Source organism: Sturnira hondurensis, unplaced genomic scaffold, assembly GCF_014824575.4.
Source record: "Sturnira hondurensis isolate 20B ecotype Veracruz unplaced genomic scaffold, ASM1482457v3 Scaffold0016663, whole genome shotgun sequence".
Taxonomy (NCBI): domain Eukaryota; kingdom Metazoa; phylum Chordata; class Mammalia; order Chiroptera; family Phyllostomidae; genus Sturnira; species Sturnira hondurensis.
Genome location: NW_028089294.1, coordinates 13,515,087 through 13,743,697, shown reverse-complemented (window position 1 = coordinate 13,743,697; position 228,611 = coordinate 13,515,087). Strand labels below are relative to the sequence as shown.

The 228,611-nt window shown below is 46.9% G+C and overlaps 1 protein-coding gene and 1 pseudogene across 1 annotated transcript; both read right to left on the bottom strand.

The window, feature by feature from the left end:
* Positions 1–33,363: 33,363 nt before the first annotated feature.
* Positions 33,364–223,993, bottom strand: LOC119001468 (ALK tyrosine kinase receptor-like). Its single transcript, XM_037066901.1, has 4 exons — positions 223,981–223,993; positions 222,377–222,578; positions 83,601–83,728; positions 33,364–33,503 (listed from the first exon to the last, which is right to left on the bottom strand). The coding sequence occupies exons 1-4, from the start codon at positions 223,991–223,993 to the stop codon at positions 33,364–33,366; spliced, it is 483 nt and encodes a 160-aa protein (XP_036922796.1).
* On the bottom strand, positions 118,468–118,570 carry LOC119001491 (uncharacterized; annotated as a pseudogene).
* Positions 223,994–228,611: the final 4,618 nt, after the last annotated feature.

Sequence of the window (228,611 nt, the reverse complement as noted above, 5' to 3'; positions counted from 1 at the left end):
TGAGAGAGAAGTCAAGAAAGACTCTGAAGAACTGAACGCCTGGGAGAATAGTGGAGCAGGGGACAGGAGGGCCACTCAGGAGCGGGTGTGCTGGTGGGGGCTGTGTTCAAGGTGTGGGGCGGATGCCAGTCAGGTCGCCGGAAACTCAAGTTGGAGACTCAGGTGGAGTCTGTGAATAACGACTGTGAATTCTCTGCATGGAGGTGAGGAAGAAAGCCACAAGCACCAGTGAGGTTCTTGGAGAACAGCACCTAGAGAACCAGATTCTACTTTGCTTCCAGTATCAGCAGCCCAGTTATGCCTTCAATTCTAAACTTCACGCCTGGGGAGAGAAGGGGCTGAGAACACAGTGCTGCCTGTTCTTGAGGCACTGAGAGTTATGAGAAACCTGTATCTGTTGACTGGTAAACCGAGTGGTAGGCATTACCAAGAAAGTCGCAAGCAGATATGAACATCCCTTTATTCTAAAGGGGTTCACTTGTTGCCATTTTGAGTGGCTGCCTCTTAAACCAGGCTCATAGGCTGGATCTGTCTCGGTGCTTTGCACTCTTGATTGTAAAAACTTAGCAATCGAAAGCAACAGCTTGTCCCAAAAGTCGGAGTAAATCAGTGTTAGAAATAGGATTTAAAACTCAGAATTGCTAATCTACTCCTTGCTCCAATGATCTGGGGTATTTTCTGAGCAAGAAACAGAGCCCGATCCTTCCGAAGTTGGGAACATATGATTTGTACACATCCATGCTTTGTTGCACATTGCGCCGCCGGGCACCAGTCACAGTGCCTCGCCTCTTCCCAGAGGGCCGAGCCAAGGCTGTCCTGGTCTATGGTGCCACTCAAAGGCAGCGGCAGAAGGGACCTCTTCTCTTTCAGCTCCTCTTCCTCTTTCTGAGCTCCATTTTGAGGCTACATCATGTCACATTTGGTCCCTCCCCAGAGCCTCTAACAGTGTCCGTGCTTTGGTTTCTGAGCCTCCGGCCAGTCTGTGTGCGCATGGCCCTCTACTCCCCACAGCCCAGAGTCCAAACACTTGGCCCAGCACCGCATGCACCCTCTCTTGAGGAGACTGCTCAGGACTCCGACACAACCTAGTTGAACCCGAGTAAGACGTTCCTGTCGCTGAGCCGCTGCTCGCCCTGACAGCCTTCTTTGGAATGCCCCGTGCCATCTGCATTTCTCTTCCCTGTATTTCCTTGAGTTCCATCTTACAATGGTCTCATTTTCCTCATGACAGCTTCCCTGACACACGGAGGTCACTGTGCCATTTGCACACCGGCCATGCTCTGTGTGCCCGTCTCCCTCTCGGTGCATATGCTCTGCGGCCCCCTCGGCGAGCAGGCCCTGGGACCCATCGTCTGCACTTGTTGGGGCTTCATGTGAGTCTGCTGACCATGTGACAGCTAATACTTCTCCGGTTACTTAAGGCCCTGTCTTGTCTCCAAGACAGCTGAATTTGACACTATGCCAGTGACTTCCAAATGTGGTCAAACACCAAAACCACTGAGGGGACTTTGAAAATACGCACGTTCCTGGGCCCATGTGTAATGTGCTGAGTCAGAGTCTCTGGACGGGGGGCCCGGAACACAAGACCTGCCCACAGGTCCAGTGGCCGCAGAAGGAGACGGTGTTCTCAAAGGACTGGCTCCGCCTAATGACGATGACCCTGCCGAGGACTGAGGACCATGTAGCTGTGGCCACCACTGGTCAGGGGCCCCCTTTGTCCTTCTCTCTTATATGAGGAAGACCCCGGAAGGGCTGGGTGCTGCCTGCACACGTGGGCTGAGGGCAGTCAGACTCACCTCAGGAGGGACGGTACCACCCTGGGGAAGTGGAGCCTTGGGGTCTTCCCCTCCCCCTCCTCATAAGAGGTGTGGCCCAAAATAATCCCAAACCAGGATATTTTGTTAGCAACAATGGCTACCATTTGTCAGCTTTTCTACTACATGCCAAGCACTATGCATTCATGTCCTCAGGCTCATCCATAGAACACAGAGTAGCTGAAGGGGTAAGGAAATATTACTCCACCTCTTTAGACCTCAGATTCCTCTTACGGAAAAAGGGGGATTAATTATAGTAGCTATTCCGAGGGGGCGGTTTTAAGGATGAAGTGAGGTAATGCGCTCTGAGTAGGCGTTACAGTAACTGGTGTGTACTAAGTACTCAACAAATCTAATCACCGCTATTTAGGACTCTTCCTGTGGCCCTCTGGGAAAGCTGCAATTCAATTTACAAAAACGTGAATTAAACACAACTTTTCCAGAGGTGTGTCTAGACCTGCAAACTAAGGTTCATTGGAAATATCTGGATTCCCATTCACTGGAATTTTACTATTTCTCTACTCAGCTAAGAATATGTCGTGATGACAATGCCCCTCTCAGGCCTTTCTCATCACAGAAAGAGGCCCCACAAAGGGAGAGTAATGTTATCGATAGCACCCAGAGAAAACAGGGATTCTGCTGGTGAGAAGCAAGAATGGAGACGGAGCGAAGTCTGGGCTCTGCGGGGTTTCTGGTCTAAGGACAGGAAGACATAATTCTGCGTTTCACCGACCCCATTTGAAAGATGCATTTGTGAAACATACCACTTGTCATTTAGGGCAAAAGATGCAAATGGAACAGGAACTCTAAATATCTCCGGAGGGGACATTGTTTCTTGTTAGACGCGGTACGCAGTGCACAGCTAAAAGCCTCCGTAATGATAGTGCCGGAGAGCAGCCTGCACACACGTGACAGGTTAGGCGCTTTCTCTTTGGCTGTGCGACGGCAGTGATTTGTGGGACACGATTTGATCCATGGGGTCTCTAAATCCATCTCGTAATGAGCTCAACTTAGCATCTGCTTCTGCTCTTTAAGCATGTCAAAGTTTAGAATGGTGTGGGAACACTGCGTTTCACTTAGTAAGATATACGATTATAAAGAGGAAAACTTGGAGTCTGTCCCTGCAACAGACTGACATCCAGAATAAAAGGAGAGAACTTGCCTTTCTTCCATTTGGAGGAAAGGAAAGGATGAATTCCAACAGAAAGAGTGGCAACTGAGTGCTGGGGGGCGGAATGATGGAGTGGGGAGAAAACGAAGACAGCCAGTTAGAGGAGGAGGGTGTAAAGTGGTGAGATGGGGAGTGGGCACCCATCGAGCCAGTATTTAGATCGGCGCTGTCCTTCAGAAGGACCTTGAGGGTGCGTATCTGTATTCCAGGGGTGTTGCCACTGCTCAGGCATCTTGGGTGCTGCTCTTGGAGATTTTTCCTGTCACCCTGTGTAGTGTAGCTATACAGTTAATATCATTTCATAATGAGGACAGACTATGACATTATTTCTATCACTTCGGCTGTGTGTATGTGGACAGAAGAAATACCATGTCGTGGCCCCGTGTCTCTCTGTCCTCAGCCCCCACCCCGCAGCTGCGGCAGAGTCGTTGTCTGCGCAGGAGGGCCGCTGCGTGGTGACAACAGTGTGGGTACAGCTCTCTGCTCTCAGATGCTCAGCTCTAAGCTGCCTGCTCACGAGGACCAGGGCACACGATTCAGACCAAAGTCTCTCATATAAAGAGACTCTGACAGGACAGTGACCAGAGGCCAAGAAAGCTGAGGTACCAGGCAGGTCTCTAGGGGGCACTTGTTGTCCCAAGAGTAACAAATGGGATTTGCGGGGATAGGGGTTCAACCGAGGAGACACCGGTGTTGTGCTGATATACAGCACGCTTTGTGCTAGTACTTGTCCTAACTGTATGTTTTGTTAGACATGGGGTGAACGAGGGAGGAATGTTAGATGGGTTTCAACAAGGGAACTTCTGTTCGTTCATCTGGAATTTGGAAATACATGCAATTTTCCTCAATTCATTCTGTCAACACATATTTATTAGGCATACTCTGTGTTATTAATGTTCAGGAAACAGTGATACAGAAGACAGGTCTGATTTCTACCTTATTGGTATATACTCAGATACTGAAAAAAACAGATAATAAAATATGACAACTTACTATAAGGCCATGAGAATATAGTGTAGGTTTACTACATAGTCTAGGAAGACTTCTTTAAAAGGCGAATTAAGAATGGTAGCTAGGACGATGGAAGGTACAAGAGGAACATTTCAGGCAAAGAGAAAGGCAGGTCCAGGAGCCTGGAAGTAAGAACTTAGGACGGCACAGCTGAGCTGAAAGAAGCGCAGTGAGGTCACCAGGTAGAACAACAGGGGGGAGAAAGGTGGGCAGAGGGGCTGGCGAAGTCAGTGGTGGACAGAGAACACCTGGGCCTAAATAAGGAACTCTCTAAAGGAGTTTGAAAGGCACCCTAAAACCACGGGAAGCCACTGAAGGATTTGTAAAACAGGAAAATGTTTAGATTTACATTTTATAAAGTAATGGGTGGGAACAAAATGGGGGCAAGGAGACAAGCTGGAGGTCACCGCCACACGGAGGCAAAGGGATGATGGCCTCAGCTAGTTTCACGTTACGTCCAGTGTCTGGGGTCTGGGAGCTCTTTAGGACCAACGTGTAAGCCCCGATCAAGTTGCTTTAACTGGCTGAGGTGAGGCAGCTGGGGCGCCTGGGAGCGGAGGCGATTTGGGACAGCACAGGGACTGAAGGTCTTGGGCCTTCTAGGTCCGCGTCTGGGGAGCTGTCCCGGAGTTGGGTGCTGATGAACCAAGCCGGGACCTGCCTAAGGAAGCTTCACGGGATGTGGGCAGCTGGTACAAGGGGCTGACACCTGCCTCAGGATCAGGAGGAAGGGGGTTGCTGGTCTTCCTTGGTCTTGTATCTATTTTTTCTTTCTCCTTCCCTTTGTATGTCCTTCCTTTCCCTTCTCCCTCCTCCCATGGTCATTGTCTGGCAAACTGGGCAGCTGTGGCTCACCCTCCCTGGAAGAAAGCGGGAAGACTGTGCCTCTTGGTGTTCCTCCCCCAGAGACTTAACCATTATAAGGAATCGACAGAGGACTGATGACAGCAAACTCGGAAGAACCCTCATTCCATCTTAGGATTGGGTCACGGTTATTATCGCAAATTTGGTCATCCCAGCCTCTTTTGAGGAATTAGGGAAGATGATGATAATGATGAAGTATTGACTGAGCCTTCACTGGGGGCCAGGCCGCTCCCCGAGCACTTTCCTTCCCCAAACCCCTAAGAAGTGGATGCTATTATTGCTCTTTTACGGAACATGGCTTGACTTGGAAGACTAGTGGTTGTGACTTGTGCCATTTCCTCAGTAAACCATCTGAGGTTACATAAGTGAGGGGTGAGAACAGAGGTCATGGGAAATAAAATTCACTGAGATCTTCCCTATAGGGATGCCTCTGATAGTTGTTTATTTAGTCTTATAATAATCCTATGATGTTATCGTAATAATCCTACGTGATTATACTCATTTTATAGATGTAAACACTGAGACTGAGAGAGGTTCAGTAATTGGCCGAGGCCACACGATTACTAAATGCCTGAGCCAGTTTTTAAACCTGGGACTTCCTGATTCTGAAGCCTCTTCTATCCACAGTGCTTTTTTCATCTGATGGGCCACTCACATCTTCAGTCCAGTTGGACTGTAGAGAGCGAGGCCCCCTGGCCTCACCCCCCTGCTGTTCCATTTGCCTCTGGGTCTTAATGCTTCCTCTATCGTCTCCAGCTCTGGGCTGGGAGTGTGTGTGGGGGGGGCGTGGTGTGCAGCTTCCCACATCAGAGCATGTTCATGGTGTGCAGTCTCCCTGGGAAGGGGGGCACTCACATGTTCTGTAAGTTCACACTTGTCATGAGGCATCATCGAACCAAGCTGGCCTTTGTCTAAGTCCCCACTGGAGAGTTTGGTCTCATCAATATTGGAAATGTCAGTCTGGTAAACAGCCCTGAACAAAGAGGAAGGAGGCCAAGAACAAAGTTTCCTTCCTACAAAACTCTAGTGTATGGGAGTGAACAGAGTCAACATCTTACTTCTGAAATCCCCTGGAGTGGTTGTTGCTGGATCGAGGTGGAAACACCCCTTTGATTCATCTGAATTAATTTAGCATCTCCCAGTAGAGAAGAAGGCTCTGGCATCGCCCTCCCGATCTCCACCCCCTGCACACAGCCCCCGCAATCCCACAGGACGGGAGACTAGTCCATGGCGGGGAGTGCCCGCACTGCCCCTGCCTTTACTCTAATTAAATCCATTTGTCCTGAGCCCACTGAGCCTTGGGATGTCCAAAGGCTTTGATCTTCAACCCACAGACTTCGAAGGAGCGGGAGGCTGGTGCTCTGAGTGAGGGCAATGCTTTCTTCCTCTGACAGCAGAGCCTGACTTACGAGCTCTGGAAATAACAGACTGTAACGTTTGGGTGCAGTATTTGAGACTCCGTTTTCTATTTCCAAAGCTCTGAACCAAGTGAAACCATCCTCTGCCTTGCCTCGAGCCCTCTTCTCTCATTTTTGAAGGTGGATCCACCAGGATGGCAATTTAAATGTATTTCAGGAATCTAATGCGGAGGCTGCTCTGGATGGCAGGGTTTGATAATTCACCTACTAAAGGTGGCTTTTACCTTTCCAGATCCATTCATCTATCTCCTTTATAGAAATAATGCCCTGCCTCTTAGGTGTGGAACAGATCAGCCCCACCACTAGGTTCACCAGGACAGTCCAAGTGTCACATGAGCGGCTGTCTCAGATGTGCTCAAGTGCTGTCTGGAGCCATCTGTACTCAAGTGCTGCTTGCCCCAGGCCAGCTGCAGGTGGCAGCCTGGTGCCATCCCAGGAAGGCGAGTGGCCGCTGAGCTCCGGGGCTACCGCTCCATTTCAGAGCTGCATGGACTTAAGGACCTTCTGGTCTAACCCTCTCAGTTTAAAGATGAAGAAACGGAGACCGGGAGAAGTTCAAGGTCAAAAAGGTTAGTGATAGACTCTAATCAGGAAGCAAGGCCTCGGTGGAAGTACTCCTCTGTTTACTGAAGAGTGTGTCATTCACCTCACCCTCCTGCCTTGGGGACCAGACCCCACAGAGCACCAGACTCCGATCCACCTAAGCACCAGTCCTCACTCTGATGCCAACCTGCTGGTGTTTCACCTCTGTGGCTCTCAGTTTCTTGCCTCGTAAAAAAGGCAGGAGTGGGGAACACGACAGGGCCTGCCTGTCACACCTGCGTGGCAGGTTTTGTTAATCAAGGAATAAGTACTCAAATGGAAAAGTAAGGAAAACCCGTTAATAAGAGAAAATGCTGTATACATGCAAAGCCTGATTATTACTTGGGGGTGACATGAGTTGCTTCATTTTATTTCCTCCAGATATTGGAGGCTGGCAATCAGGCCAGGCCTGAGGTGGGGGAGGGGAATGCTCATCAGCACTGACATCCCATGGTACCCTCTGTGAACCTGTGGACGGTGTGTGGGTGTTTGTGTGTGCATGCCTGCACATGTTTGTGCATGTACATGCATGTGTGCACACCTGCATGCCTGTCCTGGGTAGGACGGGTGAGGGAGGGAAGATGTGGCTCCCTTCTGCAGTCTGGCTGATAGAGGGAAAGGGGGCAGTGGGGACGGGGGGCGGCCCACCTGTCGGCGACGTCGAGGAGAGGCAGCACCGTCCACTGCCACAGGCTCAAGCCTTCGGTAGCTGCAACGTGCCAGACCACCCTGCTTTGCTCACTCCCAGTTTTGTTCTCCACCAGCACCAAGGAGACGTTTCCCCGCAAGGCACCATGGATGAGCCAGGCCATTCGGAGCTGCAGGGGAGAGAAGAGCCAGAGGACACGGTGTTGAGATGAAACTTTAGGTCCCCTTTCTGAAGTTCAACCCTAGAGATTTTGTTGGAGACATGGCCGAGGTCTGCCCAGTGAGGAGGGCTGGGTGCCTGGTGCCTGATCCTGCTCCCTGTCTCCCGAAGGACTTACAGTCAGGTTCAGTGGGCTGGGTGGGGGCGACCTATGGGCGGTTTTGGAACTTGGTTGGGTTGATGTCATCATGCTAAATTTCACAAGATTCTGCCTCTGAGGTGACAGCACGATCAATGGGGGTAGGAAGTGAACTTCCTGGAGAGGACCCGCACATTCTTGTCTGTGGCCCTGATTCACTCTGTGACTTTGGGCAAGTAATTTTGTCATCCAATTTCTTTCAGTGATGTGAGTATCATAGATTTTAAAAACTTCTCCCCCGAAGAGGCTAACAATTTCATCCAAAGGGAACCACCTCATGTGTGAGCTCACTAAACACCCCATGACTTGATACCCACGGCCACTGGCAGGCAAAGGTGAGACAAAAGTGTCTATACTAAGATCTTTCAATATGGTTGTCTCTCAGAAGGAGAGTGCCTGCTTTGCCCAAAGACAGCCACAGTCGTGTAGTCAGTATGTATTCCTGAAAGGTTCTCATGGCATCGTTCCTTAGGCATGTGAACGGGAAATGTAGCTGATATTTCTAAGAAAGTCGAAGCGCAGGCATGCCCAGAGGCGGTGCACACTGTAAACTAGGTCTCTGATCTTGGTGTTTGGAGGAGTAGACATCGTATTTTTAAAAAGATTTCTATTTATTTATTTATTTCCAGAAAGAGTAGGGGGGCGGAGAAAGAGAGGGAGAGAAACATCAATGTGCGAAGCTCGCCCCCAACCGGGGACCTGGCCGGCAACCCTGACAGGGGATTGAACCGGCGACCTTTCTGTTCACAGGCCAGCACTCAGTCCACTAAGCCGCACCAGCCAGGGCTGAGAAGGTTTAAGCACAGTCATGCCCACAGGCAGTGCACACTGTAAACAAGGTCTCTGATCTTTGTGTTTAAAGGAGCAGAGGCTGTATGTTTGATAGAAACAAGCTATAAACAACATTTAGAAGTTAGGACAACTAGAGCTGAGCACTGCCCAAAACAGTCCTGTTCAGACACTGCAAGAAAAAAGTGGCTATTATAGAAAGCAAAGCCAAATACGTCCTATTCAAGCTGGAATTCTCATCAGCTATAGTGCCTCCTCTTTTTCTGATTCTTATTGTTTGAAGACATTTTTTTTCATAAAGCACCAATATCAATACTCTGTCTCCCAGTCCCTGAGCTCATGGTTGTCTCAGAGTTTGACCAGAAAGACTACTTACCACGAGGCACTTAAGCCAAAGACTTCCCATTATGTTGCATAGCACCCCTTCACCAACCAGGCCAACCCAGCATTGGGGTGCCTAAGCGCTGTTCTACTTCTGAGACCCCGAGTCAGGTAAGCCTGACCTTTACCTCTTCACCCACACCTTTTCCCATTTCCCCCAATGCAGGTGGCAAATTGTTGTCTCCACTGAGATCTCTCAGGATCATTTAGCAAAATTGTTCATTTTTTCTGGCCCCACTTGGCTTTCGGGCGCAATCTGGACTTAATGACTGGAAATTTTAATCCTAACCTTGCAAACTCAACCCTCTCAGCCCTCAGCCATGCTCTGCTGTGCCCAGCTGGGGATAATGCTTGCCACACGCTTTCTCTCCTTTTGCTTCTTGGCCCCAGAGTATTGCTAATTTGGGCTTCTGTGGAATCAGACTGTTACACCTCAATGCTCTGGATGGTGGGTGGTATTTATTCACCCACCATTGGTTTCCACAGTTGATTTCTAAGCACATAGAGCGCAGTGGGTGTTTTACACTCCTGTCAAACACAGGTGCTGTCCCCTCTTGGTCCTCAACACCCAATTCCTTATTCTGATTCCCACTTTACTGATAATATTCACTCTTTCAAGTGTCATCTCCTTTATACTCTTCTTTTTTTCCCCAGTGTGTCTCTTCCTTTCCTGTCTTAGAGGAAGGTATATTCTTCATTTTCTTCTGTATGAACCCATATCGGTCCACCTCCCCCTAGTCCTTGTTCCCTCGGTTCTTTCTCCTCCTTCTCCCACACCTTCAGAGTCTCCGCCTTCTTGCTTCTCTGTCTACAGATAAGATAAGCTGTCACCCGTCCTGCAAAACTGCCCTTTATTTGATCCCGCCAGTTCCTCTGGTCCACAACCTGTCCCTCCATTCAGATGTTACGCCTTGGATAGCTGGTGCTTGACTGCTGCTCCTGTTTCCTCGTCACCCATCCTCTCTTTAATTTTTATCCTCATCACTCCGACAAAGGAACACTCACCATGTCCTTTATAACGTGCCCTGTGAACTTTTTCACAGCCTCCTGAAGTGCCCTTCCCTCTCCACTCTTCCTCCCTTCTAACTTCGCTTGGGTGTCTGACACATTTTCCCGGTCACCATCACCGTCTGTGACGCTACAGTGGTTTCTCACTCCCTATCAATTACTATCCAGGCACTCACATTCAGCCATAATCTAAACAAGTCAACTTTTTGTTCATTTAATGAATATTTATTGAGGATTTATGCTGAGTCACATGTGTCCTCCATTCTGGAATGGTCGAAGCGCTCCAGAGTCAGAGAGCTCTAGATTCAAAACAAGTCTTCGCCACATCAGTCATTTTGAAGCTCAGTTCTGTATTCTCTAAGGTGGGAATAGGTTTATCTACCTTACAGTGTTCACATGATGCTTAGATAATAAATAACGTAACAAAAGGTTAAAAAGGAATTTTGGCTGAGGCACTAGACCCCACATTTCAAAGGAGATCTGAGAGCACAGTGATTCAGAAGTTTCCTGCCTCATCCACACTCCGGACCTACAAAGTTGGTGGCTGACTATCAGGAATGTGCTTTTGGTACCTACCCCTCACCTCACCCTTCCCCTGAGAAGGATCCCTCTGCACCCCAGAGTGGTTTGGTGACACCGCAGAGAGCAGCTGCGCGCAGCCCCTGCAGTTCGGGGAGCACAGTGCACGAGCGTCTGTGTCCTGCCTGGGAAAACTGAAGTATGAACGAGGGGCAGGGTAGCCGCTTCGCTGGCAGAGCAGAGGGGAAGCGGCGGCACTGGGGGCTGGCCCTCCCAGAGTTTGCAGAGGGAAACGAGTGCAGGAGGGCTGCACGCGGCCCGTAGTGAGCCACGGACAGAGGGCCCACATGAGTCATTTTACTCCTTCTAGCTCTTGTCTGAGGGCTGCGTGGAGAGGTCGATACTCAGCAGAAAGCAGCTGCAGGTATCTCACGGTGCCCAAGGGCAGAGGAAGGAGTAAGTGACCACCTGGAATGGAGGTACGTGTGTCCCAGTCAAGGCCAAACATTCCCAGCCATCGTGGAGGGGGTGAGGACAAAGGCAGGTCTCCAGCAAAAGCACAAAATGTCCCCTGCGAGAAACAGTAAGCCTTAAACATTTGTCACACCCAGAGAATATGGTGCCAGCCACACTGACCACAAGAGTCCCGGGCAAGTAAGAACTCTGCCGCTCCCCTAACCGCTTCTCCCGCCCTGTGCCTAAGGCCTTGAAAGGCCACAAGCTAGCAAGGCACAGGAGAGGAAAGAGGTGGGCGAAGAAGCGGAGAGACCAATGACCACTCTTCCCCTGATTTCAAGCTTCTCATCTGCAGTGAGTGTGGTGGGGGCAGGGAAGGGGGAGGAAAGAAGCCCTGACGTGAGAAAGGTGGAAATTTTGACTGGCTGGGCATTTGGATTTCTAAGTAAGCCTGTGCTTTGTGTTTTGAAGTGACCGAAGAACTGCGTGTACGACCTTTAAGCAACCAGATAGGCAGTGGGGTCTGCCCGCCTTCACTCAGTCACCCACAGAGGGGGATGCAATGAATGTTGCTTCCTAGACCCCGCTCCAACCCCCGGTCAGCTCTGTAACCATGTTGCATTTTTCTGCTTCTCTCTTTTAATTCGTCCATTTCTTCTACTCTTCTCTCCACTTCAAAAAGATTGAACCTACTTTCTTTCCAGGGGGTCTTTTATCATCACCCATTTCAGAAATTGCGTCCATCTCCTCTGAAATCTTATAACTGAGGCGACTGGGACCACTGCAAGGCCCAGTTGTGTCCTTGTCTTCCCTCTGTGCCCTCCATCCCCTGGACCACACGTTTTTCTTCAAGGCAGGGGCTGCCTTCCTCATCTTGAGTTCGCAGTGGCTGTCAAGTGAGGGCACTCGCAGGAGCTCTCAGTGTCGGACTGAGTGTGTACACATGTCCACACTCACGGGAAGACCCTCCTGTCTGTACCAGGCCCCCTTCCGGGCCAGGAGCCAACTTTCCATCCCGTGTAGCTCCCTAGAGCCATCCTGCATTCCAAGGGCCAGACTCCAGGAAAGGGGAGAGTTCCCACCCACTTCGCAGCCGACTGGCTACAGTCAACACTGCCCGGTTCTCAGCTGCTCTCAGGAGACCTCCAGGTCGAGGCAGAGTGTGCTGGTGCCATGAAGCTGCTGGCGAGGTGTGGCCTGTCTCGTCTGCACGGGGCCGATGTTGACCGGCCCCCTGAACTTTCTCCATCTTCCCACACTGTGTATTTTAGGCCAGTCCACTTGGGGAACAGTGGTGTGAAGAACAGCTTCCTCAGCTTTTGAGGGGGCTTGGCAGGATCCCTCTTGGTCTCAGTGCTTGTGGGAGATGATCGGCCTCCGTTCGACAAGTATTCACTGCAGAGCTATTCTGTGCGCCTGTTACGCGTATCTTCCCCACCCCAGGCTGCTTAGCTCCGAGCCAGGAGGTCTGCATTTAAATGAGTGCAGCAGAAGGAGAGGCACTAAAAGCCACTTGAAAGTGAAGACATAGACATAGAGAGTCACGACACTTGACACACAGTCAGGAGTTGGGTCCAGACAGCCACTTGACCCGACTGTTCAGTGCTATGGATAAATAGGAAAATTAAACACCCGAGTTTCATTTCTTCTTATAATACTCTCACCTACATTTATAGCAGAAAACATATCTACAGCCAAACTGAAGACAAGGAGTGCATTGTTGGAGATTCAGCAAAGTCTTGCTCTAGAAACAGATACAAAAGGTTTTGGGTAAGATCTCACAGTGGCAGCCAGCGAGTGGCCAGCAAAGTTTTTTCTTGGTCTTTTTTTCCCCACCCACTGAGTATGTGGTAAGGAGATGCATCCAGGCAGATGGGATTCTCCCTCAAGCTTACACACAGGCCTTCACATGGCCCACTTCTCCCCTGTAGTTATCCCTGGTGACTCTGGATTCTGCTGCCACAGGTCAGCCAGCACGTTGCTGCTCAGAGTCTGATGTCATCGGTGTCACCTGGACACTCGTAAGGGTCTCTGGCCCGGCCCCAGACCTGCTACATCAGAATCTGCAGAGAAGCTGGGAGATAGCAGCCTCTGGAGCCCTGCTTCCTTTCTAGAATGCACCAGAAGCAACTCCCCTCTGTATCAACATCCATTCTCTGGTGGTTTGCCTAGCTATCCTTGTTTTCTTATCTGTTGGCTATGGGATAACTGGGAGTTTAGGCTCCAGGGCCAAAGGGAATTAACTGCGTGACTTTAAGCCAACCATTCACCTTTTCTGAACCTCTCTTTTCTTACAGATGAATTTGTGAGACCTCCCCTGCCTGCTTAGAATGTGATTCTAAAGACTGAGCAAGGCAAACCACGTGGAGGCAGAGCTCATAGGTTGCATGAAGTGGTTAAACTGGTGATTATCAACCCAGGCTGCATGATGGGATCCCCTGGGAAACCCAGATCTGGGCTCCCTGAGATTTGGATTTAATAGGCCTGGGGGTCAGCAGTTTTTCAAACCTCTCCAGGTGATTCTAAAGTGCAGGCGGAGCTGTGACCACTGGGGAGATGGGCTACTTAGAGCAGGGAGGAGCCCGGCTTTCTCAGTGAGGGGTCCATCTCACCCTGGACTCGAGTAAGAGGCAATTCTTAATAACTGAAAGTGTGGCTTAAAACGTGCCCACCACAGCCAAGGTGTAGGGGGAGCGTTTTTCCGGCAGCAGGGAGGACAAAGTCCTCACCTGAAGGTTTTTATGTGGCTACCCCGCGGCCCCGGGGTGAAGAACGATAGCAACCGGGAGAGTAAGAGGTCCCTGGGCTGGGGGTGAGCGGGGATGACCGGAGAGTGCGAATGGAACCCGAAGGATCCTCCTGGACGCCCTGTGTGTGGCTCTCACCAATTTCTTCCTTAGAAGAACTGAAGGACTGACTGATATCGATTCTTACGGAACATCTCTTACTAATTACTTGTATCTGAATGGTTCCCAGATACACTTCTTGTATCTGTGGTTCCCAGAGCAGAGCCTGGCCCTGGCAAAGGCTTCCATTTTCCGAGGGTCAAGAGTCCCCGGACAGCACTGTGTGTAGGTGCCCTCGCCAGGTAGGCCTGGCTTGATCTGGAGGGTCGCCGTTCGGGCACCCAGAGTGGGCAAACACACTCTTGGAATTTGATCTCAGCAAGACCGGTTTCTATCTGGGCAGCCGATCGGATAAAGTAATCGACTATTTATTGACGGCTAGAGAGCTGTGCTTGGTACTTGCATACACACTGTCTCGCTTTAGGTTCACCACGAGCGTCGGTATCACCACACGCATTTTCCAGATGTGGAATCTGAAGCTTAGACAAGGTGCACTCAGCCACCCATGGGCACTAACTTCCCACCCTGCGGGCCTGGATTCCACACCACACCCTACGCTCCTTTTGCGTGTCCACTGTGCTGTAGACACGTGACACGTTGTAGCAATTTGCACTTCAATCTTTGGGGTGCATCGTGGAGGTTTTCCAGATTCGTGTTGCTCAAAATGCAGCCTTCGGACCAACAGTGCTGGTGTGACCTGGGAGCCTGTCAGAACTGCAGGGCCGAAGGCCCACCCTCGTGACACATTAACCAGGTCTTCTCCCTGAGACACCTTCACCTTGGGAGAGCCAGGGAGATGGTGGGTCTTAAACTGTTTACAACCACTGTCTGTGTGTGTTCACACAAATATGGGAAATCTGATGTAAATCCTAAATAATGTTTTTGAGAAATAACACCTGTTGGGGTCTGTACATATGAAATTTTTGATCCTGCTGGACATGGCCTACTGCATGTAGGTTACAAATGACAGCTTTGGGCTAATGAATCCCTTTCCACACTGGCAGCACGCGTGCCTGGTGAATAGAGGCACTGCCTCTTTTGGAGGGCGCCACGGGCAGCTCTCTCGCTGGCTTCGGCAGCCCTGGCACAGGGGCCCTTGCCCCTCCCTCTCACGAGGGCCCGACAGACGCTCCAATTATGTGCTACCAGTGTTTGTCACTTTATTAATTAAAGTTCTGTATGTAGAGCAGGAGCAGCACAGTGGCTGGGCCTGATGCTATTACTTCTCTCCTGGCCCCTCCTCCCCCAGAGGTAATCACTGCAATTGCATGTCAGACAAGCCCTGCGTTTGCTCTGCACACCTCATGGCAACTTCACAACCATCTCTCGGGCCTGCAAAAACATCAGCACGGAACTTAGGCTGCAGTTGGACAGAAGAGAATCAAAGGTGTCAAATTATGTCCATTCTGCATGCACCCCAAACGTGGGAAATGCCATGCGGGGGAGGCGCTGTCTCTCCTCGCGTTTTTAGCAGGCTGCGTGAGTTCCCGAAGTGGAGACAGAACCGAGGGTGGACACGCTACCGTGGATTTCATCTCAACAGAAGAATGTTTTTAGACAGAGGTGCTCAAAGACGTGCTTGCTGGAGACGGGTGGTGGGTAGTTCCTGATATTCCCCACATCCCGTCACTGCCGAACGACCAGGACTGGGGTCGTCACCAGGGACGTCCAAGCGCTGAATGAACGTTAAGAATCCTTCCCAACCTAAGGTGCCGCGGGTGTGGCCTTGCCATTTTTAAAAGTCCTTTGAGTTCAACACGGTCTCTTACTAACGTGGAGAGTATTGACTCACCGTAAAACCCACTTGTTTTTGTACATCATCTCCTAATTCACCGGGAAAAACCAAACACCAACGTTCTAGCTATAAAAAACCTAATGAAAAATCGACCTAACACAGCAAGAAGCAGGCCAGATGCAGATTTTTGATAATAAGTAAATCAAATGAGCTGGCAAATACTTGCAATTATGGAGGCTTAAGAAGTGCTGCATTCCTGGCCAGGTAGGAGGCAAAAGATTCAGATTCCTTCTGAAAACGCCAGCACCCCAGGCCTCCTTCTTCCTGAGGCATCACATCGAAGGCAACGAATACCCAGCCAGGGACATCCACATGCCCCCTTGGTAAAAACACAGCGAGAGAGCATGAAGGTTTTGTATAAAAATAATAACCGTGGGATTTCTGGCTGGTGAGGTTATACAGTCACAGGCATTTTTCCCCCTTTTTGGTCTTTTTGAAATTTTTTACAATGGACATCTATTACTTTTGACAACTAGAACAAAAACAATATAGTAAATTTAGGGCCTGCAGCTGTTAGAAGCATGCTTATAAAAACAATATTGATATAGAAAAATATAATAGTATGTGGTGTGATACGAAATGTATGTATACACTGTTTATCTATCACTCTGTTCAAATCCACATCTGTCTGTCTGGAAGGAAATGAAGTGACGTGGTAACAGGGGTTATCTTTGGGGACTAAGACTGTGGGCAATTTCAATTTTCTTCTCCCTTCTTTCCGGCATTTTCCTAATGCTCCGTAATAAACATAGAGCACTTCTGTAATGAGAAAAAACAATAAACACTGTATTAAAGAAGCAGCGAGGGAGGCGGGTCCCCACGCTGTTGGAAAGCGGGAAGGGAGAGTGTGGTCTTTCCTCCCGCCTCGCAGAGGGTCAGGTTCCCTCCCCTGAGTGACCTCTGGGGGATGAGGCGGGGTCATGCTGAGGGCAGAGCCTGCACGCGGGAATCAGAAAGAGCGCTTCTGTCTTTCTGTGGGATATAACACCTCAGGGCCTCAGCTTTCCTCTGTAAAATGGGGCCAGTTAACTCTCCTTCGAGTTACTGAGAGACTTTAACAGGAGCAGGGGAGGCCTGTGCCCAGCTTACCACATACTTGTGCTCAGTGTTAGTTCCTTTCTCTTGTACTGGCAAGAGCAGGCAGGGAAGAGCATGTTAGAGATGAACAGCTCACAGAAACGACGGGGCAGGGTGCAGAATACTGGGTTCAACATTCCAGCCCAGCGCTTTATCCTCCAGGTTCCCCAGAAAACTGTCTTTCCAGTCTCATAGGAAGAAAACAATTCTATTTTCCTTTGAGTTACTCTGTCATGGTCTGAGCTTGGGCTAACAGCCTCCTCCGTGCCTCAGTTTCTCTGTGTGTGATGGGGCGGATGCTGTGAGATGGCTTTGTAACCCTCTGGCTGGGAACCAGGATCGACTCTATGCAATGCAACTCCTACACATGTCACAGACAGACGCTGGAAAGAGAAGGGACTCCAGGCACATGAGTGTCTGCAGGGACACAGGCACCCAGGCACCCAGGGAGTGTTTATGCTTTGACAGCTGGGGATAGTCTCTGCTTTCAACAGAGTCCTCTCATGTCCAGGCCACCTGAATATGTTGTAACCATCACCAGTGGGAGCCCTGAGGGTCCACCTTCGCAGGTGCATTTTGAAGGGGATCCAAGTCTCTTCCAAGTGCCCAGGAGGATTTTACTCACGCCCATGCCTTGACAGTAATTCTTCATTTGTCTCATCATGTCACCGCAGAGGTATTAATTTTGAATGGCTCAAAGGTTTTGAATTAATTATGTCCAACTGCAATTAAAATTGCTGTTGATTACTTTAGCCCATTAGCATGTGTCCTGGCGGCATCAGCTGTATCACAGAGAGAGGTGACAAGATGCCAGGATCCAGTCGATTCGCCACTCTGGTACCGAGGTAAGAATTCTCTGGGCTCAGAAGTCTCGGGACGGCCGCACCTGTTGAATCCTTGACAATCAGTGGGAGTCTCCTTGTTAGTTCTTATCCTGGACCAGGGTCATGCTCATAACTAAGGGGCTGCCACCATGAATTCATTAACACTAATTTTTGATTAAATACATCCTTTGGGCACATCCTCCTGGTGCTAATGCTAGGCACTGTGCAAAATAATGCTCCCAACCCTCCCGCATGTTGCTGATGGACCCAGAGGAGAAGAAAGAACACACACGGCGTCTGACTTCATGTTTGCAGCCGTTGCTTCGTGCCTGTGCAAAGTGAGCAGAGGGAGGATGATAGCAGTCGTCCCTGGCACTCATGAAGCATTGTAGAGAAGAGTTTTCTCATTTTTGCTGGATCCCCACCAGCAAAACAGGTGCTTTTATCCCCCGGTGGAGGAAGTGACTTGCATGAGGTCCTATGGCTCACAGTGGCAGAGGAGGGGTGCAAACTCAGGTGACCTAACTCAAGTTCAGGGACCTTAGAGTGTGTGCAGATTTGGTTTTGGAGTTGGACAGACCTGGTCTGAATCGTGGCTCTGCCTCTTACTAGCAAGGTGACCTTGGGCAAGTCACTGAAGTTCTGTAAGCCACAGGTTCTGCATCGGGAAATGACACAGGGAACAATCTCTCACAGGTGTGTTTCGGTAATGAGATAAAGCGAGTGAAATGCTTATCCCAGTGAAAGGCTGGCCACATAATAAGGGATCAATAGTTTTCAAATGCTCCCTAAGTTGGCTTAACAGTTAGTAGGGGTTCTCTCCTTCAACTGAGGGAAGGTTCTTTCCTCCTAGGGGTACAAAGAGTTAGGGAGTTTGAGGGCCCTAGGTCAGACTTTGGGATTGCTTTTTAATGTAATACAGCCGAGCGATCTGTAAGTAACCTGGAGACCAGGACCTGTTATATTGAAAGTAAGTATTCTTAACTTCTCTGCTGAATCAAGACTTTAAAGAGACCCCAGATTCCTGTGGTCTTGCTGGCATGGCTGGCCACATGGTGGGTTTAAAATAAGAACTCGCTGCCTGACCGGGGAGCTTCTGTGCCCTTCCCTCTCTCGCGCTCCTGCCAGGCGACCGAGTGCCTGGCCCCGCCAGCCGTCTCCCACGCTGCCTCTCTGGCCCAAGCCCTGTGGTTGCCCCCCTTCTCATCCTGAGGGCGCTGCCCCGACTCCCCAGAGAAAGCCACTGAGCTCCCTCTGAAGTCAGGGGCCTGGGGTTTGAGTCCTAGTTTCTGCACGTCTGAGCTTGTGACCTTGGAGCATCTCCTGGGCCTCTGAGGCTTGTTCATTCTCAGTAGACTGGGGAAGGTTTCGGTCACCTCACAAGGGTGACTGTGGGGAGTTGGATGGTCTCCTTTGATGGATTGGATGTATACAGGGCATTCTTTTTCTTTTTTAAGATTTTATTTATTTTTAGAGAGAGGGGAAGGGAAGGAGAAAGAGTAGAAGAGAAACATCAATGTGTGGGTGCCTCTCATGCGCCCCCTACTGGGGACCTGGCCAACAACCTAGGCACGTGCCCTGATTGGGAATTGAACCAGTGACCCTTTGGTTCACAGGCCGGTGCCCAATCCACTGAGCCACACCAGCCAGGGCAGTATATAGGGCATTCTTATAGCAGGCGTGTGAGATGGTTACTGGGTTCTGAAAGTGGGGCTCCAAATCTCTTATTCAGTGGGGCTCTGGAAAAGCCATTTAGAAAATGCCTCAGGAACCATTTCTGGGCTCTGCCCCCTTCTGCTCTGATGCAAAGAGGCACATTCTCAGGCCCAGCCAAGGCTCTCTGAGATAATCGTTTCCATCACGGAAGGGGTGAGCTGAGGCACCCCCTGGAGTTTCACACCCAGCACCAGGTCAGGGTGACACAGGAGGTTGGGGGTTGGGGGCAGAGTGAGTCACACAGGTGGGGAGGCCTTTGGGCTTCAGAGAGAAGCAGCTGGTGCAGAGCACCACCTCTGGGCGTTAGAAACTGGGGACACCTGATGTTTGGCTCTGGGTCTTTTCCCAGACTCCCTCCCCGCCTTGGTGACTCTGGTCTAGTCTTCCTCTCTTTTGTCTGTTGTCCCTTCTTTGACTGCTGCTTCCCATTCACAGGAGGTCTCCTGGGGAAAGGGGAGACGCTATCGTGTCTCAGGGACACTGGGCTGTACTGCTGGCCAGCTGTGCACGACCGCAGGCAGGTCCCCTCTCAGGGGCTTACCAGATGGCAGAGGGCCAGGCCAGGTGCTGCCTGCTACCCCACCTCCCTCTGGGTCGCACTTGCTGGTTTTAATGGCACTGAGTGGAGGCCTCCCTCCCGGCAGGCCAGAGGAGCCTGCTGGTCCCCTTCTGCCCCAAGTGGCTGTCAAAGCTGATATCAGGGGCAGAAAGGCCCAGCCACGTTCCAGGGTCCCAGTGTGTATGTGTGTGTGTTCACACACATGTGTAGGGAGAGGACACGGGCGGCTGCCGCTCTGCTAAGGTCAGATAACCAGCCTCTGGGAACTGACCTGCCCTGTGGTCCTGCCACCAATCGAGTGGGTCTCATCCCACACTTCCTGGGTCCCTTTCATTCCTGCAGCTCGTGGAAGGAAAACTGTTTTAGAGGGGGAAGGAGGATGAGGGGAGCCCAGTTTCTTTCCCCTAGGCCTTGTTCTGTTCTGAGAACATGGTTTAAAATATTCCAGTCACAGGGTGGCTATTCAAATAAAATAGAATCTCAAACCACACGGGGCTTGTTGAGACGTTCAGGCTTCTAGGATGAGTGAAAGGCAGGGGGCGGGGCGGAGACAGGCCCTGCCGCTCTCCCATCCTCTTTATTCCCAGCAGCTGCGACGCTAGACACATCCGAGAGCATCTCCCAGCCAAGGCGATGCGAGCGAGTGGGTCTGACAGCAAGCGATGCATAAAAGCCACTGCAAGACTCCCCTCCCTGGTGGCAACTTTAATTATTTGAACCGGAGCTCAGCTAAATAAAAAATAAAAAATAAAATAAAATCCGAATATATTGTGAGTAACTCTCTGGTTCCCTATGGAGAATAGATGGTGAGGAATGGGGTGGGGGGCCCAAACCCCACAAAACACCCCTGTCTGTGGTTGGGCTAGGCAGAGGTCTTTAAATATTCATGCCCCATATGCAACTGTGGAGAGTGGTGGAGGTGGCTGGGCCTGCACCGTGGCCAGCCGGGCCAGAGGCAGCCAGCTGTGGGGGCTGCAGGCGTCGGCAGGGGGAGGTCAGAGCCGGCATGCTTCTGGAAGGCCCTGGAAGCTGGATGGCATAAAGGCACACCCAGACCATGTTTCCCCCATTGGTGAACACCTGATGTGGCTCCCTGTGGGTTCTGATGGGTGCTCTCCCTGCCCCTTCTGTCCCCACCGCCTCTGTCCCCTACTTTTTCATTTCTAATTCTTCCTCCGACTAATCCTTCTGAAAGGCAAACTACATGGCACCGTTTGGGGCCACAGGTACTGGAGGGAAACTCTCAGCATGGGCTCAGGATAAATTTCGGTCACAATTGGCAAGGACGCCTTGGTCAATTACTCTCCAGTTTCAGTGTCCATCCAAATCCCTGAGGGTGGCGTTTGGAAATGCAGATTCTGGGCTCCGATCAGGGACACCATTTAGGAAGTCCAGGATGGGGCCCAGGAGTCTGCATTTATTAGTTTTACATGTGACTGCAGCTGGAGACACACAGACCTACTAGTTAGCTTGTGTCTAGATTTTCATGCAAATGCATTGAAGGTGACACCAGTTCCCCGAGGAATCAACGGGTGACTGGGGTTTCCTGAGACAGCGTTCTGTGACATTCCACAATTGCTTCAACTCCCCAGGGGTCCCACGGACTAGGTCTGGTCTAGGTTTGGAGAAGGAGCTCAGTGGTGGGTTCAGCCTTGAGCTCAGCTTGGCTAGCTGCCAGTCCCTGTGGACCTGACCCTCACTGGAGACCACCCATGGCTCAGTTGAGCATCCAGCTGGGGCCCCTGCAGGGCCGGAGGGGTCTGAAGGCCCCGAGTTCACATCCGTCTCCCTGTCGCTGACATTCAGCCAACCCAGGAGAAGAAAATCAACTTTCTGCCTCTTGCATTTAGGATTGGGAGAAAATAAATGTCAAGGCGCACAACGCTGGAAATGCATATTTCTATTTTGGTTATTTGTTTTTCTGATGGAAACACTTCCCCCAGCGCTGTGAATTCAAAGGCCCATCAGCGCTGGATGAATGTCTGGAAGCCTGAGAGTGAAGCGACTGTGAGCTGAGAGTGGAACGGTCTCGCTGCTTTCCCTTCATTACTCGTGCTGGGTGAGGTTCTGGAAAAGGGCAGGAGCCAGCAGAGCCAGCCCAGAGCAAGTGTGGCTGGAGGGAGAATGAAACAGGCCAGTAAAACAAAACACCTGTTTAAGCTATCGATCAACCCAAATGTTATTCCAGAAATGACAAAGTGCTAGAAAAAAAAGTATTATTTTTACCTTGACATTTCCTTTTCTAAAACCAGGCTCTAGAATATCCAGGAAGGGTACACTTGAAGATCAAATGCTTTTAAGGATGCCCCTCACCTCCCAGGTGGGACCACTGTCTCTCCTCATTTAGATTTCCTCTTAAGAAGCCTTCCTTTCCAGGTGTCTGCTCGGAGGCGCCTGAGACGTATCAGCGATGAGTGATCCCATCGCATGCAGCAGAAAGCGTGGTTTCTCAAACACAACCTAATGTAACGAGCCTATGTCTCTGTGTCCTGCCTTCTTCCACAAAGGGGTAAGGGAGCTCACAGAGGTGCACACAGTCTGGTCAGAGAACTGGATAGAGGAGGGTGAGAAAGACAGGGCACATGCTGAGCCCCAGATTTAATTGGAACATTCCTCCAATTAAAACATTTCATTGATAACATCTTTTCTATTCACATTTGTTTCATGTGTGTGAATTTTCATTTCACAGAAAGCCTGGAAGGCTCTGGTGTGCCTGCGCCTTGGCAGGGAAGAGGCCTGTGTGAGCCGCTGGACCCGGACGCCTGCCAGCTGGTGGCAGAGGAGAAGCCGGCCTCGTCAGTTTCACAGCGTCGGCCTCTTAAAGGAAAACCAAGGGCTCCGAGGCCATATGGCTATTCCTGGAACAAGCCCCAAGGCATTTCTCCTCTGAGTTTCCAGAAACACAGGACTGGCCAAATCAACACTATTGGCTTTCCAGCATGAGCAAGGGCTTGATGTAGTGCTAGGGGCAGGGCGGGGCCGGCTCCTGGAGCGGAGAGTCTGGTTTGGGGCTCAAGTCCCCTTTCTCCTCCCCCATTCTGCTTTCATGCGTTTATACCAGGTGCCAGGCACTGCTGGCTAACTCTCATGGTGCTTAATTTGTGCCAGAAGCTGTGATAAGCCCTCTATATGCATTAACCTATTTAATTCTCATCTCCTTGGGGTTAGCACTCTCATTGTCTCCACTTTCCAGATGAGGAAACTGAGGCCCTGAGGGGTTATTAGCTGCTCAAACAAATTGTGCTGCCGATCAGGGGCAGAACCCGGCTTGGAACTCAGTTGGTTCCAGACTCCAAGAGCTGAACCACAGGGCCATGCTGGGTCCAAGCACATTTCTCCATCCCTACAGAACACGTACGACCTTATGATCAGGAACATGGCACCCCTCCCTCCATCCCCACCCTAAGGAGGTAACAGCCACAGGAACTGTGTGGGCACATGACTCTGGAGGTGCCTCACTGAAGGCCACTGATGTCTTAGTGAAATCTATGTAAATCAAATTTCTGATGCTCTATAAAATTTGAATGGTATGACAAGAGACTGTCATTTTTTTAAAAGATTCTGTAGGAAGTCTTTTGCAAATCACTGTTACCCTCCCCTGTGGTGCCTTGGAAGTATTATACTTTCTGAGTTTTCTGAAATCAAGGCCCAACTGCAAAAACTCAGTGTTGCTGAGTGTGGCTGTTCAAGGAGAGATCCTCTGTACATGGGCCTTCACCATGTCGGCAGGTGCTCTCTGCCCAGAAGAGGGTGAAATGGCCCTGCTGTCCTCCCTCCCTCCCTCCAGGAGATGAGCAGCCTGACCATCTCCGCTGCTCTGCTCCTCTGGAAGTGTGGAGGGTGGGGTGGAGGGAGGGTCAGGGAACTAGAGAGGGGCACTGAGACTCACCTCGCACGGAGAGTTCTTCATCGGTGCGGGAAATGTCCTGCTGGTTGCTGTAGCACTCGTGGCAGTGGGGACTTCTTCACTGGTGTTGAGCACCAGGGCGTGGTCTGGGGCAGAGAGGAAAAGAGTTGAGAATGCACTATCATCGTATAGCCAAGGGCCCTGAAGTTGCAGAGTTAGTAAGTGCAGGGTTAATGGGAACATCTTCCCCAGCCTCAGAACATTGTGGAGGTACTGGCTTCCTGCTCTCTCCAATGGGTAAGACAGACATTTGTCACTGTCAACAAAACTTGGCTATGAAAGGTCTTCATTCTAAGGGGCCTATGATGTCCTAGCATCATATGTCTGAGCTACTGCATCCCTGATGTCTCAAGGTCACCGGCTTTAGCCCGAAGCACCCTGGACTCCTCCACCCCCAGCCCCACTCCTCCCCATTTCCAGAGATGCCAGTGCTTTGCCCACCAACGGTCTCTATGACCTTCACTCTCCTCTCCCCTTCTGGAGCCCAGTTCCTCCTGTGTCGCAGGCACTGACCAGGAAGACTCATTCCTCCTGTCTCCCAAGCACTAGGCTGCCCAGAAACCTGGGAGAAGGTGAGCTCCAACCCCACGTGGTGGTGGAAGAAGCATCTGTCAGCCCCCAGGAACTGCAGGGCTTTCTGTAGACGGTCCAGGCTCTGGAGGCTGGGGCCAGAGTGAGCCTACAACTTCTCAGGCACCCCAGAGAGCCCCAGCAGGACTGTAGCCATCCATCTCCACTTTTCCCTGTCTCTTAGCAAAGTCTGTGACTGAGTTACTACCAAGTATCACATTTAGGTGGGTCTAGAACAGAGGAGCCAGGGTGGGCCAGAAATCTCAGAAAGCATGCTGCCCACTGTTCAGGAAGAATCAAGTTGATGGGGTTAAATGACTGGGGAGAGAAAGGACCCTACTGTATCTGGGTCACAATGGTTGTGAAGGGCGGCTTGTGTGTGAAAGGCTGTAGCTTGACTCCAGGAGGCAGAAATCATAAGTAGTGAGAAGAATTTATAGAAAGGTAGAGCTTATCTCGAGGTAAGGAAAACTGGTCTGTGATCAGAGCAGTCAATGGGATGGTTTACTACTGGGGGAGGCTTTTGAGGTATTCAGCAAGTGCTGAACATTTATTTGTTATGGGTGCCGTCAGGGGACTACCAAAGGGCCCAGAGCCATGGAGATCAGGTCTTGCCTGGGCTCCACCTCTCTTTATGATTCTGCAGGCCGGGTGCAGAGGGCAATGCAGCGTGCCCAGGAGGCTGGGAGGAGAGGCGGGCACCCTCGGGCCTCCGCATCAGGGGAGGGTCCCTGCAGAGCTCACTCGGGTGCAGCTGGCCCTGAGGGCCAAGGACAGGCCTGTACAGGCTCTGGAATTTTCAGTGGTTGCCCTATATGTTGTCCACTTTCACACTTTTATAATAATTATTATTAATTCTTGAAGGAACCCATAGGATGTGTGGTCTCTTGGAAAAAGAGGGATTCTTGTATGAGGGTCTCTAACTCCACACGGAACAAGCAAATGCAAGGGAGGAAAGAGGGAGGGAGGCCTGCCCTGCAGAGAGGAAGCCTGTCCTGCAGAGAGGAAGCCTGTCCTGCAGAGAGGAGGCCTGCCCTGCAGAGAGGAAGCCTGTCCTGCAGAGAGGAAGCCTGCCCTGCAGAGAGGAAGCCTGTCCTGCAGAGAGGAAGGCCCCAGGGCTTGCCTAGGCCTCACCACTGGGCACAGCACAAGGCAGGGCCCGAGCTGGGATGATCCAGACTCTGTAGCAGCCTGACTCTCAGAGCTGTGCTGGCCTCACAGGCCCTCTTGGATCCCATGATGCCCAGTGTCTCCAAGTGTGGAGCCAGCTCAGCCAGGCAGGGGTGGCCATCTTGTGGGTGTGTGAAGGCCCTTTGCTCTTCTGGCAGTCAAGCATGGGTCTTGGGAGGAGGGGCTGTGGCATGGGGGGCTGGGAGTTGCCAGTGTAAGCTGGATGTGAGTGTGGGGGTATGGCTGAGGAGGCCAGGCTTCAAGAAATGGACCAGATCGGGGGCATGGTTCCCAGGGCATCACCCTGGGGCCAAGGACACAGGCCTTCCTGTGCCTCAGCCTTGCCAGCCATAAGGAGGACTACCATTTCCCTTACCTCTCAGCAAGTAATGGGCCTGACACATAGTAGGTCTCAAGAAACACGAGAGAACCATGAGGGAGCACCCAGGGCAAGCTCTGGATGGCCGCTTGGGCTGGCCCTGCAGGGTGGGGCAAGGTCTAGCTACCCTGGGGCAGTGCGTTAAGTCTTCCCTCTGGTCCAGGGGGCACCTGGGGGAGGAAAGGAGTGGTGGTACCTTGCTGGTCCTGGAACAGGGCCTCCTTTAGGGTCTCGACCTGCCACCAGGGTGTGTGGGGCGAGAGTATGCCTTGGGACCAGCCACAGAAGCCATCCTCGAAATTGCAGTAAAAACCAGCAGGGAGTTTACCTGCAGGGAGAGCACAGGGACACAGTCATTTCCAGGCAGGCCAAATGCAAAATGCGCCAAAGTCAAGTATAATAGGACAGGTGTGACCAAATTGTTCTAATAACAGCTCCCCAGCCAGACCCTGGGTGTCTAATGATACTGGTCATAATGAAGAGAGGCCCCCATCCCTAACCAGTGCGTGTGCTGGTTTACAATGTTCTAATCTTCAGAAAAAATGGTAACATTAATAACTGCACAGCCATGGGTATCATTGACCCTGTTGTAGATAGGACACCACAGAAGCTCAGAGATGTTAAACCTGACCAAGGTCATACAGCCATTAGGGAATCCAGTTGGGACTTGAACCTAGCTCTTCTATTTCTAAATGCTGTGTTCTTTACATGACTCCACAATGAACCTGATCTCAGGAGAAGCCAACATGTAGCTCACTGAACCATGTCTCGGATGGTCAACCCAATGGCAAGAACACACCAGTAACAGTGGTAGTGTTGGCCAGGAGTTTGGTTAGGGTCGCTAAACCACCCCTCTCTGCAGAGACACACAGGTTTCAGAACTTTCTTTTTGCTTGACCTTGATTTTCCAACCTCCTTGCAGTTAAGTGAAGCCCCAGGAGCTGTTCTGGCCAATGAAACGTGAGTGGAAGTGATGTGTGTCTCTTCCGGGTTGAGGCTGAGAAAAGTCTGTGTGCAATTTCCTTAGTCCTCTCCCCCCTCCTCTTCCCCCACTGAAGGGGCCAAGGAGAGTTCTTGTTTCTGGGGACACTGCTGTCTGACGATGGAGCCCCTGGCAGCCCGCACCCCTGAGAGATCCTGTGGAGCAGGGGCCCCCAAACTCAGTGGACAGGGCCTGTAAATGCTCCGTTAAGCCCCTGAAGCGCTGCATGGTTTATTACTGCCGCATAACCTCGCCTATCCTGACCAAGCAATCCCAGTCACTGGGGCCTCTTTATATCATCTGTTGGCTCAGCGTAAAGGGCCCCATTACCCTTTTCTCTGCATCAGACTGACCTCAGGTCCCATTGAGGAGGCCACAGTCAGCTTTATAGACCATCTATTTCCCTGCTGCCCACAGCGGGAGGGGAAAAGGGGAGAGGGTTAGAGAGAGCTTATGTTCTGCAGCTTCCTTGGAGACCGGCTGCTGGGAAAGTGCTGGGCCCGGGCTGTGCCATTTCAGGCTATTGGGCCATCGTCCAGCAGCTCCTGGCCTGGCTGGGGAGAAGCAGCCGGGCTATGTCCTGCCCTGGAGGAAAGGCGCTCTTGCGCTGGACCCGCTGCTCTGTGTCCTTCCTCCGTCTCAGCCTTCTTGGCAGCGGCAGGCTAACAAAGAGGGCCCTAACGCTTCCTGGCTGTGACAGCACCTTAGTGAATTATTACTCATTTCCCCCCGATTCTCTGTGCATTTCACACAGAGGCAGATTATAAATTAAAACAGGCTGTCAGTGACTTTGAACATCTCTTCCCATTTATACCCCCCTGAAGAAATCATTTCCCCCCAAGCCCTGCATGTTCTTCTGATTAAAAATCCAAAAGCTAAGGAGATCTTTCTGTTTTATTTTTCATGCCCCCCTCAAGGGATCCCACATCCACTTCTTTTGCAAAAACTAACTGGTGACCTTCCATGAAGCATCTTTTAGAGGCGTGTTTTACCAGCAGCTACAATGGAAGATTCTAGCAGGTGAGGGGTTCCTGGCAGAAGGAGCAGGCAGGGCTGAGCTGGGGCCTGCAGGGCATATTGCTCTCCCCTCACCCGGTCAGGAGGGGAGGCAGAGATGGTCTGGAGGGAGGCAGAGATCTCGACTCATGGGCACTGGTGCCTCAGCTGCTGGAATCTGACACCAGACTCTGGTCCCAGCTCCACCCCGTCCTGCTGTGTGACCTTAGGCAAGTCACTTCCTCCCTCAGGGCCTCTGCTTCCTCATCTGTAAATTGGGGTCACTCTAGAATCAATCTCATAGGGCTGTTTTGAGGACAAAATAAAAGAGAGGGCGTGAGAACATTTTTGAGACCAGACAGAGTTGAGAAAATACAGAGTGGTGGTGGTCTTAGCAATTGTCCTTCAAACCGGGCAGGGCACACGCTGAAACAGACGCCACTGCCCTGGAGGCAGAGACGGCCCCTCCGCTGCCTTTTTGGAAATGCCTGTGGTAGCTCTGCCCACCTTCCACCTGGACAAGGCAGTGGAAAGCCATCGGCGTTCTCCGCCTTCTAGAAGCCCATCCCATTCTAGCTTGGCAAAGGATGAAGGGTAAGCTGGGAATGGAAGCAGCTTTCTTGTCAGGAGTTAGGCACAACTGGTCAATGGACGACCTGTGTGATAACTACAACAGGGAAGGGGAGGGGGTGATGAGAAGGTTTCCACCGCTGCAAGCACCAGGGCCGTGTGCTCAGCCAGAAGCTGCTCCCAGGGCAGCCGGTGGGCGTGGGCCTCAGGACGAAAGCCCTCCCTGGCTCAGGCCGGGTTTGGGGAACTGCCGACTGCTGAGCACAGCCCTGGCTCGCAGGGTCCGGCCAAACGCGACTCCTCCTCTACCACCCCTTTCTCCTCGAATTCGCCCCAAGCACTCGTGCTGTGCTCGGCACACTTCGGGTTCTCAACACTTAGCTGGTGAGTGGAATGGGAGTGAGTTCAGTCTTCTCACCCCGTGCCATGCAAAATGGGGTCCAGGGACCAGCCACACCTCCACTGCCTGTGGAGCTGTTAGAAGTGTGGGATCCCGAGTCCCCCGCCCGCCCCCGCCCCCAGGACAGGGGCCTGCATTTTAAACCATCTCCACGTAGTCCCTACCGCCTGAGAAACACTGCTCTACCTGACCCCCTTTTGGGGCTGCAGCCAGATACTTCACCGGCTTGATGGCCAAATCGGGCTGTGTGAGGGTCAATCAATCCCACGACATTCAGCAATTATGACACCTGATTCCACTCTAAGAGAGACAAATTTGTGGAGTCACAGAGATGTGACCTCAGCAACAGATGCAGGAACTGCCAAGCACAAACTCCAGGCCAAACGACACCACTTCTTTGCCTTCCTGTGTGACAACTCTGTTAACATTTTTGATAAATATGTGTTACACATTTCCCTGAAAATACAGTCATGGGAAAGATGTTAGAAGAAATACATCAAAATATTATGGTTATCTCTGAATGTCTGACAGGGAGGGTTATGGGCGATAGTTATTTTCTCCTGTGCACTTTTCTAGGTTTTTCAAATATTTTACAACCAACATGCTTTATTTTACAATAAAGAAACATAAAAAATCTCTTTTTGTCTGGCAGGAAGAGTACCCCCCCCCCCAGCCCCAAACAGATGAGATTACTGAGCACATGAAGGGGAAGTGAGCCTCTGGTGGATGCCCAGTGGGGGACAAGGCGGGAACCCTCACCCTTTCCTGGGCAGACATGGGCTGCGGGGGCCACTGCTGGACACATGGGGAACCGGGCAGACACCCCGTGATGGTTATAGCATCCCAGAGGTCTCGCCTAGATTGCAAAGTTTAACTGGAAAGAGGGAAGGAGGATGGCATACGGGGTTTGGAGGGTGGGGTGGGAATGGACATGTTAGTGATTGGAGGGAGAAGGGCAAGGGCAGTGCTCCCTCCTCCGTTTAGGTCTCCCACTTACGTCAGACAGAAATGTTGCTCAGGGTTGCACCTGATCATCTGAATGAAGCCCTGGAACATGTAGGGAATTCCTTGTGGTGAGAGTGTGAACTTGAGGCTGAGAGTTGATGGGATACAACCTGCTTGGTTGACTACCCTGGACCAAGATTGGTGACCCTCCTGGGGGTACCTTAGAAGACCCAGATGTCCCCAACAGATGGACACCTGCTCAGAGAAGGCATTCTAATAGGATCTAGTCTACCAGGTAAGGTCAAGAGCATTGTCTTTGGGTGTTTATAGACACTGACACATCAGTGGGCATCATGTTCCAACTCATATTACAGGTGAGGAATTGAGGCCCGGAGGTGGGGATGAATGATCCTACCCTCGCTCCTTTCCCAGGAAGGTAGTGGCAGAGGCCTGAACCTTCCTGGAGTTTTTTCTTGCTCCCTTCTTCTGGGCTGGATAGGTAGCTAGGGCTGTGCTTTTCACAGCCAACTGCTGGAGACTCAAAGAACAAAAACGTCTGGCTTGCAGTGGTTCAGAGTGTGGGTTTTGGGTTCCTCACCATGGACTTCAGGTTCCTCATCTCCAAGATGGGTTTAATAGCATCGCATAGGATTGTCGTGAGCAGGAAAAAAGTTAATACATGAAAAGTGTTTGCAGCAGCTGCAGTACATAGTAAATGCTCAATAAATGTTAGCCAGTATTACTATTGTTGTCCTTGATCTCTCCCTGGGAATGCTTTCCAGAATCAACATCAGTCAATATGAAAGGAAGAGCATCCCCGAGAGGATGCGGCACACAAATAAGAAAAAGGATATTTATTAAGTGTACTGCGCAGATCAGAGTGGCGAGAAGATCGAGAAACCCTCCTTTCAAATGGAAATTCTCTCCCTAGCAACCCATGCCTGTAGCCAAGAGCTTGCTGGGGGTGTTATCCAGTGTGGAGCTCTCATTCTGACAGTTGGCTGGAGCAGCTGTTCAAGTGTAGCTGCAAAGGCCAGGGGCCCCAGGCGCCTGCCCCCCAGACCAGAGCCAGGCTGCCCTCAGGCCTGGAGTTGGACCCAGAAAGGAGCCGGTGGCAAGTCCCAGAACGGAGAGGAATGGCCTGAGCGCACAGTAATGGGCTGGACCCTGCGGGCTCGATGCTCTCATCATGGCCCTGTTGCCAACATGCTGTGTGACCGGAACAAACCAATTGCCTTCTCTATGCTTTTCATTTTCTCACTTGCAAATCAGGGCATGCCCTGCCTGAACGGTGTCCCTGCTGGGAAGTGGATATCAAACAACTTAAAAAAGGCAAAAGCAAAATCACACAGCTCAGAGGCACTGCTGGAAATGCTGCAGAGGCCAGTAATGGGAGACACGCCTAGGTCCCTGCCTGGGGCAGCAGTGGCGGCGGGCAAGCTTCACTGGGTCCCCACGCAGAGCGAGAAGGTCTGTGAGAAAGGCCGGCAGCCAAACCGGAGGGGCCAGCAAAGTGCTTACCTGCCACTCTTTACTGAGTTTTATCAAAACAAGCACAATTCCATGATTACTGGAAAACCTCACTGGAAGGCTGGCATAAAAGGTAGTTTTTCAAGTTGCAAAAATGGATTTCTTTAGTGCTTCATTTAAAAGAGAATAAATAAGACCGTTTCCCCGCAAGGGACAATCTGACCCCCAGATGACCTGGGAAATACTGTTGGCTTTCTGAAGCTGTTTCGCCGGCCAGTGTTGTGGGGCTGCAACCTCAGGGGGGAGGCATTTGCCGCTGGGTCTGGGCACCTCAGCACCAGGCGCACATCTGCCGCATCCTTCCCACCCACGGCTCCGTTGTTTCCCTTCCTGCCCCTGCACTGGATTTTCAGCGCTTTGCGGGAAGGTGCTGTGATATTAAGCTATGCTTCAGGATTTAGCATATTTTTCTGTCTCAAACTTCATATGCTCTCTGTTTGTGGTTTCCCTGGAGGAAATGTAAAAACCTGTAGAGTTTTACTACCAGCTGAATAACTACTGAGGACACCATATTGAAGTGGAGTGAGCACTGGGCTGGGAGTCTAATTCTGCTGCTAACTAACAGAGAAGCCTCAGCAATTTGCTTTCCTTTATGGAGCCCAACTTTCTGTCAATAAGAGTTAGTTGCACCAAGAATCACTCGAGTTTTCAGTACAGGGAAGAGTACCAGCCCCAATCTGCCTTCAGAAAGGGGGGAAACATGGAAACCACCCTCATAAAAAGTAATGGATATACACCTGCTCAAATGGCTAAAATAGAAGGCAGATAATAATAAATGTTGGCAAGAATGTGGAAAAATTGGAACCATTGTATATTACTGGTGGGAATGTAAGATGGTGCAGCCACTGTGGAAAACAACTTGGTAGTTCCTCAGACTATTAAATATAGAGTATTTATGTGACCTGGCGATTCTACTCCTAAGTATGTACCGAAGAGGAATAAAAACATCTATCCACACAAAAACTTGTACACAAATGTTCACAGCAACATTATTCATAATAGGCCAAAAATGAAAATAACCCAAATGCCCACCAACTGAAAAAAGGATAAGCAAAATGTGGTATATGTCTACAGCGAGACATGATTTGGCAATAAAAATACATGTAGGACTAATCCAAGCTGAAATACGAGTGGCCCTTGAAAATATGCTATGTGAAGGGAGTTTATCACAAAAGACCACGTGTGGTAAGATTCCATTTCTGTGAATGCCCAGAATAGGCAAATCCGTGGAAAGAGATGGTAGATTAGTGGTTGCATTAGGGCTAGAGCAGGGGCGAAGTTGGAGGGAAGCAGGGAGAGATTCCTGGGGGCTTCCTTGGTGAACATGTGCTGAGACCAGATTCTGGTGATGGCTGTACAACCCTCTGTGCTTAACAACACTGCGCTTAACAACACTGCGCTTAACAACACTGTGCTTAACAACACTGGCTTGTGCTCTTTAAGGGGGTGAATTATATAGTGTAAGAACTACATCTCAAAAAAAGCCTTAAAAAGTGGTGGATAGAGTAAGAGGTACAGAGGAAGAAGAACCACCTGTACTTGTTGAGGACGGTCCGAGGGGGTTCCCCAGGAGGAGCAGGTGTGACTTGAGAAGGGACAGGGCAGGCTGGGCAAGGGATATGACACCAACAAAGCCCTGGAGGCATGAGGGAGCTGAGGAGGGGTCTGACACGGCTGGAGCTGGGGTACATGGGGCACTGGGAGGACGAGAGAGGCAGGAAGGTGATGACACTGGTGACGAGATAAGGATTGCAGAGTGAGGGAAGTCTGGGCGAGGAAGGCTGCTAACATCACGCTACGGAGCTGTGCTTCGGCCTGAACATTCGTTTCTGTACATAAGGAAGTTGAAAGCACAACTTATAAGGTCTTGTTTGGTTCCTAACCTCTACACTGTTTCTGGACCACAGATCAGAGCTCCGTCTCTTGAAGACTGTGTAGCTTTTGCAAGTTACAACTAGGAAGAGACACAAATGTCACTGGATGTCAGGAAGGTTGTCCAAGTTTAAGTGCAAGGGGTGATGGGGACAGAAGAGGGCTATGAGCCTGGGCTGGGGTGGGGTGGGCAGGGACTTCCCCGTTACTCACTGCACAGCTGGCCCTCATCTTCTCCCTGGGTGCAGTCCTGGTGGAAGTCGCAGGCCTGCCCGAGCTGGAGGACTGTCCCATTCCAGCAAGTGAAGGAGCTCTGCAAGGCCATCTTGGAGCCCGGGGGCGTTCCTGGAGAGCACATAGAGATACACAACCCTGGTCAGTGTGGGTGGCCCTGCCCTTCACGTCCCAGTGACCTGACTGAGACACTGGCCTCTCAATCTGGCCACACCCCGGGCCAACACCAGGAGGCTGAGAGGGAGTCAAAGCCCTAACACCCCCACAGTCCCCTGGGGAATTCGTTTTCTAGGGATGGGGAGCAGTAGAGCCACTGAGGTTTGGTCCATGCCCCCCCAACAGTACAGGGTCCTCAAAGCCATGGCTTCAGGGTACCAGGGAGACAGCTTGCAGGTAGTACCTCATCTGCACACAGACAGCCCTACCTTCAAGGTCAAACTTGGGATATTCAAGGAATATCTGGTCCACTGTATGTCCTCCATGTTCTTGAGCCTGGATCCCACCATTGGAGTGATTCTAACGACATGCCGCCCTCTGGGCTGTGGAACACGGAGGACAGCGTGGCAAGGGCCCAGGCCCCAGAACGGCCCCTTCCGGACTGACTGTGGTGCTGACCACACCCCTCCTGTCTGCCCCCAGCCTCTCCATGGACAGAAGGAGGGGCTTCCGCCACATTTCTAAGGCCTATTCCAGTTCTGAAGTTCTAGGTAAATCACCTTATCCAGTGGAGGAAGGAGGAAGGGGCAGTTTATAAGGAACATGTTAGCAGTTATTTGTTACTATATTAAGAATGATGCATTATGATAATTAATTAAACTGTGGCCCCAGAGAGCCAGGCATCAGGGAAGAGAAGGCTGGCCTAGCCCAGCATGCCCCACTGAATGGGCACTTTGCCTGGGACCACCTAGCAAGGGCCTGGATGCTGCTTCTGATGGCACCTCCTGTCACCCAGCTCTTGGTGGGTGTGGGGTGGGGAGCCTCTGGCCCCTGGGGAGATGAGCAGGAAGGGCCCACCCCACGTCCAGCTGCCTTGCACTCTGCCCTCTTTTCTAGGTCTGTCCCCATGGCAGCTGGTGCCTCAACAGTTTCCCCACCCCCACCCCATCCATCGCAATGCTCAGCTGGATGGTGGAGAGAATGCACCAGCACTCTCATCAAGTCCAGCCCGTTTCCTTCTAGGGTGCCTCTGTACCTCCATACGCCTGGCTCTGGAAAGAAGGGAGGTGAGTCTCAACAGTGCCCAGTTCCTAAGTGAGAAACTGAGTCAGTGGCTTAAGTGACTCGCCTAAGGTCCTACAGCTGGTAAACGGGGTTCCGGCCCATGTGTGCAACTGCAGAGCTGCTCTCTGCATCTCGTGGGAGGGGAGCGCTGGAGGTGGCCTGGGGCCTCTCTGCCAGGCTCACCCAGATAAGGCTCAGTTTGTCAGCTGTGGGCCTCGCCAGCCTGGCTGGGCATTTGGTTAACTCCTGGACACGGGAAAGGCAGGTGCTGCTTCCCTTAGGGAACCACATCGAAGTTTTTAAACCTGCTCTTCAAGGTCCTTTGTGATCTGGGCCTGAACCTCCTCCCATGTCTCACCCGGCTGCCTCTCCCCACGAGCTCTGTGCTCAGACTCATCTGGCGCTGGTCCCACGCAGCCAGGCTCTAGAACCAGCTCTAGTGCATGTTCCCATCTTCTCACCAAGTCGCTGGAGCCTCTGTGTGCCCCCTGCCCCCAAGCCCGGCCCCAGCCGCCAGCTGGCCCCCAGAAGTGCCTGCACATTAGGTGACCCGCCTGTGGCTGGCTGAACAACGGACCCACCTGAAGACCTGCATCCTAATGCCCCAAACCGGCAAATACATAACTTGAGGTGGTAAAAAGGGCTAAAGTCGAGGGCTCTCAGATGGGGAGATTATTGTGAATTATCCAGGTGTAACCACACGTTCTTATAAAGACAGTAGCAAGACAGTCAGAGTAAGAACTAGGAGGCGGGGTGATGGCAGCGAGTTTGGAGTCACGGGCCAAGAAATGCAGGCAGCCCCTAAAGCTGGAGAAGGCAAGGCAAGGGATTCTCCTGCAGGGTGTCCGGAAGCAGCCCACTCTGCTGTCATGACTGCCCCCCACTGAAACTGCTTTCAGACTCCTGCCCTTCAGATCTCTCAGAGGATAAACCTGTGTTGTTTTCAGCCACCAAGTTTGTGGAAGTTCGTTACAGCAGCCACGAGACACCAATACACCGTCTAATCCTGACCCCAGCTGCAATCAGAGACCTCGTCAGCGAAGACCCCGGTCGTCTGCAGCCCAGCATAGCTTTAGAGCAGCTCCTCAGCTCCTCCGCAGCGTGTTTTGTGACTGGATCTCTGGTTCCCTGGAATGGTCGTCTCTGCCCCTTTCTTTCTCATGCAGAAGGAAAAGTGCCGCCCCTATCTGTCCCTGTGCCTCAGGACAGCCTAAGCCAATGTTTTCTCCAAATCCCCCCAAATTCTGAGTCCAGGGAAATGTACCACTTGTCAGCCATGTTCCCTTGGGAGCCAGGAAATGAAATGCTTCTGAGACACACTGCTGCTGGTCGCTGGAAGGTGCAGCCTTCCCCCTGCAGGGGGCGTCCTCCCTGAAGGGAGGGCTGCGGGGGCTTTTCTGGGAGTGGCTTCAGGGGTTTTGTTGCAGAAGTCAAGCTCACCGCAAGGGTACCTGGCATCAAATACAGTGCACCTGCTACCTGTCCCGCACAGCACCAGCACTTACCTTGCCTGTTCACTCAAATAAAACCACCAGCATTGGTAATTGTTTTCCGCACTTGATAGGGGGAAGTTGCCAGTGAAGTGAGGGTCAGGGGCCGTGGCAGGCAGGTGGCCTCCAGCTGGGGCCGTTGTGAGGACCAGACTGGTGTGTCCACCCCAGGCTGGTGGGCCCTGCCTGCTCGGTGACACTGCCTGTCCTCTCTGCCTCTCTCTCCAGGCAAAGGTATTTAGAATAACAAGAAAAATTCTTCACATTTGTTTGGTGATTTTTTTGCTTTCAAAATATTTTTTCTTATGTCTTATGTTGGGTCATTACATACAGGTAGGAACTTATTACCCTTGCTCCCAGCCCTAATGAAGAATCTATAAGTCAATCAATCAATCAATCAATCAACCAATCACCTGCGAAGCCTTTCTCATCCACTGGAGCACAAGCAAGCAGCCCCGTGTTTTACTCCCACCTGACAGGCCTTGTTTCTCACTGTGTTTTCACACATCGGTGACTTGTCATTCCCTGCATATGTCTATGGCTCCTCTGACTTCCCTCCGCTCTGAAGACACGTGCCTGCTGTCTGTAGTGGACGCAGGGTACAAATAAATAGAGGAAAAGCCGACAGTCCCACTAGCCAGGGGCCGTCATTTTTAACATCTCCGAAGTTTTTTGGCCTATTCTTTCAAAGAATGTATAGTTGCATCCTACGTGTATATGCCTTAACAGAATTAAATAATACCACAAGCTTTTCCAAAGATTTAAAAATTTTCAGGAGAATGCCCGTTAATGGCTACGGTACTTGGTGACCAGTATCATTATTCATTTAAACGTTACTCAACGACTGCATTGCGAGATTGTTTACATAACTCCTTAAAGAGTATCTTTGAACATAAACCTTTGCTTGCCTTTCAGACTACTTTCATAGGTTAGATTCCCAGAAGTGGAATTACTGAATCAAAGGGTGTAAACATTTTAAAGGCCCTTAATAGATGCTGCCAAATTGTTTCTAGAAGCTAATCCAATCTGCGCTCTCACCAGCTGTGTTCAGACACGCGTGCCCCTCATGCTGAATCCCAGCAACCCGAATATTACCGCGATTCTCATTTTTAACTAAAGGTATTTACCTGCTGTTTTATTTTGTATGTCTTCGGTAGTTAGTGAGGCTGAATTTTTTTTTCACGTCACTAGCTTTATTTTACTTTTACATTACTTGCTTCCATCTGCCCACTTATCTGTTAGGTTCTTCGTGTTCTCATATAGAATTGTATGAGATTAGGAATAAGGCTGTGAAACTATTTATTATACATTTGACATTTCTCCCAGTATTTTATATGTATTTTCACTCTGTTTATAATGTAGAGCTTTAAGTTTGCGCATAATCCAAACATATCCATATTTTCCTTGGTGATTTCTTCTTTTTTCCTTTCATGCTTCGAGAGTTTGTTCACATGGGATTGGTGGCGTGGGGGTCGGCCTTCATTTGGGGACATCATCCGCTATCATCTCATCTCTCAGTGATGGGGACCTCGACTTCACCACGTCACTGACGACATTCCTGTGGACTCCCCCATTTTGTCCTCCACAAACCGTCCTTTCATCTCTCATTACTTCTCGCATTCAACACGGTGGACACTCTGCCTCCTGTCGTAACTAACTGTTTGTATGTCTGTCTCCCTCGCCAAACTGGAGGTGGCTGGAAGGGCGGTGCCCAGTCTTGTCCTCATGAGTCCATAGCGGTGTCACATGGAGATCTCCTCACCCCAGTGTTTGGGGATTGAATTGATTCTATGTGTGACTTGCGGAGAGTTTTATTATATCTGTGTTATAGTTGAGAATGCAAAGGCTTAGCGTGGCTATGTGGCTTGCTGAGGGATTGGCGAAAACCCACATATGTGACATCTTTTCCTCTACCCTTGGTACTGTGTCTGTCTGTGAGGTCCCCCGATCTCAGGCGATGGGTGTTCTCGGGAGTGGTGATTGTGAATACAGCAGGGCAGGAAATTGGTGTCCCTGCCCTTCACCCCAAACCTTGACAAGGGGGGTTCTGGTAGTGGGAAGGTAGAGCTGCTTTCACCCTCGGATGTCCCAGAGCTTATCGCCCAAACCTCTCTTCTCTCAGGTAAAGCACAGCCGCAGCCCGGAGAAGCCGTCTCCTTCAGCCTTTCCACCAACCCCTTCCATCTCCTCCCCCTGGCTGGAGGCAGCCAGGCTCCCTGGCATCGCTTCCTCCGCACGCAGGGAGCTGTGCTCCTGAGAGATTCAACTAGATGTGTGCCTGGTCCTCTGGTCTCTGCTGCTGGCCCCAACTCCAGACTAATGAGGCGCAGCAGAAACAACCGCTCTGTCTTCTCAAGTTCTCTTTTTATGGGGCCCATAAATTCCAAGGAAGGAAGCACTACTGGGGAATGGTTTTAATCAAGGGCCTGAATTTCTTAAATGGCATCCTCTCCGTGGCTGTGAAATGATTCTTGCGGCTTACAGAGTATGGTGCCTGAGGCCCTGGGTGGTCATGGCCAGCCTCGGGAGCAGCAGAGCCTCCTGCTGGCACTTCCGATGCTCTCCACCCACGGTGCCACTGATTCTTGGTAACCATTGTTGTACCAAATGCCCTGATCACAAAGGACAGCTTAGGGAGCTCTGAGACGGAGCTGCTCTGGGGAGAGGTGTGCCTGGGGATCTTTTGTTCTTAAGGGTCTTCTTTGTGGGCATTTATTTATTATCTTTGAAACAGCAGGTCTTCCCAGAATAATGATGTAAGTCCCGGGGAGCAGTAAATTACCATCTTTCCTTACCTTTGTCCAGCACTTCAAGTTTACAATGTGCTTTCCTAATCCTTCCTTGTTTGAACCTCATTAAAATACTTGCAGAAAAGTTATTGTTATTTCCATTTGATTAATCAGGAGATGGAAGATTCGAGAGACTAAACCGTGTTTGGACAAATGTTTTTTAAACAGTAAGGCCCCACAAAATGCAACCAGTTACTTGCCAGGTGCTTTGCTTGAGGTCTCACAGCAAATAACCACAGGGAAGGCCCAGAACGTGGTCGGATGAACCCAGGCGGAGCTCCTCGGATTAGACCGCCTTCTGGAGCAGCATCCTGGTGGCCCATGGGGGTCCCTCGGGGATTCAGAAAGACTGTTGACCTTCAGGCCCCACCTGGACCGATGAAATCAGTAGGCAGAGAAGGCCTATGGCCTTTGTGGTTTTAAAAGCTACCCTAGTGAGCCCCACGGGCACCAGGTGGAGAACCACTTCCTTGGAGGGCAGGAAGCTCTGCCCTTGAGCATCTCTGCATCTTAGGTGCCCTTTTACCTCCACGGGTCTCCACCCGCCTTGGTTCAGTGAGGGTGAGGTTTCAGATCCAAACTTTAAGACCACCGTCCATCGGCAACGTTGGGATTCTGGAGCTCTGGGCAGCGGTCGTTGGAGGCTATGTGTTTCTAAGGTTGATTTGGTATAGTTAGTGCCCTCTTTTTTAAAACATTTTTTAAAGATTTTATTTGTTTATCTTTAGAGGGGAATGGAAGGAGAGAAGGAGAGAAATATCAATGTATGGTTGCCTCTCGTGAGTCCCCTGCTGGGAACTGGCCTGCAACCCAGGCATGTGCCCTGACTGGGAACCGAACCACGATCGTGTGGTTCACAGGCCCGCGCTCAATCCACTGAGCTACACCAGCCAGGGCAAGTGCCCTCTTTTTTAATACTCACCATCTAATGACTTTCCCCCGAAGCCTTCTTTCCTCCCAGGCACCTTTACTAAGCCGCTCACCCAGCCAGCTCCCTTTGGTTGCCTCATGTTAGCTTTTCCTGTCTTAGTCATCTGTCATTGACATCCTGGAACATGTCTCCTGAAACAGCACGCCACATTTGTTTGCTCATTTATCTACTCTCCAGGGCACTAGAGATTAGTTCATATTTGCACCTGAGACACATGTAGCCCAGGTCAGGTTACATGAATCACTGTCCCCTGCCAGGAGTGGCTTAGTGGGTTCACTNTCGTTGGAGGCTATGTGTTTCTAAGGTTGATTTGGTATAGTTAGTGCCCTCTTTTTAAAAACATTTTTTAAAGATTTTATTTGTTTATCTTTAGAGGGGAATGGAAGGAGAGAAGGAGAGAAATATCAATGTATGGTTGCGTCTGGTGGGTCCCCTGCTGGGAACTGGCCTGCAACCCAGGCATGTGCCCTGACTGGGAACCGAACCACGATCGTGTGGTTCACAGGCCCGTGCTCAATCCACTGAGCTACACCAGCCAGGGCAAGTGCCCTCTTTTTTAATACTCACCATCTAATGACTTTCCCCCCGAAGCCTTCTTTCCTCCCAGGCACCTTTACTAAGCTGCTCACCCAGCCAGCTCCCTTTGGTTGCCTCATGTTAGCTTTTCCTGTCTTAGTCATCTGTCATTGACATCCTGGACCATGTCTCCTGAAACAGCACGCCACATTTGTTTGCTCATTTATCTACTCTCCAGGGCACTAGAGATTAGTTCATATTTGCACCTGAGACACATGTAGCCCAGGTCAGGTTACATGAATCACTGTCCCCTGCCAGGAGTGGCTTAGTGGGTTCACTCGCTGAGAATGCCTCCTTTTCCCGAATTGTGCCTTCAAGCAGAAAGCCCCGGACGCCCCTCCTTCAATCACAGCTTGGAGATTCGATGCTCCCAAGTCTGCACAACTCTCCTTACTCAAATTTCATTTTTAAATGAATGTCAAATTTTAGGTCACTTAATTAATTTTTAATTAAGGTGATTTATGTGGCATTTAAAAAGGCACATTTGTATCAGCTTTTGGGTGGTCTCCCACCTGCTGGCTGTTGCCTAACCAATGACACTCGTTAAAGGGGGGAGAATTGAGTGCTGCTTCACTGAGGAAGGGGCCTTAAATTAAAGGTGACAGGTTGGGACGTGTAGGAAGTGTCTGGCTTCTGGAGGGTGGTCCGGAGTGGGGCTGGGCTTAACTCCCACCGGTAAAAACTTATTGTTTCTCAGGATGAGGAGAATCAGGTACCTAAGGGGGGACAAGCCCAGAGACCGGAAGAAGGGTGCCGATGTGAGGAGGATGCAGCCCAACAGCATTCTCAGGCCAGGAGCCATTACTGCTGCGCTGATGTTAATGGAAGGCCCGGGAACTGTGCAAATTAGGCCTGGCAGAGACCAGGCCTGCTGAGGGCTTTGAGCTTCATAAATTGTAGTGTGGACGCAGCCTCATTAAAGAACTGGCATCTTGGACTCCTGCTCAAAATGTAAATTGGTGAGGAGAGGGCCTAGCTGCGGAGGGCTGACGGGAGGCTGGGGGAGAAAGCGCTTTGCTGGGAACTGAGAGAGCTGGTTGGAGGCCTAGCTCCGCTCCAAGGCCTCTGGGGCCACGAGCAAGTCACTTCTCTCCGGGCCTCAGTTTCCTTGCTTGTGGAACCTCTAGAGCCAGGCTTTGGTGGTGTGCCCACTCACCCTTCATCGTGAAGTCCCAGGGGAACTTGCTAATCCTGCTGCTTTCTGGGCCCCGTGTAGACCTACCAGTCAGGATATTTGGGGTGGGGGGCCCTGGAACCAGAATGTTCCGCAGGTTCTCTGGGAGGCAACTGGACCCACCAAGGTCTGAGCGCCTCTAGTATTAGAGAAATAAGTGGGTCTTACGTTTCTTCTTCCCTTGGATGGATCTCCAGCCTTCCAGCCCCACACACCCTCTCACCAGACAATTCCCTCCAGGGCCCAGGCTTGTCAGAGCCCCTCTGACACACAGACCCCATCCCTGCTACTCCTCCAGCAGCCGCGCCACCGCTTCGTTCAGTTCGTGTTGATGAGACCCCCCAAGGTGCAGGGAAAATAATACCTGGTTCCAGCTCCCTCCTCTAGTAGCAAGCGGCGTGGACTCTCACAGTGCACGGGCTCCTCTCCTCCACAACTCAGGGGTGCTACCTAACTCACAGGGTTCTGGTGGAGATCAAATGAAGTTGCACACACACACACCCTGTGGGGTGCTTACGAGCAAATTCCATAGACTATCCCAAGGGCTTTGGGAGAACTGGCCATGGGGGTCCATGAAAGGGATCAGTAAGGTGGCTGGACAGACCAGATCCTGGGGACACACAGCACCTTGGGAATCCCTCACACCCCATAGTAGAGGTGAGCATCCCCAGGGCCAGAACCGATCAGCAAAATGATGATAGAAACAGACCCAAATTAATCATTTGCAACACAATAATAGCTATGAAAAATAATGGCTGCAATGATGAATTTCCCAGGCTATTTATCTCTGGAGTTGCCCCACCACCAGAGTGAGCTTTCTGAGCCCAGCTGCTTTGAGGCTAATCCTGCCATAAGCCTTTGCTGGTTTGCACGGCATTCCACCCCAACTGAGGCTTTGTGGCCCCGGCACCGCCTGCTTTCCCAGCTGCGCTCGGCTCCTTTGCATGTTTAGCTAAGCACTGTGACTTGCAGTTTTTTGAACGTGGGGCCAGCACCACAGCCTTTGTGTAACCCGATTCCTTTGTCTAGAACCCTCTTCTCCACCTGAACAATTCCTCCAGACTCAGAGATCATTTTCCCCACTGGCTTTATTCTTCTTCCTCTAAGAGAGACACGTGACTGACTCCCTCTGGGGTGCTCTGGTAATCGCTATACACCTTGAACTGCGCACTTACCTCCCCTACTGTGTGATCTGTCTGCATTGCTAGCTTCTCCCATGAAATTCTAAATTCTTTGCGGCAGGTGGGTCCATCTCACTTATTTTATCTCCTGGAGAGTGTCTGGCACATAGTAAGCACTAATGAATGTATAGTGAAGGAGTGCAAAATAGATCACCAAGTTTACACAGAAAAATGGGGTGGGTGGAATTTCCTTGCATTCTGGAAACTGCTAATTCTCCTAGTTTATACCATAGAAATTTCATGCCCCTTCCCCTCCCCTCCATTCCATTCAACCTTTGGATTATTTTGGGACCATGTTCAGAGCTTCTGCGAAGAGCCTGGCACCGAGGTTAAGGGAGTGAACAGGGGCTAACATGGGTGACCCGGTCTGATCAGTGGGGCACATGAGTCCTCTCTGGGGAGCTGATACTTGAGCTGATATTGAAGGGTAAGAGACAGTCTGCCACGCGAAAAGTCTGGAGAAGCTGGACCTACTACACTGGGGGAGGGAAAATACATTATGATCTAGAAACGTAGCAAAGGTCAGTGTGGCTCAGGAGGGTCACAGAGGGTCATGAGGGCTGAGAAAGGGGGCTGGGGTGGGATGTGGGGGGTCAGAGGCTCCATCAGCAGGGCCTTGCAGGCTGCAGTAGGGGCAGTAGATTTTGCTTAAGGAGTTTAGACAAGGACAGAAAACAGTTTGATTAGTTTTTGAAAAGATCATTTGAGCAACTTAGGGAGAATGAATTGGAGAACACATAGAAGTGGAAAAACCAACTTCTCTGGGTGGTTGTAACCAACCAGCAAGTGGTGAAGGCAGCTCACATGTGGCAGGTGGTGGTGGAGACGGAGGGAAGCGAGTGATGTGAGTCACACGTTGGAGGCAACTCTGACAGGAGGGCCGATGGCCTGGGGGGGAGGGGGGGAGAGAGGAGACTTCGAGAATGGCCCTAGGCGGAGACCGTGGCTGCCAGCGGACAGGACAGACCAGTGAGCATGTTTCAAAACCCCAGTTCCTTGGACAGAGTCGGCCTCCATACACATTTACAAAGACCCACTGAGATTCCCTTCAGCTGCTAGAAGGAAAGCAGGATACGTTTTATTTTCGTGGCTCAGCTCTTCAAAGGAAGTAGAGAGTTTCTTACTCCTTTGTGCCCTCAACAGCCCCTTTACCTGCGTGGCCCTTTTCCCAAGGATTCCCTATTCGACATTCATCTTCAGTGCTTTGCTGAAAGACATGTTAATAATAATAATAATAATAATAATAGCTTTATTATTATTAATTTTATAATAATATAATAATAATTTTATTTTCAATATTATAAGTGACCTCTCTGTACAGCTTACCATTAGTCACTGAAAAGCAGTGACATTGAACCATTCTGCACCATAGCTCCCCACAAAATATGTTTTCTTCCTCTTGTTTTTTCCAGTAAAAAACGAACAATTCCAATCATACCTTATAGAATTAATACTAATCACAGACAAATTATAGCTACAGTGGACACCACTGGAGGGACTCTACCAATTTTGCAGTGGGAGCGGCTGCTTGGAACAGAGAGCAAAGGTGAGCCTGGGCCATTTGGACTGGAGGAGTAGACAGGGGTGCTAATGACGGGGAGCAGTCTTTTGAGGCATGCGCACTGTGGGTGCCAGGTGGATTCGGCCCCTTGAAATAGGTGGGAGGTCATCTTGCTGCCCCTGGCCCCATGGTAGCCATAGGGGAAGGTCTGGCTACCTGCTGAGGACACGAGAGAGCTGTGGAGCGCTGATGCAGGTGTCAGCCTGAGATAACCACGACCACCCCTCGCCACTTATTAAGTGCTTATAATCTCCTAGGTACGTTGATAAAAATTTCAGAGAGAGAGGAAGAGGGAGAGAAAGGAAAAAAACCATCAGTGTGGGAGAGAAACATTGATCGGTTGCTTCCTGTACGCACCCCAGCTGGGACTGAACCACAACCTAGGCATGTGTGCTGACCAGGGATCATGCCCGGTCCCGCGACCTTTTGGTGCCTGGGATGACATTCCAACCAACTAAGCCACCTGGCCAGGGCTAAGTACTGTTTTAAAGGCTTTCCATGCATTATTTCACTTTTACCTTATAGCAACTATATAAAATAGTTTTTACTATCTTCATTTTATTGAGAAGGAAACTGGGACCCAAGGATTTATAAAGACATTCCCAAAGTCCTAGAGGCCAAATTTTATGTCGACCTGACTTTGGAGCCCACACTGTTAGTCAATGTGCTAGACTTACCAGGAGGAAAGTCCACTTTAGGAGCCCCAGGGATAAACGAGAGGGAGGATGTGGGCTGCCAGCAGCGGAGCTCGGGAGAAACCGTGTGCAACAGGCTGGTGACGGAGGCCAGGGGAAGGAAGTGGGCAGCGTCAGGAGTCGTGGAGGGCTGGGAGGCAGGCTGCCTGGGATTCTGCACTGGGTTCTTGTCTCTCAAACACCCGATAAAAACGTTTCTGGGGGCCCCGGCTGGTGTGGCTCAGTGGATTGAGTGCTGGCCTGCAAACTAGGGGATTACTGGTTCAATTCCCAATCAGGGCACATGCCTGGGTTGTTGGCCAGGTACCCAGTAGGGGGGGCATGTGAGGCAGTCCTACATTGATGTTTCTCTCCCTTTCTTTCTCCCTCCCTTCCCCTATCTTGAAAGTTACATAAATAAAATCTTTAAAAATATTTTAGAGTAGTAATATACCAGGTAGGTGTTAAGACAGGGTCCAGGCACAGGGGAATGAGATGGAAACTGAGTATCTGAATTCTTAGTTTCCTGGGCCAGGCAAAAACCCCCTCTCTCCTGGAGGTTATTGGATCAATGGAGATTCTTATGGAAAAGTACTTTTTGTAAACCACTGAGTACCAGTGAATGATTAAGGTTTTATTTCTATAATGAATCCCCTGACATTCATATAGACTCTCACCAAAGCCACAGAAGGCTCACTGCCTCGGTTCCTCGTCTTTCCTAAAAGGTTACCTTCCCAGGGCAGCTTTCCCTGGTGACCTTACCTAAGTCCCTCCTGGCCTCCCCCCAACACAGGGACACTTCCTGTCTCCGTTTCCCTCTGTGCTGTTTCTCCAGGCTACTTATTCCTGGGCAGTGCACACATTCCTTGTTGGTTTCATTGCTAGTCTTTCTCCCCCACTAGCAGTGTGTTCTCTGCTGGAACTGCAGTGCCCAGTATGGTGCCTGGCACATAGTGGGATCTGTTGAGAGGACAGGTGAATGTATCCCTTTCATAAATTATTCCAGGCAATGGATTCAGAAGCAGGATTTATGCTGTACTCACAATTTGGAACTGGCATTTCAGAGCAAAGGCATCTCACTGAAGAGGACTTCCATGCAGGCTCAATCCCCACGGCTAGATGTGTACAAGGCTGGGGTCTGTTCCTACGAAAAGCCAATCATGTGAGAGGCTCATCACAGTGATCGTGGCCTTCTCTGTTTCTGAAGGCCTTGCTCGGTGCTGCCAACTCCGTTTGGGAGGACGGCGTACGGTCATGCGCACAGCTGAACACTAACGGGGATGTTAATGAAGCTGCAGCAGATGCAGGCTGCTGGGAGCCTGCCGTGCACAGCGGGGAGAAGTGATGGCCAACTTACAGCAGGTAGTGAAAGGCAGGGAGACTGTCAGAAAACGCTGCCCATTTCAGACTCAAAACCAAGAGGGAAGCTGGGACCAGGCCCCAAGCTGTCAGTGTCCACTGGATGGGGCACTTACAGCCAGAGTCAGGAGGAGACAGGATTTCCTTGGGGGAAATGTGAAGAGCATCCATGTTATTCAGTTTGATAGACAAAGAAATGTGCAAAGGAGGCAGAGGCTCCTGTGGAAAGATCAAGGTCGCTTGCTTTGGCTAGGAGTCAAGAATGTCTATATTTTTTAGACTCCAGTTCTTTTCTAAGGCTCTCATGTCAGGGTCTGACCTTCTCAGAACGACAAAGTTGGTAGAGAACTAGTGAAAAGGGAAGACCTCACTAGATGATGGTCAGGGAGGAAGGATGAAAAGAAGAAGAAATAATATTCAGTGAGTACCTACTATGTACCAGCTATTTTCTTTTTGTGTGTATTACCTTTTATTTGATTCTTTGAATGAACATAATTTAAATATACAAGGAGATAAGTTATTTAAAATGGCTACTATAAAAAAATGGAAAATAGGTCCTGGACAGATAGTTCAGCTGGTTAAAGCATCATCCCAATACACCAAGGTTATGGGTTCAATCCCTGGTCAGGGCACATATAACAATCAACCACTGAATGCCTAAGTAAGTGGAACAACAGATCAACATTTCCCTTTCTCTCTCTTTCCCTCCCCCCTTTCCCCCCTCTCTCTCTAATATCAATACATTTTTTAAGTATTTTATTTATTTATCTTTAGAGAGGAAGAGAAGGAGAGAAAGAGAGAAATATCAATGTATGGTTGCCTCTCGTGAGTCCCCTGCTGGGAACTGGCCTACAACCCAGGCATGTGCCCTGATTGGGAATCGAACTGTGATCGTGTGGTTCGCAGGCCTGTGCTCAATCCACTGAGCTACACCAGCCAGGGCTCAATACATTTTTTTAAAAAGGAAGTAAATACTGGCAGGACATAGCAAACAAACTGCAATAGCTGCGCGCTGTTGGCAGGAATGTAAAATGGTGCAACCACTATGAAAAACATTATGGTGGTCACTCAAAAAATTACAAATAGAATTATTGTATGATGCAGCAATTCACTTCTGGGGAGCTACATATATCCCAAATGTTGAAAGCAGGGTTTTGCGGAGGTATCTGTAGGCCCATGCTCACAGCAGTATTGCTCACCGTAGCCTAAAGATGGAGGGAACCTCGATGTCCATCAACAGGTGGATGAATACACGCAATGCGGTCTATATGGACAACAGAATGTCACTCAACCTTAAAAAGGAAGGACGTTCTGCCTCATGCCACGACATAAATGAACCCTGAGGACATTATGCTAGTGAACTAAACCAGCCACGCAAAGATAGATACTTCCCGATTTTATTTACATGAGGCGTCTGAAGTAGTCGAAGTCACAGAGCCAGATGGTGGGATGCTGATGAGGGGGAGGGGAGAATGGAGCATTGTTTAATGGATAAGGAGATTCAATCTTGCAAGATGAAAAAGTTTGGGAATTGGTTGCACACTGTACATATTTATAACACAACTGAATTGTACTCTTAAAAATGGTATAAGATGGTGACTTGCATGTTTTATGTTGTTTCACCACAATTGAACATGAAGATGACTGGCCTTGAAAATAAGCCCCAGTGAAGATGCAGGGCAAGAAGGCAACAGCACGGCCCACTGACATGTCTGTTGCTGTGGCCACATGAGGGCTTTAGGTTCTTCTCTTATTTTTTCTTTTAAACTCCCCTCCTGTTCTGCTTCCAGCGGAATGTGCTGCCATGTGAGACAGTGGACACAGCCAGAATGCACGGGCTGGAAGCCAGGAGCCTCAGATCTGCTCTGACACTGTTGTGCACGAGTGGAGTGAGATGGGGCATGTGCCTTCTCTCACCTGCAGTCTGTCCATCTGTGAAATGACAGGGTTGGCCTTTATTCCTCCTCCGCCGTGGGTCAAGGTCTCAGCTAACAACAGAGTGCAGGGTCGGGGAGGAGGGTCTGGTAATAGAGATAAATGTGGGAGATGCATTGGAAAGCCTATGGGAGCGTCCAGTTCGGCTAGAACCCTCTCAGCCCCGCTCTGCTATTGAATGTGGGGCACGTCAGGCAGAGGGCTGCTTCAGGCCCAGCAGGTCCCTCAGCACAAAGGGCTCCATTTCCATTTTTATGAGTATTTCCTGAACTCTCGGGGGGGTTTCTGCCAGGTGCTATGTGCTTGAGAGTGAAGTGCCACTGAATAAAGTTTACAATTTCTTTTAGAGAAAATAGGTGAGAAGACAGATGAGACTTGATGGGACAGGTCTGTGAGGACGCCCATGGGACTGTTCATGCCCACGGGTCTCAGGCAGGCCTGCCGGGTCATAGGGGCAGCGGCACACGCCTCCTCTCAGTTCAGGAGAGGCCCAGAGTGGGAAGGGCTTCCACCCTGGGACTCCCAGGAGGAGGAACGTGATACGTTTTCAATGGTCTGATGGAAAGGTTTCAGTTGTACGGCTGTCCTGGATTGCCACTGGTCTTTGTGATCTGGTAAGCACACTCAGAGCCTGAGAAAAGAGGATTGGTTTTGGAGATAAATGGACCGAAATTGAATTCTGACTCCAACAATCAGTCTTGTACCAAGTATTTGATTGCCTTGAACTTCAGAATTTATCTTGTAGGGTTGTTTCAAGGTGTAGAAATACTGCACGTAAGCATCCATGCCTGGTGCTTAGTGGGTGTTTGGTAAATGGCATACAATGAAGAAAACATAGTCTACGTTCTTGAGGTGATTCTGGATGTTGGGGCAGATTTGTGGGCAAATAATAATAATAATAATAATAATAATAGTGTGCTAAATAGATTGTGTTGTAATAGTTTTAAAACATCTAAAAAATTTAAACAATCCTCTGGAGAGAATCACTGAGAGGCAGGGATCTGCCTCCACCCCTTGAATCTGGCAGGCCTGCGATGGCTTGGACCAACAGCACAGGCTGGAAGCCATCACACTGTTGAGGCTAGACCATGAAAAGCTATGCAACTTTCACGCTCCTCAGAGACACATTTGGCTTTGGAGCCTGAAGCTTCAATGCAAGAAGTTCGACTAACCCAAAGCTACCAAGAGGTCAAGGACAGGGGCTGCAGGGTCAGTCCCAGTCAGGCCCCGCCTCCTGCCATCTTTGCTAATGTAGCAGTCATGTATGCAAAGCCAACCTGGACCCCGCACACCACTTGACCTGTCAGCTGAATGCCATTGCATGACCTCTGCCAATGTCACATGATACAAAAAGAATTACCTAGCCGAGTCCTGACTGAACTCCAGTCCCGTGAAATACAGTGGTTGTTTTAAACAGCCACACTCTGGAGTATTTGCTGCTTAGAAGTAGATGACCAAAAGGTACGAATGACAGGCACACAGAGGAGGGGCATCTGACTGTGGGACAAAGGAAGGCTCTTGCATGAGAGTGACGCTTGAATTGCTCCAATAATTGACAAGGAGAAAGGAGAAGGGAGTCCCAGGGAGAGAACGGAAGGCTCAGGGGATGGCGGGTTGTCTGGGGACCTGGGCTGGAGCGCAAGCTGGCAAAACAAGCAGGAAGCAAGTCACAAACGCCTTGCATGACACAGCGCAGAGTTCCGACCTCAGCCCTTATCCACATTATCTTATTTAGACCACGCGGCAATAGGTGAGGCAGGTGTTGTCCTCTCCATCATACTGAGAAGGAGACTGAGACCCAAGGATAGAAAGGTCATTCCCAAGGTCAGAGAAGATCCACAGAGCCAGGATTTGAACAGGTCTGCCTGACTCTGAAGCCCATGCTCTTAATCAATGTGCTGGACCCACTGGGGAGAAAAAGGCCATTTTAGGAGCCTCTGGAATAAACAACAGGGGGGACTGTGGACTGCAAGCCCACAGATGACAAAGAATATCTAAAATATTTTCAGAAGGCAGAGGACAAGAGTGGGAGACAGGACTAGGACCACATCCTAGAGGGGTGTGGAGAAAGGCATGGGGTGGGGAGGGGGCTAGAGATGTTGGTGGCCAGAGGGCCACTGCAGGAGTCCAGCAAGGCCTGGGTCAGCACAGGGGTGTAGGGTCGAGGGGAGGGGCTGATGAGAGCTGTTTCAAAGGTAGAATCAATAAGACAGGACTGCGGGATGATGGAAGAAGGAGTACAAGATGGCGCTGAAGCTTCAGCATCTGCAGAGGCAGACAAAAGGAGGAGGCTGCTGCCAAAGGGATTGTGCTGAGGGCTAGTAGCCTGGACCACTCCGATGGCTCCCTCCTGCAGGGCCTCCGGGTTTCTTGCAGGGCAGCTGCTGTGATGTTAGGGAGGCCTAGGAGGCAGGGCTGCAGAGTGGGCTTGGGCAATGCCAAGAGGATTCTGACTGTGGCTCGGGGTAGTACGTCCAGGATGGTCCTGAGGTGAAGGGGGAATTCTGGGAAGGCAGGGTTGTGGGAGGGGCTGGCAGACTAGCTGCAGAGGGTGGGGTGTGGAGAGAGAGCTGGCTCTGCTCCCTAGTAACTCGGCTCCCCCATCACAGGCTCCTCCCTACCGCCCTCCACCAGCTCCCCGTCACAAGGGTGGGCTCTCAGAGCAGATGGCTCCACAGGTGCAGTCGTCACAAGGGTTAATGTGTTGTGACTCGTTAGTGAAGCCAAGACTGGCCTGAGGATGGAGTGATGCCTTCTTCCCTCCCCTTTTCCACTCCACGCGTCTGCCCCTTCCTCCACGCCACCTGCAACCCATGCTGACAATGTGTGAAGCCAGTCGTCCCTGGCGTGGCTGTGTCACGGTGTCTGGAGGGAGGCAGGCAGGCATGTCACTGCACTGACCCTGCTCCCGTTGGGGTGAGTGCTGTGGTAGAGATGACACGGGGCGCTTTTCCGTGGCGCAGCCCTCCCAGCCACAGCCACCGGCTCCTGCCTCCCTCAGAGCACAGCGAGTGGAGGGAGAGGAGGCTCTGGAGTTAGCAGACGGAGTTTAAGCTCAGCTCGGTCACTTACTGTTTGTGTGACCTTGGGTGGTCCAACCTCTCTGAGGCTCAGTTTCTTCTCCTGAGGAAGAATGTCTTTTTCCTTTGCAGGGTGCTTATACGGATAAGCACAGTTTAGGAAAGCAGCCAGAGAGGGTTTGTAACAGTTCCCTCTCCAGTTTCTACTGAAACTCCATCTTGCCGAAGAGGAGAACGGGCAGGAGGCTCCGCCCTGAGCTCAGATCGGCAGCCGGCGGCCTGGTCAGCAGAGCTCTCTGGGCCAGCACGAGTGGCCCTCATCTGCTCAGCATGGACCTGCCTCTCGGTGGGTAACTGCAGACCCCGGCTACAAACGGGGCTGCTCTGTGGGCGCTCCTCCACCTGCCTCTCTGGTGAAGCACTTGGCACCACAAAGGGGAGAGGGCAGGTGCCAGGTGGGAGGATGGATGCTGGCTCAGGCCGGATGGGTTCAGGTAGCTCTGCAGTCCGATCTGCAACATGAAGCTGCAGCAGAGCCATGTCTGGACCTCCCTGGAGCCCTGCCACGGTGCTGGCGGAGCAGGCTCCTCGCCTGTTGCAGATTCTGGCCAAGGACCAGCTCCACCAGTGTGGATGATCTGTTGGCCTGGGATATCTTACGTCACAAGGACCAGCCAAGAAAATACCCTCAGGAAGAGCTGACACACAGAGAACACTTTAGTGCTAAGCAGCCTGTGCCCTGCAATGGTCATGCCACCCCCCACCCCACCCCCGCAGCCCCCAGGGCTCCTGCAGGCTAACAACGGTGGGGGAGGGAGGGGGTGGGAAGGAGTGGGAGACGAGTTAATCACCAAGACCCTGGTGCTGGGGACCTCTGTGTGCGTCTCTCTGAGTTTAAGTTTCAGAAAGGAGGTGAAGGTGAGCACCGCCTGAACTTACAAAATCCATTTTAGTGATGGCAAAGCTACTCTCTCCAATGAAAATAAGTTCCACCCTTTGAAGATAATAGATTAAAAAAGTTAACTATTTCTGCGTTGTTAAAAAAGGATTTGAGGTGACCTGCAATTACATACAATAAAAGTACATGACTAAATAAATCAAGGTCATGTGAGGGTGATATGTTAGTATAGCCGTGCCATTAAATATGCGGTAACTAAAACGTGGCGAAAGTGTCCTCCCGTGCTTCCAGGCTGCCGGAGCAGAAGGGAGATAAGAGCAGTTCCAGATGCAGCCTGTTCACAGAGGAACGGATGTTCTCCCCAACATCGCGCTCCAGGAGCAGTCGTTTCGTGGGTCCTCACAGGGCCACCGCTGACGAGACAGTCCCCTGCATCTGCCTGGTCGGACGGCAGCCCACCCCTTAGCCCCCTTTTATGGCGCCGTCTCTGAAGCGCAGAAGTCAGCCGAGGGTCGGATTTTCAAAACTGGGCTGCTTCTGATTAGCAAAGAGCTAAACATAATATTCAGTCCTGGAAAGGATTTAGTGAGTTAGAGACTTTTACGTATTGCTGGTGAGACTGTGAACTGACAGAACTTTTCTAGAAACATTGGGCCAAATGTTTTGAGAACCTTAAAATTTTTGTTCAGTCTACTTAACTTCTAAATTCTACTACTATGAAATGTCCTTGAGGAAACAGAGAGTTATACAGGTACTTGGCCTCAAAATATTCACAGTAGATTATAATAGCATAAAAGTAAAAACAAAGAAATGAGAAATCCAGTGAGGGGAATGATAATAAAAGCTGCCTCATCTAACTCACATAGAGCTGTTTTTGAAGCACTTTTACTAACATGAGAAAATTTTCATGATAAATGAACTACCTCCCCACCCCTGACCTGTATCTAGGACTATTGGAACAGCATGCCAAAGCCCCTTTATGTGCACAGAAGGAAAAACTAGAAGGAATACACCAAACTGTTAACAAAGTTACCTTTGAGCTGGAGGATTATGAATGCTTCGAGTTTTCTTTTTTCTACCTTTCTGAATTTAGGTGGTTTGTAATGGGCATACATAACTTTTATAACCAGAAAAAAACGAAGTAGCTACCGTAAAAGAAGGTCCCTCTCTCTTCCTGGACCTATGCCTCCATTCTGAGGACACCTATTCATCCCACATTTCTCTTCATGAAACTCTTCAAAGCACTTTCATGTCCATTATCTCATTACGGTCTCACAATCACTCCAGGAGGCAAGCAGGGCAGGGACTCCATCAATTTTTAGAGGGAAAAAATTGATGCAAAGGACAGTCCCATTGGAGTGGAACCTCCGCTTTATTTTTAGAAATCCATCCCTCATTCACATGCTGACCCACACCTGCTTGACAACCTCCTGCTGACACAGGTGAGGACACAGGTAGGGATGGGGAGGTGGACCTTATCAAGTGGAACTGCCAGCTGTTGACACTTTCAGGGAAACACATCCTCGAGACACCCACAGCGCCCTTGAGAGGCTTCTAAATCACGGTTTAGACCTCCCTTTTAACAGAGGCACAAACTGCCACTTTGCACCACAGTGAATCTCGACATCTGATTTCCACTGATGGCTAAATTAACAAGTCAACTAAACTCCTATTTCACGTCTCGTCTTCTGCCAGGTTTAATGTGTTCCAGACACAACACAGTGCGGAAGAGTTGGGATTCACTGGCTCAGGGGTAACTAAACTATTCACTGTGTCCATTTCACTCACTGAACTAGGAAGCAATTCCTGTGTCCATCTGTCGGAATGTCCGAGCTGGGAGGAGATGAATGAGTCGGAGGCAGCTGACCTGGCCAGGCAGCCCCCAAGAGCTGGTCATTCACTCTGCAACACATTTCCTGGGTCTCCGTTACAGTCAGTGGGATCAGCACTTATCCCACTGATGGTGGGATAAGTTTGGGAAGCGTGTCTCCACTTACCTATTATTAATGATAAAAGAACTGATTTATGGTCCTATTCACTCCTAAGCACTTATCGTTTCTTGCCCTGATGCTCAGACTTGGTCTATACCCGCTCCCCAGACCTCACGTGGAGCCTTTGCAGAGTGACTCAGAATAAAAGACCTTTACCTGCTCGGCACTGTCCGATTTTTGAAGCTCAAAAACATACATGATTTTATTGGATCCCGACAACAGCCCTATTGCATGTTACTGCCACCTGGTTTTATAGGCGAGGAAGCTGGCTGGCTCAAGGTCAGGTATGTGGCAAAGGGTAGAGAGGGACTAGAATCGTGATCTTCTGGGTGCCAGCCCAGTACACCTGCTAGGATATTCTAAGGGTGGGATCTTCTGACCCTGCTTGAGAAGGACCCTGAAACAGTTTCCCGCTGTTCGATCCTGGCTTCCAGGAGGATGTCTATGCAGGTGGAGAGCCTGCTGACTGGCAGCATGGTGGTGTCGTGTGCCCGTGGAATCATCGCCACAATCAAACCCTGTAGCCCATCTCCATCGGCCCCAACACACTCCTCGTGCGCTGTGTAGTCCATGCTCTCCTGGATCTCTGGGTCCACACAGCTACTGGTCGGCATCTTGTCACTCTGCATTCATGCGTATTTTAGGAAAATGGAACCACGTGATACCAAGTCCTTTCTGTCTCCTCCATTCTCGATCATGCCACCTGTTGAACTCAGAGCCCAGGCCCTGGAGGGTGGGGTGGGAGTTGTAATGGGGAGGCATCAGTTTGAGGTTAGTGTCTTCACATGGAGGGGCTCATGACAAATTTCTGAGAAGCCACCCCAAGTAGCCTGTGGCCACCAGCAGCTTCTGGGCACAAGCCTAACTCTCCAGATTGCTATGGCCAGACCATTCCGTTTTTGACTCCTGCAAACCCTTATGCAACCCATTCGGAAGCCGTTTTCCTCAAACTGTAGGACTCTAGCATTCCTGTATCCTTGCCTCCAAGTGTGGAGTCCCAAGGCAGCTGCAGAGAGGAGAAAGCGGCCCTGTGTGATGTGGCGCTTCGTGTGTGACAGCTCACTGGAGCCTTCCAGCAGCCCCGGACCTGGGTTCGCTCCTTCCGTGTTCCAGATGAGAAACAACTCTTGAGGATACAGCAACTCACCAAAGACACTCAATTGCTTAGTCCCAGAGCTACCTCTCAGGCCCTAAGTCCTGGGCTTTCTCTTGCCCCCTGCCTCCTGATGGGTACAGAGATGCCTCATGATGAAGACAGTGGGACCCCAGCCAAAGCTGACCATCCCTCATTAGCAACTCCTGCTCGCCGGGGCCTGTGTGAAGCTCTCCCTGGTCAGCATCCTGAGTCAGATCCACCTCCCTGCAGGCAATGTCAGCCACGAGGTTGCAGCCCAGCCCCTGAACTTGGTGTTCCTTCAACCCAGGCTCTGCTGATAACACTCTGGCGAACCCAGGGCAGGTTGCCCCCAGGCAACATTACTGTAGAGCATCCTCCACAGGCCATATGGGACTACAGAGACAAATGAGACCTGGCAGGGTCTTTTCCCCTGTGGTCCCCAAGTAGAGGTGTCAGTGTGCTGGGGGAGGCCGCACTAAACAGAAAGTGGGCCTGCTTGCTTCTGCTCACATCCCAGGTATTAGGTGAACGGGAGCTACCTGTCAAGAGCAGACTTCTCTGCTTAGCCATGAGAGGTGAGAGCACTTCCATTCGCACTTGGGAGGAATAAGGAACAGAACCAGTAAAAACAATCAGATAATCAGTCGGTTTGGATGGGACGAGGGTGTGTGGGCGTTCGGGCAGGGGAGGAGGTGACGAGTTGGTGCTCTGAGCGGGGTGTGCCTGCAGCTAAGGCCTTGGCACCTTTCTTAGGGGGCAGAGAGGAGACTGAGGTCCAGGTTCAATCAAAGCAAAGAGTTGGGAAGCGTGTCTCCACTTACCTATTATTAATGATAAAAGAACTGACTTATGGTCCTACTCACTCCTAAGATGCAGGGACAACATGGAGAGTAGGGGGAATGCAAGGGAAAAATCAGCGGGACGTCCAACTCCCTGTCTTTCGGGCTCCAGCCCTGAGATCAGTGACTGCTCGGGACACGGGCTGCTGTGAAGCTCCCCTCCTGCCTCTGCAGAGGGCCTGCGACGAGCCGCAGTGGAACTGGGACCTACTCCACAGGAGTGGTTCTCAGACTTTAGCGTGCATCAAAATTATGCTTCTCTAAAAATTTTTTATTGATTTTAGAGAGAGAGAGAGAAAAACAGTGATTTTTTGTTCCACTTATTTATGCATTCATTGGTTGATTCTTTGTACCTTGACTGGGGATTGAACCTGCAACCTTGTATATTGAGGTGATGCTCTAATCACCTGAGCTATCTGACCAAAGGCTGTACTTCTAATTATGCAAATTCTAGTGGTGCTGGTCCTAGGACGGCGCCTTGATTTGCCTGCAAGGCTGTCAGCATTTTCTGTGTTACCTTGAAGACTTTCTCACGAACTCGACGTGGGCTGATCAACTGGTCCCTCTGGACAAGGGGAAATTTGGGGGTGAAGGAGTCTCTCTCTTCTCTCAGAGGCAGCATGGTCTGTGCCAGGTTGGGTGGGTGTTGAAAGCATCAGTTACAGGACTCCCTCTCACCCCAGGGCGCCAGAGTCTCCCGGTCTCTCCAAGGCTGGCCCGGCTCCTCTGCCCAGGCAGATGGTCCCCTAGGGTGGTGCATCTGGATCTGCTTATGAGGATGAATAAACTGTGTCTGCAAACGCCGGCAGCTCTGGAGAGGGCATCTTAGCACAACCTCCTTCATAATCAATGCCTTCCATTCACATGGTATGCTGTGCGTCCTCAGGGCGCCCATGGGCCTCAGCTCATGCAGCTTTGCAGCAGCCTGGGCAGTCAGGTCAGAGGAAGCAGGTGAGAAGGTGGCCACGTGTCAGCAGTGCCACTCTGTGGTTGAAAAGCTGAAGCTCAGAGGTGCCAAGTCACAAAGCCAGGTGGGACATTTCAGTTAGCCGGTTAGTAGCAGGACCGGGGTCCTTCATACACTGTGTATTTATAGGTTACGACAGCAAGTACGGATGGCTCATATGGTCAACATCATGTTTTCTGAAGCACGTTGACATTATTATGAGACTCAGTGTTTGCCACCATTCTGCGAGGTAGTCACGAAGCCACTAAGAGATTCACTCTTGTCCAGATCACACAGAAGGAAGGAGGCAGATCTGAAGGCACCGCTGTCCTCTGTTTACAGCTCCCTCTGTCCGGACAGACCCCTAATGCAACGTTGTTCACTGAGATGCCCCATAAAAGGGGCCCAGATTCAACCAGGACTTCTCGGTGGCTCCTGAACCCCACTCTGAGGATGGGCTGCCTGCGTTTGACCCTGCTCCGCCACATACTCACTCCGTAAGCGTGGGCCATAGCTCATCCTCACCAAGACTCATTTTCTCATGTGTGTAACGGAGGCAGTGATGGTACCTCCATCAGGTCTTTGTGAAGAGCACATGAGCCAGTGTCCACGATGCTCCCGGGGGTGCCAACGCAGAGAACAGCCTGATGCATGTTGAATGCACTACCTTCACGGCCCCCAATGGAATGGGTTGCCGTGTCCACGGGCCTGGAGAGGACAGTGCACTTGGCTTTCTGCTACGGGGCTCACTGGCTCCTAATTACCAGGAAACAGTGGTTTCTCTGGCCTGCAGCACAGCCTGTCCATTTGTTCCTGACCCCATTCTGACTGATGTCTTGACAACTGGCCTCGGCCTGGGTTTGGCCTCTGCTTGTGGCCTCATCTCCAGAAAGTCATTTCAAACTGCTTGCTTGTGATTGCTGTCTCATAGGCTGAGATCTGAGGGGCAACACTGACTTAGTAGTCCATTAGGAATCACAGTGAGGAGATCACAGTGCATTAGGCGGAGGCAACCGGCACAGCATCGACTATGGTAGGGGGCGGCAGCTGAAGAGAGAGGTTCATTTAGACACAAAACAACTTCACACCCAGGAAGCAGGGGTCCACTGTACTGGGGCTATTTTTAACTCTCCAATGCAAAAATCGGTGACAGCCTGTGCCCTGGCCGGAGGTCTCTTTTTTCATTATCTGTAGCTTTTAAGTAGCACCTTGCAGGTGGCATGAAGGATGTGTATAGGTTGGTCAGATGATTAGGGAGAGGGATGAAGACCTTGCTCAAACATTCAACACCTGGGAATATACCAGGTCCAGTGGAGAATAGCCTGGGGTATCTGGTGAGGCCTGGAGGAAGGCTTCAAGCTGGACAAGAACAGTGCCTGCAAGGTCCCGGTCACCATGGCTACTAGACAGAGCTGTTAAGGGGGACCTGGCTGGGCAGTTTGGCTCAGGCAAGGGAAGAATCACTAAGACAGGAGCATCACACATTCAAGGTGGGACTTGAGGCAGGCCCCAGAGCCCTGGAGGCTGGTTGAGAAACAGTAAGATCATGTCCAGTAGGTGAGGCTGATTGACTGCTGATCTCAGGACAAAGGCTCAGACCCCCGCTTACTCTTTCCACGTCCTGCTTTTCATATCTGTAAGACAGGCATGAATAATTCCTGTCCTGTCTGCTCCGGGGTTGCCGGGATCAGAACTGTCCTGGCGCCCAGCTTCAGGGCATCGAACGGAAGGTCCATCAGACATGGTTGAGGTGATGAGACAGAAGCCATAGAGAAAAGTGAGTTATTATTTTATTCAGTGTGCTGCATGAGAGTGATTCATCATGGCCCAGCTCAAGTGGCCAAGTGGGGCCAGTGGGCATTTATTGTGGCCAGAAAGAAGTTAGCAGTCCATCAGTGATCTCTGGTTCTGCTAAGGAGGTGGGCAGACGTGGAGACCCTGTGGAGATCCCTGCACTGAGCTGAATGCCTGGCCTGGCTGGGTTTCTCTTGGCCATCAGAAGCCTTCCAGACCTCTCCCTGGTGCTATACTTCCGAACGGGCATCTCTGGGGAACCCGCTGCAGAGTAAACTCAGCGGTAGAGGCGTCCCAAGGAACTAACAGTGACCGTAGACTGAGAACCTGCTCAGTGCCAGCCACCGTGTGAGTCGCTCTGCATTCACTCTGTCACGTCATCCTTCACCAGCTGTATAAGTAGGTGTTATTGTCTTTGTTAAACAGGTGAAGAAACCCAGGCCCAGAGAAGGCCAAGGTCATAGAGCCAAATGTGAACTATGACTTGTTCACACCTGACTTGAGGAAACTTCTGCTACACTGGTGTCTCCTGGACTGTTTTTGGCAGAAAACACTGGTTCTGAGGCTATTTTTGGTGATTCATAAAAAAGTAATTTCATGGTAATAAGTATAGGAAGGCTACATATTCTATTTTCCTCTCGGAGATTTATATCGCACAGTAGCACCATAAGCACTAGATTTCCTGAACTGGAGAACTTTGGGCAACACTGTAAAACTCAACATTCATTACATGTATTTGAAGATGGGGTGCTTTTTCACCCCCACAGTATTGGGAAATACTGAGTTACATCAGAGCCTTTTTAAAAATTAATAAAGATAGGATTATTAAAGATAGGTCAAAACCACTTTCCTTCTTATGTTCCTATGGAGGTTAAGACACATGTGAAAACTGAGGAGAGATTTATGAAAGTTTAAAGGGAGGGCTGACTCATTCTCACTGAAGGCTTCATAAAGGAGGTTAACACCTGTGTTGGGCCATGAACTTCAACAGTGACCACTGGAAAAGGACAGAAGACCACTGGACAAAGGGAAGGCACCCCAGGCAAAGGCCAGGACACAAGTAACATGTTTGTGCTGGAAATACCATCCTGCTCCCCACTACCCACCTCTGCACCACACAACACGTGTGAACACACATGCTCATCCCTGTCAATCAACCACCCATTTTTCACTTTTTGTATAATTATATTCGCCACTGCCCCAATTTCAAGGGTAGAGAAAAAAAACAAACCTATACTTGAACAGAAGAATGATCTCTGGAATTTTCCAACCTGAGAACACAGAGTTTTTGCTGCATTGCCAAGTCTCAGTCTGGCACTGCTAACAGCAAGACGCATGGTTTGAGGGCAGAGGGCAGGGGATTTGTAAAGTGTTGAGTTAAACCCCGCTCCCGTCTGCACACAGGGAAGAGGAGTGTTGTCCACCACACACTTGTGTTGAGCTGTGAGTGACCCGAGGGCAGTGGCTTGAGGCTGTGATATTTTCTGATGGAGGAGGTCTTGGTGGGGCGACAGGCTGACAACTTCCTATTAGGTTGAAACTGCTGACACCTGACCATTTTGGACCCGTGGATGTGATTATTTCATGAGTCAACCTAATGCATACCAATACTGCTGAATTTTTCATAAAAACTCCACGAAGAAAACACTTTTTCTTCTTTTTGCCTGATTAGGTTAATGAGACTCAGAGGTCGGGAGAGAGCTGGGCGAATGCTGCAGCTTTCACCGGAGGACAGCCCTCGGGACCTATTTGGAGGACGACATTCGCTCAGAGAATGAGGCAGCTCTCACACCCCCAACTGCCCCCCACTGCCACCTGCCCCTTCCGTATGACCTTCGGGGTGGTCTCGTGTGCCACCACAAGTTTTCAGAGTTTATTTCTGAGTGAGCAGGGCCATGAGAAGACTGCAAAGCCGTCTCAGGAAGCAGGAGATTCAGAGGCCGAGTGTGGCCTGCTCCCTGTACTGGCATCCGAAGAAGTCTGCCCTCACCCCCCGCCCCGGTTGTATGGCCGGTCCTCTCCCAGCTGTGCGACCCCTCCCTGGCCACGGCGGAAGAACAGCCCTTTCTCAGGCTGGCCAAGCCCCTGGATTTACGTGGCCTTGCTCTAAAGCCCACTTGGGCCCATCAGGTGTCTTTCCTCAGACTCTGAAACCGAGGAAGCACTAGTTGGTGGGGAGGGCTCTGCTGAAGGCCCTGGAGCGGGTCTGGGGCCGAGGCGGCCCAGCCTCAGAGTGAGCAGCACAGAGCAGCGCCCCAGTGGAAGCAGGAGCCATGAGCACGGTGCTGTGCTAACTCTTCATCTTCCTCTTCATCCTTCCTCCTCATGATCCTGATTTCAGAGAAAAAGCGAAAGCCCAGGGGTGTTAATGATCCCTAACAGAGAGGACCAGAGGTGGGACGCTCTCACATCTCCTTGGAGGACATAAAGAGTTGCTTTCTTGGCACCGGTAGCTTGTTGACTCCAGTCCCTGGCCGCATTTCCACTTTTCTCGGAGTGGGGTCTGGCACCTGCCCTAGCCACTGACTTGTTGCAGAGGCCCCCGGCCAACTGGCCGGCCCCAGGCAGGGTGTTCTGCCACTTCTCTGAGTAGAGCTTTCACAGATAGTATTTCACCTGCTCCTCCAATATTCCTGTGAAAAAGGCCAGGCAGGCATCACGATTCTCCTATTTTCAGAAGGAGGAATGAAGTCACTCAGTGCTGGGCCTGAAACCCAGGCCCCTGGGCTCCCGGTCCAGTGCTTTTCTATGCGATCCTCCTGGTTCTTGGGCTGCCTTCTACTAGGGTAACTGCTGAGTTTGCCAGTCCAAGGGTCTCAGCCCTGCTGGCCTGTGCTCCTCCTACACACACACACACACACACACACACACACACACACACTGCACACACGCTGTCCTTGAGGGTCTATGCCATACACGCCATCACACGATGTTCCTCTGCCCTCAGCTGAGGCTCCTTGCCCAGTGGGCCCTGGCAGTAATTGAATGGCTGTACTCGAAGGGAAAGCCTTTGAGCCACAGGAAGCAGTTCTGCTGATTCAGTCTCATCTAATTAAGAGTCACTGAGCTATCAGACACATTACCTTTTGGATTGGGCATAAACCCAAGATCCTGAATTCTCCAAACTCTGTTCTTGCTCTGTACTTTGCCCATTCCTTGATGTTTGCCCACCATTGGGAACAGAAGGCTTAGCTGCAAAGTCTTGGTTCCCCTGACGTGGAACATGCAGAGCCAGAGCCGGGAGGGATCTTCTCCAGGTTCCACACTGGGCTCCCGAGTCCTGGGGCCAGAGGTGTGCTGGAGCCAGCTGCGGGCCTGCATCGCTGCCTAAGTCTGTGTGCAATGACCTCAGGGCGGTATCTTAACACCGGTCATTATTGGGAGTGTTTATGAGGCAGAGATTCGCAGATGCCAGAATCAGGGCTCCCTCTCTCCTCCCCTCTGGAGAGCCCAGCTATCGAACACCTGCTACATCACCACTACTCAAGCCCCCCCGAGGTACCACAGGAGTCAGTGTGGGGAGTGTAGGGGAGGCGGGCCAGGCAGAACTGCAGGCTCCTCGGTCATGATGCAACCGGGCAGCCACACTTTTGTGTGTCCCACAGAGTCACAGTAGCCGACCTTACGAGCACTGAACACATGTCCAGTTCTGTGCTGGGCGACACAAGGGTTGGTTCACTCTATTTCCATATGACTCTAAGAGTAGGTACTGTTATTAACCACCTTTTTGCAGATGAGGAATATGAGGCTCAGAGAGGTCAAGTAACTCACCTCAGATAACACAGCTAATAAGAGTGACACCAGGCTTTGGATTTAGGCAGTCTGACTCTTAACCCACACTGTTACCTTCCATGCTCTATTGCTTTTCCACACCAGATTTAACTTGGGAAAAAGAAATTCCCAGATTAAAAATAATGTTAGAAAATCAACTAACATTTTCACTCAAGTATTAATTGAGAGACCTGAGTATTCCCTTCTACCCTCCTGCACTCTGCTGCCGTTGTTCTGAAATTTAGTAGAAACTGCTTGCTCAGAGTTGGCTGAATCAATAAATGATGAGTATACTTCAGGTACCCCAGACTTTCTCCACCTCTCCTGTCTGATTTTAGGACGGGAGACTGAGCAGACCCACTTTGGTGTAGAATCACCCAGCCGTGCTGAAAAGGACATCTAAATAAACAAAGAAAATCAAGTGCACCATCTGGGCACCACACACGGCATGGGCTCCCAGGCACCTGCTGGGTGCTGTTTATTCCGGGCTACCTTGGGTGGAGAAGAGGTCAGCCAAGGGTAAAGAATACCTGGGTATGAGCTGAAACCGCAGTGCCTGAAGCCTTCCCTGCCATTTGTAACCCATCCTGGGCAGCTCCAAGTCCACCTTTCCTCCGAAAGTTCAGCCACCCATCACTCACAGTTTGCTAGGCAAGCCCCAGGCTTTCCCCCACCAAACTGAATGGAAAGATTCAGTGAGGCCGGGGCCCTCCCATTTGCTTTTACACCTTAGCTCTAACTAAAGCCGTTGTCTCTTATGTTCTCTCTAAAATTGGGATAATGAACTACAGGGTGGGTTATGCAGAGGAGAGCGAGATAACCCATCTGGAGTGCTTAGGTCAGAGTTTGGCTCCTGGCCAGGGCCAGATATGGGTCAGCATGGGCTGATGGTGGCGCTGTTGCTGATTGTCAGTGCTTTGTCCTCACCCCCTGCTCACCACCGTCCTCACCGTCTCCGCACCTGAACACCCCTTCCTCTCTGCCTGAGTTACACCCACAGCGCCCCACTCACACTGGGCTTCTCCGAAGACCTCTGGGACTCTTCCAGGGAGAGCGGTCTCTGCCCCTTCACACAGTATGTCACAACACTGCTTCTGGCTTCTCGGTTACACTACTCCTGGAGTCTCGGCAGTCTTGGCAAACTTTCATAGCAGATGCCCATGCTATTGGGAGTCATACCACGGCCAGATTCAATGCCTGCTCTGTCCTCCTGATCACAGGTGAGTGCTGTGTCAAGCCCCTGGCCTCCCCCAGTCCTTTGGAATATTCAAGGTCTCTCATGTCAAGAGCCAAGTTCCAGCTGGTATTCAACCTTTTATCTTCGTTCGTGCTAGCCTTCAGAACCCGCAGGCTAACTTAGCAAGGTCTTCCTGTTGGGGTGAGTGGGAAGAGTTTTCTTCTTGCATGTGGTGGTCAAGGGTGTATCTTAGAACCCATCCCCTCAATTTTTGAAATGCCTAATGATATTTCCAAGGCCTGGCCTTTCCTCTGCACTTAAAAAGAGTAATTGCTAGTTATCAAATCTCCCTACATGCTAATCACTGTGATAAACACAAAATATACAGTATCTTATTTGCTCTACTCGTCAACCCTATGAGCTAGATGCCATTATTATCATAATTTCATAGATGGGTAAACTGAGGCTGAGAGACGCAAAGGAAGTGGCCAAGTTCACACTGCTGGTAAAGAGCAGAATGGAGTCCCGAGCCCAGAAGGTCAGACTCCAGAGCCAGAGTTCTTAACTGACATGACACTGAGTTATCAGGGTACCTCTACGATTTCTCTTACGTCATGAATTACTTACGTGAGGAAACCTACACATGTTGTAAAATAAAAGAATAACTATCCTGAGGTAGGCGCTGTCCTTTGAAATAAGCAATAATGTCCTCAAAAGATATTTTATCTTACTTATTTGGAAATCTAAATCTCTGAATGACAACTGGTAAGACTGATCAAATTCTATAATTTTTAATAAATGTTCTGGTCCTAGGTGAAAAATAAAGATGAAGAGTCAGATAAATATTTGAGTCTCCCGCAGAATGTCAGGGATTCAGCCTGCTTCTGTGTAGGGCCCTAGGCCTCGTCTGCCTCCAAGTGAGAGGAAATGTCGCCCGGCACACGGCCCCGGGAAGCAATCGGCTGACAGCGAATCCTCCCGAGGACTCTGGGGAAGCTGTTTGGATCTGAAGTTTGCTCAGGCACCGGGGAAGCTAACTGTGCACCAGGTACACGCAAACGGGGATTCACCCTGCCCGCGGGTGCCGCCTTGCCTGCAGCTTCTCGTCTTCATCTCCATGAAATAAGCTGTGTGTGGTCTCAGGGAGAGGTGCCCGGACGCCATCTCTCCCACCAGGGATCGCCCGCTCATTTATGTCCCTGCTCTTCCCCCATGGTGGCAGTTCACTCCATTGTAATTAGTTGTCACACGTGCTTCTCTTTTTCTATCATACGAGCTCTGTGAGGACCAGCAATTCCTTACTGTACACATTCACAGATATTCACAAATGCTTAGGGGATTGATAAACAAATGGTTCTGGAGTAGGTCTTTTTCAACTAAGGGACGAACGATTAATAAAATTCTAGGTATGTGTAGAAGGATGACCCACTTGCACTGTAGTGTCTGCACACACACAGCTGGGACTGGCGCCTCCCTCGGGCAGCAAGTCAGGGGTCTACGGCGGCCAGTGCCCACCCAGGAAGAGGGGATTGTTTGGGCTGGCCCAGCGCTCCTCTGCACCCCGGGCCAGACTTCATCCCCTCTGAGTTTTACTGAAGCTGTGGCATTCACTTTCCAGATCATTCCCCACAAACAGCAGGGTTCCTGGCAGGTTAGTTCCTTCCCAGTGAGGAACTTAGTCAGTGAGCCCAGAAATCCTGTTCCCTTTTCACTGGACGCTTTCTTGTGGTTAGGTCAAGTCATGCCATTTCATTAGGATAATAAACGGGAGAAAGACAAACTCTTAGCATGTGTAAGTCTCTCACATAATAAAAGCTGACTTGTAATTTATTGCTGTTGCACCTGAGGGTGACTTTGGGATCAATACCCTCTCTAGTTGGACTTCCAGAGACTCAATTCATAAAGGCTCTCAGTGCCTCATTCGTGAGCTGCATCAGCCCCCTCCCCTCCCAGAAGGCCGCAGCACCATCTTGCTCATCCCCAGGCAGAAACCAGAGCAGGAGTTCTGGTGGGGCGATCTCGCTGCCTTCTTGCTTAGTTTCTCCACCTTGGAGAAAATTTTACCCAACAGTTTATACCACTTGGCCCTTGGGCAGTGCCTCGGTCAACGCAGACTTTGCCCAAATGCCTTCTCATCCATGTGAGGAAGAAGTGCATGCCAACTCCCTCCTGGTGTCCAGGAGAGTAAGTGTCCACTGCCTGACAGCCTGACCACATTTAAAGTTGCAAGTTGTGGCTTTTCCAGCTTAGCTCCAGTGTCCTTGGCCTTCTCCGGTCCACGGACTGTTCCCTATGGGAAAGTCTGTGGAGCCACGAGCGAGTCTACTGGGTACCAGGCTCTGTTTCAGCCTGAGTTTGCTCTGTTTCCTTTCTTTCTGAGTAAGGAGTGACTACAGTATTTGCACACGGTCTTGAACTTGGCCCTTTCCTGTCATAAGTCTGGTCTCTGGGCAGCCAAGCGGTCTTTGGAGAGCAGGACATAAAAAGGGTGCACGTTACCCAGAGCTTCTTCACAAGGCTCACCCCTGCACACCATGGGTACCTTTCTCTAAAGCATTAAACATGGTTTCATGAGTTACTTCATGTTAATGTTCTACTCCTTGGGCATCTTGACTGTATGTGGTTCTGTGGTAGGTGTCAGGTGCTGCGGAAATACAGAGATGATTCATTTACTCTTATCCTCAAAGACTAGGAATCTTAGGGCAGATGTGACAGGAACACAAATAACTAGAAATTGTGGTAAAACTTAAGTACCATAATGGTGGTAAAAATAAAAGCCTGCAGACATTTAGAGGAGAAGTTATTTCTTGGTTGATGAGATGAATCGATTATACTTAATTTATGTGCTTTATAGTTGAAGATGCTTGTATACGAGGTTTCTTTAAAGAGGGGTGGTGGGAAGCCCACTCATCTGGGTTCTTCTAAGAATAGAGGGTTTCTCTAAATCCCTATTCCCCGTGTACCCCGTCACTGGGGCCTGGAGCCAAGTAGGCTGCCGTGGGCTCGGAGGAAGACAAAGGGAAGTGGAGAAGAATGACCATATTGGAGGGAGGCTCTCGGAGACCATGCTGTCAGGAACTGAGCAGCGACGTCTCCCTGGATCCTGCTTGTTGGGGGGACTCTCTCTGGAGCCCTCAGGAAATTGATGGACCTGCAGGCTGATCTCCGAGGCAGTTTCAAATCGATACCCCTGATTGGCAAAACAGGTCCCAATGCTATTAGGACTGGTGACAGCTTTCAGACGGGGCATAAACTAATTGTTAAAGACCCCTCAGCATTATTCACCAGGGTGGGAGAATTAGTTTTAGTATCCGGGAAAAACAGCCATTTGGATAATTACATTCTGTTTCCCTGTGTCTCCTCTAACGCATTAGCGGGAGATAATATCCCACGTTCTAAGTCCAGAACCATCCCACAGAGCTGCTATTAAACAGCTGTCACCTTCCTCTCCATAACTGGATGCATTTCTCGGCAGGAAGAATGACTCCCTGTGCGTGTGTGCGTGTCAGCTGCATCAATCCAGGCACGTAGGAAATGTATCACCGGAGTGAGCGGCAATGCATTATTGGGAGGAAAACACTGGACTAGTTGTCAGGAGACCAGGGATCTGGGTTTGGCTCAGCTGTGACTTGCTGAGTGACCTTGGGTAAGTCATTTAATTTCTCGGGTGCCTAGGTTTCCTAAGCTGTAATGTGAGGAGGCTGGCACAGGCGATTCCTCTGGAATCTGCAGTTGGAGGCCACCATGTGGTATCTTTATGAGCCGACCATGGGGTCGCCATGACTCTTGCTTTGTTCTAGAAACTCTCAAAACAGATTGGTCACATGATCCTTGGATACTGAGGACCACCCACTGCCACCGCCCCGAGAAGAGTAAGGCTGTGGAGGCGCTGGGCCTGATTCTTCTTTGCCCCTCACTGACCTAAAGGTACGAAGACAGGCCGCCTTAGAAAAATGTTACACTTGGCTCCCCTTTTCTTCACTTGATTGTTGTCATGATCCATATCAGACCTCTGACACCATGAAAGTAATGGGAAATTAGAGAAGAGGATGGCAGAGAAAGAGATGAAAAGGGGTAGGGAGGGATAGATGGGGAGGGGGAGCATTAGAAGAGAATTGGGGAAAACAATCCTGGAGAAGGGGTTATTGGAAGGTGACCAAGTACAGGAGACTGATAGAGGTTATGGAAATAAGTTCTAGAAGTTTAAGAAATTCATTTCCCTGTACTCTTCCCTCCCTTCCTTCCTTTCTTCCTTCCTTCCTTTCTTCCTCCCTTCCATCCAACAAATACTTATTAGCAACAAATAGTCTGACCCACAATATTCTACACAAATGTTCCAGGTGCTAAGCATGAATAAAACATTGTCCTGGCATGAAAGGGGTTTATAGTATGTTAGGAGGAGGCTGAGTGTGTGTGTGACCAGGTGTGGAAAGACTATCAAAGGAGTGGTGTGTACGTGGCAAGGGGAGTGGGTCGATTCTACTGGGGGAGGGAAGGAGGGTCAGGGAGGATTCGTGGAACTGGATGGATCTCGTGAGGTGAGAAGGATTCCTGTGCTCCTCTGTTATGTGGAGTGATCGCCTTCATGCAGGCCCTGAGTGAGTCACCCTGTTCCCCATATTTCCATGGTGCTGTGAGACAACTTTAGCTGCATTCACCTCCCTGTGTTGTAATCACTTCCTTCCATATCTGTTTCACTCATCACACTGAGTTCTTTAAAGCCAGGAAACGTAGCTTAGTTGATTTTGTATTTACATTCTCCAGGACCTACCCAGCACAGTGCCAGCAAACAGCAGATTCAACGCCCCGACCCAGACACCCAAACCCAAAAACCCCCCAAAGCTCACACTGAGGGAAAGTGTTAGGCATATATAGTTTCTCTCCTACCAGACCCCATTCACATGGGCTATCACAAGAACTAACTCCCCACCCACTATTTCCGTCACATCGCCACCATTTGGGGGCACAATGCTGCACTGAATGCTTCGATCCACATCCACGTCTCCCTCCCTTCTTCTCCCTCTTCCTTCTCCTCTGTTTCCTTTGCACCTGCCTCTTCCCCTCTGTAGGAGTCCCTACATGTAGATGTTAAAGTCACCTTCTAGTCTTCCCAAGTCTAGAAGTGGGTTGCCTCAGTTTCTCTTTCAGACTGACTGTCTAGAATATTTTTCAAAGGAGTGTGACATTTCAGGGGTTCTTCTCAGGTAGAGCCCGGGGTGTGCACTACCAGTAAATCAGGGGCTCTTGGGAATGTCTCTTCCCTGGAAGTACAGACCCCGCTTTGGCTGTCTTCTTCCTAGGGGACCTCCATCTGTTGCTGCTGGGCTATTTCTTGGAAAACAACATATCCAGGTAACTGGATGCATGTCCCTCTCCACAGAGCAGTGTCTCTGAGCTCACACCATTCGGCCCCAAAGATGTTGGCCTCTTGACGTGAAAGTGTAGTGGAAGCCACTGGTCTTGTCTCTCACACCCTCTTGAAACTGTCACCCCCAGCAGGACACACACTCTCGGTCTCTGAGCTCACTGGGCCCCTCTGGTCTAAGGTGCAGGGCCCCATGGTCGTCTAGATTATAGATGGCTTGGCCTGCATACAGGTTACTCAGTCTATTTTCCTGAGGGAATCGTGTCCTTTAATCTTTGTACACAAGCCCAGGGACCTCAGTGATGGACATATGTAAAAAATCAAAATTATGAATTCTTCAATTGATTATTCCCACTTCTGAAAGCAGGATTCTTGGAAAGCTGGTACCATCCGAGCCAACAGTTCGATTCTGTCCTCTTCAGAAGAGTTATTAGGAAGTGTACGGAGGAAGCCAGATTGCACTCTGTTTGTGGAAAGCATTAGGAGACTATTATATGTGAGCTGGAAACTGGGGTAACTCCTGCAAGAACAGGCACTCTCTCCTGTACGGGGCCTTCTTTTCCCTCCCATTTTGGGAGTGAGATTACGAAACTCTAATGGTCTTGTTGAGATAAATCTAAGCCTTTAGAAATGTTACCCAATATCTTGGTCCCTCATTATTATGGGCTATAAACACAGAATTAAAATGGGAAAAATCTAAATATTACTGAGTTAATATTCTCCATTGAATGAAAGTCTTTTCAAGAATAGAGATTAATTACAGGAAGACTTTCTATCCAGATACATATGTTTAAGACAGCTACTAGACCTCCATGGCAGATACCTGGTGCATGCAGACCATGAAATAAATGCCCAGCTTGGGTAATGATCACACCCGGCATGGCTGCCAGGCACTGCTTTCAGGACTGTTTCCCCATTCCCTCCTGGGAAAGGAAGTAACGCAGTGTAGGGAGCATGAGGACTTCGCTGAGATGAGGGCAGGGGTGGAGCTGGGGAGAGGCCAGCTAAGGAGGTTGCCTTGCCATGGGCTTCTTGCCACAGCTCAGGAAAGCTGGAAGCCTGACATGTGTGCACTAAGAAGAACCTGAAGCCCCACTCATGGATTCTTGCTAAGCTCTTCCTCTGCGATATCGATGAGGGAGAGCTGGGGCTCAGGACAGTGGTGAGGAGACGATTAGAGACGAGCCAGTGAGGAGCCTAGGGCACAAGGTCTGGGTTTTTGTACCTGGGAGGGAAAGACCAGAAAGGCTGAGGAGATTTGCAAGCAAAAAGACACGTATGCCCTGGATTCGCTCTGGGCTCCTCAACAGATTGGGAGAACAGAGGGGGCAGCTGAGAGTTTGTGGGTAGAGACAGCCCGAGACCAGAGCAGCCTGGGGCAATGTCAAGAGTCTTGGTGTCTTCCCAACAGGGACCCAGAGGTGCCTGAGATGGTGCGTGGAGGACTTGTGGCAGGAGCTGGAGTGACTGTGTGGACCAAATGACTTGCCAAGGAGGACTCCTTTAGTCACGCCCACAGGGTTGGCCTCATGGCCAGAGACCAACAGGGATCTTTCTGTGGCGGCCAGAGTGGGCAGCTCTTCACTACCAAGTGGCAGAGAAGCCTTCCCGTTTCTCTTACTCTGCAGAGGCGCGGGGAGGAGGATAGAAAAGGATTCTGAGTAGTCAGAATATCTACCCAAAGGGGTAAAGAAAACTCCTATGTCAGAGTTGACTTTTAGAATTGACTTCAAATGGAACTGTCTGCCGTCAATGGAAATGTGGGGAATTCTTCTAAGAGGTACAGTAAATTTAATTTTTCATATTTGCACACAGACTGTAAAATTTATATCCTCTTCATGATGTTTAAAATCCTTTCCAATGGGCTGGTTTTTTTATATCATAACTGGCCTCCATTTTCTTCCCCAATTGTAGCTCTCTTCTGAAGCTTGCCCTTTCACTGGGCTGAATGTGGGCTGGTCCTCTCCTTGAAAAATATAAGCTGAGGTTCTGGTATGCTTATCACCCATGAGAAACTTGATCAGGATGCCATGTATTCCATTTATTTCAATGTAAGACCATGGACTGTGCATCTATCTGCCTGCCAGGCTCTGTGCCGGATGGGGAGGACCCAGAGTCAAGCTCCCCATGGAATGGGGTACAGAACATGTAGATGTTAAAGTCACCTTCTAGTCTTCCCAAGTCTGAGGAGTAGCAGGGAGGCATCGGAGGAAAAATTGAATAGGAGGCAAAAAGTCATGAGTGGACCACTGGGTAATTATGCAACCTCAACTTCTTTGGGCCTCAGTCTATTCATCTGCATAATTGGGGAGCAGGGAAGACACAAAAAAATCCCTGAGGCCCTTCCCAGGTGCTAAGTTATGTGAAACTTGTGATGTTCAAAAGTGAAGAATTGCATCGCTAACTGAAGCCCCAGTAGACAAGAGAGCTGGCGGGATATAGTAAGTACAAGTACATTTGCTGTTTGGTTCTCTGGTACCATCTTCAAAGAGACAGCAGAACTCCACCTTCAGGAATCCTGTGGGGGGGCAGTGTTTATCTCTGATCACCTCTCTGGGTGGGCCTGGAGGAGTCCAGGGACTTGGGGAAGAAGATTCTAGATGGTGTGGACAGTGGGGCTCATATTTGCTACTACTATTAAGTATTATTATCATTTTCTTGGCAGAGAAGAATCGGGAATTTAAGCTTATGCTACTGGGTGTGTTTGTCCCTGCCTATGCTGGCCAAGTAGAATGCCCTTAAATGATTATGTGGATGTCTGAAATTATCTGCAATGTTGATGTGTTTGCCTTGCTTACATTTTCTAGCTACTGATGTCAATTTTCCACTCTGCATTCAGAGACACTTTCCCACACCTTATTCAGCTTATTTGTTCATTCCCTCATTCAACACTCCGCAAAAATTCATGGAGTCCGTGTGGTGTGCCAGGCTTTGAGCCAAGTGTTAGGGATGCAGAGATGAGGGGAAGACTTGCAACTCAGCAGGAGCTAAAAATAGCACAAGCAGAAGTCAAAGAGGCTGTGGTACTTGAATGATCTACCTGCGTTCAATGACACCTTGCGGAGCTCTGCAGACAGAGTGCTGGGCTGCTCCTCATATCTCACTTAATGGGGTTGTTTGTGCCCTAGACCAAGGGTGGGGCTGGGTGTGCAGGGGCAGTTCTATACTTGACACAATATCCCATCAAATGGTGACTGTGTGGCTTCTTGGCTATTTTTTGTCTCTGATAAAGCAAAAACCAGCGATGAGAGATGACGGCATCTCATAAGTCAGTGAGGCTTCTGATGACATTGCATCAGATAACCTAATAACACAGAAATGCAAATATGAACTAAAAAAAAAGAATCTGGGTTCCTGCTGTGGAGTCCAGTTACCAGGTGGTGGTGAAATGGGAGCCCAGTAAGTGCATCTGGACAGTTACCGGGTGGGGGGATTCTACCTGCCCTCATCCGTGTAAGCTCAGAACCTTCAAGTTGGGCACACGGTGGCGGCGAGTGGCTAGAACGCACAGCCTTTTCCTCCCACCCTCATTCCTTCCCTCCCAGCCTCCCTCTTTCTCTGAGATTTGTCATTTCCTTGGAGAATCCTAAGGATAACTACTGCCATCATCAATCTGGCGTTAGCAATGCTTAAATCCTTTAAAACCCTGGCCAAGGCCCAGAAAAAACTCCTGGACTACAACCACGGTAAGTTGGAGTATTCAATGTGACTTCACTAACAACTGGGGAAGACCAGGCAGAAAACCTCCAGTGTGTGCTATGAGCTTGACCTCTGTGCCTTGCTGAACACAAGTATTCCCAAGACTCTTCTTCCCAGCTTCCAGGTTTTCCTATGTCCTGAGTGTGAACTCAGCTCCCATGACCTGGGAGCTCACTCCAGTTTAACTGCGTGACTCCCAGAGACAAACGCTGGGCCATCTTATCTATCTAGATCCTTGCCTTTGCCACATGGTAGACAGCGGAAAGAATCTCAGACTCGTGTAAGACCTCACTTTCGAACTGCAGGCTCTGTGTGGCCTTGCCCCCAAGGACTTCTTTAGGGTCACTATGTCCAAATGCCCCACAAAACCCCATTGTTCATGTGTCTGCATGTGAGTGTATGCATGTGCATGCATGTTTGTGCACATATGTGTGTGTTTGTGGGGTGATGTCTCTTAAGGAATGACAGGCACATGAAGGGAAAGGAAGAATAATAGGTGAAGGGGAACAGGAGAAGAGGAGGCAATCTACACTTAGAATAAGGAAGAAAAGAGAAGAGGCTGTATGTACACACCCCAGATCTGGCCCCCATGTAGCCAGTCTGACCATTTCAGCCCCTGTCCATGGGTGCAGAGCCTGGGGCGAGAGCACAGCAGCCTTCTCTGGTAACTGAAGTGTGGCCGCAGTGATTAGATGACCAATTCAATGACCCACTTTTCTCCTTCTTATATAATGAGAGGAAGAAAGCTGAGAAGTGAGAATGAATTAATAGACAAGCAAAAAGATAAAGATAGCCAGAGTCTGAGAGAAGCAGAGCAAAGAGAGGCTGAGGGTGTGGAGATGCAGGGAGAGGCTGTTCACGAGATGTCAAAACAAACATTGGAGAAGGGACATGGTCAGTGTATCTTTACTTACTCATCATCACACAGAGCAAACAAATGATATAACGCTGTGAACTGAGTAAGCGCTTTGGCATTGCAAACAGTCCCAGGTTCGGGGTGGAGAGAGAAATGGGCAAAAGGGCCCTGTCAGGGTGTGTGTGTGTAGGGTGTGCAGAAATGGCAGTGGATGGGCAGGACAGCCCTCTAGCATTAATACACAAATGCATTCAGGGGAGAGTGTGTGAACGCCAGCAGGTAAGAGTTTGAGTCTGGGCACTAACAAGAAAGACGGGGATGATAAGGTAAGGGAAACAGAGACCATCTCTCCTTAGCATTTTCTGCTTTCTGTTCTAACCCACATAATGTAATCCTAGGAATTTCTCACCCCAACTTTATATACTCATTAGCCCACATGCACAGGACAGAGGCTTCGGGTTACTCACAGGCTCTCCTTGACCTCTGGGGAGGGGATGTAGGGAGCCTTCCCATTCCCAGCCCTCCCCAGACCACAGTAACCCTCTCCGTAGGCCATTCTACTGTTGTTCCCAGCTGCGACAGCTCATTCACCAGCACTGCTATGTGCTTCTGAACCATAAACTTACAGACTGGCTGCCTCCTGACCCAGGCCACCTGTCCCTGCAGCACTGGGGAGCTAATCAAAGCCTATGTCTTCATTATATTTACATTTCACAGATGATCGAAAGCAGCAGCTTAGAAAAGCAAAAGAAAGTTGAGGCATTCAACCTCCCTGGGCCTGTTAAGACAACAGACTTATTATGTCCCTGTGAATTTCCAGGAAGAAGCCTGTAATTAAAGCTTATTGCCTTTCAGCTGCCATTGGCCAGCGATGTGGCTTGTCCTTCCTGTTCATTACAGCAAAAAGGCAGCCTAGTGAGGTTGCAGCCTCACAGAGCCCATGCCCACCTTCCGGCCCCACTCCCCGCAGTGCGCTTGGAGGGTCGCAGTGCCGCTGTGATGGCCCATCCCCCCCTGCGTGTGACTTGGGATCTGGACAGGATATTACACCCCTGTTCTGGAAGGAAATGATAAGACCCTGCTCTACTAGTTGCATGAATGATTAATGAAGGATAATTAGTCAATGTTTGTTAAGCATTTTATAGACACAAAATGCTGGCTAGGAGTTAAATGAAAGAGCAGAAGCAGCAAAATCCAAAAGGCTGTGCATCCACCCCAATGCTGCTCAGAGAATCCCAGAATGCTGGCTCGAGGGAAGGAGGGATCACAGAGACCACCGGCTCTGCGGTGTACAAGCTGCACATTGCGGGGCCTCCTGGGCGGCTGCCAGCCACCGCCCCCCAGTGTCTTCTCCTCCAAAAAACCACAGCAAGAAAGACAAGTGAAAGTGCCACAGAAACCACGTTTGCAGTGTAACTTGAAGATAGACAATGCCAGAAGCATCAAACTAACCACTAATAAAAAGAGAAGAAGCATCGTATCCCAATAGTGTGTGCTCTCATCCTCCCAGTCTCTGCCCATTAGCAAGCAGACGGCTCCCTCAGCCCTTGCTCACGGCCCTCCACTCTGGAGGACTTTGAAGTCTGGTTCTCACAGCTCCAGGTGGGAGGAGCTCTGTCCAGGGGTCTGGGCAGAGAGGAACTACAATGGCTCCCAGTTCTTCAGATGTTTAGTACCCCTCCCTGTGTCCCCCTTCAAACAAAACAAAACAAAACAAAACCAACTCTGAGACCAATTTTGTCCTTGGGAAAATTTAAGAAGCTTTAGGCCAATGCACAGGGGACTTTAAAATCTAATATTTGTGGTTAGTCTGGCCCTGACCTTGTACCTCAGTTTTAGGAACTGAGCCCTTCTCTTACTGATTTGGCCCTTCCCCACTGCTGTCTCTGGTACTGGCTTGGGACTTTGCCTACCACCTGCACACCTATGGCTTGTAACAAGAGGATACCTGCCCTCTGGCTCCAGCATTCTAGCAGGTGACCCTGGGCCTGGCTGTCCCTCCTCCTTTCTCCCATAGCTCTGTCTCCCTGGAGAGGTGCTTCACCAACATTCCCTTGATGTGGCCCAAATAGCAGAGAACAGTGAAGTCATCCTCCAGGATCTGGGGATCACTATGAGCAAGAAACATCTTTGAAGCCCATGCTCTATCTTAAAATTTGTGTGCATTGGAATGCAAGATAATAGTCATGCTAGTTCTCATATAAAAATGTGCCCCTCCTCCACCTTCCGCTAAAACTGAAGCTCTGTGGATTTGTGGGTTTGCACATTCCCAGAACACACTGCGCATCCTCAAGGTATGAATGTCCAAGCGTGAGAATTACTGGCCCCGCTTTATCCTGACCCACTTACTGGTCCGGGCCCCTCCCAGTTTGCCCACAGCCAAATGCCTTTAGCCAGTTCCTGAGTGGACAAGGGTTTGGAGGCAGCCCTATCTCAGGCAGAGCACTGAGAACGGACTCCTCCCGTCCCTCCTCCAGGGAACATCTTTAAACTTCACCAAGGCCCCAAGCAAGATAAGCAATTCAGGGTTAATCCAGTGTTCCTTGATGACTCACATCAATTGTTTGCACCACGTTCAATTATGAGTTGTCAAGGCTGCTGGGTGAGCGCGGCCATGATAAGCTGTTTGACCTAGGGAAGGGCAGAACTGACCCAGTCTGATTTCCCACTAGGTTGCAGGCACTGTGTCACACTGTCACATTTAATCCTCACATGGACCCCAGGGCAGGGACCACTGTCTTCATTTCATACACAAATGACCTAGTTCTGCTGGGTATAATGAACACATGGCACCCACACAACACGGTCAGGACTCAAATCCATGTTTTTCTTATCCAAACCTTGTTCCCTTCCACTGTCCACGATGCAGTGTCCCTTGCTTTTCTTTCTGTTGCATCTTTTTGCCCATGACACTCACTAAGGCCCCCAGCAAAGAGTGAGAACTGCAGGGACAGCAGGGGAAGTTGGGATGTATGGATCCTGCTGTTCCAGGGAGATGGAACAGCGTGTGGAAGACACAGTGGGTTGACACCAATGTCCAAACCGACATTTCTTGTCATCTCTGGAATTCATTTATCTCGGTCCACCTTGTTCTTTTCATTGCCACAGATTTTCAGCAGTGGTTGTAAGAGAGGCCCTGGAGCCCTAGAAAGGGAATGTAGCCTCACCAACCCCCTCGTCCATCACCAGCTGGAGCAACCATCTCGTTAATAACTGGGGTTTGACCCTCCATGTTCGAAGGGACTCCCATTACCCCAAACAATAATTTTTTAATCACCCAGGCAGAGTGTCAATCACAGATTGAATACTCAGAGTTACTTAAAACTAGTAAATGCTTTTGGAAATTCTTCAAACATTTAATGAATTAAGAGTTATGAAATATTTATAAGCAGTAACAACACCATTTAGTACCATTAATAAAATAAATACAATAAAGAATGAAATTCATTACTATTTTACCACTAGACATCGATGTCAGTGACTGAATATGGCTCTAAATTACTTGTAAAATAGACCAATTATTTGAGTGTGATTAATCTTTTCAATAGTTTCTTTCATGTAGTTGTAATTTAAACGTAATTTCCTTCTGGGAGACGACGACCAACCTCAGCACACTGGATCCTCATTTATATTTAAAACCTTCGTGGCTGCCGCTACTTCTGGGTGGTTTCCAACAGTCCAGTATTTAAAATAGGTGCCCAAGCATCATTATTGTTCCCCTGCACTCGGTGGGCATATTTAATTGGCTTTATTAGTGACATGAACGAGCCATTCCAAAGTCAGAAGACCTCCGCCATCGGCAGTTATAAATCGGTAGGGAAAGCAGGAACTCGTACAGCCCTTCCCTCCCTCTACCAACGCCGGCCCCTGAGCTCGGCCTGCTGGAGGATCGCCACCTGAGAGGCAGGTCAAAGGACTGCCAGGCCCTCCCCTGGCCTCCAACCACCCCCACGGGGTTAAACCCTCCCTCCCCTTTTCATGGCACAGTGAATTTTGTGCACCGCGTCACAAAAGGAAAAATGACTTTATTAGGGGTAAAAGCACAGATTGTAGGGAGTGCGGAAGACAGGCAGCTGCCTTCAGAATCCGAACGTAGCTCTGGGCTGTCAGTCCTTCTGGGACTGCGGTAACCCTCCCCTGGGCCCATTGGTGCACACAAGGCCCAGGCAGAACTCCAAATGTGGGTGTGAGCCTGCAAGCACACCCTGGGGTGGCTGTGGAGAGTCGTCCAGCCCTGGTTCCAGAATGAGGACATCCTGCTCAGTTGGGGGACCCAGGAGAGAGAAGACAACGGCACTCGCTGTGCTGAGCACAGTGATAGGGGCTGTACACACAATATCAGTTTTAATTTCCCAACAAACCTATAATTACATGTTATTAGCCCCATCTACTAATGAGAAAATCAAACTCATAGACTTAAAAAAAAATCTCTAAGCTCAAAAGGGTGGTAAGTGATGAAGCTGGGATTCCACCCTCATTCCGCCTCATGCCAAAGAACCCCAGCTACCAGTAATGTCTGTCTTACATTGTAGCAGGAATGTCCTTACTCAGTGCTTACCACAAGAAAAACGCCGTTACTTTTTAACGATTTGAATACAGAGATTAAGAAGAGGTGGTGTTTTGATTCTAGGAACTTGTCATCTATTGAGCGAGACACCTAAATAATTCCAGAAAGAAGTCAACTGTCCTAAAATAGAAATGTCTGGAGCAACCCTGAGCTGAGGCTTCTTGGCGAAGACCATAGTTGAGCTGAGCTGTGAAAAGAGGTGCACGATTTCCAAAGAACGAAAGGCCGAGAGCGAGAGCACTCTCCGTGTGCCCTGGCTGGAGCAAAGCCTTGAGGGGGAGGGGAGGGGGAGGCATGCTGCTGGGAAAGTGTGAGAAATCTCAGTGGCTGGATGAAGTCCTCATTTTAGTGTTTATCTTCTAAAGAGTGCAGTGCTGTCCACAGATAAATTATGAGCAGGAAGTTTTAGAAAGAGGGAGTTAAAAAGGAGAGTGTTTTGAACACCGGGTTCACCTTCCACCTGGAGGACAGAGTGAGGACTAACCAAGGACGCTACAGCTGCTGTCCCCCCCTGGTTTTCACTTCCAAGCACACATCCCACCAGGGCAGAGCCCAGTCAGTGGTTTGAAGTGACTGAGCCAGGTGGAGCCGCCTCGGTGCCAGTCTCAGCCTGGTGATGCTGTGGCTCTCCATGCCCCCTGGGCATTAACATCACAAAGGTTTGGGGAGGGAGTTGAGAGGCAATTTATTTTTGTGAGTAGTATTTTCTCCATGAGAAACTGAGCAGCACAGAAGGAGCAGCTCTGCTTTTAAGGCTTCAGCCAGGTGAGGCTCAGAGAGGTCAGGCAGCTCAGGGTATAATCGACAATGTACCTCCACAGCCATCTTCTCATTGCCCCCATGATTTTGGGAAACCACTGACATATTGTTAGTCTTATTTTAAATTAAAAGAACAGTCAGTGTGCCATTCTGGGGAAGGCTTCCAATGCCCCTTCTGATCCGGAGTTGGCTACCTATGGCCAATAAGAGGTGGAAAGGGGACTTAAAGCCCCTGACTGCTAGTTCAGTGCTCACTCTGTGTCTGTTTTAGAAAGGCACATTGGCACTGGTTTGGAGGAAGACATCTCTGCAAATGGAGAAACTATTCAAGATCTCTGGTGCAAATTACATGTCAGTCAGGGATGCCCTTTGGGGAACAGTTTCTGTGCAAAGTAGAGTGGAGATCTTACAGCCACCACACACACTTAAAGCAACATGTTTATATCAGTATCAGTATTAATATTTGCTCAGTAAATGTCTGTTGAGTGAATGAGTGAATGTATGCATGGATGGATGGATGGATGGATGGATATGTCTGCTACATATAGACTTTTCTGCTGGCAGCCTCGAAACAGACGACCACAGTAATAGACTTTTACATGTGTAGACTGAGAATTCTGTGGTGCCTTGCTTGCTGTTGGAACCGAAAATGCCCAGTTTGGGCCAGGCTGCCAGGAGCCAATGAGGTTATCCCTGGTATCACCCAGAGGATTTTGGAGCCTACTCCACAGGCTGATTGGGTCCACGTGGCTGGGCAACATCAGAATCTGTCTGTTGAGCTCCACTCATTTCCTCTCGTCCCCTCCTGGCACAAGGAAGACGTCCTCCACTGCCCATCACTGTCTTTGGTGGAACAGATGAGAGAGGGGATGGGACTGGGAAATGCTGCACATTTGTCACTGGAAACATTCGTATTAGCTCCATACCTAGCATCTCAAAGCCAGGACCCACGGGGACAAAATCCTGCCTTGTAAAAATGGCCTACATTCGATGTATAATACCCTCATGCTTAGTCTTAATCATTTAAAGGAGGTATGGCTAATATAACTGTTTTTGGCTGTCACATTTCAAGTGCAGAACTGTGAGATCAAAAGGCTGGAGTTAATAGGGGGGTTGAACACCAGACACTCCAGGGGTTCTCAAACTGTAGTTCGTAAAGTGCCTCATGTATAAGGGGGTGTGTCAAGGGCTGTGGAGTAGGTGAGTCTGAGCTCCCTGCCCTCCTTCCCCCGGGGCAGCTCTGCTTGTGTAACTTCATATAATGGACTTCTAAGTGAGACTTTGGATGAAGGTTCAGCCTCCAAAAATGTTTGAAGACCTTGATCTAGTTTAAATGCCGTCATTTTAGGCCCAGAAAGGTTACGATATCTGTACATCTCTAACTCTTCTGAGACATGTGTTTCAAAGTATTCATGGTGCTGGGCCTGTATTTCACACCTTGGGTCCTCCTCCCTTCTGAGCTACAAAAGTTAGTGGAATAACCCCTCATAGGTAATGTGGGGGTTACGACAGCCTTCCTGCTGAGTACAGAGCATTACTGTAAAACCTCATAGGCAGTAACACACCTATCTTTGCCTTTGCACATGATAAGTTCTCCCCTGATGTTAGCTGTTATTGCTTATTAACTGAGCACCTATTAACTGTTATACATTTTGATAGGTGTCTGGATTCAGAGAGGACAGAGGCACGGCCTCTGCTCTGATGACCCCCACAGACAGACACCAGCTCTTACGCAGGGAGAATGGCCTCAATATCCCCTGTAAGGGCTTCTCTGGATTAAGTAAAATGGCGCCTCTCTGCATGTGAGCCAACGAGTTCTATAGCTGTGTTTCCTTCCACGCACCATCTGTGCCTCATACGAGGGGACCAAGTGACTACCAGAAAATAGACCAGACATCCTGTAGACCGATGTGCAATCCTGGTTAGCACTTCACCAGCCCTGTTCGCCCCTCTCAGAGACACGACTTCCGTCTTCCCCTTCATGACCTAACCAAAGCAATGACCTCAGAACACATGGACATTTGCCTACATCAAACGGGCCTTGAGTACACCTCCCAAATAACTCCTCTTTAAATACATGAGCATAGTTCTAGGAGGCTGCTTCTTCTTCTTCTTCTTCTTTTTTTGTTGTGCACACCAACTAAAGTGCACCTGGATTTGTTCTGCTATGGGAGGAAAAGTTAGACAAGCTCAGGAAACACCGGGATCACTTTGTTCTTCTCCGCTCTCTGCCTCACTCATCCACACTGACCCCTTCACACCCCTGGTGGCCATGAGAGTCCGATCCGGAGAAGGAATTCAGAAAACACCTGCTTCCCCATGGACCCCAGGTGTTCTTGGACCTGGAGCCTCTGAAGGAAGATGGCTACACCACTCAAATCTTCCTAGGTCTCTTGGCCCATCCACCTCCCCCAGAGAATCAGAGGCAGACTTCTTTCCTCCCTCCACTAAGCAAGTGTCTCGCCAGAAGACAATACTTTCTGGATCATTAGAGAAAGGGAGGTCGACTCTCTTGGTTTCATAAGAGTGGAGAAGCAGACAATAAACAGGTCTTTTTAAACTCTACAACAGACTCACTGCAAATGCAACAAAAGCTACAAAATAAGAATTCTGTAGGTAAAGGGAGCTGTAGGGCTAAGGAAGAAGAAAGTCTGTGCAGCTGGTTGAGATCCTTGATCAGCGGTACAAAGAGTCCTTGCAGAGGTAATTGTGATGAACCCGGTATTTCCAGGTTTGTAAGCTCTCGGTCCCTTCTCCTGAAGTCGCTCAAATGAGATTAGGCTGGTTCTGGGACTGGTACCCTCTCCCTGCCACATCCCTGCTAACTGGCTCCATTTCAACACACGGCCTCTTTTGGACGGTACACAGGCCCTTGACATCTGCGAGGATTGATGGTGTCCAGAGGCACTCACAAATCCCTAGGTTTGTGAATGCGGAAACATTTGTACAAGCTCCTGGCTTCCTCCCAAACCACATGTTTCTTGTACATTGCCTTGCGTCACAGGTTAACCACCTCTTCAACTTGAACTGAAGTTCAATCTATCACATTATGGTGATTTTTCTTTCTTCCACACAGAAACCAGTTTTGATTAAAGGGAAACACACCCACACCCCCCCCGACACACACACACATGCACATACTTTGTAAAAGTTCTTGCAAAATGAGCCGTGAATGAAGAGACACAGTGATATCAGGAGCTGGGTGGTCAGTGTGGCTCCCTACCTCGGGGCATCCCTCTCATACCCAAGCTCCAGGAGGCACAAGACTGAAAACCAGGCCTGTACACGCCGCAGAGGGCTGTGCTATAGGCCTTCACGGGGATGCCTGAGTGGTCTGAATCGAGAAGTTAGCTCTGCAGGCGCCATGGGCTTCCTGCCTGCCCACACTTCACCCTGAGACTGCAGACTCCTTGGTATAGGTGAGAGCTCCCTGCCCCGTGAACCTCTGGGCAGAGAAGGTGCGGCAGGAGAAGAGCACTAATGAAATCAGCTTTTTCCTGAAGATTCTCCTAGTCCCATCTCCTGTACCCTCTACACGTGGGGAGCAGTGAAGGATGTCTGTGAGCATGATCCTAGGCCTCTGTAAGGTCAAGGGAAGGTCATACACACTCTGGGAAAAAGTAGGTTTACAGTCGTGAGTGTCTGAAGTGGTTTATTCTTGTATTACTATTTATTGGTTATCGTATTACTTTGCATTCCTACTTTTCCCCACCCTGTATCTACTCATGATCTATTTCATCCTGCTCTCCAATCAGAACTGAGGCAAAAGAATCACATAAAATATGATCTTGAAAAATAGGAATAGAGATAAAAAATTCTGTCGGAATTCTGAGGAAGAGGGAAATACACTTATTAAAAAACTACACAGATATGATTACTGTGATTGAGTGAGTTCTCTGGCAACAAAGGCAAAAAGAAAAAAAAAGATAAATTATGCTCAGGGAAGAGATGCCTTCTCGAAATGAATTCACAATGGGGGACTTATGCAAAGGGACTTCAATGACATGGGACCGAGCTTTAACGGTTTTTACTAAGTAAGTGAAAAACTCGACATTCAGCCATTTCTCATGTTGTCCCTTGATAGTAGTTTCACCAAATCATTTAAAATACTTAATTGTAAGTGGGTAGAGACGTGAGTGATGGCAGATTGTTGGTAATTACTAAAACTGGGTTGAGGGTATATTAGGATTCATTATTCTATTCTATTTTTTGTACACATTTGATATTTCCCAAATAAAATTTTAAGAAAAATGGTGAAATCACTTGGCAGTCAGAGAATTTAAGCTAATATATTCTCTACTAAAGACCAAGTTCTAAGTTTTACGTGCAGCAGACATAATGTGCCAGCGAGTCTTTACCAACCGATCACCTGGGCTATGAGGCACTGGATGGTATTCAGAACAAGCCCCGCAGCACTGCCGACTTTCCCAGGAAGTGCGCACATTCCCGGCCGAAGGCTCTTGACACACTCAAGGCCATGAGCTGCCGAGGAGGGAGAAGAAAACCAGACTCACATACCTTCGCTGCAGTTCTTCAGGGCGAAGAAGTCCACCGCAGACAGGCTCCGGTTTCCACTTGAGATGTACTCCAGGGCCACTCGGAATGGGTTCTCTGGGCGCCCAATTCTTCCTTGCAGCACTGTCCAGCTGGTTGCATTGAAAAGCAGAGGGGGAAACCACAGAAGACAGTGGTGAGAAGCAGGTCTAGCCTTCGGGGAGGTCCTGTTCCTGCTGGCACTTCAGGGCCCACACTCTTCACAGGCCCTTGCCAGCAAGAGAGGGAACCCTGAGTGGCTCAGAGGAGAGAGGCCTTGGGAGCAGCAGACAAACATTTGCTTCCTTCTTGTCCAGCTCACTCAGAGGCCCAGTTTCCACACCCGCAGAGGCCACCAGGGGGCTGTTTTCTTTGTCCTCCTCTCTTTAGGCAATCCAGACCAGTAGGCTATTTCAGTGGCCAGTCTTACAGGAAAAGAGTATACATACTCTAGGAAACCTGGAGGCAGAGTGAAGGAGTGGTTTTTAAAACAGTTACCTGTCTACTTATAATTATGTCTGGAAAGATTGCTTGGTTTCATATTTTTACCTGAGCCCATAGTCTCTGAGTCCTCGGGTTTGCTATAGAGTTACTCCAGGGAAGCTTGCAAGGGCTATTTATTTACTGCGGGAAAATTAAAGTGCACTGAAGCATGCATTTTGGGGTAAAAGGTACCTAAGATTGACGTGGACTCTGCGAAAAGGTGCAAACAGAAGACAAAAGCAGGTCAAATGGGGAGCTTTGTAGTCACCTATGAGCAAGGATGCTGACACCGTGGGAGGGTGGAGAACGAGCTGAACGAGGATTTTTACGTCTCGCTCAGTCTATTAACCTCTCGGAATAGCCTCCCCTTACTGACTGGAACACCACGTTTGCTTTCCAACATTGATTCAATTTTCATAAGAAATATATAGTTATTTTGAGAATTTTGTGTGGAGAATGGAAACTATATGGACTATTTCAAATTTTCTTCGATTTGAAGAACAGGATTTTATTCAGGTGTAATCTACGTACGATAGATTGCATGTACTAACTAGTGCACGATTTGATGCCTTAAGGTGTATAAATTGATGAGTCTTGATGTCTGTGTGCACTAGTCCCCCCTTACGCATGGTTTTGCTTTCCGTGGTTTCAGTTACCCATATGAAATAGAAAAATCCAGAAAGAAACTGTTCCTAAGTTTTGCATCATGCGCGGCTCTGAGTAGCTTGGTGAAGTCTCGCACTACCCCGCTCTGTCTGTCCGGGACCTGAATCGTCCTTCTGTGAAGCGCAACCTCGCGGTGCACTCTACTCTGCGGTGCCTCACTGCACAGCCTGCAGGTCACCAGACCGACAGCTGTGGTGTTGCAGCGCTGTGTGCCAGTGACCTCAATTTTACTTTCTAACGGCCCCAAAGCCATCCACACAACTTTTATTACAGTGCATTGCTATAAACTTTCTATGTTATTGTTGTTAATCTCTTACTGTGCCTGATTTATAAGTTAAACGTTAGCCTGTATGTACATGGAGAGAAAACGGAGCATATATATGAAGTCCGGCACTGCACGCAATTTTGGGCCTCCGCTGGGAACATCCGCCCTGAGATAACGCGGGAGACTCAGCGCAGCCCTTGGCATTGACCTGCAGCTGCGCCAGGCTCAGGTGTGGCCGTGCAAGTGCTGAGGAAGTTAGGGAAAGACTAGCTTTCTGGTTTTTAAAAAAACTTAAAGCCTCCTTCCCCCAAAGTGTAAAGTGATGCTCATTATAAAGAATGTGAAAAGTCCAACAATTCAGGAAAGTTGATAAAGAAAAGTAGAAGTCACCTAGAATTTCCTTGTCCAGAGATAACCAGTGTCAACACCTCAGCGCACAGCCTGCCAGCCGTGAGTTTACAGCAATGGGACCACACTACCCATGCGCTCTGCGACTGCACTCGGCCTCTCAATGGCGTGTCTCAAGACGTCTTACTGTTCTGAGACAGTGGATATAAATTACAGGATCAGTTCACCGACTGCATTCTCGATGACGTGTGCCCGGCTCCTCAGTTTTCCTCTTCATGCACAGGCTGAAGCTAACCCTGTGTACTTCTAAGCAGATACTGCCTCTGGACCAGTTCTTAAGAGGCTGAGTCAGAGCGCGTGGACATTCAAACCCTGAGGCACATTGTCAGCCCTCCAACAGTGAGTCAGAGGGCCCACTTCTCTGTTTGGCTGCAGCCTTGGAACCCACCAAGTCTCACCGTTTTTGCTAACCCCCGGTGGTCAAGGTGCTGCCTGGGGCAAGCTGCGGTTTCTCAAGGGGCTGCTCTGGGATGGCAGTTTTAAGCTGGCCCTGCCCTGGCAGTCTGTTGAGCGAAGAGGGTGGATTTGTTCCTATTCTATACTCTTCTGTAGTTAATTCAGACCACCGGAGCCAATGCCTTGGCCATTTGATAACAGTGTATGACGTTTCCCCACAATGGACGCTGTAGAGGGATTGCTGCTGCTGTCAAGTTTGTTCTCTGTTACTGTACCCAGCAGATTTCCTGTCCAAAATACAACCGGTGCAATTAAATTAGGACAAGGGGGCTTTCTGGCTTAAACGTGGGACTGTCAAAGAAAGAAGTATTTGAAAATGTAAACAAGGGTTTCTTATGAAAACAAAGAAATTAGCATCTTTTTTGTTCTTCTGAAAAAATAAAGGACCTTATTTTTGAGGAAAGATGACGGCGAAAGGCGTGACTATTCACATTCTGCCAAAGCCTTAGCCCTCTGCTCCAAGGAATGATGGGTTTTAATTCCAGGGACACGATGGCCCTTGACAATGATTCTCACTTCTGTGTTGGCACTAGCCCTCTGGATAAATGTGTCAAGAGTTTCAGGAATTAGTTTCTGAGTTACCGATGCAATAACTTTTGTCCAAAATCCTCTGGCCTCCCATAGTTTGCCATTGCAACTGTAGTAACTTTCGGAGCAGTTGCCAAACATGTACTTTATAACCAGGGACAGATGTTGGGACCAGAAAAGGGCAAGCTTATATATACCTAGGGTCAGATTTGTTTAAGAGAGAGCCAAAAGCCCCATGAGGAAAGAAATACAAGCTTTCTCTTCTGTCTGCCTCCATTTTCTTTACTCACATCCCAGTGGTCATGACACTGGCTCATTAGGGTCTCATCTTCCTCTTAGCTGGTGGCAACCCTGCTCGTGCTCATAACGGGGAAGGTTATGTTCTGACCGAGAGTCTCCCAGAAACAAACTCGCAGCCGCACCCATGTGCTGGGGATTTGCGAACATCTTATCGATGACGCTTCGATCGATCCATCTGACAGTGTGGGAGTCCCTCTGGACTTTGGGAAGCCAGAAAAACCCGCATGGACAGCCGTTATTTTCCCGTGTCTCCCTGAAGCTTTCTGCTTCCTGTTCTAGCTCTGTCCTTCCTTTGATGACTTTGAACAAGGCACTTTACTCTGACTGTCTGAAATGTGTGTTTTCTGATCAATTGTATTCTTAGCCAGAGAAAGTGTCTTCAACTTTGCGTGAATTTGCTGAGGAGAAAAACTAACTTCATACTTTTGCTGAGTGGCTTCATCATGATGAATAAATTAGAGCCCATTAAAAAAGGTAGGAGGGTTTGTTTGTGAATGTCAAGGTTTATTTCTGACCTGGGGGCTGTACAAAGGCCACTCAACTGAGAGTGTGTCACAGATTGTGGTCCTGGATGTGCAGGGGCTACAGTAAGTCCCTGCACCTCTCGGGGATTCTTTATTAACAAAAATGTGGGCATTGAAGTTCTTCAGGGTCCCTTGTTGATTCGATGCCTAGAACTCCTCTCACAGATTGCAGGAGTCCTAGTGACAAAATACTTTATGAAAGCCCTGAAAGCTGCAAGGGACAAATGAGATTCTACAGGAGGTGGAAGAGTTATTAGTCCAAAAAAAAATCACAGATTTATTTCTGCAGAAACTAACTTTCACCCCCTCAGAAAAATGGAAAGACTTGCCCAAGGTCACACATTTGGTTACATACAGAACTAAATTAAAATCACGTATGTTATCGTCCCCTGACTGCCAGTACAAGGGACAATGCAAACTGTGGATCAGTCTATGTATTCAGTGGCTTTTTACATCCCTAGAATCACAAAGACAGAACAGGATTATGTCCACTTAGCATTGCTAGAGGGATCACCAGTCTGGGCTTTGAGGACAGACAGATCAGCCAGACAGTGAAATACAGTATCAGCAAATGCATGCACAAAACAAAACATCGCAGGGAGCTCTGGCATGGAAACAAAAAGAACCTGTAAGGCTCCCTCCATTCCATTCCAGGTGAGTCTGTCTCCACTTGCTCAAAGGAAGTTGTCTGGCACGTCTGGTGATGAGACTGAAGGGTTGGCAGTTGTCTTGAGAGGACAAAGGCACTGACTTATTTTAAGCCTGGAACAAAGGGACACTTTTGACAGTGTGTGAGGGCCATGGATGGCAGTTGACCAGATAGAAGAATGTGTATTATTTTGTGTCTGTGCGACACTCCAATAGGCACAACGTTGACGTGTGGCCAGTGCACACACATGAGCCCTGAGACCCTACCTGCTCTTCAACAGATGCTGTTCTGAGATGGTTTTGGCCGTTGTCATACCCCAAGGCTTAGATCCAGTTCTCAGCTCCACCGTTTACTAGCTGAGTGACCTTGGGCAAGTAATAGAACTTCTCTGACTTTCGGTTTCCTTATTCTTAAAATGGAAGTCACAAGACCTAGCTCGCTGTATTGTAGTGAGGATTTGTGAGAAGGACGTGTGCAGAAGAACATCCTCACCGGAGGCTCAGCAAGGGGGGGGGTTATTCTAACAGAAGAGCAACAGCGTTCTTCCTGGAATGGCATGGGCCCCTGACACTGTTGGTGGCATCTCAACTCACTTATGAGATTCAAGGGGGAGAGGTCAAAGAAAGTGAGAGGACATTGGTAATTTATGACCAGCAGCCACCTTATTTGTTTAAATTAAAAAATTCTCAGTTAAGTGAACCTTTGTATATTAAACACAACCCTAAGAAAGTATGCTGAAATACCCTGAAACAAAACATACTAGGATTGGACTATAGTAGCAGATCGACCTTCTGACTAGAACCTCCAAAGTACCCCATCTCATGGCAAAAACCTCTTATTTACCTTTGCATCTTCCTGTAGCACGGGAAAGGATGCTTTGTGCACAGATCTCTGTTAAACTTCCTGAATTCTATTTCTCAGGTAGTTATCGGTGCACTGTTGCACACGAGATAAAGTATTAAATGCAATGAAGACTCTGGAGGTTTAGGACTTAGCTTTCGTTCCAGGAACTTACGGACTAGTGAGAAAGTAACTAAGTACCAAAGAGCTCAGTAAGTGGCTTAGGTACTCTACACAAGAGGGCACACTGGTGTCTCCAACCGGCTGATGAGGAGAGGTGTGCCTTGAAGAGTGGGCAGGAACCGGAAATGGGCAAAGCAGAAAGACAGAATGGCATGGACACACGAGCAGAAGCCACACAGACCGTGTGTTCCGAGAACAGGCAGTCCAGCTGGGCATGAGTCAGGGGTGTCCATTGGCCTCTATGGGAAGAAGGTCCCTGTGTCTTATCCACCCACTGCCAACCTCTTTACAGCCAGGATGGTGGACCATTTGTCATCGTGTCTCCAGTGCCTAAAACATCACAGATGCTCGACAAATATGTGTTGAACGAGAAAGCAAATGCATAAACAGATTTCTGTTAAACCAGATAAGATTTTGACATTATTGGCCAAAATTTATACTGTAGTGAAGCGGAGGTAATATGAAAGTTCATGTAAATTCATTATAATTAGCTCTCATCCATTCAAGTTGACTGCCCTGTTAGGAGGAACCTAAGGACTGGGGGACTCTGGAGGTTGAGGGGAGCTTGGAGTTGGTTCATCACAAGCCCCGCACCCTTTTTAAAGAAGCAGAACCATGGGAAGCAGCCATTGAATTAGCTCTTATTCAGGTACTTAGAACCCAACAAAGGAATCAGGGAATCACAGTGACTGAGACACAGAGGCGACCTGAGTACTCACATAGGGGAGGTCCCGCCTAATGCACGATTGTACTCCAAAGGCAGGTCAGCTTTGAAACAAGTCAGTGTCAACGTTAACAGCAGAAACAATACCAATAGTAACAGTACTAATAATGTGATCAGCCACAGCTAATGTGTCATGAAGGCCTACTGTGTGCTCTGTTTCTAGCTGAGTTTTAAACTCAAGTTAGTGCGGCTCCATAGTCTTTATGGATATGACCTTAAACTGCCTTTTGAAGCTTCTTGAGGTTCAAAACCTCATCTCCTTGAGATTTTGTCTCTCACCTTCTGGCCCTGGTGAACATGGTTGTGGGCCTACAACTAAAAGACGTGGCCATTGTCATGCTCTGTAGTAGTTAACACAGCTAAGTCGTTCAGGTGGTGACAAAGCCCCTTGCCGGGAGAGCCAAAATTCATCGGTTAAGTCAAGGATGATGGGAACGACATAAATTAGACAACCAGCCACACACATCCCTTTCGCAAAGAGCTCAGTCACGTGGTGATCATTATCACCAAGTGCAACGCTGTTAAGGCTCAGGCTACACAGCTGACAAGCATCTGGACGTGAATGCGAAGGTGTGAAGATTTGTTAGAAACAAGAAACTGAGCCTGTGGGAGCTCGCCCAGATCAATACAGGAAAAAAAAAAAGGCAATTGCACTTCTCTCCCTAATCTTACCTTAAAGGAAAAAAAAACACATATAACTTTCAAGTTTTTTTAAAAATATACCTTGTAGTAATTCTGCAGCAAATATAAACCATTCAGCACTATTTTTTATTGGTTCCATTAAATCAGCCTGCATTTAAAGCATTTTTATGGGAGATAGCAGGGGGAAAAATGCCAGATCAATGTAAATTTTAGTGTGGAGTTCTTTGTTGCTAGTTAATTTTCTGTAATAATAACACTTGGTATGTAGCACAAGGTCTTTTATCCAAGTAGCCTTGACTTTGTTATTCCCTTGCCCTTCACAACTTCCCGGAAGCTGGGTAAACCTGCCCTGGAGAGGATCAGATCTGGCTGGAAACAAGGTTGCAGGTTGGTTCGGGCTGCAGTTCCCAGAGGCTCGTGATAAAAAAGCCACCACGAGGCTGTGGATGGCTTTTGGCTCTGCTGGAGAAACCTGCAGAAGCAAAGGGGATTTGAGATAGGGGTGGGCTGGCTGGGACCACAGAGGGGCTCTGCTGAGACCTGAGCACCAGCAGAGGAGCTGTAGGGGTGACAGGGATCTGGAAAGTGGCCCAGCCTTGCCGGGGTTGGGGGTGCTAACAGGGTGTTCCCTAGGTGTGTTTTCCCTAATTTTTCTCTCATGCTTTTGAGCTAAGAAAAAATGAATGGTCTCAGGTTCGTTGCCCTGGCCCCTCTCTTTAACTTCTAATTTTGCCTCCTTCCTCCCTTCCTCCCTCCCTTCCTTACTTCCTTCTTTTCTCCCTCCTTCCTTCTCCCTCCTTCCCTTCCTTCCTTTCATAGAAATATATTCATTAAGAGCTCAAACTTTGGAGCCAGACTTCCTGCTTTAAAATCTTAACTCTGCCTCCTGTTGGCTGTGGCCTCTGGGCAGCTACTAGCCTATTCTCTCTGTGCCTGAGTTCTGTCATTAAGAAGCAGGGATGAACATAGAAGATTAGAGGGGTGTTATGAAGATTACCTGGGCTAAGACAAGTAGAGCACTTAGCTAACACTCAATAAGCATTAGCTAATGCTGTTATTGTATTAGTGTTGCTTTTTTTCTCCTAAACCTAGTAGGACAGATGACCTTATAAGAAATGACCTCATAAGAAGGTGAAATAGAAATATATGATGGTATTTCAGGGATTGGGAAGAACCTCCCACCATAGAGCACCAAGATTTTGGGGACTCCTTTCATTCCGCCATGTGGAGATAAAGAGACAAATGTACAAAGGCGGATTTCCCAGGGGACATTGCACCAGGCTTTTAAAACACATTTCATTTGAGTATGTGTTTATTTATGTTCCGCCTCAGTCCAGAAAGGATGTAAAGCAGCTATTTTACTTTATCTCACTTAATTTTTACAATGCATAAGACAGGTATTATCATTCCCATTTTATAAACAAAAAAAATTGAGGTTCACAGAGCTTATATAGCTTGCCCATGCAGCAAATGTTAAGAGGTAACATGAACCCAAGACTATTTATCTTCAAAATGCCTGCACTTTCTGCTATAGTGCACATAAGTTTAAATTTATTAAATTTAAGTGCTTTGATTTTTAGAAGAGCTTCTTAGTGGGTCGGTGGGCATTTGAGGAAGAGCAGTACTCTGAAGAGGATGCATCCGAGAAATATTTTGGCTTCTTCCTGATGCTGCCCCAGGTTATCCCATTCCTTTTCCTCTCTAGCTCCCCATCATCACAATCGAGGTTAGAACTCACAGGCTTGTGGGAGGCAGGCATCCACCCTGGTCCCGGGCTGGGATTTTTTCCTTCATTCTATGTATCAGGCCAGGAAGAAGAAACTGAGAATCCATCTCTACTGACCTGGCCCCTAAATAGTGGGGGTGGGGAGGAGCAGACTCATCACAGCCACTGTTGTAAGGAAAAATCATAGAAATATTCTTAACTGGGCTCCATGTGACCAATTTCCCTGATGTATTAGCACAATATGTACATTTTACATTCAAGGAAACACCCACTGCCCTCTGAACTTTCAAGGCTAACTGAATGTTCAAGGTTACTCTCCAGCGCTCCTACGACCTTTTACCCCCATTGCTTGAGTTGTGCACCTACTGGGTCAGTTATGCTTGTTTCCGAGCCTCTGCATGTGAGCTATACTCATTAAGTTGCTGCAACACAAGCAAGAAAGTTTTGAATTACTTTTGCAAAGACTCCAAGGGATACGTCACTAAAAATAATTATTGTTTAATTAGATACGAATAGGGGAACAGAAAAGATAGAAAAAATCTTAAAAACCCACAAGGTGTTCAGATTAGTTCATAAGTGTTCTAAAGTTATTTCCATTTTAGAGAAACTAAAACTGAAAATCACGGATGTTGTGCGGTGGTGTCACGAATGAATTTCCACAGAACTCCAGTCGACAGACCCATGCTGGAAGCCAAGGTGTTGGCCCTACATTAAGAGAATGATGAATATGCCCACATTTCAAAGTTGCAAGTTAAAACAAATTCTTTAAGGATGTAAGTTGATTCCCAAGCAACTATTGCTCGTAAGCTTATTGTCTAAGAGGGCTTCTTCTTCACTCTGGTTTGTAAAAAGAAATACATAGAGGAGTCAGTAGTGTTTTTTCATTTCTTTAAAGGAAGAAACACTCATTATCCAGGCCAAAACTCAACAGAGAATATTTCTTCAATGCAAGAATGTTGGTCCTGCAAATGCTGAAGTTTATCAGTTTCTCTGAGTCCTGGATTAGGTCCCATGCAGGCACCATCCCTCATGGGGTAGGGGGGATCTTGTGGGGAGGGACTCAGCTGGATGCTGGGTAAGGGGAGTAAGAGGGGAGAGAGTGTGGTTGGTTCTGGCATTCTAGAAGTCACCTCAAATTACAGAAGTGGGCAGAAGAGTTCCCCACTCCACAGATTTGTCAGACAATCTCTCTGGCCAGGGCGGTGGACAGTTTCCTCAAGAGTCCCCGGCGACTGTTTTGACCTCTTTCTGGGAAGATGCTTGGGCACATCACCCACACCAGCAGCCAGGATAATCCGGAACTTAGTTTCCCAAATCTTTTTCTTCCAATAACTATTTAGCACCATCTGTTCTTTTCAACTACCATCTTTTCTTTCAAGCCAACTCAATGCAGTCTTTTTTTTTTTTTAAGTATGCCTGTCCCAGGGAGAGAGAGAAAGACAACATGGAAACTGAACTGTGGCTGTGTCTGTTGGTTCCCTCTGCTTCAGCCAAGTCTGCCTCTGGCTGGAGCCCCAAGTCCTGAGTGGGGCTGAGTTTGTGGCATTTATTCTTCACCCCTGCCTCAGGGCTCAATGCCTAGGAATTGCCAGGCCTCGAAGGAGCCCCCCCCCGCCCTGTCGCTCGTGCGCAAATGATATCGAGTCGCCCATCCTGCTCCCTACAGAGCCAACCGAAATGCCACTTAATGCATGAATGTATTGATTGGTTCAATACGTGAGCCTCTGAACCAAGCAAAATGCTGACGCCCCAGCTCAGAGGTTCTGTTTCCATCATAAATCTCTGGCCAGGTCAAGCAACTGTGCTGAACTTTGTATGGAAGGGTAGACCTGGCCATTAACTGTGCCCTCCCTATAAGCAAATTCTGGGGCTGGGACAGTAATCAGCTGAGCTGGAAAAGGCTGACGGGGCCCGCTGAGAATGCTGAGGAAGGGCTGCAGACTTGGACCTGTCTGAGGTGAACCCCCGCCCCCATCCCACTCCACGAGCCTGTTTCTGCTCTGCCTCTGTGCTTGGGTGGCAGTCCAGGGATGTGGCAGAAATTGCCAGCGGCATTGATGGATCATGTCCTGAGCCTGTTGGTAATGACATTGTTGAGGGTTTGAGAGATGTATGAGAGGCATGAATCTTGGGAACCAGCACGTCTGATCCTCTCATGTGGCCGAGAGGAGCTGAGGGCTGGAGACGGACCCACCTGACATACCCACAGGAAATTGAATTGTGTCCTTCCAAAAGGATATGTTGAGGCCCTGACCTCCAGTGCATCAGATTGTGACCTTATTTGGAGACTGGGTCTTCACAAAGGTAATCAAATAAAAATGAGGTCATCGGAGGGAGCCCTGATACACTATCACTATGCCTGTAGAAGGGGAAATTGGGACACAGGGTCAGACACACACCCAGGCGGGCTGGCACACGAAGAGGCGGGTGGAGATTTGGGGTGATGTCTCTACGAGCCCAGGCACTCCAAAGGCTGCCACCACAGCCCCTGAAGCCAGGAGAGAGGCATGCGGCACACCCTCCTCGCAGCCCTCGGGAAGAGCCCACCGTGCCCACACCCTGAGCTTGGACCTCTGGCCTCCAGAACGGTGAGATAATCAAGTTCTGTCGTGTAAGCCACCCGATTTGTGGTACTCTGTTACGGCAGCCTCAGCAAACTAATAGAAATGGCTAGTTCAAGCCCATCCCCACTAAGTAGAGAAACAAACTTTAAAATATGTTTACTTACTATTGATGAATAACATCATCTTTCTGTGTGATGACCAGCTCATGACAGGCAGCCCACAGGCTGCTGGGAATGTAACCCATTTCTCACAAAGGAATCCCATTTTCTGTGGGGCTAGAGAGAGCATGGGACATTTTTCTACACATTCATCTCTGCCTCCCAGATGAATGATATCACCATTGCCTTTAGGGAGGCCCTATACTGCAGAAGGAAACTAGGAAGTGCTTGCTAAAGCTCAGGAATCATGGGACCCATTAGGTTTGCTCAGGTAATACCAGTCCCTTTAATCCGTGCTTGAGGAAACTAATAGAATTTGGGTTTTAGGAGCTTTCCTGCATGTAGCAGACAGAACTGCTTCAGAACCTTGAGATTGTGCCAATGACGTGTCCACGTGGGAGCCAGTTTCTGGGCTGAAGTGCCACTACCAATTCGTCTAAGACATTATAGAGGGTCAGCTCAAAATAGCGACCCGGCGTATGGAGGGAATGCTGGGCCTGCCCTAGAAGCAGAGGCACCTGGGGAGTCGGGAAGACTTAGGCTGGGGTGGTGGAGGGCCATGATCCCCATGCACGAGACCGGCCTTCATCCCCTCTTCTGACTCCTCTTGGACTTGGAATATTTATGGTAAGAGACCCCTGAACACTCAGAATTTTTTGACACTGTCCCTGACCCTGTGTCCTGGAAGCTGTGATTTTTCTAGAAGAGGCAGGCTTCTTGTGTTTGGCTGGTGCAGTCCTACACCAGCAAAGTAGATGGGGCAAAGTAGATGTACAGTTGTTTATATGGAAAATAGTACAGCGATGAATAGTCATATAAGGATAAACTGTTTCATGTACCACTGTAAGCCTTCCTTTGCCCCACCCTGTATTTAATCAATAGGGGCTGGAGAAGGAGCCCGTCACCTACAAGATAGGAACAGTCCATCTGCCTTTACCTGCTTCCTAAGAGATGGGTGCACAGTGTCTTAGGAGAGGCTGCCTGGATATCCACTGTATCATAAATGTCACCACGGCCACTGGTTACAGTGTACTGCGTTAGCCTGCAATACAGGTTTGGTAAAACTAAACCAAGGAGGAACCTCCGAAGAGTAAATGAAAACTCACTCCTACAGATGAGGTGGTAAAACCCCTCTCTTGACTCAGGCCTTTTACTGACAGATCACAGAAGCTGGAGCCGATCCAGTTGTGTGGCGTGTTTCTCAGGAAGCCAAAAGGGGCAGCAGAAGTCCCCTTCTCCTTCGCAGGACATGGCCTCTTCAAAGGACAGAGGACTTTAGGAACGCACAGTGACAAAGGCCAGGAAGAGCCCCCTGGCTCACATGAGCTCGGCGGGTGCTTCCAAAGTTCTGCCCGCAGCTCAGAGCAGGTTCAAAGACACCATTCAAAGCAGTCCAAGTTTTGTTTCCAGGGGCTGGTGGCCTCTGCACCACGTGGGAACTGGACACATGTCTCCCGGGCTTCATGCTCACAGGGCTGCTGTGGACAGATCCTGAGAAGTGTGGAAGGGATCTGTGAAAAATGTGGAAGAGATCTGTGGTCTGCAAGCATCTCTGGCTTTGGAGCCTGCCAGGGTTGTCTTCCAAGTGCTGATGGTAATAATCATATGCTGCTGTTGAATTACCATAATTATTTCAACGTCTACTACTCCTAGGACACTAATCCTGTGCCAGATGCTGAAGGAACTCCCAGGAGCTGTAAGGTAGGAGTTGTTGCCCCACTGTACAGATGAGGAAACTGAGGTCTCAGTAGGTGAGTTAACTTGTTCTTGATTTAATAAGTAACAGAGCTGAGACACGAACCCAGGCCTGTCATACTCCAAGTCCACTTCTCTCTCTCTGGCCCCACTTCCCAAGAAGCAGGAGGCAACCTGGGCTTCTGAAATACAGGGGACAATGGCTTCACTCACGGAGAGATCCCATGACTTCAGAGCTGAGATATATCCCTCATAGATGAGGTTTAGTCTCTTGAGAGCCCGCCATGGGCAGGGCACAGCACGTACCACATTGATCAGGAGATTCAAACCAGAGATGGGCTCAGGGCAAGGATGGACCCTCAGTCCAGTGTGCTCAGGTTCACAGGGCAGGTGCTCCTTGGAACAGCCATGGGACCTCGGCCTCAGCAACTGGCTCCCAGCTGAGGAGCTCCGTGTTCCCACGCACACCCTCTCTTCTGACCCTACAGCCACCCTGGGTGATGAGAACACAGGTGCTCCTATCCTTTATCACATGGCCAGGCAGTGAGGAATGAAGGGTTACGGGGCTTGTTCACACAGCAGCTGGGAAGTGCTGGAGCTTGGTCTTGTGACTCCAGGGCTGGTGCTTCCCTGCCCACCTCCTGGGGAGTCCCGAGAGCAGGAGGGCCTCAGAGGGTCTGGACTGGCTGCCATGTTGTCTGCTTGGGGCACGCTGAGCCTGACCAGTGATGTTCTCCTGTTTCTGGAATCACCTTTTGGCACCAGTTCTTACAGGACAAGGATGACACATGACTGTCCCCATTTCATAGATGAGAACACAGGCTTGGAAAGCAGAAGGAAGTGGATCCCAGTTTTGCAGACAGGAAAAGAGCACAATCATTTGACTCTGTGCGTGTTTGCAGGTACGTGCCATGGGGGCTGGAGCCCCATGCTGAATTAAATCATATGTCATCGAATCCTTTAGCATCAAGCCCATCACAGACTTCAACAGATTGTATCACTTATTTTCCTCTATTATAGAAATCTTTTAAGCAAGCATGTATGATCCTGTTAATCCGGTAGTAAATACTAGTAGAATGTAATGCCTTGCTTTTAAATGAGTAATGTATACAATAAGCTACATTAATGGTATCTACAGTTAATCATTTGCACGCTCGTGGGTGATGGCACTCTGTGTGGAGATGCCTGGTCTGTTGTCACGTCAGGGGGACATGTGAGTGGTGAAGCTTCCTCTCGCTCAGTGTGGCAAATCAGTCGCCTTCTCACAGCCTCGCCGCCAGGGCAGGCGATCCCTCCGGGAGCCTGGACAGGGCTGCTGACAGGGAGCCCGAGGGCTCCGCCCTGCCAAGGAGGGGGAGTCTCGCTCCCTCTTGGCTGCCTTTACTCCAGGGCAGGATTTTGAGCATCAATGTATGAGGCCCCTAGCCCTGTTTTTTCTTCTTTTTTTCCTCCCAAGCCTCTTTGGCGAACTTCTCCCCTCCCAGCCTCAGCTCAGTGCCCCACCCAGCAGAAGATGATTCCCGTCCATCATTAAATCTTCTTGCAGGCACAGGTCACCCTGAACACAGAGTCATGCATCTCTCGCACACATACTGCTGTTGCCAGGTAGAAAGCACTAAATGAGGTCTCTGAGGTGGCTCCCTGAGCTGCTCCCCACCCCCAGCCTCGGCCGCATCCCCCACCCCCAGCCTTGGCCGCACCTGTGCACCTGTGCGCGCCGACCCAGCGGGGGCTTTGGGAGCTTGCAGTCACTCCACCTCTTGTCTCCTCTCTGTCACAAAACTGCCCTTTGCAGGCTCTCGCTGCTCTGGTGTCCTCACTCCATCCTTGGTGGTGGGAGGGGGTCCCTTTCCAAAACTGCACAACACCTCAGACAGCTTTTACTGTCCCCAAAGCACCTCAGGGCCCTAGGGGCGCAGCCGAAGGAACTCCGCCCTCTGTGCCTCCCACCTGGCTCCCGGCATCATACTCCTGGAAGCTATTTCCCACGGAAGGGTTCCCAGCATGCATCTGCACATTCTCGGAATTGCAGAGCTTTCGCAACAAGCACGGGCCAATGTGTCCATCCCAGCGCATTCATCTCTTGCTTCCCACTGGGGAGTGGAAGGCCAGGTGGGTGGGGGCACAGTCCCTAAACTCAGGACTCCTTGTGAGGAAACATTCCTCTTAAGAACCCCCAGGCTCCCTGGTGGGACGGCCTGTCAGACCTGGCATCTTCCGACCAGACCCATGGCTAAAGTCTCCTGGGTAGGACTCCAAAGGAGGTGACACAAATTGATCATTCAGACTGGCCAAATCCTGGGGGGCCGCTGTGTAGAAATAATTGAAGTCTTTTAACTGAGGTGTCTACGAGAGCGATTAGAAGGGAATTGCAATTATGGAGCCCAGAGGTAAAATTTCAAAACTGGCCCATAAATCCTGGTCTGACATGAAATTTAAAACTCCCCAATGGTCTGCAATGCCATATTAAAGGGGTTTTAATACTAAGAAGTAGAAATAATAAATGGTAATCAGGGTATTGTTTCTGGGAGCAGGGACAGCCCTGAAGGACAGCAGGTGGGAACTGCAGGCTCCCGTTGGGTTGGGTTTTACCTCCCTCACTTTACGAGAGATGGGTGAGGAAGGGGAGGCAGGCTTGGTGGAGGAGGAGTGTTGAATGAAAACCTGGCAGAGCCATTTCTCTGAGCTCCAGCGCAAGTTCTGCTGAAAGTCAGCAGCGCAAACGGCCTTTGCCCACTATGCAGCTGCGCCGGGCCAGACTGTTCAGAGAGCAGTGGCCCAGTGCGGGGTGGCCGGAGAGCTGCCATGGAGAGGCAGCGGGGCGCCAAGGAAGAGCCCTGAGTTGTGAGTCCAGAGATCCCGGCTCAGGACCGGGCCTCTTCATTGGCTGGGAGCTTTAGGCCAGTCATTCCACCTGTCCGCGCACGGTTCCTATATTTCATTAAACCCTCCCAGGATTGCTGGAAGACTTAAATGCTAGAATAAACAGGAGAGTGCTTTAATAGGTTCCTATCGTTTTGGTTCCTGGTGCTCACTTTGATGCGGTCATTCTCCTCTGGATTTGTGCTGATTCCCTGGAAACTGGTTGACACAAACATAGCTGGATGGTTCCTGAGGTTCCTTCCAGCTCCTGGATGCTGGGCTGACGGTGGTGCCTTGTGCTGGTCTGGCGCAGGAAGGTCAACTCTCCCTGGGGTTTGGGCTCTGCGTGTCATCTTCTCAGGCCATGGCGACACCCACGGCTCTCTGAGGACTTGCAACCAGCTGGAGTCGCTCCCCTCTCCCTACCCTTCTCTGGGTTGCCTACAAGCCTTTCCTCACAAACTGTTTCCAAACCAAATTTCCCAGCCCCTACTGGCTGGGACTTTGAACCTGAATGGAGGATCACATTTCCCGCAGCAAAACTTTAACTGGCTCAGTCCCTGGAATTCAGAATCCATCATCTGTGGTGTCCGCTCTCCTACCGAGACCAGGCCTCCCGTGAAACACGATCGTGAGAATACGGCGTTTAGCGTGGTGGCCAGAACACAGATCTGCGTAAAGAGGGGGTTCTCTCTCTGCCACCCTCTCAAATGTGCATGGAGAACATGGAAAAGCCACAGGGCAAAAGCAACATGGAAAAGCCACAGTGGAGGACAGAGTCCTCCACTGGTTTTACTAGAGACACACTGCGGACAGACAAAGCTCCCTCACTGTTTGCAAGTGTTCGATGTGCTGCAGGCGCACCTTCCAAACACCAAGGGAAACCCTGCCAAACGTGTCCCTCACATTGAGATACTGTGTCGGTCACACCCCTTACGCAACTCTCACAACGCTGCTGACGGCCTTTTCTAGGACCTGTTTCAGGTGGTGCGCCTGCGTCGGGTCTTTGAGTCACCACATTCTTTTCTAAATATTCCCAAGCCACTTCTTCAGCAACTTGTTTAGACTCTGACTTGGGGTTAATATTTTTACACTCAAACATTGGCTCCCGAAGTAAAAAGAACCCTGAAAGTATAGCACTGAGGTCCTTGCATTTAAATCAAAGAGAAAATGGTTATAAAAGAAAATCTATTCAGACTAGCCTAGTTTCATCTTATATGTGACTATTTACTCCAGCAAGACACTTTATAGCGTATGCTGTGTTGGTATAAAAAACTGAGTTTAATCAACAATTAACACAGCCACCCAATATGTGGAAAACTTGCTATATAAAAAAATCTATAGCAAGTGTTCTAGCCATAGGGCAAAGGAAGAATAATACAAGATTCCTACCCTTCAGAAATGTTTAGTTATGAAGACTAAAGAGGCAGTAGGAAATAAGAAACCAACAAGCCCAAGGCACACATCAGCAATTTCCCAGAATTGAACAAACGCTTACTGAGTATAGTATGTGGTAGGCACTGGGTATGGATGATGAGATGTAGTTCCTGCCCTAAAGGAACTTATATTCTAGAATTCACATGTTGTGAGAAAATTCAAACTAAGGAATTTTGTCCAGCATGGAACAGGATTAAAGAACTCCTGTCGTGAGTCACTAAAAGACAGGGTTACCTTCTGAGAAATGCCTTGTTGGGCAAGTTCGTTACCGTGGAAGCATCGCAGGGCGCACTTACACAGACCTAGACAGTTCTAACCTACCACACACCTACTTTATGTAGCACAGTCAGTTTGCTTCTCCCAGGCTACAAACCTGGAGACTCTACAAATACTTTCAGACACGTCCTCCCACTGCTTCCTTCCGACAGGGTCAGAAACGGAACATCAAAGCTGTCAATTCTGCTGCACCACTGGAGACCTGGGGTGGACTGGCCGGAAATACGGAGGGGAAACTGGCTGGGTAGGAGGTAGGTCACCACGACAGTGGCTGTCAGGGCTGAGAGAGGTGGCCTGAGGATCGGGAGGAATAAGAAGTCAAGATGGAGAGAGAAAGGAGCAGAGGGGATTTGGCTACTGCAGGTTGGAGCAGCGGTCCAATTCAGGAATTTTGTGGTATTCACACACACAGAAGAGGGTGCTCAATATGGAGAGGGTGGAGAACTGAGGACTCAATACTGTGACTTCGGGAATTAGGTTTTGGTTCCAATGACCCTGTCTGGCACAAAGGGCTCTCTCTGGCATCGAACTGACGGAAGGAATAAAATTCGTCTATGCTTTAAATCATTACAAACTGAAAATATTCATAAAGTACAGGGACAGGCAAGCTCTGCACTATCCCAGAAATCTTTTACTGGAGCATTGGTGGCAATATTCATAAAGTACAGGGACAGGCAAGCTCTGCACTATCCCAGAAATCTTTTACTGGAGCATTGGTGGCACTGAATAGTTGTTAAAACAGCTCCTGTGGACCGGTGTCCTTGCACAGGGTCTTGGGTCTTCCACAAAGAATGTGCAGCGGTGTGCTCTGGAGACCAGCAGGCTAGAGCCGGGAGTGCTGGAGCGCCCTCTGGGTGTGAGCGCTCGGGGGACAGGCTCCTCTGTGCTGCGCCAGGTTGGAGGCTGACCGACTGAGATTTAAGCTGTGCACTCAGCATCGAGGTGCTGGGAATGAAATCTGTTGCTAAGCCCCACAGATATTACTCCCATCAGAGGGAAAAAATTGTCTGAACCCCATATCCTTCCCTTTTTAACAGAAAATCTAGTTCATGATAATCTTTTGGGACCACCGTCAGATACGTGATCCATCCTCGACAGCGACGTTACGTGATGCGTGGCCTTAGCTGGTAAAAGTGAGATTTGAAGGAGGTAGAGGCAGGGGAAAGACATTCCGGACAGACATCATGACATAAGAGAAAGCAGCATGCAAGTTTTCCTCCAGCTCCAGGGAGCGGGGGTGAGAACTCCTTGTGGGAGGACAAATTTGAGATTCCATCACCCGAGGGCTCCCAACTTTTAAAGTTCAAACCCCCCAGACAGAGACCTTGGTACTTCAAGTTTAACAAGAAACACATAATATCACAGGTCAGAGAGTCCCTTTCAAAAGAAGACTTTCTTTTTGACAGTATCCCTTCAAATGATGTGACTTTGGGAACTTTTTCTCATTCAGCATCTGCCATCCTACACAATAATTAGCCAGCGACACATTTTCTTTGTTGTTCATTAAAGATTAATGAGAGGCAGAGCTTAAGGCCTGGTGAGACGGAGACGCCCTGAAGGGTTCGTTTGAACCTTCCATATCTGTTCTTTTCGGAAACTCTGATGAATAGGCTTTCAAATACAGCGGCAGCCATCTGCCTTCCAACCTGCTACATGTCTTCAGTGAGAACTCAGACATTTCTGGCAGGCTGTCTCCCACCATCAGCTTAAGAGCACATGCACACATGCAAAAAAGGCAGAACAGATGTTCGGAGCTCTGCGGCGGGCTGCGAATGCTTCATGCAGCGGGGACAGGCATTCTCAGCAAAGCGTATCTCCTCGCTGTGTGCTCAGTTCCTAAGGTGCCATCAAGTGGAAACTCCAGGTAGCAAGGCACCACCCTGCACACACTGTGAGTTCTGGCCAACTGGGAGGCAAGTCCCCCTTCCCCTATGCATTTTGCTCTGTTCAATTTCTGCTAGTTCTCCCCCTGCTGACAGCCTCCCTGGGAGAGGCTGATAGGTGATAAAGGGAAAGTTTATTTAACAAAAGGGGTAATAGGAAAATTAATAGAAGTTTAAATACTTCTGCTTAAAAGTAGGCAGCTGGAAATAATGAAGACAGGCGTGATAAAGAAGAGCCCAGAATAATGAATGCCTTTTGGGAATTTAGGGGGCTCTGGCCCTTTAAGATTAGCTCACATGAATGGATTCAGGCTGATTTAGATTTCACTGCTCAGAATGATGCCCTGTTTGGTCCACTTGCTGCTCTTTTCTGTCTTTCATTTTCTGAATATGTATTTGGAATCATTTAGCATCTTGTACAATGTCCTGTATCCACAGGAGCTCAACATCCATTAATAGATGATGTTGATGATGCCAATAATCAGAACTAGGAGCTGTGATTGTGTTACAAGCAAAGCATTTGAATAATTACAGATCCAATAAGGCCCACAGTGATATTTCTCCATCCCTGTCAGTGATGAGCATGACCTTGGAACAAGTCAACCCATATTCTTCCCTGGGATGCAGTTCAGGGATGGCCTCGGCTTCTTCCATAGAAAAGGCCAAAAAAAAGCAACACATCACTCCACCAAATTCACCGCCCTGTGCCTTCCCAGTCTTCCCTAGGAAACGTTGACCCCTGAAAGCCCTCTCTCACATGTCTCCATTCTGTCTCTCCTGCTCAGAACTCCTTGGCACTGAGACTCCTTAGGAACAAGAATCTATGAGGCAATGAGCTGAGTTATTCCCAGCCCATTTTCACGTACCTTCAGTAAATGTGAAGTTCCTCTTAGGCCCAGGGGTCTCAGTCTGGGGGAGGACCAACACTTCTGAGGTCGAGCCCTCATTTGTAGAGACTGTGTACAGTCTCTGTGTACAGCTGAGAGGGCTGCCCAGTTTGTGGACCTCCTGCATTAGGAATTTAAAACAGAATTTTCAGGAAGTGGCAGGGAAACTGCCCTGAGTGATGACTGAGAGGCAGGACTGCCTGCCTGCACTGCCCCCTCCCCACACACTCTGCTGGTTCCCCATGTGTCTACTGTTCTCATTAGAGGTGCATCTTGTTCTGAGTATGGAGTCTACATGTGTCACCTGTGCTCTATGCTCAATCCCAGGCAGGCAGAACTGTCCCTCAACTCTCCAGCCAACTTCTAATTCCCCAGAATTCACAGTTTGCTGATCTGAGGTCATCCTTTATCTTCTTAGCAGAACATATTTTCCACTAGGCTCCACCAGAAAACAAACTGAATTTGTTTTCTTGGGTGAGATGTGCAACATCTCAGAAGAGGAATCCAGGAGACCTGGGTTTCTAATTCTGCCTCCTTTGGCCCTGATCACAGCTAACATTTACAGAGTTCTCACTAGGTGCTGGGCATCGTGGTAAGCACTTCACATCTATTATTTTGTTCAGCCTTCTCCACAACCATAGGAGGGAGGTCTGTCACGATGAGACAACAGAAATGGAGGGAAGGTAGGTGACTTGCTCGAAATCGCACAGCTAGGGACAGATCTGGAGTTCCAACTGAGGGCCCAGGTCTGCCCAACTGCAAAGCCACGGTCCTTAGCCACTGCCAGTCCCGCCTCCCAGTCTACATGGAGCCCGGCCAGCCCCTCTGGGTCTCTTGCACTTGGTTTCTTCTTTATTTGCAAAACAAGGGGGTAGGCCTGGGACTTCCTAGCTCCCTCCAGTTCCCACATGCTATGGATCAAGTCCTCACACTCCTCTTTGACCCAGCAGCCTTTCCTGCCCTGTTGTAGACCGCTCTGCCTGGTTTTAGGAATTGTATCTCTACCCTTGTGGCTAAGGGCAAGGCACGAGCTCTGGAATTTGAGCCGCAGGAGACAATGCTTGTCTCTGGTAGCAAATGCTGCCTCGGTTTCCTCTCCCTGCCCCCAAAGCTTGGTCGGAAGTCATTGATGGGTAAGCCCCCTCAGAGGAGGGGCAACCTAAGCCAGACCTGATCATTAGGGAGGGCTTCATGGAAGGACTCAGGGGGCTGCAACAAAGAGCAGTGGACTCTCACCCGCCCCCGGCTTTGACAAAGCCCGAGTCCCCATGACCTCTGGGAGAAGTGCTTCCTGGCTCTAATCCCCTTAAGCCTGAATACCTGTTGGGAGAGGTGCAGCTCCTTGCCTTGCTAGAGCATGTCCTGGGGGAAAATCTGGCATCACAAAGACTTCCTGATAAACCTGTGAAATATGCTCTGCTAGGAGTGCTTTCATTCCTATGTTAAGGGTTCAAGCAAGAAACCCTAAAACTCTGTTCCTGACGGACCGACTCATACTAAGCCCTCAGATTTCTTTGAAATGTTATCTACTGTTTGATCTTTGCTGCCCTGTATTCCTGTGTATTACAACCCAATAGAAGGCCCTGGAGGAGGGGGCTCGAGGCCTTTTTCTCCTCCGAGAAACTGGCCACTGCTAGCTTTTTTCCTCTGGGAAAATGGCCATTTCTCCTCCCTAAGAAGATCACATCATGTCTAGGTCATATTTACTCTCATTCATGGCACTTGGGGGGACTTGCGAGGAACGTCGCCCCCACACTGCCCCACATTCCATTCTGAGTTTCTCAGGGCTGTGCCCTCTTCCTGTGGGGCCTCTGATGTTTCTCTCCTCATGTGTCATGTCACTGTGGCTCAGCCGCCACATCACCTGGTGAACTCCTCCCCCCATCTGTGTCTTCCCTGCCTTCTGGCTGCGTGTGGATATGGGAAAGGTAGTGAACCAAATAAAGGGCGACTCCCAGTGGGGTGGCCTTGGAAACCAAAAAGCCATAGAGACCTCTGTGACTGGACACTATAGCAGCATGGTCAAAGGAGAAAGAGTGAGCAAGCTATGGGGTGGGGCCTGGGGAGCTTCCTGGAGGTAAAGGTACTCGGGGGAAAAAAATCTTTTTATAGAACCTAGATGAAACTTCAAATGAGAGTGGGCCACGGAGGACAACTGGAGCTCAGGAGGTGATTCCTGGGACAGGGCATGTGGCACAGCTCGGTCAGGCTCTTCAGGAGACAAGTCCCTGTCACCAGTCACCTTGAACTAGTCTTGGGACTCTTAACCTGGAGTCTGGGGTTCCTTGGAGAGATAAGTATATATTCTAAGGACTCATAAAATATCCATTTTTATTTTAAAGGGTATTCATACAATACTCTGGTTTAAAAAATGCTATTTAATCTGTTATATGCACTAATGACCTTGAACAAGCCATTTCATTTTTCATTAAAAAAAAAGAAGAAGAAGAAATGGGGGGATGGGTAGAGGAGACCATTTTTAGTCCCACGAATTCTAGGCTGAGAAGACAGGCAGCAGACCTTTCTGAGATTGCCTCCCTAGCCGGCTGCCTCAAGGTCGCCAGTTTTGAGCATGAGAAGGCTCAGTTAGAAACTGAATCAAGACAAGAGCAGGATCTGCTGATGTTTTCTTCGAGATGGAATTGCTCAGGTAGAAGGAAACAGATGTCTATACTGAGAGGCTGATCTAATTCTGCGGCTTCCAGGTCTCAACCCACACTCTCTGAAGGAAAGGAAAACTCGAGAGTTGTTTTGTTGTTGTTTGCATTCTGAAGACAGTGGTGGTGCCACCTCATCAGTGAACAATAATGTAAAGTGAAGGCAAAGCACAGACAGGTGACTGATAATATGCAACTCGAGGCAGAAAGCCCGTATTTATTCTCTCAAATGCCACCCTTCCTTTATCCCACATGTCCTCGAGATACACTTCACTAATCATCTCCAGTAAGGTAAAAGGATAGGTCACTTTTTAACTTACTTGCCCAGCTAGAATGGGAAGATCATCTAAGACTGACTTTGACCTTTCTCTTTCTCTCTCTGAGGAGAGCTTGTCTGTTCTCAGAGGTTCAGTGCTGCTTTCTGTGGGGATGACTTTCAGATCTTCAGCTCTAGCTTGGACCTGCTCACTCACCTGGGCCATCAGTGCTGCATTTCCTGCATCCTTGAGCCATTTCTACTTGGATGCCCTGTACGACATGGTGCTCCCTTCAATCAATCAGCCAGTCTTTCCATCCATTATTCTACTTTCTCCAGAAAGCAGGAAACAATTCACAAGTCCAGGGCTTCTTTGATTTCCTTTAATCAGAGAAGATGCTTTTGGACTTCCAGCCTTGTAATTACCACCATTAGCAGGGCCGAGCAAGTCTCGCCTCTTCTTTGATCCCCCCGGGATGTGGTCCAATATTTTTCTGAGTTTTGCTTTACTTTGCAAACATTCTTACCTCGGTCCGTGATTCCTAGGGCACATCCGGCCCGCCTGCTTGCTCTGTTGGTGACCCCAGGCCTATCTTGCTCCTTGAGCTCTGGATTCTCCTGCCCTGTTGCCCACTTCTCTACCCTGTTTCTGGCTTTTCAATTCTCCATGTGCCTCATTAGTTGTTCATCTGTTCCCTGCTTGAACCTTGATCTGGGTCAAGTTCTTCCAGTCCCACTCTCTTGCCTGAGCCTTTATCTGAGTCATATATATCTTCAAATATATGTTCTATCTTAATTTGTAGTTCAGGAACTCAGAGGATCATAGTATGGGAAGAACCCCTTAGTATCTTCACATGTAAATCACGGAGTTGAATCAAATGATCTCTAGAATCTCATATGGCTCTCAAATGCTACGATTTAAAAGCACTCAGCATTGTTTAGCATTTAGCTAAACAATTTCATTTGAGCAACGAGAAGCTGAGACTCAGAAAGATAAAGTAATCTGATGATCTGAGTACTAAACTGGGATTCGAATTCAGGACTTTTAAGTCCTGACTCTAGCCAGATCCCTCAGCTTTGCTGTCTTCTCCCTCTCTCCCTGCCCTAGGTCAATCCCCCTGACCATCTGTTAGAGTGTTGTTTACTTGGGCATAAGAAGGAAAATAAAGGACCCTTGCACCAGATCACTGCTTACATTAGCAGCTTCAAGATGACAATGAGAACACGCAACCCATTTACGAGAACAAACTGTTTTAAGGACCTAAGCGCATTGATCGTTCGTGTGCAAGTGGCACCGCTAATTACAAACACGTCCTGTCTGTTTATTAAAGTGGCCTCTCTCAGACATTTCCCGCACACAAACGATCCTTCCCTACAGTTAGGGTAAATTACTGAGGTTTTACTGAACTAATGAGACAATGTTGGTGACGCTTGTGTCTACGCTTCCCATGTGGTTTTGAGACAAGAGTCTATAACTGGGTTGCTCAAAGTGCCATATTCAAGACAGGCTGCGTGGGAAGAGAGGTCATCAAAACCCCCAATCACTTCAGGAAGTGTCATGTGGAGATACGGCCCCAGGCCCAGGGGCATGAGTACATGTGCACATACGCACAGGATATGTGTACATGCAGGATATGTGCATACACATGTATGCAGACATACCCCCTACCTGTAGACCCAAAATGTAAAACAAAATAATGTGTTTCCATTCACAGTTAAGCTTCTCCTTCCCTCACTCATAAGTGACTATCCAGAATGCCATGGTGCTGACATGCTAGGTCTGAAATCTTGCCTGAGTCATGAGGGATAATGCAAATAAAGCAAAAATAATAGGTACCTTTTATTGTAAACTAGACTTTTGCTCTATGTTAGCAAATTACCTATCACAGCCTTCCAAAGGAAGTGTTATTATTTCCATTCAATTGAGGAAAACATTAATGCCTAGCAACCCAAGGTACACAGTTAGTATGCTGAGCAACCCAAGGTACACGGTTTGTATTCAAACCCCTTATCTTTCCACTGTGAGCCCAAACTGCGTGCTTTATCCCTAATCTAGTTTCTTCTGCTGAAGCTCTATTTGGTCACCGAACCTGGCATGCTCTCCTTAAAAACCCTTTTTATCCTTCTAGCATAAGATGGAGTCTAAACTCAGGTCATTAGCTTTCCCTGAGTCCCTACCCTGGTGCCTGTGGTCCTTCAGATACCCGCTCTGCAGCCCGTCAGGAGCGAGGGCGCAGCAGCACAGTGCTGCTTCAGTCCAACAGGTGTGGAGGGAGCAGGCTCCCCAGACTGCGCCACTGCACCGAGGACATGGGCCCAAAGGCTGCAGGTCAGAAGAAGTGGGAGGATGGGATGGGTACCGAATCTGCTCCACTGCCCCACCTCATTCTCTGGCCAGGTGCCTGAATGCCTATATGCCCACCCAACAAAATGCCAGAGGCTATAGGAATGGAATTAGGGAATGAAACTCTAAAGTGCAGGAGAGTCATTTTTCAGCTAAATTTCCAAGTATCTGATTTGTGATTTGAAAGAGGACTAAGTCCTCTTTCGTCTTCTAGAAATATCAAACATGGCACCAAGAGCCAGGCTTGGGAGGTGTAGCTTTGAGTTTTCCAGAAGCGATTTTCTAAGGGGTTAGCTTGCTTTATAGAGGATACTTCAACAATTATTAAGGGAAGTGAGGGATTTTCAGAGACTATCATACTTTGGGTATAATGTCAGGAAGCAAAAAAAAAAAGCTCACTTCAGTAGGTCTATTAAGAATACCAGGATGTCAGATCCAGTCTCAGGCTCTGGATACTACTCCTTCAGTCCTTTTGTCTCAGTTTCTAGGATGCAACATCATGTCCTGTAGAGAACAGAGGTCTGAGGGTTCAAATTCTGATGTCACCTACAAATAGCCATGCAACCTGGTGCCAATTAGCCTCTTTTCCATCTGTAGTAAGAAATTAGCCTATAAGATCCATGCTGCTCTGCTAGTACCTGGTGGAATACCTGTCTTGTAGTATGTAGTCGATAAATATCTGCCCATGAGATAAGAATTACTCCTCTCTTATCGATGTTTGGTGCATGAGAATTGAATTTAAACATTCTAGCAGGCCAATCAATGGTCGGACTGTTTCTTTGCTCTGTCAATCAACTTGTGAAACACCTTCTCCTCCCTTGTCTCAAAACTCCTGAACCTGTTCTTGGTATATCTCAAGAAGCAAACTTGAACTGTGAAGTGATAGTCCTGTAGATGATACACAGGACAAAGATTTATAGACAAATAGAATTTCATCCAGAAGAGAGAGCCAGGGGGGGTGTCACAAGGAGACCTTGAGACCCTCTGTTCTAATCCTTTAGTTCACCAGATAAAGAGATTGATGAAGAAGGTGACTTGCCCAAGATAACATAGCTAGTGATAGAGTATGTTCCTTCCAGGGCAAGACTGTTTCTTGTGATTAAGTAGCCTCTAGCCTACATCCCATGATCACCAACTAGACATTTCCAACCAAATAAAAACCCCAGATATGATACCAGAAAGAGACTTCCCCCCAAGGCAGTCCATCCTTTGTGCTTTAAATGTGTAAGGACCAGCACTGCTGTGTTCTGTTTTTAGAGCTGCTAAGTATGATTGTCCCATGTGCTGAAACACAGCCTAACGCTGTGCTTGAGACCAAGAGTGCACCTACCCTAATGCTGGCCTTATAAAGTGTAGGCCTCAGGATGTTTTTTATGTTTAGGTTTTTTATAAGTAGAGTTGTAATTCTATTTGTGAAATCAGCAAAAGAGTCCTCTAAGGTTCACACATCTGGGGTGCAGCACCCCACTAAGTTCATGTTTCCTGCTGTCTTTCTCTTACCCTATACTCACAACCCACAAGAAGTGGTTCACCTTTACTGGCTGGATTCAATTAGTCCTTAATTTGAGTACTCTGTCCTTAAGATAGATTTCCATGTTCATGGCCTTTGAGGGCTGAATCAACTGTGCAATGAAAAAATGTTCTCCCAGACCAGAAAGCAGTCAACCTCTGTGTGCTTGGGCTGCTCTCATTGCTGATGCTTTTCTGTGTCTCCACCACTCCCAGGGGATTCCTGGGACCAGAAAACCCGGTTCTTAGTTCCAAGTTTTCATGCTCTACTCTCTGAAAGTATTTTCACAACAAAGGATTTCAGAGAAAAAGCATAATTAGTAACAGGTATTTTATAACCTTGCTTTTGAAATCACATTACTAAAGCTAAGTCCCTTTGCTTTTGGTGGCATAGGAAAATAGAGATTAGAGGTTAAAAGTATTAACTCATTCACCTGTTGCTCACTTACTCATTTTTATATCCACACAACATGTTAAAATTCTTTAAGTGTATGCGACCCGTAAAGGAGTGGGCTACCACAGTTAAGAGGGGAGGGTGGAAATACAAAAAAATATATGGTCCTCGCTCTCAATAACCCTATAGTCTTGGAGGAAGGCAAGATGTTTACTCGTATGTTATAATGCAAGAAGATCAGAAACAGGAGTTATTGATAAAGATTTCCTGACCCTAGAGGATGAGTTGGGATGTGATGGACAGAGAAGGGATGGGAGGGCCTTCCCGATGGAGGAACATTCATAATAAAAGTTAGAGTGGGAAGGTGCGCAGGTTGGCTGGAAAGGAGGAGGGAACTTGCTTGGCTGCCAAGGAGAGTGTACAAGATTGGTATGATACAGAGCAAAACCCTCACCTACTCTTATGAAGGGGTTTGATCTTTGCTGAGAGTCAACAGCTAGCTTTTGAGGGTTCACCATCAGGGAAGTTAAATACGTAAAGTGGCCCATAGAAAAAAATGTCTTAGCATCAGCAACAATAAAGATATTTAGGGATAAGGGGACTGAGAAAAAGGGTGGCGGGCCCATGATGGGAATCTAAGAGTCAAGCTTTGGGGGAATAAGGCTTGGAGTGGGATGCTGAGAATCCGACTAGGAAGGTGGGGTCTACACCAGAAAGGTCTCCAAGACATTATACTACTACACCTGACTCGGCATTTCTAAAAACAATGTTTAATTTCTGATCTTCAGCCTCTGGAATGTAGAGACCAAAGGCAGTCAGTAGACATAACTGATGGTATGTAAATGAAACACACTTTTACCAGTGTTTGAAGGTTTTAGAATTGGTCAGAAAAACGCCGAGTATGGAAAGGCATCAATTCCACTCTGATGCGGCAGCTCCCAGGCTTGTTACCTACTTATCCGGCGGTTATTTTCATTAGGGGAGCATTCCCACCAAGGGCTGATTTTTCCTGCCAGCTTCTGAAACCAGAGCTTCCTGACATAGCTGGTTCGAAGAAGGGACGAATCCTTGCCTTCTTAACATTCTGCAAAAGGCACAGATACATTTCCGAAGTCAATCATCATGAATGAAGCCATTTAAGAGCGAGGCCCGTGACTCCTCTTTGCAGATGAATAACCAGGCAGAGTGAATCGCCAGCAGAGGAGACTGCGGGTGTCTCAATCTCTGCTTTGTTACCCGTTCTGACCTGCCTTCCCGTCCCAGTGCCCTTCACGAAGATGTCTTGCTTTGTAAAAAGGGAGAGATAACCACAGAGAGCAGAAATGCTGCATCTGCAGCCTGTTATTTTAAAAGTCTGGGGAAATGGGAGGCTGGCCAGACCGTCCTTTTATACCCACAAACTTGCCCCCTCTGCTCTGCAATTATATGCCTAGAGCTGCAGCAGAAGTAGCAGAAGTGACACGGAGGCAACATGCCCTCCTCCATCATGGACTCATCAGGAAAGCAACGGCCAAGGGGGCTGCTGGTGGCATAGGACACCTTGTCTCACTGTTCATCCACCTCCAGCCCAGGGTGGTTCTGGCAGAACAGCCCTGTTCGTTCCCATCAGCTGGTGTCCCGAGGGGAAAGGGACTCCAATCCATCCCCTAAGTCAGTGGCTTTCCTCTGCTGGTGCTGGGGACCTCTGGATGCCCTCTGACCCAGAGGTCCCCAGAGCATTGAAAGGAAAAGCTGCCCAGATTGAGTGCAGGCAGGTGGCCACCTATGGTGTGTCTCTCTGGCTTCAGGTGATTCTGCTTGAGTGTGTTGATTGGGTAGTGCTACCTGTAGACTTGATGAGGGAGAGGGGTAGGAAAGGGTCCTGTGTGCTAATTCTGCTGAGTCACCTGCACAATGTGTACTCTCTCAGTCAACATTTGTTGAGCATCTATCACCAGGACGCATGTGTGTAGCTGAGAACATTAAGATGAATGGGACCCCTGAGGGATGCGCTGGAGGAGGAGGCATTTGGAAAAGCCATTTGGTCTCTCTGGGCCAGAGTCTCCTTGAAATCAAGGGCAGTGTGCATTATTTCTAAGGCACTTTCCCCTGAAGCAGCCTGTAAATGGTGGCTGGGTTTTCTGGTCCCAGCAGAGATGGGCACTGGGTTAGAGCTATGGCCCTGGCTCCTGGTTCACTGATTCATGCTCAGCCTGGCTGCCTCCTTTCTGCCTCCTGGCTGTCTCAGGAAGCCAGAGTGTGTGAGTCAGGCATGAGAATCCTAAGTGCCAGGCCTTTGTCAGGTATCCTGAGTAACCTCTGCCCAGATCATGGACATGGTTGGGGTAAAGAGGAGCCTTTATATTTGAACTTCTCTGTAAAGCTCCATTCTGCAAATAATAGGCTCTATAAAATATCCCACTATAAAGTCTTGAGGAAGAGCCTTTGGTTTCCAGAAATTCTAGAAAAACAATTTGTTTTACAGCCAACTTGTCTCTCTCTCTCAACTGCCAAGAGCGTTTAGGACTGGCTTTTAGGAGAACTCCATCCTGGAATTCTCCCAGACAACTTCATTCTGATAAGGAAGCTCTGTGGACTCTGTCCACGAAGAGGCCAAGGAGTGAGCGTCTGGGGATGACAGGCAGGGTAGCTTATTAGGAACCTGGAGGTGGGTGTGACTCTGTCCCTCTAGGCCAGGGGCACGGGAGTGAAAGGCTGACTTTAATGATAGTCAAGTCCTTTTCTGAAGACCCTGAAAGTACCCAGTAAAATCAGGTGAGATCCCAGAAGGTTAGTAGGGTCCCTGGACTTTCTCACTCATAGAACACACTGTCTCTCTTGGCACAGGGACAGTCTTCACAATGACTGGCTGCAGGCCCCCAATTGGTGGGAACCTACTCACTCAGAGAAAGCCTGCTTCTGGATCCTGTTGGAGGCCTCTCTAGCCCCAGGCTCCTTACTAAAAATGAGCCTCGCCTAAGGGTTAGCAGGTCTGGATGTTTCCTGAGGTGCTGGTTGGATGTGACACTCTCTCTTTCCCAGCTCCCCTAATACTCACTTTCTAAGAAAATGCTTGATGAGAGCACATGCCACTCAAGAAGATGTTACTTAGTTTTTTGCTTTTCTGGCTGTTGGATATTTTTTCCTGTCATATGGAAATGATGGCAGGGGCATCTCCTGCCGGCTATGGTTTCTTCATGAAAGTCCCCAGTCTAAAGGATGGGAGCATTTGACATGGCCTCGGGCCGGGGGGGGGGTTGTTCCTCAAGGAGTCCAAGCCTCACTCCTCCTACAGAGACCAGAAACCTTTTATCTTTAAAGCTTTTTTTCCCAGAACTGCTTCAGCAGGTATGCCTGGGTCTATAACAACTCCAAACCTCAATCAGAACAGCATTTGGTACTTCATTTTTTTTCCTGCATCAAATCTCTCCTTGGTATAAGAGATCTTACCCATTAAGTGTCAGTAACAATGCCACAGGAGGTGGGCATGGGCGAAGACTGATTCCATATTTGTAGAAGGAGAAATAGAGGGCACATTAACACCAGAAGGAGAAAGGATTTCTTTTTCTGTCTTAGCACAGGGAAAGGAAACTGGCAATTACTGAATATCTCTATGTGCCCCTGCATTAATGGAACTAGGTTCTTTCCAATGTTATTTCATTTAATTCTATAAGGAAGAGAAGGCGGAGAAAGAAAAGAAGGAGCATGAGGAGGGGGAGGAGGAGAGTGGGGAGGAGGGAGAAACTAAAACTGATGTGAAAGAGACTGACTTGCCTATGAGCCTTCGGGTAGAGATGTAGCTAGGAACTGTATTGCCAGTGAAACCCCGAAGTTCTTGCTCTCTCCACCACATTGCACTGAACTAACCAACATCTACATCCTTTTGTGGTTGACTATATGGGAGCAATTAATGTCACCTGTGGAGATGGCTGAGCTACACACCTGGATTGCGCCGTACCCCACCCCGTCTTCCCCAGGCTGCTGCTTCTTGAATGTCTAAGCAAGGAAGTAGTTTGCTATTGTTAACAGAATATGCCTTTAGAAGTACCTCTTCAACGCCTTCTGCTTCTTCAAGATCAAGCTTGTGTTTATTGGCAAATAATCTAAGTGATAAACTGCCATACACTGTGACAAACCAAGTTAATAGAAACTGTGCATTGTAGATGAAAAAGGCAAAGGCAAGAATTCTGATACTCCATTTCTCCTGCTCAAGAGCAGACAATTAAGGAGTGAGTGATTCCTCAGGACACTGGGGGCCACTAGGAGGTTTTAGCTGAATTTACCTCATACGCATGTGGGAAAATCTATACGCAGGCTCACATATTTGCACTAAGAATCACAATGAGGAAAGGGAAAGAAAAAGGAGGAGGATAATTTCTCCTGGTAAAATATTAAAACATTACAGATAAGCCTAGTGTCTCTTTGACCAGGAGGCTTCCTCTACCCCTTCCAATTTCCATCCCTAGAGGTAACTACTATATTAAATTTGAAATATCTTTTCAGGCCTTTTTTCACCTCTCTCTCTCTCTCTCTCTCTCATACACACACACACACACATACATACCCCCATTGAGATTTTCACAAGGAGAATAAATTCATGTGGTTACTTGTTTATGAATATTTAATTCTAAAAACCCAAAAAAAAAGAGAAAAGAAAAAAAGTGGAACTTAAAAATAAAGCTCACATTTGGAATGAAACTACTGATTCAACTTGTAGGTGTCCAATACATCAATGTAATTGTCAGAAAGGGATTCAGGTAGAATAAGCCTGTGAATGGTATATTTGACCTGAATTTTTTAACAATACAACTTTAAAGATGACCGACCTAAAAATAGCCAAACCGATGAATTATGCAAAAAATCAAATAGTACAAAAAATACTACTGTGATCGCTCACTGAAATAAACTTGAAGGAAAGACCTTTTGCAAATTCCAGAGAGCTTAGCATTATACTTCCTGAACACTGCGGCTATCTAATGCCCATTGATCTAATTTAATGAATTTAGGATTAAAATTGCTCTTTTACATTATGATTGCCATTAAGGCAAAGGAACTAATTAGCAAAGTCAGAGAGGTTGCTGCAAAGGTACATCCATCAGCCTGGAAGCAAAAGGAGAAAGGAGCTGACAGTAGCCGTGTGCCAACAGATATTCTTAGGCTTCTTGTACCTAAGAGTTTAATTATTTACTCATTGGTTATTCATTCACTTAATTATTTATTCATTATAATTATGTATTCATGTAATTATTTATCATTTGTTTCATTCACTTACCCAGCACTGGGACCCCCAGCACTATGCCGGGCGGCAGACACAGTGGTAGCAGGTGGAGACTGTGACGAGACTTGGTTTAGGCTTTTGGCTCCAATACTTAGTCATGGTGAGACTTCAGGCAAGTTACTTAATTTCTTAAGCCTCGGTTTCCTCGCCTGTGGACTAGTGAAAATAGCCAACTTGCTAGTAAGGGGATTAACAGTAACATTCACCGAATAGCATCGTTTCTAGGACGGAGCAAATGTAGACAACAATTATTATTTGGACTCCTCCCCTGTTCTGAAGGTGCTCACTGTCTGGCATGAGAGAGAGGAGAGTAAAAGAACGATTACTGAGGGGTTCCACTTTAGAGTGGTGACATGAGGAGCTCTGTAGACCTGCTCCACAGTGAAACAAGCATTGGTGGTAACCTTTTTTAAAAAAGCCAAGTCATTTAAAGTCTCTGAAAACTGTCCTAACGGTATACAGCAAATTTAAAAAAAACATTTATTCAAAAAAATCTACTAAAAGAACAGTGAGAATTTTTGCCATCTGAACTCCTCCTCCCCTGCTCAACATGATGGAAACCCCACTCTAGGGCCCCCTTCCCCCCTGGCTCCCAATCGAGGGTTCTGGTCCCTTCCCAGGAAGTGCAGGCCACCCGTTTCTCTTATCTTCCCCAGCTACATGTGGCAGAGACTAATTCCAGATGAGTGTGGCCAGCCTCCACTCACGGGATGGAGGCTCTGTATCAGGTAGGCACACCGGTGATGCTGGGGTCCTGGCTGGCCTCATCACAGCTCACTCGTGTAACAGGGGTTCCAAGCTGGGAGAAGCAAGTTGGGAAGAAGAGAAGCTACTAACTCTGCCCAGCACCCTGACCACAAAGCAGAGTGTCACTGGAAGAGAAACAGGCACCATTTTATGCCCCCAGCTCTAGGGAAAGGCAAGCCTAAGAACAAAGATGTAAAAAGTTTTCTGCAAAGGAACTGACTTAATTTGAAACAGTATGGAGAAATTCAAGCCCTGAGATGCTTTCCAAATTAATGTTGATTGAGAGGAGACTGGTAGATCTATGAGAACAAGAAACGAAACAGTAGGGCAGGCATTTTACCAGACAGAACGAGGGAAAGAGACAACTAAGACATTCCCATTTGAGTTCAAAAGAAACTTCAAAGACTGAAAAGAGACTCAAATTGAATTGGGTCAGATTTGGAGCAATCAATGCCTCAGAGCTTTGCCAGAAATAATAGAGTAATCAGCTCACAATTAGTGGGAGCCAAGAGCTGGATGTGATGCCAACAAAGCCAGACAACTTACCAGAGATCAGGGAAAGGGACAGTCAAGGAGAACCCTGTTAAACACACGGTCATTGTAGGATGTCATCTTAGAATGACGAACACTGCACCCTCTGAAAAGTGACTTCAGATGCTTCACACAGCAGGGGGCGCTCCACTAAAGCCAAGTAAGTTCAATCACAGGCATCGAAGGTTAGGACCTCAACCATCTTTGCGAGGTGGATGACACAATTCAACCCATAACATCCATATACAGCCACATTATAGTAAAAACGCTGAAAACAAAAGACAAAAAAATTCTTCAAAGTAGCAAGAGAAAAATGACACATTACTTAATAAAAGTACCCTAATAAGGTTAACAGCTGGACTCTCATCAGAAACAACGAAGTCCACAGGCAGTGGGAAGACATGTTCAAAGTACTGGAGCTGGGGGTGGGCAGAGAAGTCAACCACGAATCTTATATCCAGTAAAAATATCTTTCCAAAATGAAGGTTAAGTAAAAACAGTTCTAGGCAATGAGAAATGAAGAGAATTTACTGCTAGCAGACTTGCTTTACAAAAGACACTAAAAAAATTATTCAGGCTTAAAGCAAGACATCCCGCCCAACCACCCCCTGACCCCCCCGACCCCCCCACAATAGTGCGGATCTAGGTAAATATGTAATTATAAAAGGAAGTATAAATGCATATTTTCTCTTTCCTTCTTTTTAATAGTTTAAAAAGCACTTATATAAAACAATATGTATATAATTGTATTGTTGGGCCTATAATATATAGAGATGTAACATTTTTTAGAATAACAGTATAAAAGATATGAGAGATGGTGCAAAAAAGTTGTAATGAAGTAATGAAATAATACCAGATAGTAATTTTAACCCACAGGAACATTAGAGAAATGATAAATAAGATGGTTAATATAATTATGAATATATACTTGCTTTTTTCCTCCCAGCCTTTTAAAATTGTATAAAATTATACAATTTTAATATACAATTTTGTCTGATACAATAATATCAGACAAAATACATATTAAGACAAAAATGTTACTATATATTAAACTGATAAGAACAGATACTACACTTGATCTTAGCCCAAAGGCCAAGAAGTGATGTTACTATATATTAAGAAGACATTTTATAATGATAAAAGGTTAATCTATTAGAAGATACAAAAATTATATACATATACATACCCAACAACAGAGTCCCCAAATATAGAAACCAAAACCTGATACAACTGAAAGAGGAAATAGAAATTTCACAATAATAGATGGAGATTTCAATATTTCACTTTCAAAAATGGATAACAACTAGGCAGAAGATCAACAAGAAAATAGAAAAACAGAATACATTATAATCCAACAAAACTTAAATATACAACATTTCATCCAACACTAGCAGAGTACAAATTATTCTTAAGTGAACATGAAATGTTTTCTGGGCTAGACCATATACTAGGCCATAAAACAAGCCTTGATAAATTTAAATGAATTGAAATCACACAAATTACTTTCTTTGACCCAAACAGAATGAAAGTAGAAATCAGTGGCAGAAAGATATTTGATAAATTACAAATACACGGAAATTAACCAACGCATTTCTAAATAAGCAGTGTGTTAAAGAAGAAATCATGAGAAAAACTGAGATGAATTAAAATGAAGAGAGAACATACCAAAACTTTTGGGATGCAGCTAAAGCAGTCCTTAAAGGGAAATTTATAGCAGTAAAGGCCTATATTAAAATGAGAAAAAAGCTCTCGAATCAATAAACTAACCACCTACCTTAAGACACTGGAAAAAGAATGGCAAGCTAAGCTTGAATCAAGCAAAGGGGAAAAAATAATAAAGATAAGAGCAGAAATAATAAAATAGAGACTAGAAAAAATAGAGGAAGCTAAAGCTTGTTTTTTGCAAGAATCAACAAAATTGATAAGTCTTTAGGTAGGTCGACCGCAAATAAAAGAAAGAAGACTCAAATCACTAAAATCATAAATGAAAAAGAAACATTACGACCAGCCTAAGAAAAATAGAAAGGAACACGATAAATGGAATACAATAAAAATTATGAGACAATGGATTAGATAACAGATAAAATAGACAAATTTCTAGAGAGACAAATTTCTTCTCAAACTAACTCAAGAAGAAATACAAAATCTAAATGGATATATAACCAGTAAAGAGATTAAATCAGTAATTGAAAAAATAACCACAAAGAAAATCTCAGGCCCAGATGGCTTTAATGATAAATTCTACCAAATATTTAAAGAAATAATATCAATTTTTCACAAACTCTCCCAAAGAATAGAAAATAACACTTCTCAATTTATTCCATAAAGCCAGTGTTACCCTGATACCAAAAACAAAGACATCACAAGAAAACTACTCATATTTCTTATGAATATAGCCATGAACATCCTCAACTAAATACCAGTAAATTGAATCCAGCAACATAAAAAGGTTTACACACCATGATGAAGTGGGGTTTATGCAAGATTGACTTAATATCCAAAATCAATTAATGTTATACACCTTATCTGTAGAAGAAAAAACAAAACTACAGGACAATCTCGATAGACACAGAAAAAGCATTTGACAAAAATCCAACACCCTTTCATGATAAAATACTCAACAAACTAGGAATAGAAAGGAACTCCCTCAAGCTAATGAAGGGCACCCACAAAAATCCCCCATGGTTAACATCATACTTAATCATGAAAGACTGAATGGTTCCATCTAGGATCAGGACCAAGATAAGGATATCAGGTCATGCCACTTGCATTTAACATGGTACTAGAAGTTTTATCCAAGGCAATTAGACAAGAAAAAAATTTTTTTAAAGTACTCACACTGGAAAGGAAGAAGTAAGAGTATATTTGTAAATGACATGATCGTGTATAGAAAAAATCCTAAAGAATTCACTAAAAAATGTCAGAACTAATAAGTTAGTTCAGCAATATTGCAGGATACAATTTTATTACACTTGTGATGCACAATCCAAAAATGAAATTAAGCAAATAATCCTATTTACAATGGCATAAGAATAAAATATTTAGAAACGAATTTGACAAGAGAAATGCAAAACTTATACTCCAACTGCAAAGACTTTGTTGAAAGAGAGCAAAGAGGATCTCTGATAAATAAAGGAAAAAACAACCCTTTATCAACTAGGAGACTTAACATTGTTATGATGGCAATAAGCTCCAAATTGATCTGCAGATTAAATGCAGTATCCATCAGAATTCCAGTGACCTTTTGGTAGAAACTCACAAGCTGATCCTAAAATTCATATGGAATTGCAAGATACTCTGAATAGCCAAAACAATCTCTAATAAGATCAAAGTAGGAGAACTCATAGAGTATCAAAGGCAATGTGGTATTGGCACTAGGATAAACACATAGACTAATGGAACAGAATTGAGACCAACCCTAATGTGAATGGTTAATTGATATTTAAGAGAAGAGAATACTAAAACAACTGAATGGGGGAGAGAATAGTCTTTTCAAAAGACGTGGAGCACAACAGGGAATCCAATGTAAAGGAGAGAAGTTAGACCCTTACCTCATAGAAGTTATCTCAAAATGTTCAAAGACTTACATGTAAGGGTTAAAACTATGAAATTCCTGGGAACAGGGTATTCTTTATAACCTTGGATTTAGCAATGGATTAGTAGATATGAAGCAAAATGTACAAGCAACAAAAGAAAAAACCAGAAATTGGAATTTATCAAAATGTAAAACTTTTGTGCTAAAGAAGATACAATCAGGAAAAGACAATCAACAGAATGGGAGAAAATACTTGCAATTCATGTATTTGATTAGAGACTTGTATCAAGAATACAGAAAAAAACTATTACAACTCATTGCTTAAAAAATAAACCAATTAAAAATGTGCAAGAGATGCTGTAGGCCAATGATAGGGAGATTTTTCTGGCCATATACTAAATATTTTTAATTTAAGGGTCACAGTCTCCTATTACCACTCAACCTTGTCATATGCTGCAAGAAAACAGCTTCTAGAAAATATGAAACACAAACATGGCTGTGTTTCAATAAAATTTTATTTATAAAAACAGATGGTTGTACTGTGGGTCACAGTTTTGCCAACCCCGGCACTGGAGTAACTTCTGAAAAAAATAAAACAAAGAAGAAAAGCTAATATGTCAATTCTGAAGATAAAATGGAATCTGTGAGCACACCCAGACCGTACTAGGTACCCACTTTCTGACATGAAGAGAACAGCTAATGAGTTTTGTTTCAGTGATGAACAAACACAAAAAATGAACGGGGCAAGGCACAGACCACACGTTGTGTACGATTTCCTATGTACTCTGATGCAAGTTTCCACACAAATCTGACGCCCCCCCATGTTTTGGGGCCCCTCCGCTGAGAGTGTGAGAGAAAAAGAGCACAGCCAGGGCAGTGCATGCACCATCTCGGCACCCCACCCGACGGGGCTGGGTTGACCTGCAAGGTGAAGACAAGGAGGCTATACTGCAAAGGGAAGGCTCTTTTTCTTTTCTACAACCGGGAGATAAAATTAAGAGCTCCTGGAAACATAATCATTTCTACAAGAGACAGATTTGGAGATGCTAGACACAAGAGAATCATTATAAGCTACGAACCAGAAAGGACAACAGGAAACTAGGGAAAAGTGAAGGAAAATTGATTTAGGTGATTCAATCAAATGATTTCTGATATAAAACTCAAAGGGACCAAATGATAAATTTGGGAAGATAACATGCTCTCAGGCTCTATCCCCAAAGAGTCGTTAATGCATATTTAAGGCTGTGTCTGCAAGGCAGAACACAACAGTGCGAAAGCCGAACCTTCAGGCTAATGGATTAAGTAGGACATGGGAGTCGATCCTCTTGATGCCTGTAACCAACTGACTCCGAATTTTAGCCAAAGGTAAATCACATATAAAAACCACAGAAGTCATTTACTTATTTCTATTCATAATGATTTATTCTAGACACATGAAAACTGACAAATCAAGCCTTTGATCAAATCTTTCTTTTTGCTTAGGACTCTGAGCACACTGCTGGCTTTTCCCTTGACTCAGCTGATGGACAAGTGTGTGTACCACACCAACTATGAGTGAGAACAGCATCAGAGACTCTGGAGGTGTTCAGGTGGGTTTGTACCGCTGGTGATGGTTGCCAGAAGATGCGGGGCAGCCATAGTTCTTACCGCCGTTCTTATGATGGAAGCTGAGTCAAAAGGTAACCTATGAAACAGTCCTGCTCAATGTTCCACCAAGCAAATAGGGACCAAGGGCCTGCTAGATACTAGGTGCTTTGGGGACCCAAATATAAATTGGATGTGCATTCTGTCTCAAGGAGCTCCCAGGCCAGGAGAGGAGAGAATGTTCTGGCCAATCATTAAGTGGAGGAGGAAGCATTTTAGCTGGTCTTTGAAGAAAGGGACTTGGGGGAGGATATTGTAGCACAAGAGGAACTTCAAGGAGACCCTCTCAATCCCTGGGGCCTAGGTTACAGACAGGACTCTTCCTGACAAATATTTCCCAGAGGACAGATAACCTTAGCTTGTGTGATAACTAGGTCGGTTTTTTGTTTTGTTTTGTTTTTGATAATTAAATTTACCCAGTGTCCACACTGGCCCCATGCCAAGGCATTAACTATGATAGAAAATGGCCATGTTACTATGATTTCATTTTCTCCACTTGAGAATCTGTTTCTAAGCAGTGGATCACCCAATGGTAAATTAGATGTAGTCATTTTTTACTGACTGCTCCGACTCATGGTGCAGCAATTGATTTGTAAATGACTCATCCAGACCCGCCCTTCAGCTTCTGTCTTCACTTTTCAGTGAAGTAGAGGTGAATAAGCACTAGATAATCAGTTCAGGGAGTTCAGTTCTAGTCTCAATTCCCCTCCTTACTAGCTATGAGGGTTCCTCATCTCTGTCAGAAAGAAACAGGTAGTAAGATCCTTCCCAATTGCATTATGTATGATTTTACATAATCTACAAAAAATGCCCTCTTTACCAGACCCCTAGAGAGAATCCCCAATTATTTTCCAAGTGACCAGGCAATATTCAATCACTGTAAGAGGCTGTTATGACAATACTGTATGCATGGTAGGAATTTTAGGATGCCCCCTGTGGGTACTCTTTGATTGGCTAAGTGATTGTTTCTCAGACTCCTGTGGTCTTCGACAATGCTTCTTAAACTTTAATGTGCATGTAAGTGACAGAAGAATTTTATAAGTAAGGATTCTGATTCAGAAGGTCAGGGTGGGGCTGGAGATTCTGTATTTCTAACAAACTCCCAGTTACTACTGATGTTGACCACACTTTTGAGCAGCAAGGTTCTAGAGAATTTTTATTAAGAAATATGAGACTGGTATGAGGAGGCTTAATACTATGTCTGAGAGAATACCAAATTCCAACTAACTTGTGTTTTCCCTAAGTGCTTCCCCAAAGGCCTTGTTCAAAGCAGGCGACTAGTAAGCGCTTGCTCACTGATGGATGAATCTTATTCTTTTGTTAAAGGCTAGAGGAAAATGTATCTCTTTCCTCCTTCATTACTTAGGGCAGTACAGTTCAAATGGTCTCCCCTACCTGCGGTATCACACCCTATCCTGTTGGCAACTCCTATTAAGAATTTCTAGATTTCTTAGGCAAAGTTTAGTAGAATATTTACAAGATATTTTACAACTTGGAACTTCTTTGACCCCAAACTCCCAATAGTTGGAACCAGTCAATGTGCCTTCATAAACTATAGAGGGGTGGCAGGCACAGGGATGCCTGCTTTTGACTACAGTTTTATCAGGAATGTTTTCCATATCACTTAGTCACTTGCATCTGTACAAGAATCCCCAATGTGTTAGCCTTGGTTAGAAATGGAATACATAACATTTTCAAAACCTTCTAATCTTAATCTTAAACAGCATACTTCAAGTAGACATGTTGTCCTTTAAAAGAAGATGGAGAGGCATAATGGACTAAGGAAAATGGGATTGAGCTACAAAGGAATATTGGGACAGCTTATACCTCTTCTGAAAGTGGAGAAAGTAGAGTCTGTCCCAAGGCCCACTGCCCTGCCTGTTAGCCTCCTAAGAATATCAAATTCATACTGATTGCTCTCTGATGAATGATTTGCATGGCTAAAATAGAAACATGGTCATCAATTTCAGCCATGGATAGCCATAATGTGTTTCTCCCTGAATATAATGTGCATGACTTGGGAGCAATGCTAGTCGCATCACAAATATTTCAGCGGTCAACATTTGGGACTTGTTTCTTTGACCTGGCTCTAAACCAGTCAATAGGTAATAACAATAGTGTGGTCTTTAGAATTTGAGGGGTGCTGACAGACCACATGATTAAAATTCATAAGATAGGCATTTATCAAAATAACACTTCACCCACAAAGGAAAGGCATTGATCAGTCCCCAACATGTATAATATTCACTTACAGTGGAGGCTTGCCAATTCTAATGGACATGCCTGGGCTTATGGTTGAGCAGTGAGGCAATTGTATCTTTTCCTATTAGGTCATTGGGGAATCCATTCACAAGGGAACAGTCCATTTTGGATCATAGATTATTAGAACTGGAAGAAATAATAGAAATCTTTCAGCCCAAAGTTGTCATTTCATAGACAAGGAAACTAAGACCTAGAGAACTGAACTGATTTGCCCAATGCTGCATGGTTATTTAAAGCACCCAGATATCTCGGCTATTAGGCCAGTACAGTTCAAGACAGCACCTACCTTGTATCATGCAATCCCCTTGGAAGCTCCCAACTTAGTTGGCCATTACGATTTCTAACAATAGATTTTGTGGCTTTGACCCAAAACACAGTGGAAATGAACTAATCAATTAAAGGAAAATGAATAGTCTCTACTACTTGATATTTATTTATTATACAAGATACATGTTGAGCCTACTCTGTGCCAGATACTCAAATAATTAAATCCTGAGGAGTCACTGAACTCTTACCCAGAACTTCAAAGCTCACTTCTCAACAGAAGGACTCATAGGAGTGTTCAGCAGCACCAAAACCACTCTGCTGAACCTTCTTCAAGAGGAATGACTTTATGCACCTGTCAAAGGTGGCCCTGTCAAGCACTAGAGACAAAAAGATAGCATCAACAAGTTCTGAACCTCCAAGAACAGGGCCATGTGCTCTCACACCTGTGATCTCGCCTAGTTCTGTCAGTAACAGAGTGAAGTACTGTCTCCTCCTTATATTTTAAAACAAACAAACATAAGAATGTAGAAGTTGGGAAAGGTTTCATGAAGTCAAGCCAAGGTCACACAGGTAATAAAAGCTGGAGCTAAGATCTGAATATAGGTAAAGTTGACTCCAGAGGCAATTTAAGCTTTGCCTTTTATTTGCCAATTTTATTGAGGAACTTTGTCAAGAGCAGTCTGCCAAATGGGCCTTGGCAATGTCAACCCTTAGAGCAGTGCTATAAGCTTAATGTTTGTGTCCCCGCAAAATTCATGTGTTGAAGCCTAAATTCCCATTGTAAAGATATTTGGAGGCAGGGCCAGTGTGGGTGATTAGAGCATGAGAGTGGAGTTTTCATGATAGAACCAGGGGCCTTGCAAGGGAATGAAAAGGCCAGAGCTTCCTCTCTCCACCATTTGAGGACAGGCAAGAAAGGGACCATCTGCAAACCAGGAAGTGGGTCCTTATCAGACTCCAAAATGCCATGCCTTGATCTTGGACTTCCCAGTCTCCAGAACCAGGAGAAAATATTTATTGTTTCAGCCACCCAGCCTGTGGTATTCTTGGTATAGCAGCCTGAACGTACTAAAATGAGTACAAAGGTGGGATCCATTTGAACATTAAGATTCTTTCCTCCTACTCATTAACCATTTAATTTCCCATCTGTCTTAGGTATTTTTCAAAATTTTCTGTATACGATGTGGCCTCAATAATGCAAAGATTGGCTTAGAGTGTAATTTTGATCCCCCCAAATGATAGCAAGAGGCCCCAAAAAATAAATAAAAAGAATGAAGCCAGTACAGCCACAGAACTTTCTAATGTAAGAACAATGCAGAAGCTGTACATTATGAGATCATCCCCGACACTTGAACCCACGAGAAATCTGATAGTCACTGAAACTGTTTTACAGATAAACGTCTACCAATGTTGCCACATCTTTCTGTCGGAGAGAGACCTGGTGATCTGACGGGGAGAAGGCAGGGCCCTCTGCTTCCTTCTCACTTTGCAGCACCCACTGCCTGCTCCCCAGGAGACCTGTTTCAGAATGTCATCTTTCAAATGATGCCTCCAAACCAAATGACCACCTCCCAACTATTTCCCTACATCGTGCTCATTAGCCCCTTCAGATCATTCTGATTCGACTGAAGCCATTAACTGAGATATGGCGAGTATCAAGGGTTCATCTTCTACTGGTATCATGAGGCCTTGGAGAACAGCTCCGTTCATCGGAGGCCAGTTTTGTTGCTATCATACTGATGTTCGCTCGTCTGCTGATAACTCTCTATCAGCCCGTCGAGTTTAGCTTTTAATGGCCAAATTGTATCTGTGACTGCAATTCAATTTTCACTCTGCATTTGTGGTTTCTTGGTGCCTTGGAATTCTTTAAGCCTGCTTTATTAGCCACCTGAGGTAAATGGCTTAGTCATTTGAAGTCTTACGACACAGTTGTGCACATGGATCACAGAAGAGCCAGATGAGAACATGGCTCTGGGATCCTCCTCAAACCAGGTAGGAAGCACAGACCCCAAGGTCTGTGTGGCATGAAACCCAGGGAGAATGGAAGAGGTAGTTAGGGCCAAATCTATATAGCCAATCCCAGGATTTGATTAAACTGTTGCCTCTTTAACGGAATTGGGTGGCTTTGATGTTTTCTAGGTTGACCTTTTGGGCCACTTATGAAGAGGAATCAGCTCCATCCGCGTGAGTTCTTCCTCTAACCCTGGAGTCTTCATGGCTGTGCAAACACAGGACAGCCTTACAATGACTTCTTTTTCCCTTTAAGCTTTTCATTCCTTCCTCCTTGGTTTTCTCCCTCCCTTCTGCATTCTCTTACCTACACTGAGTTCATCCATTTTTGAAACCCCATGTGGGCCTATTGTTTGATAGAGAATCTGTTGGTTTGAAGATATGTGATATTAAAGAGAATTTAAAAGCAGCCCCTGAGATTCAGAAGCTGACCTGGCACTCACAGCTCAGCCCTGTTACTCTCCTGTCAGACATGCATACAGAATACTGAGCTCAGACGTTACTCTGAGATCACAATGCAATGAGATAAAGCAAGGCCACTTCTAAGCACAGGTCATTAAAAAAATCACTTTGCTGATACAAAATACTAAACACCCAAGATGAGTTGCTTCGTACCAATTACTTTTACAGCTTTATACTCATTCTCGTTTTCCCTCCCAGTAGAGATTTATTGAGCTATCCAGTCATACTGCCCCACTTTCTGACAGCATCCAATTTAGAGCAAATCCCTGCTTACCTAGACCCTCCCTCAAATCATCTGGTCGAAGCCTAATTCCCTCTTAATGAGACACCCCATGGTTCCCATAATGTTTTCTCTACTGCACTGCAACCAGTAATAAACCCAACTTTAACTACTGGTATGTTCCTGATGGTCTTTGCCTGAAGAATGTTGATAAGTGGCACAAATACCTCACACTTAAATAGCAATTTATATTTTAAAAACCATTTACACCCAATATCTTTTTCAATCTTCATGACAATGTGGAAGATGGACAGGTATTATTACAGCCATTTTCCAGATGAGAAAATTGAGACTTAGTGTGGTTAAATGGGTTATGTTTGTTCAAAAGTCTATTAAGGAGAAGAATTGGGGCTTTAGCCAAGTCTACCTGTTCCATATGTTACAGATCAAAAGTCCATGTGCCCAATGATTTGGAAGGCCCAAACCCCAAAACACGAGAGTTTAGATTAAGGAGAGGTTTATTGATTTAGAAGGTGTCAACCAAGAAGATGAGAGATCTAATCTTCAAATCCATCTAAGAAAGCACAGAGCTGAGGCTTCTTTTATGTCAAGGGATGGGGAAATCAGAGAGCTGTTCTTGTACAACTCAGACCTCAAGCAGAATTCCACTAATGATTAGCATGTCTATAGGCAAGACAAAGCAGGCGCTAATGGCCTGAAGGCCATGGGAAAAACACAAGTTTGAACAAGGTGGGAGCCAGAGAAACCAAGTATTTCACTGTTATAATGATTCAATGTTTTTATCCCTTTGGCTGGTCACAGAAGAAAGAAGTTCCTCAACTATTTAGTGTCTTTCCAACTAGAGAGCACAGGCGAGCAAAGAGTGCAGAAACAAAATGGAGTCACTATAGACAAGCTAACAACAATTCTTTAAATCACAATGGGTTGAAACATGAGGAATATGTTTTAATTTATTTTAACTAGCCTGAAAACTTAAACTTTTGAACTTTTCAGTTGTGCGAGCATGCCTGGAGACTCTCTATACATGTATCCTATAGATAACCCTTTGAAGAAGTTAGGAAAGAGAATTCATATGAAGAACTTGGGGAAAAAAATGTTCATTTGACAAGACTGCCTGACATCGACTACCCAAACCACCCAGACATCTGGAAGATTATTATTTCAGACCAACCCAGAGGCTAAGAATGCAGGACTGATTCTTCTCAAGAATGTACTTTTTACTCTCAACTTTTCTCTTCTTTGGAACACTCTGGTGTTAATTGGTAGTGTTTCTGCTTTGTGAATTTTAAGACCCTGGAATAAAGTTGTCATTTAATTCTAGAGAAGCCTCCTGATTCACTTACATTCTGTTGGCACAGGTGAGAAGAAAATGGGGTTCAAATATCTTTCAGCAGCATCAATTTTAATCAAAGGTTTTTGAGGAAATAAGTTACTTTGATATTTTTTAAAAGAACAAGGTTTAAACATTTTGGAATTAAAACTAAAAAAAAAAAGATAAAAAGGGAGCAAAGAATTCATGATTTGCTACAAGTGGCTTAAGGCTACTCTTTGAGATTGAACTCCCCTTCCTTCAACCTCAGGGTCTGTATTTAGGCATACTTGGAGCTGAGACGTCCATGTGATGTCCATCTGTTTCTAGATCAAAGAGCATGATGCAAACACCTTGAACTGACATTCAGGTTCTCTTGGAGTACTGAGGACCAACTTGTCCTCAGGACCATGAGGGTCAATCAAGTTGGATACAGTGTTTCCTGGGGCTCCTACAGATCCTGGAGGAGGGGAGCTATGGCCTTGTCCTAGACACCAGTTCTCCTCTAGGGTTCCAGGGACCACCCAGCTTTCTGGAGCTTGGCTATCTCCAGAACAGCTCTCCCTGCGGGACTCAAGCCAGAGTCCCCTGTCTGGCACAGCTATTACCATAGAAAGGCATGGGGGAGGGGAGGAGACCCTAAGAGAGCTGACCTTGGCTTCAGGCCGAATCAAAGCCCATCATTTATCTAGGGGGCACACACTGGTTATATGAGGTGCACAAGCCTTCAGGGAATTTGAAGTCTAATCATATGCCAAGACAAGTTCCTTTAAATATATCCACTAACAAATACAAAATTTTAGAAAAACACTGTCTCAAGACTTCCTGTTAAGAAGGCAGTGAAGGCAGATATGGCTTGCCTCTTTGCCCAACCACATCAAAATTACAACCAAAATATAGAACCATCACTGAGAACCATCAGAAATCAAGTTGAATGGAAGTATGACAACTATGGAATTAAAGAACCACGTCCACTTAGACTGGTAGGAGGGTAACAGATGCAGAACAGTCTGGTGTCTCATCCATGTGAGGTGGATAAAAATTTGGGAGGGATATGTCAGGAGCAAGAAGTCCTAGCCCTACACCAGGCCCCCCAGCCCAGGGTTCCAGTGCCAGGAAGATAAGTCCCCACAAACATCTAGCTACAAAAACCAGTGGAGATTGAGTTTTTCCAGTGGGAAAAACTTCTGGAGCCCCAAGCAGTTCCTCTTATAGAACCCACACATGGACTCGCCTACTTAGATTCTCTCCATCAGAGCACCAATGCCAGGAAGGCAGATGAAGGGCACCAGTGGTATACTGGAAGAGGCTGAAGCGTCTGGCATCAGGGCTAGCAGAGGCCATTATCCCTCTGCTGAGCCTTCCCACTGCAGAGCCAAGGAGCTGGCAGGTGGATGCCATATCTGAAACTCCATCAAAATGGCTAACACTGACCCTCTTGGAGATCCCTTGACTCCACCCTACCCAACTTATGGGCCCACCCAAGCTGCTTTTCTCTCTCTCTTTTTTTCCTACCAAGCTGCTTTTCTATATGAATGGCTAGACTTGGCTCATACTGTACAATTTCCTAAATCCTCTCAAATAAGCAACAGCTGGCCTCAGTGAGCCCCAGGTCTGGCACTAGCAGGAGGCAGCCTAGATTCATAGCTTCACTTTACCTGGAAACCTCCAGGCCTAGCACAAGTAGCAGCCATCTTAGATTGTTTTACATCTCAGTCAGAGTGGCCCTGGGCAAAACACAGGTGGGGGCTGACCTTGGCCTGCACCACATGGAAAACCCTAGAGCTAGTGCACCTGGTGGACAGATACAGACCATGTCAGAGCACCACCACCCTGTTTCTACACAGCTGATCCTCCATAGAGAGCAGAGGTTGGTGGTAAGTGGTCACAGCCAGTCCTTGCAGCTGACTGGCCTGGGTAAATCCCTCCCATTGATCTGCCAACAGCAACCAAGGCTCAAGTACAAAAGAGCTATACTCGGCCCACAGGGAGGGTGCACCTCAAGTACCCAGCTTGGGTGATAGGGGAGGATGTACCAGTGGACCCTACAGGACACCTACTACATTAGGCCACACTACCAAGACATGGGGTCATAGAAGCTCTACATAATACATAGAAAGAAACACAGGGAGGCTGCCAAAATGAGGAGACAAAAAAACAGGCCCCAAATGAAAGAACAAATAAAAACTCCAGAAAAAGTTAAACAGAATGGAGGTAAGCATCTATCAGATGCAGAGTTCAAAATATGGTTATAAGGATGCTCAAGGAACTTAGTGAGGACCTCAGCAGCATTAAAAAATTCAGTCAGAAAGAAACAATACACTAACCGAAATATTTACAGGGAAACAACAGTAGAGTGGATGAAGCTGAGAATTAAATCATTGTTTTGGAACATAAGGATGTGAAAAACAACCAATCAAAACAATAAGAAGAAAAAAGAATCCAAAAAAAACGAGGATAGTATGAACAGCATCTAAGATAACTTCATGAGTTCCAATATTCACATCATATGGTTGCCAGAATGAAAAGAGAAAGAGCATGAAATCAGAAATCTATTTGAAAAAATAATGAAAGAAAACTTTCCTAATTTGGTGAAGGAAATAGACATGCAAGTCCAGGAAGCACAGAGAGTCCCAAACAAGATAAATGCAAAGAGGACCCACCAAGACACATCTTAATTAAAATACCAAAGGTTAAAGATAAAGAGAGAATCTGAAAAGCAGCAAGAGAAAAGCAGTTACTTACCTACAGGGTACATTCCTATAAGACTCTCAGATGATTTCTCAAAAAACTTTGCAGGCTAGAAAGGACTGGCAAAAAATATTCCAAATCATGAAAAGCAGGGACCTACAGCCAAGATTGCTCTACCCAGCAAAGATATCATTTAGAACCAAAGGTCAGATAAAGAGGTTTCCAGATAAGAATAAACTAGAGTAGTTAGTTCATCATCACCAAAACATTATTTGAAATGTTAAAGGGACTTATTTAAGGAAAAGAAGATAAAAATAATGAACAATAAAATGGCAATAAATACATATCTATCAATAATTGAATGTAAAACACAAACTAAGCAAACAAGAATAACAGACATAGCATCATGGAAACAGAGAGCTTTGAAGTTTGCCAGATGGTAGGGGGATGTGGGAGAATGGGCAAATAGGTGAGGAGATTAAGAAGTACAAATAGATTGTTACAGAATGACCTCGGGGATGCAAAGTACTTTGTAGGAAATGGAGTAGCCAAAGGACTTATATGCATGACCCATGGACTTGAACAATTGTGGGGGGATTGTCTGTGGGAATTGGGGGTTGCTGGGTGGAGGGCAGCAAAGGGGGAAAATTGGGACAACTGTAGTAGCATCATCAATAAAACATAATTTTTTAAAAAAGAAAGGAAAACACTGGATCTCCTCTCACATCTAGAATTCACATAGACCCCAGGGACTCTACTAGTGAAATAACCTACAACTAGTCTAAAAAGAACAAAGGAAATTGTCAAGGACAACCTGAGCTGACAAACTATTGTTATGGTAATGTTATCTTAAAATGTACAACATAAAGGTGGGTATAAACTGCTTTTGCTTATAGCTCTTGCATGACTATTAAAACCAAACCAAGCAACCCAATATCTATTTACAAGCTAAATACAAACAAATGTCGAAACCATGCAATTCAAATGAACAGATCAATTCAATGTGATGGAAGGTGTTACGTGCTGAAAGAGTATCACTGTTTACAGGACAACTAGGGCACAGACGGTTCCTACTCAGGTTCTGTTATGAGTTGAATTGTGTCCTCCAAAAAGAAGTGTTGAAGCCCTAACTCCTGGTACTTGTGAATGTGACCTTATATGAGTATAAGGTCTTTGCACATGTATATGAGTTAAGATGAGGTCATTAGGTGAACCCTAACCTAATGTGACTGGTGTCCCTATAAGAAGGAAAAGGGAAAGACAACAGAGAGAAGACTAGGGGATGACAGAGATAGAGATTTGGAGTGATATGGCTGCAAGGCAAAGAATGCCAAGGACCAACTGCCCCCACAAAAAGCTCTTTGAGACAGCGTGGTCCATCTGACACCTTGATTTCAGGCTTCTGGATGCCAATATTGTGAGAGAATAAGCAATCCACTTTGTGGTACTTTGTTACAGCAGCCACCCTAGAAAATGAATATAGGTTTTTTAGGTTGACAGTCCTGTACTACACGGGTTTGTAATGAATCAATTCTCCCAAGAGTCTTTGCTAGGTCAACTGCTGTAAACCCTTCTCTTATCAGGGTCCCCTGTGGTCCTTCGGCTGTCAAGGGCAGGAATCCTCACCAAGTTTGCCTTGCTTATTTTTCCATGTGCTGTGACAATTAAAGTACTACTCCTTGATACCAATGTGACTGAAAATATAAGCCCTAAAGTGGAGGCAAAAATATCTTTCTCTTAGGTTATCAAAATAAAAACAAACCATTTAAATTATTATAGAGAGAACTTCTGGTCAAGATGGAGACATAGGTAGATATACTTGGCCTCTTCACACAACCAAAAGAAGGAAAATGACAAATTTAAAAACAAAAACAACCAGTATTGACAGAAAATAGAGCTGTATGGAAGTCTGGTAACCAAGGAGTTAGAAAATAAACATTCATTTACTCAGGTAGGAGGGGCAGAGACAGGTAGCGAGGGCAGAGAGGATGCAGGGCAAGGAGGAAGCTGGAAGACTGAGCAGTTCCACATTTGCATGCAGATAACCAGGAAGAAGAACTGGGGAGCAAGACAGACCACACAACCCAGGGTTCCAGTAAAGGAAAATAAAGCCTTAAAACCTCTGGCTGTAAAAATCTGTGGGGGCTGCAGCAATGGGAGAAACTCCCAGCCTCACAGGAGAGTTCATTGGAGAGACCCACGGGGTCCTAGAGCATACATACCCACCCACCCAGGAATCAGCACCAGAAGGGCCCAATTTGCTTGTGGGTTGTGGGAGAAGTGACTGAAAGTTGGAAGAGAGCCAAACAAGCAGCATTGTTCCCTCTCAGATCCCTCCCCCCACATAGAGCAGCACAATGCAGCGACAGTGCCCCATCCTGGTGAATACCTAAGGCTCTGCCCCTTACAATGTAACAGCTGCACTGAGACAAAAAAATATATATATGGCCCTAATGAAAGAACAAATCAAAGCTCCAAAAACAGAACTAAGGAATGAAGAGATAAACAATCTATCAGATGCAGAGTTTGAAACACTGGTAATCAGAAAGCTCACAGAAATGGTGGAGTACAGTTGCAAAATAGAGGAAAAAGTGAAGACTATGAAAAGTGAAATGAATGGAAATATATAGGGAACCAACAGTGAAGGGAAAGCAACCAGGACTCAAATCAATGGTTTGGACCAGAAGGAAGAATAAACATTCAATCAGAACAGAATGAAGAAACAAGAATTCAAAAAAAAAAAATGAAGAGAGGCTTAGGAAGAACCTGCAGGCAACTTTAAACATTCCAACATCTGAATCATAGGGGCACCAAAAGAAGAAGAGGAAGGGCAAGAAATTGAAAGCTTATTTGAAAAAATAATGGAGAACTTCCCCAAATATGGCAAGGGAAATGGGCTTCTAGAAAGTCCAGGAAGCTCACAAAGTCCCAAAGAAGTTGGACCCAAGGAAGTACACACCAAGGCACATCAAAACTGCATTGCCCAAGATTAAAGATAAGGAGAGAATCTTAAAAGCAGCAAGAGAGGCCCTGGCTGGTGTAGCTCGGTGGATTGAGCGCGGGCCTGCGAACCAGAGGATCGCGGTTCAATTCCCAGTCAGGGCACATGCCCGGGTTGCAGGTCGGTTCCCTGCAGGCCAATTCCCAGCAGGGGACGCACGAAAGGCAACCCTACTTTGATGTTTCTCTCCCTCTCTCCTTCCCCTCTAAAGATAAATAAATAAATAAAATCTAAAAAAAATAATAATAAAAAAAATAAAAGCAGCAAGAGAAAAGGAGACAGTTACTTACAAAGGAGTTCCCATCAGACTATCAGCTGATTTCTCAAAAGAAACCTTACATGCAAGAAGGGGCTGGAAAGAAGTATTCAAAGTCATGAAAGACAAAGACTTACAACCAAGATTGCTCTATCCAGCAAAGCCATCATTTAGAATGGAAGGGCAGATACAGTGCTTCTCAGATAAGGTCAAGTTAAAAGAGTTCATCATCACCAAGTCCTTATTATATGAAATGTTACAGGAACTAATCTTAGAAAAAGAAAATGATCAAAAATATGAACTGCAAAATGACAACAAACTCACAACTATCAATAACTGAGCCTAAAGAACCCCAGCAAAACCAAAACAAACCAAGCACACAACTAGCACAGGAACAAAATGACAGAAATGGAGATCACATGGAGGGTTGTCATCAGGGAGAGGGAAGGGGGACAAGAGGGGAAAAGGTACAGGGAATAAGAAGCATAAATAATGGGTACAAAACAGACAGGAGAGGTTAAGAATAGTATAGGAAATGGAGAAGCCAAAGAATTTACATATATGACCCATGGACATGAACTAAGGTGGGGCAGTGTGGGCGGGAGAGGTGTGCAGAGTAGAGGGGAAGAAAGGGCAGAAAATGGGACAATTGTTAATAGCACAATCAATAAAGCATATTTAAAAATAAATAAATAAATAATTATAGCCCTGGCTGGTGTGGCTCAGTGGATTGAGTGCGGGCCTGCGAACCAGACAATCACAGTTTGATTCCCAGTCAGGGCACACGCCTGGGTTGCAGGCCAGTTCCTGGCAGGGGCCAGTTCCCAGCAGGGGATGCACGAGAAGCAACCATACATTGATGTTTCTCTTCCTCTCTCCTTCCCTTCCCCTCTAAAGATAAATAAATAAATAATTAAAAAAATAATTATAGAGACTCACAGACCCTTGTGAACTCTGATTGAGGGGTAGAAACAACTAGATTTTGTCCATTTCTTGTTCCCTTTGGCCTCCCCTGTTTTCTGATTCCTGTATGGCTCTGGGCCCCAGCTGTTAACTCTTGGATCAAGAGTTTCTGGCTTCAACAGCCACTTTGGACTGCTACTCCCCATCACACTTGACCTGAGCTTGGTCTTGCAGTCAGGGTCTAGGCAGGCAGCCTTTAGGACTGCCTGCCCAACCACTGTAAGAGGCAGGGCGTGGCACACTGTGCTCCAGGGCTAGTTCAAGTCAACTGCACAGCCAAGAGGGCCCCATCTGGGCAGAGGCCCCTGTGAAAAGCACTGACTTCCTTGTGTACCTCACTAAGGACTTTGAACACCCAGTGTGACATTAAAGCCTTAGCAACCACTCACTTAGGGTCCTTCCAGGGGACCCACAGAATGAGCATTTGCCTGCTGGGGCTACTATAAATGTCAGGGATGCTGCCTCCCTCTGCAGAGGAGAGCCTGTTTGGCTGGGGACATGGGATAATGGTTCAGGTACACAGAAACCATGAGTGCCAGATTGGCAAATTGGAGGGTGCCAGGGCGGCTACTTACTGGTGCTCATCTGGGCTCCTTGAGTGTGGAGCAGATGGGGAAGTGTCAGGGGACCTGCAGGGGCTGGAGAAGTGGCTATTTTCTAACCAATTGGGAATGTATCAATGTTTCAATAACCAGCACAACTGTAGTGATGTGTACCACCTGAGCATCAGTGCTGGTTTAACAACCGCTGAAGAGCCAATTATGTGCTTCCACGAAGTGCTTTGGAAGGGGCTGGACATTTCTCAAGGCCTTGATTTTGGGTATTATGATTGCAGTGAGATTAAGGAGTAGCAACGTCTTTTTGAACATTGGCAGGAACAGGAATATCCTTCGTTCCTCTGTAGCCCAATGAGGCCCCTCTGATCCATCCATCTGGCCCATTGTGAGAAGAGGAAAAGGTTATGGTCATAGGAAAGAAAACAATTTTCAGTTATGCTGTCTTATAGAGGCACAAATCATTTCCAAACAAGCTAAATGAGCACTAATTGAGAAGCAGATGTCCTACTCCTTGTCTGGAACTTGCTGGTTTCATCGTTCAAATTTTTGCAGCAAGCAGGCTCATAGGTACATCAAAGCATGCCTAAGGTCGCTAATGACAAACCCAAATCATGCCTACCCTCCACTCTCTTCCGGCAGGAATCTCTCCCCCTCCCTGATAATCTGCGAGATGATGCCACTTGACCGGTAAACAGAGCATCTGCTGGGAGAATGCACTGCATCAAACAACCTTATAGTACGAGGAGCTCTGGGGCGTTAATTACACAGATTGCCCATCAGCTCCATTGTTACTCTCTTTCCTCTGATAAATTTTAAAAAATGGTGAGACGTCTAAGCATGAAAGCAGTTAAACCCGAAGTTTCCCTATAAATATGGATGGAAATCCCGGCTCCTCCACAGCAGCCATAGCCACGAGCTCTGGACAGTTGACTTGCAGGCAGTGTGGGGGCTGGAAAGTGTGCTGCCTGGTGTCAGGAGACTGGGTTTTACACCAACTTTGCTACAACAGTCTGGGTGATCTTGAACGTTTTCCCTTAATCTTTTGAGCTTCAGCTTCCTCTTTGGTAAAAATGGAGATAGACAGGGTCCGGCAGAAGTAACGCCTGCTTGAGTGTGGTTGGTAGGGTAATGATAGGGGTGTCATAATTGATAGTTTTAATTTGAACATTTCACCTAAAATGTCATACAGTGTGCTTGAGTGTGATATGTTATGATATAGAATTACATACTTATGATTTTATAATGAAAGATTTTGTAATAAAAAGTGGTGTTATTTGTGCCAACCCTGCAGTACTCATTCTCCAGGCCTGGCAGCCATATGGACGAAGCACAGCTAGACTCCCGAGCATCGGGAAATGTGTGTGTGTGTGAGCACGCGCACGTGCATGAGGTTTAGTCCTGACTTCTTTGCTGTGTGAACTTGAACATGTCTCTTAACCTTCCGGGCTTCATCTGTAAAAAGACAGAGTTGGACAAATGATTTCCACTGCCCTTCTCAGGCCAAAGACCTCTGATCCTAACTCAGAACATGAATGGAACAGAGCCACAACTCTACCACTGGCTGAGGTTAGGTGCCACAGGGTAGTTACAACTTAACAGAGACGCAGGGCTGGGAGAGCCCTTCTGGAGAGTCTTGCTAAAAGGATGACCATGCAATGAAGGATGAGACCACAGTGACACTCAGGCAGTTGAGGGTGTCCTTTCCCTCACCATGACATCTCTGTCTTCCATCTCTCCTCTTGCTCTTCCTTTCCTTCTCCTGCTTTCTCCTCCCTTAGACTTCAGGACTGCCAGGAGGTTGAGCAACAATTTCAGATATGGCTAGGAAGGGGCACTGCTAAGTCTCTCAGCTGAACCAATCACTGGCTCCCTCAGCCTTGCACAGATCACAGCCATAGACTGAGAGTAACTGAAAATCAGGGCCCTTTCAGTTGTGATGACATTAACTGATGGTGACGCAGGGAGGCAGTGGAGGAGGATGCTTCTTAGCCTGATAAACACAGAAAGTCCTTATGCCATGGGCATTCTGGGTAGCTTGAGCTCCCTGATAATCAATCTAATAACAACTCTTCTTGCAGCTAGAATGTTTCTTCTGAAGGCATTCCACACCTTCTCAGCTGTAATTCCATTCCTTTGCTCATTGCTCCTGCAAGGCTGCTCTTGTTAGCCGCAGTTTGCAGATGGAGAAACTGGGGCACAGAAAGGAGAAAGTCACACCATAAATTGTCTTTGGTCCTCCTATGTTCTCAACCATTTATGTCCAATAAGCTACAGTAAAGGGCAATGTGATTGCTAGTAGGCTATTTATTTGCCCCGCTGAAACAGTTCCTGAGGAGGAGGGCAGGGAGCAGCTGGAATAGCAGTCAGCAGCTCCGGGTTACCCAGGCAGCTTCCCCTCCTCTGTCCTCTCTCTTGTGTGGCGTGCGGCAATGAAGGGGTTGTGTCCAGGAACGTGACGACACTGGGGAATGTGGAATGACACCTACTGGAAGGAGATGCCGGGCAAATGGGTAGCTAAGTCTGAATAAACCAATGCTCATTTTGATATAAATTACTTCCTCGGAAACAGGGTTCTCATTGGGCATCTTGAGATGTTCGGGGCTGAGTCACCCAAGGCACACAATTTGTAGATGAACAGATGAAGAACGGGTTGGGGCATCAACGGCCCGCATTGTGACTTTTGAGGGACAGGCACTTTTGTCTTCATGGAATGTTTGCTCCACCAAAAAAAAAAAGTTAAAAATCCTGTCTTATGCCAATGGCATTGGTATAAAGACAAATATATTAATATTACATTAAAACTTTATTTGACCGAAAAGCTCATTTTTTCTCCTCCTTCTGGTTCTAAAACCAATTAAACTGTTTTCATGGGCCCCTAAACAATTGTGGGCCCTAGGCACTGTGCCTTGGGGTGCATTTTCTGGCTCCTGGGCCTGCAGGCTGTAGTCACTGCCTCCCAGGCTGGGCTCACCAAACCTACGGGATCAACCTCAAAGAATGGGTTTGAGCTTGTAGGGGGTATAAATACATCACTGCCCTACAGATAAAGAAACTGAAGCTCAAAGAGGCCAGGGTCAAACGATCAGACAGAGAAGCCAGGATTTGGACTTAGCTCCATTTGTCCAAAGCTGGTGATTTCACTCCTACTTCCCATTCTGTGTACCTGGGCTGCTGCCGAACACCACTTCCCCAGACCAGAGCTCTCCCTGTCTGCGCTCTGCAGCAGAAATACATATATATATACTTACAGCTGTTCCTATGCAAACAGACATGCAGGTTATGGTTATTACTACAGCTTTATGAACTCAAAAGAATGCCACAATGCAACTGCAAACCTCCTTTTGCCCGCCCTAGTATTTGTGTGTGTGTGTATGTATTTTCCATATTTGCTATATATGTAGATATAGATATATAGATATATCTTAGCAAATATGGAAATTAGTAATTAGGCAATGGTGAATCAGTGATAGTAGATCATAGGGAGAAAAGTCTAAAATTAAATGCTACATAATGCAACAGAAAAGGTCCCACAGAGCAAAGGAAAAGATGCTCAGAAAGAAAAGAAAATCATTCCCAGAGAATTAATGTTCTAGTAAACTGTAAGCTGCTTATATTTTCACCCCATTACCATAACTTTCAAATAACTGTCTCGAACAATAAAAAGGCAATTACTTAGGGCCAGCTGAGGCACAGGCTAAGCAACGCTGTCCCTGAGCCGTAGGGGGTTCCCTTATACAATTTCCCGATGGCATTGGAGTGACTGAAGAGGAGACGCTGGATTAGCAGAAAGTGGGGACACTTCACCTCTTCTCCTGGGAACTCTGGATCAATACTCAGAGCCTCAGGACTCTAAGGACCAAGACCATTTATTTGTTTGTCATGGGCAAGTCACTCCACTTCGCTAATCCCCTTACTCATTAAAAGTTCAGAACACTCCCAGCCCTACCAAACACACAGGGTTTTGTGAGGCTTAAACGCAATAAGGGATGTAAATAGGGTTTGTGAACTGCAGGTCGCTGTGCGGATGCCTGAGACCTCACCCTGCCCACTGGGTTCCCTGGGTTCGGGCTCATGTCTACCTACCTCTGCACACACTGAGCTGGAGGTGGTCACGGCTTCCCAAAAGCTGCTCTTTGTCCTTTGCTAGCCCCATCACCACCAAGATCCCCGAGCTGTGCTGCCGTACAATGGCAGTAGATTACACTAATTTATTTTATTTGACTTACTTGGAATTAGGGGTCTTTAAAAGCTCTGTGCAAATATATGTAAATGACTACATTTCATGGAAGGCAAGGTACCAATAGTGCCCCTGTGTTCACTTAGAAAAATCCGATGGTCGAAGGCATAAGAATATTGTAAACTTCAGCAACCCTTCCAGGTGTTTCAAAAAAAATACAGAGAACCTAGAGTTAGTGTGGTTATTATCCTTTCATCAGGGCGATAACCGCGGTTATTCAGTCTTCATCAGGATGGATGTCTGATATCAGTTCAGCAAAGTCTTTTGATCATTAATCATTCAACAGTTGTGGTGCCAGGCACTTAACAGTTGGAAAGGAGGAAGAGATGGGCCCTCCCGTGAGCAGCTCCTCGGTAATGTGGGTGCCAGCGTTGGCTGTTAAAACACAGCTGGGACATCAGTTTCTTGGCACCCGCCCATGGGTGGGGCCCGGTTCCATTCTGAATAAAGTCCAAATATCTGATTGAGGTACTCAGGACTGTCTACAGCCTAGCTCCACCTGACCTTTCCACAAGAATCTTCCCCTCTTCACACACCCTCTGCTTTCCCCCAGATGCTTAGTATATAATATTCAGTATTCTTCCAAACATGTCAACCCTGTCCCCCTTCTCGGTGCCTCAGACGTTGCTTATTTCCCAAATATCAAAGAGCATCCTATCACTGCTCCCGGCCTGGGTCACCTGTGAGTAGACAAACAGGAGTGTTTTGTTAAATTATGTTTCTAAAGCCAAAAACAGCACATGAGTCTTCAGTAAACAATTACAGAATCCTATACCCTTGTTCTATAAATGGGTAAACGGAGGCCAAGAGAGTAGGAGGAACTTGATCAAGGTACTAGACTAGAGCTAGAACAAGAACCCAAGTGTCCTGACCCAATTCCAGGACTCTTTATAACAGGTGGGTCAAGGTCATGGGGTCACCATAACAGATCATGCTATGTTGATTATTATCTACCTTAGGTGGAAACTAGTAAGGGGACACTGAAGTTCTAGGACTAGGCTGTCTCCTCCAGGGGATTACAATCTAGATGCTCCCAGGATGTGCAACCAGCCTTTAAGTTGACAAGAATACTAAGAATGAGTGCAGCTCAGGCGTACTGTCCATTAACTGGGTTGGGCACTGTGCGGCCTTCTTCCACTCCCCCAGAGGCCAGGCAAGGTACCAATAGTACCTTGAAGTCCTGAAGTTCTCAGCCAGGACTGCACACTAACGTCACCTGAGAGATTTGAAACTTATCAGAGCTCAGGCTCCACCCTGACGAATTAAACAGAATCTTGGGCGTTGAGGTCCAGGCAGCGGTATTTTTAATGTCCCCAGAAGAGCCAGGCTGCAGAGAAGCGAGGTGAAGTTGGCTTCCTCACTGTGCCCAGAGACCCACCCTGTGTCCACACTCGCCACCAACAGGCCCCTTATCTGATTCATTCGCCATGGTGACAGCGCAGCTGCAGCACTGATACGCCATCCAGCCACCTCTTGCTTCCCACTCTGGAGACAAGCAGAGCTCAGACCTCGCTGAACCCCAACCCTCCGGGGGCAAGTCCTATTCCTTGTCCAGAGGTTGTTCATTAGTGCGGCCCATTATGATTTCCTGCAGAAACCTCTCTGGTAGGTACACCCACACCTGGGCAGCAGAGCATTCTGGGTAGGATGGGGACAGAGAGCGCACACAGAACCAGTCTGCTGACATGCGGTGCTTTTGTCAGACGGGTAAATTATTCTGAGCAGCACAGCATGCAGTGGCTTCAGGAGGGGGAAAGATCCAATGTGTTTATTATAATGCAGTCCGAGATGATTGCCCCGAATGAATGAAATATAATAGAACTGGTCCCGGTTTGCTGAGCACACATAAAAGGAAAGAAAATGAAGTCTGGTCCTGTCCTTCTCTCCACAGTCTGTTTCTATTAAGAGATGACACAATTCAGTGGCACCTTTGGTAAAAAGAGGGCGGCTGAGGGAGAAACGGAGGAATTTCACCTTGAACACAGGTGGCTACTTGAAATTTCAGGTTCAATGGCATAAATTCTCCAGGTAAGCTCCTGGTTTTGCTTCCTAACTGGAAACCCACCCATACAGCTTGTTTTTGGCATGGAGAGACTTATCACTTTCAACTTGTTCCTACCTCTTTGCTGCTTAAATTTGTGTGAATTTTCAGCACAAGTGTATTGCCTAGTAGAGGGATGGGAGAAGTTGATGTGTCTTTTGATGCAATTTTGCAATTAATGAAGTAAAAGGGCGAACAAAGCATGATAGTCAAAACTATTTTTTAACGAAGATGAAGAGCAACATTTTCGTTTCCTTGCAGTATTGTTTTCTTTACAAACTGAAGGGCAGATGTAGCAAGTGATGCTTTATTATTCTTTCCCATGGTGCTTGTTAAAATTTTCAAAGTTGTATCATACTGACTTTTTCCCCTTTGTATCTCACTGCTAGCGAACGCAGTTTGAATCAAATCTGTAACAAAGAGAGAAGGCTCAGAGCCTGCTTGTTTGCTGAAGCGGCTGGAAACCTTTTTTGATTTTCTAGGAAGCCACAAAGAATGCAGGGGTTTCTGTAGTCCAGATTTAATATACCAAGTAATTTAGGAGGGAGGCTGGCTTGGCTTTGCTGGCAATGCAAGTTCATTTGCAATTCTCTTATCTTCTTATCCGGCTTGGAAATGACTGCTGAAATTCAGAAGAGGGTGTGGGTGCTTCACAGGTGTGTTAAGCCAGAGAGTATGTGCTCTGTGCCTATGCTCTGGGGAAGGGATGGCTGGCCATGCATCAGTTTTTACAGCTGTATTTGCACAGGTGGAACATAACAGTGTCATCCTGAAGCAGCAGACACAATGATATACACGTTTGGGGGCATCTATAGAGCACAGTGAATCACGAACATGCAAGTCAGCCCCACTATAAGTCAATGCACGGCGCCCACCAAAACCTCCTTAGGTAAGTGGGAAGACTGCCTTCAAATTACTTGGGAAGATTAGAAATATCCCCATTTTATTCAGGCCAATAAAGTAGCCATGCAGGTGAATAAAACAAATCCTGAAATCAGTCTCGAGGTTGGAAGAAAACTTAAAGGTGTCTAAAACTAACCACCCATCCGAACCCCATGCTTGCATCCTTAAGGGCGTCTTTGCATATTCTCTTCCAGTTTCTGGTTTGAACCCCTTCTACACTGGGGATCTCACTGCCAACTCCAAGAGAGTTAAACCATGTCAACTTCTCAATGCCCAGACTGTCGAAAGACAAAGCATAACAAAACAAACAAAACCCCGTACTTTACGCTGTTAAAATCATAGCATCTACTACTCAATCAGCTATTGCACAAAGGGTAAAAGCAATCCCTCTTTGCATGACGATCTTCCAGTAGTTGCAGACAGCTGTCATGTGGTTAATTTATTTCTACATCACTAGCTGAACCGGCATTTCGCACCCACTATGTGCCAGGAATGAGGGTCTAGAGATACGATGTGGACAGGATATGAAACCTGCTCTCACAACATAATAAGGACCCAGACACCCACTCAGCTAATAGGAATTTACTGTGGTAAGTGAAGGTCTAAACAAGGTCACCTGGGGTGGGGGGTGTGCTCTGGAGAACATATTTGTTTGTCCAGTGGGCAGGTGCATAACTGGAAGCAGAGAAGGCCTCCTATGGCACTGGCTTTGCTGTTGGGCCCAAGGGCTACCTGTTTCCTCCTTTCTTTTGAAGACATTTTGCAAATTCATTAAGAGATTTGCACGTTGCAGTCTGCCCAGCCATTATGTTGGGGTCTCCATTAATGTAGGCTCTGGCAGTCAAGATTTAGATGCTTCTCTGCTCTTAACCCTAACTTGCTTCACCTGGGTATACAAGCTGAGGGCACCTCATCTGGAATGGGGAAGCCCTTGGGAGAAGACAAAGACCCCAAGGGTCTGGGTGCAGGACCTGAGGGCTCACGGATGTTAGTTCCCTCCCCAGTCACTTCCCTCCAGGGACTATCTATGTAGATGAGGCACTTTTTTCAAAACCCACATCTGTTTTGTAGAGGAGTGGCTTACTAGATGAAATCTCGAGGTTCCTTTTGCAAGCATTCTGTCTGCAGCATGACATATTTGAAAGAAACAGGCCACGTTAAATTGTGAAAGCTCCCGACTTGTGCAGAATTAGAGGGAAGGTCCGTAATTATCACCCTCTGGACTCCCCACATACCTGTGAATTGGGAACTCTCCTCTTGAAGATGAGCTAATGGAACAGCTGCCTGTCATGCAGATTGCACCTGGGCACATGGAATTGGAGAAGTAGGAAGAAAAGGCCTTGGCAATAGGGCTCCTATGACCCTAGGGAAAGAACATGGGAGTCACCAAGCACCTACCTTCTCTGGGACCATGTAGGAAAGAGCCAAGTCTGTGGGACCCTGAGATCTGAGTCCTAGGTTCAAAACCACTCAGATATTTCCTGTGTGCCCTTGAGAATGCCACTTAGACCCCTGGAGATGAGGCGGTCTCACCTGGGCCATGGCTTTGGTAGTGACTCCAGTTTGGCGGGGTTATAAGAACACTCATGGTACCAGTCGGGCCAGAGGTCTGCAGGCCACACAAGCTCTAACAGTGGTGATCCACAGGCACTTGTCCAGCCCTGCAGGATCTGTGGAAGTGACTCCAATAAGGATGCACTTCTGTAGGGCAGACAGGGCAGAGCAAAGCAAATGTCAACATAAGGGGTATGTGGGTGAGGGGTGGACAGATCAAGCTCTGGAAATCAGTACTTGGGGAAAAAGAGGAAAATGAAAGGATACTTCTTTAAGCCTATTTTAAGTGGATAGGATAAAAAGAAAGTATACATGGCAAAATATGGTATAGTTCTCTTCAATCCATATTTCAAGGGAGAAAAAAGTATAATGGGAGAGGAACTTTTTTTTTTAATATCTGCAGGGCTAAAGCCTACAAATAATGAGAATGGGAATCTGTTAACTTCAGGACAGAAAGTGTACTGGGAATGGGACTGGGCATTATTTCCTGGGTGCTTTTCAGCTTATTGATCCTTTTGTTAAAATCCAGGTCCCTAAGCCCCATCCTCTACCTATTCAATCAGAATGTCTGGGTAAGGCCCAGGATTCGGCATTGCAACAAAATGTCCAGGTGATTTTTACGAACACTAATGTAAAAAAAAAATAATGATAGCTCTGATTTGGGTGAATAAACCTTCACAAAGGGCACCTGTTTATGAAATCTCAGAATCAAGTCCTATGGTTCTTGTATGTTAATGTTAACACCATAGTTTCAGTATGTACACTATGGTTTTACTAGTTATCAAGAGAAAATAATATATTTTTCAAATCTCAGAGTTTATTTCCGAATGTTATATTTCAAGCAGTTTTTCTTTCTGTGCTTGAGAATGCTTTTAGGTTTTAGAAAAATACATGCTGGGAGAGGAATGACCGCATGCTCACTCTGCTGCAAATGACTTTCCAGGCCTCTCTGCCCGGAGTCTCTCTCCCAAACGCAATCCGCCCCACGCACTGAGGACCAACCAGTCTTTCTGAAGGATAGCTCTTTCGTAAAAACCATAAAGAGCTCCTCATGTGACACAGATAAACCCCTCAGCCTGGCTCTGAGGCCTTTCCCACTGAATGGCCCACCTGCCTGCTAATCCCGCCCCTCACATTCTCCAACACACCCCCTGCCCGAACACCAGCCAACCTAGACTACTTTGCCAGCTCACACCAAACCATTCATGGGCAATGCCTTCCTCATCTCAGCCGTGAGAATCTTACCGTCCTTCCAGATATCCAAGCACAGCTTCTCCACGAAGCCATTCGACCTTCCTGTTGTGAGTGCTTTGTCCAGCTCTCACAGCAGTATTTCTGTGCCATGCTCCTGGTCTCAGCACATGCGAATGGTGTCGTGTTTATTTGCATGTTTGTCTGACCTTGAAGTTACTGGAGAACAGGGGCTGTAACTCACTCAATTCTGTCTCTCCCATAGAAGCTAATAAGGAATGACCCTCAGAAGGCCTACACAATAGCACCGCCCAATAGAACCTTCTGCCTTGCCACAATGGAAATGCTCTATATCTGTGACCCAGAAGGGCAGCTGCTAGCTATGACGGTGACTACTGAGAACTCAAAAGTGTGTCTAGCGTAAGTGAGGAGCTAATTTTTTTATTTGATTTTATTTTGATTAAACAAAATTTAAATTTAGGTAGCAAACGTGGCTGGTGAGTTCTCTGTGGACAGCACAGACAGAGAACACATTTACCACAAGAAGCTGCATGGCACTTAGAAAGCTCCCAGACCCTGTCTGCCTTCAGGGCCCACCAGATCTTCTTCTTCCTGCTCCCGAATCCGCGGCTCCCACACTTTTGTCCCTATTCACTTCACTCCAGCCACGCCTGGCTCATTTCCATCCTCAAACAGGCCTTGCTCCTTCCAGCTTCCAGGCCCTCGTTCTCACTGTGTGCTTTGCCCGGAGTGCTTTTCTCTCATCTCATTCAGCTGGGTTTTTGTCACCAGGACTCAGCGACAATGTTACCTCCTTACAGAGGACTTCCCTTTTGTGCCATCTAAAGCACACCTCCCTTTCTGTCCTTCCACCTTCTTAAATTTTCTTTATAACTTGCACCATATAAAACCATCTTCTTTGATTACTTTTTTGATTGTCTAATTCCTCCTAGTAAAAGCTAAGCTTCTTGAGTAAGAAAACATTAAAGTCGGTGTAAGAAAAATCAGTAGGTGAACGCATGAAAAGGAAGAGCACATTTGCATAGTCTCAAAATATCTCCTTACAAAATATCAATGAATTATCAAAGAGGAGGCGACCAGCGCAGAGAAGAAAACTATCAGTCACCACCCTCACCAAGTGTCCACCGCTCCAAGTATAACCCAGGATTACTGTCACCGGTGATAAGGCCTTTGGCCATCAACTACTTCCTCGACTTGATCACTGAGAAGGATGCAGCCCTGCTGTGGTGTCCTCCCAGGGATGCAGAACCCCAGTCTCACCCGGAGAAAACACTAGATGAGCCCAGACTGAGTGGCATTCTACAAAATGCCTGACCGGTTCTATTCAAAAGTGTCAATGTCGTGACAAAGACGGAAAGACTGTCAGACTGGAGGAGACTAAGAAGATGTGATAAGTAAACAGGATACAGAAGACCAGGTTAGGTCCTGGGCCAGAAAAAGGGAGGAGGAAAGCTGGAAAAACCCTAAACAATACCTGTAGGAGAGCTAATAGAAATGTATCGGCATTAATTTCTTTGTTTTAGTACTTCTACTGCGGTTATGTAAGATGTTGGCAGAAGGGGACACTGGGTGAGGCTGTATAGGAACTGTACTTTGTCTGTGACTTTTATGTGTCTAAAGTTATCTCACAATAAAAGGGTTTTCTTAAAAATACAAGCTTTTTGAGCAGGTGCTTCTCTCTCTTGTTCTAGAATCATGGCTACTACATCATTGGTATTAACTATCTGTGGAAGGGAGAAAGGATGAGAATGAAAAAAGAACGAGACAGAGAGGAGGAGGACCAGCGAAGGGAGAGGGCGGGGGAGTGGGGACGAAGAACGTGTGAAACAAAGGGAGCGTGCAGCGCTGGGGAGCCTGGGGTGTCCCTTGAAGAAGATGCGGCACACACAGACCTGCCGGCATTCTCCGGAAGGCTCCCTCACAGCACCCGTCCTCTGCCACGACATCCCTTGGGCAGGGGCTGTGGTTACTTATGTTACTGTCCTCAGAACCTAGTGCCCAAGCCATTTTCTAGGAGTTCAATACGCTTACTGATTTTGATTTAATTAAAGTAGCTAATGACTTGCATTAGAGGCAGTGGTTGGATTAACACATGCAGTGCCCTCCCGGGAGACGTCTCCCACCTTTGGTGGGCAGGTTAATGACTTCGGCTGAGCAGAGGAGCACAGTCTTAAGGCCCGGGTCCTGAGAGCTTTGGGTGAGTGAGTCCCTACCGACTGCTGGAAATTGGAACAAAAGTAATTCAGTGAAACACAGCTCATCCTGGAATGACCCACAGAACTGGATTTATTTTCAACTGCAGAATACATAAAATTACATACTGTGCTGTCCTCCAAATCTAAGCACATAAAAAGAGCTCAAAGTTTGCAGTGCTTTTCCAGTGGAAGAAACAAAATAATTCTACCTCAATTAATAATTGTGTACCTAGCATCTACGTACATACTCCCTTTGTTATTAAGTTAGTATTTATGCATCTTGGATGAGGAAACTGAGGCGCAGAGAGGTGGAACTGAGGCTCTCAATTCACATGACACTGAAGCCAGAAAATCAACCCCAGTTCCTTTTTGTCCAGAGCTCTTGGAAAGTGTCCCAGACCCCATCTGACCTAAACTCTGCACCGCTCTGACCCACCCTTCCTGCTGCAGGAGTGGGCATTAGCAGGTGAGACAGGCCGGACTTTAAGAGAAAGGAATCCTTAGCCATGGTCTCTTTCACAAGGTGCAATTGCAGTGTGAGGCCAGCAGGGACACTGTGCGGCATGACCAGAGGACTGCCATTTGACTGGCGTCCTGTCCTGCTGCTCCTATCATTTTAGCTGTGGGATCTCAGCCTGAGACATTTGCCCTGTCAGAGCCTTAGCTGTGCCCTGAGTCATATGATGGAGAGACGGAAGCCCTCCTCTACCCCAGGAGAGCAGCAGGGTGGGGCCTTAAGTCTGGAGTCGCTTGTCCTCTGTGGCAGGGATGGACATGAAAGTTGTTTAGCGGCTGACATGTGGGTGCCATGCTAATTACACCCATCACAATCCTCTCTCTTCTTTTCTCCCTCACGGCTTCTATTTAGCTGTTTTTTTTTTCTCCTTTTCTCTCACCCTGAGTTTTCAAATAAGAACTGTTTGTTAGCTCCACGATCACAAAGATGTCATTGGCTGCAGAAAGGAACACGCACAATATTGGAACCTTAGTTCAGATGCAGGAAAGAAAAGGTCAAAAACCACTTGACTGATCAAGAGAAATAACAGAAACAGGAATTCAAAAGCTTCTATTTACAACTGTGGAAGCTGAAGTTCTGAGCTGTGCTGTTGACTAGGCCATTATATCACGGAAACAGCCTGTCCACCCTTGGGTGGTCCTTGAAAATGAAAACGGATTCAACCAGGCTCTCCTCTTACACGGACCCCCTCCTTGACGGCTTTCCTGGTGCCCTGTGTTCCTAGCATCATGCTGATCCACAAATTACAGCAAAGAGTTGAAGTCTAAGAATTCTGGATTGGAACTGAGCCTCCATCACTAACAACAGTCTGATGTTGACTACATAACCCCTCATTTTTCAGCCTTGGCTTCCTCAGCTATAATATGGGACCACTGCTCCGCATTCATCAGGATGGCCATTATCAAACAACAACCACCAGAATATCACAAGTGTTGGCAGGAATGTGGAGAAATTGGCACCCTCATGCATTGTTGGTAAGAATGTCAAATGGTACAGTTGCTGTAGACAACAGTTTGGCAGTTACTTAACCTTACTAAGCAGCTACTGAACCTCAAAAAGGAAGGAAATTCTGACACATGTTACAACATGGATGAACCTTGAAGAAATTAAGCTAAGTGAAATGAGCCAGGCACAAAAGGACAAACACTGCATGGTTCCACCTCCGCAAGGTAGCTAGTGCAGTGAATTGGCAGAGGCAGGAAGTGCAGTGGCGGTTGCCAGGAGCTGGGAGGAGGGGAAACGGGCAGTGAGCGTGTGATGAGCACAGAGTTTCAGTTTGGGGAGAAGAAAAAAGTTCTGGAGATAAGTCATGGTTGCACAAAAACATGAATGCCACCGAACTTCATACTCAAATTGGTTAAAATGGTAAATTTTATGTTAGGTACTTTTTACCTCAATAAAGGGAATATTACCACCTAACTTGAGCCTCATTTTGAAGACTAAAGTAGATGTCATATGAAGACTATCTAGAACAAAGCCTGCCACATAGTAATTGTTCCATACATATCGGTTTCCTTCTCCATACAATTTACCTGGAGCCTCTTTCTGGCTTCTTAGGGGATTATGACTGCAGAGTGGCCACACAGATAGGGATGGTGCAGAATAAATACCTGCACAAAGATGACCACACTCAAAGAGGCCAGACATTAATTATAGCGCAGTCCTGAGGCCCTGCTTCCTTCCATCTTATGCTCTAAGAGTAATTGACTTCTCGAAGCAACCTAAATGCAGAAAGGCACACCTGAGGGGCCACTGCAAATTTTCTTGAGTTTAAAACGGGAAGGAAGAAATACCTCTCTAGGTCTCAAAAGTGAAGAAATGCATCTTTACCCATCTAGATCTGCGGGTCAACAAAGGTTGCAGCGCCAGCTTGACTCAGGTGTGGGGACCAGAACCTCACCCTCCTTGCTAAAGGGTGTTTCTGGGTCACTACACCTACCCGCCTCTGCTGGGATGACTTCCAGAGAGTGAGGAGGATAATTGAAGGGCAGCCTTCTGGACCCCTAAGACATGATAACAAAGAGCTCTTCTCTCTCTTCTACCAAAGCCAACTTTCAGTCCCTCTGCGGCCTCCGCATTGGATAACAAGCTGCAGCCCACAGGTCTCAGGGAGAACGTGCCCAGCAGGAGCCCAGGCCAAGTCCAAGTCCTCTAGCACATCTCGCCAGGCTGGACTGGAGTTCCGTCACTGATGTGGTGCCATCTTAACTCTGTTCCTCTTTCTCAGATGGCGCGTTTGCACACCATGAGTAAGGGAACTCGGGCTCAAATCACTTCTTTCTATCTAAGTATAGAGAGCAATAAAAGTAAAAATAACAGTGGTTTATAAAGAGCCTACTAAATGTTAGAGACCGTACTAGGTACTTTTTATACATTATTCTATGCTAGCCCCATAACAATCCTTGGATGCTGGTATCGTTATTCCCAGTTCATGAAAGAGGAAGCTAAAGTTGAGAGAGGTTAGGTACCTTGTCCAAGGTGAAAAAAAAATCCTCCTTATTTTCCTATATTTTCCTACCTGCCGAGTCTATCTTTTCAGCATCTTGAAGGTTCTATCACCACTGTAGGAAGTTTAGGAAAATCTCAGACACTACATCTACCAATAGCTTTTGTGCAAGCCTTAGGGTATGCTTAGCTTGTAAGAAGAAAAGGCCCAAAGAATAATAAGTAGAAACACGCAATTTACCCTTTAAACCAATAACCATGTTGAGCATGTGCCTCCCGCAGTATCTTTACAATGTGCATATATGTATATAGATGCATACAGATGCATATAAGTACATCTGTATGCATACACATACAAATTTAAATTTACATGTGTGTATGTACATTGTGCATATTTGCATTTGACAAATAATTTCAGGTCCATTTATGTAACCTGGGACACATAGGATACAATGATCACCTCTAAGTTGATAAATTTGTTCCAAAATCAACCAGAAAACCATCTGCTCAATCACACACAGACACTTTGCTTCAGATATGCTGTGTTATGTTACGTAGAACTTTCAGCATCCTGCCTGAGGTTTTGTAGTAATGTATCATCTGCCCTTCCCAGCAGTCTGGGGTAAGGAGGTGACTCTAATCATTACAGCTTGAATTTGTTTTCGGCTGTCTTTCTCTGGAGGGACTCTATACCCTTTATAGGTACTACATCAATCTTACCTCCCAAACAATCTTGAAGCTTGAAATTTCTTATTGACCTATAGAGTGCATTGGAATCTTCCTATTGTTCCCTGGGGACTGAAGTAGGAGACTTCAGTGGTGTCAACTGCTAGCAGATTTGAGTGATAGTGACTTTGTTCCACAGACGGCGACTGAACAACTGAAGCATAGTTGAGGGATCTATTAAGATCTAGGTCCTCAGATGCTGGAGAGCACTGTCCATGGTGCTACCCGTTGCCAATATTATGCAGTGCTTGCATTGTGTAAGGGGCTGCACTAAATTAAGGAAGGTGCAGTTGCTGCTCAGGAGTCTGCTCCTTAGTTGGTGTTCCTCCCTCTCATGTCTCAAAACACCCACTGCAGATGCACGGCTACCCAAGAATACCTGGTTCTACCTTGTCAGATGGTCCCCAGTCATGCAGAACCATGTTTCTCTATTTTAGTGGGTAAAAGAATCACTTGGAAAATGTTTTAAAATATAGTTTTCTGGGATCTACCCATAAGGTCACCTTCAGTAGGTGTGAATTTATATTTTTAATAATCAAGCCTTCTAATACCTTCTAACGTAGGTATCATGTGGGCTATACTTTGATAAGCACTGACTTAGGACTATCAATGCCATTCTTGTTCTCTATTGAAATTTTCCTATCATTCATTTCTTAAGCATTCATTAAGACATTGACATAATGAAAAACCTCATTTCTACGGTGCTTGTACAGATTAAAAGTCACTTTCACATATGCCCTCATATGAGGCTCACACCAGCCACCTAAACTCCAGTGGGCAGGTACGGGGGCAGACATGGCAGACCCCAGTGAGCACCCTCTTTTGCTCCTTCTCCCCTGCCCACTGGACCTTGACGTGTTAAGTAAGGTGTTGGGCTAGAGAGCCCATGAATCTGAGAATGTGACCCCTCACCCCATTCCCAGGGAAAAGTTCTGATTGGCCCAAATACCTTACTTTTGGCAAATAATTGGCTAAACGTGGGCATTTTCTAGCTAATAATATAGAAAAGGAAGTATGCTGGTGGAGTTTTTCTTCCTAAATTAAAAAAATATATCAGCTTCCACAGGTGGGTGCCTTTTCCCACTCTTTCTTTCTGAAACTTATAAATAAGGAGCCATCTGATGACCTTGAAGTGAAAGATGAAACCTTGGCAACTATACATCTGAATTTGTTTTTAATTAAGAAAAATATGTCTGTTTAGGTCACAATAAATGGACCTTCTCTGTCACTTTCAGCTAAAAGCATTCCTTACTGATAAACCTGTATTATAGTTATTAACATTTGGGCTTTATAGAAAACAGCCTCAGAGAGGTTAAGTAACTTACTCAAAATCTCTCATCAAGTAAATAGTGGATCCTGAACTTGAACTCAGGTTGACTTCTCCTGAGCCATGGACTCCGGAGCTTCACTTTACAATAAAGTAGAAGAAACTCAGTGAGTGTGTGTGTGTGTGTGTGTGTGGTGGGAGGTCTGGGCTCCTTATCCCACGTCCACCAGAAGAATTCTTGTTAATTGATTTTCTAAGTTGGACTTTAATATGAGGTATAATTTAAAGAAAAGGGTTCTGCTGATTAAAAGAAACTCTTTAAAATAAAATAGCATTCATTATACCATGCTTCTTTGCTCTTATATGCAAGGCATGGTAGATACAAAAAACTACAATACCTGGTTATTGTTCTCAGCTCATTTGCTATCTATTCAAGGAGGTAAGACACACACACACAACACGCTGAGAAACAATGCAAGAGTTAAACTAAAGCTGTTTAAAGCACTGGCTACTCTTCGCTGTAATATATTCCTGAAAACAGTGTTGTAAAGCAAATTATTACAAAATGATTTCTATTTTACACATAGGAATTATGTCATAAAAAGGAGCCAAATAATTGTAAATATAGCCAATAACAAGGTGCAGAGCGAGATGCAACATTATTTGAAATAATAAAATGCTGACCCATGTTCTATAAAATTAGGGAATGAATATATTGAACATCTTATAGCACATTTGGGCTAACTGTACAGTCAAAGTAGTCGTATAATATATAAACATAAAAATCTACACCATAAATCTGCCCTAAAAATAACGTGCTAACAATAATACGCCAAAATATGCAATGAATGATAATTTTATTTGCTTCTTTGAGATTTTAGATGGAGTTTTACATCTAAAATGTAAGTGGGAAATGTCCAAGAAAATTGGCACTCATGCCCTCTCTGGTTTTAGACCCAGTCCTGTAGCAAGCAGAAATATTCCAAATATTCCCTTCTGTTGAAATTCCATGGAAAATGATGACTGTTGTTCAGAGATCTGCAGTGGCAGGAGTGTTATTTTTAATATGGAAAAATAATATTTTAAATGTAAATGTCTACTGTTGCTTTGGTTTATTTATTAGCTTCTCATAGAGACTCCCACTCAGTCCATTAGGATTAACTACTATAGGGATTGGCCTCCTGCTATAACCAATTAGAAAACCAAAAATCTGTATAAAGTGTGGATATCAGACAATTCACAACATATAGCACAGGACTGTGATCCACAAGGGAATGGCAATCAGTGAGATGAGCCTTATAATTTCCCCATCAGCTTCCAGGTTGCAGTTCAGAGAGAGTAAACCCAAACAGAGCATGGTGCCTTTACTGAATTGAGGAGGCAGAGAGGGGAGTTTGGGGAGACCAAAGCATGTACATTTTTCAAGGAAGAGATCAGAGAGGAAGCTGGGGGGTGAGGTAGGGAGGAAGGAAAGAGAGCTCAAGCCCTGGAAATCTGCAGAGGATCCCTCTGGAATCTTTGGCTGAGTACTAATTCATTCATGTGTGACAAAAAAATCACACAGGACAAAGAGAGAAGCACCAGAAAACAATAGGCTGAACAATTCTCAGGGCTGAGGCTGTCCCAACCAGTCAGAGTGGAAAGATCTAGTAATACTATTCAGTAAAGTCCTCAGAAGAATTATACTTTAGTAGTTGTAGAGTTAAATTAGTTCCAGAATAAAAACTACTCTGAACCTGACACAGCAAACTTAAAAGCAATTCTTGAAAGGATCAAACTGATCTGAAAGTTACCTACCTGCACAACAAGACAAAATCCAACACTCTTTAGGGGAGTATAGCAAATATCCACCTTCCAACATTATAAAACCACAGTGTCCAGCACCCAACCAAAAATTACCAAGCATTCAAATGAGAGTAAAATATGACCCACAATCATGAGATATATCAGTCAATGGAAACAAACCCAGAAGAGATGGAGATAATAGAATTAGTAGACAATGATCTTACAACAGCTATTATAAATATGCTCAGTGATATAAAGCACTGTGAAACTAATGATAATGAAGCTCCGAGAGAATAAAAATAAAAGACGATTAACAGAGCATCAGTGGGCTATGGGGCACTTACCGAACAATCTAATCTAACGTCTGTAATTGAAGTCCCAGAAAGAAAGGTCTCTACTGAAGAAACACTAGTGCAAACATTTCCACATTTGTTGAAAACTATAGATCCACAGACCCAAGATGTTCAAGGAACCCCAAACTGAAGACACATAAAGGAAATCACATCAAAACCTATCATAATCAAATTGCTTAAAAACAGTGATAGCCCTGGGTGTGATAAAAAGAAAATCATTAAAGCATCCGAACGGAAGGGTACATTACATACAGGGGAACAAACATAAGAATGGCAGCCAGATTGTCTGAAGTCATTCAAGCCAAAGACAATAGAGCAACATCTTTAAAGTGCTGAAAGAACAACCTGTCAACTTAAAATTTTGTATTTACCAAAAACATTTTGTTAATAAACAAACATTGTTAATAAACTATATTTTGAAAACAAAAGCAAAACAAACAATTTCTGCAGACAAAAGCTGATAGAGTCATTTGATACAAGACATGTTAAAGGAAGTTCTTTGGGCAGAAGGAAAATTGACACAAGATGAAAATTTGGATCTACACAAAGGAATGAAGAATGCCAGAAATGGTAAATATTGATGCAAATATAAGAAATACTTTGTCTCATTTTTCAATCCATTTGAAAGATTTGCCTCTTTATGCCCTGGATGGTATGGCTCAGGGGATTGAGCACCAGCCTACAAACCAAAGGGTTGTTGGTTCAATTCCCTGTCAGGGCACATGCCTGGGTTGTGGGCCAGGTCCCCAGTAGGGGGTGTGTAAGAGGCAACCACACATTGATGTTTCTCTCCCTCTCTCCCTCCTTTCCCCTCTCTAAAAATAAATAAAAAATATTTTTAAAATGTAAAAGATTTGACTCTTTAAAGCAAAAACCAAGAACAAGATATTGTAAGGTTTTTAATATATGTAGAATTAAAACATACAACAACAGCACAAAGGCTGGAACGTAGGGATTGGACATACACTAATATAACAATGTTATAGTACGTGTGAATTAATGTTTTTAATGGTAGGTTTTGAAAACTTTAAGATGAATACTAAAGCCCCTAGAATATCTATTAAGATATAAAAACAAAGAAGTATAGCTAATAAACAATAGGTGGAGCTAAAATGGAATTAAAATTTTTTTGAGTAACCTGAAGCTACTGATGGTCCCAAGGCTTATAGGCACCATGTGGCTAGCTTTCTTCCTATTCTTTAGAAAGCCATGAAAAGAATCCCAGAAAAGAATCTCCAAACCACTGTAACCGTGCTGATATCTTAGTCCTCAGTATGTGTTGTCATTCTATACCCAGAGTGCTCTGAAACCCACACACACGCACACACATGCCAAAGTTCATTTGGAGACTGAGTGTAAAATATGGCTCACAAATATATGCAGAACAATTTCAAATGCATGTGGATGCTCTCATAATGCAAATTTATTTTAAAGTGTTATTAAATTGATAGGACTTGCTGTCATAATGTGTTTTTTAAATCAATTAGTGTTATAACAAACAATTACCTTCTACTACATGGGAGTCATGAAAAGGGCTCTTCAATTTTCAAAAGGCTGGGAACCATGGAACCGTTGTGATGAATGAAAGTCCTTGAGAGTCTGAGACTCTTTCTTATAGGTAACAAGCAATCACTGATGGTTTCTGAATGGTGTGACAAATAATAGCAATGCTCTGACATATTTTACATCTGGTGAAAGTGAGGTAGAAAAAGCCTATGGACTTCCAGTCAAGATGGTGGCATAGGTAAACGTGGCTCACGTCCTTGCAATGCCACATGAAAATTACAAATAAAATATAGAACAACCATCACTCAGAACCATCAGAAATCGAGTTGAATGCAAGTCCAACAACTACAGAATTAAAGAAACTGCATCCATCCAGACTGGCAGGAGGGCTGGAGACATGGAACAAGTAGGTAAAAATTCATGAGGGATATCTTGAAAAGAGGAGTACCAGCCCCACACCAGGACTCCCAGCCCAGGGTTCCAATGCCAGGAAGATTAAGTCCCCATAACTTCTGGATGTAAAAAACAGTGTGGATGGAGTAGGTGGAAAAAATGCTGGAGTCCAAGGTGTTCCTCTTGAAGAACCCACCCACACACAACTTCCTCAGACTCACTCCCTCTGAGCTCTGGCACTGGGGTAGCAGCTTGAAAGGCACCAGTGACACACTGGGAGGAACTGAAGTATCTGCCATCAAGGCAAGAGCCGGGGGACAGCTCTCTCCCAGACAGAAAGGAGGGTAGAAGCCACTGTCACTTTTCTGAACCCTCTCCCCCACACAGCCAAGAGCCGGCAGGCCAAGGCTATATCTGAGACCATCAACCTGACTAACACTGTGCTATCCTAGAGATCCCCTGAGGCTCTGTACCAACCAACTTAGGCACCCATCCAAGCTGTTAATAGGGGCTTTTCCATATGAATGGCTGTTCTTGGTTCATGCTTTACAACTTTCTAAATTCTCTTAAACAAGTAACAGCCAGCCTCCCAGTGAACCCCCAGCCCCTAGACCTCTTGCTAAGTGTTCCCAAGCCAGGCACTAGCAGCAGCCAGCCTAGATTCGCATCTTGTCTTTGCTTGGGAATCTGCAAGCCCAGCACAAGTAGCAGCCATCTCTGATTGCTTTATAACTCATACAGACCACCTGGCCCTGGGCAGAACTCAGGTCGGGGGTGACCTTGGCCTGCACCACCCCAAATCCCAGATCTTGTACCAACAGTGGACAGCTACAAACCATGTCAGAGCACCACTCACCCTGCTGCTGCACAGCTGATCTTCCACAGAGGTCAGATGTTGATAGTCAGTGGTCACAGCCAGTCCTCATAGCTGACTCATCTGGGTAAATCCCTACCATCGGCCTGCCAATAGTAAGCAAGGCCCAGCTACAAGAGGAGAGTGTACTCAGCCCACATGGAGGGTGCACCTCGAGTACCCAGTTTGGGTGATCGGGGCCTGTGGTAGTTGACCCTATAGGACACCTACTACATTAGATGACAATACCAAGACAGGGAGTCATAGCAACTCTACCTAATATATAGAGAAACAAACACAGGGAGACTACCAAAATCAGGAGACAAAGAAACATGGCCCAAATGAAAAAAACAGATAAAAACTCCAGAAAAAGAGCTAAACAAAATGGAGATAAGCAATTTATCAGGTGCAGAGTTCAAAACATGTTTATCAGGATGCTCAAGGAACTCATTGAGTACTTTAGCAGCACAAAAAAAAAAAAAAAGACCCAGGCAGAAATGAAGTATTCACTAATTGAAATAAAGAACAATTTACAGGGAAACAACAGTAGAGTGGATGAAGCTGAGAATCAAATCAATGATTTGGAACATAAGGAAGAAAAAACAGCTAATCAGAACAACAAGACAGAAAAAGAATACAAAAAAAAAAACCAAGGATAATGTAAGCAGCCTCTGGGACAACTTCAAGAGGTCCAACATTCATATCACAGGGGTGCCTGAAGGAGAGGAAAAAGAACAAGAAATTAAAAATCTATTGGAAAAAGTATTGAAAGAAAAATTCCTTAATTTGATGAAGGAAATAGACATACGAGCCCAGGAAGCACAGAGAGTCCCAAGCAAGATGGATGCAAAGAGGCCCACTCCAAGACACATCATAGTTAAAATGCCAAAGGGTAAAGATAAAGAGAGAATCTTAAAACTAGCAAGAGAAAAGAAATTAGTTACCTACAGGGAGCATTCCCATAAGACTCTCAGATGATTTCTGAAAACAAACTTTGCAGGCTAGAAGGGACTGGCAAAAAATATTCAGTCATGGAAAGCAGGGACCTACAGCCAAGACTGGTCTACCCAGAAAAGACCATTTAGAATAGAAGGGCAGATAAAGAGCTTACCAGACACGAAAAAACTAAAGGAGTTCATCATCACCAAAACATTGTTACATGAAATGTTAAAGGAACTTATCTAAGAAAAAGCAGAGGATCAAAACCAGGAACAATAAAACAGCAATTAATACACATCTGTCAACAACTGAATCTAAAAAACAAACTAAGCAAACAAGAAAAACAGAGACAGAATCATGGATGGAAAGCATTTTGATGGTTGCCAGATGGGAGGGCAGTGTAGGGGGATGGATGAAGACGTGAGCAGGTTAAGAAATACAAATAGATAGTTACAGAATAGACATGGGGATGTACCGTACAGTGTAGGAAATGGAGGAGCCTAAGAATTTATACACATGACCCACGGGCATGAACAATGGTGTGGGGATTGCCTGAGGGAGTCAGGGGTGCTGGGTAGAGGAAGACAAAGAGGGAAAAATTGGGATGACTGTAATAGCATAATCAATAAAATATTTTTTTTAAGCCTATGGTTTATTCTGAGGCTTAGTGACTAAAAGCAAATCAAATAATCACAAATCAATCACTGAATTGTTTACTTGGCCAACAGGCAGTTCTCTGTCTGGATTATGAAGTGACCAGACCACATATTATACATAATGAGATTATACTTGATTACATAAGCCGTTTGTTGATAGGTTATTATGATATCTTTAGTGAACATCTGTAATTTTGTGAGATGTGCGCTCAGTATTGCTTATTTTGGGGAACTGCCACTTTTTCACTTAATTTGATTTCGGAGGACTGTTAGTAATTTCACCCTTTCTCCCCTTGAAAAATGGCAATACCCATGCCACTAACATACACTAATTTATTCAGCTTGAGCACATGGCCCAAAAAGAGACAATTACTTTTCTTTCAGGGGCATAATATAGATGCAGTGTGATGGAAGGGATGGTTTTTCTGTCTGGGATTACAGGCACAAAGACCCAAGTTGGAGCAGGCTAGCCTGAGGCTATCCCACCTTGCAGGAGAGTCTCACTGCTAACAGACGACAACACACAAGGCAAGCAGAGGTGAAGGATAGAAACAGAGTCCTGATAAGAGCAATTAATCTATAGTTTAATAAACTAGCAAATGTATATTGAGTACTTGGGGTTTAGCACTACTCTTGGCCTTGGGAATATAACAGTGAACAAGCCCTTTAGATGCTTGCATTCCAGGGACTTCTTGAGCCCCTTGATAGGGCAGAACCTGAAGCCCAGTCAGATTCTAGTTTAGACTTTTCAGTTATATAAGGCAATTAATTCTCCTTCTTCACTTCATTTATCTGAGGTTGCTGTCACTTGAAAGAGTTCAAATCCATTATTAATTCTGATTTGAAAAAGCTAAGAGAATCTTTTCAAAAGAAGAGCTGGGTTTAAGACCAGGACTTGAATCTCATCACTCTTCCTGGTATAAAAGCCTATCAACTAGACTAGAGCTTCTCAAAGTGTGACTCAGGAACTGAGGATTCCTGAGTCTCACGGGGTTAACAAAAGCAAAAATTGTCATTTTTTCATAATTATGAAATGCATTTTTATAATTGTATTTAGATGTTATTTGACTTTTTTATTTTTATTCTCTCATGAGTACATAACAGAGTTTTATTGGAAATTGCCCTGCCTGGTTTCAGGAGCTGTAACCCCCCCTTCATGGCTAGGGCTGAGTGAGCGACCTTTGGACCATAAGCCACTAAGGAGACAAAGCTTATCTCCCTGGCAGGGGCACTGCTTCTGCTCCCTTTTCCATAACTGGCCCCCAATGCTTGATCAGTTAGCCAATGACAGGTAAGATTCCCCAAGAGGAGAACAACCTTCCCACGTGGAGGCCCCATGGAAGAACTTGGGGGGCTACAGAGAAAGGGGGTGATGGACCCTCGACCCTTGGCTTTGACAAGCCTGAGTCCTTATTTCCCCTAATTCCTTGGCTATCTGCCTCCTCTGCCTGACTTAAGCCTAAAACAATGACAGACGACGACGGTGCAGCCCAGTGCCGAAAAGGGTGGGCTTTCAGGGAGATCAGGCCTGAGAATTAATATGTAAAATCCTGTGAAACCTGCTTTGCTAAGAATGCTCTTAGTTAAATGACAAAGGACCAAGCAGGAAATGAGTTTGTTTTCCAAACTTTTGTAGCCTTTTAGCTGATAGACCCTGACTCAGAAGAAGCCCTAACAGTTCTTTGTATGCTATCTACTGGTCCATCCTTACTGCCTGACAATGATTAATGAGCTATACCTGTATTCCTGTGCAAACTAAACCCAATAAAATCCTATCTAGGCAAGGGTCTGCGTGCTCTCCCCTTGAGAGAGTGGCCAGGCTGCTCCGAGGCGCTCCCCCCTTGAGGGAGTGGCCGTGCTGTCCCTTCTCCTCCATAGCACTCAGTAGTCCGTGTGAATTTGTCTCATGTCTCATCCATGAAGCCGTGGACACTGTGGGCCAGGGTCCACGTCAGAGTTTTCCAGAGGCAACCTTACTTCTATGAGACCAGACACTAAAGAGATTTGCAAAAATGCATGATGCCACTCTTACAACTAGATTTTAGTTTTTGGTGAATATAATTGCCTTTCATTAAAATGTGTTACTTATGTTAACATATAATGGAATTACCATTATTTCCAAGTGAAATTGGAAAATAGTAGATAAATATTTTTTAAATTTAATATCAAATACGCCAACATCCATAGCTTTAACCTACATAAACAAACTTCTCTGGGATTCTCAATAATTTTTAAAAGAGTCAAGTGATCCAGAGACGCAAATGTTTGAGAATGGCCAATCTAGACGAGTGCTGAGAAGTTGGTGGGAAAATAGACACATTTTGTAGTCAAAGTCAGGAGTCATCAAGAGACATAACAGGAGAATGCCCGCTTACCCGAGGTATGAGCGCAATGTCAGTTCCTATATTTCTTCCTTCTGTTCTTCTAAATGAAAAGTTTCAGGTTCAAACTGAATGGATAAGAAACAAACTGTGGTGATTGCCCCCACATTCACAGCACAGTGTAAAGCATCTTGGAAGTAGCTGGCACTAATGAGGCCACAGAGGGCGAAGATGGTGTTAAGAAGCTTTCCTAAGGAAGCTACCCACACTGCCAGTCTGAGGGAAGGAGCAGGCATCTACCTTGTGAACAAGATTAATGTTCGATCTATTTGCCTCTGTGGATATGCTGGACTAACGTAAGGATCTGTCCAAATCAGCGGCCGCCGGTTGTTACCTTGTGCCGCATTGACTTCTCAATACCCTGAGACTTCGATTTGATAGGGACCCAAAAGAGCCAGGAATGCTAACAGGAACACCACACAAACACTAGCAGGTGGTCTTAGGCTATTATAGCTTTTATTAGCCTAAGTATTTTAATAATATCCCTCTCACTTTAATTTTTCATTTGTAGTCCAAGGTTTGCAAAAAGCTAAAGTCACTGGGTCTATCCAGCCCCAACATCCTTTCGCATGCACGCTCCAACTCCAAGACAATAAATCCCTTCCTATTCTTTTCTAACGGGGGCCTCCTGGAAGTTCTCTTAATGCCATCAACCTCTTGTCACTGCGGTTCCCAGCTTAGAGGGTTTGCCTGCTCCTCTTTTGCCAGTCTTAATCACTCCCTTTGCTCTGCCCCTGGTTTTCAACACGTTGCTGATTCCTGCCACTTCCATCCAGTATCTCCCGAGATTCCACAGCCCTGAATCATCTACTCCTTGACTGGACCAACACATTATTGCTAAAAGGAAACGAAACTTCTCTGAAGAACAACAGCACCATTTGGAGATTCTGGAATTCAATAAAATATTATCAGTAATGAAAGAAAACAGAACTAAATGACCCAAGCCCAAGATAAAAAACAACATAGAAAAACTAACCTTGAGGTCTGATGTTGAAGTGACCAAATACACACTTTACGATAATTATCTGAAGTTCGAGAAAATTGATGAAATATAAAGGATTTCATCAGAGAACAAGAATCTCTGACATAAGCATCAAATGGAAATCTAGAAGTGGAAAACATAATCTAACAAGTCAAGTAAATAATTCAATAGATGGGTTTGGTAGTAGATTGGACACAGCAGAACAGTTTGTAAACTAGAAGAGAGATCAGTAGAGAACATCCAGACTGAATCACAAGAAGAAAAAGCAAAAAGAAAAATACAGAAGAGTCCAAGAAACATATGAGATGCAATGAAAATGCTGAAAACAGATGAATCTGAAGTTCCAGAAAGACAGGTAAGAGGAAATTATAGAGGCAATAATATCTGAAGAAACACTGAGAATTTTTTAAATTAACAAAAACTTCAAGTTTCTTCATCAACCTTAAACAAAATAAATATAAAGAAAAACACACTTAGTCACATCATAACAAAGCTGCTGAAAAATCAAAAACAAAAGAAAAAAATTTAAAACAGCCAAAGATCAGAGTGAATATGTTAAATGCAGAAAGAAAATGACTATCAGCTAAGAATTATTTACCCAGTAAAAATGGCCTTCAAAAACGATGATGAAATAAAGACATTTTCAGACAACACAGTTGAGAAGCCTTTTTCCTGCAGATCTTCACGGAAGGAAATGAGAAGAACCCTTGAGGTGAAAGAAAATGGTCCCAGATAAAAGCACAGTAGTACAAAGGACTAACGAGCACTGAAAAGGGGAAGTATGGGGAAGCATTTCAATGAATTTTGACACTTTAGCACAGTAACATGCCTTGAGAGACTTAGAATATGTGTAACAATAAAATGCATGACAAAAAAAGGACAAAAGATAAGATAACATCCTTGATTTGCCTAACGGTCGCATCCAAAGTGACCTGAGTGAACTTCACAGGACACGTCACCCAAAACAGCAGAACACATTAGAATGTTACACAATATAGCCCATAGCGAGCTAAAAAACGAGTCTCAAACACAAAAGCAATTTAAAATCATCTAGGGCATGACATTTAAGGAATCTAGGTTCTTGCCTTGTTCAGGAATGATGAGCACACTAACTCAAGATGTATCCCAATGACCCCTAGGTATCAACAAATAGTGTAATAGAGATAAAAGAATATAAACTAACAGGTTAATAGGATACTTTTTCACAAAGATTACTCAAGGCGAAGATGGCTTCACTAGTGAATTCTTTCAAATATTTAAACGTTTAGCAGAAAAAAGAACTATTATACTTCTTTTAAATGTATCAAATTTAAAAGCTTCTGCACAGCTGAAGAAACCATCATTAAAATGAAAAGGAAACCCAATGTATGAGAGAACATATCTGCCAATGACACATCTGATAAAGGTTTAATTTCCAATAAAGAACTTAAACACCTCAACAGCAGGAAAACAAACAATCCAATTAAAAATAGGTAAAGGACCTGAATAGACACTTCTCCAAAGAGGACATACAGATGGCTCATAGACATATGAAAAAATGCTCAACATCACTAATCATCAAAGAGATGCAAATTAGAGCCACAATGAGATATCACCTCACACCTGTCAGAATGGCTACCATCAATAAATCAACAAACAACAGTGCTGGTGAGGATGTGGAGAAGAGGGAACCCTCAGGCAGTGTTGGTGGAGATGCAGACTGGTGCAGCCGCTGTGGAAAACAGTACAGAGTTACCTCAAAAAACTAAAAATGGAACTGCTTTGTGACCCAGCAATTCTATTTCTGGGAATACAGCCTAAGAATCCCAAAACATCAATTCAGAAGAATACATGCACTTTTATGTTCGTAGCAACATTATTTACAATAGCAAGATCTGGAAACAGCCTAAGAGCCCAGCAGTAAAAGAGTGATTTAAAAAAAATCTGTGGTACATTTACACGATGGAATACTATGTGGCCCTGTAAAAGAAAAGCACTCTTACTTCTGTGACAGCATGGATGGACCTGGAGACTATTACGCTAAGGGGAATAAGCCAGTCAGTGAAAGACCAATACCATATGATTTCACCTCTATGTGGAATATAATGAACAAAATAAACTAATGAACAAAATAGAAACAAAAGCACAGATACATGGAACAGACTGACAGCTGTCGGAGGGAAGAGGGGAGAGGGTGACTAAATGAAAGAGGGTGAAGGGAGTAGCCAAAGAACATATATGCATGATCCATGGACACGGACAATAGTATGGGGATTGCCTTGTGGGGGTGGAGGTGGGCAAAGAGGAAAAGAGTGGGGACAACTGTAATAGCATAAATAATAAAATACAATAAACAAAGAACAGAATCATGGCTTGGGGTGGTAAATACACAATATAAAATACAGATGATGTATTATTGAATTGTATACCTTAAATCTATATAATGTTATTTACCAATATAACCACAATAAAATTTTAAAAAACAACCATAAAAGAATACTTGCCATCTTGTTTTATAATGTTAGCATAACTTTGATAATAAAAGCTAAGGAGGCTTACAAGAAGAAAAAATTACAGGCCAATCTCTCTCATGAACATAGATGCAAGAGTTATAAACTAAATCTGAGCAAGTCAATACAAAATGGAGAATCCAGCACAAACCCAATAAAGTTGGGTTTAATCTAGGATGTCAGATTGCTTTAATTCTCCAAATTCAATCAGTGTAATTCACTACACTAGTAAAAAAAAGAATACATATTATATAGATGACTCGATAGATATGCAAAAAGTATTTGATACAGTTTAACAACCATTCATTACCAAAACCCTCAGCACACTAGCAAGAGAAGTTGGGGCAGACTGTATTTTCCAAAAATGGCTACAGCAGTATTTCTGCTCCCACAAGCTCTTCTAGAACCTGCAGGGTTCTGTGACTATCTCGTTGCATGCAATGTAATGGAAATGATACTATGCGACTCTTCAGGCTGGATCATAAAGGGCACCGCAGCATCCACCCAGCTCTCACAGGATATTTACCATGCTATGAGGAAGCTCAAGTAAGTCTGTATGGATAGACTACACAGAGAAGCCACATAGAGAGGCCCCCCAGCCAAGAGCTAGCACCAACCGCCAGATGGTGAGCAAGCTCTCAAATGATTGCATCCTCTCAAATTCAGGCCTTCCAGCGAGGCCCGGACAGACATTGTCAAACAGAGACAAGCCTTCCTTACTGTTACTTGTCTAAATTCCCAACCCTCAGAGTCTGTGAACATAATAAGTGGTTATTTTTTGCCACTAAGTTTTGAGACTAAAACGGAAGGAAACTCTCTCACTCTGGTAAATGACATCTTTGAAAATCCTACAGCTAACATCACACCTAATGATGAGATATTGAAAGCTTTCCTCTGAGTTAAGGAGTGAAACAATGATATCATCACCACTTCTAAAATATATTTTACAGGTTTTCTTAGCCAATACAACAGGCAAGAAAAGGAAGGAAGGGAGGGAGGGAGGGAGGGAGGGAGGGAGGGAGGGAGGGAGGGAGGGAGGGAAAGGGAAGACATACTTTTTAAAAAAGAAAACTATCAACTTTGTCAGATTTTAGGGTAGAAAATCCAAGCTAATCTATAAACTTTTAGAATCAAGAAGTAACTTTAGCATGGTCTCTGGGTGCAGAGTCTATATATAACAAAAACTGTATTTTAAAATTCAAGTCACAAAAGAAAATAAATTTTTAAAGACGTCTTTTCAAAAGCACTTGAAAATCACAAAGAAATAAATCTGAAAAAAATTGGCAAGAACACAAAGAAAACTACAAAATATTGCTGACAGATATTTAGGAAGACCTAAATAAATGGAAGTCTCCATTATGCTAATAGATTAGAAGCCTCAATATTGTTAAGAATGTCAGTTCTCCTTGAATTAATCTAGATTCAATGCAATTCCAATAAAAATCTCAGCAGGTTTTTTAAAAATGAGAGATGATTCCAAATGTACACGGAAATAGAAAGGGCTAAGCATGGCACAGACCGTCTCTCAGAAGAACAAAATGGGAGCACTTCAATGAGCAGATATCAAAACAGATTATAAAGCTGCATTACTAAAAAACAGTGGTATTAATGCAAAGACAGAAACATAGAGGCCAACTGAATAGAGTCCAGAAATGAACCCACACTTGTAATCACCCAATTAATGACAAAATTGCCATTGTAATACACTGGGGAAATACAATCTTTTGAACAAATGTTGTTGAATAAATGGTATATTTATATGGAAAGCAAAACAATGCAGCTGCTTGAAGCTAACATGGGAGAATATGTTACGATGCCAACACAGGTAAAGGTTGCTTAACCAGGACACAAAATGTGCTAATTATAATGTGGTAAGCGGGACTTCCTACCAATTAAAAAACTTCTCATTAGAAGATGCTATTAAGGAAATGGAAAGGCAAGCCACAGAAGGGGAGAAATGTTGGCAATATCTGCAATGTATAATGTAAGAAATGACTTTAGAATATATAAAAACTCCTAAAACCAATAAGAAAAATATTGATGATACAATAACAACAACGAAAGAGCAAAAGAACTGTACAGGTCCAACACGCATATGAAAAAATGGTCAGTCTGATTATTCATCAGAGAAATGCAAGTTAAAGCCACGGCGAAATACTGCTTCATATCTACCAAATGACTAAAGACAGACAGACACAACAGAGAAAAAAAAACACCCTCCCAAGTTGCTGGGAAGGCGGGGCAGCTGGAAGTCTCATGCATTGCTAGAGGGAGCATGAACTGGTACAACCGCTTTGGCAAACTGTACAGCATTATCAGTTAAAACTGCACACACACACATTTTTACTCTCCTATGGAAATAAACAAAAGAAATGCATACATATTTGCAGGAACAGACATGAACAAAAACAACCAAATCACTGGATGAAGGTGGTAAGTTTGTACAATGGAATGTTATACAACAGTGAAAACTGAATGACGGCTACATACAACCAAATGGAAATATCTCACAGATACAAAATAATTACTACTACTCGTATGCTTATTTTTTAAAATATTTTATTTATTTATTTTTAGAGAGAGGGGACGGGAAGGAGATAGAGAGGGAGAGAAACATCAATGTGTGGTTGCCTCTCCTGTGTCCCCCACTGGGGACCTGGCCTGCAACCCAGGCATGTGCCCTGACTGGGAATCGAATCAGCAACCCTTTGTTTCACAGGCCCGCGCTCAATCCACTGAGCTACACCAGCCAGTACTTCATATGCATATTCATACAAAGTGAATTACATTTTAAAAGCAGAAAAACCTGAGCTGCGGGGAGAGAAGCCTGAATGATAACCGTCCATAAGGGAGCTGTCATGGCTGCAGTGGGCGTAGGAAGGCTTCTCACATACAGGCTCCGTCTGCGTGGTGATTATATAAGCAATTTCATTTCATAAATACTCATCCACTGGAGTGTGGGTTTTGTGTATATATATCACATTTCAAAAAGAGTTTAACAATGAGAACAGAAAGACCAAGAGTGATGGCTTGGGGTCACCTGGGGTGACTTCCGCTCCCAGGCAGATGTGTGCTCTTGCCCAAAGGCCGGAGGGGTGGGCTTCCTGCAAGTGCCACACACAAAGTTCCGGTGACTTCCGGTGACTTCCGGTGTACTAACTCTGCGGCAACGCTACCTATTTTGCCTCTGGGAAAAAGTTGTGGATTCAGGTATATGCTTTTTCACAAGACAGCTCTGCAGAACAGAAAAATCACTCCTGAATTCGTTTCTTATTCCATTGGACTTGGGGAGGTTTAGTGCGGGTTTTTTTTTTTTCTAGAGGAACAAAAGGGAGGGGGGAGGTGGTGAAGGATGGGTATGAGGAGGGGTGATTCATCAGATCAAGTTGAAAAGCGAAGACAGAAGAGCACAAAGACCTCAACTAATTATCTTCAAAGCACTTCAATGCTCTTGCCACTTGTCAGGGCTCAGGCTTCAGTGTCACTTTGAAGGGAGACCTTAGGGAACCCTTGAAGTTTCTCAGAAGCTGCCTCCTCGGCGCCTCTGTTTAATCTGAAGTCCCCTCCTCCCTGCCCCAGTCCCCATGAACTCTAGCTTTGAGTACTCCAGAGCGCTCCCTGAAGCAACAGTACCCAGCCTCAACGCCAGAGGGGATGCAGTGGAGAAGAAACATCTATAAAAACAGTCTCGGAGATGAAGAACAGCATAGGAAGTCCAGTCAATAATATTGCAATCACTGCTACGGTGCTAGGTGGGCACTCGACTTACTGGGGCGATCACTTCCTAAGGGGTGTAACTGTCTAATTGTCATGCTGGACACCTGGAACTAATAAAATACCGTATGTCAACTAAAATAAATTTGAAACCGATACTATTGTATGTCAAAAAATAAATTGAAAAAAAAAGAGACCCAGGAAAGCGGTAGGTGAGAGCAGAGGCCCAGCAGCCATCCTGGAGGGGGCCCCTCCTTTGCTGAGCCAGAGGCGCATCTCTGGGACAACCTGGGTCTCGGGGAGCCCAGAGGTGGTGCTGAAATGGATTTCCCAGTATGGAACGTCCACTACGCACTCACTTACCTCAGAAAGCATTACCCCGTTTGGTTGGTGAGAAAACAGACTCAGAGAGGTGAGGTCTCCTGCCCAGGGTCACTTAGGGAGCAGCATCTGCCTCTCCAGTCTTATCCCACAGCCTCCCTCCCACCCCTCCCCCTCAGAGAGTTCTCCCTTCTCCGGGTCCCCACGCCAGTGCACCTCCTGGGCTGTGGCAGGCCTGCTGCAGGAGACTATGCCTCCAGGCCCTCCCAGCCAGCTCCAGAGGGAGGTGGGAGGCGCCATCCTCACTGTTCCGTCTTACTGAGTGGCTGAATCCCCACTGGCACTATGGAGATAAAGGTGAACCCCCTGGGGCCAGTCTCCATTTGGCCTTGGCCTCTCAGTCAAAGGTCTGGAAGATCTGGGTGGAAGTTTGAGAGCCCGAGAGCACAGCTGGCTCCCACCGAGTACAGAGCACTGAGCCCCCAATAAGGGCTCATTCATCTCTAGGAGCTTCATGCTTGAAAGGCTCCGAACGCCTGAAGACGCTGCAGCTGACATCACAATAAACAGAGAAAGCAGGTCTATAAAACTCCGCACAGGCGGCAAACGTGGCTGGCAACCCCACACTCCACAAGTGCAATGAAAAGAAAGTCTCAGTTGTGCCTCTTAGCGCTGCTGCAGTGTGGGGACAAGGGGGCAGACACCCCAGTCAGGGAGCCGCATGCCCACCAGCGCTTGCTTCATGAGAGAACGGTCACAAGACTCCAGGAACAATTCATTAACTGGGGACACGGGGGCCAAAAACGTGTTTACTGGCTTTCCTACCGATGAACAGAGGTTTGGATCCACGTTTTCAGTTGTTAAGTCAGCCGCTGCCCTGGTTTTCTCGCTCACTCATTTATTCATTCGTCCATCCACCTGACATACAGCAAGCACAGAATGAGTTCTGAGCCTTGAAGGCAAAACCAAGCAAGACCAGGTTTCTGGCCTTGATGATTTCATAACACAGTGGGAGTGACAGACATTAAATAACCGCAATCTTTTTTAAGCATCGGCATTTTTTCCATTTATAAAGGCAATTGTAGGAAAGATATATTGTAGAGAAAATAGAAGGGATGTAAAAGTAGTAGCCAGAAGGAAATAAAAACCACATATAATCCCACGTGGTTAGGTATATGGACATCCACGTATGCAGTTAGTTATACAGTCAACCATGTATGAAGTTAGGTGCGTGGCTATAGCTCACATACCCTGGTGACCAGTGCCATGGAAGAGGAAGACACGTGTTGGAGCACAGAAGAGAGAGGAAGTGAGTGGCCCAGGAAGTCAGGAGGTCTTTCCGGGTGGAAGCCTGGCAGGGCCTCCCTGGGAGGGAGTGCAGAAGGGGCAGGGAAGCACGGCGAGAGGGCTGGGGCCCCTGGTATGTGAGGGCAGCCAGGCAGAGCCGGTGGAAGGACGGTCTGAGGAGACTAGACAGGCAGCTTGCAAAGGCGCCCTGGGCCCTACACAGAGCTCAGATCCCACCAGCAGCCTTTCCCCCCTGTTGTCACACTGCAGAAATTAGTTGTGAGACGGGTTTCAAATAATTTGTTACTGACGACTCTTCAGGTATTGATGGCCTTGCCTTGTTATAGTTAATTTCCATGAGAGTACATTGCCATCGGTCACTCTCACGCATCCACACACTGTCTGCTTCGAGAGTGGATGGGCAGGGGAACAGCAGACCAGGGGCGCCGCCCCCCCCCTCCACCCGGCCCTGCTGCCAATTACCTGTTTTGTCTCCTCTTCCTACCTGGATGAAATGTAAGTTCTGTGAGGGCAAAATCCACACTTGTCTTAATGTTTGCCATATCGGCAGCTCCTAGCACATTTCATTTCTTTATTCATTTAATACATATTTATCGAATACCTACTATGTATCTGACAATGGACACATTTCACTACGGCGAACAAACTTCCCTGCCTCATAGAGTGTGTAGTCTAGTTGCAGTGAGAGGGGCAGGCTTCTAACCAATACATACACCATAAGTGTTTCATTATAAATGGTGACAGACATCGTGATGGAACGGTACAGGGGTCCTGCATGGGGAGGGCTCACTGGATGAGGAACGATGAAGACACTGCTGAGGAAATCACATTTCAGTTGGTTTTTAAAGAGGCTGGAACATTCTAGGTACGAAAAAAGTACGTATTGAGTGGAAGAAAGTCAAGGTCTGTACATGCTGATGGATGTGTGACATGCACGAGACCCACGGGTCTGCAGGATGGGAAAGGCACAGTCACATCGTGACTGTAAAGGGTGACAGCTGCCTCTTTTGAACCTTGGTCTCTTTCTCTGTAATTTCTAGGAACGGGTCTAGAGGATCCCTAAGAGTTCTCCTTCTCCCATTCTGGAACCCTTGAGCAACCAGTCAACAACTACCTACCAGCCTTTATGCAAACTTGGCAAGAGGGCGAGGCCAATCTTGACCTTTCTTACCCTCTCTCCCTCTATCTCCTTCTCCCAACTGCTATTCTTTCAGTAGTCCTCCAGCAACTCCAAGGAGATTCTTCCACTCCTTGTCAAAACTGCTTTTATAGAGTGAGATCAAAGAAGTATGCAAATGCCTGATAAGACCTATTACTTTCCCCATTAGCAATGATAAACTCTTGAGCCAAATAAATGAATGCAATAGTGGAATTCCAGCCAAAGGAGGATGTTGTCAGGCCCTTCAAGTTCCTGTAGGGAGGGTGTTTAGGGGGATAGAAACCATGAAATCACGTGACTGGCACACAGTGTGCATTCAATTAATGTATATTCTCTTTCCTTCCCAGCTAAGTGGATCAGTCAGCCCCCACTCTTAAAATCAGATCATTTCTTCAGGGGTGTTTCGTGGCTCCAAAGTGGCCCCTGGAATCTGAAGGTCACAAATGAAAAGGATGATCTTGAAGGTGCTAGCTCTTCTTGTTCTGGGGCACAGCAGCTCCGGGGGTGGCAGATCCTACCCGGCTGCCAGTTTCAGAGGGACGTGGTGACTGTGAAGAGATGTGAAGGGAACAGGGGCTCTGGGTGGTAAAGGGCAAGAAGAAGTGTGGGGACCTCAGGTGTGGCTGGATGACTGAAGGCCAATTGGTTACCGGGCCAGCACAAGGTTGGCAGTCGGAAAATCTGAGCTGGATCTGCGTGTGACTTGGAATCCAAAAGCTCCGGTTCTAGCTGGAGGAATTGTGCAGAAGCACAGAGACGAGGCAAGTGAAGGTCTTTCGCTGGCAGATAAAACACTGATTTTAAACAGAAGAGAAAAAAGACTATCTTCCTGAATACAAGTTCAATATTGATAAGCTGTGCAAAGCACTGTCCCGCTTGGTATGTTTCTCTACCCATAAGAAATTCAGAGCCCTCATTTTCCTCTTCTCAGAGCTCCCCAGGTTCCCTGAATTTGGCTCCAGACTGAGTAGATAGACATATGAATGTTAATATAATCAGAAACATGAATACAGACACACATATGAACGCAAATATGATCATAAACACAATACCTAAAAATACACGTGAATGTGGTACCTCTCTCCCTGTGACCTCTGGGGGCAGACAGCTCACTCCATGCTCCTTTCAGAGCTGAGCAACAAACCACCTTTCACTATACACATGACTAGGATGAATTTTATCTCGTAAAAAGTATTCGAGTCTCAGAACAGCGCTCACATCCACTGTCTGCCAAGAGCCACACAAGCCCCTTCCAAGAAAGGTGGGGCGGGCACTGCCCTCTGTGCACACACGTGGAAGAGCCATGGGCTGGTGGCGCATCTGCCTCCCTGGTGGCTGCTGCCCCCTTACTCTAAGCCAACCTGCAGAACAGTGGAGGAGAGAATTGATTCTGTGCCTTCAAGGCTCCTACAGAACTAAGAATGAGTCATTTGCGTGAGGGGTCTTTAGAGGGGAGGTTCCACCCTGACCTTCCTAGACCCCAGGCCTGCCTGAGACAATTGTAGGACCGAAGGGCTCAAATCCTACAGCTTTCTCCCTGCATAGCTTTGTTGAGGAGACTAGGAGGGGGCTAAGAAGCAGGTCTGGGGGATGATTGAACACGCAGGTCTGAAACTCACTCTTTACCCGCTTGATGATTTTGGAATTAATTAAATATACCACTTTACCGAAGCTTTAGGGTGTTTTTGTTCTAGAAAGCTTCTTTTCTCTTAACTAAATTGAGGCTCATAAATGAGAAATGCAGTGCATGAAATTTCCGGGTGTCACACCATAAATCTCAGGCATGTAGCTTTGCGAATCTCCTTTAGGATAAATTGTAGCAATAAAGTGTTTGCTTTTTCTCTACATGTTGTTGGATTCGGGGAGCTGAGCCTTCTCCAGTCACGACACTTTGATTGCAGACCATATAGTAAGAGAGGGCAACCTGACAAGGCAGCTGGTTGCCGCTCTTGTGCCTCTGTCGTCACCCACAGGTGCCTGTGCCTGGGCAATGACCTTGGGAGAGGTTAAGAACATTCTTAGTGATGGAAGGCAAAGATATATTAAGACCAGGAAAAGAGGCATGGAATTCTTGGAATCTGGTACAGGAAATCTTTGACTTAAAATACTCTATACATATAACTGAAATTTGTTTGTTTCTTTTCTAAATAGGCTTTCTCATTTTCTCCATCCTGACTATTCTTGAGTGTTTTATTCATTTGGTTCAATATTAAACAGCAGTTTAAAAAGAATGAATAAACTCGATCTACTTTAACACAGAAAAATCCAAGAAAATAATATGGGCTGAAGCAATACAAGTTCCAAAAGATATATACAGTATGATTAATACAGGCACATGCAGCCCTGGCTGGTAGCTCAATTGGTTGGAGTGTTCTCCCAATACACCAAGGTTGCAGGTTCGATCCCAGGTCAGGGCACATACAAAAAGCAACCAATGAATGAATAAATAAGTGGAACAACAAATCAGTGTGTCTCTTTCTCTCCCCCTCTATCCCTCTAATGTATGCTCTCTTTTTTCCTCTTTCTCTCTAAAAATCAATCAATAATTTTAAAAAAACACAAAACAAGCATATGACTTGACCATGGGCACATTCAAATATAGAGAAAGTATAAAGTCTCACATGGAATAATACCCAGCAACTCCAGGAGAGTGATGGGAGAAGATAAAGGGGGAATGGAGTGAGGCTCTGGTTTTGTCAAAGTGGTGGGGGCGGAGGTAGGGGACTAAAGCCAATGGGGCAAACTGGTCAAATCTATTATTCTAAGTGGTGGGTGCAAGGGTGTTTGTTACACTCAATATATTGTTTTTTTATGTCAGCAATATCTCATAATTAAAAGTAAAATATGTTATTTTTAAAAGAATAAAAATTGTATTGAGAGGGGTGAAATGATGTCTCATTGCTGTAACTTGAACTTCCTGTAGTTGAGCATGTTTTCGTGGATGTACTGACCATTCTAGGGTTTTGTGTGTGAATTTCCTGTTCATATACTTGTTCTTCTTTTGTCTTTTGTCCTGTTCACCCTTGAACTAGAAAAACTTGTATAGCAAATCTTTAAATAGACATAACCCTTTTCCTGTACTGTACTGTAAGTATTTACAGTTTGCTGAGTTGTATGGAACTGTTTATCACCTTGAAACTAAGTGGTCCTAGGTTGTCTGTTTATATTTTTGCTCTCTAGTGTCCCATTGTTCCAGGAGCACCTAATGTTTCTGGATGTTTTCAGTCAACCTATCTACTTCCTTTCCTCACCAGCCCAGAGGAAAGCCCAATCAGACCCAGGAAGGCAAGCAGGACTGGGGCCGGCTGGGCCAGCCAAGGCCACTCTCTCTCTACTCAGGTGGATACAGAAGAGGGCAGTGAGGAAGCTCAGAAGAAAGCCATCTATCTATCACAGGAAATTGAGGAGGTATCCTAAGCTGGTGCTTCTCAAACTTAAATATGAGGATGACTCTCTTAGAGGCCTTGTTAAATGAAGATTCTGCCTCAACAGGTCCGGGTGAGGTCTGAATTTCTAATGAGATCCCAGGTGATGCTGCGGCTGCTGGCGTAAGGACCACACACTGAGTAGCGAGATCCCAGGATGGAAAGAGAGGCCCGGCGTGGTCCCCGAGTCGCCCCACATAGCAGTTGGGTGTTCTCCTCTAACAGGGGCTTGCTCCCAGGGATGAAGATAAGCTCCAGATTCAATGCAGGGGAGGCCTTGGAGATTATTCTAGAATAGCTGGGGAGAAAACAGCTGCCCATGAAGGCTCAGTGAAGGCTGGTTAGTGGTGTATCTGGACTAGAACTTGAATTTCTGATCTCTAGTTCAGTGCTTTAAATATTTTAGCATTTCATCATTTTCATCTTAGTAAGAAAACAAACTCAACAGTAAAAATTCACTGAATGGCTCTAAGCAAGACCCTGCAGATTTAAAATAAAAGAGCAATGGGAGAGAGAAAAAACATTGTTTTTCAGTCTCTACCATGGGATTCCTGTAAACTGTAACCTCACATAATAGACTTCACAAATCATTTGGTTTTACCAAAAATCGATTTATACAAATAATTTTATCAGCACACAGTGCATAAACACAGGGCGACCTTAACCGATTATCCCATCCCTGCCAAACCCAGGTCCCAGTTTCTCTTTAGCTTTCCAGAATCTCTGACTTTGGTAAAGCTACTCCTTTTGGCTTTAATTTCTTCACCTAAAAATGGTTTTGGACTTGTTGCCTCCAAGGTCCTCCTGGTTTTATAGTTTCTGAGTCTAAAGCTCCCTTCTTGGTGCACCTCGAATATGGCTTTCGGGGCTTCCTCTCTCCACCTGCCATTTCTCTCTTCACATGGGCCACAGCTTTCCTGCCCAGGAAAGTGATGAGCAAAAGGGAGGACTATCGATATAGCGGTTAGTTTATATTCAGGAAAGAGGGTCAAGGTATTATTTCAAACCCAGCAATGGAATGACTTGTAGATTGATAGATTTTCAAAGGCTCAAAAGCCTCCGTTCTTCCCCCGCCCACACACAAAAGTAATTAATTACTCCATGTCCTACGTGTCTTGAAAGAAAGAACAAGAAAGAACAAGCTAAGTGCAGTGGGCCTGTTGGAAAACCCAGCCAAGCTGACTGTGACTTTCCCTCCCTGCCTGCAACCACAGATCTCAAACAGACAAAGCATAAACCTTCAGTGTAACCTCTGGGTAAATCCTGCCCAGCCGTTGCCTTTTTGCCCTGAGACAGTTCTGGCTGGAGACCAATAAAGGAAATGAAAACCCGAGTAGTGCTGGAGTCATAACGGCTCTCTGGTTTGTAAAGGTATCGTTGGTAGCAGGATCCTGGGGGTCACTATGAACACACCACTGGACAGCACGCCATGACTGGGTGGGGTGTGGGGGGTTACCCCCCTGCTCAGGGCCTTGGCTTTATAAAAGGAAGGTGCTGGCGTGCAAGATTTTCTAGTCTCTTTAATAGTACGTAGTTCCGGGATTCTGTATCTGAAGGTGGACTTGGAGTACAGGCATAAACCCTACTTGTTTCAAGGTCAAGGAGAAATAAGGGGAAAAAACAGTTTATATCTACATCTGAGGGAGGCAGTTTCCCGTCGAGGTGGATTAGTAAGGAAGAACAGAGGTCAAGACAAGAGGAGAAGACAGAGGACTGGGGGCACCTGGGAACAGTCCACCTCGTGTCTTAAACCCACGCTGAAGCCCGTGGCGCACGGCCTGAGGTCACCTGCTAAGGCTGTCTTCAGCCTGATATCCGCGGTGGGAAGGAGCAGGCCTGTGCTGTGGAGGAGAAAGCAAAAACCAAACAGCACCAAAACAAACAACTGAAAAACTCAGAGACCTGGTCTCTGGAGAAGAAAGTTCTTTATTCCTTCGAGATCTTACTTACTCAAATCCTGAGCAGGAAGCTCCCTAAGAGCATTTCCAGTTGCACTTGGAGGGGGACCAGGTGGGGAGGGAGTGGCTGAAGAGTGCCCGTGGCTGCCTGACCGGGTTTCCAATCACCCTTGGGTCTGCCCGGTTTTGTTCCACTTGGCTGCGGCTACACAGCACAGCGGCTGGGCTGCAACAGGAAACCCAAGGGGTAGGAACTAGAGAGAAACAAGTAACAGTTTGCGTCTAGAAAAAGAACTAGACTAGGAATTGCAAGAGTAGCCCCTGTCAGGAGGTCAGTGGGGAATCCTGTTTCCTTGGAGGGCTGAAGTCAGTATATAATATGTTATCTCCTTTCCTTTACAATACAAGCCCCCAGAAGGACCAGGCCTGTGGTTCCCTATCATTCCATGCATTTCCAGGACCCAGGAGGCTGTTTGGCATGAAATGAGTACTTCACAAATGTCATAGAAAAACCAAATAAGATTCTCTGGACATTTTTCTGAGCCTTTGTGATAATGTTCTTACACGTAAACTCAAACATCTACCCCCTGGACCGTAACTTCAGTGCCTCACGTAAAGTCAGCACATTTTTAAGATCAATGACATCTTGAAGTCAGCCATTAACTGCGGAAGTCAGAGCTGCTTGAGAGAGATACGGGCGTGCCCTGTTTTATCACAAAGGAGCAACGTGGAAAAATATCCCCTGACATACATCCTGCCAGTAAATTAAAACCAATCAGCAAGTACCTTCAAATGGCATTCACAGTGTGTTTTGCACGTCTCTCTCTTTGAATATTATTTATGAGAAATAATTTACTGATACTGTTGTTGCCCTAAATTATATACCAAATAAAATTAAAAGCATTACACAGGAGGAAATAATGAATAGTAGCATTTAATTAAAACCAAAGTGAATACAATCAATGCCTGTCTAATACAATAATGAACTTAATTTAATTTTTACTTAATGGGGAAATGAAAAGCTTAAATCAACCGCCTATGGAATTAAATGACAGAATTTTTTAAAAATGCAAGTTTCTCTAAAGCAAAGTGCTAAGAGAATAACAACGACCAAAACCAACACAAACTAACAGGTCCTTACGCATTTTCCAGTAGAGCCAGAGAGGGGGGTCCTTAGCAGGACAATGTACTTTGAGCTCCAGGAAAGTAGAATGAATTAAAAAGCAATGCTCTAACTTTCTGATCTCTGGAGTCATCAAAAAAGTAGACAAAAAAATTGGATCTCTAAGGGTTGTCAGTTTGGAATCAAGGCCCAAAAGAGACTGAGATACACAAATCAGCACCTACGGGAGATTCCTATCAGCTCTGGAATCTCACCTCAGCAGGGCAGCCACTGAGCAGGCGGTGGGAGGGCCAGGTGGGTGGGGACTGCTGACCCCTGACCCCTGACCCCTGACAGCTCCCGGTGGCTGTAACCGAATCTGCAGCTCAGGGTTGAAGATTCATGTTAAATAATAAGGTGGGATTGCTTCTCCAAGTCCCCGTTTGGACTCAGAGGAAAGGTGGTCGCATCCGATTAGGACTGCGCTATTATTTATGAACTCCAACGGCAGCTGAAGAAAGGGCTCTACCTGAGGTGGTTAATCCGTGAACATGTGAAGTGGGAGGCAAGACAGTTTAGTGCTCAGAGCACAGATTCAAGATCGGGAGTCCTGTCTCTGTAGTTTAACGGCTCAGTGACCTTGGGCAGATCACTTAATCTTTTTGAGGTTCAGTTTCCTAACCTGAAAAAACAAGGTTAACAGGAGATGACTCGGGAGACACGGAGACATTTGTCCAGTGCCTACCATGTACTAGTCCCCTTACTAGATGACCCTATTTCCTTTCGTTTTCTGCCCTTTTACTGATTTATTTGTCATTTTACTGAGGCAGCATTGGAGCCACAGACAGGGCCAGACCCACCCAGCGCTCAGAGTGTGCATCTGCTCCCTCCCCCTCAGGCCGCGTGCGATCCTGTGCGTGTTCCTGGACTCGGCCCATACTTGAAGGTAAGAGGAACCCAGTGTGGCTGGGGATATTTTGGTGACCTCTGGTTTCTTGTCACTTTCGTCTCTGCCAGACTCTTCCATAGTAGTTGCACACACATGTGTGCACACAGAGACACACGCCACACCAACAGCCTTCACATCCGCCCACCCCACTTCGACCTGACTTCACAGCAGCAACGATCGTCTCTCAGGCAGTTCTAGCTAAACCCCGGGACAGCTCTCCAGGCAAAACAGATGCTGTTTGTATGTGCCTGTGTAAGAGATTCAACCGCGTGCATTCGCTTAGTTTTGCAGCCTGCTTCCTGGGTAATTGACAAGTTCCTGTTATTCACTCCTTGATAACCTGTCACCATGCTCTACCAGGTGCTTGCGACATAAATTGTGTGTCATCGTGCCGTTGTATTCAGCACAATTCTGGGGTCACTCCCTAACCCCTGGACCTGAAACTCCAACCAGCGGTGACTCACCGGCCCTCCCGAACGTCTAATTAATCACAGAAGCAGCGGAGCAGAGCCGCACTAGCCCAGGGCACGCCAAGCAGTTCCGGGCACGACTGATCCCAACGGAGCTGCAGGGCTGGTGTGGGCCAGATGAGATTGGTAAGCGCCCAGTTAACTTTCATGGTCCTATTTTACAAATTAGGCTTAGATTAGCTGAAAAAGCAAAGAACAGAAAAAAGACATCTAACATTTTTTTCTTCGTAATTTACTTATGACTCCCACCTCTTTTTTTAAATAATAATGGTATATGGGGACGACACACGGGAATCCTGTTTTCTTGGAGGGTTGGAGCCAGTCCATATTACGTTATCTCCTGTCCTCTAGAAGACGAGCCCCAGAAGGACCAGGCCTGTGCTGTATGGGAGAATAGCTGTTCAGACCCAGTGGAAGCCCCTGACCACCGTGTGTCTTCAAAAGGAGGTGCGGCTGCTGGAAGTGGAATACCGGTGGACTCAGCAGGAAAGTGAAGTTAGCCGAGCACTTCTGCCTGCAGTCGGGCTCCCTCCATCTGGGAAGGGTGTTGTCCTCGTCCGAGCTCCTGACTTCGGTTTCATAAAGCAAAGGAGAAGAAGAGCATTGTAACAGCCCGCTCAGCACCAGTGATCGCTGGGGTCACTGGGCAGTGAATGGGGCTCTCAGCTCTGGGGAGAAAAAATTCACCAAAGAAAAACTCACAACTGGTCACCTTTGGGTTTTTTTTAAAGTCAACTTAAAGAAGAAGTAGAGACAAACTATTAACTAGAGCAGAACTATGCAAATGAATGCACAAAGCTGAGGAATACAGACTATAATTATTTATGTACATGTTTACATCCCATAATAGTTTGTGTATTTCTTTTCTTATGGCTGCTTTTTTTTTTAATTGAAGGCCCCTTACTGGTTATGCTTCCATGAGTGGCCACCAGGTAGAAAAAGGGAGGGGAACCAGGAGAAATGGACATCCTGGTGTGGGGAGGGGTTGTAACTGGCAGGGGTGGAGAAAGGGGAAAGGTCCGCAGGGTGAGGGGCGCTATCTGGCAACGGGGTGAGAAGACTGGCCTTCCTCTGCTAGGATCTCCCGTTCCTCTGCTCTGGCAGGAAGTGGGCAGCCCGGATCCTCCACAGGCAGGTCTGCTGCTGCCAGATGCTCCCGGTGGTATGTGTATGTGGGGGCTCACAAAGGCTTGTCCCCCAGCTTCTCTGACAGAGTGCAGTGATCCTTCATTTTTAAAGTATTTGTCATGGATTATACTATTATAATTTTTCCAATTGCCTCTCTTTATTCCCCCTCTGCCCTGCTCCCCAACCCTCCAACATCCCCCCATTAGTAGTTCATGTCTGTGGGTTGTACATATAAGTTCTTTGAGTTCTCTGCTTCCTATACCATTTTTATCTCTCCTTATTTTATGCCTAATAATTATGCTTCTTCTTCCCTGTGCATTTTCCCCCTGTTGCTCCCTCTCCCTCTCCCCACTGATAACCCTCCATGTGATCTCCATTTCTCTGATTCTGTTCCTGTTCTGATTGTTTGCTTAGTTTTTGTTGTTGTTGTTTCTCTTCTCTTTTAGGTTCATTTGTTGATAGTTGTAAGCCTGTTGTCATTTTACTGTTCTTATTTTTGTTCTTCTTTTACTTAGATAAGTCCCTTTAACATTTCATATAATATGGGCTTGATAATGAATTCCTTTAACTTGACCTTATTTGGGAAGCATTTTATCTGCCCTTCCATTCTAAATGATAGCTTTGCTGGATAGAGTGATCTTGGATGTAGGTCCTTGCCTTTCATGACTTGGAATACTTCTTTCTAGCCCCTTCTTGCCTGCAAGGTTGTTTTGAGAAATCAGCTGATAGCCTTATGGGAACTCCTTTGTAGGTAACTCTCTCCATTCCTCTAGATTCTTTTAGGGTTTTCTCTTTGTCTTTAATCTTGGGTAACATAATGATGATGTGTCTTGGTGTGTTCCTCTTTGGGTCCAACTTCTTTGGGACTCTCTGGGCTTCCTGGAAGTCTATCTCTTGCTGTTGTTCTTCTCCTTTTGGCACCCCTGTAATTCGGATATTGGAACATTTCAGGTTGTCCCAGAGGTTTGTAAGACAGGGTGCCATGGTTCTTGACCTCCTCGCTAGGCTGTGCACTTCTTAAAACAAGATCTGTAATCTTAGTTTTTTCCCTTTTTATCCCTAAGGCTTGGCATGGTGCCTAGTACTTACTAGATGCTCACTAAATGGTTAACCAAACTCAATATTCTACTATATAAGCACTTTCAAAGACCTCATGCTTGATTGCATTCAAATAAACAAAGTATGACGCACACATTACCTAGGTCACGAGGGGGTGTGTCGAGTGGGCTCCAGGAGAATGAGTTAACTGGACCTGTACCCCAGAGGCTCATCCAGCATGGGGAGCTGCCTCAGGCTCAGAGTCCAGGAAAGGCCCAAGATCAGGTACCTGAAGGAAACGGCCATGGACAACTGGCTCTGCAGGTGTTCTGAAGAGGATGTAGCCCCACAGGAGAGAGGAACACACCAGTAGGAGGACCAAAAGCAGGCAGTGGTCATAAACGCAGGAAGGTGGGAAGTGTTCAGGTAGCAGGGACTCAGTCGTCGCACCCCATCCAGGCTAGGATTCTGAGCCCTGAGCAGGGGGCAGGAGCTTGTCTAACATGGACTGGGGCCTGAGTCAGGACCTCAGGGCTCACGGAATGAAGCAGAAGCCTGGCATCATCCCGGGGACAAGGGGTTAGAGCTGGCCAGGCAGCAAGTCTGACCTGATTGATAATAAACCCCAGACTATTCAGTGTTTCCTCAGTTGTCTCTGCCTAAGTCAGAATTGGAGCTAGAGGCAGGGGAAGAACTGAGCTGGCAACCAGCAGGGTCTCATGACCCTGGCCACGGGCAGGGGAGAGGCTAAAGCCCAGCAGCGCCTGGCCAGCAGTCAGATGGTATATTGGAGTGTTGCTCTGGGTCATTAGCGATCACGCCACTGCCCTGCAAGGGTTCACATGCCCGTCAGTGTGGGGAGAAACAACACTTAAACCCTATTGTTTATACACCAGGCCAGGGTCCTCAGAGTGGGGTCTGTGAGTCGGTGGCCTCAGCCTCACCCGAGAATGTTAGGAATGAAATGACCAGGTCTTGCCCCAGACCTACTGCGTCAGACATGCAGAGGCGGAGGCAGCGATGGCGCTTTCACAAACCCTTCGGGTGATTCTGACACGCACTCAAGTTGGAGAACTGCGGTGGTGGGCGCCGTCCAGGTCGGGGGTTTTCCCCCTTTATGTCTGCCATGAGCCCCTCTGACAGTCTGGTGAAGCCTGTGGACCCCTTCTTAGAGGAATGTTTTCGAATACATAAAATTAAATACTGGCACTATAAAGGAAACCAACTGCACCAAATACAGTTATCAATACATGAAAAGTCATAACACATTTAATAGCAGTCTCTCATGGCAGACCTAATACCTGGAAATCTGAAGTAGTGATGAGCTTTAAGAGTGGGTCATGATGCTGCCACAACTAAGTGTATGAGATTTGTGCTTGTGACAAAGTCACACTGACTTCAACCGGCACGGTAGACTTGTTGCCTGCATGGCCAACGGAAGAAACGCTCAATTTCCATTGTAAGTAGTAAAAATAAAGATGTCATTTTTCTATCCAAGTTCATAGACCTTTCAATTCTACCCACAGTCCTCTAAGAATCCATGGGCCCAGGATTAAGACTTGTGGTATAAGCATTTAATAAACATTCTCTCATTCTATTCTTTTAACAACATCATTCTAAATTTATTCATCCTCTCAACCCTCATAATCATCAAGGCCTACCACAGAGGAGGCATCAACAACCACGTGGTCTTCAATGCAGGGCCGTTCATGAATCCATCATCCATTTTATAGTGTGGAGATGGGTCATATTCAGGCCCTACATGTATATTTCAACAACAAACTATTCTTAATATTCCCATTTTATGGATGAGGAAATTGATGCTCAGAGAATCAAAGAAACACGTCCACTGTCTTACACAGCTAGTAAGGTATTCAGTGCAGGTTCAAAGGCCACCGTGCAGTCAAGTTTTCCCGAGTTATCCACCGGTTTCTCCCCGGTGCCCGGAACAGGGCTGGGTCCGTGCGTGTGCTCAGTCAGCATGTGCTGAATGAAAGGACACAACGAACTGGGCAGACTGTAAGCCAAGCCTGCCCACCTCAAAAGCCCAGGCTCTTTCTACTGCCACCCTCCCCACGCTACTAACAAACTGGGACATTTCGTGTTTGTTCCAGGAGACAAGAAAGGGAAGCTCGGCTCTCCAATCTGCTAGGCCCAACAGCTGAGCTTTGATCCAAAACTTCATTTTGAACACGCAGCTCATGAGCAACATGCCATCAAAACCGGAAAACAACTCAACACATCAAAGAGAGGAGGGTCCCAGCAAGGAACGTGGACTCCTCTGCTTTCTCTTGGAAACAGTGGAATGTGTTTCTGAAACAGGGGGTTACTTCCACGGAACACGCAACCTTCTTTAACTGACAAACTGGGCAGTGCTGGCGCTAAAGGAGAGAGGCGGGAACTGACCGGGGAGGGGACACAGAGGACCTGGGCTCTGGGACAAATACAAAAGTAGGGGAAGAAACTTAGAAGGCTGCTTTCTTATCTGAGCAAACCAAATGTCTCTCAGGGGCTTTCCATAAATGCCTAATATTCTTAACTAGCCACACTTAATTTAATTACCTTAAAGGTGAATTGAATGCTGGAAATTCATTTATGTAACAGCAATTCTAATGCTTATAAATTGCAAGAGCAATTAAACCCTTAAGAACAAATGTATAGGCTATAACTGAAATATCTGTGTAGTCGAATTAATCAAAAGGTAATCATGAAAAATTTCACCCTTGTCCTGACTGGAAATATATGCTGCAATTATCATTCCAAATTACAGTATTGCAGGACCTGTTTTAGTACTCAATCATACTTATTGGCAACATCAGATGTAACGTGTTTCCATCACCCTTCCCTTCTGAATCAGAAATTCATTTATCTTTAGACTGTGCCCTCCTGCTCCACCCCATCATTGCCATCGTTATCACTGTTACTGGCGTATTGAATGTATTGGAGGACGTGAGGCTCGCCGCTGGGGACACATCAAGGAGTAAAATGCCGTGTCTGCCCTTGAAGAAAGAAGAGACAATGATGCAAATTTTTGGTGGTTCCGGTCAGAGTTGCTTTAGAAAAGTGGGGAAAAGGCACAAGGAATGGATGAAAGTTGGGGTCTCAGGGAGGAGCTCTGCCTTGGCCTACCTGGGTTCTGTTTAGTTCTGGATGTCTCCAGTGCCTGGCTCAGCACTCGGCCCAGAGTGAGCGCCTTTCAAAACTTTTGATAACTTCACTTGAGTCCAATGATTCTGCCTAGTAAGAATGAATGAGTGAAGCCCAGAGTACAAATGGGGGACTGACTTCTGTTTCTAAAGGTTCTTAAAGATGATTTTGGAGCTGGTCAAGCTGTGGAAGTAACCTGAGGCTACCTGGTTCTTCAGGTGCCCGTTACAGATTAGGTCCAGATACATGCTCTGATTTACAGAATCAACTTCATAGTGGCGGTGCGATCCTTGGACAGATTTTAAAACAGGTTTCTAACCAGACTGTTTGGGAGCGTTTAGGAAAGAACGCAGGGATGGCTGGGAAGCCACCATGGGTAAACTCAGAGTCAGGCTTGTGAAACAATTTGTTTTCTCTTCCGACAGTCTTGGCGCAGGGCAGGTAGGGGCGCGTAATGCAGCAGGGACCATGCATCTCATTTCAGCTTTGGATGGAATCTTTCCTGCAATCCTTTCCAGTAATAAAATGGATGTGGATTAGCTGATAACAGCATTAAGTGGATTTACAGTTACTTAGCGTCAACAGTGGAGGAGTGCGGATTAATGTCTCCCTGTCCTTTGCCCTGTCCTGCTGGAGGTTTTTATCCGGCACTGGGGTGAGGACTGGAAGGTTGCCAATTAGACTTTCAAATGGATCTACCTGAAGAACTTGCCCCGAAATTCTGGTGTTTCCAGTTGCTTCAAGAACTCCTCTGATTCAGACCCTGGTCTCCCCTCATTCCAAAATTCTGTCCCCCAACCCAGGCAAAGCCAAAGGCACATTACTACATCAGAGAGTGGGTGCTTTCTCTGTTGTCCCACAACAGAATGAGCTGCCTTGGAAGGACAGTATGGGTTCTAGAAAGGATATTGTCTAGGTCCCTGCATCAGGGAAGGGTTAACTAAGACGATTTCTAAAGCTTTCCTCTTTGCTTTTTTTCCTGTATGATCTGAGGAAGCAGTGTACCATGAAAAGGACACTATCGTTCAAAAGGGAACTGACTTCATTCTTTAGTCCTCTGGTAAGTTTCAGTTTTCTCATCTGTACAATGGGAATACTATCTCCTGTTTCACAAGGGTGAGTGGATTACATGCCTGTCCAAAACCCAGAGCACAGAGTCAGCTCTGGATAAATGTTAGTTGTCTCCCATCTCCCAGCACCCAGGTCTAGGATGTGCAGTTTGGAAAGAGGCTGGACGCGGCTCCCTGAGGCGCCATGCGAAGGTTAGTGACGCAGCCCACAGAGTCCTTCTTTGCAAGGCCACCACTGCCAGGATAATAAGGCCCACCCATGACGAGGTGGCAGATTCTTTCCACTTCTGAAGGTCTTTGATTCTGGCAGAGCAGAGCTGGGGCAGCTGGGGGAACGCAGAGAGATACACTGGTGTCTGGCTAACTCCTCATGGAATCTTCAGCAGGTTGCTCAGTGTCTGGGCACTGTGCCAGGGTCCTCGTATGAGCCGTAAGAAGCAGAACCCCACCCTGATGGGTTTGGGGAAGGCTAGTTTAGTTGAGATAAGAAGGTAGGTGTGACTGGCTGGATCAGAGCCTGGCATTCAGGAGGCACTGAATAAGTGGCAGTTTTAAAAATTATTTGTAGTAATACTAGTACCAAGAACAGCCTCAAGCCTTTAAGTCTTCAGACCTGGTATTAATCCACTTAAGGTTTCTGTTCATGGGGAGGGGGAAGGCAGTTAAAAAAAAACTTGAACAGAAGCTGTGGGAGAAATATATGGTGAGAGGTGAATGCTAATACAGCAGAGAGCTTGCTAGGCAGAGGTGTTGGAAAGGCCCACAAAGTTTGGGGGCTCTGAGATCTTAGAAGCTGGTAACCTTTCCCACACTCATGCTGAGACACTGGAGTGAAGCACTGAGTCCTAAGGGGGTCTAGAGGGGAGGCGAGGGCTGGGCACGGCTCCAACACAGGCTCTGTTCCATCCAGACGTGTGTCTGACCAGCCAGGCCCTTCCACCACCTGACCCAACCCTACCTGGAATGGAAAGCAGTGGGTTGGACAAGCTGCCCCGTCACGTCCTTCTCAGACTGAAAATTCTAGGAGCCCAGGGCTGCCTAGACTTTCGACATCGGGCCCTGATGCCTCAATAATGTTGTCTCAAGGCTGGAATCTCAGGACTGACTTAGTGCCTAGTAAATTCCATGCTATTGTGAGAAGCTTGTAGTGTGTGTGAGTGAGTGTGTGTGTAGTCTCATAGTTCTTGCTGTTAGACCAGTGGAGGTATTTTCTTTCCTTTATTTAATTATTCATTCTGTGACTATATTTTGCTCACCTGCCAAAGCTGACTATGCTTTCTGCCACGTTTCCCTTAAGTCACTGGCACATGCGTTACTCAAATTATTTTAACACATATGTTTCCATTTGGCATGCTTGAGAGAGCAGGTTGGTTAACATTTGCTAAATACACTCCTGCTGCTGATGGGCTGATGGCTTGGGCTGGGTGTCTCCCGCCCACCCGCGGATCTGCTCCGCCCTTCTTCTCCCTGCTTCCTGCTGCAGGAGTGCATCCCTGGCTCCCTTGCTTTTTGCCTTCTGGTTGCGTTTGGCCATCAGGCAGCATCAGGAGGGAGGAAGGGAGGTGTGGAGGGGAGTGACATCAGGGATATATTTTTCTACTCCCGAAGTATAGCAATGCCACAGTCTGACTGTCACTCAGCAAAGGTCACTGCCTGTCTGGTGGCTGCCTCCTTTCCACTGCACTTTCCCTCTGTATTCCAGGAACCACGGTGCCCTGTCCCTTCAGGGCTGGGGCAGGCATGGCCTGTGGTTGGTTACTGGCTCCAGGATACGGCCCTACCCTGCCTGCAGCTTTCTGTGTAATTTCCTTTCTTCAACTCCCCTAAAATTATCCGATTTGAATCTGTCATCTGTTTTCCTGCAACCTTGAATGATGAAGACTATTTATTTTAACCTCCCCATTTTAATAGAGGAAACTCAGGAAGTGACTTGTCCAAGGTCACTCAGCTATAGAAAGCCAGGATCCAGACATCCCTGTTTTCCTATGTTCAGTCTTTGTTTCTCAGTGCCTAGAAAATGCTGTCAGGAGGTTTCACAGTGTAATTGATTTTGCTGGCGTATACCCTGAATGGGGCTATGGTTTAGCACATCTACTCAAGATGCTGATAAATTTAATAACGAAATGCACATTTAAATTGCAGCTAAGAGAATCCAAACTTAGTTAAGGAAAAAGGCACAATCTACACACTTTTTTAAAAAGAGGGAAGCTTTATGTAACTCCTGCTCTGATATTCCCTCTCCAGCCACTCCCACCCCTCCAACTGATAACAGTTTTTTGCTGTGGAATCTCCTGAGCCTCCACATGTAGGGATCAAATGAAATAACTTATTTGAAGTATTTAAAAAAGTGTAACATGCTTCATGAAATGTGAAATGTTATTGGTCTTCAACTTATAAATATTTGATTTAAGGAGAACATATGCATATAAACAGCTTTTTTGATCATTATCTATTACATCAGATCCACGCGCTTTAGGCAAAATGTCAAGGCCCTCTGAAACCGCTCTGTCTCTCCTCTGAAACCCCCCCACTCTGTTGTGGAGGCAGTGCGGGGTGGTGGAACGAATGCAGACCATCTTGACTCAAATTCTGGTTCCCAGTCCCTGCGTACAGCTGTGTAGTCTGTCCCCGACACAAGGAGGCCACATCTAAGGCATGCGCATCACAGATGCCGCAAATCTCCATGTTTCTTAATGACAATTTCCCAGAAGGTGGTAGTAAGTGGCTTGTTCTGCTAGAGTTGGTCTATTGTGACAGTTTCATAACAGATGAGAATAAAAAGTCTTGAGCAAGGCAGTTTGGCCCTAGAGCTTCACCAAAAGCAACCCTATGAGTTTATGAAAGTTCTTTCATTTAACCCTGGTTTTGTCATCTGACCAATAGGCATCCCTTAGAATAGAGACAGCAAGTGTCAGCCGTGGGCATCACAGCACCCTCTGCCCACTGCAGGCCCCAGGAACCCACCACGACCCTTTTTCTCACGAAGTCCAGATGCAACCCATGCCATGTCCTAAGCAACTACTCCCAACCAGATGGGGCTGACATGTCAGCGGCTGCCCATTTGCTGTCACTTCCTGAGAGGTGTTGTAAGGATTTTGGGGTGATGAATCTACAGTGCCTGGGACATGATGGTGACTCTTGCTCCATGAGGCCACAACACTTCCCACTGGAGCTCTGGGAGTGTTCTTCCCATTTTGGGTTACCGTTCTCTCCCCTGCCAGTGCCTGGCTCCTGCCTCTCCATTGGTCAAAGGCGAATGAAGCCGTGGTCCATGTCAAACACTGTGCCTGTGTCCCAGAAGATCCAGACTCCCAGCTCTATGCGTGTCCCCACTGACCTCAGCTCACCCAGGTCCCTTCTCTCTTCTAGAAGCTCTGCACTGATCCACACCCTGTTGCTCGCTACTTATCAGCACTTGGTGGTGATTTGTAAGTCTCTGTAAAACTACTTATAAATTTTATGTGTCTAGCCCCTGTCTTCCCATCAAGAAGGCAAATCCCTTGAAGGGATTATCCTCTTCTGCTCTTTACATTCAGTGCTTGGCTCACGTGGGAACTCCACAAGCCACGTTGTTTTGGCCACGTAGGGGCCTTGACAAATAAGGCTTGTTCATCTGTTCTAACTAGTCCCTGGTCACCTTTTTCATGTGAGGCTAAGAAAATGAATATAGTCATAAAATGATTATTGCTCTCCTGGTCCAGAAAGTAAATTTACATTTTTTTCTCTCTCACGTCCAAAAAACCCAGAAACCTAATTAAGAACTCCTGATATCTTTATAATGCTCAGTAATAATAGCATAAGTCAAAATGCAATTTCTTGTGCCATTACTATTAACTTCTTCAGGATTCATTTTCCTTCCTCCACCCGCTTCTCATTTGGCCAAATGCATTTCAGTAAGTGCACCTAGGAGCTGAGGGGATGATAAAGAATTATGGGTTTCAGTATTTACTCTATGTTTCCCTGATATTGCAGCTGTATTCCTTCCAGAGTCCATGGCATTTTGACTGTGGGTGATGTGATGAATGGCCAAATGTGGTTTGGAATGTGGTTTGGAATGTGGGAAGAGAGGACGCGTGGTTACCAGGTTGGGGTGAGGGGGATATCCTCCATTCAGTGTTAAGCTACTTAGGTAAGGAAATACTCATTGACATAAAGTATACAAGAACCAAAACAGAATAGTTTTGCAATGCAACCCTTTTCAGAAATGTACAGCATGTAGGGTTGGGGGATTGTGTGGAAGGCCACTAAACGTGGGGGAAATTACTGAAGCTTTCTGCGTTCTGACTTCTTCATCTGTAAAATGGGAGCGCTGACTCAGTATAAATGACACATCTGATGTCACAGGGATTGAAACCAGGGTCGCAGGTGTGCTGACTGGGAACTTCAATGGAGCACCCTGCTGAGGGGAGGAGGACACCCCTAGTCCAGCCTGGCTCCACTTGCCACACCATGGCCTTTTGCTCGCCTGTTTAATTTGCAGGAAGGGGTCGTTAGTGGTGGCAGCCACCTGGATTGAGATAAGTGTGCAAGGACATTATTATCCAGCCAAGAGCTTCCACTTTTTCTGAGTGACAGTCTATCCCTCCCACCAGTGGAGAGAACGCAAAGGTGCATCATCATTATTATTGAACTCAGGAAGACACGGAGGCACGAAAAGGTCAAGGACACAGATCCACAAGACCACTGCATTCTGAAGCTGGAAGACCACCTACCTATTCCAAATACGCATTTTGCAGAAAAGGAGTCCAAGACTCAAAACAACTCCCTGAGCCCTTAAAAACCAAAACCAAAACCAAAAACAATGAACTTGCTATAAGGTGTTCATAGAGGTGGCTGGTGGCAGTTGGGACAAGAACCCTGGTACCCTAACTGGCAGGCCTGCGCATAAAAGGCAGGAGTCCTCCATTCTCAAAACATACGCTCGTCACCCCAGTTTTATGGCACTTGAGAATCCAACATCCTCTGGACCTCCTTCCCTGGCCTTCTCTCCACATTCAGGTTGAAGGGTGACTAGTTTCCCAAACACCTGGAACTTTGATACTTTCCTAAGGAAAGATTCCTTTCCTGGAATCTTCTCCCATTGTTCTAGCCTGCCTCTTCATCTGGCTTATTCGTAATTGCTGCTCAAGCAATAAACCCGAAGCCCAGCTTTCTCCCTGCAACTCTACTTCCTTCAGGGGTGGGCTCTGCTTTTCCCCAGTGAACCCCCACCTCAGTGGGGGCCAATCCATGCTTCCAGCCCAGTCCTTCCTTCCTGGCTGACTGACTGGGCCTTCCCATGCCCTTGTTGCCCCATAGCTACACCCCCATCAGCAAGCTCCTCCTCTTTCTGTTCTTGCCAACCAAGTAAACCTTCCCCTTCACACCCTCTTCTCTCCCCAGTGGGTGATTTTCGTATTCATCTCACACTTATCTCCACCTCATCAACCTGTCACCACAACTGGGGACATTTCAATGTTCCGCAATACTTAGACCTCCCAGTTCTTGGACTTAAATGTGGATGGTGTCCACTCGTCAGCACCACTCTCCTGGACCCTGCTGCACCTCAACCATCATGTCTGACTCCAAGGTTCCTGTTTGGCTACCTTTTCGTTTCCTTCATCCTGGTCCACCCTCGCTTTCTTCCAGAACCATCTCCACACACTTAGCATGAACTCCAGTCCCTGACTTCACATCCTCTTGCTCCCTTAGACCCTCATTTCCTTACTGCCAGCCTGGACTCCCCAGACACTGGTCTTATCCATGTTCTTGCCTGTCCTAAGGAGGCGCGTCCCTGCTGCTGAGCCTGTCTCACCCATTGCCACTGGGTGAATCTTCCCTCACAGGAGCTCAGCACTGTTTTGTCTCAGGGCCCGCTGGTCTTCCTCTTCACACAGGGACTCTGATATCAGCTCGATCCACTGCTTCCTTCTCCAATGTGTGTCCATCCACATTCCCTCCAGCACCAGCCCCAGACTTGTTCACTTCACTTCACTGCATTCTCGTCTTCTCACTGTCAGCACTTGGTCTTGCTTCCTGCCTCCCCGAGGACACTGGGTTGTCTACCAAGAGGCCTGCAGCTCCTTTGTCCTGACACCTCCTCCATCTCCTTATCCTGCCCTCTCATTTTAAAGGAAAAAACAATGCTGTCCAACTCAGCTTTTCCAGCCATTCTAGATACTTCCTGAACCTTTTCTTTTGATCCCTCTCTCTCTTGCTAAGCCTTTCTCTACCCCCAATGATTCCTTGAAGTTTCTACCATCACTCTCCTTCATAATCCCATCTCAATCTCTTCTCTTCCATTCACTTGCTATTGAACCCTGCGCAGCCTCATTGCCAGGCTCGCAATTCTCTGCAGACGTTTTACCCGGGGTCACCTGTTACCTCTTACTTCACAAATCAAAACGCTTTGATCAACGGCTGTTATCCTCTAAGAGACCCTTGTTGGCATCTCTGACCCTTCGTTTCTTGTCCCCAGTTTGCTCTCGCTGCTCCTGCAAGTTCTGACCACTCTTCCCTCGGCCTCCTTCCCCTGACACCTGCGCAGTGCATCTGCAACACAGTTCTAGGCCCTCTTTTTCCTCCCTCTCTGGAAAAAGGGCATGTCCTCCCCATGATCCCTTCTCTGTGGAACGCCCCATTGCCTCTCCTGCCTAGTTCTGTCTGGACTTCTTGCTAACCCTTTAAGATTTTTGCTGTTATTGTTATGGTAAAATATACATAACATAAAGTTGACCATCTTAAACATTTTGTAGCATATACTTCAGTGTTATTAACTACATTCACTTTTTTCCAAAATCATCACCACCATACATGTCCAGAACTTTTTTCATCTCGCAAAACTGAAACTATACCAATTAAACACTAACTTCCCATTCCTTCCTCCCCTCAGTCCCTAGAAACCATCCTATTTTCTGTCTCCATGAACCTGACCTCTCTCAATATTTCATATAAGTGGACTCATACAGTATTTGTCTTCTTGTGGGGACTTATTTCACTTAGCATAATGGTGTCCAATTCATACAGGTTATGACATATGTCAAGATTTCCTTCGTTTTTAAGGCTGAATAGTATTCCATTGCATGTATGTACCACATTTTTGCTCATCCATTCAACTCTTGATTCATACTGGTCATTTAACAAATGTTTAATGAGTTTCCCTGTGCCGGGCACTGGTATACACTGGAGAGCAAACAGACATCATCCCTGTCCTTGCGGAGCTTACAGTCCATGCAGTGCCCTCATTATGGGTGTGAGTTGCATCCACCTCAACTGGAGTCCCTGGGGGATTCAGACTACAGCAGCCCCAAACCCCTAACAGCAGTCCTCGCTCAGAGTTGGTGCCCAGTGAAAATTTGCTGAATGAGTGAATGAATGAATTCAATAAGCACTTGTGAATAGATCAATCTTATAAATACATACTTTGAAATCTTTCTCTTGAAGTTCCATCCCTAGGGAGTGTTTGCAGTAGAAGTTGCCTCCAAACACAGCATGGATCACTCAAGTTTCTATTACTGAGAAGTTCCTGTTGCTCCATAAATCTCGAGCTCCCCAATGTAAATTGTCATTGAACAAGCAGAACAATGACATGGGCATTCTTTTTATCAAGGGCCTAGTATTAAGACAGATTAACTTGAGGGAGCAGCACCAGCCTGGGTATCTGCCCCATCCCTCATTCTTATTGTGATTAATGAGATGGGGGACATACTTTTTTCTATTCTGCCTGAAAACATATTGAGTTTATGCCTCGTCCCACATTGTTAAATATTGTCTTAGAATTACATTATCTCTTACACAGATGGATGAGCCTGGTGCCGTGTGTACTGCTGACACTTTTCCTGAAATGGAACGAGGATTGGTAAGGAAATCATTCAGCTGTTATTACAGCTGGAAAGCACGCAGGGGCCCCCAACAAAACTCACTTATACAGCTATGCGGTGAATCTAAAAGCAAAAGATTAAGGCAAAGATGCAGAGATGCTGTAGGTCAAGAACCAAGATAGGAAGAGGTTGACATGTCTTCATGGTGGGTGGGAAACTAATATTAACAACAACTTGCAGATTTAGAACCTTTAAGGGATCATGGCTGCACAGTTGCAATTTGAGTGCTTAATCATTGCCTAAGGTCTCAGTATTTAGTTTTTTTCTTAAACTAATGTTATGAGATAGATCATGAATCATTATTCCCAACTTACAGGGGATGCAACTGAGACACAAAGCGGCATTATGAGTCACCTGAATTACCAGGGAACTGAGACCAGTCATCTGGACTATTGGATTTACATATAGGGGCTGTTCTTCTACTTAACTCACTCATCTCTTCAACAAATGTCTGTTGAGCAACTAATATGCTCTCTATGGGTTCTGTATCTGATTTGAGTGAAGGCTGGAGAGCTGGAGAAGACACAATCTCTTCCCTCGGGGATATTAGAGCTTATGGAGAATGTGGATATGGAAATTACTCCTTACCACAAAGTTGCCAAGAGGCAGAATAGAAGCCTGGGCACCATACTGTGGCACATGGAGGTCTGGGGGTCTGACTTTGCTTGGGGAGGCTGGAAAGGCTTTATGGAAGAGATGATCAGAAATTTCTAGAGGGAGACAGTGGCTTAAGAAACCCAGCCCAGGGGCCTGTGCAAAGGCACCAAGAGGTACAGCAGCTGGGGTCTTCAGGGAACTCCTGTCAGCGTGGCTGGGATGCGGGCATCAGAATGAGAAGAATGGCTGGGGAAGTAGCAGTGGGTAGTTTCACTTAGCACTAAATCGACACATTTATGGAGCACCTGCCAAATACTATGAACTGTGTTGGCTGCTGTCTATACAGTGGCTGTAACCAGAGAGAGAGAGAAAGTCCTTGTCCTCACGGAGCTTTCTTGCTAGTGAGGGAGTGAGGCAACGAACAAGCAACCAAATATATTAATAAATTAGCAGAGAGTATCAGTGCTTAAAGGAACTAAACAATGTGCTGTGACAGAGAAAGGCAGGTCAGGGCAAGCGTTCCTGTGGCGGCGATGTTTCAGCAGTGACCTAAAGGAGGAGCTGGAGATGATGGTGTAGAACCAGGGGAGGGTGTTCCATGCTTGGCTGCAGTAAGTGTAATTGGCCTGTGAGTGGGAGGTACAGATGGAAAGTGACTGTAGGGAGAATATTAGGATACAGGGTCAGACGTGTGGGTGAAGCCGGTCACACAGAGCTTTTGGCCAAGATTTTATTCTACACCAATGGGAAGCCATTCAAAGGTTTTATAGTGAAATGACATAATTTGATCTATATATTTTAGCTTACTCTGGCTACTACAGGGTAGACAAAAGTAGGTTAATAATAATAAATAACACAATAATAAATAAATACAAGAATAATAGGTAAACATGGCTTGTATCCTTGCACAACCCCATCAAAATTACAACTAAATTATACAAAACCATCACTCAGAACCAGCAGAAATCAAGTTGAAGGGAAGTCTGACAAGTACAGAATTAAAGAAACTATATCCATCCAGATTGGTAGGAGGGGCAGAGACTTGGAACAGGCTCATCCTATACACGCCTGTGTGGACAAAAATTTGGGAGGGATATCTTGGAAGTGAGGAGCTCCAGCTCCATCCCAGGCCCCCCAGCCCATGGTACCAGTGCCAGGAAGATAAGTTCCCATTAATTCTGGCTGCAAAACCCAGCAGGGATTGAGTCAGTAGAAGAAACTGAGTCCCAAGCAATTCCACTTAAAGAACCCACACACAATCTTACTCAGAATCACTCTTTCTGAGCTCCAGCACGGGGGTAGCAGCTTGAAACGTACCAGTGCCACACTGGGAGGAACTGAAGTTTCTGAGCTGGGGGATGGCTTTCTCCCAGACGGAAAGGTGACCAGAGCCACAGAGCCTGCAGGCTGGTGCCATACCTGAGACTCTAACAAACTGGTTAACACTGTTTGCCCTGCCCTAGAGGTCCCCTGAGGCTCCCTCCCACACAACTTATAGCTGTGAACAGTAGTTTTCCCATATAAATGGCTGGTCTTGGCTCAAGCTTCACAACTTCCTAAACCTTTCAAACATGGGACAGCTGGCCTCAATGAACCCACAGCCCTCATACCACTTACTAATTAATCCCAGGCTCAGCACTAGCAGCAGTCTGCCTAGATATACAACTTGACTTTGCCTAGGAATCTCCAAGCCCAACACAAGTAGAAGCTCTCTCAGATTGCTCTATAGCTCGGGCAGAGTGGCCCCAAGCAAAACACAGGTTGGGGCTGACCTTGGCCTGCACACCCAGTGGACAACTACAGACCATGTTGGAGGACCACCACCTTGCCCCTGCACAGCTGATCCTCCAAAGAGGGTGGAGGTTTGTGGTCAGTGGGCACAGCCAATCCTTGCAGCTGACTGGCCTGGGTAAATCCCTCCTATTGACCTACCAACAGCAACCAAGGCTCAACTTTGAGAGGAGAGCGTACTCAGCCCACAAGGAGGGTGCACCTCGAGTACCCAGCTGGGGTGATAGGGGAGGCTGTGCCACTGGACCCTGCAGAACACCTATTACACTAGCACACACCACCAAGACACGAAGCTAAAACAGCTCCACCTAATACATAGAAACAAACACAGGGAGGCTGCCATAATGAGGAGACAAAGGAACATGGCCCGAGTGGAAGAACAGATCAAAACTCCAGAAAAAGAGCTAAATGAAATGGAGATAAGCTATCTATCAGACGCAGAGTTCAAAACATGGTTATAAGGGTGCTCAAGGAGCTTCATAAGGGCCTCAGCAGCATAAAAAAGATCCAGTCAGAAATGAAGGATACACTAATTGAAATAAAGAAAAATGTATAAAGTCCCTACTAGACTGGGCAGTTTTTGAACCACCTGAGGCACTGAGACCTCACACTCTTCCGTGTAGCTTCCCACGGCTATCAGGAAGGGGGCGGTGTCCAGGGACCTGCTGTAGGACAGGAGCCGGGTGGGTGGCTTCTCCCTGGGTGTGTGCCGTCCTTCTCAGTAGACTCCTGGGGCATCAGTGACCCCGGAAGGCATGTGCTGCCTAGAGATGATTCAACTTTCTTAGGGCGGTGAGTTCCCTGCCATGGAAGTTCAAATAGACTGACAACCACTTGGCAAGGGCTTCCAGTGCCAGCTGGAAGTTGTGCTAAATGCCCTAAACATCTCCTTCCTGCTGGTTCCAATGAGCTTGGGAGGGGCTCTGTGTTGACCCAGAACTCCTGATGTGATTGGAATTCCATTCTGGATGGAAGAGTTTGAAAGGACATTGGAACTGGATGCTCTGCTGCCTAGCCCCTTTCTTCTGTTGGTTGGGGGCTTCAGGGAATTTCTTCGTATTGATAAGGGGGTACAGGGCAAGCCCGGGGCACCAATGGCCATGACACACATCAGAACAGTGAAATCATGTTTTCAAGAGGCCAACCCTAGCATGGTCAGCTCCTTCTGTAATATAGAAAGTAGCCAAGAAGTACTATAGTCTCTCTAAAGAGAACATGGTGAGAGGTTGGGATGAATTCAAGCTCATAAGGGGGCAGATTAATTGGGAAATAAAGTAACATTTGTTTGGTTGGGTAGCCAGCAGCAGCCCCATTGGGGCTGTTTATTGACATCCACCATGGAGTAAATGGATATGGAAGAAAATTCAGCCCTTGTGTAAGTCACTTCTGACGCTGTAATGAAACCCACCCGGGCTCCTGCAGCAATCCCCTGAAGTAATGCATTCTGGTTTGCTGCCATTTGCTATTAGCTCTCCCAGCATCAGCCCTGCCCCAGGAGGACTTCTCCTCACCTGCTGATCGGTAGGGTCAGTGCTCTCCAAGGGGACGGTGTCTGTGGGAAGGGTGTTTGGCTGGGCGGGTGCCGAGGATCAGAGGAAGTGTCCACAGAGAGAATGATCCAGGACAGCAGGACTTGGTTTCTTTTCTCCACGTACAGAGTTCTAAGATCAGGAATAAAGCTTTGATTCCTAACCCGAACCCTTTTTCAGAGTCTGCATGCTTCTTTTCTGTATATAAGTCTACCCAATAAGTTACGTCATAGAGCAATTGCTTTCACTGCTAGGTTAAACCCAGGAGCACAGAACAGGACTTCTACCCGGGGCAACAGAAGGCGATCAGAGGAGACACACTCATTGCCAAGGGAACACGGGAGTGGTCTCAGGCACAGCCACGGTGAGTGCACCAGCGGCTGGTGTCAGCAGACATTTTAGAAACCACGGGGCTTGACTTGGCTTTAGATGTTGAACAGGATTTGGCAGGAGCAGAGAAGATGGAGAGAATATCTCAGGGAGGACACTGTGGTAATTGCCCAGGTGACAGCTAAGGAGGTCGCTTAGAGCAGTGGCAAGGAAGTGGCAAGGAAGTGGCAAGCAGTGGCAATGCACACTGGGGCCCTTGTGCATTGTCAATGGGAATGTAAATGGTGAAACTGCTGTGGAAATAGTGTGGGTGGCAATTCCTCAAAAGTTAAAACTAGAATTAGCATACGGTCCAGTAATTCCACTTGTGGGTATGTACCCCCAAACTGAAAGTAGGTCTCAGAGAGATATTGGTAGATCCATGTTCATAGCAGCATTATTTGCAATAGCCAAATGGAGAAGCAATTTACCATATTTTTTGGACCATAAAATGCACCCAGGGCTTAGAGGAGGAAAATAAGAAAAAGAAATTTTGAAGCAAAAACGTGGTAAAATATTTAATAACATAAATAACATAATATTTCACCAATGTAAATGTAAACAACATTCAGACTATAAGACGCACCCCCTTTCTCCCCAAATTTGGGTGAGGAGTGCATCTTACAGTCCAAAAAATACAGTACATGTCCATTACAGATGAATGGGTAAACAACACATGGTGTATACAATGGATTATTATTCAGTCTTTAAAAGGGAGGGAATTCTGACACAGGCTACAACATGAATGAACATTGAAGACATTACGCTAAGTGAAACAAGCCACCCACAAAATAGCAAACACTGTGTGATTCCACTCTCCTCAGGGACATGGAAGAGTCAAATTCAGAGACAGAAAGTAGAATGGTGATTACCAGGGACCAGGGGAAGGGCAATGGGGCGCTGGCGTTTGACGGTTCGAGTTTCGGTTTGGAAAGATGACGAAGTTCGGAGATGGGCAGCAGCGATGGCTGCACAACACTCACTGTGATGTAACATAATGTAAATATACTTAACGCAACTGAACTGTATACTTAACGACGGTTAAGACAGCAATTCTTTTGGGAGGGTACTTAGCCTGAGTCCTGAGCATGTCTGTCCCTCAAAACTGAAGGTCTGATCTAGAACTAGGTCAGTGCCCTAAAAAACGGCCTCCCTGCAGGACCTTGCTGCTTTCTAGAGAATCGAGATCCACTTCTACCTTCACTCACCAGATGAGCCACGAGCGCATAAGGTGCACTGGGACTCTCTCCAGTTGTTCTCACCTCTACCCTCAATTAATATCTGTGTGTGGACAATCAGATGTATTTCCTCTGAGCCCTTGTAACCCCATGGATGGAGCAGCATCAGCCTGGCCTGCGAGCTTATTACAAATGCAGATTTTTAGCTCCCTACATGACCTACTGAAACAGAATCTGCATTTTAACTAGATCCCTACGGAGTCCATATGTGCAATGAACCTTGGAAAGCTCTGCGTCAGACTACCCAATTCTCGTTTCCCAAGCGCTAGGTCCTGGGAGTCAGCTGGCATGCATTATAAAAGAAGATTCCCAGGCTCCTCCCTGGTGATTCTGATCCAGTTGTTATTTTTATTTTAATGGAATGAAAAAAAGGTTCCGAATGGGCTATGAGTACCATGCATAGACACCCCCATGTCTGAACCATCAGGGAAGAGAAACCCTCAGGCCACATGTTTCTGGGACGCAGTGCCAATGGTTGTGTGCAAAAGGCTTCCTAGTAGTGGAAGCTTTTAGAAAAAAAGAGCATTGATTTTTGTGAATATTTATAAGCAATTTACAACAAATTTTGGGTATTCACCATTTAAATAATTCTGATTTTGACTTTTATCAGCACTACTGACTTCAGCTTCATCTCTCTCTGAAGCGTTTTCAAAACATCCCTCGTTTTCCTCTATCCAAAAAGAAAAAAAGCAGCTTATTTTTAAAAAGTGTAGCCAAGATAGACAGGCTTAAGGGAAATAGGGATTCCTTCGACCATGAAGAAGGCTGTTTTAAGAGTAAATTAGATCAGCAAAAGCTTTCTGTAGTCACTTGTACCATCCCTTTCAGCCCTTCCTACTCTCAGCTTTTCGCTGAATCTAAACTCTGAAATCTGAAAGAAAAGAGCTTTTCTCTCTTCAAGGCAAATATCTCACTCTGGGCCCTCATGAATCCTTGGAAACTTTCACTCATTAATGAATTCTTATCCCCACCCCCACTGGTTCATTGAAGAACTGACTTACCCTAAATTATGCAAAAATCAAGTACACATAATTGGGATCTAATTACAATGTATTTCTAATACAATGTCTTTTACAACTAGAATAACATTGTAGGTAAGCAATTACAATGCAGACTTTAGGGGACATTAGAGAGCCACGTAGAAGGTAGGGTTAGAGAGACATTTAAAAAGGGAGGGAAGAAGGAATGGGGGGGGCGGGGGGAGAACTGGAGAGGGGGCTTTATTTGCAAGGCAATTGAAAAGCAGTTTTTTTAAAAATATTTTATTTATTTATCTTTAGAGGGGAAGGGAAGGAGAGAGGAAGGAAACATCAATGTATGGTTGCTTCTTGAGCATCCCCTGCCGGGAACTGGCCCCTGCCGGAAACTGGCCTGCAACCCAGGAATGTGCCCTGACTGGGAATCGAACTGCGATCCTCTGGTTCACAGGCCCACGCTCAATCCACTGAGCTACACCAGCCAGGGCTGAAAGGCAGTTTTTATGTTTGGCAGTTAGGATCCATTTGTCTTTCACGTTTGGGACTTAACCACTTTGCACTCAGAAGAAGAAAGGCCAGTTAGTGGCACCAGTTGCCACTCCCTGCTCCAGGATTCCCTGGGGGGTTGTGAGTGGAAATGGAAGTTCCCACATTGGTTTGGGCCTAAGTGACCAGTGGAAGGGGCCATAGTCCCCTGACAGTCCTGGGGCTTGTACTGAAGGGAAGGGGAAGAAGTTTCAGGGGAGGTGGAAAGATAGCTGGGATGGGTGGAGAAGGAAGCTGACCTATCCCGTCTTGCCCCCACAGTGACAAAAAGCCTAGGACTCCTTTAATTAATCCCTTACTCTGCCCCAGGAGGATGAAATGTACCTAGTAACTGACATTCTTAAAGCCCTTTATGAGTCCTTGGTGGCAGGTGGTTGCTATTTTAAAACATAAAAGTCTTAGCTGGGGGAATCAATCAATGAGTAAATCAATATTTGTCTAGCATCTGCAGGGTACTGAGCACCATACCAGTTGAAAAGGTGTGCAAAGTAAGTATAAACCATGCCCCAGGTGGAAGGAGGCCGTGACTACCACGCCTATGAACAGGCTTCAGAACTACGAAAGAAATGAAAACTCAGAACTCAGAAAGACCTAAGTTCAAATCCCAGTTCTACTGCTTTGGGAAATTGCTTACTTCCCCTGAACCTTTGTTGTTTTCTACCCTGTAACCTGCAGTTAATAATACTTACTTCATAGGATGTTGTTACAAGTACTTAGTATGTACAATATTTTTATAGCAACAACTCTATAACTAGTAGTGAGAGAACGGTCTTGGGGAAAACCAGAAAGACCTACACAAAACAGTTTGTAAACGAAGATAGCACTGGATAGGGATGGACTCAGGAAATAGCGACCTAAAGGTGCCGTCTGCTCAGATGAGACACTGGAGTGTTATTCCACTGTCTAGACAGTTTTATGGAGTGGAGAAAAGAAGAGAAGAGAGTTGGTGGAAGTCTCCTGGGAACCCTTCATGAGGGAGGCCATTCATGAATCAGGGGCTCTATCTGAGCCACGCATGTCAGACTGAGGGACAAACGGGACATGAAGAAGTGGCCTTGATCACTCTGTCCTTCCGGCTGCCACCTCCAACCGCCCTTCACACTTAAGCTCTTCGATCTGTCTACACATGAGGGGCTTCACTACTTTTACTCTCCCCTCTTTTGTCTTCCCACTCTATTTTCTCTCTCGGTATCTTTTTTTTTTAATTAGCTTCATTGAGGTATAATGCACGTGTGATAAATGGCATTCATTTAAAGGGTAAAACATGCTGACTTTTAATAGTTTCTATACCATGAAACCATAACCACATTCAAAATACAGATTTCTGCTATCTCCCCACCACGCCCTAAAGTTCTCTCACCCCTTTGCGGTCAGTCCTGCCTACTCCGCAGGCCACCAGGGCCCTACTTCTTGTCACTGCAGATTAGCAGATTGGTTTGCATTTTCTGGAATTGTATGCAAATGGCAGTCCATGCCACAGGGTCTTTGTTCCTGGCTTCTTAATAATTTCTCCTATTCTGTGACAATGTTTTTTCTATTTTTAAATGAATCCTTTGAGAACAGACTTTCAATTTTGATTATTTCTAATTGAACAATATTTTGTTTTATTGTTTATGCTTTTTATGTGCTAAGAAATCGTTGCTTACCTACATTCGCAGACATCTTATACAGTAAGTCCTCAATTTGTATCATCAGTAGTTTCTTGGAAACTGTGATTTTAAGTGAACCAATCTACAACAAAACCAATTCCACCACAGACTAATTGTTGTAAGTAAGAGTTAAGTACCTGAGACATATTTCTGGCCACAAAAACATCACCAAACTTCTTAAAAAAAGACTCAAAACACCTCTAATACTAAAAAGTGAAAAAACGTGTGCTACACATACACTTGAGAAGGATTAATAAAAACTAGTAAGCTAATTCTTTTCCAAACTGCTTATTTTAGTTCAGGGTAGTGGGTGGCGAGAGCTCCTCCAGGTAGCTCAGGGACCAAGGCAGGGACCCTGGGCAGGACACTGGTCCATCAGAGGGCCACTCACACACGCCCACACTCACTCAGACTGGGACAACCAGGCATACCAGTCCTCCTCACAGGCACATCTTCGGGACCTGGGAGGAAGTGAGTCCTGGAAGAAAATCCACACAACAAGGGGCAAACATGCAAACCCCACACGGACAGTGGCCCCGGCTGGCAATCGATTTTTTCTGTTATTGTTGTCATAAAGAGACAACATTATTTGAAGACCCAGTGTAGTTTAGATTTTATAGTTAAATCTATGAGTCATTAATAGATACTTCCCTAGGCAATTTAATATACTCCCATTGGCTCCAAGGTCGTGCCAACATACCAACAAATCCTACATTTTTTTTCCTCCAACCCAAATCTTTTCTCTGGGGTCCAGAACCCATGTCCACCTGCACATCCACTTCTAAAAACTCGGTATCTCCACACTGAACTTTTGACTTTCCTCTCCACACCTGAGCCTCCTTCATTTTTGCTTCATTTTGCTTCATTGTCTTAGTGAATGGCTCTGTTCACCCCACTGGTCAAGGCAAAAACACCTTCCTCTCTCTCCCATCTATATCCAATCTGTCACCAAACCTGTCTACTGCACCTTGTACGTATATGGATGTGCAAGCCTGTTCATTCTCTCTGCCCCTCTCTCACCGGTCAGGACTCCCCGCCTGCCCCCTGGGCTGCTGCAACGGCCTGGGTCTCCACACCCACCGCTGCCCTGCCTCCCGTTCGCTCCCCATTCTGTCCTCAAAACCCAACGCCAGCTCTCCCTTGGCTCTTGAGATAACAGTTGTGACCCTAAACGTGCCTGGTCTCTCCTGTGCCTGCCTGTCACCCTAATTTTTTTTCTCCGGCAGGCTTCTTTACTTTCAGGTCCCAATGTATCAGTTTTCCTTGATTTCCCTAAAGAAAGTCTCGCCTCCTTCCCTTCAGGACCTTTATAGGCTGTCCCCACTCCCAGAAAGTCTTGCCAATTTATCGCCACACTACCACTCTTTCTTCAGACTTCAGCTCCCAAGCCACTACTTTGGGAAGGCTTCTCTGATCCCCTAGCCTGGGCCAGGTCCCCTCTTATAAGAGCCCATAGAAGCCTGTACTCCTCCATCATTTATCATGGGGTGATTTCATGATTATACATGTAATCAGTAACGCGTGCTCATTCCCCCTCTAGAATGTAAGCTTCGTGAGGACAGCAATTGTTTCTGCTTGTCCCCAGCTCTATTCCCGCCATCCAGCGCATTTCCCTGCATGTAATAGAGGAACGCTCATTAAGTATTTACTAAATGAATGAGTGAAGACGGAGAAGGGCAACCCCGGATGGAAGGAGGAAAAAGGACAGGCCCAGGGGCACGATGTCACCGAGTCAGTGAGGTCAGAATGGAATCCTGCAGTTGTAGGAAACAGGATCGTTGATTTTCTTTCCGAATCAGGAATTAAGAAATGATTTTCTTTCCCCCCTCATATAAGCAGACAACTAATTATAGCAAGACTGGTGGGAATTATGTTGCTCTCATCAAAATCAACCTGTAACCAGCTTTAGAAACATATGGTAAAGTCATTTTCAGCACAAAAGATGCAGATGTAACTGAATTCTCTGATCACAGCAGCTTCCTGTTTCAAAGCAATTAAGTTCAGGCACCAAAAGGCAAAAGCAAAAGGGGAAAGTTCAATTAGAGGCGGACATTTTCATAAGCCAATTGGAAAACAGATAGGTTTTTTTCACTTTTCCTCTAGAGCTTTTGGAAATCCTATTCACATTGATGTGAAAGACCTGCTCCAACCTGCCTGAGCAGGGCTGAAGCGAGCAGGGGCCAGCGCTCTGGGGGTGGGGGGTGGGGGGCTCCAGCAGCGAGAGAGCTGGAGTCTGGGCCCAGCACGAGTTTCCCATCCAGCAGCAGAATGCATGCAGACCTTGTTATGTCCATCTTGCCTCAGTTTATCCAATCATGCATTATGTATTTATCCCTCCTCTTACTGGTTGTTATTTAATTTCTCCTGTGAACAGAAGGAAAGGATAAGTGCTCTGCTGGGAGACTGGGTGGAGTGCGGATCTGACCTGCCTCCCCTCCCCTCCCCACTCCTGTCCTCGGGACACTGGGCCTCGCAGGAAGCTTCCCTCCGGCCTGCAATGAAAGCAGCCTACGAAGGTTCTGCTCTTGATTTTCCCCAACTGGCACCATTCATAACATCCTCCTCCCAGGGCCCAATGGAAGTTGAAGTAAGGGTCCCACTTCTCTACTCTGCAGGAAGTGGCGTGTCCCTGGGTAGGCAGCGAAGATGCTATTTCACATGGAACATGTCGAAGAGACAGTCCCTTCTCCTGGCGCGTGCCTCTGTCCACCTCACAGGTCACCTGGCAGGGCTATGGTGAACTGCCCTCCGGGGGTGGGAGGGAGGGAAGCCCTCTCTTCACATCTCATTTCATGTAGTATGCTGGTCATGGGCTCTGGAGACAGACCCTGTGGGTTTGAATCCCAGCTCTGATCATTTCTAGCTTATTGGACTGTGGGCAAGTTCAGTGCCTCCAGCCACAAATGGGGCTAATAATACTATGTTGCCTCATAGAACAATGCCCACACATAGAAAGTCCTATACAAGTGACAGTTGTCATTTTCGGGCATCTCGCTGGTTAGCGGTCGTCTTTATGCTCTCATTTCTATCTCTAGTCAAGGACCCCGCTGCTTCATTCCTGCCCAGCACAAAGGTGTAAGATACCCTTACTCATCACCTCCTTCGACTTGGACAGCAGCATGACAGTATTTTTTCAGTTCCAACTGCTCAGCCGACAAACACCCACTGAACACCTTTTCTGGGTCAGGCACTGGTGTTGGACTCTGGGGACACCAAAAGGAAAGCACTGTGTATGCCTGCGTGACGTTCAGACTCTGTTGGAAGAAATCAGTGGAAACATAAACGGTTACTGAGCTTCCACAGGACGGGAGCTGTTGCTTTCTAAGGACATTAGAGGGTCAGACAGAGGGACACCCAGGGACGGAGGTGTCTGGGAAGATCTCCCTGGGAAGGTGCCACCCGAACAATCCTCCTGGTTGAACATCTCAGGGCTCCGGGACCTTAATTGTGGCATTATCCAATTGATGCTTTATTTCTCTTGTCTACCTCATGCACCATTATATCTCTGAACATAAAATTAAAGTAGACTGAATAGATTCAACCACCTTTTACTGAGGCCCGGGGCTAAGGGCTTTCACACGCATTATATCATTTAGCCAATTCTCTGTGAACACATCCAGGTTTCTTCAGAAACCTGGATGCCAGGTAGAATAATTTTTTGATGGGTTGAGTCCATTACCAGTTTAGGACATGAGCCCTGGTGACTGAAAAAGCATAAGTCCGGCAATTGTCCTGGTGTTGCTACTCGCTCCAATTCTTAAACCTGTTACTACTAATGGAAATATTACCCGACCCTCCTGATGATTAAAGAATTAGCTCATCAAATCACCACAGGATCATCTGAATTGAAGCTCTTCCTTTCCACCAGGACCCTGTTTCATTTCTAAACTAGAGAATGTCGGCCAGTGTCTTCTGTTTCTTTGTGCGTGCTCTATTTTACTGTCAAAGACTTCCGGCTCTCAGGTGTGTACTTAAACCTAGATGTCACGCGTGTGCCTGATGAACACTGAGAGAGAAAGAGAATCTCTCCTCCCCACCGTCTCCTTCTCCCGGCTGTGTTCCACTCTGAGATCACCAAGTCAAACTCAGTTTGTCAATCAAGTTCCCAAATCTGAGCTCTTAAAAGACCTCACCAAGATCAAGCCCTCCCTAGAGGGATGGGGAATGAAAGGGGGCTGGGAATGGGTTCCAGGACCCCCTGGTTCCCGCTGTGGAGTCTGACTGCAGGGAATGAGCCAGAATAGTCACGAGGTCGTCTCCCTGGCACTAACCCCGGGCCCATTTTAAATGACGTATCTAAATGTTAATGCGCACTTACACAGCAGTGCAGCTCACACTCCCCAAATCGATTCGCTTTGCGGTGGGCCTGATGCAATTTACTCAGTATAAAAATGTCTCTGGCAATTAGGGGGACAGAGGGGCAAAGCTGGAGGACCACAAGGATGACAAACAAAGCCAAATGACGTGAAAGCTGGGGAGAGAATTAAATTTCTTTTTGAATCAGACATTTTGGGGAATGTTAATAGCAAACAAGAAAGGCCTTATTTGCTTGCAAAAGCAACTTAAGGATGCTCCCTTGGAAAGAAAGGATGCAAATAGTGTAAGAAATGACTTGGACAACATGCTGCAACAGCCTTCCTGGTTCCTAACATCCATTTGAGGGTGTCTGGGGTTCAGACAGCAGGTGCAGCTGGTGGAAGGGCGAGCCCACGTTGCGGCAGTGGGCGGAGGCTCTTATCACTGAGGACGCCCACTGATGCTTCACTGGTAAAATCACACTGCAGGAATGGAGCTCTGGGAAACACACTCTAGAAGAAACTAAAATTGTTTAGCCTAGGAAAAAAATGTTAAAATGAGACATAAAAACTATCCTCAAAGGAAAGTAAAACTGCCTTCTTAGGATCAAGTTGGCTTGTTCTGTGGGATTCCAGAGAAGAAATACAAGATCAACTGGATAATGACAAAATAGGAGAAGGAACTAACATATAGTCTCTGCTAGAGTTGCTCTAAGTAATTCATTAGCATAGTATGACTTCAGAGGGAAACTGTGGTATTAAACGCAATCTTAAGCCTTAGTGCTAAGAACATGGTAAACTCTCAGTACCTATCAACTATGTAATGGTAAAAGCATTACTCCTCACAAAGCCCTTACAATGTAGGGTTACTATTCCCATTTTATGGATAAGACACGAGAGGCTTGTCCAAGTTCAATAAATGTTTAGAGACATTCAATAACTTTCCCAAGGTTACAAAGCCAGGAGGCCATTAGCACCTCAAGCTGCCCCACAGTGGGATGGTCTGCTTTGCAAGAGGGTGAGTGCCCTACTCGTTCAGCCAGTTGAGCTGAAGCCACATGAGCTTTGGAAGAGGCTCTTGCATTGGTTTGGGGTGGAGGGTAAAGGAGTCGAACTCAATTACTTCTAAGGTTCTTTCCTGCTCAGTGATTCTATGATTGAAATACCTATTCAAGTTCCATTAGCTATACCATGCCTTTCACCCATTTTAGTATCAATAATCCAGTGAAAATGTGAAATTAGAGAGGCAGCCACAGAAGAAGGCCAAGGTGTCAAGGACCATGAACATGCAGTGAACTACAGGAGTTCTTATTTTCATCTGAACTCGGGCTTTGCCAACTCCCAAATTCCCTGGCTCAGTTCCATACACAATGAACCTGCTGCCACCAGCTCCCCAAACTGCAGAGGCCAGCCTTAAGTTAGACAAGGTGGCAGAGGGTTAATCGAGAAAGTTGATAGGCAGTGAGGATTCTTAGAAACGGAGATCACCTGGGTCTGTTGAGAGGATGACCATTCAACGCGCACCAAGAGGTTCGCTACAGGGGGTGGCCAGGGAGAGCAGGCTCTCCAAGGCCTGCAGAAGAACACCCAGTGGGATAATGACGAGAGTTTCATGCAGTTAGAAGGAATTTTAGTCCTGGGAGAGAAAAAAACAAACTACAGGAGGGAATATTTAAGGAACAGTTGGAGAGAATGCAATTGAAATTCATTCTCACTCGTCTGAAAAGATAAAAACTCAACAGGAGTCAATGTGCTTAAGTGGGATGTAAGAGCAGGAAACAGGGAGGAATGGAGGAAAAATACTGAGTAGAAGTCTCTTGTGGAAGATTAGGAACATGTATAAGAAATTACCTGGAAAATCCTAACAGGATTACAGAGAGGGCAACCAGAAAGCATGGGAACCATCCTATTTTGAGGTTAATGTGTGCCAGTATTTGCTCAGCCATGTGAGTGATTTGGGCTACAAATGGAGGTGACCCAGGCTGAGGACAGCCACTCTATCTGGGGTTGGGTAGAAGGAAGTGAGTTCTTATAGAGGGTGGAGATAAAATTTTGGCCAAGAGCTTTCTAGATGCATTTTGTTTCTTACAACCATACCTCAAGTTCTCAGAGTCCCTGGTCCAATGACCTCGGGGGTTTGTTCATTGCATGAGCATTTCTGAAACACCTGCTGTGAGTCAGGCACCATGCTAGGCACTAGAGATACAATGGCAAATAACACTTGTCTCCAATAGGGAGCCTAGTTGGTAAGAAAGACACGTGAAAGAACACGGGTAGAAATAGCTCTAATAGAGATGTGGAAGAGACAACAGAAGTTGGCGCAAAGGGTGGAGTAATCAACCCTGCTTGGAGTGGGGCTGGAGTCTCAAGGAAGGTTTGGGAGCTAAGAGATTGGTTCTTGAAGGAGGAGCTGAATGGTAATTAGTCATCAGGGAGGTGGAAGAAGGTAAGAGGATGTGAAACAACTTGTTTCACTTGGGGCAACTGTAAGTAGTTTGATATAAATGAACTATTACTTATATTAAAGGAATGGGTCCAAAGGAATGGATAAGCCGGGCTCGAGGGGTGGGTCAGATCGAGGTCATGTGCCATGATAATAAGGAGCTCAGGCTTGCTCCTCAGTTTCACTGAGGGTTCACCGACGGACTCAAAGCAGAAGATTAATAGCCTACAATGTTCACTTGCCAGTTCTCTCATCCACCTCTTGATTCGTTCCATTTGGGGACTTCCTAATGCTCAGGGAGACAAGTCATCATTCTCAGAGACTTCAGGGAACATTTCACAGTATTAGCAACACAGAAGAACCCCACGCTCCTTCGGCTGAACAGCAAGTCTGAGTCTGGAAGTGAAGCTAAGGAGGAAAGCACAGCACCAGCCCGTCACCGGGTTCCCACTGCTCACCAGTCACTTAAGTAAAGTTGCCCTGGGGGGCTGGGGGGCTGGGGGACGGCCCCAGTCCCTCAGATAACCCAGTGCTCTGGTGTGAATGGTCTCAAGAAATACCCAGGCTGCTAGCAATGTTACTTCAGGTGCTTTGGCTCAGTCTGCTTGCAGTTAATAAGTGGTGGCCTTCCCTGCGTACCCCCCTCCTCTTACTGGCCACCCTACGACTTACCCGCTGGCAGGGGGAAAGCTATCAATAACTGGAAAGCGGTAGTGGGAACACTCCTTCTAGGAGCTTAGTGATGTAAGATCCTCTCAGGAACAAACACTGCACCAAACCCGCGTGTAGATTTTATAAAGCCTTTTCAATGTGAAGTCCTGTGGTGGATACAGTTCTTAACTAAAGCTCTGAACCATAAGAAAATGCATTTCTGTAATAAAAAGCAAGACATTTAGCTAGATATGTGAGTGTGGCATATAAACAAAACAAACGGGGAAGCAGAACACACAGGAGCAGGCCAGGAAATGAAAAATAGGCAGGTGGGCACTGCGGCCTGGAACGCAGGCAAGGCGGGCCTGAGCTGCGACTCTTTACTGGTGGGCCGTGGGCACTGGCTGCCTAGACTTTTTCCATTATAGACACAAGAGCTGATGATTCCATCACCTGACTGCTTCCTCCACATGGGCAGAGACCTCTACCTGCACATGAGGGGACAGGACTGGCACAGAGCCTCAGGTGACAGGGAAGCCAAGACCACGCTCTCTNGTGAGTGTGGCATATAAACAAAACAAACGGGGAAGCAGAACACACAGGAGCAGGCCAGGAAATGAAAAACAGGCAGGTGGGCACTGCAGCCTGGAGCGCAGGCAAGGCGGGCCTGAGCTGCGACTCTTTACTGGTAGGCCGTGGGCACTGGCTGCCTAGACTTTTTCCATTATAGACACAAGAGCTGACGATTCCATCACCTGACTGCTTCCTCCACACGGGCAGAGACCTCTACCTGCACATGAGGGGACAGGACTGGCACAGAGCCTCAGGTGACAGGGAAGCCAAGACCACGCTCTCTGACGGGACCTTTTATAATGTCTTGCAGAGCCAGGCACAACGCTTGGTAGTCCCTGCTCTTAGGGCTGCCTGCTGTGCTGCTTCTGTGGGTCGACGCCTGAGGTTTTGCCCTCTGTTCGGGGTGGAAGATTGCGTAGACACCAGACAAAACATGCAGCTGGGTACTTACAAAGAATAAACAATGGTCCCCAAAGACACTTCTCTTCCTCCTCATTGTTGCTAATGTGATTATTATCCAAATGAAGGGGAGTCAGGAAAGGAAGGGCTGCCTGGGTCGAGGCTCACCCCCAGCCAGGGGCCTCCCTCTCCCTCTCCCCTATGTGGGGGGGCTCTCAGGGGACAGCAGTGAAAGGGCACTGGGTCCCCACTGACTAGCGGGAGACACAGGCTGGGCTCACAGGTGCAGTGCCATACGAGAAATCCTAAAGGAGCTTGTCAGAGAAGGAGACTTTGAACTGGGCACTGGAAAATGAGTGAGGGTCTTTAGTGGAAAAGATGGTGAAGGGCAACCCACCAAGAATAAGAGACTTTAGCTACTTTTCCTGCAAAGTGGGAGGAAAGGAGAGGCCCCAGAAAAGTTCCTGGAGTCTAGTCAATTGTAACCAAATAGTGGGAACAGCTTGCACTCCGAAGCCCACGTGCACTGGGTGCAAAAAAAGTAGCATCCATGGGTTGTCTACAGGAACCTTCCTCCCAGTCCTTCCAGTGGGGGGCGGGGGGAGACACTCCCGGGGGGAGGAGGATGTGAGAGAAGTGCCTGGACCAGGGTGAGATCTTTTGGGCACTTGTAGCAGGATGTTTGCTATGAGAAGAGAGGTATGGAAGCAAAGATGAGATTCTTCTGTTTGGAGACTGCTTTGGTGGGGAGGGGACAAGTCTTGTTGCCACAAAAGCTGGTGGCACAGACACACAAAAGTATGAGCACTCTGAGCAACTGGATGGGGCAGGGAAGCTGAGTGACAAACCCGAAGGATGGTACAGACACAGTGCACTGTATTTTGCCGTGTATAATGTACACCCGCAGTTTTGTAGTACCCACGTAAAATTTTCATTTTTACTTTTCCCTCAAAAATTTGGGCAAAAAGTGCACACTGTACATGGCAAAATACAGTACTATCCACGTTCTCAAGCTGCCAGGCACTGGCACACATGCCTTCTCTGTGTGGGGCGCCTCCCTCTCATCTGCACCTAGCCGCTCCCCTTTTCCTTTCGGAGCCAGCTCAAGTTGTGGTCCCTGGGCCAGCCTGCCGGCCGGCCCCCACCACACTCAGGCATGCGCTCTCTGGGCCCTTTTGGCACCTGCACCCTCATCCTTTACAGCTCTTTCCCCATAGCATCATAACTGCCCCTTGTTGTCCAATGCCAGACCTCACTGTGAACCCCTAAGGAAGGATGAGTCATAAACAGCTGCCCCAGACTCATGAACAGTTGTTGACAAAACACACGCTGAAATGAATGGGTGAATCCCTTGACACCCGTGGTCTCGTGCCTAAACTCCTCCACCTGTTCCCATACCTCCCTCCACACTGGGAATGGTGAGGCTCAGTAAACACTTCTGAGAGGAGAAGTGACTGTCTCTATGCATCTCGACCTCTCTTTGTATACAACCTGTATTTATCACGATGGGATTTGTCAGGATGTCATTCTGACAAGCCCAGGAGTTACAGGTATTCACAATTCTCTCATCTTTCTAGTGCTCAATCCATCAAATACCCAGGGCAGAGTGGGGAAGTGAAAGCAACTCGCTCAGAAGAGCCCCCCAACAAACCCTGGGCCGTCAAATCTCGAAGGTCAAAGCTGGCAGAAGCCAGCGGTCTTTTCATTTATTTTTCTTGACGCCCATCAGTGAAAGCAATTGTGAGTAAAAGTTGTACCTGCCAGGAAAGAAACTGTCCTTTGTACTTAGTGGCAACCTCCACAATCGAGGTGCACTCTGACAGCCGCAGCCTGAGCCCCAGGAGGATTAAACATCTACCCTGCACCTGGGCAGAGGGCAGGCGAAAATACTTTTCATCTCCGCATCAATTGAAGACTCTTCTGTGATCTTGGACTGGGATTTAATTTTAGACCCAGAGCTAGGTTTGAGAAGAACATTGCAGAACCACCGTAAATTGATCTGGCGTTTGTTCATCTAACACAGAACACCAACTATGCACCAGGTGCTCTGCTAGGCACTGTAAAAAATAAGAAGCTGCACCTAGGTCTTTACCTTCAAGGCTTATGGCCCAAAATTAGATAAAAAAATCAGATGCGTCTTCTTGAAGAGACCTTTTCCTGACTGAAGAGAATACGTATCAGTTTCCTCAGGGTTCAACTGCAAGGCCTGCTTGGGGAAATGACATGAGAAAAGGGATAAAAAGACCCCAAAGATCTGCGTTCCCTGTGCGTTCCCCTGTGTTCCGACAGTCCCTGTGTGACTGTAAGCCAATCATGGAGCCTGTTTGAGATTCAGTGTACTCCTCTGTAAAATGAGGGTGACATCATACACAACAGATAACAGAGAAGAGGAAATGCGTGGATGCTGATGCGCCCGGTAACCTGAATGTGCACTGTACAGCGTCGTGATGAACATCAACATAGTGTCTGCCTCCTGAGAACAGAGGCTCTTCTGCTAACCTGGACCTAAATGACAGTCAACACGTGACATTCTGCAGAACAAAGATGGATGGCGGATGGACGCATGGATGCACGCCTGGTTGGGTGGATGGAGGCTCCCTGTGTTCTCAAAGATCTGTGTCCCCCTCTAGTCCACTTGATGTTCCTCTCAGGCCCCTCTGGCCTTGAAAGTGCAGTGTTTTTGGAGAGAGAATAGCAGGCACGTCCTGAGTGGAGCTATGAGTAGAGAGACCAGTCCTATACACGGCCTTAGATATACCCGAGCCGCCCCAGCTCCGAGGCCGCACAGGCAGGTTCAGGCATGGGTTGGAAAGCCTTGTCATGGCCCGCCCACCTGTGTGAGGGAGAAAAACGACTCTCCACCCTGCGGTCAAGTCCATCTTCAAGCTTTCTTTTTTATTTTTCTCCTTACTGTTTGGTAAATGGATATAAGGAAGCTACCAGCTTATGTTATCAACCAATTCAAGCTGAGACGTTAGAGGGATTCTTACTCTTCAGTGCATACCAGAGTCCCTACGGCATTCNGTGTCTGCCTCCTGAGAACAGAGGCTCTTCTGCTAACGTGGACCTAAATGACAGTCAACACGTGACATTCTGCAGAACAAAGATGGATGGCAGATGGACGCATGGATGCACGCCTGGTTGGGTGGATGGAGGCTCCCTGTGTTCTCAAAGATCTGTGTCCCCCTCTCGTCCACTTGATGTTCCTCTCAGGCCCCTCTGGCCTTGAAAGTGCAGTGTTTTTGGAGAGAGAATAGCAGGCATGTCCTGAGTGGAGCTATGAGTAGAGAGACCAGTCCTATACACGGCCTTAGATATACCCGAGCCGCCCCAGCTCCGAGGCCGCACAGGCAGGTTCAGGCATGGGTTGGAAAGCCTTGTCATGGCCCGCCCACCTGTGTGAGGGAGAAAAACGACTCTCCACCCTGCGGTCAAGTCCATCTTCAAGCTTTCTTTTTTATTTTTCTCCTTACTGTTTGGTAAATGGATATAAGGAAGCTACCAGCTTATGTTATCAACCAATTCAAGCTGAGACGTTAGAGGGATTCTTACTCTTCAGTGCATACCAGAGTCCCTACGGCATTCTCTAAAGTACAGTGCTCTCGCTCCTTCTCAAGACTAATGAAATCAGAATCACTCGGGATGACACTCAGCCCTACGCATTTTATATAAATGCATGGTTCTGATTTGTATCCCCGAAGCTAAAGGCCTCCCCTATGAATGGTTTCAAGTCCAGATGCTCCACAGAGGTCTAGCATTTTAGTAGTTGTTTCAATACTACTTCGCACAGGGGTGAGAAGTCAGTTAAATCCAGGCGTGGTCAGTGGGCCTAAGGTCCAATTTAGGCAATACAGGGGATTACTCCAAGAATGAGGGGTGTAAAATTGCTAAACCTGGTGCACTTTACCCCCACTCTCCCCACCCAGAGCATCCTGGAGGAGGCCATCCCTGGACCTCTTGGAGGGGCAGCCAGGGAGGAGCTGGTGGGAGGAGTGGATTAGCACTCACTCTGAGTGTTATCTAATCTAATCCTCAGGACCACGGCCTGAGGTGGGCCAATCATTACCATTTCACCAACAGGGAAACTGAGACTCGTAGAGAGTCAAAGACTTGGCCAAGCTCTTACTGTGTGGGTGCTCCCTCCCGTCACCCTGAGGACCCAAGCCTGGTGACCGCACTGCGCTCAGAGAACTCCTAACTCCCCGACTGTTCCCATGCCTGGGAAACACACCCTTGAGAAGCCTCCATGTGAATTTAAGGCTTTAAAAAATTATCTTTAAAGCCTTTGAATGGCTTTCTCTTTTTAGTGTAAATCACCCAAACATTAAAGCCCTTACTGTATATTTATCAGCGTGTTATTCAGACCAAGGGGAAAAGGGGGAGGCTGACACCATCGGTGACTTTGAAAGGGAGAACATGCTGGGCCTGAAATTAAATCACTGTGACACTGCCACTCGAGGGCATCAATCCCAGTAAATGGTCACCTTCTTTATTTCTGATCCGTGTGTCATGTAGGCAGGATGCAAGGAGAACTTGGGCTGGGCAGTGCTGACGGCCATTGGCTTTTGATTTCCCCCCACTGGCCAGGTTTGCCGCATCGCTCTGGGCCAACTGGAGTTGACCCCACGTAACTTGACAAAGGCAGTCAGGCCTCTTTTCAGAAGCAAATTCGTTGTGGCACCTTTCCACGTTGCCCTATCCTGAGCCTCTTCCTTGCTCGGCCTGCTGAGACAGCTTGTCTGTTTACAGGAAAATTCTGCATTCTGCATATTAGTGGCAGAAAGTCTCTGGGAGTCAGTGATGGGTAACTGTCCTGTTTGCCAGAAGTGGGGCTGGGAGGGGGGCCGGTAGAGCAAAGAGCAGGAGCCTGGGCAGGGAAAGTCACGCCCTGCCATCCCAGTCCTGAGTGGCAACCCGAGGGGAGGCTGCTGATATTGCAGATAAAGGAAGGGAGCACAGTGCAGCTGGGAGCTCCCTTCTAGAAGGTAAGAAGCTGAGGCTGGGAAGGGCTGCAGATTAGCAGTCAAACAAAGACCAAAACTGTACCTCCTGACACCCTCTGGGTTCAACTACTTTGGGTTAAATTACTTTCACAGGCCTCCCATTAGAATTGCTACTGGTTTTATAGCTGGGATTCTTGTTTAGAAGTGACTGGTTGACAAAAATGAGGCAGCCAGGTAAGTACCCAACACTGACATCGGTTTTTCTTTACCTGGGGAGGTTGCCTGCAGATTTTAATCTAAGGGCAGCAGGTTCCAGGAATTCTTGACGCAGCTGTTCAGCTGGGAGACACAGCGCAAGATGGCCGGGCTCCGGAGGGTCAGCACGGCCATGAGTCGACTGTGCCAGGAGTGCACACTCCCACCTTTATCACATCACATCCTGCCTCTAGGCTTGGTTCCCACCCCATCCCTCACCATCCCCATCAGGAAATCAATTCGGAAAAATGGAATGCAAATCTCCTCTCAGTATAGGGCTTAAGATCCTACAGAAAGGTCAAGTTTTGTGCTGAGGATAGTCTCATTTCCCTGCCGCGCCCTGGAATGAGCTTCGTTCTTGCTATGAAATGACCTTGACAGTTTATGTTGGTTCAAGCCTGAGTACCACCAAATCCTTTAGGTTTAAAACATCTTTCCTAGGGACGAGGTGGCTGAGTTAAGGCAATGGACAGATAAAACATCTTCTCAAGTATTTGTAACTCAAATGATTGGCAACTTCTATCCCCTCAGGGCCCAATTCTTCCCTCCACACACTGTGGAGTTCTGGTCACACATAATAAAGTCCCCAGATACCCAAGGCTGCAGGAGAAAGCCGTGTGCTCAGAGAAGATGCGTTTGCAATGGATGTCCTGGACAGGGCCCTGGAGAGTCGCTCCTGCAGCCAGAAACACCACCAGCCCTTGGGCTCGTGTTTCTGAGTCCAGGAAGACACTGACTTCACAGTGACTCCACATTGCCCATTCCTGCTGGACTGCTCTTTCCAAAACAGGTTTCGCAGAAAGGCAAGGCAGTGTAGGAGGCAGAAGCAGGGGCCGGGCTTCCTGTGCTGGCCTGCTGGCCGGTGGTTTTAGCTTAGCCTTTTAATATCCCTGGGACCCAACTTAAAAACGTCTGCACGAGCATGCACAGTTGCTATTTTGCCTGTGTGTTCCTTATTGGTCTGGATGCTTCTTGAAAGCCGTGTCTGTGTTGTTTTCAACTGCGTATTCCTAGCACCTGTTACATGGTAGGTGCACAAAATCCATGGTTGTTAAACAAATGCATGAACTAGAGAGGATCTAGCAGGTATTAAATATCTACTATAATTGGGCAAATTGTGAGCCATTTTCCTATGCCATTTCACAACTCACCATACTAAATAGCTATAATCATGTTCATTTAATTCACAGGAACTTTGTGGCTTCTAATGTCTGGTAAAGATGCCCTAGCCTATGCCTGCTGGGTTCTGTGGCCAGTGGGGCTGGGCTACTTGACATCCCATTTTTCTGCTTCCTTACTTCTGTGCCATTCTGGCTGGCCAGATGAGCAGATGAACAGGCCAGGCACTCGTCATCGTCATCTGTGCCCTGGGAAACCCTGGCCAAAGCCAGGCCATTTTGGCTGCCATGCACGCACTCTGTGATTCATGAGACCTCATGCATGCTGCTGCCTTCCGCGACAAGGAAGGGAGCAGCTAGCTGCTGGGATTCTCTGACAGCCCGCCCGTCCCCAGTGCCTCCAAGCAGGCTGCTGCTCCCCCTGATGTTGCCTGCTCATGACTCACGGCTTGTAGGGCCTTGGTGGCCTCTCTGACTTGTCACTCCTCAGCCCACTCCTTTGCGTCAGGCTCTCCCCAGCTGACTTTGCTATGACAACTTCCTGCCTCATTACTATAAACACTGAATGTCATTTTCCAAATAGTGGTCCCCAAACCATCATGTTCTGTTCTGAGAAGAAGCCAGCCTCATTTGTAGTCATCACTGTGCTTACCACCAGGATTCCACTGTGTCCCCCTTGCCACACTGAAGACTGTGCTGTTGGGGGCACCTCTGACATTAAAAGGGGTGAGCTTCCATAGAGGCAAACTGCCCAGGATCTCAAAACCAAAGGATTCTTGAGACTGACACTGACCCATAATCTGAGAGTGGACAGGCCTCAGTCATTTGTGCCAAAATTCTGAGCAATGCAGAGCCGATTAAGGTATTAATGGCTTCATACATATGCAACCAGCTCAGAGGGTGCAAAACCCTTCACACCCTTTATTAAACTGACCCCATAGCATCACGTGAACAGGACCAGCAGCATCATCCCCACTGTACAGATGGGAAACGGAGGTTTGCGAGGGGATGGGATTTGCCTAAAGTCATAGAGCTCTTTCATGGAACTTCCTTCGGTGGACCATCAAATGCTGGCTTTTCATATTTCTTGTGCCTCTACAATCCTAACAAATAGAAGATAGCCAATAAATGACTGTTCATTGAACTGATGACTGAACAGTGAGCTATGACTCACATTCAGGGCCTTGACTCACAGCATCACCATTTTTCCCTGCTGCACTACTCTAGACTAATTGAGCCTTTGCAGCCATGGGTACAAACAGCCTGAAGTCAGGCTAGGTAGCTCAGACCCCTGCACCCTGTCCAGCCACTGAATTTCCTCACCTATAAGATGGAAGATAACAATAGCACCTGCTTCCCTGTGTTATTGAGTGTTAGATAAGAAAATGCCTGTGAAGTGCACAGTAGTGACTGGCTAGCAGCTCTAGGAAGTGCTTAATAAGTGTTCGCAATAGTTATTATTCAAGGGTAGGGACTGGGTGTCACGTATCTTTGTAACCCAGGACTTAGTACAGTGGTTGGCACTGCACATGAGTGTAGGGCTCAAGACACTTGCCTGCCAACACTGACATGCCTCACATGACATGGAGCAAGTCTCTTCCTTCTCTGGGGCCTCAGGTCCCACACCCGTGAAATGATGAAGTTGAACTGGGTAGATCCCACGGTTCTTCCCAGCTCCAAAATGCTCTGGTTATTTCAGTGGTTCTCAATAGGGATGACTTTTGTACCCCAGGGGACATCTGACAATGTCTAGAGACATTTTTGGGTCACAACCAGTACTGGCATCTCAAGGGTAAAGGCCTGGGAAGCTGGCTGGGGACCATGCACAGGACAATGTCCACAGAAAGAATCGTCTGGTCCTAGATGTCAATAATGCCAGGACTGAGCAACCCGGATCCAGCTGTATACAAATACCCAGAGCTCTCTGAACTGCTGGGCGAGGGCCTGTGTCCTGCAGTTTGCCAAAGTGCCCAGCGCAGCAGAGCTCCTCCACACAGCAGAGCAGTCTGTGGAGCGCCCCTTCAGCTGCCCCCCTCCATCCTCACCACACTGATCTTGTTGGAGGCAGGGAGGCGGGCTCAGCCATCTTTAATTTAAATTTAGAACCACACCTGCTCATCACCAGACTCCGAGATGGTTCTGGCAGGGCTCGGGGAGAGCATCTGTGCACCCGATCGATACACAGAGCCTAGCCTGAGGCAGAGATCCTGACAGGGTAAGGGCAGCCCTAGGCAAAGCCATCAAGTTCATGGCCTTGCCCTTGACCCCTGCTCCCATTCTCCCACTGCAACTCCCACCTTCCAGGGGTCAGACCAGCTCTGGTGATGGGAGAGTCACCACAGGAAGAACATGCACTGGCCAGTGTGTGGGGTGGGGGAGGGACCTGGAAACAGGCGGCCATGGCAGCCTCTGAGGAAGCCCAGCTCCTTGTTTTCACCACATGTGGGGGGACACAGCCATCACAGCCCCCTGGGCTCATCTGTCTTGAGGCTTCTTTCTTGACGCCCCCTTCCCCTGAGTGCCTGCTGAGAAGCTATGGGTTTCCTGCAAAGAGCACTGATGAGGAACAGAGAGACCTGGAGTCCATTTGGGACCATATCAGGTCCTGTTTTGTCTCTCTGACTGTTTTCCCGTCGGTTAAATGGGAACTGACTTGGTAGCCGGGAACACAGAAGATGAAAGGGGGCAGCTCGTTGTAGTCCCCACAGCTGTCACACTGACCGCACCACACAGGGGACCGGGCCCTGCTACTCAGGAAGCGCTGAAATCGCTCCGGCACTCTTCCCCTCGCACAGGTTCTCAGCTGATGTTTCGGGGAGACCCCCAACTCCACTTTCCCCCGCAACATCAGTGAGTCCCCCCACTTCCTGACCCAGCCCATCAACAGATTGATGCCCTGAATTCCCAGGGGCCCTGAGCGGCCCCCTCTGGTCTCTGATAGGCTCGTGGGGCAGGAGGCAGAACAAACAAACCACAAGGCTGAGCAAATGCCTACAGGATGGCACAGCAGCTGAGGCCACCACTGGCCCCACCCATGGATGGGTGCCCTCAGCCCCTGGACTTCTCACAAGAAAGGGAGGCCATGCTGGAGGGAGGCTTGGCTCGGAGAACAGCTCCTTGAAAACAACAGGCAGCCTGACAGCCAACATTCCTGCCTTCTTGGGCTGGCCGGGAGACCCCAGCCACCCGGGGGCAAAAGATGGATATGAGTTTATCTATCCTTCATAAAGGAAGGGACAGCATCTTTCTCAAGGCCAAGATTTCATTCCTGCTGGGATTGTAGCAGTTTGTAGTTTTTTGGAGCACAACTAAATATAGACGGGTCAGCAGGGGAGTGGGGTGGATTACTAAGAGATTACTGAGGAGGCCATATAGCTTTACTGAAGAAGCCGCAGGCAGAACCCTCCTCCCCCAACCCGGCACATACAGAAGTGGAAGATGGGTGACATCACTGTTCAATCGCTGTTCAGATGGGACCCCCTGCGAGGTATTTTCTTAGAGAAGCTAAATCTAAGCTTAGCTAAAACCTAGAGATCTTTCTCCTGAAAACATGCCTAAAGAAGGATCTCTCATCCTTATTGATTATAAAGTAATCAGATCTGGGGCCACTCAAAACTGGGGTCTTACAATGGTACTTACACTTATGGAATGAGGAAAAAAAAAAGCAGGCACCGAGATGCCCTAGTTCAAGTTGGCTTTCTAATGTCATCACTTCGAGAGGCACAACAGATCACTAAGAAAGCAGGTGAGTATCTTCTGGAAGCACAGAACAGCTCACCGACATGAGTACTGGGTGTGACTTCCGCGTCGTGTAAGCCTTAAGGTTGTTCCAAGCTCTACTGAATTGATGCCGTTGTGGTCTCCCTGACCAGTCCTGCTCTGGGGTCCCACACTCATGCAGGACCTGCTTGGGTGGCTACAATAGCTTGCTCTTTGCTTCCCGCCAAAATTCTGCTGGTATAACCCACCTTTCAGCGTATTAAATTACTCTCGCTTTGACCTTTTAACACTCCCCTTGGCTGTTCTCTTCTTGGCTTCATCTGGATTTTGGGAAATGAATACCCACTCATTAAATATCCACTCTGCCAGCTGGTTCTCTGGCCTCTGGAAGGGCTACCAGCTTGGCCAGCCAGAGGGCCCCACAGAACTGTCCCTGAGACACTGTCCAGGGAAAATGAGCAGTTATGGTTCAATCTGGTCCCTACCCATTAAAGGGCAATTTTGAGTTTTAAGTAGATGTCACAGACTCTAAAAATTTGCAGCCCAAAGCCAAACTGCCTTTGATATGCTGAATTTTGGAATGGGAAAAAAACTTACCCGTGCTTCCCCGGAGTGGGTACCAGGAGGATCTCTCTCCCAGCCTCGTTGTGGGGCAGCAGCTGGGCAGCATACCTCCCGGAAGGCTGCAGGTGCCTGTGCACGGAGACGGCCAGCCTGCAGTGCTCGCTGCTGCTCCTCATCCACGGGCTCAGGATGGTGTGCTTGGAGTTTGCCGAGGTGTTCAGGAGGAGGAAGGAGCCTGCGAGAGACAGGGAAAGTGACTCTGCAGGTGTGTCCAGGCCAGTGGACCTGCGGGAGCCCTGGGTGAGAGTTAGAGACCAGCGGCATCAAAGTCTGCAATGGCAGAGGTCTGTATCACCTCCCTTGCACACCCCGGCCCTCTTCCTCGTCTCTTAGGTTGTCCCTGCAAGACAATGGTAACTGAGCAGCGGGCTTTGTAATCAGCAGACCAAGGTTCTCGCCTTAGCACCCCTACTTATTAGCTCTATGTCCCTGAGTCTCAGGTTCTTCACCTGTAAAATGGGAATGAAAACATCTATTTCAAAGGGTGGTTGCAGGGGTCTGTGAAATGAACATGGACAGTACTTGACCCAGTTTTAAGTAGGGGGGAGGCACCCTATTAAATAACCAATTATTTGATTTCAACTGCCTTCTAAATTAAAGTAGAGATGATGGCTCACAGATTCTTTGCCAGCCAATAGGCACAATTAACAAAATCTTATAGGAAAGAAGGGAAGATGAATATGTATTACCTAATCCCCAAAGAGTGACCAGAGTCAGAAACCCAACCCAGGTGCTAAGACATTCTTATAGATTTACATCCTGGTCTAAGGGGGACAGCCTGATAGAGTCACCACCACCATAAATGTGCCAAAACAACAACAACAGCAAAAAAGCCAGGACATCAATGCCATCTTGTGAATATCAACACAGGGTATCTGACCCCCATAAACTGTTGTGGACCCCTCTGCCTGGTTTCAGAAATTGTAACTCTACCCCCTGTAGCTAAGGATGAGTCAGTGACCTTTGGAATAAGAGCCACAGGAGACATTTGTCTCTGGTAGCAAATGCTGCCTCAGTTTCCTCCCTGCCTCCAAAGCATGGTCAGAAGTCCTTGACGGGTAAGACCCCTCAGAGGAGGGGCAACCTAGGCCATCCTGGAAGGACTCTCGGGGGCTGCAACAAAGAGCAATGGACTCTCACCCTCCCCAGCTTTGACAAAGCCTGAGTCCCCATGTTCTCTGGGAGAAGCGCTTCTTGGCTCTAATCCCCCTAAGCCTCAATACCTGATGGGGAGAGGTGCAGCTCCTTGCCTTGCCAGAGTGTGTCCTGAGGAAAAATCTGGCATCACAAAGACCTGCTGATAAACCTGTGAAATCTGCTCTGCTAAGAGTGCTTTCATTCATATGTTAAGGGTTCAAGCAGGAAACTTAGTCTAAAACTCTCTTCCTAAAACTCTGACTCAGACTAAGCCCTCAGATTTCTTTGAAATGTTATGTACTGTTTGATCCTTGGCACCCTGTATTCCTGTGTATTACAACCCAATAAAAGCCCTTGGAGGAAGGGGCTCAACACCTTTCCCTCCCCCTCCCCGAGAAATTGGCCACCTCTCCTCCCCAAGCAGAACACATCATGTTTACATGGCTCAGTCATGTTTACTCTCATCTGTGGCACACGGGGGGACTTGCAAGGAAAGTCACCCCCACCACAAACCAGGACACTCAGGTATCTCAGGCAGTCCTATAGGTCACAATTTAAATCAGAGCCGAATTGAGTTCTCCATTTCACATTCAAGTCAAAGCGAGACCCAACTCACAATTGTTGGACAATTCAGTGTTTCCCGGATGGGTTGGCTCTAGGCTCCCACACAGTGATGACCGGTTGAGGGTTTTCCTTGAGAGTGAGTGGCTTGGAAAGAAAGTACTTGGGTCACTTGCTATGCAGTAGTTAGGATCACAGCTTCTGCTCCTTTGTTTACTAGCTGAGTGATTTGGGCAAAGCACTGACTTTCTCTGGATTCAATTTTCTGCTTATAAAATAGGGTGGGAAGGGTTGCCTGAACTTAGTAATCTCTTAAGATTCATTTCTGCTCTTGACTCTGTGAGTCATGTGAATTTGCAACTGGTCTCCACAAAGAAAGTCCTTCAAATCCCCCCTAGTGCCGTGCCTGTGGCAGAGTGTCCCGGTGGGGCAAGCTCCCCTACTTCCAGTAGCACTGGCCAAGTGACCTCCAAGAAACCCACGTTCGTGGGACCACTGTCAGCATAAACACAGAGCATCCCTTCTGATGCATTAACTTTACTGGCCGCGCTCCTGCATTGCATTTTGGGACCATTAGATGCTGCTTCTCTTGCAGGGGCAGCTGTTCCAACAAGATCCCTAATGCTTCCAGGGGGAACCAGCTAATGAGTGCTCAGCCTTTTACCATCCTCCGCATCCCCTGTGCCTCAAATTAGTTTCCTTCTCCAGATAACCCAATTTACCAAGTAGGCAAATGAATGGAAGACTCTCTATAGCAGCCTGCAATAGAGAATGATTCAGATAAAGGAAGAAAGGAGCTGGAGGGGGGCTTCCTTGGAGAAGCAAAGCAGTTGCCAAGGAGAAGGTACTGTACTGAGACTAGAGATTTGCAGTATTCTGGAAGTAGGTAAGTGTGCCTTTGGATTAAAATCAGAAGGAGGTCAGCACAAGACTGTTTCTGAGCTGGATGGGGGGCATGGGTCAGTACTGGGAACGGAACCCTCTGTAATTGTTAGAGAGTTTTAGCTGGGTACATGGGCCTTTGAAAAGTGTTCTACAACCCTTAGTAAATAATCAACATTATAACCCTGTTTTACGATGGGGGAGACATCCTTGTCTTGGACTTGAGGTAAAATAAAAGGATTAGAATCATCGACTCTGAACTGAAAAGGACTTAGCGATCACGTAATATATAATGCCCTAGTTTTTCTATGAAAGCAGACTGGAGATCAGAATGGAAAGATGACTTGTTCAAAGTCTTCAACTGAAGTCCAGCCCAGACTCCAGGTCTCTGGACTCCTAACCAGTGCTATTTTCCTTCTGCCTTTCTCCCTGCCAGAGGATATTGCTCCACTGTATTCTTTATCCTAAAATATGACCAGGGTGCCCTGTGGCTCAGTTGTGCTGCACAGGAATTCAGACGGATGGGAAAGGAGAAAGAGGCACACGGGCACTGAACCGAACCCATTTGTCCACTGGCTTCCTTACTCAACTCATTTCTGCCCTCAAGCATCACTTACTTGCCTACCCTGAGCAAATATCAGGCCCCGGCTCTGCCCTGGGGACTCGGAAATGAGCCAGACACAGTTCTGACCTTTAAGGCACTTCCTGTCCAAGAGGGGTGATGAGATGTCTGTAGTAACTACAATCAAAAGCAGAGGTGCTGAAGTCACAACACATACAGGTAAAGCACTGTGGGAGGCTCCAGGAAGGAGACGTGAAGTTCGACTAAGAAGATTCATAGAGAAGATGACCTTGGAGCTAGGTCATAAGGGGCAAGTAAAACAAAGGCACTGGCAGAGTCCGCTGGGCAGGAGCTGAGAGGCATGTAGGAAACGTGCCACGGCGTTGAGCTGCAGAGCAGGGCAATGAAGGGAAGCCAGGACATGAGAAAGGCTAAGGTGAGGGATGTGGGACCAGACCTTAAAGAGTATTTAATTCCAGCCCAAAGATGTTAATCTTTATTTTGTGGACAACAGGCAGCCAGAAAAGGCTTCTGAGCAGGACAGTGACATCATTAGAGAGGTGCTTCAGGAAGATTAATCTGGTACAGTGGGGGAAATGGGGGGTCAGTACTGACTCAGCCTCATCCTACCCCAGCAGTCCACACTCAGCGGGGATGTGACTGAATGTAAACACGATGTGTTTGGTAAACTGTGCTGGGAACAGACTTGGGCTGACTGGGGTTTCCAATACTGTACTAGGTTAGAGTGTGCCTGTCCAGAGCAGTTGAGAGTTCTGGAAACACCTATGGGACAGACTCTTGCTCCAGACACTTTGGGGGCATGGTCTGGTATTAGGATACAGCCACACATGTCACACATAAGGTGCCCTGGTCTGAGATCATCCTTTAACGTATTCAAATTGATGGGAAGTCGAATTGAAACCAATTTTGGAGCTTCTGAAGGAAAGAATGTGGGAAAATACTGGAGGTGTTCCCCTTCTCAGAAAGATTACATGGGTGTCCTCATGTGCACACAGACACATGCAGATACATCCGCCCCCCCCCCCCCCCCCCCCCCCGAAAGCTCAAGTTCCCAGAGGGAGAAAATGAAGCTGAAGATGCTGGGACCCGGGGTCTTCCTGCGCCGCTGTTCCTCCCGCCTGGGTGTGGAAACATGTAAATTCAGTCTTTGTGATTCAGCATCTCAATAATGGGGCTCTTTCAAAGCTGACTGGAAGATGGATGATTTTTCCACTTCTAATATGTGAGATGATGTTCATATGAATTTTATTTGGTGCAACTGGACTATCAATAAGAGACTGAACTTAAAGTATTTTCAATGAAACTGTATAGTTGAGAGCTATCTTTCCATCAGCAGTTTTCCTCAACCAAAAGAAAAAAGAAAAAAGAAAAAGAAAAAGAATACATTTCATAAACTCCTTGGGATATTGTCAGTATAAATCTTTTAAAGTCAGTGAGAATTTATCTCTCCTCTCCTTCTTTTCTGTTTCCTGTTTGTTTGGCTCAGGATAGCCGGTGGCTATGTGAAGGCTCCCGGGTGGCCTGGCTGCTCTCAGACCTTGCCCCACTGTGCGCCTTTGGGGGGTGGAGAGGCAGATCAAAAACTTCGTTTATACAGTGCTAGGATTGGGGCCTGTCTTCCTTATTATTGGATTGTGTTGATGTGTCCAGTGATCAAGTATGAAATGGTTATTATTTTTACCTTTGGGCACCAATACAGGGATTCGTCCCTCTCATCTCAGCCAGCAGGGCTCAAATGACAAACCCGAAACCAAGGGCCATGAACCTTAAGGTCATTCATATCCAAGCTCTGTCTCTATCCAGCTCTGGGCTTTAGACAAATTATTTAAACTCTTTCAACCTTAGTTTGCTCAGATACAATGTGGGTATAGCCTATCTGGTATGGCTTTTGTGGAGATTAAATTAAATAATATGCATAAAGTAGCCAGAATAGTTTGGGGCTCTTAGTAGGTATGTGGTACATGGTGATTTCCTGCTCCGAGGGGAGTCTTAATCTGGAAGTCCTTTTATCATCACTGTCCTCGGAATGAGAAGGATCGGATTTGAGTCCCAGCTCTGCGACGGCAGTTTCCTTTGTTTGTGAAATGAAAGGACTGGGTACAGTCTCTCTAAGGACCCACAGCTCCAAACTGTCAGTAATTCTATGTGCCTGCCTAGAATATTATTAATCTAAAGGAACCCTGTCAAGTTTCCAAGCCCCCAAGTCCTAAAGACTCTCCTAACTCCCCTCTCTGGGGGTTCTATGCCGAGAGTTTCAATCAATTGGCCACGTGCTCTGTGAACTGTGATTCCCTGCTCCACTTCCTCACTTCTGATTTATACAAACGCATCAGGGGCTCCTGCCCTCGAGTCATTTGTTTCCGTAGATACTTCTGTTACAAGGCTGGTACCCCTTGCCAAACGGCTGGTATAACACAGTGCTTGCCACAAGGTTGGTGTTCGACGACTTTTAAAAACCAAAGTAATATATACATATGGTGAGAAATAAAATTGTTCAGAATAACTACTACTACTAATAATAATTTTACAAAACTATCTCCAAATGATGTTCCTCTCACCAACTCTCAAAAAACTACACCAGTGTGGTGATTACCGGGGTCTCGGGGGGTAGGAAGGAAGGCAGGTAGAGGTGGAAGAGGGTATGGGGGAAAATACAATAAAATGAACTATTAAAAAATCAATAAAGATTTCTAATTTTCTTTGCCTCATGACTCTAAATATTACGATCGCAGTGTTATCTGTGGGTACAACAAATTTAGGTTCCTTCCATTGATAGTTCAGTAAGAACCATGATGCTATCCCCCTTCTAATACTTGATTTTTAAAATCCCTTTTAACTTTTATTACCCAGCTTTTTAATTTTACATGGCAGATTTATGACTTGTTCCACCAGCTTCAGACGGTATCGCTTCACTCTCTGCACTAGACGATGAAGCCACGAGTCTCTCTGCCTTTGTCTGCACTTCTCCTCTCCCACGTCCACCACCAAGGCAGCCGCGTGTTTCCTCTCCATCATCAAGGTTGTATAAGGATGATTAAGTTTTGT

Excerpts from the sequence above, each read along its gene's own strand:
- LOC119001468 (XM_037066901.1), bottom strand. Across the intron at positions 83,729-222,376 it reads CCCACTCCGGGGAAGCACGG|CTGGACAGTGCTGCAAGGAA; the intron begins GTAAGTTTTTTT and ends CAATGCAACCAG. Across the intron at positions 33,504-83,600 it reads CCTGAAGAACTGCAGCGAAG|GAACGCCCCCGGGCTCCAAG; the intron begins GTATGTGAGTCT and ends TGTGCTCTCCAG.